Raw genomic sequence first — 261,327 nt, 5'->3', positions numbered from 1 at the left:
CTTTTTTTCTTTTTTTAGAGAATATATTAGATAAATGAATTTAAAAAGACAGCGACAATTTTGCGGTTTATTGTCAGCACCACGCCTCTGAATCCTCCTGAAATCCCCTTTATTGGTGACAAGATCTCAGGATCTCCTCTGCAAATCCCTCCTCTAAAAGTTTTCAACCTGTCAGTTTCCTCTAAAAGCTGCATAATTCCCCCTCTCTTTCTCTCCATCCATCCCCTCCTCTCTTTCTTCTTGCCCTCTTTTTCTCCCTTGTCTCGGTCCTTCTGTCTCATTTCTTTTCCTTGCCTTCTCTCCTCTCTCTCTGGCCCGGATCCCTCTGCACAAGGGGCCCCATTGTATAGTCCTAATCCAGAGGCAACACAGCTTTAGGGACATGCAGGGATAAAAGGCCCATTAAGCCCACAACTTTATGGGGGCAAATCTCTCCCTAATCCTTCGCTTTATCTAAACAAAAGCCCCTCTGCCTTAATCCACCTATGTGTTGAAAAAAAGGAGAGGAAAAACTGGAGAGAGTGGCAGGGAAGGAGAGAGAATGAGAAAGAAAAGGACAGAGAGAGAGAGAACAAGAGATTGTTGAAGAAGAAGAAAAAAGTCTCACACTGTAGGATTGAACCAGGAGAGATCATAGAGGGAGGGTCTAAGTTTCCTGGAAGAGCTAAGAAACACTGACAAGCTTTTACCTGCACTGAGGAACTTTCACATGTGTTCACTATAACTGCTGCAAAGGTGAACCATCATCCTCTCTCATTTAAAGACGCAATTCCCATTTTAACCACACAAGTGCTCATTCGTGATACAAATGCATGCATATTTAAAAAAAAAAAAAAAAAAAAACCCTACGAATAATATGATATTAAAAGGAACTGATAGAGTTCTGGTCTGGAGTAAAGGACAGCATGAGGGTCTGCAGTCTCTGCTGAGTGCAGGCAGGAAGTAGATGAAGTGAGCAGAGCTGTGTACTCACATAATGAAAACTTTTTTTTTTTTTTTACATGTTTCGTCATTAGCTGCAGTTTTCCTCATTCTGAAAATCAGTCTATCCAGCTGATCCCAGAAAATGTTTATACGCCATGTGAGTATGATAGAGGTATTTCTGTATGTATTCTATACTAAATGTTCATCAACTACCGTGATTTCAGAAGCATAAAATTATATTTGTTTTCTTTATATTAGATATTATAGTACAACAACACACTTATCTTACACTATGGGCAGAAAGGTTCACTGTCTTCTTGTATTGACACCCTGTATGAGAAACTCATGCTCTTGGACATGCACACAGCATATTTAGGGCCCCCTGAACAGCGTTCGTGTCTGCAGTTTGATTAGTTTCACCTGTAGTCGTTACATTTTCATTACATGTAAATCTTTTTAAGCTGCTCATCTCCTGCTCTGGTTTGATTCCTGCATTCACAGACAGTGTCACAGTCAACCCTAACTATCCACCTGTGTTACTCCCCACAGAGTCGAGACAGGCTCAGATTTGTACTCCAGATCCTGTTAGACTCAGGTGTGGCCCTTCCTCTTTTACCCCCTGCTAGTATTGACACAGGGTGGGCCCTGCCTTGCCCAAATTCCAATTAACAAAATGGGTTCATGAGGCCAAATGTTAGCAGTGATGACAAAAGCCAAAGCTGCTCTGTGGAGCCGGAATCGCTTCGCTTTCCCTAAAACGTCTGTCTTTACTACAGAAAATCCCACTGTAGCTGCTCCACTGCGGACAGTCAGACCCTAATCTGAAGGTGGGTTTAGCAGACTGAGAGCTCAAATCTGATGGTTTTAGTCAGAGCTGTGAGGGATAGGTGTTGAGGCTAGCTGATACCTGCCGCAGCAGGGGTAAATACTGACAGTAAAATTTGCGTTGAATGTGGCATTGCCATGTGAGATTGGGAAAACCAGTTTATTTTCCTTTAAAATATAAGTTATTCAAAATCCTTTCAGAATAAAATCCTCCACCAATCTGTCAAAGACGCCAAAAGCCAGAGCATCACACGTCTTTTACTTTCAGCGTGGCACTTGTCATGTTGCCTTCATTAACAATCTCAATTACCGTCTGCTCCTCGGCTCTGTGCCTTCTTAATAGAGCTAACACGGACTTAATGAAGCAAATAGTTGGGACAATTTAGTCATTAGAGACAATTAAGGCAATCCAATGCAATCCACCTCAGACCAGGAGACAAGCACAGTATGTCGGGGAGAAATCCAACAACCAGCCACCCCAACCAAACGCAGCCCTCTGCCGAGTCAGCCAGTGCAGTGAAAGCTTTAGAGTGGATTGAAGGAATTTTCCCTCTGGTGGTATCACTCGTAATACTTGAACCATTATAAGGCTGATCAGCAGTTGGCTGAAGGCATCTCTGTTTCCTCCATGCAGGGATTACACCTGGCCTCAGGAGGAGGAAAATGTTTCCTAAAGAGGCAAGCAGACGGAGAGGCAGACACAAGGAAGCCTGGATGCATTCCACCACAATAAAGTATAAATCCTCCTCTTCACAGCGTATTACAGGAATGAACATAAGGGATTGTGTCATTGTTGCCCCATAATCTGGCTTTAAACTCCTTGTTTTACAAATGGTCCTCTTTAAAAAGCTCTTTCTTTTTGTATGGGTCTTTTTCCCCCTTCCTTCATCCTGTATTAACCTGCTGTTTCCTCATCAGCAGTTTTTCTTCTTCTGTTCCTGCACGTCAGATTGGGGTTTTTGAGTATTATAACTACCTACATCTGCAGAATTCCCTGGTAATGTGTAGAAATGCTGTTTAATTACACACAAGGAAGGTGGAGCTACTCTCATTCTAAAGGTCTTGTGTAAAGTGCATCATACTTCCTAATAACCAGTAAAATGTGCCAGTTTTGTCCAAAATAGACCATTCACACTGCAAGATACAGCACATGCTTGGATATTCCAATTTTCTGAATGCCTTTCCATGTGTCCTTGCCCTCAAAAGCTAAGGGTAATATTCTATCCCGCTTTGGAAGTGGAGATGCCGGCACTTTTTTCTGTTCGCTGAACAGGCAGCCTGCATGAAATAACTCCTGATAGAAATGCTCAAGCTGACATCTTCTCTTGTGTCCCCGCTTCTTGTTTCTTTACTGAGCCGTAATAGACTGCAAGTGTTTGAGACATGAGTAATTTAAACAGTTAATGGTTAAAAAGTGTACACAAAATATCTGAGGATGAGTATAGAAGCATTCACTTTTCATATAAGGATAATTTTTATAATTAATGGCTAATTGAATAGCTATTAACAGTTAATAAGTCAAGACTCTATGAGTTATGAGCTATTGATAAGGGCAACTTTTGGGTTGCCAGGTTGTAAAATAAATCACTTTTGATGGTTTGTATCCTTTACTAATGCAAGGATAGTACTTTCAAATAGACCAAGGGGGATGAGTATCACCAGCAAAAAAGTACATGTCGACAATCATTGAATAGGTGTGCAGATATTCATGGTCTCCAGCCCATGTATCCTAAGGACAGTGTTCTACTGACTTTTCATCGGGCGCCATCATCAAGTCACATTTTAAATTTATTCAATATCCCTGCAAATCTGCAGACACTCTCATCAGCCTCAGCGGCATTATGGATTTAGTGCTAACTAGCAAACGTTAGCATGCTAGACTCAGATTGTGAACATGGTCAACATTATTTGTGATAAACACCAGCATGATAGCATCATTATTGTGAGGATGCTAAAATGCTGATGTCAGCATTCAGCTCAGAGTAACAGATTAGCTACAATGGCAGAAGACCAGCTGAGCCTTTTCAGGATGTTCCTTTCATACCCAATCATGATACTATCACCTGTTACCAGTCAACCTGTTTACCTGTGGAATGATCCAAACAGGTGTTTTTGGAACGTTCCCAGTCTTTTGTTGCTCCTTTCCCAACTTGTTTGAAAGATATTGCTGAATCAAATTTGGAATAAGCAGATATTTACAAAAATCAATTAAATGCTAAATATATCGTGTTTGTGTTGTCAATTGATTATATGTCAAAGAGGATTAGCTAATGAACAAAGTCTCTTTTATGCATGTTTTGCACAGTGTCCCAAATTTTTCTGGAATTTGGGTTGTAGGCTACTTAGTAGTTGAGACAGATAGGTAACATAAGCAAGTACAAAATTAATAACATATAGCCAGGATTTAATTAATTAATCAGTAACATTCCAGGTAGTTAGTGATATGAGGGGGGATGCCGTCCCCCTTGTTAGTAAAATGACCAAAATGCACCCACCTTGTTACCCTTCCAACCCCCCTTTCATCCCAGAGTTGCAGAGACAGTGCAGGGGGAGAGGGGTTGTTGATTTGCACATGTTGCATAGTGTCTACTCTGCCTGACTTATCGATCCTTTAACGCACTGAGCTTTGTGTAAGTTAGAGTCTATGGCCCCGACCATGGCTGTCATAGGTGGCCTTTGTTGTATATTGATAAATCCATGGTGCTGTCCGTGGTGCTGAAGTCGCAGGCAGATTTGTAATTGCCCCTTTTTCTGCCAGTCCCAACCTCTTTTCCTGTGATCAGTCAGCTGCTGAAAATACACCCCCAGACCAAAAATGTATGTGTCCCATGACTACAGATATAGTTTGTACTGTAGGGTTAAGGTCAGGGTTTGGGGCCAGTTAAAAATGAACAAATCATCTACTGGTTGCAGTTATGTGACGTACGTTTTAGACCACTAGACAGCAAATATTCCCCATGCACCGTCTTTAAGTCTGAGATCTTTCTGCTCACTGCGACTATTAGACTGTAATCAAATTATTCTGACAGGCATTCTAACAAAAGAAGCTCTTCATCAGTTTCTTATTAAGATGCGTTAGTAGTGGTGATTGAGTTTTTAGAGAAACAGGCAGCTGTGGCTGATAAGAGATGTGGCTCAGCGGCTGTGGACTGAAATGATTTATGGAATATCAATGTTCCGGCTTGCTCCCAGCGAGAGTCTCTCTCTTTGAAAAGAAATTAAAGTTTGATGACTTCGCTCTTTGAGACAGCACAGAATTATGGTACAAACACAATTTAATCGCCAAATTAGCAGTTTCTTAGAGCAGTAATTAACAGTTACATCACTGTTGAAACAGTCATGGCCATGATTGGTTCTGCACACACACACACACACACACACACACACACACACACACACACACACACACACACACACACACACACACACACACACACACACTGACAGATTGGGGTGAGGCCAGGCAGCAGGTCTGGTTCCAGCCCGCTGTCCTATACACTCTTCACTCATTCTCCCTCCCTTGTTTTCTTCATCTTGCTCCTTGTTTGAGTCTCAAAGGCCCCGTCCCTCCTCCTCCTCCTCCTCCTCCTCCTCTGCTCTCTCCATCGCCTCTGAAAGGAACCTTGCTGGGCCCAACTGTCTGTGTAACGAGCTGGGCAGGACGGTCACAGTGGGGTATGCAGTTGTCTGTGTCACTGTGTTTACACTTGTGCATGTGTGTTTGCAGTGAGCACTTTGTGGGGTGTTTTAAGGAGTCTCCCCATGAACACTTTAGGCTCTATCACCCCTTTTTCTCCCCTCTCTCTCACACAAACACACACACACAGAAAAAAACACACACACATGTCCTCACCTCTCAGTGATCCTCCAGCACTCTTCCACAGCAGGGAGCAGAGGGAGGAGGTGGAGCAGGAGGCTAATGGATATGTTTGTTTACCTATTTGTCCTTGACATGATCAATTGATCAGCAGGCTAATTCACTGCCACCATGGGCTCATTACATTTCCATTTAAATTGCAAATGGATTTCTTCAAGGCTTCATCTTCCATTCCCATTTCCGCTGCGTGTGCGTCGGCGTGGATGTACAGTAGAGGTGTGTGTCCGTGGACACCTCTGGAGCTCAAACACGGCACAACATAATGCCGTTGCCTGCGTTCATTTACTGGTGCGCGTGAGAGAAAAGTTTTATTTCAGAAGTGAAGACCCACCCTGTGTCTTTGTCCTCCTCATTTTCCATTTTATTATGAAGTACAATAGTGATAATTAGCTTTATCACGAAGTGGATGTCAGTCATTAAATGGCTGTCATCAATTCACACGCACACACTCACATACACACACGCAGTCCCCTGGGAGCAGTGTGAGCTAATTCCTGGGCAGTAAAAGCCTGTGATTATGTGTTGCTGGGAAGATTACAGTGAACGATTACTGACGTGGAGTTTGAACAGTGGGGAATGAGCAGCCAAACTGAGCAGCAGCAGGAGACTGACGTTATCGCAGATGAGCTTCTGGTAAAGCTGTTTGCGCTGCAGAGCTGCATTTTGACTACATTTAAACAACATTTCTGGACATGTGAACACTCTGAGATGAAGAGTTTTATTTCTATTCACTTGGCCAATTTCTTTTCTTTTTTTGTGCCATTTCAGATATTGAAATTTTGAATTTGCTTGTTATCTTTTTTGCAGAGAGTAAGATGAGGAGACTTATCTATCTGTCTGATATGAAGTGGGGGTTAGTTAGCTTATCTTAGCTTAGCTTAGCATAAAGACTGGATACAGGGGCAAACAGTTAGTCTGACTCTACAGATGTAACAAAATCTACCTGCCAGCACCTCCAAAGAACTGCATACATATATAAGTATAAAAAAGATATGATGTGTTAATTAGTTTGTTTTAGAGGGATTTAATGACCTTCAGTCAGGGCCCCCCCCCCCCCCCCATCTCCAGTCTCATTGCTCAGCTAAACTAAGCCAAGCAGCTGGCTGTAGCTTCCTATTTACTGTGCAGACACGAGTGGTATTGATCTTCTCATCTAAACAAACAAAAGAGAAAAGCCTATTTCCCAAAAATGTGTGAGAGATAAAACAGGCAAACTTCAAATAACACATTTCTGTTATTTCCAAATATCTTTCTGCGCTGAGCTCAGGCATCAGCATCGACAGATAGTCAGACGGGTGGGTACGTGAATGGCAGGGTCTTTACTATGACATCTCATGGGATTCATTTGTTTCATTGGCTTGTTTGGCTGTAATGGGCTTTATATGATGACTCCTCACCCCTGTCAGATTCCACCATGATCCAAACAAACACACACATTCATCACCATCCAACACACACACGCACACAGCTCTGATCAATGGCCATAAATTTGATCCCTGACAAGCCTGACACATGCACCCACGAGGCCTTTGGTCACTCTGCTTCTCTTGACCACTCCTTATGCAACACACACTCATATACTCACACACACACACAGACGAGCGCTTTTTCCCCTCTCTCACTCCTTTCCTTCCCCTGACACTCTTGGGGAGGACCTCGTTGACCCCTGACCCCGCCCCACTTGGCACCGTTATTGATTTTTCCTCCGACCCTCTCAATCTGGGATGAAGAAGGGTGAGAACGGGAGAATTAGTCGCCGTAGTCAGGTATAACGGAGGGGACGCTGAGGATGAAGGGGAGCGATCAATGCGCGCTGATGGCTGAGCTTGCAGCAGCAGAAACGACAGTCAGCCATGGAGAAAATCAAAAGGGCTCGAGGCAAAGATGTGGGTGCAACACTGATGGGGGTGAGAGAGGGGAGACGGGGGAGGCTGGAGGGGGGTCTTATTTGTTGTCTTTTCATGTTTTGGACTTTTACAGAGTATTCATTGACACAAAATATATATAAAAAAGAAGACAGGAGAGAGAAAGTTACATATTGTGATACTTACATAACTACATTATTCCATATACTGTGATGTCAGTGTACAATCAGAAGTGGAGGAAGTATTCAGATCCTTTACTTAAGTGAAAGAAGCAATACTACACTGTAAAAATACTCCACTACAAGTAAAAATCCTGCACTCAAAACTTTACACAAGTAAAAGGATGCAAGTATTATCAGTAAGTATGAAAAGTAAAAACTTACTGTGCAGTTTTTTTCTTAAATCTGATGTTTGTGGATTAATGTTACTGCTGCAGTAATGTGTATAAAAGTTTAAGGCCCTCACTCATTTAAGGTATGAAAAAGTAACTTGTAACTAAAGCTGTCGCACAAACGCAGTGGAGAATAAAGTACAAGTACTGAGAAGTAGTGCAGCAGAATAAAAGCATGAAATGGAATACTCAAGTGAAGTACAAGTATCTTGAATTTGTACTTGATTACAGCACTTGAGTAAATGTGCTTAGTTCCATGCCTCCATTGTGCCTGGTACACTTTGTTGAATAAGGAACTACTGTATAAGTCTGAGAATAACTACCCACAAGCCTTAAAGTTGGCAATGATTAATTTCACTTATTGTCTGAATGCACACTGTTTTTTTTCAGTGGACTTTCATTCATCCTCAGATGTGCCTGTTCCATTTACCTTTATTTCCCTTCTTCCAGTCTCCTTCCTGATTTTTGTGTTTGCTCCTCCTTTATTTCCCTTCTGCTGCCTGACTGTATCGCGGCATAGAGAAGCTTGACTTAGGCAAAATGGACATTTGGAAAAGTCTGATTAAACTTAGGTCAGACTGAACAATATGGGGGGCTCAGACAAAGGGATGGAATGGAGCCTTGATGTAGCTCAGGCAGGGATGAAAGTTGTTTTCTAATCACATGTTCCATACACCCTCCATCGATACATGCTTGTCCCATCGATATGTCTCACTGCAGTCGGTCTGTTTAGATATGCGCTGTTCGTTCAATCTGCAGACAACAACACTGAGCTCCTCACCGCTACAGCTTTCAGAAATGTTCCACTCTCCTCCTTGCTTCAGCATTCAGACACTTGTTTCCCATCATCTCTCCACTGTCCAGTCCAAATTCTCAGTTCAATTCTCCAACACAGCCACCAGTGTCCACAGGTGAAAGGCAGGCAAGAAAAAAAAGGATGGAGGAGACGACTTGTCAAATCTTCCACCACCATCTTTTTTCAGTTCTCTGTTTTTACCCCTTCAAGCTAAACTCCCATCGGCTGTTGTTCCACATTTCATTTGTGCTGGGACGCAACTCAACCAGACTAACCCCAAAGAAATGAACTTATGTTTGAAGAAGGTGTCAAAGTTTTGAATTTTGAACTTTTTTTGATACAGCTTGAGCTAATACTAAGACTGCATAATTATCATCCACTGTGACCTGACCCTCGGAGCGTTGTGCTCCTGTTGTCTGGATTAGCAAAGTGTGCACAGTGGTAATAGGAGGAGCATCTTTGTGTTTAGCTGATCAGAAGTCAGATTCCCAGCAGGATGACACGTTACCTCCCTTTGTCTTTGCTTGCGTTTTGCTCGTCACACACAGATGTTTGTTTGATATGTGTCTGCTCTCTCTCTCTTAGTGGTAAGCAAAAGCTTTTTAAGCAACCGCGGGTCCTTTTTCAACGCGGCTTGCAGTAATCCATTCTCACTCCACCACCACCTCCTCATGGATCAGGTTAGAGATTTCACAGCAGTGTTCGGAGGTGACACACTTAGACATAATCTTTTTTTTTTCTTATTTAATTTCCCACCATCCTCTCAGCTGATTCTCCCCCTGTCACTTTAGGCGCAGCTGAGAGACTGATTTGGCTTTCATAATCTCTTCTTGCATTCCCCCCTCCTCTACTTGAGAAAACCTCGAAATATCATAAGGAGATTATTTCATTCGTAATTGATTGAGTGGCTCCTCACCACAGACCAAGATACTTCAAAGTGTCTGAATTAAGACTTGGTGTGTGGGGGGAGCTGAGGAGGGGAGGCGGCGCGAGGAGGCAACGTGGCTCCGTGAGGCTACTGCCGGGGTCGAGCAGCTGAGCCTCTTCAGCGGGCAAATAAGAGTTGAGTCTGATCCTGTGATGGCAGCTAATTGGCTAAAGCAAAGACGTATCGGTCCGCGGAACATTTCGGTGAGGCTCCTCAGCTCCTACAGACTGGTATCCAGGCTACAACTGGGTCCACTAAGGCAGCTGCTTATGAGGAAGAAGTTTGTAAACTTTGGCCTTTTCCAGACAAGTTTTGATGCAGTTTCCAGCCTTTCAGCACACATGCTCTGAAGGTTTGAGACGGTTCTGTCTGCAGTCTCGCAGACTTCATGACACACCCACATCACCACACAACACGCCCCCTTGCTAACCAAGCAGTTTGGTGCCTTAACCTTACCACACTGCAACCATTTCAATGGTGTTTCATGTAGTAGGCGTGTCCTGTGCGTCTGCAGATTGACCTACTTGCTCAATTTTGCTGTGAAGGGAATAATTAGATGTTTTGGGAAACATGCTTGGGCCCATTCCTACCAAGAGTTCACAAAGTTACATCTCTTTAGTTTAATCTGTACTAAAAATTTCTAAAGCTCCACATCCTTCACCTTTAAATGCTGGTCCTGCAGATTTCGGGCTTCCTCCGCTCAGTGTTTGAACTCCCAGTCTGCTCATACCTTCCTGTAGCCTTCAAACTCTTCCCTTTGGCAGCAGAGACGCAGTCGAAAGTCAGTCAAAGTATCAGGTTGAGCATTATCCTGCCGCTCCCGATCAGAAGGACACACAGATCTCAAATGATCACTTATGAGTCGATGGGCCCTGAAAGAGAGAAGATGAGAAGAACGGTTTGTCAGGTCTTCATTTCATATCTTTTCACCCCAAATCATAGATCTCTGTCTTATTTTCTCCACGTCTGCCTTTTTCTTCCCCCCCTTTCCTTTCCCTTCTGCTCATCCCTTTGTCCCTCCATCACCCCATCCCTCACTATCAGTCCTGACCCAATGCTGATCTTAATCCTCTTACCTCACGGCTCCATTACCCACTTCAGCCATTTTTGCATACACACCAAAGAAAGAGGGGCTCCTCTCTTCTTCCTCAAACCCCCACAGCTCAGTCCTCCAATCCCCCCAAATATAGATCTCCCAAACGTTGGCCACATATACCATCTCTTATTGTATATGATTTCATTTTCAATCACATGTAGATGTTAAATCTGAGGGGACAATTTTATGGGGGGCAATGAGGCTTTGGAGGAAGGGGGTAAATTATTCGCACCCTTTTTCTTCTTCCAAGCCCTCATCCAAAATTGAAAATGGCGTAAGTCAGTTCCCAGGCGGGTGTGGCTGGGCTGTGGGATTATCTCCTGTTTTGTGTTGTTTTTAATCCCTAAATGCCACTTCTGGGCCCATCACTGCTGATAGGGAAATGCAAATGCAGCGCTGCACTGCTCGTTTGCTGTATCGTCATTTACCACATCGTTGTCGACAACATAAGTGAACAAGAAGTCGTCCTTCAGGCAATTTATTTATTTATCTCAGGCATGCTTTTTCATGCCTTGTAATTCATCATGTCACCTATCTCTCTTTCAAAGCAGCCGTTCATGATCTCTTCTCTTTCTCCCCTTTCTTTCCTCTCTAATTTACTGTTTCTCTCTCAAGGGAGAGATTAACCCCTAATCCCCTGATGCCCCATGGTTAATTGATATGATTTAACTATTACAAGGCCCTGGGTGGTTCCACACTGGTACCTCAGCAAGAGCGCACCCTCCGCTGAGAACCACGACCTTCCCTCGTTCCCCCATCCTGCCCTCCCCTCAACGCCCCATCCTCCTTTTTCTCTGCCGCCTTTCTCCCATATATCTCTTTCATCTCCCATCTTGTTGTGCCTCCCCTTTTCCTCCACCATGTCCCCACCTCTGTTTGCCACAACACCCCCTCTCCCAAGGGTCACCATTCAGAAGCAGTTAAGCAGCTGGGAGTTTGTCTGCGCCTTGAGACCGAAAGTTCAGTTGAAAGACTTTATAGAGCCCGAACCTTGGGATCATGTGCTGTATATAATTGGAATTATGTTTGTGAGTCTGAAAATAAAAGGAGCTCAGGAAAGGTTTCCCCTTCCATCCCCTTTCCACCTTCTCTGCTCACTAATGTGATCAAAAATTAGACACAACAAATCACAAAGTATTTCTCTGAACAATATTAGACGTGCATTCGGTGTAAGAAAGTCTGTTCTTTAAAACATCATCATTCTTAGACTGTATTTAGCCACATGCTGTCAAGGACCTCTGATGGCTTGAGGTCATGAAGGCAATAAAAAGGGAAACTGCTGTGTATATCAGGGTGGATTGAAAGCTAAAGCACAGTGAGAAATCCCAGGATTTTCAAGCATTTCCCACAACAAATCCAGCGATTAGTCTGCATCTCTGTTGCTCATAATCTTCAAATCTTGTTTGTGCAGTAGCAAGATGATGCTATGAAAATCCCATAAAAGGAGACACTATGAAAGGTTTTATACGTCTTTTACGCTTTGTGAATTTTTGTTGTTTTAAATAAAGTTGATCAGTTTGTATTATATTACCTTCCTCACACTGCTTTTTGTAGGTTTTTGTAGTTCCTGATAAACATACAAGATGTTCTAATTTAAAGCAATTGTACAACAGTTTGAAAAATGTGCTTTCTTGCTCAGAGCTAGATGCAAAGGTCGACACCATGGTCACGTCTGTACAGTATAGACAGTGTAAGACTACAGCCTGGAGACAGTAAGCTTAGCTTAGCATAAAAACTGGAAGCAGGGGGAACCAGGTAGCCTTGTTCAAAGGTATAAAATAAAATCTGGCAACTAGCACCTCTAAAGCTCATTAAGTAACATGCTATATCTTTGGGGAGTTTTTTATGTTCCATATATCCACAAACATTTTGACACTTGTGTCTGTGTTATATGGATCAAAATGAGATATAATGTGTTAATTAATGGGGAATTAGGATGGTGTTTAGTGGCGCCAGATGAGCTGTTCCCCCTGTTTCCAGTCTAAGCTAAAACAACCTTCATATTATCAAACGAACCAGCTGCATTTCCTGGTCATCACGGGGTTTTATAAAGCACTGCAGAGTAATGGACACTGAATCCAGCACTAATCTGCGGTTGACTCTGTTGTCTGACTGGGTAAACTGTATTTGAGCGAGTGTTTGTAGTGAAGAAGAGCTTTTATTTGACACCCTTACATTCCTCATATACATCCCTCTGCCCCCAAACCTGTGCAGAGTGTGTTGACTCTATTATCAGTCCGGTGCTGAAATGTTACACCCCGGCTGCAAATACGCAACATGAACTTCCTTTCACCACATCTCTCTTTTTTCTCTCTCATCTCTTTCTTTCCTTCCTCTCTCACTATATGTATATACACACATGATCATTTTCTGGCATTCATACAGACACACTTGACACACGCACACACACGCATGCACGCTTAACTGCACTGAAACCTGAGAGTGTGTCGGTGAAATCACTGTCATATTTCTCGGGCTGATGGAACATTCTGCTCAGGCCTGAAAACATAATAAATAGAGGGCCGCACTGTCTGCTCCCGGCTTTAGCATGTATTCGTAATGTGATCATTCTCCAACCCGCAACCTCCTCGAGCGCTTTTATGGTCGGCTCAGATCACAACATCCTTCCCTCAGCTTTTAAAGAGGAAAGAAACAACAAAGACCCACAAAAAAAACATTTAAATGACAGATTTCAAGAAAAGTGGTTTTAAAATTGTCTGCAACATGCCTGTGTTCAAAAGTAACACTTTTACCTTTGTATTTCTGAGAAGCTGGACTCAAGTATGAGTGTCATGTAATGATAAAGAAAGTAACAATATAACGAATAAGGCCTCGTTCGTGTCTGTGTGTGTGTGTGTTTGTGTACAGCCATGTACAACTCGTGTTGTGGGGACATAAATCTGTTTATGTCAGGCTTTGGTTATGTTTAGGGTAAGTGTCCAGGAAATGAATGTAAGTCTATGTAATGTCCCCAAAAATGATGGAAACACAAAATGTGTGTGTGTGTGTGCGCGTGTGTGCATGTGTGTGCGTGTGTGTGTGTGTAATTGTAATTGTTGTTGTGTCAGCTGAGGACTTGGCTGTATTTTCTTCACTGAGCTCTGTGTAGGTGTTGAGGGAACATGTCATCATAGGGATAGAGCTGTTTGGGGTTTGGAGTGTTAATGGGGAGGGCTAAGAGGGTATCTGTGTGTGTGTGCGTGTGTGTGTCCTTGTGCGCATTCAGGGCTATGTTTGTGCATTGCCCTGCCGTTTACCTTTTGGCTCACCTTAATGTCTGCGTCCACTCGTCTGTCTTCTCCTCCCACTCATCCTCGTAGCCCCTGTAAGTCACTGAGGTATTTCCACAGCAGCGTGTCAGTGTTAATATTTACTCTGATCTCATGGTTGGACGGAGGAGATCCTCCTTGTTGCCCAGCATACACCTCTCATAAAATGCCACAACTGGATGTTTGAAAATAGAACTGGCTGAAGTAAAACTCCTGTAGCTTATTATGGTTTTCATTCATGTTCAGACGAGACCACCACCTTTCTAATACATTCAATGTAGTGTTGGGTAATTTACACATCTGTCAAATGGGAAGCATTGCATGGCAGTATGTTTAGTAGACAATAGTACCCAGGCTGTACCCAAGCTACTTTATGTTCCATTTAAAGGCCCCAACTAATGTATATATCTCACACTGTAGACGTCCAAAGAAAATAGTAAATATGATGCACTAGGGGGCAAATCGCAACTGATTTCTGCCACACATTTCACGTCACAATTGCTGCCTTCCAGTTTGATGTTTAATGCACGGCCTCAGCCTGATTTCATGTACCAGGATCTGCACACCTGAATGGAATGCAGCCATCATTAATGTTGTATTTAATGAGACATGCTATCAGGCAGAAGAAACAGCTTGTGTACTATCTGTCCAGGGCTGCGTATCTGTTTGGCAGAGGTTGAGATATGAAAAAGTAAAAATCCCAAAAGTTGGAGGTATGAGATTTTCATAAGACGTGGAAATCTGACAAAATATTTTTCCAAACATTGACAGTGTACGTTATTAATTTTTTAAAAGTAAAATCATACCCAGCTCCACCTTTTTCTAGGGGTTATTTTAACTCAAATTGTCCAATGGTGGAAAGTAATTATGTACATTTACTCGAGTGAACATAAAACCTCATTGATTCACAATTTCACAAGCTGCCCAGCAGATAAAGCATATAAAGCAGTTGAAATTAGCTCCACCTTTAGCAGCTTTAACCCCTTAATGTCGATTGTCTCAAATTCGCATCATACCGCTTTGATCCACATTGCAGCCGAATCGCGCATGCATTCCTCTAATGCCGGTTTGCGCATATTCAACACACACCTTGTTTAAACCACAAAGAGTTAATTTTTTAATATAATTCTAAATAAATTCAGGCATCATGGGGTTAACATTCACAAAGTGATGAACACATGAATGTGTCAATAATAATAATCCAACAATATAATACATTATTCTGAAATGGGCCATTCTGCATGATGAGTACTTTCAGTATTTTTTGATGCCTAAATATTTGAATGCATGGATCTTTCTCATATTTCTACACTGTAGTATTGCTACTTTTACTTACTAAGATCTGAGTACTTTCATCTCTGAAAAAGTCATGTCTGCCTGTTTGGTTAGTAATTACCTTTTTTCAGGAATACTTTAAAAACCTGTTGCATTCAAAAGCAATCACCCATTCACTTCTTACTGCTCACTGTAAGAAGTTCAATGCAGAGAACTATTTGCATAAAGTCAAACAACACTTCTGGACACGACTTGGGGCATTCCTTTCAGCACCTCATGCATTACAATACAGATGCTAAATGCAATCAGCCATCAGTTATTTTGCTGTTTTTTACAATCCATTGTGGGATATTTTGAGTCCATTGCAGATACAATAATCCTCACTAGACATTTGGGCAACACAACACAATAGTGAACACACTTAATAATTGAGCATAGTAAATAGTGTTTATTAGGAGGCTCCCGGTCCCTCAGCCACTTCTGAGAGGAGTTTTTTCTTGCACGATTGTGGAACATTGGAACAAAATAGCAATTTCAGAAAGACAGAAAGAGCCACACTTGACATTTATATTGAGTTATTTAGAAATGTAAAAATTAAGCAAAAATCTGATACCTTATCCATGAAAACACACCACAGCAAAGAGCGAAACTAACCCAGAGAGTCTTATTGTTTTGTGTTTTAGGGTGAATTTTTTTCTGCCCCTGAGTGGCTCTCTGTGCAGTAGCATGTGTGATGTTAGAGTGTTTATCTTTTCAAAGTGGCGTCTCCATGGAGCTGAGTGGTCTCGGTCAAACCTCTGGGTCACAGGGTCGTGAACCCTGGGTAAACTTCAAGCTGCTGCCTCCCAGCAGGAGCGAGAGGCCCAGAGAGTCTGCTTAGCAGATCGACCACAGTGCTGCATCCAACACGCAGGGCAAACTCACGTAACTCACTAACTGTGTAGGAAAACACACACAAAACAGGAAGATTGAAAGTTCTGTTGCAGCACAAAAAGCCACAAAAGATGCAATCCTTGTTATACAGTATTTATGTTGTTTGTTGTCTGTTATCCCTCTCTAGCCCTCATCAGCGAGAGTTTAAAAGTCCTTCAGTTCTGTCTTGGGTTTCTTCCGATTCATTGTTTTCTCTGCTATTGCAGCGGACTATCAGACTTTTAATTGGCCCCTGGCAACAATTTGACAGTCGATAGAGCAACGACCCTCATTAAACACCTATTTCACTTCCATTTGGTATCAAGAGAAAATACGGGGGGAAAGAAAACAATCAGCAGTCTGACTGTTGATTGAGAACGATGATGATTTAGTTAAACTGAGAATCCAATGCCTCCCTCCCTCAGCCCTGCGATCAGCACAGAAAAACACCTTATCCAGTCGATCCTACAGAGAAAGAGGGGAAAAAAAGAAAAGCTGGCTCCTTTTCTTTATCCCCAAAGCAGGATAACAGCCTGCGTTAGGGGAATATCCACGCCTGCCAATTGCAGTAATGGCCCCTAATTCCAAATTAATTCAGTCTAAATGAACTGTCAGAGGGAGATTGATTTGTTGGAGCTGCTGTCTTGATGAGTGCTGTCGTGGGAGGGGGTGATTAGGCGCTGAGGCCTGCGTCGCTCTCCCACAGCCTGAGGCGATGAGGCTGGATTTTTCTTTTTCTTTTTTTTTTTTTTTTTAGCAGACCTGGACCTGAGCAGTGGCAACACCAGCTGTTTCTGGGATGACAGGTACGGAGACATGTGGCCACTTGGGGATGACGTCCACTGAGTAGGTGGAAGTGGGGACCAGGCGATCTGGGGCACATTTTCTGTTGGAATTGATGGGACAGTTGGACGCCGAGGGCGAGGCTGATGAGGACCGCTGTGTGTGACTTGCACAGAGAGAGAACTTTGCGGAAAATGCGCAGAAAGACCACCTAATTTTCAATTACTTGCGCAGTCTTGTGTGCGTCTTTGTGTTTCATCTATAAATTGAATTCCAGCCTCCTCCACACCAAAAAGTTCCTGCTCCATATAGTTTCAGGCTTTTTCTGTGAAGACAACCTTATTAATAGGCTCTCTTCAAAGTTAATTAGCTGTGGAAACGAGGCCAGGGGCACTGGCATTTCTACCCCAGAGGACTTTGCTATCCCCGCTGATTCCCGGGCTAGGCTAATTATTTCCCAATAACCTTACTTACTGGCCATGCTCCCTCCTCTGGGCCTGAGCCTAACAAGCGTCACCCTGCGAGTCGATAGGCTGTTCTGCTTGGAAGTTTTTAGCCACCTGCCTCCCCGCATGCCCGCCGCCTCAGAGATGATTTCCTCCTCTTCCTCCCTCTGAGAGGAGGCGAGTTCAGAAGCTCTCGGAGCCCCAAACATGTGGAGCCAAGAGTGGTGGTGGCTTTCTAAAGGCGCTGCTGTTTGATGTCGAAAATTAAATTCCTTCAAATTCGCCATTAACGCTATTACTTAAAGTATTGGACACACTCCTAAGTATCCCAATGGCATTAGGTCTGCTGTCATTAATTTTGCCCTCTCCTGTAGCTCTCCCTGCAAATATCAATATCAAAAGAAAAAACTAAATAGTTAACCTTATTACTCTGGCTGTTTATTTTGACTGTTTATTTACTTTCTTATTTATATATTTCCTCTCCCACACCCAAAGCAGAATTGTCTGCTCTCATATACCCGCACATATGAATAAATATGGGCCACATACATATTCTGAGGGCTGAAAAGCTGTTTATCATGCAAAGAGGGAACATCAGAGGCTAAGAGGGGAGGTGGCTAAAATAGGCTGAGCTATTAGAATAGATATTAGAATATATTAGAATATTGGAAATTAAATGTGAACTTATGATCCTTTGACATACTTGAAGATGAAAGGAGGGAGTAACTAACTCTTTAAAGACCAACATTTAAGATAAGAGTCAGGCTAACCGTATAAAATAGCATTTTCCAGGTGGAGGTCATGATAATCATTGAAATGTAGTATCTCACCATTTAGAGCAGACATAAATAAAGTCAGTCTTTAATGCACAGCATATTTTTCTGACATTTTGTACTGCGTTTGTCCAGTTAATTACTGCATGTGTTTGTTTCTACAGGAGTGTTTTTCCCATTCAGCCATACTGCATTAATCCGCCTTTAAAGCCATCCCTTTACAATCCTCACTAAGCACACAGCCCGAGGCCAGAAGCCGCACTGAACATACGCTAACACACCACACACGCTAATGGTCAGAGAAACATGTTTTTCTTCGTCACTGATACCGATCACAGCAGATTAAATGAGGTTTCTTCATAACAACTGAAGGATGCATGACGTGTGTCTTTGGTAAGTTGGTTGTTTTTTTTGCAGACTTGTCATGCATCCAGCTTTAAGTGACGTTAATTCCCGACAGCGTCCAGAACAACACAATCTAAGAGATGTTTGTCGGATAAGAAAGGTCCTTACACGTATCTTTTGCCTTTACAAATATTTTCATCAGATCAAGCACAAAGTGAGTTGGGAGCTTTGTGAGGCTTTGGTGGAATAAATGTCAGATATTCAGAGAAAAAGCACATTCAGATCACACACAGCTACAGCACACATAAAGTAATGATAATCTGAAAGGATCTTGACAGTCCTCTATTGGTGCCCTCAAACGTTGTTCCTATTCCAGTGTACAATAAACCAAAATATCAGAGAAACATCCTAGAATAAGAAACTTGTCCTTACTGAGAGTGAGCTGCAGTGGTGGGATGTTACTACGTACTTGTACTGTACATGAGTCTTTTCTTTTCAAGCTACTTCATACTTCTATTCCACTACAATTCACAGGGAAATATTACTTCTTTTTTTTACTCCACTATAATTATCTGACAGCTTTAGTTACTAATTATTGTACATTTTTGTGCACAAAACATGAATCTACTATACCTAACAGTAGATAGAAGTAGATCAAAACTATCAGTTGATTGATTAATTAATTAGTCAATTGACAGCAAATTAATTGGCAAATATATTGATAAATGTTAAGTCATTTTTCATTTAAAAAAATGGCAAAAAAGAGAAAAAAATCATGTTTGAATCAAGATTCTCAAATGTGAAGATCTGCTGTTTTTTTTAATTATTTCAATATTTGAATTACTATTGGTTGGACAAAACAAACACTGAGAACATTTTAATATTGTCTGAATATTTACAAAGCAACTAATCAATCGATTAATCAAGAAAATAATTTAGCAGAGTAATCCATAATAAAGGATCATTAGTTGCAGTTCTATTCAAAATAGCTCAAACTAAAAAAGGAAAATGAACAGTAAAATGCTGCTTACAGATTAATGCATGACTCATAATAATCTAAAGATATGCATTGAGTACTTACTTTTAATACTTTTAGTACATTCGAGTTTTACTTGTATCAGAATATTTTTACAGTGTGGTATTAATACTTTTAGTGAAGTTAAAAAAAACAGCTGGTTATCTGGATGAAATGAGAGACACGACCAAGTCGCCTCACAGATTTTCACTCGCACCTCAGAGCATCATTTTGTGAACAGGAGCAGTGATTTGATGATCACATCTGATCACATATGCTAAGCGTGCGTTCAACACCTTCTGCAGATGTTTTTGAATGAAAGCCTTCCAGGAAAGTGGAAGGATTCACTTTACAGTACTCTCGTACTTTATAATCTCTATTTATTGGGTGATAAATAAACAGATTTGATTATCATTCATGCATCAAATGCTTCAAGTTGATCATAATGTCCAGAAGTCACCAGACTGTGAAACCCGTTCTGGATCCACAGAAAGACGAAAGAGACTTACAAACAGAGGTGGAAATGAACAAATTAAAGAGTTATTTTTTACAAATTGAAAACAAAAACCAACATCTCACAGTGAAATAAGTACAGTAGGTGAATTATCTTCTGCTCTTTTCACTGTCTATAATCTATTTCCACCAAAAGTTTCCTTTCGTCCTCCCCACAATGCACCTGGGGCCATAATAGAAGCTGGGTGTCTCATTTCCCTGATGGACCTCCGCTCTGCCTGACACCACTGTCCACACACTCGTTAACAACTTTACTCCTCCCGTCGCCCCCGGCGATGCGCCAATGGATGCTTGGCCCCGACGTCTTCTTGTCTAACTCTCACTCCGTTTCTCTCCACATCATTCCTCTTCCTCTTCCTCCTCCCTTTAGCCTCTTCCTCCACCTCCTGCGCCATAACGCTCACCTTTCCTCCTCCACAGTTCTGACCTATCGCTCCACACTGCGATTCTTCTGTTCCCCTTGTTTTTCCCTCATTTGTTCAAGAACTCAGAGCTATTCTGCTTTAAGCCCGCTGCTTTGATCAATACAGAGTGGGGCTTTCTGACTGCATACATCCTACACCATGGCAGCTTAGCCTGTCAATACTATTTAAATTCTCCTTATGGCCCCAAACAAGCCGCTGCATTATTTAGCAGGCGTACGGTCAATTGCACATTATCTACACAACATTAACAGGTAAATGGTGTTCGTGTGGAATCTGTCCAACAGCTGTCATTGAGCAATGTGGATACTTGCATCTTTGTCACACTGGACAGTCGATATGGTGGGTTTAGTCTGTGAATCTCCTTATCTGTCTCTAACTTCTATGACATTTTCTTAATTCAGTGTAAGACAGAGAAATGTTGGCGCTTTTTAGCAGAATAACTAAGAAAAAAAGACTTGAGAGCACAACTATTAGAGACAAAAACATGCCATTACAAACTGCAGGTGCCACACACTCTTTTATATAGTCTCACTTTCCTTTGTTGACCTCTACAGAATGGTACAGCCTTGTTCAATCCAAAGCAGCAATACAACCATAAGTGTAATGTACTTGTAGATGTAGGGAAGAATGGGCTACAATAAAAGCCGGGTCTCATTTACTGTGGAAATGTTTTCCCATCTCCTGAGTTGAAAGGGGAAATATTCATTAAGGAATAAATCAAATGAGCCATGACTGCGACAAGGTTGCAGTGGAAATTCAATTTGTATTCATAAACAGCCACAAGCAAGGAGGTGATAATTCAGAGGAGTTGGGTAGTGAAGCTGTTTGCTACTTGTTATTTAAAAGACCTGTGTTGTGTGTGTGTGTATACAGTACACGTACAGTTGTTTCTGCCTCTGTGTGTGTTTCATGCACTCGATCCCCTCATAAAATAATGACGTCTGTTGGATCTATTAGTGCTGATCATTTTCCAAGTATTGTTTAAACTCTAAACTCAATCACGCTAAACAAGCACCAGAGTTAATGTTCGTTCATTAATGTAATGAAACACAAGGTGTTTGTGAACTGTTTTCAAATGATTCTCCATTAATGACATAAACAGCACAGAGGTGCAGCCTTCATTATTAAAACTATTATAACGCTGGTTTAAGTGAAAGTCCTTCACACATGGAAAATATAGGGTTTTTTTTCTATTCCTGAAAACTAGCACTTCTAAACTAAAAAAAAAGGGACATTCATGGCAGAAAATACTGGTGAGAAACTAGCAAACTGTGTCACATTGGGGGAAAAAGCTGAAGTGGTGGCAGGGCAGGTGTGTAGAAGATCCGTGTTTTATATGTCCACTGCCTCCAAGATTACAGATACAAACAATGTGCTGCATGGCACAAAGTCGCACGTAATGCTGGCTGCCAATTTACGCAATGTTTGCTCATGAGCAAGCTGCTGGCTGGCGGTGGAGTGGTGGAGGCGATACCGTTTTCACAGTTTTTCTCCCGCACTCCCACTGGGAGCACTTGCCCTGTGGGAGCATGGGAGGAAAAATGAAAGCAACCATCAAATGAATAACCCTGAGCCAAGCTTCCACCATGATGCCTGCGTGACCCAGAACTGGTCACTCTGAGCTGTCCAGTAATCATTACTTCATCCATCAGCAAGACACAAAGTATTATTCACATCAAAGTACACATACGTCTGATGGGATTTATCTGATATGGCCTTACTTCTTTTCTTTTCTTTTCGGTTAGGGGAGAATCTGTGCCTTCTATATTGTGCGTGTGTGTGTGTGTGTGTGTGTGTTCACGTGTGTCTGATAGCGTCTGCAGATGATGTGTGACAAGGATAAGTGTCAGCAAAATAAATAAATAAACACAATCTTTTGAACTGAAAAAGAAAAATACAGGAGCACCTCTGACCTCTAACCTTCACTGTATTTACATTTATTTGATATTCATCCAGTACTGGAATAATGTGGAAGGAAAAAGAGTTTTATTGCATGTGTGTTCCTTGTTAAAGGTTCCCTGTTTGCCCCTGTAAAAAAAAACGTCTTTGTTGGTGTTTTTTTGTAGCATGAACTGCAAATCCAGCTATACTACAACACAACACCCACACAACCTTACAGACAGTACACACACCAAACCAGAGGCCAAGGTCTGGCTGCTGCACGACTCCTTTGTTACTCCTCTTCAAGCTAACGTCGCCATGCTCATAAACAGCTGGAGCCTCTTCTCTTCTCAGAAAGTGTCTGCTTAAAAAAAAATAGAGCAACAAACATATTTAGAGCGGAGAAAAAGGAGGAGAGATGAGAGATGGAAAGAGGATGAGTTCTCTGCTGTGTTGGAGAGGCCGCCAAAATCCATTACCTAAGTGTTCTTTATCTTTCCCATATGCTTTTGTTGTCTAATCTATCTCTGCAAATCCTGGATTCAGAAAACAAACAAATGGATCAGTCCCGCTGCTCGCTGCAACCAAATGCGCCGCTGCAAACACCACAGAGGCACACTGCTGCAGCGCTGCCCAGAGGCCGGGGGCAGAAGTGCAGGGAGAGGTGCCCAAAGTGATGGATGGATGATGGATGGAAGGATGGATAAGAGTCACAAAGGAATATTTTGGAGGGTGTTGAAGATAATCAGAGACAGCAGCTGGAGGAATTCGAGGACAGGAGACAGAGTTGCTAACTCTACTTCCTGCTCTGTCGGATCCTCTGCTTTGGCCCTCGAATCCTTGATCCTCTCGGCTTTTACTCCTCTCCCTCACACCCTACTCCCCCCCCTCCCCTGCTCTCTTCTTTTAAGGAGGATTGGAGTTTATTCCAGACAATCCACCCCAGTTCAGGAAGTGGAACGAGAGGGACTCAGGGAAATGCGGGATCATGGACGGACTTCCGAGGGGGAAAATCGCATCACAATAGTGCTGGGACTCTTATCAGATTTAACTGAAGGGGTTTGGGGTTTATAAAGCCAAGAGCTCGGGCTCAGTGGTAAACTTTTAGATCGGTGGGGGATGCATTGATCATGGAAATGGGTTTGAGCCTTAAGGAAGAGAGCGCGTTACAGGCCTCTAAAGTGGACGAAAAACAGAGGCACATCATGCATCTCTGCTGCAGCACCCTGATTAGCTCTTAGCTAACACTGACACAAGGTGCAAACTGTGCTGTGCTGCATGCAGACTCCATACAACGGTGCAGGACGTGTTATTATGAATCTCACTTTAGTGACTCCCTCCAAGATTCACACGCTACACTTTAACTGCAGCAAACCCAGACATGATGTCAGCCTTTAAAGAAATAAAGTCATGAAAAACACTTCAGTGTCAAGAGTTTGGTGGCAGGGCCAGTACAACTCCCTGTATGTGTGTTAGAATAGGATTATGTATGGAGCTAGGGCTGGGAGGCTATTAGCTTAGCATAAAAAATGGAAGTAGGTAAATAACAGCAAGCCTGGCTGTGACCAAAGTTAAATAACATATACCTACAACCCCCTTAAAATCTCAATAATTAGCATGACACATCTTTGTTTAATCCAGACACAAACAGAAATGTCGGTTTCAGCAGGATGTGCTTTGAGGCTAACCTGTTTCCAGTCTAGATGCCAAGATAATTGTATTAAAGCTTTCCATACCTGAAATATTAGTTCAGTTCATAGTTTTGGGAAATTCACTGAGTTAGATGAGAAAGTGCAAATAATATTTCACTTAATATGAAGCTAGGCTAATCCAGTTAGCTTAGCCTATCACTAGCCTGGAAACTAGCCTGTCCATGTCCAAAGGTGATCAAACCTGCTTACCAGGACCTCAAAGGCTCACTAGTTAATATGCCTTGTAAGACTAGAACTTTTGCTTTAATGCAAAAACATGTGTGAATGTCAAACCGTATTTCCACAAATGTCTCAAAAGTTTGTTAAACTTTGCAATCAATGCCTTAACAGAGCAGTTTTCTCTGGGTTAGCACTGAAGAGATTCATGGTTTTAGCCCACTGTAAATGTCAGAGGTGTATGATGTTGAAACAGCCTATAGATGCTCTTTTTCCTGTGTTTAACATCAGTTATCTGCAGACAAATGACTTGCTGGAACACAGCCATACACTTCTTTCATGCTTCAACCCTCCTCCAACGCCCCCGTCACGCTGTAGGCTAAACTAGCTAGTGATCAGTCCCAGTCATTAAGCCCAGCAGCAGCATGCTGTGTGAACAAACATCCCTAATCACAGCCTCTTAAAGACTCCTAATGAGTCTCTGCTAATTAGGCCTCTGTCTCTGAGTCAATCTTTTCTCTCTCTGCCCCACTCTGGTAGCCCAGCCTCATTTATCTGCTATAGATTAGTGGATGGAGGGGTCTGTGAATGCGTGTGTGTGTGTGTCTGTGTGTGTGTGTGTGTGTGAGGTTCGGCCAAATCAGGCTATTGAAAATCATCAGTAGTTAAAGTGAGGGTTTAGGATGGAAAGTCATCAATGATTAAAGGGAGAGGTTTTGTCTTTGAAAAGGTCTGTCGTCCTTATTTTAAACAAAAAATGCTCTCAACGTCTTCACTTGGTTACAATGATTAAACATCAGCTGTTTCAACTCATTTAGGCTTCCAATTATCATTGTAAATTAACTTTTAAAAAATTAGACCAACAGCCAATCCAAAGTATTGGATAAACGATATGGAACAGAGAACATCAAAATAATTTCTAACATTTCAAGCTGCAAACATTTACTAATTACAACTGATTAGTGACTAAAATCAGTTATTCTGCTAAAAATGTAGCCCAAAATATTGTTTTCAATCTCGTTGACATACACAGTGATTTTTCTGGTGAGGACGGGCTTGACAGACTCGCAGTGATTGCAATTAGCCTAATTAATTTAAGTTTCCTTTTCAACTAATCAATTGTCCAGGTATTTGTCCACAAAATGTCATATTTATGCATGAAGAAAACCAGACAGATAATCTTTTACACAACATGTACTGCAGAACGAGAAACATCACTATCACAGTTCCAGTGTATCTAACAATCCTGTATGGAAATCTGTGTTATACAGGTACTTATGTCACTTTGTGATTCATCAGGACACTTTCACAAAGCATAACTAGGTCATCAGCACCCCTCCCTCCACAGAGTGAAGGCTTCCAGCATCGGCAGCAGCTATCGACAGACTCCCAAACCCCCGGATTCACATTCAGACAGAACAATATAAATCCTGGCCAGGAGTCACCAGAAGAGAGACCTCATCATCTGCCAACCTATGAACCATGTGTGTGTGTGAGAGAGAGAGAGAGACAGAGAGCGAGACAAGAGATCTCAGAGGATAAGTTTGGAGATGAAGATGATTTGCCCAGGGCTGTCACTGACCATGTTCTCAACTCTTCCCCGTCTGTCTATTTTCTCTGTCTCCCTTATTTCTGTCTTTATTTCAGATCTGTGTCTGAACTCTACACCAGCTTCGATGGGGCTGAATGTGGCTGTCGATGAACAAGCACCCAAACCACCTACTTGCTCATCAGGCCTTAAAACAGCTACGCACAAAAGGGCAGAATTACTTTTCCCCAGCAATCTTCCCCAGTTCCCAAAGAGACAGTTATGTGAAGGAAGACGTCATCACAGAACAGGGCAATCCACAGAACAGCAGGAACACTGAGCTGCTATCACAGCTGGGTAATAGGCAGTTTGTTGTCAACTCAGTGAAACTGTCCTCCTGTTGGAAAACACAAGTGTCAGCTCAGGTACACTTCAAACGGCATATTACACATCGTATTGGTGAAAACTCTGAATTTCCTAAAAGACAATGCCATTGACTTTCCCACAAGAAGACCAGTCTGCTTGTCATGTAGTAGTAACAGCTGTATAATTCTTCTCCTCTGTGGTTCTGGAAGTCCCGCAATGTTTTAATGCAACACCAGATTCATATTGAATTGTACAATATTATGTGGGCTCATAACTCAACAACTGTGCTCAACTTACGCAAAAATGATACAACTACGACTGTGGTACCATTAAGTTGTACTGCACCAAAATTCACTTCTTTCCTGAGAAGAGACAAACTGGAAATCTATCCAGGAGTACCCTTGCGGGTTTATCCACCTGAGGTCATCGGGAATTACACAGCTTAACTCTCCAAAATGAGGGCTGGGAGAAGGAACTGCTAAGAGACGCACAACAGCCAACTGTTCTGAGGTGGCAGCAGGTGGCGAAAACAGTGACCCAGGAGAGGGAGAGGAGATGGCAGAGAAATACTTAATGACGTGAAACACTCCTGTAAGATTTTTTTTAAACCAATTTCTCAGCAGGACCAAGTGTATTTGCATTCTGTATTAAGAAGAGAAAAGCCTGTGCAGTGCAGCAAAGTGCTGCATTGAATCCTCTCAGCACATTGTGCATTTGACTGCGGCTCTAAATAGATAGATTAGTTGCTCTTCTTCTTCTGGATTTCTGACAGTGCAGCCTCTTAAGGCGTTTGCCTCCCCAGCTGGTCGATACACAAGTAATTTCAAATGTAACTTGGTGCATTACTGATACCTGACACTTGTAGTTACTGGTTACCTGCAGGAACCAGTAACCACAGGTGTCGTCAGATAAACCAAGACTTAAATCTGAAGGATTCTAACTTTAAGTACTCTTTCATGGGGTATGATTGGTTGTAATGGCATTTTACTAGGTTGATATTGATGTGTGAGCTGCCAAACCGAACCGATTTCCTTTTGGCAGCTTTGAAGGCACACACACATTAGCACACACAAGCCCCGGATCCACACCGCCCTGCGAGGGAAGGCGGTAATGGCTTGTTGAGCTGCTATAAGGCCGGGCCTCGGGGCCAGTCACAGCCATATCTCACACGGTATCGATCAGCTCAGAGCTAAGTGTGGCCCACAGCCCTTCATCCCTTCCTTCTTCATCTCCCTCTCCCCCTGTTCTTGATCCTGTAAAGTTATAACTGTACTCATGTCAGCCGGGTAATTATCATTGATCTGCTGCTGCACAAGGTGACAAATTCCACTGTTGCTGGACCAGCTGATCTGTGATCTGTCATCCCCCGCTGCCCTGACTTCACCCCAGCTGGATGGGCACTTGTTGCCATGAGACTTCACCCCAGCTGGATGGAGGGATTCTCAGAGCACGACCATTATCACCCAAAACTATAATATCTGGAAGTTTTGTATTTTCATCACAGACTGATTTTACAATAAATTAATTCCTCTTCTTCTGGCACTTCAAAACAATGACCAACACTGTACAAGACGTTAAAATAAATCAGCTTTCCCCAACATCAGATTCTTGTGACTTACTTAGATTATACTTATCGACGGCCATATGCAGTCTATGACAATAGGCCACAAGCTCCCTATTAATTTTAATATCGGTACTTATACCAAGTAGTGGTTTTGGCTTCAATTTCTTTCAGTGTGTCCAGATAAAACAAATACATTTCCCACCTTATTATGAATACAAACAATGATGGATCCACTACTGTCTCAGCTCTCTGATTTTCTGAGCGTACAGCATGTGAGTTCAGTGTCCTCAAAATCCACAAGAAAAGTCAACAACGTCTCCTGTTTAACCCTCCGAGGTCTTTCCATTCTCAGGCTACCTGACAGCGCGGTTGGACAGCGGCACAGAGAGGGCAGTCTACAGCCCGTCTGTCATAAATGATTGTGAGCTAGGGGGAAGCATGTTACTTCTCTGCCTCTGCTTGGGCTACATCGCTCCAAACATGATCTCTATTAAGGCAGGGTTAGGGCCTCATTGACAAGCAGATTGAAATGATTACAGCTAACCTTGCAGGCATCCCCAAATCATCAAATTTCAAATAAATTGGGATGCTGCGTAAAACATGAATAAAACAGATTTGCTAATCCTTTGTGACATAGACTCAATTGAAAATAGTACAAAGACAATATATTTAATGTCTTACCTCATCAACTGTATTTTTGTAAAGATCTGCTTATTCTGAATTTGATGCAGCAACATGTTTCAAACAAGTTGGGACAGGAGCAACAAAAGACTGGGAAAGTTGTGGAACGCTCCAAAAACACCTGTTTGGAACATCCCACAGGTAAACAGGTTGATTGTGATATTACTTTCACTAACAGGTGATAGTTGATGCTCGAAAGGCTCAGTCGTGCTACATAGGCTCAGGAACACTTTGTAAAGAAAAAACATTGTGAGTAAACACAGTTCATTTGTAATGATTGCATTGTGTTTTATTTAGGTTTTACTCAGCATCCCAACTGCTTTGGAATCGGAGTTGCAGACATCCTGATGGGGGAAAACAGCTTTGTGGGGGTGGGGGGGGTCCCTCCTACTGTACCTGAGATCATTTACGGTATCATTTCAGTATCAAGTGCTTCACTGGCATCATAGAGCATCCTGACGTTTTCATCCCACTTACCTGCTGGTACACACTAGCAGCAAGTTCATCATCATAGAAAAGAGTCTAGATGGTGTCACATCATAACAAATTAGGCGGACAGGGCAGCAGGGCAGCAGATTGGTACATTCATCACGGGAGAAATAGATCATGTCACTGTTGTCTGTTCAGTGGAGGCCTATCTGCTGCTGCTGTGGGCCTGCGGACGCGGCCGCCGAGGCACTACATCAAACACAACTGTAGGAAATGAGGCCTTCATGACAAGTAACAGGTTTTATTGAGTGGATGATGAGTGTGTTTGAAATATATCACAACACAGAAAGTTGTGCTCTTTCCTCCGGACGGCTGACGGACGACCGATTACTGAGGCGAGCAGAAAGATTTATTAGTGTTTATCCGCTCACTCGCGGCACTGAAATCTCACGCAGGAAAAGAAGTTTCAGCGTGTGTGAGTGTATACAAGGATTTTAATCTGCCTCTGCTGCCTTTCAGAACGTCTTCTGTCAGTGCGTGGGAGCATTTAAGCAAAACAAAACCAGCTGTCAGCAGTCTCAAATCAAAGTCCATGATGGAGGGAGTGTGATTGCGTGTGTCCCTGTATCCTTTTGTAAAACACGACTGATAAATTCTCTTTTTGTAACCTCTGCAGGGTTCAGTGGCCACGTTCAATGACTGTGAGAGAGGGAGAGACAGGGAGAGGAAGAGCGACAGGCAATCATTTCTCTGTGCGAGCGGCAGAGCGGGTAGGCGAGCAGATGAAAGCCCATTTTCCTCTGATTAAGTCCTCTGAAAATATTCCATTTGTCAGTGCCACCGCAGCTGAGACAGGCCCTGGCCTGCACAGCCAGCCGACTGTATCTGTTGACTATGTAGCCGCCGCGATTTACATCGCTCACTGACAACATCATCATTTCCTCCTTTAATGTCCTCCTTCACTTCTGTCTATACCTCCCTCCCATCCCTCTATCCCTCCACCTTCCTTCATTCCCCCTCTCTCATCCCATCCACAGTGCTCAGCACCCGCCACCTTGTCCCCCCCCTCCCCTCCCATGCCCCCCTAACAGCCTATTTTTGTTTGATCTGCCCTCATTGCAAGGTTGACTGCTACCAAAGAGGGGAGAGCAAAGCGGGACCTGGCTCTGTCTCCGTCATAGTCATTTTCAATGTCATAAATTTCAATTTCCAATCTTTCTGCCCCCTCCCCCCCCCCACCCCCCCGTTCTTCAACCTCCCTCGTCCTCCCCCCTCCTCCTCTCAAAGCATACCCATCATGGGAATTTGTCAATTCTGTTTCTCTCTGTCTTTCTCTCTCATTCATTCTGACGCCCTCTCTCCAAACACCTATTGGCTATTATCCTGTCTCATGTCTTCCCCAGACTTCTGCCGCACAGAATGCAATTTTCTCCCGGCCGCATCCGTGATGAGATCCAAATGAAAGATCGTTAATATTTTGTTCAAAAAGAAATGGAGTTGTGTCTCCTATTTTAAATATTGTCATTTTCCCTCCGCGTGCTCGCCTGCCATTGAGATGCTCTTTCTCACCTACGCCACATCAGGGGGATGCAGATGATCACTTTTTTTCTGTTACTGCACGCTCTTCCCTCCCAGCTCTGATGAATGCATGTGTGTGTGTGTGTGTGTGTGTGTGTGTGTGTGTGTGTGTAAAAGCTGTAGAAAACCCGACGGCATACAAAAAGATGTTTGCTCTTTGTCTCTTCAGAAGGTCTTTAACTGGGAGACACTGATGGGAGCAGATGAAGCAGCTGTGAGTGTTGTTGTGTCAGAGGAGACGAGGGCGCCATGAGCACAGCCTCTCTGACACACTGACTCAAGTATGAAGAGAATTTCAGCTTCAATCAGTTATTGATGCCATTGGTGAGCTCTTTAGTTATTTGAGTTCAATCAAATACACTTTGTATTATTTTGTCCTTTATGTCATGATCTAAGAGAGGTTCATGTAAAAAAGACTCAAAGGGGTAAAAAGGTTATCTTGAGCATGGACACAGTGTAAAGAAATGTGCTGTTCAGATTGTATTAGTTCACTTTATTTTCTTTGGTTTTGGGTGTTGTACAGAATGTGCTTTGAACGTTGAGGAGTTTAGAAATCCGTCAGTAGCCAGTGTCCTTGCTATGCTGCTTGACACTATTTGTCTCTACCCATCATGAGGACGGTGACCCTTGTTCAAAGAGTGCAGGTACTCGCCTACCAACATGCACTGAATCCACTTAGCACAGGCAGGAGAACCAAATAGTGGAATTAGCTGGTTTAGTCATTCCACTTTTTTTTGGGCTACGATTTCTTTGTGTGTGTAGTTTCATTGAGTAAATACTAATGTCTGGTCTCAATTTCATGGGAATAGCTGCACTGAAAATATGTTAAATGACAAAATTGTTGACATGTTGATTATCCCCACTGTAATACACTGTTTATAACACTCTGTAATGCTGTTGTAAATAGATTCATAGAAAAGAAAAGGGTGTTTATTAATGGATTTGGTTACAGCTTTAACTTCTTTAACAGGTTTTAAACCCTAACAGTATGTTAACTTGCTTATGTTAAACCTGATTAGACAGTGTTATGGCTTCCTTCATTGTGTTTGCCTCTCCAAGAGAATAAGAGTTAAGAATCATGATTGAACGTACAACAACATCTTAAAGTCCCAGTTATAATTGCCCAGATTAAGCTGTGCAGGGGGATATAACTGCTGTGCCCCATAAAGCCCCATTTCCACCCTGTTTATAGGCAATGAATATAGTTTTCCCATGTCTTTACTGGTGGCCCCACATCTGATGTGCAGTAATTTCATTAAATACATGAATATGCAACTTTTAAAATATTGATACAGTGGTCCCTCTTCAAGAAGAGGCTTTAAGATCATGAAATAGGGCTCTTAGTTGATATTGTGCTTTAAAGGTGCATATTCTCAAACACATTTTCTGACAGACGAACGCAAATCAGTTTACTCACAGTTAGAGAGCAGCTATCGGTGCCAGTTAAAAATGAAGAGTACAGTAGATGCTTCGACAAGCTTCTCAAATACAGCAAACGGCAAGGCCAAGCTGAGGATTTACTTTGCTGAATAGTCGCTGCTGCAGTTTGACTGGGAGACTACTGCTTCAAAATTAAGCGTGAGTTTAATGGGGCTTTAAATCACAAGAAAGTTCAAATTAATGGGCAAAGGATGCAACTGAGTTAACCGACAGAACGCTGGTGTTGATGGAGAATGTGCACCGCGGGAAAAAGACACAATGAAGTTGTGAAATGTAAACTGGGAATTAATCAGCGTTCATTAGCCCATCGGGCCTTTCCTCCGAGCGTCGTCCTCTCTCCGTCTCTCTATCGCTTAATGTTCCCTCTCTCATCGCGGCATCATGGGTGGCTCGCTCACTGCTCACCCGAGCGTTGCCCATTTGCTTGCTGTCTCGCCGGCTCGCTCTCTAACCAAACTTTACCTCCTACCTGACACTCTCCCCCTCCCTCTGCTCATTAGCATCACATTAGCATTGCATTTGCATGGCTCCAATCTTCTTCAACCCCGCCTGCTCTGTTTCTCACCTCCTTTTGTTTTTTTTCGTCACTTCTCGGCCTTCAGCAGAACTTCTTCCCCTGTTGTGCTGCCGATTGTGTTCTTGAACTTCTTTTTGTGAGTTGTAGTCTTGGAACGTTTCAGATAGATTCAGAGGGAATGAACCTTTCTGCTGCCGTTACCCTCATCGCACAAAGTTTAAAGGGCCATTCCAGTGTTTTTCATGTTTCTCACGCTTTCTACAAACCATTTATGCTTTGCTGCTGAAAAACACGCTGAAAAGAGTTTTGAATTACGACACCAAATCAGTTTATCAGTTCGACATGGCTTTTATCATCTCAGCTCTCATACCAGAATATCACTGGAAGGACAAACCTGCTGTACTGCACTGAATTATGACAATGTCAGTAACCTCACTTTTTCATGCCAATGAAGCTTGAACGGACCGGCAATTCATTTCAATATCTTGGCTGGAAAGACACAGTAATTAGCCAGGTGAGCAGAACGGGGCGGGGTCACGCTCAGGCAATTAAGAAAGTGACAGCCCATCCAGCACGGTGACAGGCTGAGCACCCCCCCCCCCCCCACACACACACACACACACACACACACACACAAACACACACTCACACTCACAGAAATACAAATGTATGCACACACACAAACATCCACGTAATAACCAGCTTCTTATAAAAGTCGGCCGTGAGCAGCCTAATTAACATAAAAGCACTGGATCTGTGTCACGCATTCTGCTCTTACATCCTCATCCCGCTCAATGAGAAATTCACCACTGAGTCATGAGCGTGAGCCTATTTTCATTATTAGGGATTAATCTGAATGATCAATGTTAACATGAAACAAAAGCTTGCACCACATTTCAGTCTGCATAGAGAGCAGACATCGATCAGATGGTGTCGGGAGGTTGCGGGTGCTGTTTGTGAGTGTTCTGTGCTTTCAGACTGTAACACATCACCTGTCAGCTGCTCTTTAGTGGCATGCTGAGGTCTAAAAGTGATGACAAACAATACACACATAGTCCATCGTCTGAGAATACCTAATAAATATTAACGGGCGGTCTTTGGCATTGGGTGGTCGTTATTTTAACAGCAGTTGCCAAACAATCTCACCTCAAAGTCCATTAAGTGTGCTGCCCTGGAGCTTTCCATCATATCTGGTGAAATATCTCATATCTCGTCAAATCAATGATCAAAAGCTCCAGAATAGCTACAAAATGGACCACTGGGTGTGACTGTTCTTGCAACATTGTATTGATATCATCAGAATTTGGGGAGCAGGGGCCAGTTTGGATGAATATTTTATGTATTGAATGAGTGACTAATTAAATCTGCTATTTGTTTAGTATTGTTGCTGATTTTGTAGTAGAGACTAATAAAAAAAATGTGCTCCTGTGTTTGAGGAGAAACTGTTTCAGATATTAACCATCAAAAATTTACAAAATCTAGGATCTCGCCAACCCATGACACCTTTCAAACCACGTGTATGTATTTATTATGCATACACCCACTGCAGGTGTGTGTGTGTGTGCGTGTGTTTGTGTGCACAAAGAGACAGGCTGCAGTCTGGAGAGCTCACCTCAGCTGTGATGACAGTGATATGATATCTGTTGTCTGTTATCAAATCAAATCACTCTCTTGTTTTGTGTACACACACGTGCTCCTGCATGCTTTCACACACACACACAAACACATCCCATAGTCATCTAACAAACACAGTGTTCGGATGTGATGCCACACTTTTGCACAGTGCTCATGTGTGCAGTTCAGTGTTAATGTGTTTGTGACATTAGCCAGGAGAGGAGCGCATTCTCCCTTTGTCTCCCATCTCTCCATCGCCACCCCGGTGCTAAACTCTCACTGTGTGTGTTTGTATGTGCGTGCGTGTGTGTGTGCGTGTGTGTGATAGCGTGAGGTGCTGGGATACGGCGTCAGGCAGTTATAAATGGCCATCATTTCCCAAACCACTCTGTTCTCCATTGTGGAGTGCATGTCGCCGCGGGGCAGGAGGGAGGTGATGTGTGTGTGTGTGTGAGTGTGTGTGGGAGGATGTAAGGGTGTGTGAGGGGGTAATAGAGGAAGTGAAGGGGCTGATAGTCCCAGAGGAAAACTGTGACGGTAGAGAGTAGCGGAGATGCAGCACTAGGTAGTGTTGAAAGCTGCACCGAAATCAGCGTGTGTCAAGAAAGGGACTGTCTAAATATAAAGACTAACTGGCTAGCCGCCACACTCTCCTTAATGTTTACAATAGCATATTATCATTTTTAAAATTACATTTATTATCTTAACTCTTCAGTCTCTGCCATTTTTTCTGCCCATGTGATGGTCTAAAGGTCAAAGAATTGTCCACACTGACAGGACTATAATTCAAGTGGAGAAACATGTCTATTCATTTTATTGTAATGTGGTTTTAACATTCTTCTAAGGAATATCAGAATCAGCCTTAAAAACCCAGTGTGTGTCAGTTGTGGGTAATTACAGACTGTAAACACTTCCTCACACCGCAGAGTTTCTCACAGGTTCACAGATTTTACCCGTCTTGTCTTACAGAGAGTCAAAGTGAATCCAGAACTTGCAGGTTTTCTTCCCCAGAGGTAAGAAACCGTCATGTTTCCAGTCATGTCGAGGAACATTTGTGCACAAACTTTTCATTAGATCACTTTGAGAGTTACTGCTTCTCTCATTTGTACAATAGGTCTTCTTCTTTCCAGAGACTTTGACTTACAGCAGCAGGAAAAGCATGAATGTAACTAACGACATTAATAAGGGCTGCGCTTCATTTAGGTGCCTCAGCTCCTCGTCCCTGCTACTGTACGTACACGCTGGAGAGGACAAGGCCCATAGCTCAGTCCCTCAGAGCTACTCTTCATGCACACATACAGAATGTGTTTGTTTACATTTTATTTCACTTTTTTCCTGATTGACTCTCTACCCATTCATCAACACTGTCTGTCATCTGTTCTTCTTAAATTGGTGTCATTCAAGATGGTTTAAACTGCATATTGGTACAATGACCTTTTCATCCAAAACACAGCATCCTGCATCTGATGGTCATGTGACAATAAAGCCTCACACCACACACACACATCAAATCATGGTTTCTGTTGTTAAAAATTAGCGCAGCTGTTCCACAGTCTCTCTCCAGAAGCACCCTCTGGGTTAGCCTGCCCCTGGTTGGGAATCACGACTGCTGCACAGCTACTGTTAAACCCTCCTGAACAGACGCTGGAAGAACATTCTGCTGCATTTGATAATAATTTAATTGCAACTGTAGATATCTGCTCACTGTGCTGCAGTGCTGAGCCTTTCATTTCCTTGCCTTTGTGTCACGGGTTCATTTAAAGTGTCACTTTCATAATACTGCAGAGGCCACTTTTGCTGCCAGCTAAACCTCAGGATGTAATTGTCTTTTGTTTTATTCTTATATCCCTCTCTTCCATCTCACATGGAACTGCGTTCGATTCACTCTGCTGCACATCTGCATTCATTCTTCTAACTTAAGAATCTTTTGTTAATGGTATTGTGTTTTCTTTTGGCAGTCAGAAAGTTTAGGATTTCAGACTTAATGACGTTTGGCTGTGCATGCCCACTGCAAGCTTATATTATCCTCTTTTCTCTTAGAGAGTTAGAGCAGTTTGGTTGCACTGCGAATCCAACCACTGAGATTAAATTGGTCTATCAGAAGCAACTCTTTGAAAGATAAACGCCAGGTTCATCCAGTGATTTGGATATGTGTCAGTGGATATAATATAGTATATGCAAAGAGTTATTGTCTTCTTCTGCGTAAAATAATAAAGCAGTTCTTTGAAATCTCTTGATTGCTCTTTTCTCCATGCTGCACTTTGCTTTTGTTTCTGAAAGTAGGACTTCCTGTTCTCCCTCCTCTCTCTGACACACAGCAGTAATGTCTTTCTTTAGTAGTGCTACGTGTTAAATTCCATCATTAAAACACATTCGCAAACATTCAAACCCAATTTAAATTTCTGGGGATACTCTCATTACCTTACTGCCACTCTGAAGCAGTGCCACTCGGGAAGCTTGCGATGTGAAACCTCTTCTCTCGTTCTCAGAAACATTATACACCACAAACTCTACTTCTTGCCCTCTCCTCTCCAACGGAGGTTAGAAATTAAGTGGCAGAAACAGCAGGGGACGGTCTGAGCATACGTGTGCACCCGCTTCAATATTTTACAAATGTCTTCCACTTAGGCCTATTTCAACCAGGGGCCTGATGTGGTTTTGATACAAGAGACAAGTGCGGAAAAAGAGAGGGCCAGTTAAGGAGGGGAAACGGCCGGTGTTTGACAGGAGGCCTCTCTAAATCCCACACTCATCCATCATAAGTGGCATTTGTGCACTCTGAAGGCCTGATAATAGCCTTTTGCATTTTCACACTGTGCTTTGCCTTCTGGATTTGACGGGGGGTGAGGACTGTGGGATGGGACACATATATTGCGTTTCATTCATCCACCCCCCCCTCCTCATCATCCCACCCTCGCTCCTTCCAGGCTGCTTCTCTTCCGCTCTACATTTTGGGAAAATCACTCTCTGAATTGGAAAAGCGACCCTGGGGCCACAGGCGCAGGGTCCATGTTTCGCCTTTTTTTTTCCCTTTGGATAATTGACTCTCTTTGCCTGGTAATTCATCGCTTGCATATGCCAGCTAATTCATCAGGAGAAGAGAAGCTGCCGACCTCACAACCTTGCATGCCCCACCAGCCCACACACACACACACACACACACACACACACACACACACCTTAGCACTTCACACATCTCACTTTGCTAAATCGCACATATGCACACACACACACCATTCAGGGTTGAGTTTAGCTCCCTCCACCAACGCCACCACCACCTCCACCCGCCCCAGAAGAGCCAGGAGCTTGGAATGAGAGGAGGGAACAAGCGGCAAGTTAGCGGATGAAAAACCTGAGATGATAGATGGGGCGCATTGTGGCATTATGAATGAATTATACCTCCCAAATACCTTGAGCAGTGCAGACTGTCAGCCTGTATCTATACTAATCTGGGAGAAAATATAGCTGTTTCCACATTAAAAGGGGCCGGCAAAGAACGGGCCGCAGAATTAATTGAGCAATCAGGCCATTAGAGAGAAACATCATACTGAGCCCTGTTTCTGATGTAGCAACATTTATCACTGCCGACCAGGAATCTGCTTCCATTCCTGTGTGTTTTTTTCCCTCCTTTCTCTCTCGCTCTCTCTAATGTGGCCCCATCTTCAGACAGATTAGGATTATTGTGACAAGACAAAGGTATCTTTTGTCTTTTTCCATAGCCGTGTCAGCGCCTGCTGCATTTATCACGGTTGTCACACAGTCTTAAGGCTTTCAGCTTGCACACCTTGTCCCATTTTTCTCCCAGTGGTGGGTCCATGTTAAATTTGCAAAGAAAAGTACATTATTGGAAAATGTCCCCAGATAAATTGTAGGCCTGTCAGATACACAAGCGTTTGTTTGAATCGTTTTATGTTTATCAGGAGGATCTTGAAAAAATATAATTCAGATTTTTCTTCCTCAAAGTCGCTGTGACATTTTAACTCAGTATTAGGATTTGGAAGATGTTAAAATTGTAGGTGCTCAGTGATATTTGAAATATGACATGAAGGTCAACAAACAGAACAGAACAGAACAGAACAGAAGAAAAGCGAAAGAAGTAAGAAAATTTACTGTGGAGTCAAATAATCAGTGTCCACCACTTCACACATTTTTAACAAATACAGTCACCTCAGTTTCGTGCATTAAATGCCACAGATTCATCAACGGTCACTAAAAAAGTCAGCCCAATTCTTTTTGACTTTTTTATGCCTAAATCAGAAATCCACATTTCAGGCTAGTGATGCATTTGACAGAATAATATATAGGTATTTTCTTACCTCTTATTCTTAGTAGCATTATGACCTACTATTGATCAATGCCAGATGTCGACCGGATACAGTAGATGCAGGTATTTGAAGCTGTACATGGGGACACTGGCTGAATCTCCAGGGAACTGTCATTGTACCATGCTGACTGTGGTTTGTAAAAGTACTGAAAAACACTAGAAGTTGTTCTTTTTGTTTTGCTTTTGAAAAGCTGCTTCCTTCGTCCCTCTGGCACAATGAAGGCAACGTGCCAACAGTCTATTAATATCAGGATCAAGAGGTGGTGTATGTTACCTTGTGTGTTTCTCTCTATGTATTTGTGTGCTACAGGTGTATGTTGGTGAAGAAGATCCTTTGAAAAGAATTAAATTAAAGTAAAAGCAAAGTAAGAAGTTCACAAACACTTAGATACTATATGTCTTTCCTCAGTTTACATTAATATGGCCTTTGTTTTAACCCTGGAACATTTTTAATCACTCAATGTGCCAGACAACGTCTGGGAACAACAGTGGATTAACACAGCAATATTTCTGCACCTTCAAGCAAAATAAACCCACTAATGAACACACAAAACTAGACACTGTGATCCAGTAATGTGCATAAGATGCGTCCCCTCTCAGCTGCTGACTGGATGGGACAGTTGTCTTGTGAGCTAATATCTGACATCTATCCCCCTCTACTGGACAATTCAGAGAACTGTGCCAAGACAGAGATCTGCTGTCTTTTTGAAATAGCAAATCTGTTCAACTCAAAGTATATCAGGGTTTGGAGCCAGGTTTTGTTTTTATTTAACCTCAGAGGTAATAATAATAATAATAATAATAATAATAATAAATAAAATAGCTTAATCTAACCAACAAATTTAAAAGTTATGCATCAGCAGAACTTAATCCAAGAGAGTGTCCTCTACTTTTACGTGAAAAAAATACAATAGGTTTAAATCATGAGTCCTACGCTCACATCCTATCTACAATTATCTACCACAGTTTGATAGTAACACCTTATTGTCCAGTCCAAGGACGATTATAAGAAGAAAGTACGCTTCATTCAGATTGGTCAATCTTTATTTCAAATACTAATAAATGAATAAAATGTTTAAAAAAAATAAGTAACAACAATAGTCATTTCCACATACACCACAAGACAGAACAACACCACCCACATGGACACTAAATACAGAACATCAACCACAGGGAGAAAAGGCTTCAACACAATTGCCTGTCTGTACCTGAACACAGGAGAGGATGACAGTAAACTGGCAGAGCCCAGTGTGTGTGCTGGTTAAATGGCTGCAGACTGGAGGTCACACCCAAACACACCTGTGTCCCGTCAGACCATTCCCATGCAATCACCTCATGTGATTGACACACCCACAAGACACATACTCAACCAATAAAACCACTACAATCAAAAGAATAAATCACTGTGAGCCAATAGATAATAACCACCGCAGTTCCTCAGGCCAATGCAGGTCTACTCTGTTACAGTTGTCTTTTGTTTTGTTTAATTGTGCTTTTTTCGTTTATCATTTATGGACAGCAATGTGAATGAACTGGCTCATTCACTATCACCAAAATCTGAGCTCAACATTAGTTCATTAGTTACCCAACACCAAAATATACAACAACTGATTTATACTATCAATCACAAATTGATTAGCAAGTCTTTTGATATAGAGACTCCCTCTGGCAACAACACGATCAGTTTCTGTGAGGATGAAGAACAATAACAATTATTAACATATATTACTGTATGATTCATTTACTACATGTATTGTAATGGCTGTTTCAGTTTCAGTGTGAAAAATAATGAGAAATTGCGAGCTTTGGGGGACTGACCAATGTGGCCACCTATAGAGTTATGTACTGATGCTGCATATACAGACAGAAAAGATTAGTTCGATGTTAGATATGTTGTCAAGTCTTTTGGTCTTATGATCACAAGGCAAATTCAAGGGCAGCTGCAGAGCGACAGGTTAGAAACTCCACCTAGAGTCTACACATGAATTACATGGGCATGTGTTATCATCTGTGTGCAATCTGATCATCCTTTATGGATCACCTCAGACCACAGGATGCTGGTTATGTTAATGTCCCACTGTCCAAATTGTCTTTATGAGCATGAACAGCAAAGAACCTTTGAGTGTGCTGAGAGGATGATTAGACTCTAGAAAGAGAAAGCCAAATTATTCAGTCCCCAACACCAATCACTACATCACTATGGTCCATTAAACTTACAGCATCTAATCAATAATGTCTCTATTACAGGTGACTCACCTTCAAACCTGACATTTTATGGTTTTTCAGTTAAGGCACACAGCTCTGTACTGGATAGAGGTGTTTCAGGGTGAAGAGTCTTCTTTGGGGATCCATTACACAGGTCAGCTGCTGGAATGCATAAAGTTTTCAGCCTCTGGAAAAAGACCAAAATTGACCCTCAGTTGGTGTTCAGATCACTTGCACTGTACCAGACCTCAAAGCAGGAAGTATAAGAAAACAGTGGACCACTGAAAACCTCAAATCTGACTTCTGTAATAGTTCATATATCAGTCAGTGAGCCACAGTGCATATGTAAGCACAGTATGTCCGGAGTAGAGAAACTGGAGAGCGACAAAAATAAACTTCCTCCAGGGGTGCTTTGATCCCTGCCCTCAGCCAGATGAAGGTTGGGGCTTAGATCGACCACTTTGGTGCATGTCGGCTTGGTCACAAAAAGGTCAGAGAATTGACCTTTAAAGGCAAATGGTTACACTGATCCCCTCCTTGAACCGCTACCTTATTGTGGTGGAGGGATTTGACTCAAATGATCCTATTATTCCAATCGGGACATGGAATGTCACCTCGCTGGGCGGGAAGGAGCCCGAGCTAGTGCGGGAGGTTGAGCGGTACCGGCTAGAGATAGTCGGGCTCACCTCCACGCACAGTCTGGGTTCTGGAACCCAACTCCTTGAGAGAGGCTGGACTCTGGAGTTGCCCGCGGTGAGAAGCGGCGGGCTGGTGTGGGCTTGCTTAGCCGCCATGTGTTGGAGTTTTCCCCAGTCAGCGAGAGGGTCGCTGCCCTACAACTTCGGGTTGGGGACAGGTGCCTCACTGTTGTTTCGGCCTATGGGCCGAACAACAGTGTAGAGTACCCACCCTTCTTGGAGTCCGTGGGAGGGGCGCTGGAAAGTGCTCCGACTGGGGTCGTTCTACTGGGGGACTTCAACGCTCACGTGGGCAAAGACAGTGTTACCTGGAGGGGAGAGACATTGAGTCCGAATGGACCATGTTCTCAACCTCCATTGTTGACGCAGCTGTTCGGAGCTGTGGCCATAAGGTCTCTGGTGCCTGTCGTGGCGGCAATCCCCAAATCCGGTGGTGGACACCGGAAGTAAGCCGTCAAGCTGAAGAAGGAGTCCTTTTGAGCGTGGTTGGTTCGTGGGACTCCTGAGGCAGTTGACGGGTACCGGCTGCGGCACAGATGGTTGTGGAAGCAAAAACTCGGGTATGGGAAAAGTTTGGGGAGGCCATTGAGGAGGATTATCGGTCGGCCACAAAGATATTCTGGCAAACTGTCCGGCAACTCAAAAGGGGAAAGCAGTACCCTGCCAACACTGTTTACAGTGAAGGTGGGCAGCTGTTGACTTCGACTGGGGATATTGTCAGGCGGTGGAAAGAATACTTTGAGGATCTCCTCAATCCCATTGCCACGCCTTCCGTAGAGGAAGCAGGGGCTGGGGACCCAGAGGTTGGCTCATCCATCACTCAGGCTATAGTCACTGAGGTAGTTCAGAAGTTCCGGGGGTGGATGAGATCCGCCCAGAGTACCTCAAGTCCCTGGATGTTGTAGGGCTGTCTTGGTTGACACGCCTCTGCAACATGGCGTGGCAGTGGGGGACAGTGCCCCTGGACTGGCAGACTGGGGTGGTGGTCCCTCTATTCAAGAAGGGGGACCGGAGGGTGTGCTCCAACTATAGGGGGATCACACTCCTCAGCCTCCCTGGTAAAGTCTATTCCAGGAGTACTGGAGAGGAGAATTCGGCGTCGAACCTCGGATTCAGGAGGAACAATGTGGTTTTCGTCCTGGTCGTGAAACACTGGACCAGCTCTACACCCTCCGCAGGGTGCTCGGGGGTTCGTGGGAGTTTGCCCAACCAGTCCACATGTGTTTTGAGGATTTGGAGATCATTCGACCGTGTCCCTCGTGGCATTCTGTGGGAGGTGCTTCGGGAGTATGGAGTCCGGGGCCCTTTACTACGGGCCATCTGGTCTCTGTATGACCGGAGCAGGAGCTTGGTTCGCATTGCCGGCAGTAAGTCAGACTTGTTCCCAGTGCATGTTGGACTCCGGCAGGGCTGCCCTTTGTCACCGGTTCTGTTCATTATTTTTATGGACAGAATTTCTAGGCGCAGCCAAGGGCTGGAGCGTGTCTGGTTTGGGGACCACAGGATTTCATCTCTGCTTTTTGCGGATGATGTTGTCCTGTTGGCTTCTTCAAACCAGGACCTCCAGCATGTGTTGGGGCGGGTTGCAGCCGAGTGCGAAGCGGCTGGGATGAGAATCAGCACCTCCAAGTCCGAGGCCATGGTTCTCAACCGGAAAAGGGTGGCTTGCCCCCTCTGGGTTGGAGGAAAGCTCCTGTCTCAAGTGGAAGAGTTCAAGTATCTTGGGGTCGTGTTCACGAGTGTGGGAAGGATGGAGCGTGAGATTGACCGGTGGACCGGTGCGGCGGCAGCAGTAATGCGGTCCTTGTACCGGTCCATCGTGGTGAAGAAGGAGCTGAGCCGAAAGGCATAGCTCTCAATTTACTAGTCAATCTACGTTCCTACCCTCACCTTTGGTCATGAACTTTGGGTCATGACCGAAATAACAAGATCTAGGATACAAGCGGCTGAAATGAGTTTCCTCCGCAGGGTGGCGGGGCGCTCCCTTAGAGATAGGGTGAGGAGCTCTGTCACTCCGGAAGAGCTCAGAGTAGGGCCGCTGCTCCTCCACGTCGAGAGGAGCCAGCTGAGATGGCTCAGGCATCTTTACCGGATGCCTCCTGGACGCCTTCCTGGGAGGGTGTTCCGGGCATGCCCCACCGGGAAGAGGCCCCAGGGAAGACCCAGGACACGCTGGAGGGAGTATGTCGCTTGGCTGGCCTGGGAACGCCTCGGGGTCCGGGGAGAGGGAAGTCTGGGCATCCCTGCTTAGACTGCTGCCCCCGCAACCCGGTGCCGGATAAGCGGAAGAAAATGGATGGATGGATGGATAGTTACACTGATTTACATGAAATAACACAATGACATGTTAACTTTATCTTTGGCAGTAAGTCTTTGTGATGACCAGGGTACAGTGTTTTCAATAGGCTCATTTACCTGCCTCACTGTTCCTCGGGCTACTGCCATGCGGTAGAGAAAACACAGAGGAGTCAGGAGAACTGAAGAGAGAGCAAGAACTATCCCGATGGCATAGCCCCACCAGGGGTACTGGTAGGTGTTGTTGTATTTCAGAGCGGTGAACTTCACCAGAGACAAAAGCAACATTACCTATTAAAAGAGACGAGACATACAGGCAACATCACATGAACAGCATACATTTGCATCAACAGCTTACAGACACTACAACACACCGTACATTTACTTACAGCACAGATAGATGGTGTGAAGAACTTCCAACAATACTTCATGTAAGACGAGGGGTAGTAGCCAATCATGTCCTTTATTTTGTTGTAATAATGATCAGCACCTTGCAGACAGACAGCCATGTGAGCCAGATCAACTTTTAAAGCATTAAATCAATTACTAGACATTCATCTACAGTACAGTTTGTAAGGATTTAAGGATACAGCAGGAATTATTAAAGCAGTGCAGAAGAGAAACATTTGCAAAGGGAGTCACATGATCAAATATCAACTCAAAACTTTATTTTTAACATAATTTGCAATATTGTGATGAAAACAAATGACAACTCTTTGGGAAAGTCTAAGTCTTATCTAAAAGTAAGAGGCACAGTAATTAATTATGGCATAGTTTAGCTGATTTAAATCCACATTATTTAAAGCAGATGTGTCACCTTCACTTCCGATCACCCTTGAATGAAATGATTTTGTTGCTCACCAAATATCCATCCCACACAAACGGTTTCCAAAATGGCAAAAAACATGATTGGTATTCCACTGCAAGCATAGTAGTCAAACAGCAGAAATACATAAAGTCCTCCCTACAGCACATAACAGAGAAGAAAGAGACAGGAAGAGAAACAAGACAGAAAAAAGCATGTTTAATTGAAAGGCAAAACATGCTTGACACAAAGAACAAGATTTATAGACAGACAGTTTTAATTTCCCAGATTAAACAAATGAACTCTTACCTCGGTCACCATAATCAGGCCAATAAAGAAGCAAACAACACAGAGGAACAGCAGGAGTAGTTTACGTCGATGACCAGTGAGAAAGAAGGATGGATACATGTCTGATACGGATGTCACCAAGCCTTCCATACCAACAAACTGTGGGGAAAAGATTAGTGGTTCCTGTTGTCATATTTTCATGTATTTTTGTCATATTAAATCAATAAGACACTACGAGGCCTTTAGTCTGAGGGAGTCGTATCAGAGTAAATCTGCTGTTAACTTGAAAGATGGCTGAATGGTATCACTTCACCTGACTGTCCAAGAAAGATTATCATAATGAAGAAGAAGACAGCCCAGAGTTGCGGTAAAGGCATCATGGCCACTGCCCGAGGGTAAGCAATGAATGCCAGGCCAGGACCTGCAAGGGGTCCAGAATAGGTCAGGCATTAGTATTCTTATAGGTCATAATGTGCATCCTACACTTAAATCAGTTTTGTCTAGCCCTCTGGACAAAAACCCAGCCGGCAGCCCAGCCATCAGCTCCTGTGCTACACAGGCCACCAGTTCCTGTACTGCAGCGATTCACTGAGCCTGAGTTGCAGAGGCCATTATGGCAATCTCCTGATCCCGCTGACCTACAGTGACCTCCTTTTACTGCTAAACCGCAGCAGTCTTTCGTGGTGGTGTTTCATCAGCTTCATGTTTGCCAGGCTCCACCACCTCCCCTGACAGGCATCCTGTCGCCGGTCTTCAGTTCAGCTGCCCTCTTGCCAGTCTCCAGTCACTCAAATCACCTGTCCCAGGTCTCCAGTCCTGATCTCTCACCACGTTGCAGCCCCCAGATGAGTTCCGCCATCGTCGCTGGACTCCTGCCAGACCTCCCATGCAGCTCTGCCAATCTGTCCAGTCCTTAGGCCACCAACCTAAGGTCTCCTACTCCAGCCCAATACTGCCTGCCTGTGGTCTCCTGCTCTGTCCCTGTGAAGACTGAAGGCTGCACTGCCTGTGCTTTCTAGCCAAGGCAGTGTCCAGCATTCCATTCTTCAGCTCCCAGGCCACTTGGCCCTTAGTTTGCACCAGTTTGTCTTCATACCTTGTGTGTCAAACGTTCCAGCCATTTTCCATGTTTTTGGACCACTGCTTTGTTTTTCGTGGACCTCGCCCAGTTTTAGATTCTAGCCTGCTTCCTGTTGCATTTGTATGCTGGACTTGTTTGCTTGTCTGTTTTTTTTAAATAAATCATTTGAACTGTATCAGCTCTGCATTTGTAGTCTGCATATGGGTCCTTGCAATAGTGCTCCAATTTTCCCCATTTGCACAAGTGTAACAGAAATGAATGAAAATAAAAAGATGGCTTAATGCAGAATTAGGATATTGGCCTAAAATGGTTAAAAAAAATAGATATATAAATCAATAAAATCGTCATTTTTGGGACAATTTTTCCCCAGCATCAAACAGCAGATAAAGTTAGCAGTTTGCTACTGAACAAAGAGGATTAGGTAGTTTTGCAGCCAAAGAGGAGATATTTCACTATCATAGTCCACTATTAGTCAACAGTAACAGCTCAGATCTGCTTAATATGTAAATGAATACGTGTTTGCTTACAAATCACCAAAGAAACTTCAAAAGTGATAATACTGTACGTCAGTGTTGTATTTACAGCTTGTTCCTGCTGCCCCCAAGAGGCCAAACAATCAGCTATTGCAGGTTTAAAATTGGGTTATGGGTTTAAGTAAGGTATTTAGTTAAGGGTAGAGAAATGATGACAGTAGGATGAAAGGATAGCCTTGTTTATCACCAGTTGAGGAACCAGCACCGGGCAGCCCACAGCACTGTAAAGACCCACCTACCATCTAGGGATCAGAATCCAAAGTTTTTATTGTTTAATTTAGGGTTTGTGACGAGGCTAGGGAGCTGGACCCAAATGCAAACAAACAGACGTTGGAAAGGTGACTAGGTGAAGGTTTATTGAGGCTGCGGTGAGGAGGGAAGCGTAGGTAGAGGTGGTGTCTCCAGACACAGGGAAGACTGGGGAGGCAAGCAAGCAGGCGGCGAGGGAGGTAGGCCGTGTGGCTCAGCGGTGGCTCGAGCAGACTGGTACAGGTGCTGGGTGGCTTGAGGGTAACGAGCTGGATCCTGAACATAGAAAACACAGGTAAGTATGGGAAATCGCAATCGAAAATTCTTTTGAGCACTAGCATACGATCTACCACAAAGCGGTGACAATCTGGCAGCGAGAACACAGGCAGGCCCGCCTTAAGTAAGCTCCTGATGAAGATCAGGCACAGGTGTGTGCAGCCAGCTCCTCCTCCAGCCCGCAAGCCACACCGATACTGTCAGAGAGAGCACACACAAAACCCAACCCCCAGCCTCACCTACACACACACCACAGTACCCCCCCTCTAAATGACGCCTCCAGGCGTCTTCCCAGGCTTATGGGGAAACTCACGATAGAAGTCCTTCAATAACTGTGGGCTCAGAATGAGTCGCCGAGAAATCCAGGATCGCTCCTCCGGACCATACCCCTCCCAGTCCACGAGGTACTGAAAACCGCGCCCCCGACGTCTCACATCCAAGATCTTGTGCACCACGAAGGCAGGATGGCCATCAATGGTCAGGGCGGGGGGAGGGGGTTCGGCCGGAGGGCTAAGGGAGCTGGAGGATACAGGCTTAAGCAGAGACACATGGAATGTCGGGTGAATGTTCATAGACTCAGGTAACTTCAGTCTCACCGCAGATGGGTTAATAACCCTCTGAACTTCAAACGGACCAACATAGCGGGGTGCGAGCTTCCGTGACTCCACCTGCAGGGGGAGGTCCCGTGTGGATAACCATACCTTTTGCCCAGGCTGATACTGAGGAGCTGGGGAGCGATGTTTGTCTGCCAGCAACTGGTTGCGCCGGATAGAGCGAGTAAGTGCTGCTCGGGTGGCTTTCCACACCTCTTGAACTCGGCGGAGGTGAGCACGGACCGAGGGCACTGCTACCTCACGCTCCTGGGTGGGGAACAGAGGTGGCTGAAAACCATTAGCTGCCATGAATGGTGACATACCTGTGGCCGAGCTGACGAGAGAGTTGTGGGCATATTCAATCCATGGCAGCTGGAAACTCCATGAAGCGGGATGTCTGGCAGAGACACACCGGAGGGCTGCTTCCAAATCCTGGTTGGCCCGCTCTGTCTGGCCGTTAGATTGAGGGTGGTAACCAGAAGTTAGACTGGAGGTCGCTCCGATAGCTCTGCAGAAAGCCTGCCACACTTGAGAGGTAAATTGGGGGCCTCTGTCAGAAACCATGTCCACTGGGATACCGTGAATCCTGAAAACTTGTGACACAAGGAGGTCAGCAGTCTCGAGAGCAGTGGGTAACTTAGGGAGGGGAACAAAATGAACAGATTTAGAGAAACGGTCTACTATAGTGAGGATGACAGTGTTACCTCCAGATGGTGGTAGACCAGTGATGAAGTCCATGGCAATATGTGACCAAGGACGGCTCGGGATGGGTAGAGGATGTAGCAGACCAGCTGGAGGACGATGAGAGGCTTTACCTCGGGCACAGACAGAGCAGGCAGCCACAAATTCCCTAGTGTCCCGTGTCATGCCCGGCCACCAGAAGCGCTGCTGGAGGAATTGAAGGGTTCGCTGAAACCCTGGATGGCAGGTGAGTGTAGACGCATGTCCCCATTGCAACACTCGGGAGCGAACTGCCTCGGGAACAAATAGACGATTAGCCGGGCCACCACCCGGATCAGGGTGGGTCTGTTGGGCTGCTCTGACCACGGACTCAATCTCCCACTGCACTGCTCCCGCAAAACAAGAGGAGGGAAGGATGGGTACCGACTCTTGTGAAGATGAATCTGGGGAGAACTGGCGAGAGAGAGCATCAGGTTTGAGATTACGGGAACCTGGACGATATGAGAGCATGAAATTAAAGCGGCTAAGGAACAGGGACCAGCGAGCTTGACGGGAATTGAGACGTTTGGCAGAATGAAGGTAAGCCAGATTCTTATGGTCTGTCCAGATGAGAAAAGGGTGTTCAGCTCCTTCCAGCCAGTGTCTCCACTCCTGTAATGCCAACACAATAGCCAACAGTTCCCGATTACCAACATCATAATTTTGTTCTGCCGCAGAGAGTCGCCTGGAGAAAAAAGCACAGGGATGAAGTTTGTTAGTCTCTGGATCTCGCTGAGAGAGGACAGCCCCCACTCCTAATTCTGAGGCATCCACTTCCAGCACAAACTGTCTGGAAGGATCAGGGTGGAGGAGCACCGGAGCACTGGTAAATAATCTCTTGAGTTGAAGAAAAGCCCGTTCAGCTTCAGCAGGCCATGTGAATGTGACATTGGAGGAAGTGAGTTGGGTCAGAGGGACTGCTACTTTACTGTAGTTTCTAATGAATCTGCGATAGAAATTGGCAAAACCAAGGAAGCGCTGAAGTTGTTTGCGAGAGGTGGGGGTTGGCCACTCTGCCACTGCTCTTATCTTGGCTGGATCTGGTTTGAGCTGACCTTGTGCCACAATGTAACCCAGGAAAGTGACTGCCGACTGATGAAATTCACATTTCTCTGGCTTTACATATAACCTGTTCTCCAGGAGGCGCTGCAGAACGAGGCGGACATGCTGGATGTGATCTTCCTGTGTGCGAGAAAAGATGAGAATATCATCCAGATAAACAAAGACAAAACGGTTTAGCATGTCACGGAGGACATCATTGATTAGGGCTTGGAAGACAGCAGGCGCATTGGTGAGGCCGAAGGGCATCACCAGGTATTCAAAGTGGCCTAATGGGGTGTTAAATGCCGTCTTCCATTCATCTCCTTCACGAATCCGGACCAAATGGTAAGCATTGCGGAGGTCGAGCTTGGAGAAAACTCGGGCATGACATAACGGTTCAAAAGAGGGATCAATAAGGGGAAGAGGATATTTGTTTTTTACAGTTATGTCATTTAACCCTCGGAAGTCAATGCATGGGCGTAGAGTTTTGTCCTTTTTCTCCACAAAGAAAAAACCAGCTCCAAGTGGGGAGGAAGAGGGACGGATTAGACCAGCTGCCAGAGAGGAGTTAATATATTGCTCCATGACCTCTTTCTCAGGACGGGACAGGTTGTAGAGACGGCTAACGGGGTATTTGGCACCGGGGAGGAGGTCTATAGCACAATCGTAGGGTCGGTGGGGAGGGAGAGACAGAGCCAGATCTTTACTGAAAACAGCTGCCAGGTCATGATACTCAGGTGGAACATTAGATAGATCAGGAGGAGCTGGTGGGGGTGACTGGGGGGAGCTGGAGGTAGGGACGGCAGCGTGGAGACAGTAGGAGTGACAGTGTACACTCCAACTGATGATGGAAGAGGTCTGCCAATCTATATGGGGGTTATGAAGTTTTAACCATGGGAGACCTAGAACCACTGGCGTGATGGGAGAGGGCAGAACATGCAGCTGAATTTTCTCATGGTGGTTGCCAGAAATAGTTAGCGACACTGGCTCTGTGCGGTGAGTCACCGTGGCTAACAGCTTGCCATCTAGTGCATTTGCAATTAGGGGCTTGACCAGAGGCTCGAGAGGGATTTGCAACTGAGTAGCTAATTCACAGTCAATGAAATTTTCATCCGCTCCAGAATCCACCAAGGCTTGGAATGGGAGGGTCACACCTACACAGGCAAGAGAGGCAGGCACACTTACTCGAGGAGGAGAGCTGTGCTGGGACGTCGTCTGGCTCACCAGGGCGCTCTCGATCACTGGTGAGCCCGGCCTTTTGGTGTCTGGGGGCAAGAGGCGATAAAATGTCCCGCCAGGCCACAGTAGAGGCAAAGTCTGGCTTGCATCCGCCGTTTACGTTCATCCGGGGTTAGACGAGCTCGTCCAACCTGCATGGGTTCCTCAACAGAGAGAGAGGGGACTCTGCCAGGACTGGAGGGACTGACTGGGGAACTTGTAAGAGCCAGAGATTGGGGAGGAGGGGGGGAGGGGCAGGCACTCACTCGGGCCTTGCTGGTTCTCTCTCTGCTTCTTTCCCTCAGCCGGTTGTCTACCCTGATAGCCAAGGAGATAAGCTCGTCTAATGAGTTAGGCTCATCCCGAGTAGCTAATTCGTCCTTTACATCATCGGAGAGTCCTTTAACAAAAACTGCTTGTAATGCCCTGGTGTCCCACCCACACTCTGCGGCTAAGATACGGAAATCTATGGAGTAGCTAGCAACAGATGAGGACCCCTGATGTAGGGACAGCAGACGTTTTTCTGCTTCCCGGCCCTGGACAGGATGGTCAAACACTCTGCGTAGCTCGGAGATAAAAGAACCATAGGACTCTAGGACACTGGATCTGCCCTCCCACAATGCAGTTGCCCACTGACCCGCTTTCCCTCTAAGTAAATTAATTATATACGCTATGCGAGATTTATCAGAAGGATAACTAGAAGGTTGCTGATTGAAAACCAAAGAGCACTGTAAAAGAAAGCGGCCACATGAGCCTACATCGCCTGAATAATGCTCTGGGGGAGGAACAAAAGGTTCCGTAACGGCTGAGGACGGGTGTGTTTCGGCTGGAGTGGGGGCAGGGTTACTCACTGCTACCGGGGGAGTCCGAGTGGACAGCTGAGAGGCAATTGAGGCCACGCTGGAATTCAAATCCTGCAGGGAGCTCATGACATCAGCAAGTAATCGGTCATGCCTTCCAAGCAATATTCCTTGGGTGGTGAGGGCTTGCTGAAGAGCGTCTTGGTCTGCTGGGTCCATAGTTGGCCAGATTGTTCTGTGACGAGGCTAGGGAGCTGGACCCAAATGCAAACAAACAGACGTTGGAAAGGTGACTAGGTGAAGGTTTATTGAGGCTGCGGTGAGGAGGGAAGCGTAGGTAGAGGTGGTGTCTCCAGACACAGGGAAGACTGGGGAGGCAAGCAAGCAGGCGGCGAGGGAGGTAGGCCGTGTGGCTCAGCGGTGGCTCGAGCAGACTGGTACAGGTGCTGGGTGGCTTGAGGGTAACGAGCTGGATCCTGAACATAGAAAACACAGGTAAGTATGGGAAATCGCAATCGAAAATTCTTTTGAGCACTAGCATACGATCTACCACAAAGCGGTGACAATCTGGCAGCGAGAACACAGGCAGGCCCGCCTTAAGTAAGCTCCTGATGAAGATCAGGCACAGGTGTGTGCAGCCAGCTCCTCCTCCAGCCCGCAAGCCACACCGATACTGTCAGAGAGAGCACACACAAAACCCAACCCCCAGCCTCACCTACACACACACCACAGGGTTAACACTTTGTGAGTAAGTCAGTGAAGGTCATTTATTTTTAATGGGCACAAACAAAATATGTTTGAACTTATTATTTAATGTTTTTCATGGGACAATCCGTCCCATACCTGATTCAGCCACAGTTGAGATGTTGACACCCAACTCATACGACATGAAGCCAAGGACGGGAAAGACAGCAAAGCCAGCAACAATGCTGGTTAAACTGTTAAGTATGCACAAGGCAAAGGTGTCTCTGGAATAAGAAAAGATGATTATGTTCTGTATCATGCATCACATGAACTGGTGAAGGCATAGGAAATAAATTCAAAGAAAACAGTTATTGTCCTTACCTGTAGCAGTTGTTGTTGTATTTGTTATAGCTTCCCATAGCTGGCAAACAGCCTAAGCAGACAACATTTGAGAATAAAATCTGGCTCGCAGCTTCCATCCACACCTTAAAACAGTTAAACAAGTTGTTGTTATTATATTATTACATCCCCTGAAAAGATCAAAATGAAGTCTTTCCGTCCTTCCCTAGTATGTCTTTAGCACTCAGCCCCAAAATATAAATCTTTATAAACATTTCTCAAATACATTGTTTCATTTTTAAAAAAAACTCAGTTATTTCCTAAAACAGTAGAACACAAAACCCTCACCTGAGGATCAGTCAGACGGGTCAGATCAGGAGAAAGATAAAATCGAATTCCATCTACAGCTCCTGGCAATGTCAGACCACGGACCAGCAATACAATCAACATCACACAGGGAAACGTGGCGGTGAAGTAGACAACCTGAGAGCAAAGCACCAATACATATTACACTCAGCAGTGGTTTAGGTTTCAGATTGTCCATGGGCAACAATGCTTAAAAGGTTAACAACCTTCCACTGAGGGCTTTTGCACCTGAATTTTTATGAATAGAATAAGCATATACAGCTCACCTTTCCTGATGATTTGACTCCTTTCCAGATACAGAAATAACAGATGATCCAGCTTAAAAGAAGACAACCTGCCAGGTCCCAGCGGATACTACCCAACTCCTCAATTCCTCCAGACAAACCCAGGACTCTCCTCCTGTATAGAAAGATAATTGTGAGGACATATTGTAGTGAGGAAACAGTGGGCGGATCAGTAACCCTCCTGTCCAAACAAACACTTCACGCCATTCAGCCGCTGCAAGAAAGTCGTCCGCGGTCACTGCCTTGGCGACCCCCACTTACACCCCAGGGGGGGTATCGTCGCCTGGCTGGCGACATAAGTTTAATCTTTTATTCTTAATGTTATTTGTTATCTCAGAGTTTGTTATAGTGTATTTATTATCATGCTAATGGTAGATTTAAGGGATATGACATGCTGCCAAGGCCCCATTTAGAGGCAGTATCTGTGACTCTGTTAGCCCTCTGCCTCCCCCTATTGTTTGGAGTGGGTTCGACCTGCCTACATTTTGGAGCAGTCCATATTGGTTGCTGTGCAATCTGATATTGTGTAGAGTGCTATTCTGCTGTGTTGTGTGCACTGATCTTTGTGAGGTGTGAGCAAAGTTATCTTAACTCACTTGCAGTATTGTGTGTTTAAGGGCTGGGGAGGGCTGTCAAGTTACTTGACTCTATGGGGATTCCTGTGTGGGATTGTCTCGCAGCTTTTATGAATCTGTACTCCTAATAAAGGTTGTTCTTGTATTACATTCCTGTCTCTTGGGGTATGTGTTCTCTTGACACCAGACCAGACCAGATTTACAAAGGTGGTGCCAGCGTTACGCTATTCTAAATCTTTAACAACCAGCAAATATTACACTGGTGGATACAATAAATAAAAATGCCTGAGGCAGAGATCAGGGCAACAGGAAATGAGTGCACTTGAGAATAACCCTTCAGGTAGCATGGCTGCCCCAGTAGCACCCCCTTAAGTCAGTTAAATTCCTTGTCCAGTGTTCATGCCCCAAGTTTTTACTGGTGTAGGCGGGAATGGTCTGATTGGGTAGAGCAATTTGAGTGAGCGCTAATGTAAATGGCTGGTATGATCTGTTACATTGAAATTCATGTCCTTGTTGCTTTCTGCCCATGTGCATGAGATGTATAACGGAGTTACTGGTGAAGCCAAAGGCAATTATACCTTGTTGAAGGTAGGTGTTTAGAGCCTTGTCTTAGTGATCAATACAGCAGGGTTGCTTTTGTAGAAAGCTGGTCAGGAGTTTGGTAATGCCTCATATCATACTCAAGATATGTTGGCTGAAGATCAGTTTGTTACTCATTTTGCTGCTGGGGACTTTCGCATTAGCCTCTGCGCTGTAAAGCCCAAAACACTAGAATCTGCAATTCAGCTAAATGGAGCTCCTTAGAAAGTTGGAGCAAACTCATACTGCCGATGCAAGAGTTAGGGATGTGATGGAAAGCACTAATAAAACTGAGCAATGCTTTAAGGCTTTGTTAGGGGCTGTGGAAGGTCTGCGTCAGGAGGTCAAGGCGATGCAGTCAGTAGTACAGGTACTGCAGAGGTCCTCCACTTCCCCTGGCTCCTCTGGTTCTCCCAGGAACCCTGATCTTGACTCCGAGACTGGTCCCTCAGCGTAGAGCTCATAACAGGGCTGGTGTGTGTTGGGAATGTGGGTGTGACAGACACCTGCGCCATGATTGCCCATATGTGCAGGTAAACTGAAGGGGGTGGGTATAGAGGGCAAACTGCCCGCCCCCTCACTTTATTTTCCAGACAGTGGCCTCTACTAATAGGAAGGGCAGCCATGTAGCTGCTAAAGTGGGTGGGGTTGACCTCCTTGTGTTAGTGGATAGTGGAGCTGATAGATCCATGATACCTAAGAAATTGTGGATGACTATTACAAAGGGGGATGTGAGCTGACTCAGTATTTGAGTAATCTTTCGGTTGATGGGAAAGTCCTTTCCCTTCCAAGAAGATCCTGCAACACCACTTACTGTAGTCATAAAATCTGATACTGCAGTCCCACCCTAAAGCGAGGCTATAATTCCCAGTGTAGTCACGAGCCTATTCCATGATCGTGTAAATGGTATGCTGGAGCCCTCAATGTCATTGTCTGATCATTGCAATGTTCTGGTGGGATGGGTAGTTTGTCAGGTAGAACAAGGTGTTGTCCCAGTTCGTGTAATTAATGTTACAGATGAGGAGCTGGTGTTAAGGGAACGCATGAAAGTGGGGACCTTGCACACAGACATTGAGGCGGGAGGGGTCTTAGAAGAGGTTGAAGGAGACACTAGTAGCGTAGGGTCCAAGTCCTCCTGGCCAGAAGATTCCCTCATTAAACAGCTGGGTCTGGATCAGAGAGGGTTAGGGCCTTCAGAACAGCAAGCTATTAGTGATCTGTTGTACAAACATTTGCCTTTTTTAGTACAAGGGATACAGATCTGGGAAGGACCCTTGCAAGGCACAATATTGATACTGGTGATGCCAAACCTGTTAAGCTACATCCGCGTTGTGTTCGTGTCGCCCTTCCTAGGATAGAAGGGGGTAGGCATTTCAATAGCATACATAAAGCTTGTTGGTTTTCGACCCTCGACCTTGCCAGTGGTTACTGGCAGGTTGAAACTGATCTCAAAAGACAGGCACAAGACAGCATCGACAGGGGTTATTTGAGTTTAATGTGTTGAGTTTTTGGCCTGTGCCGGAGATCGGAGAAACAAGTGAATGCAAGGGCTAGGACCCGAATGCAGACTTCAGAGAGGTGTAGTTCAAATGATTTATTATTAAGTGGCAATAAACAAAGGGCTGACAGGATGGTGAAGCAGGCAACAGTCAAACCCAGAGAAAGCAGTCCAAACAAGCAAACAAATCCAAACAGGAAACAGGCAAGAATCCAAAAGTTCCAATACAGACAAGGTCCAGGAAAAACAAAGTAAGTGACCAAAAAACACTGGAAAAGGTTGCATCGCTTGATACACACCATACAAAGACAACCGGCACAGACTGAGGGAAGACACATAGTTAAATACACTAAGGAGGGAAGGCTAAGGTGACACCGGTGAAACACAGGAGAAAACTGAAAGTACACCTGTAAGTAATTACCCTGTCCAGGCGGCTAAACTTTTCCCAACTACCTGGATGACGAATATGCAGAATGGGAAATGAGCTCCAGAAAAATTTTGAGGGGTTAGAGTGCATCTCCACCACCACAGACATTCGGTGGCTTGACATGCCACCACCCTACTGACTACTTACTGCCAGAATTCTGAAACTGAAGATGCTGCATTTTCATTGATGTGACCATAAAGTGAGTAATTCTGACCAAAATCAGTGCAGTTCTCTAGCATTGGAAGAGTGAAAAGAAACAAGTTAGAATGGCTTGAACCGTTCAGAATTTGCGACCATGTTGACATTAAATTAGTTTTGTAAGAAAAAACAGGACATTGTCATTTTATATACATTTTCATTTGTTTCCATTCATTGTAAGTCTATATCTCTATGAGGTCATGGCACCAATACAATGCAGATGTGTACCTGTGTTCCAGGTGTTGTTACAGCTGGTCCAGGGGAGCACAGTGTAGAAGGAAGAGAAGAGGTAGCGGAAGGACCAAGCCAGGATGACAATATAATACATCGAAATGTATAGCATTATCATTTGATTGCTGTAGCCTAAACCTATTGAGAAATATTTCAACATCAGGTTCACACAGGTAGCACAACATGTATTTCAAATGTATGTGTACTGTGTTGAATCTGCAGCTAAATTAGCAGTACCTTCAAATAAAGGACATATTTTCCTCCAGCATGTGATTCCACCCTGACCAGTTAACTGTCCCAGAGATACCTCCAGGAAGAAGATGGGGATTCCACAGGTGAACAGGATCAAAACATAAGGAACCAAGAAAACCCCTAAAGGGAAGAATTTAGCCAAGTATTATAAAGAGAAAAACACAAACACAAAATGTAAGTGATTTAATACAGTTTTCCCAGTCTGCTCTCATCTAACTTTCTGCTGTACAATACAGCAAAACGCGAACATTTTATTTGTAGGAGTGCTTAGCATACACGACTAAACATGGGAGATACAGCATATTAAAAACAGGTTGACAAAAAACAAAAAAGGACAAAGCCTGTTCCCACCCCAACTAAACCCTAAATAAATAAAACACAGACAAGCAATATTCTTAAAGATATACAAGTTACTCTGCTTGAATAGGAAAGTGTGCAAAGTAGGGAGTGTTCTTTCAGTCCTTCCTGTGTTGAGACACAGGGTTCCATGTCCTGAGAAGACAAAGGGTTCATATCTTAGTGGTTCTACATGTTAAACTCCCATGAGCTCCACAGTTTCAAAAAAATGTCTTACCATGCCATCTACCAAGACTGTGGTGGTGCTGTGTACTAAACTCTCTCCAATATGGAGTACTCATGTAAAGCAGTTGTAGGATCAGGGATTAAAGTAAGTTTAAAAACACTAGAGGAGGCTACCATTGATATGTGAGACACCAAATTTTCAGAAGTGTTGTCCAAAAAGATGAGCAAGAGCACCCTCAGTACCCTTGCAGCTATCGCATAAAGCCGAGACAGAGGGAAAAAGTTTGCGCAGCTTAGCCTTAGAATAGTGTAGCCTTGTATGTATTACTTTGAACTGAATGAGTTGGAGCTTTGCATTAATAGAACAGGATTTTGTACTATTAAGTGCACTAGTGTACCCTAGTGGAAGAAACCATGTCCACACTAAGCCATTAGATAGCACAACTTAGCTGTTTATAGCTGTTTCCTTGTGAGGTTTCTGTGCTTTTCCAAATGGGTGAATATGCTTAAAATGTTATATCTGTGCAAAACTATCAAAGATGTACACTAAGATTGAGTAGATTGATTATATAGAAGTACAATATCGCACTTTTGCCACCAATGATGATTTAGCTGGTCTGATGATTACAGATTCTGTACACCTGGGCTGTGTGACTCAAGAGACAACTGTGAGGCTAAGAGATTGCAACTTCAGTTTTCTTAGGGGTATATTTTGTTGTTGAAAATAAATGATGTGTGTGCATGATACTGAAAATACTGTTTATTTCAATGTATTGTGCTGCATAAGGTCAATGACCTGCCCCTGGATGTGCACTTGAGTTAGCACAAACAATGTAGTGAGTGTATTGAAATGTACTGCACCATTTCATCTGTCATTATGGTAACAAATGTTTCATGGTTTGTCTGAATTAACTGTATGTGGGATTGTTCAAAAGTCACCACTACAGTTACTTATACTCTGATTTATCCTCTGATTTTATCTCATTTATTGACAGAGTCTATATACACAAGGTTATGCACTGAGCTGAGTTACTTACTTAGTTACAGTTTTCTGGCACTTTAAGTTAGCCTCGGATTCTAGCTATTTTGGTAGTTTGGTTGTTGCACTCCAAATCCCTTTGCTTGGAAAATTTGATGGCCTTCTTGAGGTTCTGTGGTTCTTGAGTTACCCTCCCTGAATGTCTGTTCTTTGTGGCTCACAACAATACACAATTTCTACAAGGAGTCTGAGGTTTTTCTGCCTGGGAAACAAAGTGTTCATTGTGGTTGCAGTGCAAATGTACACTTAGTTTAAACAGACAGTGTGTTCACAGACATCTCAGACTCACAAACATCTCAGATTTGTTGCAATAAATCTGCCAAGCATAAGCGCCCCAAGTGACACAGAAACATGATCTGTCAATACCATCTATTTATGTAATCTGACTCTCCTACCAATTATCTCACTTATCAGTGGCCTCTTGACTCACTTCTTGACTCACTTAATGTGAGAACTAGTTAACTCAGTCCTTGTTGCTGTGATATCTTAAAGCTAGTGGTTGCCTTGTGTTGATTTTAGGCTTCATGGTGTGTGTACTCTTGTCTAAATTGTAATGTATGTGAACAGTGGTAATATTGCTTTCTGCCAAAAAGCCCTGAAGGAAAACTTTCTCCATGTACAGACGGTTCAGTACCACTACCATCAGGCAGACAGCAACAGCTTGCTGAACACCGACGGGCCAGGTGCGCTGTCTCAGTATCTTGCCTTTCTTTCATGGAAATAACATGAACAACTGGAATAAGTCATAGAGATGAAAGAAAACTTGACATAGACACTCAGTGATAGAATGTGTGTGTGTGATTTGTCCTTCATGGTAGACATTACCAAGTACCAGGAACTGAACCTGTTTGCTGTTTAATGTGGAACCAGCTGATGTGCCTGAAAACCTTCAACATGAAATTGTTGAGCTGCAAAGCAACAATCTGCTACTGTGAGCTGTTCTTTTAAAAATTGACTCTTTAGTAGCAGCTCTCTTATGATTTTAAGGTGCTTTGATTGAAGATATTTCATTAATTAACAACAACTAAATATAGACTTTAATATAGAAACCGTATTGTAAAGAATGATGTGTACTTCATCTGTGTGCTGTAGCATCCACTTCTAAAGCAAGAAGGTTAATCATGTGCTTACCTCCTCCATTTTTGAAGCACAGGTATGGAAATCTCCAAACATTGCCCAGACCGATGACTTCACCTCCTAATGCCAAAATGAACTCCCTCTTGTTGGCCCACTGGCCTCTCTTAGCATGACTTGGATTGTTGTCATCATTCATCAGATTCCTCTCCTGGGTACTTGCTGGCTCCATCAGAACAGGTCTGCTGTATTGAAATGCAAGTGATGAGAACTGATTAATTCATAATGAAATACAAAATCAAAAGAAAAACAACATTTGTGGAAATTTGCATGAAGCCAAATGTGGTATTGCCCAGAATATACATGTTGCTTTTTTTTTGATGCATTCTTATTCAGCACACACACACAGGCACACACACACACACACACACACACACACACACACACACACCCCTTCTCTCACACTGTGATGATAAAATTAAGTCAAGTAAATCTTCAACTGAACTTTATTTCCAACAACATCTACATGTTTTGGAAAATGGTCAGCAGTAATGTAGTAATGTATCCTTTAACTGCTTCATGATTGTTTGGTGAATCCCAGGTGTAATTCTTAAACGATGATGTGCTAAAACAGCCAAAGGGCCTTCATGGTAAAAGATGTACTACTGTTACAGCTTGTGCATGCAGGAGAACAGGGATGCAGATAAATGCAGATAATGCAGGCTGACTGGAAGAGTACAATGATGTATTAGAGACATTATTTGTAGACTTACAGAATTGTGAGGCAGGCAAGGGTCAACAACAGCAAGGCAATCCAAATAGGAAAATCCAGAGCCAAGGTACTCAGGGAGAAGCTCTAAATTCAGATAAATCCAGAACGGTAAAAAGGACTGGGACAGGGAAGAAACTTCTCGGCAAATTACAAATTAGCTGGACAACAGTCGATCTTGACTGATAGATTGACTGATAGAGGAGTGGCTAAGGAATGAAGTGCAGGTGTGGACACTGGTAGGTTCAGTTTAAAGGAGTGAGGCGATGGCAGCACAGGTTGGAGGAGGAGGATCTGGAGTGAAAGGAGAAAAGTCGGAAGACCCCACCTTTTCACCCCCCAAAAAATAAAACAAAACAACAAGGCTGGTCCAGAACTCTACGGAGGGTGGGTGAAGGTGGTCTGGAGGAGGGAAACGGGGGCCTGGGAACTGAAGAAGTTGGAGACCTCAAGCCCTCAGCGGTGACCAGCACATAGATTTTGAGTAGAAATTCTAAACCTGTTTTTCCTGTGGGCTCAGTTTATGATAAAGAAATGAACAACTCATCAGACTGCAAGCTAAAACAAAAACACCTGAAATGAAAAAGACTTATTTTGTCTTGTAAACATCGTCGTAAACGTTTCATCTGCAGGTTGCACTGTAATTTTCTCAGATGCACACTTCAAGTATTAGTACCTAATTTCCATCTTGTATTCAGGTGGTGTATTTCACTGCCACTTTCCCCTATGTGATGATGACTGTGCTGCTGGTCCGAGGACTCACTCTGCCGGGAGCTTTAGATGGTATCATATTTTACCACTACCCTGACCCAGCACGGCTTACAGATACTCAGGTACAGGTGTATTGTCAGAATATAGAGCAAATGCAGTCTACATTTGTCTGCAGGTGTCAACCTTTCAGTATTGTGTTGTCAACCCTGAATTTTCTCTGTGCTGTCAATGAAAAAAGCAGACAGTTCAGGTAATATACAAGGGTCATCATGAGTCCTGGTGGAGGCCAGTTGGATTCATTATGACATGACAGTGTCTCTTTACAAAACACAGACAACAGATAACATCTCTGAGTTCACATCATACTACTTTTAAGGAAATGATTAGTCTTACCTGTTGTGCAACATTCTGTTGCACTGTGACACAGATGAGCAACACTGAGGAGAATAAACCCAAAAAGAATATAGAGAAACTAAGAAATAATAAATAGAATAGAAAGAATTGTCACCCTGTGCACAGTGCATAATAACAGATAAAATATGAATTTAAATTGGATGAACAAATAATTACTGTTTGCGTTCCTAACTCACAGAGGCTGAAAGTGTTCTCCAGCAAACCAGATCAGTGCATCACAGAGCAAGACTCCCAGGCATGAAGCACCACAGGCACAGGCAGAGCTGTGTGGATGAAACACTGACATGTGATGGTAAAGACTGTGACTGCCGTGTGGCAGAGGCTCACAGCCACACACAATGTTATTGCATCTGTAGGTTTTATATAGATATCTTTGGAGAAAGGATCCACTAAATTCATTGCTGTTAACTTTGGGGACATATGTACATTAATATAAGTGCACTTATAGTGTAGTGGAGCAGTGAGAGAAGAATAATCTTTCACTTGTCAGAAATGTCATTGTAGAGGTCATTCTGTCCTTCATGATCACTATCTGCATGATACATACATTTTTACTCCTAAGAAAAATAGGCCGTTCTGGTTCAAATGCCAGGAGATTAAATCTACATGATAAAAAGTCACACCACCTCCCTTTGAAAGCAGCAGTCTCTCACATCAGTATTTTGTTCTTTCTGCAGCTGCAGTTAGATTGTGAGACAATGTCTTCTCCTTTGTGTTCATCATTCTATGGAAATGCACTTGCGGCATTTTGATGCACATGACAATAAACTCCTTTAATCATTGCGCTGTTGGGTGTTCTTGTTATTTTGTCCAGTCCCTCTACAGTACAGGATGATGATGATGATTATTGCCCCTATGTGACCTCAGTCATATTGGTGTGTACATATTTATGTGTGTATACATTATGTGGATGTGTATTTGTTCTTAAGGTGTGTGCAGTGTTTAGACAGTTGAAACAAATTTCCCCTCAGACATTAAAACTGTCATCATCAATCAGCTGATAGTTATTGCCTTCAGCAGTGCTGACCCTTATCTGTCCAGCTGCCCACTGACCTATATTTCCTTAATGTCTTTAATTCATGATTGACTTTCCATATAGATGTTATATGTACCTTTGTCGGTTTAGTTTATATTTGGCATTTCTTGTGTTTTTCATTTAATCATCAAAAAAAGCTGATGATGTCCTGTGTTGAAGTACGCAGCCATGCTGTTAGAAATGCTCAGCCTCTGAATGGTGACCTTTAAAACACAGAAGTCACATGTTCGATACAAAGTCAGCAGCATGCTGCAGCAGCAACTGTTAGAAATGCACTGTGATGAACAAAATTGAAATAACTTCCGCCGGTGGTTGTTCGGCGACTGGATGTGAGTTTACATGTGGTCAAGCAGGAAAGGGGGGAAAAATTAAACACGGATTTTAGTGTGTCACACAGAGGGAAAAGAAACAAATCTGCCAAGCGTAAACGCACCCAAAAGGTGCAGAAACATGCTCCACCAGTGACTGTGTTTGTGCTCTCTCTCGCATCCATTTTCATAATCAGCCTCTCTCACCAATCGTCTGTCTTGCCAGTAGCCTCTCTCAAATAATACATGACTTAACTATGGTTGTCAGGTTTCTGCCATGGTTTTTATCCCAAATGGAAGTCAGCAGAAGGTGTAACTCCCAAACGGAGTAATGAAAGTGGTTCGTTTGTAGTGATGGTCACGCAGGGGAAAATTCACTGGTTTGACAATGACATGAACACTTCAGACTCCAAGAGCTGTGACACGATTTCCTCTATCTGTTTCGCACACACATATCCCATGTCACTGCACGATTTAGTTTCCTTAGGCCTGCACCACACTGGACATCTGCTCTGTTAGGCTTTAGGTCCAACGATGCCTTCTTCTTCCAAAAGGTACAGTTCCTTCTCTACCAGTGGTCGCAGTGGTCCATGTCTAGCGGTGTGTACTGCATATGGCTGAAATTTAACAGGTTCAGTCTTTAGCAGGCTGCTGACATGGCGCACTGCTTCTGGGCACCTGAATAAACTGTGTATTATTTGCCTCTGTAGACAGTATAAGCTCTAAACCAGCCTGTATATCTGAGCCTGGCTTGTCAGTCTGTAAATTTTAGAGAATGTCAGGAATGTCTTTTCACTTCAGTCACATGTTATAAGTCAGTTTTCAGCTTTGCAGAAGACATCCAGCCATGTCCCAGCAGATACTGTCTCTTCAAATCCTCCTCACAAACCCAGGACTCTCCTCCTGAACACAACGCACTGTATGTTGAGGAACATTTTCCTTCCATTCTCTTTGTCTGCAAAATAATGGCTACAGTTTCAGTATCAAGTAGAGGATTTGGTAACACATAATCAGTGCAGTTTTGTGGCATGGGAAGAGTAAAAAGAAAGTTGGAATGGCTAGAAATTTTAGAATTTGCTACCATGTTGACATTCACTCAGCTTTGTAAGAAAAAACTGTGCAGCACTTTTTTATTCTGAACCTGTATTAACCACTCATTTCATGGCACCAACATAATGCAGATGTGTACCTGTAGTTCCAGGTGTTATTTCAGCTGGTCCAGGGGAACACAGTGTATAAGGAAGAGAAGAGGTAGCAGAAGGCCCAAGCCAGGGTGACAATATAAAACATCCCAGTGAATAGGATTATCGTTTTATTCTTTCAGTCTAAACCTATTGATAAGTATCTGATCAAATTTCAACATTAGGTTCACACAATAAATATAACAAGTTTTTTCAATACCTGAAGGCCAGTGTAGGTGCTCCTTGGAAAGAAAGGAATGAGGGGAGGGGTATTCAGTTGGTTGAAATCTGAAACCTCCAAGCCGCTGAATCCTACATGCTGGAACTTTACTGTCAGGCACAGAGTCTGTAACAGAGTTTTATTTACTTTTACAGAAGCCATAGGAATCTAATACAGGCATAAAAATAGAACAATATGAACCACCAACAGTACGAAACCTCTTGAATTGCCTATTGTCTATGGTAACGTCTATTTTTCTTAAATCAGTTATTTCACTTGGCAGACGAAGACATGTCAGACACAGACTTGAAACCTTTGAGAAAAGCTGTGTTTCTGATGAAAGGAAGAACCTCTCGTCTCCTCACAAAGGCTCAGAGGACAGCAGATACCCACACTCACAAACACTCAGCCAGAGAGAAAGGACATGGATGAACTGGACACTGGGCTAGAGACTGCAGGGTCGGAATAACATTCATACACTTAGATACATGTTGTATGTCACCTTTACGTCCTACTGAGAGAAGGCTGTGAGTCTGTGGCGCCATCTTGTGACCGCCCATTCACATCTATTTTGGTCCAGAGAGCTGTGCAGATACAGTAAGTGTGATCAAAGTGGTCAAACTGTCATCCTTAGAGTTGAGAAAAGCCCCTCATCATTATGGGCTTTGCATAAAACACTGCTGGCTTTTTAATCCCAACTCCTCCACATAAATGGAAATGTAATTTTGCATGTATTAGGCTATATCATTTAGCTCAAGAAGCTTTTTCTTCTAGAACAAGGTGCTGTGACACCTGCCTCTAGCCATTAGTACACCTATTCCCCAACTCTAAAGCTAGCCAGACCTGGAGGATGGCGTTTTATTCAAGATCTGAATGCTGCGAATGCATTTGTTGCTTCACTCATGTCATAAGTCCTTCTTCCATGTGTTAGCTGAGGTTAGACAGCAGAAAAAGGAGTGGGGGGGACTGCTACAGAAAACTGAAAATTTAAAAATTAAAATAATTACTGAACTAAACCAAAAGTCAGTAATTTAATATGTTCTACATGGGACAAGAACCCAGTCAACTATTTTTTAGAAGATTAAAAATGCGGGACATTTCCAGGAAATGTTAAAACAGGAGGAGGAGAAGGAAAAACCGGATGGTTGACAGTTTTCTATTGGCTCTAAAATGTCTGATGTTGCAATGCAGTATAATCCTACTTGTGTGTTGATATTTCTTGGAAACTGAGAAAAGATACAAGTCAAGTCATTAAAACTGCACATGCTGTCCATCATCTGTCTTTCAATGCAGCTGAACTCTGAAGAAAAGTTTACAGACTTGTTTGACAGATTAGATTATAATCTTTATTACTCATCCCCAAAAGGTGAAAGTGTGTTGTTGACATTCATTCAGGGTAATTTTACAGGCATCACAAAATATGCCATTGTCAACAGCTGAGGCTTCTGACAATGGCATATTTTAGATCTGTTCACTTAGATCAGCAGGATCTAAGTGAACAGACTGTGGCTCCATCCATGACGCCAGAGTCCTGAAGAACAGCAGGATCTATAAAGAGACTCTCCCTTAGGTAAGACTAAAGTAACTTCCTAATACATGAATATTCATCAACGACTAAAAATATAGTTTTTGGTTTCCCACTCTCTGTACTTTGTTGTGGGTGATGGCGGCTACCTCTGCGTTGAAATACCTGTAGCCATCATCACCCCATACAGGAACCACTGCAAGGGAGAGTGCAGAGCTGCTCAATCCCCATCATGCTAAGGCCCGTTCCATCATAAAGACAACTATAATGGTATGTGCGATAGACGACATGTAGAAGGTTAGAATACAATATATCTGAGTAATTGCTGTACCAAATACATACTGTGTTCAGTATACAGTTTGAATGCACAATCAAGTACATTAAATTCTTAATAAGCTTTACTTTTCTGATCTTGATTTGGGTTTATGTGCATTCTCCAAGCACTAAAGCAGGCTTGTTTTCCCTAACAGTGCCACCTGCAAAGTCATGTATGAGGAACCAATCTGACATCACTTCAGTGCATAATATGTTCATAACCTGTACAAAAAGCAGTACGTCTTGTGCACATTTGTCTAGGATTCAAACAAACTAGGCTCAGGCCAACAGTGAGACCTAGTGCACCCCACCTTCATATTCCTAAAAGGACAATGCCAGTCCAAAACAGGGTGAAACAATGCTGGAAGACTTCCCTTTTTGCTTCAGTACATATCCAGCACCTGTATACAGCAACATTCAGGTGACAGCTGAACAAAGGATATCACCATTTCCTTGTAGGGTCTCACCTTTCACCATTTAAGCACATTGAATATGGTAACACAACTGCTTGAATAACAAGGTACAGTGAAGATGTTCACTGCCCAAAATCACATGTTGCCTACATATAATTCCTGGTAGTTTCTGCAGTTTTAGACCCAGATTTTCAATAAGAGATTCAAGACTTTTCAGCAACTTAATTTAATTCTTTGAAATTATAAATACAATAATAAACAAATGACTTATTTTCTAACAAATTCCTCAAATAAATCAAGAAAACATTTGGCATCCTCCTGCTCAGCCTGGAATCGTGCATCCTCTCTCTCACATCTCCTCCTTGAGGAAGGCCATCACAGCCCCCCATGTTGTGCGAGCCTTCTTTCTTGGGGGACAGCCGGAGGTGGATGGCTCATCATTCGCCTCTGTGATGGTCCCGCTACTTGTGCCAGACTCGTGGTTTCCCCCTGGCACTTGAGTCAAGAACTGGCACATGAGGGCTAAGGTCAGGCTCCTTTTCAGTCTACAAAATAAAATGAAACTGTTACTTTCCACTCTTTTCTTCATGGAATAACATTTGTCTGAACTACCCAAACTAAAAAATGTGTTTGAGGCAGACAGCATATCCTCTTTTATCTACCTGACTGAGATATTCTACTTTTTGTGTCTAGGCTCATGTATGCATGCACTGTATTTGTGGTGTTATTTTAAAGCAATATATGTTGTGATAATTACCAGTAGTAGACACAGGATTGCACGTAGCCTCATTTGTGCTCTTCTGTGTCTTGCCTCGTCTTGGTTTCTTTGGAGCACTTGCCATGTAACCAGTGCATATGCTATTTTGTCCTTCTTCATCATCTTCTTGTAATCCAAATGTGGTCAAGCATTATCTGACACTTATATAGGCCTGGCACCTGACATTCTTCATTAACTAATTGAGTTGAAAGGACAGCTGGCATGGACACAGATAACTGGATTCAGATTCAGCAGCTGACAGTAATTGAGTTGAATGAACCAGCTCATCACAGTAGCTAAACACTGTTCATTGCCTTCAGTGAGCAGGTATGTGACAAACTATGACTAATGGCTAAAAGGACTCTTTTTTTTAACCTGGCATGCTTCACACAAATGTCTTTGGAGTACAATAGGTGTTGACCCAAATACCACAGAATTAGAAAATGAAGTAGTTAGCACTCACAAATAAGTATGTAGCACTTTAATTCTCATGTGTGTTAGTAAAAGTGGTACATACTTATGCAGGGACATAGGAAATGTAGGCGGTCGCCTAGGGCGCCACCTTCTGGGGGGCGATGGTCGGCCTCAAAGGAAAAAAATAAAATGAAAATGAATTGCCAGTTGGTGCCTTGTGAATTATCTGCCTTAATGCAACAAATACCACCACTACTACTACTACTAATAATAATAATAATAATAATAACAAGAAGAAGAAGAAGAAGAACGAAAGAAAGAAAGAAAGAAAAACACTCCTTTGTTGGGCTGCTGCGCCTGCGACAGTGGGGCGTGTCCGGATGTAGAGTGCCACAGTTGACTGGCATATTGACAGCTGTCAATCACAGCCAGGTGATTATTAGTTATTTGTTCGTGATGAAAAGGACCAAAACCTTCAGGTGCGTAAGGGAGAAAACGGAGAAAATAGGAGGAGGAAAAGAATGACAAATATAGAGGTATGTCGTCTTATGTTTACATTTTTAAAAAATGCCGTTTTGTATCTGGACAATTCCAGCTAGCTAGCTAAGTATCAGCGATGCTATGATAGCTGTAATTAACAGCCAGGTGTGAGCACCTGAGTGTTAACTGTTACTTATTGCTCTGTTGTTGCTAACTTTTGTCTGTCATGCAACTACTTTTATTTCAGGGTATTGTGCAAATCTCTTATAGTTACCATGTACAGATGAGAAATGTAGCAGAATCGTTTCGTTTGCCTGACTTACCCACTGACGAGTTGACAAAGCAGTGTGAAACACTCCTGGATGGGAAAGAACTGGCACTGGAGATGCAGAGTTTCCCACATTTGCCAAAAGCCAACATGACCAACCTGGAACTTCTGACTTTTTTGCAGTAGGAAAAACTGGAGGAAATATATCCGAAAATGTGGGTGGCCCTCAGTATCACTGACACTCTGCCAGTGACAGTTGCCACTGCAGGAGGAGAAGCTTCTCAAAATGGAAACTGATTAAAACCTGAGGTCTACAATGTCTCAGTGGACTTGCATCAATAAGCATCAAGGGTGAGGTTACTAGGAAGATATCATTTGATTATACCATAGATGACTTTGCAGCAAGGAAGTATGTTTATTATTTTTATTATTTATTTTTTGTTACAATAGTGCCTTGTTTAATAAGTAAGTTTAATCACACACCATTGTGGTGTGTGATGTTGTAAGAGTGAATGCAGCAGATCCAGCTGTGCGACGTCTGTTCATCAGAAATAGCTTCAGAGGAAAGGACGTCTCAATTCTCATAAAAAATATTTCCTCGTTCATTCTCTCCTTGCCTGGTTTCCTTTCATTTCTTCATGCATCTCCGATGGGAGGGACTAAGATGCAAGTGAGGGGATGCAATTTAAGAGACTTGGGATGTACCCTTTACAGATAGGAACTGCTGCTTTGATGAGACAACTGCAGGTGAGAGTTTCTTTTTGGCGAGAACATACGAGCTCTCACAAGTGATTTAATGGTGGTGGAAGCCAATGGAGGCACTGGCTGTCTCAGGATTGGTCTTGTTCTTTGCAAACACAGACCTCATCGTATCTTGATCGACAGCTTCTGTTAAATGAACAGTTTGGCCAGCGGCTGTTATTTCAAACAGCTGAGTCCCAACAAGTTTGGAGATGAAGACAGTAGACGGAACAATGGCAGCAGCACACTACAGTCAAGTGAAGCACCCAAACAGTTGCTCTGAGCACGGCGCAGTAGCCAACCAAATCTTCCCAAGATACACAAAACAAAGAGGAAACCAAGCTCCAGCAAAGCTCATACAGACCAAACCAACCAAGGCATGACCTTTAGCAAATACTCCCGAAGCTGCTTGGCAAGATGCCAAGTTGCAGACACAACATTTAAGTTAACACCTTCAGCAATAATTTTCTAATTCTTCACCTACCAAACCCGAGTCTACCACATGCCAAGACACCTCGAGGCATGCCGGGCTCAACTGAAGTGGATAATACAACATACCAGCCAGACCAGATACATGACAGTTTTATTTAACAATGAAAGCCGTTGTGTCTTTACCAACCCATAAGACAAAAAAAGAAGAAGTCACAGTGCTGTTATGGTACCTGTGCTTCGAGGTGCCAAACAGGACAGAGGACAATTTCAGACTACATACAAGGACTTATATTTAAGTACTTGCAAACACAAAGTACTTAACTACAAGTACACCAATGCACACACACACACACACTAATGTTTCCATCACTTCTGGGGACATTACATAGACTTGCCAAATTTCAAGTCTTACCTGAACCATTGCCCCACCTTTAACCTAAATCTAACTGTACTCTAACCTCAACCCACATATTCCCCCTAAAATGTAATGATTTACGTTATCAGGACAGAGACTTTTCACAACTTATGTTACATCCAGAAAACCTAATAAATTCATCAGTGATCCTGAGAACAGCTGGTATAGAGTCCTCCACCTGCCCTTCACTTTTTCCAGTGAACTTGCCTTTCGGGGCACTAATGAGACTAAAAGCTTCCTCAACATGTGTCCATCATTCCTGAAACATTAGATATTTCACAATACAGTACTCGAAAGGAACTATCAGTCATGGAGCAACTTAATTTCAACGATTCAGATGAAGCTGCATTAGGCTGTTGAACCTAATGCTGTTTGATCAGCATTTTGTTCATCAATTCAAAGACGGTGTAGACCAAAAAGGAACACCACCAATTTTAAAAATTAACAAGTTTAATACATATATGTGTACAATTAATGTTTTCTTGTTTATTTGGTGTTTCTGAAGCAGAGTTATCACAGAGAATGAAAACAATGTGACCTTAAAGTGAAACAGTGGTTGTTTGTTGTTGTTGCAGACTATATCTGTGAGAAAGATCAACACATCGTCCTATCTATCGTTTTGATCATCACAAAAGACACAGACGTTGTAGGACATCAAATGTCAGATACAGACATATGTTCTTTGGGTTGCATCACTTATCTCTGATGTCACATTTGTAGCCAGATATGGGATTTTTGCATCGTTTGTGAGCCTTGTGACCTGATGAGGACACCACAGGTAGCTGCAGTATGCATTGTATTTGAAAAAAACACCAACAATATGTCGTATGTAGTAGTTCAGAATACAGCTGAAGAAGAAGCAGACAAAGAAGGCTGCGAGAAGGATGGAGTACCCAGCAAAAAGATCAAAGGTTTGTGCAAGTATCTCACCAAATGGAAGGAGGCACACTTGTGCTTAATTAAGAGCAACGTCGGTCAAAGTCATGCTTTCTGTAAAATTTTCCACACAGATGGAGGGAAAGGTGACAAATCTGACAATCACCTAAGAGGTGCAGAAACATTCTCCACCAATGACTACAAATCTTTGCCATCCATTTTCATAATCACCCTCTCTTACCAGTAATCTCACTTGACCTTAAAGTGAAACAGTGGTTGTTTGTTGTTGTTGCAGACTATATCTGTGAGAAAGATCAACACACCGTCCTATCTATCGTTTTGATTTTTACAAAAGACACAGACGTTGTCGGACATCAAATGTCAGATACAGACATATGTTCTTTGGGTTGCATCACTTATCTCTGATGTCACATTTGTAGCCAGATATGGGATTTTTGCATCGTTTGTGAGCCTTGTGACCTGATGAGGACACCACAGGTAGCTGCAGTATGCATTGTATTTGAAAAAAACACCAACACTGAAAATACCTGGAATGTAGTGGACACATTTTGTCTCATCAACAGTGTCTTAACTGTTTCATCTGGGATGTTTACTGTTCTAAGAAGTTTATTTTTCAGAGCAGGTATCACAGTCATTTAAATTAGTCACATTTCAAGTTGGACATTTGTCTCTGGGAAGGCTGAGGTCATGTAAACCCCACATGTCCCATGTGTCACATGACACTGCACATATTTGTGAAACTGACCTCCCTACATAACTTGAGATATCTGCATGCGCTCGCCCTGACCAGTATCAAACCGTATCTGCTGTCTGGTTTGTGTTTGTAACAATCGTAATGAGCAAGGACGGCAGTCCACAGCCTCAGAAGAGAGGCCAGTGGGCCAACAAACGAGAATTCATTTTAGCAGTTGCTGGACAAATCATTGGTCTGAGCAACGTTTGGAGATTTCCCTATCTGTGCTTCAAAAATGGAGGAGGTAAGAGTCTGTTGGAAAAAAGTGGAGATGCTATAGACTGGAAAACACCGAAGTCTATTAATGAAGAGCTGTATGGATTTTTTCCTCCTCAGGGGTTTTCCTGGTCCCGTATTTTGTGCTGCTGGCTACCTGTGGCATCCCTCTCTTCTTTGCTGAGACGTCTTTGGGGCAGTTCAGTCGAGAGGGTGGAATCACATGTTGGAAGAATATATGTCTTCTTGCTAAAGGTTGTTACATTGAGAGCTATTTTTCAGACGTGTAGCATTGCAGCTCAAATGTATTTTTTTTCATGTGATATTTATGAATCCATTCTGTTTCATGAGACATTTGACGCAAAATACTACCATGTGTTCCTGTTAGGTTTGGGCTATGGCACACAGGTGGTGTCTTTTTACTTTTTAGTTTATTACGTTGTCATCCTGGCTTGGGCCTTCCTCTACCTCTTCTCCTCCTTCAACATTGAACTCCCCTGGGGCAGCTGTAACAACACCTGGAACACAGGTACACGCACATACACTCTGCAGTATGTCGTCTTTACTTCCTGCAGAACACACACAGTTTATATGATGTTTTCAATAAGTTAGGTAAAGGAACTATTTGAGATTTTTTTTTTACCTATTATGGCTCTTGTTGGCCATGTGGAGCAATGATTTTTCTCTTGTATTTTTTGTTTTGTTTTGTTTGTTTCAAAGATGACTGTGTTGATTTTGGGCAGAATTATTCATCCGCTGGCCACATCTTTGAGAATGCAACATCTTCAGTCAAAGAATTCTGGCAGTGAGTATGACAATTATTATTAATGAATATTGGTATCAACAATATTATCAATATAATATCAATAATCAACACACTGATCAACAAAATTTTACATTTCAACAGTTTTTCACCACACCACACTACAGTGGCTTGCACAGGGCCACAGGGGTCCCAGTTTTCAAAAACTGGGCCCCCTCGTGGCCCAGTTTTTGAAAAACGCACGCCAAAGTGCCCTCTTGGACTCCAAAACGCATGCTAAAGTGCCCCCTGGGAGCCAAAACGCGTGCTAAAGTGCCCTCTTGGACTCCAAAACGCGTGCTAAAGTGCCCTCTTGGGAGTCAAAACGTGTGCTAAAGTGCCCTCTTGGACTCCAAAACGCGTGCTAAAGTGCCCCCTGGGAGCCAAAACGCACGCTAAAGTGCCCTCTTCAGTGGCGAGGACACGCTATATGTGCCCTTTTTTCCTTTTCGACCCTGCCCTTCAACAAGTCTGTGCACGCCACTGCCACACTATTCATTGACAGTGATTTTAGTCAAACCTGCTGTGTGGCTGTAGAGATGGAAATATTTGGATTCATCCATGTACCTCTCGGTCTGTCTGTCTGCCCAACAGGTTGCTTTAAATTGCCTGTTATGTAAATTACTATTTCATCCCAGTTCCCAAAAACACCAGCAAATAGGCATGCTGTTTGTAATCATGTTATGTTAACATGTTTCTGTGGCATGTTAGCATGCTAATGTCATCATAAACTCAAAGCATTGCTGACAAAGTTCACCTGAGCTGAAGAGTGCAGAGTGGTAGAAAGTACAGCTTAGGCTGATGAAAGCTGCGATGTTTGAAATGACCTCCAGGAAAACCATCCATCCAACGCTTTCTGTTTTCTAGTGTATCTTGAGCATGTTGTTAAGGTTATTAAAAGATCATCTTAAACTAATTTGTTGTGAAATTAAAACTGACTGTTGATCAAAGATGACAGTCCTTGTCCCAGACCTCTGCACTCTTACCTATTGCTGTACCACAGGAACGTTCCACTACTTTCAGCACTCATCAGTGATGTTATTCCAAGGAGACGGATTTAGATCCATATTTTACCTAAACCCAGTAGCACATTCCTAATCACACATCCCGTCTTCAGGAGAAGGATTTTGGGTTTGTCCGGAGGAATTGAGGAGGTGGGGAGTATCCACTGGGACCTGGCAGGTTGTCTTCTGCTGAGCTGGATCATCGTTTACTTCTGTGTCTGGAAGGGAGTCAAGTGTTCAGGAAAGGTTGGTCGGGGAGACTGCACTGTCATTTTCTCATATGCACACATCATTTCAAGTATTAGTACCTAATTTCCATCTTGTATTCAGGTGGTGTATTTCACTGCCACTTTCCCCTATGTGATGATGACTGTGCTGCTGGTCCGAGGACTCACTCTGCCGGGAGCTTTAGATGGTATCATATTTTACCTCTATCCTGACCCAGCACGGCTTACAGATACTCAGGTACAGGTGTATTGTCAGTATAGAGCAAATGCAGTCTACATTTGTCAGCAGGTGTCAACCTTTCAGTATTGTGTTGTCAACCCTGAATTCTCTCTGTGTTGTCAATGAAAGCAGTCAGGCAGACCCCCTCAATTAAGTACAAAAGTTAAAAAGCTTGTATTAAGGGCGCCCCATGGCTTAAGGGTTAAGATCTTTATCAAGATGTTGATTTTGTTAGACCCTCACTGCCCAATATGTCGGACCTGGTTGTACAACCTTCTGTTGCTCTGTGACACAGATGAGCAACACTGAGGACAAAAAACACAAAAACAATATAGATAAACTGAGAAATAATAAACATATCAGCTTTATAATTATTCATGATTATTTTGTGGGTATTTTAGGTGTGGATGGATGCTGGCAGCCAGATTTTTGGCTCATATTCCCTTTGTGCAGGATGTTTGCAAGTTTTAGGAAGCTACAACAAGTATAAGAACAACTGCTACAAGTACGGACAACATACCCTTTTCATTATTTGCCTCATATCTGCAATATGTAGCATGTGTTGCTTCCATGGCTTTTAATCCATTGGCTATCCTTGTGTTTTCAGAGACGCTTTGTTCCTGTGTCTGTTGAACAGTGGAACCAGCCTTGTGTCTGGCTTTGCAGTGTTCTCTGTTCTTGGCTTTATGGCAAAAAAGCTGCATGTGGATATTTCTGTAGTGGCTGACTCAGGTATTTATACTCAGGTGTTATATTTCTGAATTCATGCAAAAGTCAATTTTTTGGACTGTATCTTGATTTAATTTGTTTTTATTTTTTTAAGAATTTTCCCGTAGACATTAAACAGTCACAGAATTTGGCTGAATGGTGGAAAAATGTGGTTTGCTGTACAAATATAACAAAACTAACGCATAAATTCCCAGCAATAAGCTGCACAGCCTCTTTTGTGCACATATTAAACCAGAGCATTCTGCATATTAGGATATGATTTGATCAATTGCAGGTCCAGGTCTGGCTTTCATTGCATATCCTGGTGCCACAGCCTTGATGCCTGTTCCTCAGCTGTGGGCTTCATCCTTCTTCATCATGATCATTTTGCTTGGAGTCGGCAGTGAGGTAGGATTTCAACGATGATGTAAAATGATCTTTCATGCTGTAGCGTCTGTAGGCAGAGGTGTAATATACAGTATGACTAATTGAATATTCCTTTCCAGTGTCTGCTTATTCAATGCTTGCTTACTCTGAGGGGAACAGCACTCAATTATCACTTTTCCTTGTCTCCCAAGATACAAAAGCCCCATTACAAGTTGTTATTATTATTTTTGTTGTTGAAAAAAAACTGCATGTGTCTGTTCGTAGTTCATTTGTCTGGAGAGTCTGGTCACATCCATATCAGATATGTTTCCGTTCTTTCACACCGGACGTAGACGTAAACTCCTTCTGCTCTCCATCTGTGCTGCATGTTTCTTTGTTGGCCTTCTAATGGTCACTGAGGTGAGGCATTTGAATACTGTGTCAGCTATCACAGTAATTATTTTTGCCAATTTTGCTTTTTTGTTGATCTCTCAATTATTGTTTCTTCTCTCTGTAGGGTGGACTTTATATATTTCTGCTATTTGACTATTACGCTTGCAACGGAATGTCCCTGATGTTTTTTGGCATTGTTGAGTCCGTCTGTATAGGATGGTTGTACGGTAAGGACACAAATTCTTTAAAAATTAAGAATCCAGTAAAATGAAAGGGGATATTTTATGTCTGCAGTTTCTTCCACAAGGTTTAGATGACATTCAATTATTTTTTTTATCATAAATATTACCAGAGCTGGATCCATGCACCTGCAGGACAACTTCATCAAAAGTCAACCAAAATAAGCTTCACAGAGTGTGTGCATTCATGATTTTTTGTTAAATGTCCTAAAACAAATGTCTGTGTTCAAGGTGCTGATCGTTACTACGACCACATCAAGGACATGATTGGCTACTGTCCTTCACCTTATATGAAATATTGCTGGAAATTAATCACTCCGGCCATCTGCACAGTGAGCAAACTGTTTGTATTTTTATATTCCAGATATGTAAGAATATTATTTTTCAGTTCAAAGATGTTAGATGTTTCTAACAAGACATTTTTGTGTAAATAAGATTTAAAATACAGATACATGTAGATATAAGTAGTTGGTTAGTTGTATTGTGCTATTACATTATTTGTGTTCTTTCTCTACACAGTGCACACTGCTCCTCTCTCTGATCAGGTTTACACCACTCAAGTACAACAACACCTACCAGTACCCCTGGTGGGGTTATGCCCTTGGGATATTCTTTGTTTTGTCATCAACTCTCCTTATTCCTCTTTGGGTGTTTTACATTTTGGCTGTAACACCTGGCACTCTGAGACAGGTAATGTGATGTGAAATCAGTATGCTTTGGTATGAGAGACGTTCTGAGTCTCCTTCATAGCTTTTATGGCGAATGTTGTCTTCCTCATCCTTAACTGTCTACAGCAGTCATTGCCATAAACACAAAGAGTGTAAAGTGTGGAAACATAAATGATTTTTCCTTCCTCACAGAGGCTGACAGTGTTGTGTTCTCCAGCAAACCAAATCAGGCACAAAACACCTCAGGCACAGGCAGAGCTGTGTGCTTTAGAAGTGAATGGAAGTCCAGTTTCGACGGAGCAGTGACTGAATGAAAACACTGACAGGTGATGACACGTGAAGATTGTGACTGCCCTGTGGCAGAGGCTCACAGCCACACACAATCAATGTTACTGCATCTGTAGATTTTATATAGCTTTCTCTGATTTGTGTTGCATGATTGTAATTGGAGAAAGGATCCACTATTATTTGCTAATTTATCACTGTTAAATATGAGTGCAGAAGAATACACTTTTATGGTAAGAAATGTCCTTGTCGAAGTTATTCTGTCTATCATGATCAAGAAAAACAGGCCATGCTGGTTCAAATGCCAGGAGATCGTATCTCTATGATAAAAAGTTACACCACCTCCCTTCGAAAGCAGCAGTCTCTCACACTAGTGTTTTGTGTTTAGTGTAGTTGGAGATAGATTGTGAGGGAATGCCTTCTCCTTTGTGTTAATCAGTCTCTGTAATGCACTTGCAGCATTTTGATGCATGTGACAATAAATTCCTTTAACCCTCGTATTGTCTTCCCATCTACTATTCACCTTTTGTCTTCCCGGGTCAAAATTGACTCGGTCTGGTTTGACTGCTTGTAAAGCATGAAGTATAAAATAATCATCAAATTCTGTGTTGAACCTTTTTAGTCAACATGTTTCCAACACATCAACATATATTTTACACGTATTTTTGTAATGTATGATATAATAGATGTAATTTATAAAAAATGACACATAAATTGATGTATTATCACAGACTGGCATATGTCAAAGTTTAGTCAGGACACTGTTTTGAAATAATGTAAAATTTTTTAATGGCAGCAAATAGTCACACCTGTCAAAATTGACCCAGTGTGGTTTGACTGTTTATAAAGCATGAAGTATAAATGTGTGTGTGTGCGTGTGTGTGTGTGTGTGTGTGTGTGTGTGTGTGTGTGTGTGTGTGTGTTTATTGTACTGGAAAGCACAATAGTATGATCCAGTATACCACTTATTGTCAAATTTGACCGGGAAGACCACAGATGCTATAAATTTTAATAAAACACATATAATTCAAAGAATATAGTCATAATTAATTTTACTTGCAGTGAGCATAGTATGGAACCATCCACGTCATTTTCAAGCAATTATATGAGAGAAAACCATAGTTATGATATGCAAACACTTGAAAACGGGTCAAAATTGACCTGAAGACAACAGGAGGGTTAATCATTACACTATTTGGTGTTCTTGTTATTTTGTCCAGTCCCTCTACAATTCATAATTATTTGTTCTGCCTCTGTGTGCCCTCATTCATTTACATATTTATGTACACATGTATGTGTGCATGTACATGTGTCGTGACAGGCTGAATCCAATCTCGCCTTGAGCTAAACAGTTAATTGTTTAATCTGCAACCATTTGGATAATCTATTGTTTAAGATGTTTCAAGTAAATATTAGTTTTAGTTTTAAGTATTAATTGGTCAGACAATATAACAAAGGCACTGTCTGCTTCACATTTAAGATGGAAAAACAATTAGATAAATTCTGAACACTCAGCAGCATTTATTGAATGCCCTGCACTGTTGCTAGGCAAATGTATTACACTGTAAAACATTAAAAGCAGAATGCAATCATTTGCAGGCAAAGTGTATTTACTGACAATGGGTATACAAAGTGTTCCCGCACCCGTGCAATATATCCTTTCTACAGTCATGTGTTCACAAAGTGGTGAACCTCGCTCCATCCTTGCTTGTGAATGACTGAGCCTTTCCAGGATGCTCCTTTCATACCCAATCATGATGCTATCACCTGTTACCAATCGACCTGTTTACCTGTGGAATGATCCAAACAGGTGTTTTTGGAGCGTTCCACAACTTTCCCAGTGTTTTGTTGCCCCTGTCCCAACTTGTATGAAATGTGTTGCTGCATCAAATTAAGGATTTAAGGAAGTATTTACAAAAATGATTTACCCTGATGAGATAAAACATGCCACTTTGATTTTGTAGTTTTCTGGCTAAATGCTTGCATGTTTTTCTGAACTCATCTTTCCTTGTTGCCTAAAAATGAAAGTCTGTGTCTATCTATGTACATGCTTCTCCTCTTGCATCCAACCAGATACATTAAGTATCCATCTCTTTACTCCTCTTAACACTTCAACAGTGTTAATGTCAAAGATTACAAAGGAGGCAATGACAAAGTTATCACACAGCTAACATTTAAACAACTGCAAAACTGCATATTAAAGACTTCAGTTTTAAAGGCACAATCTGTGTTATAATACCCAACACCAAAATATACAACAACTGATTTATACTATCAATCGCAAATTGATTAGTAAGTCTTTGGATTAGTAAGTCTACAGAGTAATGTACTGATGCTGCATATACAGACAGAAAAGATTAGTTCGATGTTAGATATGTTGTCAAGTCTTTTGGTCTTATGATCACAAGGCAAATTCAAGGGCAGCTGCAGAGCGACAGGTTAGAAACTCCACCTAGAGTCTACACATGAATTACATGGGCATGTGTTATCATCTGTGTGCAATCTGATCATCCTTTATGGATCACCTCAGACCACAGGATGCTGGTTATGTTAATGTCCCACTGTCCAAATTGTCTTTATGAGCATGAACAGCAAAGAACCTTTGAGTGTGCTGAGAGGATGATTACAATCTGGAAAGAGAAAAGCCAAATTATTCAGTCCCCAACACCAATCACTACATCACTATGGTCCATTAAACTTACAGCATCTAATCAATAATGTCTCTATTACAGGTGACTCACCTTCAAACCTGACATTTTATGGTTTTTCAGTTAAAGCGCACAGCTCTGTACTGGATAGAGGTGTTTCAGGGTGAAGAGTCTTCTTTGGGGATCCATTACACAGGTCAGCTGCTGGAGTGCATAAAGTTTTCAGTCTCTGGAAAAAGACCAAAATTGACCCTCAGTTGGTGTTCAGATCACTTGCACTGTACCAGACCTCAAAGCAGGAAGTATAAGAAAACAGTGGACCACTGAAAACCTCAAATCTGACTTCTGTAATAGTTCATATATCAGTCAGTGAGCCACAGTGCATATGTAAGCACAGTATGTCCGGAGTAGAGAAACTGGAGAGCGACAAAAATAAACTTCCTCCAGGGGTGCTTTGATCCCTGCCCTCAGCCAGATGTGGGTTGGGGCTTAGATCGACCACTTTGGTGCATGTCGGCTTGGTCACAAAAAGGTCAAAGAATTGACCTTTAAAGGCAAATGGTTACACTGATTTACATGAAATAACACAATGACATGTTAACTTTATCTTTGGCAGTAAGTCTTTGTGATGACCAGGGTACAGTGTTTTCAGTAGGCTCACTTACCTGCCTCACTGTTCCTCGGGTTACTGCCAAGAAGTGGAGAAAACACAGAGGAGTCAGGAGAACTGAAGAGAGAGCAAGAACTATCCCGATGGCATAGCCCCACCAGGGGTACTGGTAGGTGTTGTTGTATTTCAGAGGAGTGAACTTCACCAGAGACAAAAGCAACATTACCTATTAAAAGAGACGAGACATACAGGCAACATCACATGAACAGCATATATTTGCATCAACAGCTTACAGACACTACAACACACCGTACATTTACTTACAGCACAGATAGATGGTGTGAAGAACTTCCAACAATACTTCATGTAAGACGAGGGGTAGTAGCCAATCATGTCCTTTATTTTGTTGTAATAATGATCAGCACCTTGCAGACAGACAGCCATGTGAGCCAGATCAACTTTTAAAGCATTAAATCAAGTACTAGACATTCATCTACAGTACAGTTTGTAAGGATTTAAGGATACAGCAGGAATTATTAAAGCAGTGCAGAAGAGAAACATTTGCAAAGGGAGTCACATGATCAAATATCAACTCAAAACTTTCTTTTTAACATAATTTGCAATATTGTGATGAAAACAAATGACAACTCTTTGGGAAAGTCTAAGTCTTATCTAAAAGTAAGAGGCACAGTAATTAATTATGGCATAGTTTAGCTGATTTAAATCCACATTATTTAAAGCAGATGTGTCACCTTCACTTCCGATCACCCTTGAATGAAACTATTTTGTTGCTCACCAAATATCCATCCCACACAAACAGTTTCCAAAATGGCAAAAAACATGATTGGTATTCCACTGCAAGCATAGTAGTCAAACAGCAGAAATACATAAAGTCCTCCCTACAGCACATAACAGTGAAGAAAGAGACAGGAAGAGAAACAAGACAGAAAAAACGTGTTTCATTGAAAGGCAAAACATGTTTGACACAAAGAACAAGATTTATAGACAGACAGTTTTAATTTCCCAGATTAAACAAATGAACTCTTACCTCGGTCACCATAATCAGGCCAATAAAGAAGCAAACAACACAGAGGAACAGCAGGAGTAGTTTACGTCGATGACCAGTGAGAAAGAAGGATGGATACATGTCTGATATGGATGTCACCAAGCCTTCCAGACTCACAAACTGTGGGGAAAAGATTAGTGGTTCTTGTTGTCATATTTCACTTTTTGTGCATTGATATTTGCCATGAAGTCAATTAGCCACGATGAGGCCTTTAGTCTAAGGGAGTGTTATTAAAGTGAATCTGCTGTTAATGTGAAATTTGGCTGAATGGTATCACTTCACCTGACTGTCAAGTCCAAGAAAGATTATCATCATGAAGAAAAAGACAGCCCAGAGTTGCGGTAAAGGCATCATGGCCACTGCCCGAGGGTAAGCAATGAATGCCAGGCCAGGACCTGCAAGGGGTCCAGAATAGATCAGGCATTAGTATTCTTATAGGTCATACTGTGCATATAATAATAGCTTGATTTCATCATTATGGGTCTGATGCCTTGTATGCCACACAGCAGCAGATGTTTCACAAAGTCACGGACTAATAGTCACAAGTACTATACAAAAGTACAAAACTGGTGGAATACTCCTTCTTTACTGATGCAAAATTTTAGCATGGTTTATTTCATGCCCAAACCAAAAAAGGTTATGAGCATGGATGAAATAAAATGATCGACTTCTCCAGCACTGAATCACTGGTTAATAGACTGAGAAGAAGAACAAGAAGAAGAAGAAGGACAACACGAAGAAGAGCATTAACAAGCCAGCTAAGCCTGGCCTAGCATACTGCAAAATAAAAAAATAAAACAATTTCATACTGCATACTACTGTGAAAGACATAGTAGTACAGGAAGTAGTGCCTTCCTAAGAAAAACTCCTTTGACTGTGCCAACTGATGAGCCCTACTTCCTCTGCAGTGCGTCTTGATGGCAATCGGAACTTTTCAGCAGTTTTCAGTATACACTCTAGTTTCATTTGGTGTCAAAGTGTGGAGAAACTCCCCCCATTTTACTGTCAGGAGGCTCCGCTTGTAACAGACCTGCTGTTTCAGGGTCAGATTTAGGCTGTTTCTCGAGGTACTAGTCCCAACAAGAACAACAGAGTAACCTTAACCCACTAGGATTTTGATTCAGTGAATGGCAAGCCATGTCTGTATTATCTAGAGTAAACTGCGTTCATTGGTCGTATGTAGTAGGCGGTTCAGAATACAGCTGAAGAAGAAGCAGACAAAGAAGGCTGCGAGAAGGATGGAGTACCCAGCAAAAAGATCAAAGGTTTGTGCAAGTATCTCACCAAATGGAAGGAGGCGCACTTGTACTTAATTAAGAGCGGTCGGTCAAAGTCATGCTTTCTGTAAAATATACCACACAGATGGAGGGAAAAGTGACAAATCTGACAATCACCTAAGAGGTGCAGAAACATTCTCCACTAATGACTGCATATCTTTGCCATCCATTTTCATAATCACCGTCTCTTATCAGTAATCTCACTTGTTTTGACAGAGAAGCTGTGATTAACTGACTGTACCTGACCTAACAAATCAAAACAGCAGACAAGATAGATAGTTTAGCAACAAAACAGCAAGGTATAGGGAATAGTGTTGCAGGTGGTTTAAGGAGAGTCCGGACCCAGAAGCAGAGTGAAACGAATTTGATAGTTACAACAAAAGTAACAAAAAAAACACGTTTCCGGGAAAAAAAAACACTACAGCTACGATGAAACAAACTGAAAATCGCCGTAACAGGAAAAAGTAACAAAGTAACACAAAATCACTTCGATAGGGAAAAAAACAAAAGTAGACCAGGAGTAAATACTCTGACTGGTGGTAAACAAAAGAACTCAGAATATCTACATGAAAAAACGCTAGAGACACAAGAGGCAGGAGATCTACTCGGCAGCAGGGACACATGTGGGTAGCAAGGGGAATCATCTGGCACGGGGCTGAGTCTGGAGGTGGCTTAAGTAGCCAGGAGAGCCATAAAGCTAATATAGGACACGATGTTTGCATACAAAACGTCCAATACCTGATTCAGCCACAGCTGAGATGTCGACACCCAACTCATACGACATGAAGCCAAGGACAGAGAAGACTGCAAAGCCAGCAACAATGCTGGTTAAACTGTTGAGTGTGCACAAGGCAAAGGTGTCTCTGGAATTACAAAAGATAATTATGTTGTGTATCGTGCATCACATGAACTGGTGAAGGCATAGGAAATAAATTCAAAGAAAACAGTTATTGTCCTTACCTGTAGCAGTTGTTGTTGTATTTGTTATAGCTTCCCATAGCTGGCAAACAGCCTATGCAGACAACATTTGAGAATAATATCTGGCTCCCAGCTTCCATCCACACCTTAAAACAGTTAAATGAATTATCATTATATTATGCCTTTGAATATTTAGTTGATGTTTATACTTTCAATATGTGTGACATTAATGTTTACTTGGTGCTGAAGTTACAAATGAGTGCGGCTCAGGTATCAACAGTGATGTCCAGCCCAAGTCCCCAGGAACCTCACTGGGCTGTGAGTTGAGCAACTTTTATTGCAATAATTGAATTGGCACTATTTTGGAACAGGGTATTTAGTTCTCATCTTACAGTGTTTCACTTACACATCCACTCATCACTCACAGAAAAACCTCACCTGAGAATCAGTCAGACGGGTCAGATCAGGAGAAAGATAAAATTGAATTCCATCTACAGCTCCTGGCAATGTCAGCCCACGGACCAGCAATACAATCAACATCACACAGGGAAACGTGGCGGTGAAGTAGACAACCTGAGAGCAAAGCACCAATACATATTGCACTCAGCAGTGGTCAATATTGACATCAAGGTTTAGGTTCTATCCATGGGCGACAAAGGGTAAGAAAAAAAAATCTCCATTGAGGGCTTTTGCACCTGAATTTTTATGAATAGAATTAGCATATACAGCTCACCTTTCCTGACGTCTTGACTCCTTTCCAGATACAGAAATAACAGATGATCCAGCTTAGCAGAAGACAACCTGCCAGGTCCCAGCGGATACTACCCAACTCCTCAATTCCTCCAGACAAACACAGGACTCTTCTCCTGTGTGCACAAAGAAAATCATGTCAAGATACATTTTTATGACTCTATAATCATTTTGGTAATATGAGCTGTAATGCATGACAGCAACTAAATTACCGTTACTGACAGGTTTGATACTTCGTCATTCTTATGTAGCTTGTTAAGCAAGTTCTGTTATAGAGGGAATAAGCTCTCTGGCTTGATTGCATTTTCTTAAACCAGTCACAATCGGCGCAAAACCCAGTATGCAACTACAGTGCCCCTGGAAAATAGTAACAAGGTACTTTTTGGTGGAAGTAATCACGATTTTTTTTACAGGGCTATCAACTCTCATCCACTCAGCATGAGACTCATGCAATTGACACAGATCTCACAGCACACAAGTTCAGACAATTTGAATGAAGCACTTTTCACAGATTGTCCGTGAACACACCGATCATCATCTGTTGTTGCCAACAATAAATCACTGTGATGCAGAGTGCAGTGTTCCAGCAGAGCAGCCAATCACAATGATTCTGGCTTTGAGCAACTAGCCTGCTCATGAGTAGTGCAAGGCTGAAGAGACTGTCAGACAGCGGTGTTGGCATTAGTGGAAAGCTCCAATAACTCTTTTAATGAAGTAACTAATTACTATTTGCAGTAATCTGCACAACATTCAATACTTACTGCCAGAATTCTGAAACTGAAGATGCCGCATTTTCATTGATGTGGCCATTAAGTGAGTAATTCTGACCATAATCAGTGCAGTTCTCTGGCATTAGAAGAGTAAAAAGAAACAAGTTAGAATGGCTAGATATGTTCAGAATTTGCTACCATGTTGACATTAAATCAGTTTTGTAAGAATAAAACAGGGCACTTTCTTTTTAGACATTTTCATTTGTTTCCATTCATTGTAAGTCTATATCTCTATGAGGTCATGGCACGAACATAATGCAGATGTGTACCTGTGTTCCAGGTGTTGTTACAGCTGGTCCAGGGGAGCACAGTGTGGAAGGAAGAGAAGAGGTAGCGGAAGGACCAAGCCAGGATGACAATATAATACATCGAACTGTATACCATTATCATTTGATTGCTGTAGCCTAAACCTATTGAGAAATATTTAACATCAGGTTCACACAAGTAGCACAACATGTATTTCAAATGTATGTGTACTGTGTTGAATCTGCAGCTAAATTAGCAGTACCTTCAAATAAAGGACATATTTTCCTCCAGCATGTGATTCCACCCTGACCAGTTAACTGTCCCAGAGATACCTCCAGGAAGAAGATGGGGATTCCACAGGTGAACAGGATCAAAACATAAGGAACCAAGAAAACCCCTAAAGGGAAAAATTTAGAGTATAGTATATATAAGTATAATGAGAAAAACACAAACACCAATGTCAATGATTTAATGCAGTTTTTGCAGTCTGTTCTCATCTAATTCTTTGCAGTACAATACAGCAAAACTTGAAGCAATTCATTTGTAGGAGTCTTTTGCATACACGATTAAACATGGGAGACACAGCATATTGAAAACAGGTTGACAAAAAAAGTGGTCTAAATTACCTACAACAGTGGAGTATTCAAGTAAAGCAGTTGCAGGATCAGGGATTGAAGAAAATTAAAAACAGCTATCTTAGAAATATTGGACACCAAAAATTCAGAAGTTTTGGGCAAGTCCAAAACGATGAGCACCCTCAGCAAATCGATGGATGTATGATGTGTTTGGATGCTTTGAGGACTTCCTAATTTGCATCCAGATTCTCTGAACTTTGCCAAGAATGACATGAATGATTGAAACTTTTGGGGAGATGTTCATGCTTTGCAGCAGTCTCAGGAAAAACTTCCTCTAGTGAGCACACATGATGACATGAGACACAAATGTGTCTCCTGGTCCAGGTCACTGAAGATTGTGGTACCCAGAAACATAATAAAAGTAATAGACTCCACCACCTTCACAGCTGTGTTGATGCTGAGAGTAAATACAATATGAACATCAGCTTACTGACCAACAACAGCAGGAGGTCCTGTGATAATACAGTATATCAATTAATACATATATATATACATACATATTTGCATTCACACAAACCATGTAACTATATAAAACCCCTTTTAAAACCCATTTCTTTCACCAAGTTATACAAACCGATTACCATAATACTGTAGGGTGAATTAATATAATGTGTAAGCAGCGACATCTGGTGGCTTTAACTGAGTGTGTTAGCTGACAGCCAACATGACAAACTGAACTAGAGTTCAACACAGCCACCTGACAACCACTTGCCGTCCCAAATGGTGGACAATAACATAAATCCAAAACAAAACAATATATGAAGTTAAGTACCACTGCACTGAACAAAGGCAAGAGTGAAACTAGCATCAGTCAGTAGCATGGTAATTAGCATATAAGCTCAACATGATGCTCTAGGAGTGTAGTTTAGGGAACAAACATCAAGCTGCACAGAGAAGATCAAGCCAGGCAGGAAGTAAGACAGAGAAACGTCCAGTAAATTTTCAAAATAAAACACCCTCCAGATTGTATATCTGCAATAAAAATAATAAAAACAGACAACAGAAAATATATATTTAAGGCAGGGATACAGAAACATGCTCTTTCAGTGACTGCATTTCTACTTTCTCCCATCCATTCTGTGAGCACCCACTTCTTCCATTTATCTCACTTGCAAGTAGCCCCTCTCACAATCACGACTGAGGCATGTGAAAGTGATGCGTTCATACCCTTCACATAACAAATCCTTAAACTAAGTGCTGAATTTATATGCCCTTTTGTGTTTTCATTTATATAATGCAGGGATGCTCACGGCATTTTACCGTCAACCAGGTATCTGATTCTGACCATCCAATTGTCGTCACTTAATGTAGAAAGTAGCCCACATAAAAGGAATCCAAACATCCAATGCACGTCAAAAGATCAGTCTCTATGCAGATGATGTATTATATATATGTTCCTACGAAACCCTCACTCACTGCTACAACAAACAATTAAACATATTGAAGCATATTCCAAAAGTACTGTTCCATTAACTAGAATAAATCTTCCATCACATAGTTAGAGCTGGGATAGGGCAGCCCACACACCACTTATCCCTTTATGCACAGGTCACATCTATGACGTATTTAGGCATTAATTAATTGCCCCAGGCTGTCAGTGCTGTTTGGACTTTACCCCATGACTCAAAACAATAAATGTAGATCTCCAACACTGGATGAACCTTCCTCTATCTCTTATGGGGCAGAATAACCACTGTAAAAATGATAATACTTCCTAAAATAAATTATCTATTCACAGTGATCCCCTAGCGAACCCTACCACTCATGGTTCAAATCTCTAGATTCAATTATCTTGAAATTTACTGTAAAAACAAGGCACCAAACTTTTAACATTACTCTCTGGCAAATCAGCCTCAGTACATATTCCAGTGGATCCACCCCAATCAGTCAGGTAACACAAGACTTGAAACAGAACCAACCTTTTGAAAAGGTATTCAGATTTCAGATAAACCTGTTAGAAAGCCTGTCCACACCCACACCAGCCATAGCTTTGTTGTATTGAATAAATGCCTCCTATGTGTTAAAACTGTGTTCCATCTGTTCACTCATGTCATGTGTCAGGGATTCGCTCTGCACATCGTACGCTGGCTCCACCATGCTACTGCCAGATTACTTCTCACATGGTGAGGATGCTACGTCCTCAGTAGCGGCTTTCTTGGGATTTTTTAGCCACTTTGGTTGAAGATATTTCATGACAAACAGTCAGGACGACTAAATATAATTTTTAATGTAGGAACCGTATTGTAAAGAATGTTATATTTACTGAAACTGAAGTTATTGGAGGGAAGCTCCAGAAAGATTTCATCTTGTGAGTTCAAGCATCCCTTTCTACAGCGAGACTGATACTGACGTGCTTACCTCCTCCATTTTTGAAGCATAGGTATGGAAATCTCCAAACATTGCCCAGACCCACGAGTTGCCCCCCTAATGCCAAAATGAACTCCCTCTTGTTGGCCCACTGGCCTCTCTTAGCACTCTGTGCTGGAGCATGACTTGGATTGTTGTCATCCTTCGTAAGATTCCTCTCCTGGGTACTTGCTGGCTCCATCAGAACAGGTCTGCTGTATTGAAATGCAAGTGATGAGAATTGATTAATTCATAATGAAATACAAAATAAATAACTAAGACAAAAAAGAAAACAAACATTTGTATTCACACCAAGCAAAGCGTGGTATTGCCTGGATCATGCATGCTGCTTTTTTCCTTTTTTTCCTTAAGCATTCTTAAACAAACAAGCCAGCACACGCCTACACACACACACACACACACACACACACACACACACACACACACACACACACACACACACACACACACACACACACACAAACAAATCTTCAACTGAATCCTTATTTCCAACAACATCTACATGTTTTGGAAAATGATCAGCAGTAATGTACAGCAAACACAATTTGTAATGTGCCAAAATAAACTTACCCTTAATATCCTTTAACAGCTTCGTGAAAGTTTGGTGAATCCCAGGTGTAATCCTAAAACGATGATGTGCAAAGACAAGCAATTGGGCTTCAATGGTATAAGATGTGTCACTGTTACAGCTGGTGCATGCAGGGGAACAGGGATGCAGATAAATGCAGATAATGCAGGCTGACTGGAAGAGTACAATGATGTATTAGAGACATTATTTGTAGACTTACAGAATAGTAAGGCAGGCAAGGGTCAACACCAGAAAGGCAGTCCAACAGGAAAACAAATAAAGAAAGGCAAGGTACTCAGGCAGGTCAAAATCCAGATGCATCAGACAAACTGAGGTATTTGACAACTTTGACAAACTAGCAGAAGGACAGTTGCTGACAGAGGAGTGGCTGAGGAATGAAGTTCAGGTGAGGAGACTTGTTAACTCTTCGGTGAAGGGAGTGAGGTGATTGCAGCACAAATGGGAGTGGAAAGATTTGGAGTAATATTGCCTGTATAAAAAACCTGTTTTTCCTGTGGCCTCAGTATATGTTAAAGAAATAACTCATCAGGCTGCAACATAAACCAAAAACACCCGGAATTCATTTGTTTCCTCAACAATGTCGTAACAGTTTCCTCTGTGAGGTTTTCAGGTGTTTACTGTTTTTTTAGAGGCTTATTTTATTATTATTTTTTAGACCAGGTGTCACAGTCATCTCAATTTAGTTACAATTCTCTTTTTTTTAAAATTTGGTTTGTGTTTCTAGCAATCATAATGAGCAAAGACAGCAGATGTATGTTGATGTAGGCTGCCACCTCATCCTGAGGCTGCAAAATTTAATTGCTGGAGTCCTCTGTGTCATCCATGGCTACGTCATCACCTGTTGATCTAGATGTGGTCTCTTCGCTCTGGTGGTGGACACAAGCCACGGTATATAGCATTTCAAGTTTCTCCTTAAGTTCTTGAAAATAGTGAAAATGAAACATAACATGAATGCTTTAAGAGGACAGGCAAACAAAAAGAAAATAGAATCATCAAGGAGGGTTAAAACCCCCTGATAAGCCCATTGGGCTCGAGGGTTTTCAGGACTCAAACGCAGAACACAAAAGACTCCAACGAAAGGCGAGCACAATAGCTAAATTTGTTAACACAAGGTCCTTCTACAAACAGGCAAAAACAAAAGGTGCTTGGGCAAAAAGGGTAAATAACAAAAGGCGCTGAGGATCTCAATAGGGCAAACTATAATACAACTAGAGTGCTAGACAATTACGCTGATTTAGGACGCAAGGCAGAGATCACAGGATGCACAAGACGTAGGAGACAATCTGGCACAGGACAAAGGGAGACATCGACTATATACGTGAGGTAACAATGAGCAGGTGAAAACAATCAGGGCAGGGCAGACAATCAGACAGGCGGGAAGGACACCAGGAAGTCAATGGTCTGAAACAAGAGGAGAGTTGGGGTTTCACAATAAAACAGGAAGTCATGTCATAACAAGACAAATGATGTGGGTAACAGTTCCCTGTTACCCACAGTTCCCTGTTACCCACATCATATTTTCTCTCAGCTGGTGACAGGTAGGCGCATGGCTGAATCTTGCTGTCCCGTGTGTTCCGCTGAGACAGGACCGCTGCTACACCCTCATTAGAAGCATCCACCTCGACAATGAACTGTTGCTGAGGGTCGCGAACGGTGAGCACAGGTGCTGTAGTAAAGGCCTTTTTTAGCCGATGGAAGGCGGTTTCAGCATCTGGGGACCACTGGAAAACTGATTTTGAGGACGTGAGATTATGGAGGGGAGCCGCATGCTAAAGTTAGGAATGAACTTTCTGTAGAAATTGGCAAATCCCAAAAACTGCTGCAGTTTCTTACTGTTAGTGGGGTTCGGCCAATTAGGTCCATCTGGATCTGAAATAACATATCCCAGAAATGAGACTTGCTTTGTGTGAAATTCACACTTTTCTGCCTTAATGTAAAGGTAGTGATTTAAAAGATGAGACAAAACTTGGCAATATGGTGCTGGTGAGATTTCAGATCCAGGGAAAAAATCAAAATGTCATCTAGGTTTACCAAGACTAAGTCATTGAGGAAGTCTCTCAAAACATTGTTTACATACCCTTGAAAGACGACCAGGGCATTGGTTAATCCATACGGCATCACCAGATAGTCATAATGTCCGCTGGGGGTATTGAACTTCCGTTTGTCCCCCTCCCGGATGCTAATAAGATGGTATGCATTCCTGAGAAACTTTTTTTTTTTGCAAATAATCATTAACTTAGAATTTAAAGGCAGCAACACATTGCAAAAAAGTTGGCAGGGGCCTTTTTACCACTGTGTTACATCGCCTTTCCTTTTAATGACACTCAGCAAACGTTTGGGGACTGAGGAGACCAACTTTTGAAGCTGTTCAGGTGGAACTCTTTCCCATGCTTGCTTAATGTACAGCTTAAGTTGTTCAACAGTCCGGGGTCTCCGTTGTCTTTTACTACAGAGCCATGCTGTTGTATCACGTGCAGAATGTGGTTTGGCATTGTCTTGCTGAAAAAAGCAGGGGGTGTCCATGAAAAAGACGTTGCACGACACGACGTCCACAGTTTCCATAAACAATTTGAAATGTGGACTCGTCAGACCACAGAACACTTTTCCACTTTGCATCAGTCTATCTCGAGGAGCTCGGGCCCAGCGAAGCCGGCCGCGTTTCTGGGTGCTGTTGATAAATGGCTTTCGCTTTGCATTGTAGAGTTTTAACTTGCACTTGCAGATGTAGCGATGAACTGTAGTTACTGACAGTGGTTTTCTGAAGTGTTCCTGAGCCCATGTGGTGATGCCCTTTACACACTGATGTCGGTTTTTGATGCAGTACTGCCTGAGGGATCGAAGATCACAGGCATTTGATGTTGGTTTTTGGCCTTGTCGCTTACGTGCAGTGATTTCTCCAGATTCTCTTAACCTTTTGACGATATTACGAACCGTAGATGATGAAATCCCTAAATTTCTTGCAATAGCTCGTTGAGGAATGTTGTTCTTAAAGTGTTCGACAATCAGCTCATGCTTTGTTCACTAAGTGGTGACCCTCGCCCCATCCTTGTTTGTGAATGACTGAGCATTTCAGGGAAGCTGCTTTTATACCCAATCATGGCACCCACCTGTTCCCAATTAGCCCGCTCACCTGTGGGATATTCCAAATAAGTGTTTGATGAGCATTCCTCAACTTTGTCAGTCTTTTTTGAAACATGTTGCAGACATCAAATTCCAAATGAGCTAATATTTGCAAAAAATTACAAAGTTTACCTGTTTGAACATTAAGTAACTTGTCTTTGCAGTGTATTCAATTGAATATAGGTTGAAAGGGATTTGCAAATCATTGTATTCTGTTTTTATTTACGATTTCATGCATATGACAAGAAGTTCCTTTAATCATTGCACTGTTCGTGTTCTTGTTATTTTGTCCAGTCCTTCTACAGTACATGATGACGATGATTATTGTCCCTGTGTGACCTCATTCATATTTGTAGCAACTGTTAGGAAAGTTCCAAGGCATTGATTAAATAGAAATACAGTGTGATGAACAAAATTGAAAGCACTTATGCTGACAGTTGTTCAGAGACTGGATGTGAGTTGATGAACAGTCAATAATCGGGTGCAATAAGCAGGGAAACATGGCAGGTGTAGGAGTGCTGCCTCCTACTGGACGTACCTGGAAGAGATGGGACAATCTTTTACTAAGGTTCATCGTCCTCTACCATGTGGTAAATGTGTACATATTAAAGTAAAACCACAGAATAAAAAATATATTAAGGTAGTTATTATGGTTAATGTGTTAAAATTTGTGACAGTGAGTTTTGTGAAGAGATCTGAAGGAAAACATAAAGTCAACTTGCATAATAGCCTCAGGCAGCTTGTGCTAAAGTCCAAGGGCCCAAACAGCAAATATTGTGCACGAAGAGAGAATTTCTGTCATGTTCAATGCTCTGCACAATCGAGCATGCAACTTTTTCTCAGTGACTTTTGACTGCAGCCACCAAGGGGCAGCATAACATCCCATAACAGCCACATTTCCCTGTGTCTTTTCTTTGTATGAGAGTGATCTGAATTGGCTGAAACCAAGAGTTAATCTGCAAGTATTTTGATAATGAATTAATTGTTTAAGCAGAAATGCCAAGTATTGTGTGTGTGTGTGTGTGTGAGTGTGTGTGTGTGTGTGTGTGTGTAATATAATAATTGATATCGGTCGTACAAACTGAATGATGATGACAACCTGCAAACTTTGGGGGTATTTGGGCCTTACAGGGCGAATCTGGTCCTCATCATCCAGATGAAACGTCCCACTGCCAGTCGTGCTAAAGAAGAATATCATGAAAACTGATACACTGACCAGGAAATGAAAATAAAATCAAACATTGGGAGCTGTTGTTGAACTGATTAGCAAAGAGATTTGTTCATCAGTTATAGTTGAAACTACAGTAATTTATAGATCTGCAATGAAATAATGCAAACTAAACGTGATTCAAATGTTAATGTGCCAGAGCTTTGTCATAATATGCTTTACAGAAACCAGCTGTCCTGATACAGACAAAAGCGTATTTAAAGCTGCTGACAGTGCTGTCTCTAGTCACTCCCAATTTCATTCCCTCAAGTGAAATTTTTGGATTTGAATTGTATTTCTCTCAGTACACTTTCTGTTTTGGTGTATATATAATTTAATACCCTTAGATTTACTTTATATGATGATGTAGCCTATAGTATTCTACAATATACATTTTGTCTTTGCATCTTTGCATTCTTGTCTTCTGATACTGGGACAATCCACTGTCCCTGTGTGGGATGATTAAATTCTTATGTTAGTTCCCCGTCCCCTGAGGGCCATAGGCTCTGCACATATTCATGGAGATATTCATAACAGGAAGAGGTGTTATATTAACTTTACTTCAGTATTCAGTATTCAGGTGCAACTTTCAATTAAAACAGAATTTAGTAAAGGATAGAAGGGATATTTAGATTAGATTAGATTAGAATAGATAAGACTTTATTGATCTCACAATGGAGAAATTCAATATTACAGAAGCTCTTCAGAACACACGGGGGGGGGGGCGCAAACAGCAAATGGAGGTGCAAATAAGAACAATAGGAGCAATAAGGTGTAAAATAAGAACAATAAAGGTGCAAATAAAAAACAAACGGAGCAATTACAACTGTACAAGTTTAAAGTGTCTTTTGCCCAACAGTAGTAGTTTGTAATCAGAGAAGAACAGAGGTCATTGTACATTATAACTATACATTTAATAGTCAGGGATGATACTGACCGTGTTTCAAACACTTCAGGTGTGTTACTGTAATTTGTTGGGCTTGGCTCCATGCGTCTGTCTTTCTCGCGCCAGTCCTTTGGATGTCGCGCGCGGTTTCGGTGGGCTTTCGCACGCTTATGGCGGGCCAATCAGCGGGCAGTTTCTCCCAGAAGCGTCCCGTTGCCATGCAGTTGTCCTGAAAGCTGGTCTGTCCTGTCCGGCAGCGAGGGTGAGTTCGACAAGAAGTTATTTATTCATCACTTTATTTAATGCTACTGTGTATGAAAAGATGAATTATCTTTGAGTGATACATTTCAAATGTGCATGTTTATTGTTTATTTTCCGGTTGTTCTTCCCAAAAAATCATTAACGTTGTCAAATTAGCCGTGTCTATGTGCAAGGTTTGGAGGTGCTAGTTAGATGTTCACCAGTAGAACTAAAGTTACAGGTGTGCACAAATTATAACAACATGGCAGGAGGTGTGTTGCGGCCAGGCCACTGAATACAGTTTTATATTAGTCGAAATGTCCGAGGCCAGCAGGCAGCTGCAGTCACGGCAGTAAGTCGGTTGGAGACAGACACGCCTGTCGTTGTGTGTCTCTCCAATAACATTTGAGAGCACGCCCGAAAAATTACCATCCGACCAATGGTAACAGTTATGCAAATATTATGTTAGCAGGCAGCTTTAATGTGAAGTTGCCAGATTCATCGCTCAGTTACTAACACAGTGGAGTGCAGACAGTGTGCGTACAGTCGAGAAGATACCAGGATAACTACGAGACTACTGTACTCTTTGCTCTGAGGTGGATTTGGATTTTATGTACAGCATGACATTTGAGGAACTAAATGGAGATTATTCTCAAGAAAGGTAAATCCTATGGATTATGACGAACTACATTTATTCTAATATATCAGTGATGCACATTTAATGTTAACCTGCTATGATGCAGTTGCTTGTCTGCTGCAATATTACATGAGTTAAATAGATTGATGCACGGCAATGCTCATTTGTAATCGATTTACTACTGTACAGCGTCTTTACAGCTGGTGAAGTTATTAAAATAACGTTGCAGTATTTTGTTCGGCAAACTGTTGAGAGCCTGTCGCGAGACAGACTGCACTTTTCGATAACTAGCGTTAGCTTATTAACACGACGCCGCACACCGGTTAAAGGTAACTAAACAGAATACCTATATATCAGAATACCTGACAGGACAGTCTTGAACTTGTCGTTTCACTTCCCCACCGCTGCCCGAAAAGTTAACTTTTAGCGGCGAGACGAAGTTCTGCACGTCGGTCAGTTGTGCTTGAAACGATGCCGGGAGGTTAGCTAGCAGCGAAGCTAACGTTAGCCGGAAAACAGACGGTGGAAAGTTTTTGTGGTGTAATTGTAAAGATTTTAACATCAAATTGTTTGCATCTGTATCGCAGAATGGATTCAGTGGCGAAAGCTCTGGAAGAAGTCCTCACCTCTGCGTTACCACAGGGCTGCATTACAGTCGGAGTCTACGAGGCTGCCAAATCTCTCAATGTGTAAGTACTAAGTTATATCTGCTAACACTGAGTTACTGACCTACTGATAGTTGTTAGAGACCTCTGACAAATCCTGTAATACGCATGTACATGCTTGCTTATGTCTAGCAGGACATATACTTTACTGTCTTAAAACATAGACTAAGCTTCTATCTTGTTTTCCTTCCCTCCTCAGAGACCCCGATAATGTGGTTTTGTGTATCCTGGCCACTGATGATGAAGATGTGAAAGATGTGGCCCTGCAGATCCACTTTACCCTCATTCAGGCTTTCTGCTGTGAGAATGACATCAACATCCTGAGAGTCAACAACACCCGGCGCCTGGCAGAAATACTGGGTGGAGGAGGAGGTGGAAAGCAGAGTGGGGGCGAACCTATGGACCTACACTGTGTCCTGGTCACAGTAAGTATCTTTTCTCATCAATCAAGGTGTTTCATACCTAAATAATTATAATTTTATACAAGATGTTGAGACGTGCATGTGAGTGAAACTGTTGTTCAAGGAATAACTTGTCAGGACTTGTTTTTGGGCATTTGGTAAACATGAATATGACTCCTCCCTCATATGACTTGTCAGGAATTCCAGCAGAGGGGAATACCTTGCATTTGCACACACACTGGGGTTATTTGTAACTTGGTGGAATGTAAATTATATAAAGGGATATATATGCATTTAGATGACTTATTCTGTTCTTATCAATACTTTCAGAGTCCACATTCTTCATCATGGAAGGACCCTGCTTTGAGCAAAGTGAACCGATTCTGCAGAGAGAGCCGCTGTATGGACCAGTGGGTACCCATAATCAACCTGCCGGAACGATGAACTTTGAGATGCAAAAACCTGTGAAAGGACTCATATCTGCACAGGAAGAGTGGTGTGAACCCTGATGGACACATTGCCACCCAGAGATCAAATTCCAAAGCACTGCTGAAAAGAAAAATTTTGGAAGAAAAAAAAACACCCCGGTATCTACATGGGGTGTATTTAAAAGAGAAAATAAAGTGCAGGGGGATGGATTTCCACGCTGGACAGGACTGTTTGGAGTTGCGTCTGTCAGCCTTGGCAACCTAAACGACATGGCGAGGCACTTGTATCGTCAGGCAGTGGAAATTCAGAAAAAATAACAAAAAAAGCATGTGTGTGCTTTTTAATGTGAAGCCGGACACTGTACAGAAGGATTCTATCATGCATGTGTCGTAAGGCCTCTGTGACGAGTCAGTCAAGTGGGGAGAAACCAGAAAGTGGAGCTGTTGAGTGGACCAAGGCCTCGGCCTCTCTCTGCAGAAACAAAGCACTTGTTGAAACACTGGACCTTTTTCAACTTCACTTATTTGATTTAAATTGTTAATGTTGACGTTGCTATTGTCATAATTTAAAAAGGGAAGGGCTACACATCCAGTGAAGACATTCTGTTTAGTGTTTCCCATGCCAGCTGGGTTTTTTGCCACAAGTAAAATAATTCATTTGTTACAATTTAAGTTATTTCTAATGATATTTAAGTGTATTTATGTTTCATTTTATACCTTAACTATTTGCAAAATCTGAATACATATGTATTGCTGTCAATAAAAAGTTGTTTTTTTGGAGCCAGAACTGCACGTGTTTTTTCATTTCTGGAAATTTTAGCAAAGCCGAGCTGAATTCTGACCTTTAGCAGTTGCAGTTGTAAAGAGGAGTCACGTGCGGATCACAGGGGTCATGTTGGCCTCTATGGCCTCACTGCCATCTCTGAGCTGAAGAGAACAATAATCCTCAGCGCTCTCTCTGCACTGGCTTCTGCCTCAGTCAGCAGGACCATGTTCATTCATCCAAACAGGTTCCCTTTTCACCGATTCTCAGTGATTTGTTGGACAGTTTGGTTTGCCTTTTCACCAGCTGACTTCCTGGAGTCATGTGACAGCCGAGAGCATGTGACAATTGCACTTTGCGCAGGGAAAGAGAAAATATGGGCACATAATGCTCATATTTCACATATTGCACCATGCAAAATATTCATAAGAGACGTGAGGTTTCATCAGGTGTTTTCGTGCTATTTGTGTCGCTGGCCGCCTCTGCCCTTGGGACTAGAATATGTGCTGCTTACTGAAGAGCACATGACTGGAACAGCTTGGAAATTTTTGTAAAGGAGGCACTGGCATGCAATCTGTTGTGCAAGCTGGTCTGAACTGCTCCTTCTACTCCCCCGCGCCTTTTCCATATAAACACACACACACACACACACACACACACACACAGGTGATCTCCCCGGAGATGGATGTCAGTGACGTCACGGGGCTGATGTAAGGCAGGCAATCCCCTCCAGAAGTGCAAAGTCATAATCACGAGAAGGCAGAGGCTGTCCTTGAGTTGCACAACCCAGTTCAGCTTGTCATGTGAGAGAGGTCATGTGACTTTCTTTGACATTTCCAAATTAAATGCTTTATAAAATCTGGCAGATAACATCAGTAGTAAAAGTGGTTATACAGTGTAGCGCCATATGTTTTTACTTTGCACCCATTGGTAATTCATTGCAGTTGGGTTGATTGTCATCAGTTGTATTTTGAGTTAATCTAGTCACAGAGTACTGTGTGTTTTTCCATTGCGTTGGGTTTTCTTTCAAACACACGGTGGTTAGGTGAACCAGAAGAGCAGGTTGGGCTCCCTGCTCACTACATGACCCAGAAGCACCCTGCTGCAGATGTTATTATTATTATTAGCTAATTTATAGGGAAACTAAATACACTTAAACTATCAATTTCCCTGTCATAACTTACAGTAAACATAGCCAGGTTTATTAAGTGTACTGTATGAGGTCAACACAGTAACACACAGGCAGCACTAGTGCAGTCTATATAGCACCATAGAATTAAGGATGCACAGTTCATGCACAGAGTTCAAATATCTTTGTGAGATGATGTAAAAGTGCTCTTGAAACGATCACAGGTACCTGAAGTGTTCCCTTGGCCTAGAAAAAACCACTACCCAGTGGTTTCAGTCGGCATTGTGTGAAAGGTTATCTGATGTTTGACCGCAGGGTGTGATGCCGACTGATGTCATGCGGCATTGTTGTCATTGAAGGGAAAAGGGTATTTTAGGATGTGACCAGCGGAGGGCTGATGCAAGTGTTAAAATGCCTCTTTGGCCTTCCAGTGAAGCCAGTCCAAAAAAGGCCGAGGTCTGCTTACCGTTATTAGTGCCTGCTGGCTGTATTGTGGGTCAATGTTCAGGTGTAGCATTATCTTTGTGTTTCTAAAATAGAGCAGAGTTTGATTACCTGATAAGTCACGGGGCACTTTGAATTGCGCAAGAGGGGAACATATTGTATAACTTGAGTCAGTGGTATAATGCATATAGAATTGTATAATACTCATTCATTGCACCAAAGATTAAGAACATAAAGAAATCAGTGTGCTAAACTTGGTGAGAGGGGCAAGGTAAATGTCAGGTTAAGATAACAGTATTGCAGCATAAATGGAAAATCCACCATAAAACAGTAGTTATACTGTGATATTCAACATGAAGACTGTCTTACTGAGCTGCGAATCAAAGCATCAAACCCTGAATTGATTTCATTAGGTGACATGTTTTGGAATTTGTCTATTAATTATAGGTCATACATTTATTGTTTGGGATATTCCACCTAAATTATGTTGATTGGAATACAGCCTTAAGATGTCAATCTAAATATTCACCAGCTAAATCCTCTGATAAAAACTGAGCTGGACGACAAATATAACACACATTCCATTTTGGGGTGGAATTTCCCGTAAAAGGTCGCGATTCATAGCTGCCACAGCTCATTTATGGCCACCGGTGGAGGAAGAGTCCAGATCCTTTAATTAACCATAAAAATGCTTTTGTATTTTATATGAGTTTAATTGCGGGACAAGTTTCAAATGCATAATTCTGATTAGCACAAGATGACCTCACTTTAAAACCAACATAGCATTGCACAACTCGGACTTGATTATGTCTAATCAGCATAATCAGCGAAGTGGGTATAATATAAAGTAATGCATCGTGTTTTATAAGCTGATCACGTGTTTTAAATGTAAAATCAAACCATTAGAATAAAAAGTGTAATATTTGCCTCTGAAATGTGGGGCAGCAGTATAATGTGGCAAAAATAGAAAATACTCAATTACAAACACCACCTGAGTATTTAGCTACTTTACACCACTGGTTTCGGGTGGATCATGTGAACTTGAAATCTATGGGAGAATTGGCTGCAAAGGCACTTACACAGTTAAAATGGGCCACCGCAGTCCACTCTGTCAACCCACACCCTCCACCCACCACCCACCACCCTCACCCTCCTGTCCTCCCTCCCTCCCCTTCCTCTCCCCCACATCAGCACATTCCAACACACTGACACTGTAACTGCCAGGACAGATTTTCACAGCGAGGCACATGGTCAGTGAGCGGGCTGGCCAGCCGCCGGCCACATGCCCCCCTGTGATTCTCACATTGTTGCACAATGACAACCTGGGATTACTGCAGAGGCTGATGCTCTGGTGTGGGACGTGCTTCAGGCCTTCAGGGGCAGTCATGCTTGCAGAGAATATCCAGGCAGTCTGTGTCATATTCGTGCATGACAGGAAGACCTCTACAAAGTCCAAAGTTAGCTAAAAAACATGCATTATGATGTATTTCACTGTGTGCTATCTTTGGCATTCAATGAAGGTGTTCTTCAGTCTACGCAGTGCAAATGCACCTGGCTTTTCCTGCAGCCACATTTGATGTTTCAAAGAAAACAGCACAATCTGTGAGAAATAAAGAGTCTATTCATACTTTAGGCGGCCCTTAAATAATAGGTGACAATGCTATTTCAACATTTGTCAGATTGAAGTGTGGGAGTTCTCACATCCAGTTCAGTATTTTTGCACTAGTTACAATGGGTGACAATGAGTATTATTCCTGTCTGATCTTCCTATTGTGTGCAGGAGAAAACTGAACAAGCTGTTTAACCTCCAGCTGGCCAGAAACAAGGTCAGAGAGACCCGAGCGGCCACCAGCGGAGAATGAAAACAGACTCTCACGCTAAGCAGACATTTTCCCAAAATAGTTACTCAACTCTCCAAGAGCGGAAATCAGGGTTTGGTTCTTTCTATATTTAGCCCTGTTGTGTTCTCTGGTTTCTGACAGCCATGGCGAGAGGCCCGAGGTCTCTCCTCTCCTGAGAGACATAAACAAGCGACTAATGAGAGGAAATGGCTGCAGATATGCGGTGGGCAGATCTCTCTGTCCAGGCTACATCTAAACAACAGAGGAGCAAAATCCGGCTTCTATATGAAATGCGGTTAATCTGAGGGTGGCTAACAGGTGGTGTCAAGACAGCAGTGGTCAAAACTTCTGACTGTGCAGCACAACACATCTTTATTGAGATATTAGTACAGTACTGTACTGCAGGAATGCTTCACTTTATTAATCTTAGTTAAGTCTTCATACAAAGGTTGGTATATTAATAAAGACATTTATCAAAATGCAAATTCTGACAGTTAAATTAATCTATCAATGGTACAATAAGGCCGTTACGGAGTTGCTGAATGGACAGAAATCAAGACATGGCAGTGGCGATCTGAACTTGTCCTTAAGAGGCATACAGGAATGATTTATTGCAAGTAAGAAGAACTGACTGTTAGAGACAATCAGAAAAAAATACAATTGGATAATAACACCAGATCTTGCTGATTTGAAGACCTGAACGTACCCTTTGGAGAAGGCAACAATACCAAAACTGCCGAAAAAGCGGAGAGCACCAGGTAAGTGAAACACGATTTGACATGTTCTGCTAGTGACATGGAGACGAGAACAGATGGCACAATATTGTTACAAATCACTTTCATCCCACAGATGAAAACATTTGATAGAAACATCTTATTTTCAAAGAAAGTTCTCACATTAAGAGTTCTTCATGATACAAAGCAAACACAAGTAAGGCTTTAGAGTGAAAGAAAATATTTATGCTATCTATTCGGTCTTTTGTTAAACTTTACCATAGCAGATACGTTCCCCCAGAGAATCACAACATGAAAACATGTTAGACTGAAGACCCCCACCAACACAAATGTTTAGTTTCAATTGAAAAAGCGTGAAAGATTTGAGAGCAGTCTCAGGAGAGTGGTTTTAATCATCGATGCACACTACCATTTACACCTGTACCTACAACCCTCGCGCCGAAGACAACAGACAACGAGCACAAGCACTCGACTAAGACGCCTGTTGTGATGAGCAGACTGGCGTGGCTCACAGTGTTGCGTAGCACTTGCTGGCATACTTTGTGTCGTCAGCGTCCTAAAAATAACGTACCACAGTGAGTTTTCAGAAGGGATGGCTAAAAACGGTCTCATGCAGACGCATATTTCGATGTTTTTAAATGAAGTATCATCGGTTTGGCTTTGTCCCAGGGTCTTCATTACACAGTGTTGCCCTACACACAAAGTCAGCGGACGTTTTCAGAAAAAAACAACAACAACAAAAAAAGAACTTCTGCACTGCCTGAACGTGATAAAGCATTTTCATTTTTGCTTCATCAGCTCTGTGTTTTACATGTGCAGCTGAGAAGTTTCCAAAAGCATCACAGCACTGGGGTCATAGTATCCCAACAGCTTGAATCAGAGCTAAAATGATCTTGGATGAAAGACGTTTCTATGGAACTTATCTCATTGTGATGGTTCATTCAATCGGCTAAAGACAACACTGTACAATGGTAATCGTACCTGCAAATACCAGACAGGGGAACGGTGGATTACATGGCATGTGGATTGTCATGGACCAGTCAGAGCCGTTGCAGTTGTGATGGGTGGCAGAATACTTTGAGTATCTGAATTTCACAGCAGATACAGTGACATTAGTGCCCCGATCAAAAATACATCATGGTAACATTTGAGTAGAAGCTCAGGGTAAATCCTGAACCCAGTGATCTAAACTGCACTAAATCTGTAAAATACTGGTGGGAATGAAGTCTGAGGCCACAAGATAAGAGCCATTATTATCCATCCTTAAACTAATACACTTTTAAAGGAATGAAGGGAAACTTTGGCTGCATGAATCCACTCAAGGCAAATCACAGAGACAGTAACATTCACAGTCCAGTGGAGGTGAGACTGTTTACAAAGGAAGGACCACATCCATCGCTGTGCCAGTGCTGGTACGATATTCAGGCATTAATATCTGCTGTTGATTAGCATTTAAGCAACATTGTGTACCGGATGCCATCCCAACTCATGCAGCCAAAGTGTTGTTAGTGGTGAGAGCTCGAACTGAACAGCGGCACTGCCGGGGTCAGTAGTTTCAGAGAACAGTACAGGCGTGCGGGGCTTTCTCTGCTCATTACTGTTTTTGAGATAACAGTGGTTGAATTGCTGAACTGTTAAAAGAACAGGCGAACACATGGTAATGACACGATCACAGTCCACCCCTCACTCCTCCCAACAAAAAGAATACAGCAACATTAATAAGCAAAAAAAAAAACAAAAAACAAACAAACATTAAGGCTAAGTGGAACCACTACAATATAGTGCAGGGTTTTTTGTCCTTGAAGGGATTGTCTGAAGCGGGGATGCCCATAAGGAGAGGGTCGTTTCTGGCGTGTTCACTGCAGTAGTTCATAAGGTCGGCAGAGGCCTTGGATACCTACAGAATAAAGAAAGACAAACACACAAGAGGGAATTTAGTGGCAATATTCATACACAACAGCCAATCTAATGGTGAACATGGCCTGTTTCTATCAAACTTCTAAGAATTAGACGCTCTAAACAACCAACTTTAGTTACAAGTAGTGAGAGCAGCTCTCAAGTGATCACATGATTGGTCACAAGTGTGCTCAGATCAGGATCAGCCAATCAGATGCAAAGATTTTCTCTATATTTTTCACATTGTTCATTCTTTATATATAATCCTTGTATTTTCTCAGTGATATGTTATTCTGCAAACTTATAAATACCCCTATCTCGTAAAAAAGTGGATTTAATACCTCCAGTCGCATTTATTACGTGAAATTTCCAACAATTTGGTATATTAAAAATCTATCACTAGGTTTGAAATAATAGGAAATTGGCTGAGATGGAAACAAAAAACCCAGAGCAGAGGTGAAATTCTGTTGCTGGTGGATGAGGTCGTCACACAAAACAGATAATATGTTGGATTGAGTGCTATGATGACAAGCAGAGTAGAGCGTCGAGATAAACAGAATGCCTGTCGGGTTTGGGTCAGGTTCAGTTCCTGCTGTGTCAGACTCGAGTCGGGTTCGGACAGAAAAACGCAGCCCAAGCCGCACTGTAGCGCAGACGATGAAGATGCATGGGAAGTGGATGCACTGCACGGTTTATCGTTGCACTGTACCTTTATCCTCTCAATGCTCGCCTCTATTCTCAGCTGCTGCACCGTCCGCCGGGCATGGGTGATGTTATTGGAACTGTGAGCCTTCGAAGACATCCTGGGCAAATCAACACTGTAATGAAGAACGACAAAGAAAAGCTTGATAACACCGAACAGAATGAGAAGTTTTTTCCTTGCGAACAGATAAAACGTGGATGTATGATCCTTTCAGGTCAAGTCTGAGGCAGAGAATCAAAAATTCTAAACTAAAAGCCCACACTTGTTTGAGATTACAGAAAGGCTGGCTGTGATGTTGATGGCGGCTTGGCGGATCACAGAGCAGCTATGTGCAAAAACCAGTTTGTGTATCAGGTAGTCAACAGAATGACTGCACAGAAAACACAGCCTGTGCTGTTTTAAGGCCCAACGACTCCTCTTCCACACTTCCTCTTACTCTGCAGGGCTGTTCCCTAAAAGTGGTGTCACCAACAAGCTCAGGCACTCCCAAAATTCATTTTGCAAGTTTTTGTACAAACACGTAGCAAAAAAATTCCGGTAGATTCAGATTTTTCTGTTTCTTTTTCTTTGGTTTTAAGAGTCCCTTTTGCAAGCGTTCAAACAGTGCAGAGCACAGATATGGCACAATAATACCACATTGTTTCAATGAGCACCCCAAGATATTTGCTAAACTACAACTGCAGAAAGTCTGAAATTGCAGAATATCTGTATTTAAACAAAAGCTACAGAAATGTAAAGATTTCTGAGTTGAAAAATGGAAGTGACCGAGGTTGCTGATGTGTGGGAGCGAAGAGCTCGAGCGCTGCAGTGCGCCGGAGTTGTGATTCTACTTCCTGCTAATCATTGACAGACTGGATGGGAACAAGCCTGGACACATCCTCCAGTCCATGTGGGAGCTCTGGCTCCGGTGTCTCTCCCCTGCCTCTTACTTCCGTTTATTGCCATTTGTCTGCTTTTCTCAGACAAACACACACACACGCATTTCCTTTAACGTTTTTGCAACACACACACGCTTTCTTGTGACACGCTTCGCTTTCTCAGTAGGGAACAGGAAGCTTCAAGTACAGTTTCTGAGAAGTTTATTGTGAAATTGACAAGAAAAAGCTTCCTCGGGCTCAAGGCTTATTTCAGTTAAAAAATGAAAATATATGCCTTAGCAATTAAATCCACTAATTCTCTTCCATCTGCATATTGTCATGTCTCCTGGAATCACAAACATGTTTAACATCAATATTTGGGTGCATAAATTCTACGCACACTCTTTCAAAACTTCTTATAGCAAAGCACAACACATTTGTCTCCGTGTTTGTTTTGCTCAACCCTGTCTGCACCCTGTTCACGCTGCAGGATGTGGTCCTTCCAGACAGCCTCTGATGCTGTAGCTGCTCTTCATTTGTTTCACGAACAAAGCGGGAGGGAAGAATAAAGACAAAGGGAAATGGGAAGGGAGGGAAAAATCTCCATTTTTGGACTTCTGCTGGGGAGCGCCTGATTAAAGAGTTTTCGTTCAGTCTAATCACTCCAAAGGAAACACAGGCCGAGATGACTCAAAGAGCGAAAATGTTGGCGATAACATGAAAGTGAGATATGAAAGGGTCATGCATTACAATGCAAAGCAAACAATTATCCTCAGGAAACAGTCTCTGCTTAGTCATAAAGGTGAGGCAGCACAGGTGGAAAAAAAATCCTTTTATCCATACATGATGAGTGAGGGCATTTATTTCTATAGTCTGCAGGGCTTCAAATGGAGCAAATGCAGGCTAGGCACCATATGTTTGCTTCTCTGACAAACAGCAGTTAAGCTTTAAATGACCTGTTGCAGTGCTAGAAAATGACTCAATTTTCATCACACTGTAAGAGTAAATTAAGATCTTGTCAAACTTTTTTTAACTAAAAAAGCGTCATTTCAGAAAGTAAGAATAGTCTCTGCTGGTTGTGATGTGAATCCGGGCTCTGCGAAGAAGCAAATAAACTTTTTACAGCCACCTGTCAAAGTCTACAGGAGCTGAGCTTCAGACTCTAAAGATAGATTTCTGATGGTATCACTTCAAGTAATCACTTCAGTGACAAGGTCAATCATTTCAACAACAATGAACTCTGTGACATTCTTGGCTGGCTGGCAAGCTGCATAACAAATCTTTGGTGCCAATCCATCAACAGGAGCACCGGTTTAGTTACCAACTTCCTTGAGCAATGCTTCTAAAGCTTTTCTGAGCCAATAATTTGAAGCAACCCAGTAAACACGTGGACCTCTTGATGCTACCACGCAAACCAGATTGCATTATTTATTAATTGTGCAATATGCAAACACAGTGCAGAAGCCGCTGATCAAGAACAACAGTGAGTAAAGCGATAACATAAGAAAGGCAAACAGCCTTCACACGCCAGGGCGGCAGTCGCTATTACACACACAGACCTCCTTCTTCTTGAAAACCATCCCTGTGGAAAGCTAATAATCTGTTACTTGAATTTAACACTGTTTCCCAGCATAGACCAGAGCTGCCAACAAAACCAGAGCAGAGTAATTGCACCCTCATCAATTCAGAAATACTGTGAGGAGCTGGGGAGAGTGGGAAGACTGGAGGAACTGGGCAGAAGCACTCCAGACGTCTATCCCGCCGAACTGCAGCCGGCTGCAATTCTCTCAGGAGAACGGCACGACCTGCCGACACAAGAGCCATGCTAGCACTACTGCTGGCAAGCTAATCCGTTAGCATGTTGATTGCTGACATTGTTGTCATTTGTGGCAAATGTAAAGCAATTCTCTCCAGGTGATATCACATTCACAAGAATGGGACTGACATATGTGTGAATGTATGGATGGACGGACAACCCAAAAACATAATGCCTCATAATGCCACAGCTGCATTGAATAGATCCTTCAATGTGCTTTTCTCAAGGTTTAGGAGAACTTGGGAGACTTATGTAGACTTAGGATGGATTTCTGCTTCTCTGAAGATACACTTAAGTATGTCTGCTGACCTAACAGAGGCGACATTATGGGTAACCACTGGTCACAGAGGAGCCTATGCACGTGCCCAGATCTTATACACGGAAGGGAACTTATATTGAAGGGATGCTTGAATGTGCATGAAGGTAGATTTGTATGAGTATGCATTAAGTGTCTGTCCTATTTGGATGGGGGCCGGCTTGCTCTAAGCTTTTTTTTGTTGTTTTTCTGAGCACTGAAAAGACTGAAAAGTAGCCTTCTCATCTCTCCATGTGACATGTGATAGGGCGTGACATGCATGAAAAAAAGAGACATCCACAGCTGCAATTTAAGATGAAGTAAAGGCAGAATAGTCCACGACATTCTGACGCCTAAATATCAGTTCAACCAGCATGAGGAGTAGAAGGAAGAGGTAGGTAAACGAGGAAGGACGCGGCAGGAGTTCCATCGGCATTCAGAGGTGATTTTTGCAGGCAAACCATCCCCACTGAGTCACCATAGTCAAACTGTGCAGCCCCTGTGAAGTGATGCCAGCTACTACCAGCAGCACCGGTCTGACTGAAACGCTATGGGAGGGCACAGATGTGCGTGTGCAAGAGTGTGTGGCATTAAGCACCACCATGTACATACAGGAGCCTTGCAAAAAAAAAAGTTACCTCCAAGGATCAGAAAAAGACCACCCCCTTCAAAGCCCACCCTATCACAATACACACACACACACAGAGCAGCCAGGACCACCTACTGCACAGAGCAGCACAGCCCCCCCTGCCCTGCTCTACCTTACACACACAAATCCACCCCCACACATGCAATTCATTAGCGCGGTGTTCAAAGTGCCAAGAACAGGGAACCATTATGACTCAGTGCCATTAACACCAACACTCAGAGATGAAAAACTGTGTGTGTGTGTCTTATACTGTTACTATGCTGCAGCTCAGACCCAAAGAAAACTCTTAAATTTGCTGCTGATGAATGCAAACAACATGCATTAAAGTCTGAATGAAGAGTCAGTCCTGTCAACTGCACACTATGTGTGGTCCCCTCAGTGAGTATCTGAGGCTTTTCACACTGGAGAAGCTCTTGTAATAAAATAACACCGCTGGAAATAAACTGCTGTGGGGCTCTAAGTATTGCCGGCTGCACTTCGCACTTGACGTGAGGTGATCATGCTTTTTCCACATCCAAACCCCTCCATTTAGTTCACCCCAAAATGACAAGTCATTCATTTTCTACCCTCTCTTTTGTGGCCTCTAGATCTATAAAAAAACAGTAAGTGAGCACCATAGTCCTCTATTTGGGGAAAAATTATAATAGACATTGTAGAGTTTTTGGCTGCAGATGTAACTGGCTTCATTAACTTCAACAACCTGGAGAGGTCTTTGGAGAGTTTATGTACACTGAGGTTGAATTAATGCTTCTCAGAAGATACACTTAGATGTGTCTGCAGACCTGCACAGAGAAGGGCATTATGGGTAACCATAGGTCACAGACGAGCACATGACCGGAGACATGAGATGCACATAACGTAAGTATACTTTAAAAAAAACAAAAAAACAAAAACCCTACCACACAGGATGGCAAAACAAAACACACAGCATTATGTTGCTATGGTGATGTTGTATTGTTTACAAAGAATGGAATAAAATACATTGAATAAAAATATTTTTTGTCTATTATGTTACGTAATTATTCTAGCGATGCATGTAGCTATAAAATGCAGCAAATTCTCTTAATATTCTATTGCAAACTTAAAGTTAATGTGAAATTCCCTCCAAAACGTAAGGTAATTTATTCATTTCCAACATGGATAGTGAAAAAAGAATTGCACTCAGTGCATCCCTTGTTTATGTTTGTCTGAAAAAGATACCACAACAATCTCATTGTCCTGGCTGCCTGTGTTTTCTCAGTGTGTGAGGGAGCTACGTAACATCCGGCTGTAAATTCAGTCACAGAGGACCCAATAAGATGAAATATTTTAACTTTGGATGGCAATGCTGTCTACCGTTACTGTTGCCAGCATTTTCTGCTGGTCTAACTTAATTTAGGATCCTGCTCTCATCCACTAAAACAATGTTCACTTTGCTGTGTGCCTGAATCCATGCAAATGCAGCATGGTCAACATGAGGCACGTCCAAGCTGTTCCATAAAGGGCCGTGCGGCTGCAGGTTTTCATTCCAACCAAGGCGGAGCACACCAGGCTGCACTCATTTAATCAGCTGATCTCAGTCTTCAGCTGATAATTAGGTGACCTCTTGATTGGTTGGAATGACGAGGTCTACATGCAGACGATGTGAATGACTGTGCACGAGAGCTTTGCTTTCTTATCTGCTAAAATCCAAATCAAAGTTGAAAGTTTAAAGCCAGTAACGCTTCTGGTGATCATGTTAAAAAGTCCCTGAAATATCTCCTGCCTGGCATCTGCCTGACTTTATATTGCCAGCTGAGAAGTCTTGGAGTCTAGACACATGTCTGCAGCTTTGAACAAAGGAGAGTTCAAAGACTTGGGCCACAGCCACAAGCCAGTATATTGGTTGTTATCCCTTGTGCTCTCACACGAACACACACACACAACTCTGTCATTTCTCCCGTGTACACCCCTCCCCCTGCACACTCTCCTCTCTCTGCGAGCAGGAGTTTCCCAGTATGCAGGCGAAGCTAAAAGTAGCCTTCTCATGCTCTCCTGCTGCCAGTCAGCACTTTCCCAGCTGAATGAAAAACCGTCTCTGGCTACAACTAAAACTTGACCCCATACTGGAGTCTGTTGTTGCTGATCAAATCAGAGCCACAGTGAAGTCCCCCTCCTGTTTCCCTACAAACAGTGGCCTGTTCTCACTTGGTTACCGTGCTTATCAAATCTAATAATACTCAGTCATCAGTCCTGCTGCTGAGTAAAGTGGGATTGTGTTTATGAGCCACAGGGAGAGATTCTGGCTGCTGAGTGTGTCGGACTGTGAGAGAGAAAGGGCGAGGCAGGGAGGAGACGGTGAGGGCTCGCACTTGTTCGTTCTGTGAGAACCACCAGAGTGACATCACCGCTTTCCCACCAGAGAGGAGGAAGAAGCTGAAAGGCCCCGCTTTCTTTGCCAGCCACTGTCATGCAGTCGACACTGAAAATATCTCGATGGTTTTGTTTACCAGGATAAACAGAAACTAAAGACACAGGGAGACCCTGATGATAGAGCATCACAAGTCCACTGCACCACAAACTCGAGATAATAGACCTAATTCTCAAAGGTTGCTAGACCTGACTCCCCAAAACGCCTTTTTAACACACCGTTTCTCTCCAGTTTGCACAAAAAAGTGCAGTTTAAAGTGTAGTAGGAACAAATCCTTTAATCTATTGGTCAATTAACAGAAAACTAAACCATTTTAATGATTGATTAATCATTTCAAATGATTAATTAGGCAAAAATGCCAAATTATATGCTGGTTGCAGATTCACCAATGAGGATTTGCAGCTTTTCTCTGTTTATATCGCTGTAAACTAGATAACTTTGCGTTTTAGACAGTATTTTTGGTCGAAACAAAACATTTGAAGACGTCACCCTGGACTCTAGGACTAATCAACTCACTGAAACAAAATCCACATATTAATCAATAAAGAAAAAAATGGAAGAGCAGTTAAGGCAATGTATACAAGAGCATCAGGTTTATCTGTTGCATGCAAGTGCAGCCAAGAGTGAAGAACATACAGCTGAGAGAAGCAGAAAACTAGAGTGTGTGCTTTAAGGGGAGCGATGACGGGACAAAGAGCTGCAGCACCACCCCGGCGCAGCAGGTATGGCCGCTGAGATAAGTGAAGCTGACAGGACCCCGCCCAGGCCACTGGCTGCACATTCGGTACACAGGGAATACTGGGAAATTCAGTGCTCTCTGCAAGCCTGCTTGATTGTGACTGGCTGAAGGGTGACCATTACTCCCCCGTAAGCAGACATTTTCCAGGAAAAGCTACAGGACTGTGCAGAGGTTAACGGAAAGCTGTCCAGATCAAACATGTGGTGCTACAAATAACACATTTCGTGTTTTGTCTGTTTCACCATGAAAAGATTTCAGTTAAACTCACATACAGTAGCTTCACAGATTCTGGCGAACTGCACAATCCTGCAAACTCTGTGGCTTGACAGGATAAAAAAACAATCCAGCGTACTGTAACACAGTCACACAGTGTCTAGACAGGAGACTAGACTGGACTCATTTCTGCAGGATTTCTAAATCCTAAATTCATGCGTAATTACATGAGGCTCATTCCTGGCCAAATAAACTATGAATGATTCCTTGTTTCAAGCACAGACTAGATGGCTGATGAGTTATGATGCAGGAATTATAACCCAGCCAACCCAGTTTATTATGAACTCAAAAACACTTAGCTGCAAAACAACAAGCTGTGCATGTCAGGTTAGATACAGTAAGCACATTCATGCGATAACAAGCCAAGTAAGCTAATCGGTGTCCTTGAACATGATGATATTTAGAACAGGATTGTCTGAACACGAGTGACTGCACACACGGTGGCTGTTACTGAGGAGGGGCGGCATGTGTGTCAGGGACTCTGACATAATGACAGATAACAGTGATAACAGAGGGGACAAGTAACACTCTGGTATGTGAGGATTAAGCAGAAGGAGAATTCACATGGAGAAATAAGACAATCTCTAGGCGGGCAACCTCTAATTAGACTTTTTACACTCCACACAGAGCACAATTCTCACACTCATCTACTCCACTAATGTTGCCTAATTTAGACCTGCAGAGTAATGGCGCAGCAGAGATTTATTGTGCTTTATAAAGAACTTGACGGTTTTCCCTTTATCCTTTTCCCAGGCTAATAATTAGTTTAATTTACGGATGAACACACACACGGTCACTTGCTTTTGGAGAGGAATTACAGGCACATTTTCACACCATTAAAACAACAGCCACAATTCCGTCCTTGACTTCCTTCACCTCTCTCCATACACCAGTGAGTCTGGTGGTGAAATATGGCTGCTGAAGTGCTGAGCAGGACATTTAAAGCTAGCAGGGTCAGCCGTCCTGTTAGCCTATTGTTGAGACTGCAAATTATCAGCTGTGTAATCCTAAATGTGGGTGCAGTGTGGTTTAAATGTTATGGGGAATGTAGAGTAAGTGCAGTGTATGCAAGTGAAGGTCTAATGGATACCTGCAGCAGGTGTATGCATGTGTGTGTCGAGGGGGTGTGCAATGCCACATAGCAACAATATTAAGCATTAAATACTTAACCAATTACCTTTCTTCGAAAATCACCACTAGATAGCACAATGAATCATGTTTGGGGCATCATGGTGGTCTAGTTGTTTAAGGTGCAGACAGCAACACCTCCCGTTTGAGTCCACATGACCTTCTGCATGAAATTTGTACCCCTCTCTCTCTACCCTTATTTCCTGCCTTTCCTCAAACAAGGTAGAAATCCCCCCCAAAATTAAACAACGCATTACATTACACAGCAAGTATTAATGACAGAGATGGTGTCAGGCTGGGATTTTAGCAGTTTTTTATATCAACAGTCCAATTAACAGCGTAGTGCAGGTGGTGAAGAGAAAACGATTAAGAGAAACCCAGCTAAAAATGCACAAGGGAACAATTCTACGTCAAAGACAGAGAGAGAAGAAAAGGAGAGCTGCAAGAGAACAAAGGGGGAAAAAAGACAGTGACATGTTTCTCCTTTCCATTTATGTCACCTTCAACTGATCTCCTCGCATTCCTTCCACAGAAAGGTGCGGAGGTAATGAGCCAATTATGTAAAAGTCGTTTGTTGATGCTCAACAAGTATGCATGCGCAACTCCTGGCTTCACACACAGGATGCCAAACGTCTGCGAGCGACACGAAAACAGACACAGAGGTCAGCCAGCGCCTCGGTGATATCATTAGCAGCTAGAGTATGCTCTAAAAATAGCCAACAGGTCTGTGTTGTTGCTGGCTGCAGTGGAGCCGGTTTCGGTTAAAAACTGCTCAGACTGTAGCTAACAAGTATCGAGCTGAATGCCAGCTGGGTACCATCCAGATTAGCAAGGTTTCTGCACTTTCCACTGAGGTGCCGATGAGCCTCTGGTTCCCCAGTAATGGGCTATTATCAAGCCCCGTGCAGCCCAAAACAAACAGAGGCCTGTGGCAGATAATGCCCCTCAGACGTCACTGCAGACGCACAGAGGCTGACATGCAGGAGACACGGGCGACCTAGGCAGAGAGGCTGCCAGGCAGCGTCTCTCTGCTCTGCCCCTCGGAAAACAAACAGCATTGTTGTCCAAAAAAAAAAAAAATTGCACAAAAGAAAGCTTAGTGCAAGCCGAGCGGAGTTTGCTGGAAATGGACGTAGGGAAGGAATGAATGAGTGGTGGGGCGGAGGGCTGTAGAGAAAGACGTGTGCTTGTGGCCGAGACCGAGAGAGAGATAAGAGTTCGTGTGTGTGAGGGAGAGAGAGAGAGTTCAGCTGGAGAGAGCAAGCTGCGCAGCTGTGTGTATGTTGCATTTGGTCGCATGCCAAAAATCTGCTGCCGGCGACAGGAACGCCATAAAACTTAAAGCTATTGTGAGTGTTCTCCCTTTCGTCTCAGTCCCTCTTGCCTCTGAAAGCTACTATTCATGACGAAGGCAGGGAGATACTACACAATAGATCTCCATCTCTCACCCAACACTGCCCTGCCTATACGGAACAATAAACAAAGGTATTCAGTCTTTCCAGCCTCCACCCCTGAGCCGGTCCGAACACATGTATGCTACTACTGCAGGGAAGGTGGAACAGAGGCCAAAGGTTCGCAGCGGTGCTAGCTGGCCATCATGCAACCTGCCCTCCTCCCTGCTGGAGCTGAAGTAGGAAGGGTTATACGACAGCATGCATGGATGGAATAACTGATAAGGGCTCGGACGTCACACAGCTCATTAGAAGACAACATAAAGGTCGTAAAGCAAAGTTTGTTTTTCAGGTTAAGAGGAAATGGGATTAGTCAGAGGGTGACATAAATGGGGGTAGGGTGTGTGTGCATGTGTGAGACAAAGATTGCATATGTGTGAGTGTGTGTCAGAGGGAGCAAAGTCCATTTTAGTAAGTGGACATTTGCATGTATCTTTTTCTTATTTAGGTATACACATAGCGTATTGTTCAGAGCTAATGATGGAAGCTTCGCGATCTTTGCCGACTGAATATGCTCAGTGTGCTAAATTTATTCCCTGGAATGAAACGATTAAATCCTGCAATAGTCAGGCTTGTGCTGCAACGCAAAAAGACAATATTAAAAAAAAAAAACCTCTTCAGATCTGAAATCAATAGCAGCTACCAACCCTGTTAAACAGGACAAAGGGATTAGTGGCAGAGGAATGCAGGCTGCATGATTTCCTCTGTCAGGAGGGTTAGAGAGAGAGAGAGAGAGAGAGAGAGAGAGAGAGAGAGAGAGAGAGAGGGAGGGGGCATAGAGAGAGAGAGGGAGAGAGAGAGCGAGGGAGAGACAGAGAGAGAGAGAGAGAGACAGAGAGAGAGAGAATCTATCCCATCTGAAAAGAAAACAGAAATTCACTTTTCATTTCATACGGTGGTGAAACTCCACACTGACCTCACTAAAATTCCTGTTCGAGACATCCACAGGAATGTCCCAAACAGAACACGCAGATCTGATTGTGGAGGATCTCCGATCTGCTGCCAACAGAACAGAGACACAAAGCTGTGGAGTCTCCTGACTCAATGTGAGACAGACTGCCGTACAACACTTCATTCAAACCACAAAGACGTAAAGCAAAACCCAATAAAGCCTAAAGCGTGGATTTATAGTTCTGCTTTAAGAGATTACAGCATAGATTAGATCCTACGTGGAGACATAACTGCTGTGTGCCTCTTCAAAAGTCTAAATATATGACAGGCTGACAGCGGCTGCAGAGACACCGTGTGGAAAGGATAAGAACTGTGATTGGTCAACTTGGCCTACTTATGCTTTCTCAACAAGTTTCAGGTGCCAGAGCAGGTTGCTGAGAATGAAAGCAACATTAAGCACGTCGAGGGACGGCTCAGGACTCTTCTGCTTTTCGACAACAGTACTCTCCTACTCAGTGATGACACAAAGCAAGAATTCCCATAGTTGCTCTGCATCACAAAGTGAATGAAAGAGTGCAAACTCACTGTGAGGGATGTAATTAAAGCACAACCCAGTGTCATACGCCTAATGTCATGGTGGTGCTATCAAAGAGGGCAAACCAACGCTGAAGACTGATTGATAATGACCCTCACCTGACATCAGTTTAGGTAGAATGCAGCTGTAGCTGAACGTGCAGAAATGTGTAGGTATAAGTGCGTGTGTGTGTGTGTGTATGAGCAGGCATGTGCGTTCATACACACTTGCATTCTACGTTATTATCTCACTTTGTCGGATGTTTGCTGTTGAAACAACAGCGATCACGCAGAACTGCAAATAAAGCATAACTGAAAGGGCATCCACATTTCAGAGCACTCACGTCTCCTGTTGCACGAGACATTAGTCAGTGTTCCTGCACCCTCTCGTTAAATCTGCGGATATCTGAGAAGATGATCTTACTCTGGTGTGTCGCTGTGACGGTGAAATTTACTTGTCAAACTGCTGACCTTTGTCCTCAGAGGTCAGAGTTCAAAACGCCGACTGGGACAGTGTAGGTATCATTTTTCTTTCCTTAGTCTGACCAGTAACAAACTCGCCCTAAAACAGAGCATCGGCCTGTTCTGAATAACAGGACACTCCGAGATGTCCTGTAGCTGGTTGGTAGTACTGTATGGCCTCTCAAATGTGAGAATTTGATTCTTCCTTTTGTCTTCAACAAGCCACACAATGCTGAACAGAGGCACCTCTAAAACACGTGAGCCCTCCTTCAGCCGACAGGAAGCGTGTGTCGTGACCAGCGATGAAGTCATGTGGTCTCACAGCGTCTTTTATCCACAAGACTGACTGCGGATGGTTCAGGACCCGACGCTCTCCATTATCTCCAACCGAGAAGGGACATTTCTGAACAAACAAGGAGCGAGAGCACCGCATGTGACCACTCAGGACAAGTTGCGTGACGAGTAACCCATGTGCACACATGCATGCGCACTCAAAAAACAGGAACGAGCTGGTGGAAATTGTCTGCAGCAGCGCTGATGCCAAAGTCCTCGAGTTGTAGTTAGAAACATGCAAGTCATTATGATAAACGCAAATTCATGACATGATTGGAGTGCTGACATGGGCGCAAACATTTAAGAATAAAATCAATACCCGCTGAATTTCCAAACTGATCTGCACTATCAGGTCCTGAATACATTATCGCAATAACCTCTGCGAGCTTTTAGTGTGCTACAGTTTCCGAGGCCAGGTGACTGGTTTTATGAACACTTTATGACGGAGCTTTATGACAGAGTTGAAGGCCTTGGTCAGAGCTGAGCGGGAAGAGGGACGGGGTCGGGACAAAAGGCCAAAACCAGAAAGAATGAGAAGACAAGAACGCTAATAAAACTGACTTTCCTGTTATTGTTAAAACTTTCAAGCATTCATTGTATCGTCCTGTGTGGAAAATCCCACCTGCCTGGCAACTCTATAGATTGGCTATTGATTCACACCAGGGTGGAGTCAGATAACACATTAAACTCAAGTGTATCACTCCCAGTTTTAGATTCTATTAGTTGTCTGATTCACCATCTGGTTACAAATCTGTGTTAACTGTCATTCTGCACAACAAAAGGACCACAAACAACTTTCTTCAAGTATGAGACCGATTTTTCTTTCCATCATCTGTTATTCCATCCATTAGTTTTTATTATGGGCACGATTAAAGTCAGAGAGAGCAGAGGAGTCTGTCAGTCAGCAAGAAACACTTTGGACATCATTTATCGTCGTTTCCATTCAGGCACACGTGAGGCTGGTAATTCTTGAGCGTGGGGGTTGACATGAGTGACATAATTTCAGTTTTCCCTGAAATATTCAGCGTAATAATTGATTTCTAATTCCAATCTAGTCAGCAGATGTTGAGGTATTTCTCAGGGTAACTGACAACTTTGACTTGTTGGTGGACTAGGAGAAAAGGTCATAAGATCACCAAAGTCATTAGGGTCCAGTGGCGTGCATAGAGTTTTTGAAGGGCAGGGGCGAAAAGGAAAAAAAGGGCACATATAGCGTGTCCTCGCCACTGAAGAGGGCACTTTAGCACGCGTTTTGGCTCCCAAGAGGGCACTTTAGCACGCGTTTTGGAGTCCAAGAGGGCACTTTAGTGAGCGTTTTTCAAAAACTGGGCTACCCCTGCCCCCCCCCCAAGGTTTACTTTATAGACCCTATGTCTTCACATGCTGTGTAGCACTTATTATCACAAGTAAACTGAACTCAACGTGCAATATTGGTGGCGCGCCCCTTTAAGAAGGGAGACGCATGAAAGGAAAAATGCATGAAAGAATGTCATCACTGCATAAAATCCCAACAAAAATCCCCAAAAGAAGAGGAACCAACCTCGACGACGCTCGAGATGTTGCATGATGGGGCGTCCAATTTTACAGCAGGGGACAGAATTACCAGTCATGTTACTTGCAGTCAAAAGTACTTTTGGTTTTGTTTTTTAAAACATCTGCACATTCACAGAGAGAGCATGCAGGGAGGGAAAGTGAAGCTGAACTAAAATTACATCTTGCATCATTTCAAAAATGTGCGACTCTTCTGGTGAAAATCTGAGAGAGCACGAAATGAAAGCAAGTTAGACAAATTCAGTAGATCCAGTTCTGTTGCAAGACATTTAAGACAGCAAGGCATGAATATTGACATGAGTTAAAATACATTAAAAATGGAGGCAGACAGACGCTCAGTCAGACGCATTGACTTACACACAGACAGATTGACTTACAAACCCCCACCCCTTCACACACACAAAGGGGTCTGAGTTACTATTAATCAGAAGCCACATGAATGGCTGCTCCTCCCCCCAACCACTGCGACTCCGTTCATCTACCGGTTTCAAAGACATGTCGGGTGGAGGAAGAGGCTCACACTGTGGGTCACTCTGAGGCCACTTCCTCTGCAGCCCACCCCGATTCCCTTCAAAAATGATGCTTGCCTCCTCCTCATCCTCCCTCCGTCTCCCTTTACTTCCTCTCCGTGCTCTGTTCCTTTCTCAGAACAAGCAGGTCAATGCTGAGGTCACTCAGTCCACCTGTCTCATTCATGCAAGTCGTTTTGTTTGTTTCACAAGGGACAGCGGACACTGATTGACTGCTTTGGAGTTAAAATCAAGTTTACGTCCATGGTCTCTGCAGAGGAAAGAGACAAAACGGTCACACGGAAAGCTGCCGAAGCCACAGGGTCGTATCTCGAAGGAAAAAATCTCAAACAAAACTCTACTGAAAGCGTCAACGCACAGGATAGACATGTGTGTACACAGAGATGTAATCATTTTTTCCAAATGGTATGAAATGTCTGAATTGCAGATGCTGAGGCTAATGGCTACTGGTGAGAAAAAAGTTCCATATAATCAGAAAACTGTCTAGGAGTGTGAAGAGGGAACATTGCCTATTTGTTACAGCTCAGAGAGGTGACTGCACAAGGAGCCACTGTACAAGCATTCCTGGACAAAATGTGAGGCCTTGTTCCTTGTACCAGAACAGAGAAAATGACTCCAAAAACCACAGTCATATAAAGCCTTGGAGCTCTTTGAGCCTGAGTGCGGATGAAGCACCAGGTTTCAGCAACTGAGGAGACGCTGAGGCTGGAGGGTGGAGAGGGAATACAGGCAGCGATTGTGCATCTCTTTGACACCTGTTTCTGCTTGTTTGAGACAGAGCAACTTAGTGTGGCGTCGGACAAAAACTTTGAGGCCCCTTTAAGGCGACAAAAAAGGGGAGTGGTTTCTCTTCCCAAACACCAACATGTGCGGGCACAGACACTTGTGGATGAGAGGCCCTTCGCCGCAGGTGTCGAGCTCCTCTCCAGAGTCCCGACCAGGCCTCCGCGAGGAAGCGCACACACTGGCCTCTGTTTGGGGTGCCAGCAAACTTCCCCCGAGACTCGTGAAGGGCGCTAAAGAAATGAAAGACTCCATCAAAGTGACACTGTTTCACCAGCACACACACACACACACACACGCTGATTCTGCTATAAGCGTTATGAATGATGCATTTGTCACTGGAGCCTCCACGATGAGATGCACGCTGCTGCTGCATCTGAACCGCCAGTTAGTTTAAAAGCACATGCTGCAGCAACAACGCTGCACACTGTCAACGTGTTCATGACTTGTTACCACATTTTGCTTCAGATGAAGTCATATCCAGTTCCTCTTTACCTGTCTGACACGAGGCGCGTGTATGCCGGCCAGACTGTCTCCCCCTCCGACAGGATATGCCTATATTTGGTCTCTGGTGAAATAACTGAAGTGAGCAGAGTCACAAGAGTCACGAAAAGGTGTGTCTTCCTGTCTGAGGGAGCACTTCAAAGCACTTTCCCAAGTCCAGCTTTACAGAAGGAACAGCTTTACATCAGCATCTTACAAATGCAGCCGTACAGGAAAGAGTACAAACGTAGGAAATGTGAGGTAATCACATGTGCAATTATTCAAGTATTTATTGAATAGAGCAAAGCCTTTCATAGAAATGATCTATTATTATCTGCAACCGCCAAGCTGCAACCTCCAGGGTGGAAAAATGAAGGCAACACAGAAGCTGCAGCTCCTTGAACAGCCACTTGAGGCTGGCTCCATGTCAATTCCCATAGACCCCCATGTTACAATGCCTGATGATACAAAGGTAAAAACATGTTCACAGCCTGCTACAAAACAGACTTTTGGTCACTGTAGCTAATTTCCAAGTTCATGACAACTGTAGGGCGGATGAATGTTTGTATGACTCAACCGTTTAAATTAGGCTAAATAAGGCTTAAAGTTATGCAGAAACATGGGCACGGCCACTTTGATTGACAGCTAGCCGCTAGGTTTCAGCCACCAGGCTTCATTTGGGCAACCTCTGCGCCGCCAACGCTCCACCTCTTTGCCCTTTTTTGGATTAGCCAGGAGTTTAGCAGAATCAGGCACTGTCAAGATGGTGATTGCCCGAGCCACGGTCACTGAGCTTCACAGTGGCTCTGCAGAGACCTGTGGGTGGTGTCACAGAGACCACGTCAATGTTTTATGACATGATCCCGATCGCAGCTGGCATTGGGTGATAGGCAGAGTACACCCTGGACCGGCGGTCAGTCCGTCACAGGCCGACAGAGACAGACAATCATTCACACCTACGGGCAATTTAGAGGCACCACCTCAGTCTAACCTGCATGACTTTGGACTGTGGGCGGAGGCTGGAGTGCCTGGAGAAACCCAGGCAGACACAGGGAGAACATGTTAACCCCACACAGCAAGGTGCCAGGTGTTGTACGTTAAAATGATGATTTTGAGAAACTTATTTCCAAAATGTAAAAGTTTCAGTCTGTAAATGATTTAATATTGCATCAGCCAAGACGCCACATGCTATTTGTGTACTAATATTAATTTGCTCAAAAAATGAGAATCATATTACAAACATGTTCTTATCTGTTTACTTTAGCTTTAATAGGTGTTCAAGCAGATATTATGTAATACTTTTTGGCTGGATTTCTGTTCTGGGGTCTTGTTGTCTGATTGTATCTTAATTCCTCATCTCTATGAATCACTGGGTTAAAAGTGTGAAATATTAGAAAAGCGTGAAAGCATCATTAGCATCACTGTAAGTACAGTAACTACAGGTGAACCTCAACCTGTCAGGCCTGCGTGTTAATGACACTGTGCTCGTGTTGGTTAATATCGAGTCCTTACAGTAAATAACATGATCCACAGGGCTGTGCACACACTATCTGAGCTGTCTGACAGGGCAAATAACTGAATGCTGACTCACGTCACAGGTGCAACACACACACACACACACACACACACACACACACACAGGAAAAGGCCTCTTTCACACACACTCACAAGCTAAATCTCTCTCCTGAGAATAAACAGAAAATGACTAAGCACCATGGATAAGTTTAATAAAGGCTTACAATATGTCTGAACCACCTGGCAGTGCCAAGGTGACAGATGGTGCGTGTGTGTGAGAGAGAGAGTGTGTTTGTTAACAAGCAGGAGGCAGATAAAGGGATTAAATGGGTGACACAGGAACGCTGGCTTTCATCTCGCCATCATGTGGGCACTGGGGCAAAGGTAAACACTCTCACTTGGATTTACACCCATAGCTGGGAGCAGGACCACTGACCCGTTTTGAAGCAGCCAGAGACTAGAGGCAGGATGCAGTCAGAGTGCACCACCATGTGGCAGAAAGAGGGTACTGCTCATTTGCAGATTATAATTGCTGTTATTCAATTTGAAGATTAAAAGTAGCCTGAATCTGAGGTGCTTTGTTTCAGAATTGACTTCTATGTCTGCCCACAACACTACAGTGCGATAACAGTATTCAGTATTTTGCTCGTTTCCCCTAACACACACACACACACACGCACACACACAGGACATCTTTCCACACATCATCCACTCCTGTGACATTACCAGTGGGGAGGACGTAGAGCATCACACAGAGCTTTTCACACTGGTTTGTTATGATTCGGTAACAATGCCATCTCTTTCCTTCTAACCTGTTAGTTTGCAGCAGGTGCCCCCTCCTATCTGCCCAATCACAAAGTAAAGGTGAGCAGCAGGTGGATGACACAGAGACGTACCTGCACGTGGCAGTTTGAACATGACAAAGCACCTTTAAATAGACTTTCTGTTGTCACTGCTCATCTATAAATAACTTTTTCTCCCCGTCCTTCTCACTTATTTACACATTATTCTCCTGTCTGTCCACAGCAGTTACAAACTGAAGCGTGCACACACACAGAAACAGTTTCAAGATTTTAAAATATGTCAGTTAAAATGAAGCCAATTCATAATAGTTTTGCAATACATACGTGAAGCATATTCAAAAACAAAACAGAGTTTAAGTTGGGCTGCAACTGATGATTAATCAGTTAATTAATCTGTTAGGAATTGTTTCATTAACTGATTATTTCATCTAAAAATCATCAAAACATACTGAACAATTTCACACGGGTCAAGCTGGCTCTTCAGATCGCTTGTTCTGTCGGACCAACAGTCCAAAACCAGAAATACATGCACAGAAAATTGAACTGATCATTAAAGTCACACACCTGTAAACATTACAACACATAACTATAAGTAAACATTCTAGTTTACATATAAATTAGAATTAATTTAATGCTTGTAATCAACTCATTCCTATCATATACTTGTTCTAAATAAAAAAGGCACTCTTTTTTATTGATTTAAACAGAACTGGTTTGTCTAAGATGTGTCATTGATAACCATCGTCACAACTCTAAAACCCACAGCAATGATTGTTACCAGCTGTTTATTATATAGCCCGACATTTTTTTCCTTATCTCTGTTTAGCGTCTCTTTCATTGTGCCTCTGAATGTTCAGCGATTCGCCGTGAAGTGAAATGCCACTTGAGGCTAATTTCCCAACACATCTGCTGCAAACACTCCGGCCCGCAGAGGCTACGCTGCGAGGTCCTGGCTGAACGCTGACGAGCAGTCAGCTCCTCGCCCCGTTCGCTAACCTTGACAGTTTGAGGGACAGTTGCAAATCTAACCTCAGATCAGTGTCTACGAGGAACTTCAACCTTGAACAGAGTTTACACTCTAAACACGGCAGTCTTATCTGCTTCCTTCTCTCTGTCCAATCAGAGCTGAGGATGAACAGCCGTGTGCAGCACTGGCAGCAAACGGAGGCCTCCTGAACAAAAAAGTCTTCAATGTCAGTGTGTGTTTATTCGTTTGTAAAATTTTGTTAGATTTTATGTAGTATCACAAAACAGGTCACTCAAATCACCCCATTTGGTATCTAGTCAGGGTAGAATAAAAACAGCTAAGAGGTCTAATAAATAATGTATAATGTTTGTGCAAAAAACGAAAAAGAAATTCACCTACTAAAATTACCAAGAGGAAGACAGACTCAAGGTGGCGTCGTTGAGTTGACTTTTTACCTCGTTCCCACCATAACCGTTTGTTTTGCACCTTTACAGAGACATTTTGGACCTCTGTGTTAGCTCCTAACATGCTATCACAGGCCTCAGCGCTTGGGTAGGCGACGGCAAGTCACAACATACCACACTCATGAGTTATTGCTTAAATGTCCTTTTTTTCCCCAATAGCCAGTGAACACATCACAACTGAAACTGGTCTTGGTTGTTTTTCCTGATTAAAAAATAAAGAACAGAAAGCCTCAGGTATGACCGTTAGCAGACTTTGAACAGGAAAGCCTCCACTCGGCATGTGAATGATGGCAAAGATGAAATGAGAGTCAACCCAGAATAACTGATCGATGAATGTATAAGTCAATAATTAATCTAGTATTGGTTCCAGCTTCCAGCAACATAATCCTGAAGACCGGGCGGTATAGGAGCTTTAAGATGTGCTCTGTAGCAGCGAGGAGGAAGTCGTGCTCATACAGCATTCCACAGTTTCTCCTCCCACGTGGATTTTAGATGCTTCTTGTTTGGGTGGAGACGGCGATTTCCACCGCTGTCAGTCATCTGTCTCCTCTTGACACAGAACGGCGAATGCAAAAGCTGCGCGCGGTGAAAACTATTACAGCTGCTATGCAAAGGCGCAGAGAGAGAGGGTGAGAGCCGCCACGACGAATCAGAATTATGCCATCAATCATCATCTCGACACGTTTACGGGAACGGGGGGAAATTAGGCCTGTTCCACTACCTTTCTCACCTATCTGAGATGGTTGCTATGACAACACTTCCTGCTTGCCGTGGCGAGTGCATACATCCGAGTTTGATGTCGACCTGATTAGAACGTGAGCACTAACGCCTCACTTCCTGCAGCCAGCAGTGACAACATCTACCATCTACCCTTTACTTCGCTGTAACATTTCACCCCGAGGGCTTTCTCATTTAAAAGCAAATAAATGAAACGATATCTTGGAAAGTGTTTCTGTTTTAAAGCAGATTTGTTACTGCGTTGGTCTATTTTTAGTCAATAACATGAGGATCCAGTAACGCTTGGTATTTCACAAAAGCAAGTAATTCTGCTGCCAAACCAATACATGGGTGTGACGGTATATCCACAATGTCACCACCACTCCTCTCAGCACATCTGCTCCTGGGTAGGGTGGAATCCAAGCAAACCACTGCAGGCTAGGCCTTGTGACTACCAACACACACAAAGCAGCTCGCACACACACACACGCGCACACACACACACACACACACCAGCAGACCTCAACAGGGCTACAGTACATTTTCCTCTTTCTGTGAGCTACAGAGGTGTGTGGTTCTGTTACATATACAGCATTATAACAGCAAAAAGACAGGGACGTCTGGGAAATAAATGCCTTATATATCGAGTAGCTTAATCATATTGGGTCACAACTCATAGACTCGCAGAGCCCAGACCACCACCAAGGCCAACACTCCACCCTTCTGTAATATGCAAATTACACTACAGGCAGCATGTCTGCATATATTTCCAAAACTATTCGAATTATGTAAAAATATGGCTGTGAAAACCAGAAATGATGTTTCCACAGCCACACCTTAGCCTGAGAAAAAAGCGTTGTCAGAATTGTGGTAGTGTTACAGTTCTCACATGAAGCCACTGTCCCTGATGGCTCGATAACGACTGCTTTCTGCGTAAAGTTTGAGCAGCTACATGTGTCGGCTACCCCGAGGACGGCTGGGACCCGTGGATGTCGTTTGTCACTATCGTGTTAACGTGTGGCATTTAGTCCACCAGGGCCAAACGTCTCATCTTGCAATGTTAATAAAAATGAAAAAATAATTTGTGTTTCCGTTATCCTGCTAATAAACCAAATCCTAAAACAACACAACAACAACAACACTGATGCTTTCCTGCTCACTGACTGTCTTCAATGGTCCAACACAGGCAGAGATATTCATGAGATCGCTACCACAGTCTGAGATTCGTCAGGGTCCCGGACCCTGAATTTGAATTTATAATCTAGTTTTACGTATTCTTTGATCATATTTCTGATCGAAAGAAAAATGTTACCATTTTACTTTTAGTTTTCAGGCATTTAATGAAGCCGTTGTATGGCTGCTTGTCTTAAGACAACAGCTAACGCTTTAGACCACAGGCTTTTTTTGTTAAGTTAACAAAACATGTTTAGGGTTGCGACTAATGATATTTCTCAGTATTTATCACTCTGTCAATGATTTTTTTTTAATTTATCCACTAATTGTTTTGTCTGGGAAAAGTCAGAAATAATGAAAAATGTCTATCAGACACAAACTCCAAGGTGATGATGACTCGTTCTGACCAACCAACAGTTGAAAATCCAAAGATATTCAGTTGAATATGCAAATATGGCATTTCTTAAAAGCTCATTTAAAACACTGACATTGAAAAGGAACTGAAAGTTAGAAAAATGAAGGACTGCAACTAACAATTTTTTTTTATGGCTGATGAATCTGCATACTAGGAGAGAGCAAATGTTACTACGGCGATGAATCAAAATAGTTCCTGATTAACTTCCTGTTAATCAGCTAATGTGATGAGTCGCTCCAGCTCTGAACAGATTCAAACACAACCCAACAATATAGACGACAGAAATATCGGTTTCAATCAGCGTGAAGCAACTCTGTCAGTGAAGAAACAGTGTGACTGTACTCTTCAGCTCTGCGTGTTCACATGCTGAGAAAATATGTGAATCACTCAGCCCAGTGAGGAAGTAGTGAGATCCCTCAAAAGACGCCGGAGCAAGCACGCACAGGCACGCACACGCACAAACGTCTACTTCAACGAACTGTGCGCAGCGAAAGACCTGTGGGGAATCCACAGACGCCGTTATGGGGAAACAGATCCCGGCTGACGAGAGGCTCAGACGGAGGCCACCGCCGCGTCTTCCTCCTGCTCCTAACTGGCTGGTTGTCAAAGGAGTCTCCGACAGAGCTGCAGATCGAGTCGGGCAGCATTCTGCGTCGGAGGAGATGCGCGCCGCTTCCAGCCGACGAGGTATTACAGCATTGGTTACAGCTGCGTGTGCCACTTCCCACATGATCCCAACAGTTCGTCCATTGTTCCACGAGTTCGACTCACACGGAGACAGAAGGAGGAGATTAAAATCCATCCTCTCCTCAGCCCCAAGCTGTACAGGGAGTTCCCTGACCCTGCCCTTTTTTCTTCTTTTCTTTTATCTGAATCCTTGCATTAGGCAAGACACTGTTCCCCATCTCGACCACCGAGCCCCCCTCCTCCTGTTACTAATCAATTTACATGCATCACACGTCACGTTAAAGCCTGCCAGCAACCCGGGCTAACCTACTCACACTCCACTCCAAATGCAGGCCGTGCCACCAAAGCTGCTAGAGAGAGTCTAAAAACTGAGTCCTTCGTGTGAAATGTACTGTTTTTTTTGCCTCTACGTTCAACACACGTCTCAATGAGCATTATTTGAGGAACTGGACAGTTCTATCCATTTAAATAAGAGAAGGAAATGAAAACTTCTTGTGAATTTACAGACTGTGTCAACACAGGGGGGGGGGGCAGTGTTTGTTTCCGAGGAACCGAAGCAGGCGGCCTTATGACCAGACCTGACAGCGTTAGACAAGGCGGCTGTTCTAATAGAACAACATAAGGATGCATGTTCCTGCAGCCGCCAGCGGACGCAGATCATGAGCTCACACTCCTGCAGCTGCTGCTGTCATGAGAAAGACGCCGACACAGACCTCCACGTCTGCACGTCTGTCACTTCATGCATCTGACTCCGGCTTCTAGCGTCTGCCACGAAGCCGCTCGCGCCTTCCTGCGTGATGAAAACTTCATACACCGAACCAATCACCTGTCAGCATCCCGAAGGCAGGAAGTGTGTGTGATCCTCAGCTTCCAGCGCGTGGTGTGACCCACTCATGTTGATGGGCGTTGAGAGGAGGCTTTGATGGCGGTGAATGGGGTACTAATGAGTTGGCCTTATCAATGGCGAGTCTGTGTTCTGTCCTCCTAATGGCCAGGGGACATCAACAGAGCTGTTGATGCTCCATGTAAACATCTCAGCCGCTTCCCCGTGTGGGGGCCTCCACTTCCACCATCCCAGCAGCTTCATAATCGAGTTGGTTCAGGTTGGCCTGCACGGGCAATGCTGCAAGCGATTACCTGTTGCATAATGGACTCATGTGAAGGAAGTGGCTGGTTTTGTTTACCTATAAAAGTGCTATTCTGTTCTGGAATAATCTATTTGCTTTCCAAAATAAGTCATTATGTGGCAAACACAGTAGGTGGGGCCTGTGGGGAATAATGAGGGCAGGAGGCCCAGGCGGCACAGTGCTGAGGAAACCTTGAGCTCAAGCTATCACCTGTTGAACACTACATTCATGAAGCAGCGGGCTCACGTTAGTGTGTGCGGACTCTGGAGTCACAGACGAGGAGAATGAAACGTTGTTAGGTTTTAATTCGCAGTAGTGCCAGCTGATTGTTGCATAAACGGATGAAGACTGAGAAAGCTGGCTGTACTGACAGCGAATACGTCTCGCAGTGGCACAGACCGAGACCAACTGTTGCTTCAGGTAAAAAAAAGCGCGCTACGTCCGCTGTTAATGTGACAGTTTATCGACACATGGCATGTCTTACCTGGCCGGGGTAATGTACAGTGAGGTCTAGCCGTGTCTCCTTTCACTGAAGCCAAACTGTATCCGTCAACAGACTGGGAGGAGACCTTTCCCTCTGCTCTGTCGCTCACGGCGCAATGTCACAACTACACTAATGTGTTTACACCATAGACTGAGGAAAAGCGGCTCTACGTGGACTTCAAAGCTGCCGATTCGTACCGCGTTCACTTTCCGCTGACGGTTTGTGTTAATATTCAAATGTCGTTGACTTTTTTTCCCTTCCCAGTACGACCAGTCTCCCCCCTCTCCTTTCCTTTTCCTCCACCGCTCGGACGCTCCGCGACGAGAACAGCCGAACTGAGTCGGGAGGGGAGAGGCGGACCAACCGAAACCCTGGCGGATGTTCGCCAGCGTCAAGCTCGCTGCTTTTACAATGCTACTTCCGGGATAGATTTTCAAAATAAGGCCGCCGTGGAGGGCAAGAACTTGGTGCAAGTAATAAGCGTAGCATCTACACCCAAAAATATGTATTTTAGTGAGTAAGTTGAAGGTGCAAAATTACTAAGAATTCACCCCGCTGTGTTTTTAAGGATAATTTTGTATGCATTGTATTGTCAAACTGAAAAAAGGCAGGAAAAGCTGACACAAGGTTAGAGCTCTTGTGGAGCTTGGTGAGATTTTTTTTTCTTTTTACCTCACAACAGCAGTACTACCTGTTTAATACTGTATGAGCTGATTTCGTGGTTAAAGTGAAAGATTAACAGGCAGATAAGTGGTATATGCACTTGTCTAATATATGCAATGGATTCCCCCTTGAAATGTCGTGGGGTAAAAGCAAAGCCTCCCAAAGAGACAATACTGGTAAGAGTACATGAAAACTGTATTTACTGTTCTAATATTTTCAACCTTTTGATGAAGTACTATGAATGCAACTCGTATAACAAATATCCCTCTATCATTATGTTACTTAAAAGCAGCAAAAGCAAAACTTCCTGTCGCACACTAGATCTCTCTAGCTAGCTTGACTTTTGAGAGAAGTGAAAGCAGGTTTGCTGTTCTGCTCTGAGCCATGTGAGGGCGCTCTCTCACTACACGAATACATGTTCCTTTTCAGGCACGCAGTAATTAAAACCCCAAAATGAGCTTTGCAGCCAGTTTGTTTAAACTGTCTATATAAAAAAAAAACACTCATACAAAAAGTCCAAAGTTTATGATTGATATATTCAGTGTAGTATGAAGAAGTGAGTTAGGGTCACTAGAAACTTAGACCAAGCACAAGACAGAGTTCATTGGAGAGTTATAGAAGTGGCATTCCCTGTCCGTGGTTTAATTTTTCTTTATATCACTGGCAAATAAGATTAAACAAAGGCATAGAATATAATAGAATAGAATTTATAAAATTTTTATGACTCAATCATTCAGAGCAAAGACTATGACAATACACAGGTGTATTAAGTAAAAGGCTTTTTTTATTTAAATTAGCATAAAAAGCAAAAACAAAACTAAGAACAATGTAAAATAGGCTACAGTCAACTTCAAAAACATTTATAGAGCATGATGCATATATTTTGTGAAGTTGAAAACAAGCACTTTATAAAAAATAGATATCTACATTGTAACATAATGAACATCCAAGTATGCATCTCCCAAAGTGGCTATGTGGTCTGTACATTTCCCGCAATGATAAAAAAAAAAAGATCTCCATCACTTGAAAGACTATGACAGCAGTACTCAACATGAACTACTTTCTATGGAAGATTATGTGTTTGTGACAAGCTCTAAGGCCTTTGCTGAGTATATAACAGGTAATTAAGCAGAAAAAAAACACAGTGGTTAAAATGCAACCACGAAATCTTGCTGTCCATCTTTGTCAAAAGCTCAGGTTTTTACAAACGATTTAGTTTCACCACACTGGACTTTAAAAACAGGAGCACGACGGCTGCCACATCCAACTTCTGACCACCAAGAAATGGTTTTCTTTACACTCTTATCTCTCTTTTTTGGTGTCAAAAGTGTTGTGCAACATTCACAAACACAACACGGTTTACATAAAGTATGAAATGTAAGAAAAAATTCCACCATGAAACAAAAAGGACTGATAGGAGTGTTGATAATATTCAGCCTTGAGAGATAGAACTGGGAACAGGGTGGCACGTAACAAGCCACGCAGCTGGGGGTCTGGTGCTGGAGGGCAGTAACTGTGGGACTGTTAGGTACACGTAAGGTGGACTGCTGATGCCGCTTTAGGGCCGGGGGTCATAAAGAGAGAAGCCTGTTTGATTACACACACGGGGGAGGGGGTCACTGGGGCAGTAGGTAGTAGAGGGGAGGCTTACAGTCTTACAGTGTGAAATCTACTCCTGGGCCTCTTTTCCAGTCATCTTGTAGATCTCAGAGGGGCCATCAACATGGGTGATGGTAGTAGTCAGCTGGATGTCCTCTCCACTGTTTCCACCAGCATCTCCTGCACACGAACGGGACACAACACCAAAATGACCACCGATATAACAAGAATACAAACCGTTTTAAAAGCCTATATCTTACTGTTTGGGTTGACATTGTGCACATTCCTTTGTATTACAATGATGCACAGCGTATCAAGTTGGTTTAGCTGAATTACATTAACATGAGCACTCTCAGCTTGTTCGAAACAGAAGTGAAACTCTGATAAAGTAAATCAACACAGAGACTGAAACTTGGAGAGAGGCGCCCCTCCCATGAGACTGGTTGACGCACTTCAGGGAAAGCTTCCAGAACTTCAAACCCTCTTTTTCTCTCCCTGTGTCACTGACGTCAGGAGATGGATGGATGGTTTTCATTACTTCCCCGCTCTCCACCCCGCCCCCCACCCCTCCCCCATCCTCTCTTCACTGTTCCTTTCCCTTCTGTCTGGAAGGAAGCCTGGTGTCCATTAGAATCAGTCTCAGGCCAAAGAGACACTTCTTTCCCCTGGGAATCTGGGTCCTTCTGAATCACCACCACCCCTTCCTCCAAAAACAAACTTTGCATGAATAGGCAGCTTTACAGCCAGTTACTCCCTCATCAGAGAGAAGTGAGAGCTAATGAAATGTATCCAATAACTTTACTAGAGTGAGAAAGTTTATTCATGTAACACTTAAAAGGTAAGTAATTGAAACAAACTGTAATAATTATTAAATCATCACTATAATTAGAGCAATATTTAGCTTGCTACTTTTTCATATTTCAAGATGTCAACAAGTGATAGCAGGGTTACTCTGGACTGAATCAAACAGGCCTATCTAACTAACTGATATATTAAAACATTCAGACAATTTCATGCATAAATAAAAAACATATCTGATATTATATTATCTAGTATATTCAATTCTGTGTCCAGCTTACATCAAAGACTTAACTGCTGCAAATGGTTGAGCTTTTTAGTTTCATCCCAACTGACTACAACCAGACAGAGCATTTATAACCGACACTCCCAGCCATCTTATTTCTTTAGGAAACTAGTAGAAATATGTAGTTACCAGTGATGCACTGACCACTTGACTGCTCGTCTCCATAACGTTTGTGAGACGGTGCGTAGAGGAACATGATGGCGAAGACGTACAGGTTCCACATGCCGTAGATGCCAGTGAAGAAGGCGCTGTTCACCTGCACTGTGTGGTCTCCCCAGTGCCAGTGGCCCTCATTCACCTGGACGCAGACAAAATACAAATGCAAACTTTTGTGTTTATTGTGAAATTAAAAATAATGTCACCAATTACTACCTAAATAGTCCTTACTGTGGAGGACGTAACTTCTGTTTGATGTCACTCACCTGACTGATGATGAAGAAGATGACGGTCATAGCCGCGCAGGCCAGAGTGACCAGCATGAGGAACTTGAACCTGAAAATCAGACCCTAAAGGGTGAAAAAGGGGGATGGGTTAGTGACAAATTAGTTGAAAAAAAAAAAAAATAACCCGCACACAGTCCTTGTAGCAGACAAATCCTTCTGTACTGCCATGAACAAACTGTTTGGGTTTTATTGGGAATCGTTAAAAAGACGAGACTGCCAGATGAAAACACACACCTCATAGTGCAGACGTCTGGCCTTGGACATGGCAGGCAGGGACGTCCTCTTACCGCTGATGTTGCGGAACACTTGAAAAACCATGAAGCAGAGGAAGAGGAAGTAGAGACAGGCACAGATCCCTGCCACAATTATGAACGCCATCTGAGGCAGCAGCAGTCAAGGAAATAACCCAACAACACTCTCCTTAAAGAGAGTCTGCCAGCAGAGCGGTGGTGCATACTGTACAGAAAATATGGAAGATGCCCACTGGCTCATTATTCTGCAGCAAGCAGACTTGATCGGTTTGCTAGTCACAAGTCACTTCTCTAACCTTTAGGCCACCGCTGCCTCCATTTTCTCCATTGCGTAAGGCTGTGTGTGTCATTAATAAAACTAGAGCAGACTTCACTGCAGTAGAAGGCACAGAAGAGACATGTCAGCGGTGGCCTTATAAAGATTTGATGATCCTGGTTATAGACGCTGTGCCAAATGTCTTCATCAAACCACTGAGAGTCAGGAACACTGAGCAGGCTTTTCCTTTTCATGGGACTTAGGAAAAAAAAAAGAGAAGAGAAGAAGAAAAGGGAGAAAAGACTGTTTGGCAGTTGTTTCTGAGAAGGTGTGCTGATGAATCTTGCATTGCTCCGCTTGGCAAGCATACCGGTACACACACATAAACACATCATCCCGAGACCCTGGGCAATGCTTTCACATATGGCATTACTGAATTATTTCTCATCAGAGACCAGTTTCCAGTTCACGCTAAAGCCATCGAGACGGCTGTCTCATACATGCACTGCAAGAACCGGAAACATGGCATTCAGTCATGATATCTGAGCCTGAAGATGAAACAAAGAACAGCAGGTTTGTAGTTGCAGAGAGACATTTGTTCCAACAACAAGAGCAGAGGAACAAACAAATATATGTTTATTGGCTGCTGAACATGATTTCACCACTTACACTCTGAGGGATATTATGAGCTGTTTGCCCTTATTCTGATACTGTTGTCAAATATAGTTTAAAAAAGGATACAGCAAGCTCAGTTCCTACATCAGATGCCCAGATGCTATAGAATGGGTTTGTCAGCTGGACCCCTCTGGTGAATACAAAAACAACACATTTATACTGTTTCCCTCTGCTAAGTGTGACATAGCAATTCATTACTAAAAGCAGATGATAAAAACATCATGTGGAGGTAAAATAGAAATAAAAAGTACAACAAAGATTCATTATTAGCATGGATCATACAGATATGTGCCACTGTTGTAAAAGCAAGTCTCTTGTTCTACAAAGCGAGGGGAAAAACGTGGTCTCACCTCTCACACATGTCGAAGATAAAGAGGCAGAAGGAGCCAAACACGATGGGTCCGACCTGCTTCCAGTAGACTGAGAAACGGTTCCTCTCTGTCTGGTCCTGAGAGAAAAGGACAAGACAGACTTCAAGATACTGTATCACATTTCATAGATCACATACGGCACAAGTCCATTATCACCAAAATCCTTCTGGATTAGGTCACACTGAATATAACATTGTCTTAAAGCCAAAATAAGCACCTTTTATGGTTTTACTGTTTCAAAGTACGTGATGTAACTGAGTGAACCAGGTTAAGTGTTAATGACACAGATTCACCCATACAAACTGCACAAGCTGCAAAAAAACATAAAGCAACTAATTTAGTCAACAAAGCTCTCCATATTGTTAAATATCAAGAATCGGTTCAGATTTACGTCCACCTGTTACTGTTATCAGATATTCTGAGGTCACCTCAAAATATGGATTTGTAGTGTGTGTGATCGGATGAGACAAAATAAATTGGTAGAAATAAGACAGATGGAAAAACAGCCATACGTTGTGATTCTACTTCTATATGCCATTCTTCAGTGATGCTGATGATATTCCTGACAAAACCATCAAAATATACAGTGGCTTTCGGCCCCTTGGACGATTTTCATGTTTAAGGGTTTTTACTCTTATCAAATCAGGCGTACAGCATACATACATAGGATTCTTTCAGTCAACATATATATATATATATATGTATATCTGGACATTCCAACACGTCAGCAAGACAAAAAGAAAAAGTTAAATATATAATATATTACAAAAAACTTTTTTTTTTTTTATTGTGAGGGAGGTCACAGTGGCAGCTCTGAAAGCTGAGATGGGAGAGACAGCAGATAGCAATGGTTGCCCTGGTGCTTCAACCGTCCCCCCTTTTAAAAACAGACCAAGCCAGTGTTAGGACACAACACGGAAACAATGCAGAAGACAGGTCTCTGGTCAGATGAGATCAAAACAAAGAGAGATGCTCTCTGTGGTAGGCCCTCCATGTCTTGTGGAGGTAGACAACCACCTCAATACAATTCAGAATTTGTGTCTGGACTTCAGCTTACTGTTTGCTCCATGCAACATGGCAAAGCTTAGCAGTTAAGCAAAGGCGCATGGGCAAACATTGCAGAGTCCAGATGTGCAAAGAGGCAGTACATGCAAGTTCAATTCAATGTTGACTTGAATACTTTATTTGTACTTAAACATCTGCCACAGCAGACATTCTTACATGTGACAGCATGAAAAGCATAATGAATAACAAACACAGTGAACAGCGCACAATACCAGGAGGAACATGGAACTCGCTTAACTGACTGCAGCTCCAATTAATGCTATTTTGTCAAAAAAAATAAAAAATAAAAGTATAGCATAAAAGGTCCCTTGTGCATGCTCACCATCGTGGTGGTGAGACACCTGAGTGGAACAGAGCCTTCACTAATGCTACTGGTTACACCTGAGCATCTTTTCCTGCTGTGACAACTCAAAATGTCTTTCATGAAATAAAATGTTACATCAGTCCATCTATCTTTCTTAAGTGATGTTCTTCAGTGGTTTACTTGCCAGCAGCTATACACGACACAGGCCAACTAATGAAATCCTCCTTGTACTGAATGCAAAGGATTAGTGACAGCACATACTAAAGTGCAGCTGAGAATGAGAGCGAGGCTTTTTGTCACAATACAAAAACTAGAGCCGTGATGCAACATATCAAGCAGCTAGTTGGACAAAAATTAACATCCCAGAAAATCACATCTCTGCATACGATGAGAAGGTGAATTGATTGTGAGACATTCAGATTGGCTAATCAAGCACAGATGAATGGATGTCATGCGCAACTGACTCGAGCATTACACGGGGGTGATTAAAAAGCAGGTGCTGCAAGAAGATGGACAATGAGGCAAACACAAGGGTTTATCTACTGTATGAGTGTGCCAGGGGTGGACCTTGAGAACAAGCCAAGAGGTTTAGGAACAAATAGTGCAAAGAACATGTCACTAAACGAGGCATCGATCAAGAGGCAAATGAAATCACTTTTGCGTAAGCAAATGGAGCTCAGCCTTCCAGCTCACGAGAGAAAAAACAGGCTTCTGAGCACAAGACGCTGCTGAGAGAACTGAGGAGCGGCAAAGAGACCGTGACTGCCCCAATCCAGGCCAAATAACAGATATCACATGAGAATGACCTGCGAGTTATTTGTGGGATGAAGGTCAAGTTCAGGGAAGATTTTGATGGCTGATACACAACTCTCAGACATCTTCACAAGTCCTCTGTCCAGAGCCCATCCTGCAAAGAAGTGTCTTTCCTAGATAAAAATGACAGTGAGATAAGATGCGCCAAACCTTTTTCGATAAAACAATTTTTCCAATTATATGTTTTAATGTGAACTTATAATGGTAAAATTACATTTTTATTCTTATTATTTAAACCAATTCTGTTTGACAGACAAACAGAGCGTAGAAAGAGTCACAAAAAGCAAAGACAGGTGCAGGTACTGCTAAACAAACATGGATTTGTGTTAATGAAAACGGTATTAAACAAATGTACACCTAATGAATAATTGAACTCTTCTCAGCTGAGCTGACACATTCTGTCACATTCACATCTTCAAGTTTTTTGTTAAAGAGCCACATTTTACATCCACTCACTCAAAATGAATTTGATAAAGCAACAAAACATGAAAAAGTCCAAGGAGGGTTAAAGCGCTGCATATTTGGCTTGCAGATTGATGAGCACTGGGATACAAAGTGTATCTACAGATATATATACCCTTATCCTGACAAAGCCCCTCATTTTATTTTTATTCATGCTTCGTGTCATTTTAGAAGGTTGTGAAGTGGTGATTGCAGGGTGGGACACAATGAATACACAAGCATAATGGACATTATGCAACAATCCACCCAACTCAGAGATACGTTTTAAGGCTTCAAGATGAGGCTAGAATTACCACCTTGCAGCTGTATGCCTCTGTCAACCAGTGAAGCTGCAGTTTACATCCATGTCTGTCCAGAGCCATGTGATATACAGTATGTAGTTTAGACTTTAAAACCTGCAGTGCAGACCTTTTGTCTCCCCCTTCTGGCAGAGTGATTACACAAATTTTGTCGACATGCTCGTGACACCATAAGCTCTACCGTACGCGTAGCTGCTGGACCCAAACTGGTCCCCCTCCAGCAAACCAATCATTGCTGGTTAACATAAAACGCATCACTACCACTGTGCCAGCGCAGGGATGTCAGCACAGACACCAGATTTAAAAACTCAGTATCTGACCAAATGAGAAATATGGTTGCAATCTCCCCTTTGTTCCTGAGTTGTGGTGTTGAATAATGGCCAGAAAAGAAGTGTTTATGCACAACAAAATAATGTCACAGTGAAGTTGGCGTTTCACCTTTTGAGGACTTTTGTGTGAAATTTTGTTACAACTAGCATAGGAATGATTTGCTAAAAACGTGTTTTGTGAGCCCTAGTCAGTTCATTCTTGAGTGCAGGTGAATGTTTGTGACAAATTTGTGGAAATTCCCTCATGGTGTTCCTGAGATTTTGCGTTGACAAGACTGGGACGGATGGGCGATGTACCTACAGGCAGGCGGACAGACAAAGCAAAAACCCAATGTCTCCAGCCATGGCTGTCACCGGCACAAAAGCTTTGGAATAAAAATATAAATACAAATCCAGAAGCCTAATTCACCTGCTTGGTCAACCTAATAGTGCTTTACATTGTTTTCTATTCACCTGGACGGAGGAAGAGGAAAAGGCACACAGGTAGTGCACTAAATGGCTGTGAGATCACAGTTAGTAGGCAAGCCTGCAGGTCAGTCAGAAAAACATCAACTTATATGGTGCCGTGTACAGTACCATGAGGTGCTCCCCGCAGAAGATGATCCAGAAGGAGAGTAGCATGGAGTAGAAGATGCCCTGCCTGATGTCTCCAAAAAGCAGCATCCAGGTCCAGTTGAAGCCGATGGAGAACCACTCCACAGGGATGTTGATGAACGTCATGGAGATACCCAGAGCAAGGATTACCCTGAAGGAGCAAAAACAGTTTTAAATCTACAATTTTTCATTATTAACAGCATTTGTGCCATCGTGAATGCCAACCTTGCATGTGTTTAAAAATACAATCTACATTGATTTATGTTGATGATGAATTAGTTATATTTTAAAATAAATAAATAACCACAGCAGTGGAATCCCTGCAGCATTCGCAGCCGTGTTAATATGTTCAAGAAAGAAAAGGATGAGACTAAACCAACTACAACCCCTGAGAAACTTTTTTGCAAATCAATAAAATGTAATGATGAACATCGTTGGCAGATTAAAATTTAGGGCCACCTTAATTGGCAGGCTTTACACTTGAATCTTTACACAGACACAGTGTTTTAGAGCAAGGCTACATTTGGTCTGCTGAAGCAGGCTCATTAGATCTTGGGACATTATTGATTAGATTATCCATTCAGCTACAAGCACAGTGTGTCCCCGCTGACCTATCCATTTCTACATAATTCACTACCTTTCCAAACAAGTCTCATCATTACAGCCAACCTCCCTCAACCTGAGGGTGAATGAGTAAAGAACAATCAGCCTACAGAGAGAGGGAAGAGAGCTCGTCTTCCAACAGTCTGCAGCAGGTCCCTGCATGCCGCCAGTAGATGAAAGGATGATCGTAAATAGACAGTTACAAGGGCAAAACAGAGCTAGAGTGTGTGTGCGCGTGTCTGAGAGAGAGAGAGAGAGAGAGAACAGAAAATAAAGGTGACCTGAAAACATTGGGGACAAACAGTTTTTGCAAACGCTGTGAGTTACAGAAGTAATGCAACACAGCTTGTAAGCCATTCCACTGCAGACAGCTCGTCAGCGATGTTCTACAGAGTGAAACCACATTTGACTGGTATGCAGGGAATGTGTCCTGAGCACCACCAACACAGGCAGGAGAGCCGGGGCCCGTATCTTTATGTGCGAGTGTGGAAAAAGGGCTTGGTTTCAAAGTCTGAGGTTAATGCTGAATGCATGCAACCTTTTGATATGTGATGGCAGGAAAAGCACAGGTATAACTAATAACATTACTTATGTCTGCGTCCCATTTGAGTGAGCCAGTTCCTGGGTCCTGCTATTCTGCACGCTAACTCAACGACACATTGAACTGAACAGAGCCATCGATAATGTTATTAATCCCACGTGTGCTGTCCCTGTTATGATACAGTAAGTCACAGTGCCTGTTGCAAATGTGCTTTTGCTGAGAGCAGAACATTTTTCATTTTGCAGTTTTAACAGAAGTGTCTGATGTCACAAAGTGAAGATGACGCATGTTTAGGTGTAATATGTCACGGTTTGCCCATTTTATGAATTATATAATCTTAGGCTATTTTCCACATTGAGAGTTCCCACTCACATCTGTCCTCTAGGTCTAGACGAAGTCTGAAGTTTAGCATTCTGACACCTCTGTGGACTAGCATGACGGGAGACTCTGGTAAAGCTTTCACAGCATGAAAAAATCATTCCCTGTCCACAAATAGGGTACGAGTCGCACTTCCTCAGATCCTGCTGGTCATTTGGGAATAAGGGCTGTGAGCCGGAAAATACAGAGGGAAGGAGAGAGGCATCGACTGTGTGTGTGTGTGTGTGTGTGTGTGCATGCACATGTGGTGTCTAAGTGAGCTGTCCTGAATGTGTGTATATGCAGCATGTGTCGGTTGAGTGCTAGCTTGCAGATTTTGTAACGCGTTTCACGCTTCGCCAGGCGCTTCCTGTGGCGCAGAACGCCGCCTCTTACTGATCTGTCTTCCCAGCACGGCAGGGGGTTAGACAAACACTGAGCTCTGAGCACAGCTTCAACTTTCCACAGCATGACGTTCAAACTATCTGCTTCAGGCGAACTACCTGCATTCACTGCTCTAACCTTCATGGGGTTTGGTTAAGGAATGAACACAAATATCTCAGGTTTTGAATCCCCCCCAGCCCCACCCCGATATAAATCTGGAAATCTGGCAAGAGGAAAGTCTTCACTTGTTTTGAAATTTGAAACTAAGTGGCTGCAGACTTCTTTGATTACACCACCTCACTGACAGTTTAACATTCCTCCACAGACGCTTGATAAACACCTTCAGATGTCATTGATCTTCACTGCATAGAGTTAGCATGACCTGCTTGTACATTTCATCCATAGTTAATATATGCCTTCACCCAGCAGACACACTGAAGCAGAGCCTTTGCAGCTTTTAATGGAACCATTGGTGTAGATCCTGGATCTCTCTCTTCTAACAAGCACCATTCCTATGTGGCACATTCCTATAATTCTCTAAAAATAAACATGGTGCCATCAATACAACAATGAACACAAGACACCATTATATAGATGATGCCTTACTTCTCCAGCAGCACAGGCGGTCTGCTCATGAGGGTGATCCGTCTCCAGTACCAGATCATGATGATGAGGATGCTGGGTGTGAGGAATGTCTTCATGGCAAACCACACTTGGGTGAAGCCTCCGTTTTGATGGATGCCCTAGGAGGAGAAAGAAACACCATCAGAGTCAACTATTTCTGTAGGTGTAACCTATTTTATTGGCAAACAAGGGCTAAAGCTAACAGCACACCGCTCAATGGCCAAATATGTCTGTCATAGATGAAAGAGGACCTCCAATGATGCGAGTTAAGCAGTGGACCAAAATGCTTGAAATTGACAGGTCCCAATCTGAAGGAAACTTACAACAAGACGAATGTCTTTGATTTCTCCGATCCCCACGTTGACCTTCTTACGCTCGTTGACAGGCAGGCGGATGTTGAGAAGATAGTACTTATGGGCCACGCTGCCGACCTCCATGAAGGGCAGCAGGTCACACTCATAGTAACGTCCCTCGTTTTCAAAGGTCTGGAAAACACCCAGAAACACAGCATATCTGGTTTAAGACATTCATGTGAAGATAACTGATACTTTAAATGCCTTTAATAATATCAAAGACACATCCTACAAACTTAATTCTGACTCCATATTTAAACTTTCTCAGTCAGGCTGCACATCAAGGCGTCTTTGAGTTAAGCTATAGACCACTATCAGCTGGAGGAACAGGTTCATCTGTCCAGTTGTAATATAAATACGCCAAAGTGCCCTTAAGATAGGTTGTAAATCAGCCAACACTGGTGACATCATTACAATCAGCAGTATCAATAGTGGTTCAGCAAAATCCCACAAGAAATATTTCTAGATGCCAGTATTTGAGGTTAAAAAAAAAAAAACTTTAGATGACATGGATTATAACAAAAATAGCTTTTAAGTTAAAATCTGACAAAATAAGCTAGCTACTTTTTGAATTTGTCACATCAATGACCTGACTTATCAACTGCAACAACAGTAGCATGAGTAGAACCTGATAATGCTGACATATAGGACACTTGTAAAAAATACAGCATATATCAGGTGTACACTGGAATAACTTGTTTTTGGTATTGTAAAAAGATGCACAATGGTGAGTGTCATTTCCACACCTTGGTAGTAGTGAAGTTGCAGGTGAGCTTCCTCTGTTCAAAAGAGTGAGCCATCTCTGTCCATTCACTGACTGTGTCGTCCCTGTAGGCCAGGCCCACATCAATGGTGACCATCGCTCCATCCACTGCAAAGAATTACCACAGCAGCAATTCAGAAATAGAGAATTACACAGTGCTGAACAGAGAATTTATGTCCACTGAACAAGATATTCATGTTTCTATGCCTGTTATATATTCTCACTTCACAACTCTGCTGGCTGCTTTTATCCCAGTGACGGGATAAAATTAAGTCCTGATGACAGACAGCCACGGCCTTTTAAGTAGATGACCGGCAAAGTGACAACACTGCTAGCACTGACATGCTGACATTCCCCACTATAATCTGAAAATGTACGGTTCATCTTCAGGTAGCATGCCAGTGTTTCACATGCTAATGTACTCCAGAGGAAAGGAAAATGAGGATGGACATTTTATTCAATAAATCACAAAGAATCTGAGCTTCTAGCTGTCACTGATGTCTGTCATATGGGTCATCCTGTTCATTTAAGATGACTGTATTTTCTAGACTAGTACAAGGCTAAATCATTTGAGTGTTAATATGTGGTCCTGTCACCTGGAATGAGTCTGAAACGGCGAGATTAACAGGATTATTTCTCAGCATGTAAACATATTCAGTGATTCAGCCTGCTCTCCGCGGTGAGCCAAATCTAGGTTACTTCCTACTTGACATAAACTCCAACAAGACCTTGAGCTGGCCTCCAACAGCCCAGCCCAGAGAATCCAACAAAAACATCCAAAGCCAAGCTATTAAAACTGCATCTTTAGATCACATTACAAAGCCAAGTGTTCTCTCCTCCAGCCCTCCAGAGTGCCTCTTGTACCGTTATGAAACCAGCTGGAATGAAGAGAAAGAAACCCAGTGGCCTGTGCTGTGAGAAAGAAAAAACAAAAAAGTGGTCGAGGAGGGGGAGAGGGAACCAGATGAGAACTGGCAGCCGACTGTCTCTGTAATGCCCTCCACTCTGCCATTGGTCGAGCCAGACGCCCTCGAATGTCAGCTCACTTCATGCAAACATTCCACTCCAGTCCAGCGGCCATCGCCACGGAAACTAAGCCTCCTCAACAGCTGTGTTATTGCTGGACCCAGGCCAAGGGGTGCCTGGTGCTGGGGTGGAGTGGGGCAGGTGGGCGGAGTGGTTAATAAGGGCGAAGCTCTTCCCTAGTGTTACACAGATAAGGTAGTCAAGGAAGAGATGGCCTTGTGTTCATGTGTCTACAGAAACAAAATCTGCCTACCTTTGTGTTCTCGTCAGGATTTAGACACAGGAGTGGACGCCATTTTGTTAATTATGGAAGACCTGACATCACTGTGTTTGGGGCTGGAGTTTCGTAGAATTTTATAATTTCTGAATCTGGTATCTACTCAGTGCAAGGCAGATGAATCCTATCCGACCTGTTTAGGTCTGGCTATTAACAAATGGAATGAATAGAAGTTATACAAGTTATCGTGTATATTTTTTAAGACCTGAAAGACTCTCAGTTTTACCTCAGAGAATACAGTTTTGATATTTGAAAGTTTTGTACAATGCTCATTTTTTGTAAAGGAGGAGAGAAGGGGGAACCAGAGGATTAAATTTAAGAATCAAAGATAAACAAATCTGTGTATTCTGCCAAAATAAAACAATCAGAACCCAACAGTAACTGCAAAAATACAGTTATTTCTTTAATCTCACAGCTTGCTACATATTGATAACTTTAAGGTCCTTCGATATACTGCTGGATCTCATTTTGCATTAAATGAGTAAGAACAGTCATATTTAAGAATTAAACCACAAAAAAAGTCCTGCTCACTTCTGAGGTATCACTGTCGGAGGATAGGACAGATTTTTTTTTTTTTTTTTTTTAAATTAGATGGTAAGCAAAATTACATTTACTTATATTCTTACTATACAAAAACCTAAAGGCTTGGGTATGCCTGAAAACAAGCTAGTTTGTACATTTTAGCAGGCGAGATAATACAGAAAAATCCAACATGAACTGATTCAAAATAGTCAGAAAATCACGAGTTGTTTTAAGCAGGAATTCTGCAGCAACGGCTGGTTTCTGCTGCACGCAGCATCGACAGTACTCTGCTCCGTCTACATCCACTTGTTCTCAAGGCACCTCATGTAGCTCAGAAAGATCAAAATGAGTCTGTAGCATCTGGCAGAAAGACTGTCTGTGGTCCAGGCTGACTCACCGACTCGTCTGTCTGGCAGCCAGGCAGTAAACAACTCACAGCCCCTTAACACATTTCTGCTCAGGCCAAGAATGTGAGCAAGCAAATGACGTTGATGAACAGACCACCACTGTAACATGCCTGTTTAGACAAGCCTTAAAAGAAAGGCTGGGTCATATAAAACTACACCACAAACTTTCAAACTTTTTGTTCTTTACATTATTACAACCCCGATTCCAAAACAGTTTGGACGCTGTAGAAAGAAATAAAACAGAACGTGATAACTTGCTAATCCTTTCTGACATACTCCATTGAAAACAGTACAAAGACAATATATTTAATGTTTCACCTAATCAGCTTAATTGATTTTTGCAAATATATGCTTATTCTGAATTTGATGCCACTTGAAGGCTCAGTCATTTACAAGTAAGGATGGAGGGAGGTTCACTACTTCGTCAAACATATTACATTGCATAAAGGATGTCACTACATGGGCTCAGGGACACTTCACACAGACAGTAAACAGTTTGTTTGCAAATGATTGCATTCTGTTCTAATTTATGTTTAACACAGCGTCCAAACTTCTTTGGAATCCGGGTGGTACAATTACACCTATTACTTTTCTGTTGATTACAAATTACCCTGAGGTGGATGTGTATCAAGGTTTATAGGCATTTGCCAGTTTAGACATGACTCTATAATCACAACTTGTTATAAAGCTCAAGCTGCCATTAACCTGCACAGCTATGCATTCTACGGCATGAAGCAAAGATCCTTTCCTCCTTTCCCAGGCTCTCCTGGTGATGCAGTCACTTATTAGACTTTCACATCATCCTCTCTAATCCCTTCTTTCAGGATCCCAAGCCCCCTACCAGGATACCAAACCCTGTCTTCTTCAAGATGCCAGCTATCTCCCTCCCCCTCCCCATTTTCCTCATATTCAAGCACTGGAGGTCTGTCTATCCACTGACACATTTCACAACAGTGTTGTTTGACAGTTGCTGGAGATGTTACAGTGAAGTTGCTGGTGTAGTTCCCCCATGACAACGGAAATTCAATATTTTATTTTACCTTGAAGATTTGATGTCATATAACTTTAACACTTAAGAAGTAGAAGACAGCAACAGCAGCAAATGTAATGCCACTCTGTAGAGAGTCGAACACTATCTACACATACAGATGTACAACATTGTCATTAATCCCCATTGTTGTGATTCATGTCATTCTGTGGTATCCTTTGTTGTTACAAACTTATTATCCACAAATACTGGATGTTCATACCAGAACAAAAATGTTATGAAAATAGATTGTAACATTCACTGCACAAACGGTTATACAACACCAAAGCCGGGGCGCTGTGTGAAACAGGAATAAAACAGAATGTGATAATCCTATCTGAGAAATACTCCAGTGAAAACAGTATAAAGACAACATATTTAATGTTTTACCCATTAATGTTTCTCATCACCTTCACTGATTTTTGTAAATATCTGCTTATTCCATCAACATGTTTTCAACAAGTCCAACTCCAAAAACACCTGTTTGAAAATTCCACAGGTAAACAGGTTGATTGGTAACAGGTAATAGTATCATGATTGGGTGTGAAAGGAGCATCCTGGAAAGGCTCAGTCCTTCACAAGCAAGGATGGAGCGAGGTTCAGCTCTTTGTGAACACGTGATTGCATAAAGGATGTTACTGCATGGGCTCAGGAACACTTTGTAAAACTGTTGTTGTTAAACAGAGATAATTTGCTAACGATTGCATTCTGTTTTTCTTTGTGATTACACAGTGTCTCAACTCTTCTGGAATTTCATCAATTTATCTTGACAATAAAAAAAAGAAAAAAGAGTGAAAATAAACAAAACACCAATGTTGAAAACTGATGAAATCCTCTGAACTGGGATAACCTCAAATACAAAGTATGTAAATCATTTGGTTGTGGGTCTCAGGATTGGATAATATGACATCTCATTGCTCAGAGGCAAACAACAAGAAACAGGTCCAGATTACCCCCCCCCCCCCATCTCTCTTTATACCTATCTCACAAGCCCAAACCCCAAAGGGGTTGTCTATAGAGAACAAACAGCAGGACATCCATCATTGTTTGCTGCCTTTCAGTGTAACAGAAATCCAATCTACTAAAAAAAGACATTTCTGCGGGTTCACCATAATAGGCTGAAATAAGAACTCAAGACAACATCCTACCACCACATCTTGCAGGAGTAAGGGGCAACAAGTATTGCTGGTAAGATGGAACCACTCTAACCTTGGACTTGTGAATGATTAGAAGTGACAATGGCGAATATTTCAGAGGCTTGATCACATCGTGCTTGTGCAAATATTTGCATTCAGATTGTGTGGGGGAAAAAAAGACAACTCGGAAAAATGACACTGAAAAAAATGCAGCACAAGAAATCACTTTGTCACTGCTGATTATCCAAACTTCAAACACAATCAAGCAATCGTTTTTTTTGCTCATTATCACTTGAATGGCTTTTGGTTCTCCTAAGAATCTTTTAACACCAAGTCTCATGCAAGCCAGCATGGCCTCTTACAAGCATGTGCACATTAGGTTAGACTTTCTTCCTTGGCTGCACCTTGAAAGCCACATCCCAGAGGAGAAACATAAATCTCCTTCGTTTTGTTCTCATCCCTTTACAAAAAAAAAAAAAACCATAAGAAAGTCTTGGTTCTCACCTATCTGGTTGTACATCTTAAATGCAATGTCGAACTGCAGGATGACCAGCATAAACTGGAACCAGGGGCTCATCTCTTTGTTAGGCAGAGGAATGTGGACAGCAAACACTATGTTGTTGGCCTCAATCTTCTTGGCCATGGCCTCATCGAAGGTCCGGATCTTGTCGCATTGGTTAGGACCCCAGGGCATGAACCATTTTGTTTCCTGTCGGTGCTTGACTGTGTCCACACACTTGGTGGCCAAATAGTGGACCGCTGTAGTGGGGCTGGGAGCTGGTGAGACAAATGCAATGTGGGAGAGATGTTAGACTGGGTGTCATATTGAAATACAGCAGCAAAGTGTTTCAAGTTCCTGCCAAGCCAATTTCCCCTCAAAGTAATAAATCACATAAAAAGTTTGAGCAAAAATCAATAAATAAAACTTGAGCACTCTGGATTAAACTGTGCATGGACAATATTAATATCTTAGCAACCATTAAGAAGATTCAACAGGTTGGACCGGAGCCAAATCCAGTCCAAACACTTTGGCAATTACTTTGAACACTGTTTAGAAGATGCCTGATAGCGAACGTCTCTCTCTCTGAAGTGATTGGGAGGGAAAATTCCCGAAAGCTCTCAGGCAACAATTACACTGTTTACGCATTGAGATTCATGAGCTTGACAAGGCTGGTGTTTGTAGTCGCGACTCACAGGACTTTAGTAGCGCTTGGGGGGGAAAAAAATGTACCACTACCATGGGGACACAGAAACATAGGTTTCCTGTTGTGAAAGCTGGAAGTCTGATGTGAACGACAGTGGAGATGTTTGAGAGTTGAGGTGTAACTCCATGTTGCAGAGATCATGTCAGACATTTTGACGAGAGCCTGTTTGACTGACTGTGGGCTGGGACTTCCACCTCATTTTCTATTAGCAGGTACAACAAAAAACATGGGGTCAAGTATTTTATAAGGAAAACTTCCATATATTAAACAAAAAACACACTTCCTCCAAAGGGTGTTCAGCCACTTCACTTTGTTTGAATTGTTTGGTGTTGCAGCCACAGCTCCCAGCAGATTCAGTGAGATCTGGAAGTGACGCACACATGATCCATACAGCCACATATTCACATATATTCTCAGTTACAGTGTTACAAATTATTTTGATTGTGGTGCTGCCGGCTCTCCAAACTGGGTCGGGCACATAAGAATTCACTCGAATGTCCTCTGGACAATTACAATTAAACTTCATACGACAAAGCAGAAACTCTGCCAGGGACTGTGTATTAGAGACAGAGTCATCGAAGTAAGACAGCTATGGGGAACTGAAACACAGTCAAATAATAGTTTACTCAATCGAAAGAAAATTAAAACGGCCACCATTTTGATGATCAATTCATTATTTCATTCATTTTCAAGCAAAATATTCCAAACATTTGATAGTTCAAGCTTTTCAGAAGTGTCATATGACAGCAAATGAAGCACTTGATGTAAATAACATCTCTTTGGGTTCTGGATGGGTGGTTGGACAAAAAAACAAAAAGGAATTTCAACATATCACTTTGGCTTCTAGGGAAGTTGTGATGGTCCCTTTCCCCTTTTTGTACAATTTATAGAACAAACCAATCACAATGATCTCAAGATTGATCGTGAAAATAATGGTAAATTGCAGCACTAAAGCAAAGGTATTGGTATTGATCATCTGAAAAAGGGCTAAAAGTTCATTTGAGCAGGTTAGGCTACATAATTAGAAAAACATGGAACCACCCAAATGTTTCCCACAACTGGTAGGCTCACCAAACCCAGCAAGCAGGCACAAGACATCAAAGCAGGGTGGGAGACCAAAGATTATTTAGACTGAGGAAGTGAAAGCTCACAGCTCAGCCTCCATCTTACCACATTCCTACTGTACGAGAATAACCATCTACTAGAACATGTAGCCAATTTGTTCTGCAACATGCCTCTCAGAGTGCCAATGTCCTATGATTTGAATGATGATTTATGTGTCAACAGTGCAGTGATCCTGATCATACAGCCAAAACAACAATATGAACGTCCTTGTGTAGCCCAACCAGCCTGGAAACCAACTAAATCTCGGTGGAATAACTTGAAGATATACGTGCAGATGCTTCCAATGTGTTTGAGCAAATCTGCAACAAAGACCAGGAGAAGTACTGCAGCCCCAAATGTGCCAAGCCATTTGTGAGATATCTAGGAAGCCTCCGTAAGCTGTAATCACTGCCGAGGGTGCTTGTGGGAAGTACTGACTCACGGGGTGCACATGAAAGCCCAGATTTTCCAGATTCAGCTCATGAAAAAGATTACCAACATATCTAAGAAGACTCAAAGTCATTACCTCTTTGAAAAGGTCACCAGCTCGTGAGGAGTAATACTTTTAGACTGGATATTTCCAAGTTTATATAACTGCAAGAAAGCTTAAAAAGGTGTTTGTGCCTGTGCAGAAGGTGCCCTGTTACGCATCTGAACATCTGATCATATCTGCTCACTTGCAAGAGAGAGCTGACGCGTGGACAACACACTTGCACAACCTTTGGATAACAGACACTCCAGATGGTCATAAAACACAACCAAGGCCATCTTCAAGGAACCTTCCACTGTGTGAGTGTGTTAACACCTGCGTAAAAACAGAGCAGAAAGCACTCGCACACAGCGACAAAGAAGACGCGCCAGACTCAATTAAATCCAGTTATATCTGGAAACCCTTGGCGTTCAATTATCTAGTGACCCTGTGAGTCCAGAAGCACACCGGCTCCTCCAGTCTCCATCGCAGTGTGTCTGGAATAATGGCCGTCCCCTCAGCCTGCTGACCCCATGTCGTGTTCCCGGGTTTGTCGGGAAACAAGGGGAGAAAAACCCCTTTCTACTCAATTACCCCTGCTGCCCCGGCCACCGAGCAAACACAAAGGAATCTGGCTTCATTAAAACCATCTGAGCCAGAAACGAAGCAAACAAGCTAATTTATCACCAGCCATGTAGTGAGCGAGACGGGAGCGCGGGGACGGACGCCGAGAAAGAGCGGTGTTCAGGGGGCTGTAGATGGTTTTCAGATTCAGCCCGTAAGAAAGATACACATCTTTCACATGGACTCTATCAACTGTGTGTGTGTGTGTGTGTGTGCATGTGTGTGTGTGTGCATGTGTGAGTGAGTGGGTGGATTTGAAGAAACTTGACAGCAACTCTGATACAGTCCTCAAGGCAAAATGCAACTTTGACAGCTGTGTGCACATGTGTGTGTGTGTGTGTGTGTGTGTGTGTGTGGTGCACCACTGTCTGCCTCAATGCAAATGAAACTAGGGGAAGAGGGGAGAGGAGGAAACATGAATGCTCTGCCTGCGAGGCGAGAGGGATTTGGGGAGTAGGAGAGGCTTCACACAGGGGGGGAAAGAAGGAGCGAAAGGAAGGTGGATGCTGCCTGGGGCCCCACACAGCAGACAGACATTATATATGAGAGGTGGGGGGGTGAGGAGGAGGAAGAGGAGGAGGGGAGGTATGAGGATCAAAGAAGTGGAAAAAACACAAAAGGTTGGGATGTATTTCAGAGCATTCCTGAGACATTAAGCCACTAAAGATGGTCTTCTGTGTTATTTTAAGCTGGGGACATGAAGCCAGCGGTTGCGGCACGCAGGCAGCGAGCACCTTGATACAAAGCAGTGATTTAGCTGGAGGTGCACTTCGGCAGCTTTGGTGTCAAAGCGCCGCATTGTTTGCGCACGACTCGGTCCAAAAACGGGTGAAATACAGCTAAAAGTTAGCGGCGGCCGTCTTTTCTTCCTCGTTAAAAGCGGTGATTAACGCTGGCATGGAGACATGTAACGACCGGTCCAACTTCAAACTTCAACCGCTCACAGACGTTAGCGTTTGAATTCCAGCAGGCTCGCGCGCACGCACGCGAGTGCTAGCTAAACATGAGGGAAAAAGTGAGGGATAAAAGGTGGACAAACTTACCAATTAAACCGCCGACCATGAAGGCGAACGCCTGGAACAAAAGCAGAGTAACTCCCACTATCACCAACTTTTTGGTGCTCATGTTCTCAATAATAGCCCCCGCCATTGCGAAGGAGAGGTTGGAGCGAAAATATCGCACCGAGCGACAAACAAACAATAACGTGGCGGAAAAGGGGACGAAAAGCGTTGCATCCACGGCCAGTAGGAAGGCAAAGCTGGGCCCCCACCACCGCTCTGCTCCTGCCTTTCAACTTCGAAGGAGGAAAGAAAAAAAAGGAAAGAGGAATCACATGACCGAATAGCGCTCCGCTTTATCCCCGAACAGCCAGCACCAGACCGGGGGAGGATCTGTGGAGCGCCACCGCATTGCAATAGAGGCTGGTAATGCAGGTTACCGTGTCATTGGATGCTTGTAATAGCGCCCCTGTTGTGCGGCTTCAGCCTGCAGGGCTATTTAAAGGGAGTTAAGAGGTCCCGTCTCATGTTTAGTGCTCAATAACCGTCAACACATTGTCCTCCAAAACCTGTTCTTCATTCACATCAAGAATAGATGCTGTTGCCGTCTGCGTGATGGGACGACTTTTAGCCGACCAATGTTCTGCAGTTCTGGTTTGGTAAAGTGTTGATTTTATGCTAGTTACCTGGTTTAAAATGGACTTCCAATCCGCGCTATCACCAACACACCTGAGTGGGTCCTTTGAGCTGGTTTTGAGGCTTGGGTCTTACTTTTCTTCGCACGTGTGAAAACATACACCAGATGAAGGAGTTAATGTGAAAAAGAAGCAATAATTTTCTTGACTTCTCTCGGATTCTTCACAAAAAAGTCTCAGGAGGTCCATTTAGTAGCCCACCTGCTCTCTGTCACATCACATGGTCTTCATCAGCAAACAGGGATTGCCATGGGATTGTAGCTGTTTACAGATTTCTTTTTTTTTTTCTGAGCATTTTGAAGATTTTTTGGCCATGTTGGTTCAAAAGCTGAGGCTCAGTGTTCACTCTTGACCTTGGAAACAGCAGAGGTTGCTTCATCTGCTTCATCAGCAGATTGAGTTTGTCCAGTTGTCATGGAGATTTCCAGTTTGTAGTTTCTATGACTAATCTGTTTATCTTGATTTCCAAAAAGCCTAAATACTCAGTAGGAAAAGCTGGAGATGTCTAACCCCAAAGTATTTTTGAACTTTCCTAAAACTGATCCTTTTAAGACTGAATATTGAGACAGTTTATATGGATGCTTCCTTACTGTTGACCTCAGTCTGTATGTGGTCAATCTCTCTCCATAGGGTCCTTTAAAGTGGTTCAACTGTGTCCTTTAAAATTAAACCAAATAAAATGCTCATTTAGGCATCCATTGTGAGCTGTTGCTGGAATTGTATTTTCACTCTCTCACAGGATCTGTTGGGCTAACAGGCTTGCCACTGAGTCTGTATTTATGCACATTCACAATAGCGTTGCAGTGTATAGAAATTTCCAGGTTGTAATTCTCACTGCTGTCTCTTCTCTAAGAACCCGTGTGTCTGCGCAGCTGTGAACTGAGCTTTCATGTCTTCTTCCTACTTAGACAGATGCCACGAGCTGCACAACATCCCATTCTGTCTCCCCGAGAGAGCCCGATAAACCATCTGACTGTCTCTGCAGCTTTGATTCAGATTATAAATGCTGCTGGTGGCGGACGGGTATGAGTGCACATTTAGGATTAGTCTGATTCCTTTACTCGTGAGCCCTGAAAATGTTCAAATACAAAACACGGGTTTGAAATACTGGGAGTTTTATTTAAAAGCCATCCATGTGAGCATTTCAGGGTCAAGTAATAAAGAGTTGACACAACTGACACGCGTACATCCCACCGTACGCCTTTTAAAATTCACAAGCACAGAACAATGGTGAAAAAAATATGCAGCATGCAACTTCTACTAAGTGTACAGCATCGCAGTACCAATGATCAAACACAACACATGGAGACACAGCGTAGGAAACTGTTGCTGTCTGACATACTAGTTCAATATGAAAAAAAAGAGGACAGACAGAAAGGGAAGCATGATGGTGTCCTCTGAACAGTGACAAGCAGTGAGAGAGAGAAACAGAGGAAATCTCCAGCAGTCTAAGATGGCTTCCTTGCCCGATTTCCTATTCATATTATGTGCTTAGATAAAGACGTGAAGGCAACAAGCTGTTGGATGCAGCAGATCAATAAACCACTTCTATCAATTCAAGATAATGTTGCTGCAGGAAGCCATTTGACCGCCGATGTTTTGCATTCCCGTTTTGGAAGTCCGATGCACTGCACCATGACCAAGGCATAGAGGCAGCCATTCAACCTGATAACAGTGATAACATTGGTTTTGGCACTTAGGGATTGGAGGTAAGAGAAAGAAAAAGGCAATAGGAAGTGCTGGACAGGTAAGGAGTCAGATTGGTAGAGAGAGCCTGGGGGTTTCTGTGTTCAGAAACGAGCGCGGATTCTGTCCAATGGGTCTGTCTCCCACATCTTAGGATCCCAAGCCTGGAACCAGCCAGTGAAAGTTGGAGGCTCTGCTCCCTGTTTGATGGTGGTGATGGGCAGTCCTCTGCGACCAGAAGGGTCTGAGTCCACATACTCTTTAGCTGCATGACGAGAAGTAGATAAAGGGAGGGGCAGAAAGTGACAGAGACAGAAAGTGAGAACACAGAAAACTCTAACACGATAGCTTTGCACTCTTGGATTGAAACAAAACATTGACATATGACCACCTTGCCGCTCATATGTCACACATGTGAAAACATCTGGCCAGCTGCGCATCCAACAGACATGGAGCAATATTATCATTCATTATTATCATTATCATATCATTCACTGGAGCTGTGTTTCTTCTCCTGGGGGAAATGTCTGGCTCTTTAGCTGCTAAACGCTGCAGTTTGTTCTCCAAACCAGTCATTAACTTGGTGCTGGTCGGGTAGCGTTACTAGTGCAGAGAGGGTTTTTAGTTGTTGCCTGCCACAACTAAAAGGAGGTTGATGAGAGTGAATCCTCGCTGCAGAGTTGCAGACCTTAAAACCAAAAGAATAAGCCCAAAGAGGCTAAAAAGCTCCGGAGAGCTGAGGGGAACGGCAGAGTTGGGTGATCACTTTCTATGAGTTTGCCACTGTGAGCGACACATTTCACACAACGTACAATACTGACTAGCACAGCTTAATGCGCACATTACTGCCACTGTCTGCACTGCAGGCATTAAATATAATGCTTTTTTTCCCGAATTTTCCCTCATTCATAGAGTTTTATGTCTGTGTTGGCTCTACATGGCTAACATTGTCTAAGTTTCAAAACTTGAGGAGGACACCTGGAAAAATATACCAAGCAAGACATAAACTCAGGTCACAAAATGCTCTGAAAGCCTCATTCAAGATTAATAAACATACAACAGCATATAACATAATTGAATTCAGATGCCTGCTCTCCTGGTCTGACAGACCCACGCTAACATAATATATTATAGCACTTCACTACTATTTTGAAAATACTTGTAATAATGTGATCTTTAATGATTTAAAATCATATTTACCTTATTGCAGAAATACATTTTTACAGTAAAGTGAATTTGTGAATGAGGGCTTTGGAACTGACAGCTTATTGTCATGCTGCTTAGGATGCAGGACACATTTGAAATCTTTTACTTTAATTAAACCCAACAGCTATGACTCTATGGTGCTTCCTGGCAGCAAGTATTTGATGGAAGACAGAATGATCTGAGTGGTACATTTGTTTATTCCTGACGGGTTTTTGTGCAACAAACCTATTTTGGGAGCTCCATTCCTTTCCTCTGCATTAGCATCATTGCCGACCCAAAGGAAGATCTACAGGGAAGAGAACCACACTCAGTCGCTGCAGTCGTCTCCAGTTATGCAGAGTTTTAGGAGTATGTATGCTCATCTTACCTGATCTCCAGTATCCAGGAGCATGACATCATCAGTGGCCAGGTCTGACTGAGTGAAGTCTCCTGGTACTTCTTCAACCTAAGAGACAGTGCAGAAGAAAACTGGTCTGTTTAAAGAACTGTTTAAAAAAATGTTCCACATCTGCAGCATGTAAGTGACTCACGGTAAGTCTTCCAGTTTTGTTGGAGCAGCCAAACAGACGTGGGGAAGTGACCACGTTCTGCAGACTCTTGGAGCTCTGGTACTCCTTCTTGCCACCGAGAGCAGACCAGAAATCAGCTGAGAGGTTGAAGAAAATACAACAGCCATCAGCTCCAGGCAGCTTGTCCCATTTTTGGTGCTTTGGTTGTGTAAACAGGAAGTGAATCACGTCCTCCGCTAAGAATGATGCAGCCGCTCTTTGGGCCAGTCATCAACAACATGCATCATCTTTTCAAGTTTAATCAAAACCGGACCAGAAATGCAGCAGTTATGTCTCATCAGACCAAACTTGTTGGAAAAGCTTGAGTTGGGTAGCAAGACACAGCATGCAGTAATTAGACCTGTCAGGGCCTTTCATCTTAAAGTCTAGTACCTCTATCAGGACAATCAGTGGAAATTCTTTAAAACAAGAAACAGACTTTTCTAAGCCAATAATTTGTTCTTTCTCTTGTTGTATTGCATACATTACATTGGTCATCAGAGGACACCCACCTGGTTCCTTGCCCTCTGACACCTGGCTGGCACTGCCACCCAGGAAGCTTGTCACATGCTTGGCAGCCCCCATCTCCTCATCACTGGCACCCACGCCCCGCCAGACAAACAAGGCGCTCGGGGATTTCAGCACAAACACGTCGTTGGTGTTCAGATTGGAAGCAGAGGCTTCGACCTGAGGAAACACGTGCGGACAGGTGAGAGGGGGAAATCTGTCCCGTGCGTTGTGTGATAACAACACCCGGCCATGTGCTGGCAGACAGCTCACCTCCACGGCACGGGTAGCCTGGGACGAGCTCTGCCTGATGTGGAAGAGGCGAGTGCTGCCGGCCTGCGACTGTCCACCTTTGCGTGACGTCCCTCCGCTGTGAATGATCATGGGTTTGCCCTGGAACAGGCTCATCAGGTGTGGAGGCTCCTGGCCCTGCGTCACTCTCACCTATGGAAGAAATTATTAAAAAACTTCACCGTGAAGGTTCCTGGCTTTTATAACTATTCTAATTTCGCCTATAAGTAAGAAAAAAATATTAACATCTGCATTTAACTAATGTAGCAATTGAGTGTTTGGACTGAATCCTGATTGATTATCTAATTGATTTTCATACAGTACCATACAGAACTGGACAGAAACCAGTGGAATCAGAGAAAAAGTACATCTGAATGCTACCTGTGATTTAAATTACATGTAATTTGTAGCAAATTGGCTGCAACATACAGAACCAGCTGTATAGTATTTTAAGGAAAAGAGCATAAAATAAGACGCAAGCTTATGAAGCTGTTTGATGTCATCATTATTGGTGAGGGTTTGTTTTGGGATAGAGAATGTCAACAATTAAATACATTTGAATAAAAAAATATTCATAATGAAATGATCTCTTAAGTCATCGATCCAGTTTTGAGTTTAAACTTCACATTTATGAACGGGATGTTGTAAATCCTGAAGTATGTGTGGTATGTGGTGTGTAGTGTCAAACATTACAGTGACACTGCCCTCTGCTGGATGTCTGAGGTCGGTTGTGTTTCATGGCAGAGGAGTGAAGCTATTGTTGAGATTTTTGGTCTTGATCAGCAGTGCTTAATCCTCTGTGATAATTGGGGTTAATAGATTTGAGAAGCTGGACCTTCATGAGCACTAAAAGAGCAGCTTCACTTTGTTTTCCTGCAGCGCTGATATCATGAGGTAGCCACAGATGATGCTCTTCTGTCTCTGAGAGCTACTAAACTCATTTATAGCACCTAAGAAAACAACTTTACGTACAAAGTTTAAGGAGATAATTAATAAGATGGTGAACAAATTATGTTGTGCAAAACTTTCAAGTTAGTTCTCAGTTTTGACACCTTAGCTGCAGCTTCTTACTTAACTTCCACATTCCTCTTCTCAACTTTGTCTATTTATGTCAGCTACGAGGAACAATAACTAATCACATTATTACTACTAATTGCATTATATGCCAGATGCTGCAGAAATAAAAACAGAATGCAATCATTTGCAAACAAACTGTTGTATTATTCCTTTAATCCTCCCCAGTCACAGCCGAGTGTGATGTTTATTTTGTCAGATGTTGGGGATTACTAACTGACTGTGCACAATCTGAGCTTGTCTTTATACGTGATGTAGAGGTGAGCAGTGTCGAGCTCTAACCTGAACCGGGGATCCTCCCATTGAGTCATCGAGCTTCACCGTGAGGAACGCAGAGGCTGCCAGCTCATCCTGTGTGCACTTCAGGCCCTGCCTGACACAGCAACACACACACACAGTCTGAATGTCATTTGCTGGTGTGGATGTGGTTTTAGACTGGGTGTGGTCACATGCTCTACCATAAGATTTAATCCATGCTGTATTACAGAAATTACACTGTCCATATGTACACGTTTGTATGGATCTTCCTTTCTACCCACCAGGTGTATATGATGTGCTGCTCGCGGCCTCCCTGTCTGTAGCTGTAGAGGATGAGGTAACAGTCTCCACCATAGAAGTGACCATAGGAGGAGGGATCCACAGCCACCTTTTCACCATTCTCAACACGCCAAATCTGCAGGCCACACCACAACCTGTTTTGCCCAACTATATGACATTGTTGTATCGTTCTATTTTGAAAAACCTTTAGCGCGCTCTTACCTGGACCTTGCCTTTGCCATCATCCACCATGCCATGCTGGGCTGCCATGGCCCTGTTGGTGTGCAGGGTGGAGGCATCGAAGGGCACCTGCTCCACTTTGGCTATGCGGCCGATGGTGTAGGCCTTACTGGGGCCTGTAGTCTGGTCTTTGTCTCTCCAGTCACAGAAGAACTGCTTAAACAGAGTCGTCTCACCTCCGGCAGGAAGCACTTGGATCTGGGAGGGACAAGAGTCAGGGAGGGATTTAGCTTGTGTTTAATTACCAGCATCTTTTTGCCAACAGAGGAAAAGTGTGCACTAATTATGTGGAAACAAGATGCTGCAAGACTTTTCTGTCAGACTTTTTGTCCACATGTCAGTTTTACCTGTGTCTTACTGGAGTAGCCCTTGTCTTTGATGAACTGCTGACCTGCTGACATGGCTGCTTTACGCTCTGACATGTTGGCTTTGGGACCTGGTTGGAGTTGGATTGGACATGACATGAAATTCTCAAAAACAAGGTGCACTTTGACTCTTATGTTACATAATAAACTACCTCATAGAGATTAAAGCACAGAGGTTGGTGAAGGCAGGTATGCTGTGGGATTATTAGCTCCCATAGAAGATGTTTCATTGAATTCATTCCATGACACCTCCAGGAGGCTCAAAAAGGCATGTCAACTGATGTGTATAAATTTATGCAAAAGTGGAATTTAAAAAACAAATCAAAGTCTGCGACGCTGTCAGCACCTTTCCAAACAAAGATGTTCCTGTCCACGCCGTTGTCCAGGATGTAGCACTCCTCGGGAGACAGCATGGCCTGTTTGAAGGGACTGGATGGAGCCACGCTGGTCACCTTCATCGAACCACTTGCATCAGAGATCTACAAAGCAAAGGGACAGCATCGGCTACCAGCTCTGTTCGCGAAGTGTGAAGTCCAGTGAGGATGTGTTTCTTCAAACATCTTGATGTGTTACAATAATCACACTTCCTTTTTTGGGTACTTTTTTTTTAAGGTCCTGTTTTGTAATTGGAGGATTATTTTATATACGGTCTTCACACCTGAATATAAATATATACATATATATTCTTTATACTGCGTCATGAGCAACTGTGATCTAATTTATAAGTGAAAATATACATTTAGTCAATTGTCAGTTCCATTGCTCACCATGTAGAGGGCACCCTTCTTCCTGTTGGAGCTGTCCACCTTGTCATCATCCGGAGTGCTCGGGGCGATGGCGGATTTTGGTCCCAGAGCCTAAACAACCAGAGGAATAAATCATTGTGCCCTTCTTTATGTTGCACGTATCACTTCTACTTACTTTCCTACTCAAAGTTACAGTTGTGATTTTTGTACTCAGATAAAGACACAAGAGCTTCGTAGTGGTTTGTTTTGTGTTTTATGTTGTGCATGTATTTATGTATGACTTTTCTCACATTAAAAAAGACCTTGATGAATTTCAAATACATAGTGTAAAGCTCCTCTTGCCCTCATTAGGCCTCTCTGGAGCTTGGCCTCCTCTCTGGTTGTAAAGGAAGTGTTTACAATGCCGCCTTGGCACAGAGTTGGCACATGAGCAGCACATTACAAAGGACAGCATTGTGTCCACTCTTTCCCACGCTGACTGACCCACCGGCCGTGAAATGCATCAATAACATTTACGGCTTACGCTCACAAGTGATCACCTCTGGGGTGAAAACTTCAGTGCGCGGCGGAGATTCACCAGGAGAGGGAATGACAACGAGCAACGTGTTTGCATGTGTGCGTCACCTCTATGACTGCTGCCGGCTCTTCCCCTTCCTCCACTATGTGCAGTTTGGCTCTGCCGTTTCGCTCATCGTCTCTGATGCGGATGGCGAGCTCAGAGGCCTTCAGCCTCTCAAAACGGTTGCACTCGCTGCCACACCATTGATAGATGTCCTGCGGGAGGGGGAAAGACAGGAAATGCACTTTAAAGCTGTAAAACGTAAGATATCAGTCGTGTTTGATATGGTGACAGTCGTGGTCACTGGTGGTAACAGTAAGTGCTGCTTAAGCGTAGTACATGAGCTGTGTTGTTAATAATATGACGGACAAAGTATTAGTAATATATACAGTATATGGGATAGTCACCAAGCTACATACACACACACACACACACTAAAGCAGCTCACCTTGCCCAAGTCAACAATGAAGCAGTCTCCCTTGTTGAAGCAGGACCAGGCCATGTCCACCTCTGTGGCTCTGATAGCCCTCCGACCCTTGATATGCAGCAGGCGCTTCACGTTCATGTCATTGGTCACCACATGCTGAAAACCTGAGGCCACGCCCCCTTTCTGTGACAAAAACAATAATAACTCAAGTGAGGTTACATTCAGGAAAATCTGTCCACAAATCTCAGTCACACACACAGAGTCTGAGGCAGGATGTGCGGAGTCATGAATCCATGAGACACGGGGCTCAACACTTGCTGCACAGCGAGGGTGAAATGAGTTTTACACAAAAACATAAAAGCTCAAAGGACAAAAGGCTGTCAATGAGATTAACGTGTGCTATAAATCACAGCTAACAAATCCAAAAAAAAATCAAGAAATCAAATGGGGGGAAAATGAAACTAACATGATGCCTGCTTCAGGAGAGGAGGATCATGTCTGTTCTGTGGAACAGTGGCGTACCTGGGAGGCAGGATTGTCTCGCAATGTGCCGTCCTCGGTGAAGCCATTAAACAAAACAGGTATTTACAAGACATGCAAATGAAACACATGTTGTGCTGGAGAAAAAAACACAGTGTGTTTCGATGGGCTTCTCAACATGCAGAAACTAAAGCTGAGATCATCTCTAGTCATTTCATGTGAAGAAAAACCAAGAGGGACTTCCCTCATCTTAAAATGTCCACTGAGGGCTTAGCATTTACCCACAATGGCACAGCCTTGTTAGCATCTGGAGGAGTGGCTATTTAGGCCTCAAAATGGAAACCACATTCATGCCGTTCATCTTTGTGCCTTTCTCTAGAGAGAGGCAGTAAAACTTTCCATGGCAACAATGCAGGCTCTGTTTGTTCTAATGGAAGGATTGTGTCCTAACAGTGGAGTTACCAAAACTATGAAGAGATAATGAGGTTTCGCTCTGTCTCTGGCTCTTTTCCAGAAGAACACTGTGGAAGCATGCGTGTGTGAGAGAGAGAGCTGTGTTTCTGCACATGTGCAGAGCAAAGTTTCCACCCTCCAACTCTGCAAAATAAGTAAACAAGACTAATTACATCCAACTAAAGCCAGAAGGGGGTTTGGATGCTTTTCATGGCAATAAGAAACAGATGGCTGGTAAAAAAGCCTAACTCGAGTCTTTCAAAATGTCCTCCTTTTAACAGGGTGGTTGCCTCGGCTGCAGCCAGTCGCTCAGACACACCCTGGGATGTGTTGTGGGGAGTGTAGTGATTCCTCTGAACTTCAGACTCATCAGCTTAACTGCATGGCAAAGTTCATGGGATGCTGGCAATCATTAAACCCTGCAGATATATTTAGGTCAAAGAAAGTTCTGAGCCAGATTTTTTACATTTTGTGTCACCATAACGTTGACTGTTCACGCTGTAAGAAATACGCTGTAACCTCGTCACTGCTCACTTTGTATTTTATAGTGTGTATTCTTGAACCGCAGAATGAAAACACAATAGAAACGCTGCTTTAAAGTTTACTTATTCATGTAATCATTAATTTAGAGCAATAGTCCCAAATCCCAAAATACACAAAGATGTGAACTGGCGACCACTCGCTCAACATGCTAATGTTGACCATGTTCTCCACCTTACTTCAGTGTTTTGTTTGTATGCTAACACTTGCTAAACAGCACTGCTCACAGAGCACCGCTGAGGCTGATGGGAATCACACACTGTGTGTGCAGGGATGTGGTCATGTGACAAAGCGTTGGACAGATTTCAAATCTGATGTGATGCTGGCACAAGATGAAACGTTAAGGGATCACCAAACCAACCCCCAGAGTGGCAGTGGTGGAAAGTAACTAAATACATTTATTCAAGTACTGTTCTTAAGTATAACTTGTACTTGTACTTTACTTGAGTATTTCCACTGTCTGCTACTTTATACCTCTACTACTGTACTGTTTACTCCACTATGTTCATTTGACAACTTTAGTAACTACTTACTTTGCAGATTTAGTTTAAACATACAAAACATATTCAACAAATACATTTTTATGCAATATTACAGATTATGCTAAAACTTTGATCCCGAATATACAGGACATTATTCTGAATACCTATACCTTTAAGTATATTGTTGTATTTTAACTGAAGCAAAAATTCATATGTATGACTTTTATTTGTAACAGAATATTTCTACACTGTGGAAGATTATTTAAGTAGTTGTTCCACTTCTGCAGGTTGGGATCCAGAGTATTTTCATTCAGATAGTGGCACCACCTGTCCGAAGTTGTCTCTGCTGCACAGTGAAGCTCACCTGGTACTTGATTCCTGACTTGAAGTACCCCAGAAAGGTGTTGGATTCGTTGTTCTGCACCTCCCTGTACTGCACCGGCCCACCGCCCAGGAAGTCATCCAGCTGTGTGGCAAAGATGGCCGCCGCTCCACACTCATCCTGGGAACACTCATCTCCTGCAGGAAAGAGATTTTAGTGGTCAAACTGTCTTTTTCCCCACTTCTTTTCATACTCGGATTGCATCACGTCGACGCTCGTGAAGTTATTTTACATTAGCAGAGCAAATGAAGCACTCGAGTTTCCACAGTGACCTTATGGGACCTCTGAGTCAGGACCGGAGGCTTTGAATCACATAAACCACATCTGCAGCAGAGGCGTTTTGTATCCTGCCATTACCGTCAGATGGCACACAACATGGATGAAACTGTGGAATAGTTTTACATGACGAACATCGACCCCAGACGCAGGGATTAATTATGTCCTCATGTTATTTCTACTTCAACATCTTACAGACGCTTGCAGTGGCTGCAGAGAAGTAAAACAAGTATCCGTGTGCTGGCAGTGCAGGGAAGTTGGCTGGGAACACTGCAAACATGCAGGGACTGGTGCCTCTCTTGTGGCCTACAGAGGTATTCCATATGTGAGTCATGCAGCGGTTTCTTTTGGGTCTCTGTTTTGGTTATGTAACTGAAAATTTACTGAGCATTGGAGGACTTTGCCTTCGGTTTAGGATTTAAAGCAGTTTAAGTTGTGTGTCACTGTTTGCTCTGCACAGGCCTGATCTGAGCCCCCAGTGAGCAGACAGAACTGTGTGGCGGAGAAGAATTTCACAGAGGATGTTTCAGCACTGAGACCAGAGATCACAGCTATGGTGTAAAACAATCACTAGAGGAAGTTTTAATCGCTCTGTTAGTTAGTTTGTTTGCTCACATCAGTGTCACAGTGCATGGATGTTCAGCCTTGTGCCATGTGCAGTATGTGCATCGGTTTTGGGGGGAAGTTACTTTTATTTTTACTGTTAATATTTTACATTGGTTGTAACCGACTTCAGTAAGGAACTGATTACAATACTGTACTTATACCCACTTCAACATCTGATGCTTTATTGTCATTTAACAATAGGGATTTGTTTTTGGTGAGCTCATATGATGGAAAAGCTGAAACTCCAAGATCAGAAAAACCCACACCAAATAAAACAAGTGGTGAAACCCTAAAACTGTGAAGCCTTTCATAAAATAACAAAATAATGGGAAAAACAAGCGATAGCATTTAGGGAACAAGCTGCAGTACAATAGCTTCTGCTACCAAAGGTGCTGTTGATTATCTCTCAGAAATGAAATGCAATACTGTTCCTGGCAGCATCCCTTTTCTAGGGCATGATGAACAGGAAGCTAGCTACTTCTAGCACCATGTAGTTCAGATAAAAACAGGATTTTTAACATGTTGCACTGAGGTGAACAGTAAATATTTAGTCAATATGTCTCACCCAGCCACATGTGTATGTTGTATGAAGGGGCTGAGGTGGTGAAGAGCAGCAGGTAGGCGTCCCCAGTATAGAAGCTGCCATGCAGGGCCTTAGGAACCGGCTTCAAGTCCAAGTTCTCGATGCGCCACACCTGCAGCCCCGGCTGCTTTCCTGCACCCACGAACTCCTTATGGGAAACCATGATGGCTCTGAGAGAAAGACAGAGCCGAAGAAAGAAGGAGGAAAAAAAGCAAATGTGGAGATGCAGGAGGCCAGAGGGAGACAGGAGAAAGACAGGGAGTGATTTTAATATCCTTTGCCTTGCAAAACTGTGCTGCAAATGGAATTATAAGCTCTGACCCCAGCTAAGGACTCTGCGAACAATGGAGAGAATACACCAACATCAAATGCGGAAGCTACGTTTTAGTATCAACATGTGTGTTTCCTGAACACCTTGCTCTTGTAGAGTTGTGGGTAACAGTGCACTAACCCACAGTGGATATAAATACATGTGTTATCGTTACAAGAGGCCTCCCACCATATATGGCTTTCTGTTAAGACTAACCAGACAAACTAGTTCTTAAAGCCATAATTATTCACCTGTTTGTGCTGCTGTCACATCTGATTTTCTTCCAGTTATCGTATCTGACATGTACGGCCCTGAAGTTTTGACATAATTTTTTAAATGCTCTTTTATAGGTTGGGAAAATTTATCTTCACGGGCCAGTAGAACCTCTCATGACAAAGCCTAAAACAAGGCTGATTTTCAGCAACATTTCTTGAAGTCCAGCAGAAACTGCTGAGTGTCAGCAGAGAGAAAAAGCTTCTCATGATATATTCATTTCTGAAAATAAAGCCTATAAAACCCTCAACATCGCCTGAAACACAGTGTGTTTGTAACTGAAACCAGATTGAAGGGGGAACTTTGAATCATTATCAGCACACACACAGCATGATGTGTACGACCCAGTTTTAACTCACACACTTTATGTCTTTATTGCTGATATGGAGTGAAAACAAAACTTGCTGTGACTGTATGACTACCACATGATCTTGACTGCAGGTTGCTTCAATAAATCAGTTTTTCTGAACTAACTGTGGCAGTTAGAAGCATTCTTTGAATGAACCTTGTCTCATGATGAGAGCCAACGTTTGCACCACTAAAATTGAGAGATTATGCAGATTTATGTTTGCCACGATTACACAAGGGCCAGATTACAAGTCGGTGTGGGAGCAGGATTATTGCTGCAGCGAGCCTGACGTCGACTGCGATGACACAAGATCTGGCAATGTCCACTTCCTCGCTTCCTGCCACAGCTTTAAGTCCATACAGCCTGCGACCAACACGCCCTGCCCCTGCTCGGCGTATTGTGTGCAGCCACACCAGCCAGGCGCAATCCAAACAATCACACATCATCAATGCCAGCACCTGAAGGAGTCACATCATTGTGGGGTTTGTTCAGCTGTTAAATGAGTGGCCTGCAGCTCAGGTTTCACCACAGAGAAAAAACACAGTGAGTGAGTGAGTGAGTGAGTGGACTTCCTGTAAAACAGGCTGACCAATAACTGCTGCATCATGGATAAATCTTCACATCACTTAAGATAATGGACAGTCTGGAGCCAGACATACTGCTAATACCACTGCTGTGACATAATGCTGCACGTCTGTGGGGATAAATGCAGAGATGTGCAGCTGGAGAGCATCTCTGACCTGCAGCCTCCACCAGCTCTGCAGGCTGATTGGATGTTTCTCCTATTCATTTATTTAAATGAGGATCTGTGAAGACCAACACGCACACAGAGAGAAGCCAGGATTCATCCACGTCTGTCTCACATTGAGTAATATTTACACCCACCCGCCAACTCCATCTTTTTTTTTCTTCTTTTTTTCAGTATTACATAACATCCAAACTACTACTTCCTGCACTTCTAACGCAGGTTTTTGCGCTCCGTTTCATTCACAAGAGATCAACAGAAAACAAGAGGACTTTCCCCATAACAAACAATGCATTAGCCCGTGTTTGCACAACCCATCGAAACGTTTTTGGTTCCTGTGTTTTCGTCCCTCTCGCTGGCTGCTGTGACTCATGAGAGAGAAATGAGCGGAGACTTTCCACATCTGGAAATCCAGTCGCTTCAAACTTTACAATCGTGCGCGTAGACACGCAAAAAACACAGCGACAGGCAAGTCAGTTCAAGCCTGACTTTTTAGCCTTTTTAATTTAAAGAAAGAAAGAAAGAGAGGCTTGTCAGATAAATCAGAGTCCCGACAGTCACAGAGTGTGCGCGCATGTGTGGTGAAAGAAGTGAACTCACAGTTTGCAAGATGAATCGCACAGGAGAGAGGAGCGGAGGCGCTGACGGAGGCTGGAGATGTGGGAGTGGGCTGAGAGCGGAGCGGGTTTGTGCTTTAATGTGTAGTAGAGGGGGAGGAGGAGGAGGAGGAGGGAGTGTTCAGGCTGGCAGCGGGTCTGGCTGTGCAGGACGGAGCGCGCTGATTGGTCGACAGGAGCAGCAGAGGTGAGAGATGCTTCTGTCATCCCGCCTGTCAGATCATGCACTCAGAAGATGCGTCTAGGATCGCTGGGTTTTTAGAGGTTTCCCTCACTGTGTTCACACTGACAGGGACAAAGTTCGTCAAGTCATGAAGTCTTCACGGAGCAGCAGTTGAATCAACAGCCTGTCTGTTTGTCTTTTGGCTCAAAGCAGTGGTGTGACTGCAGAAAAAAAAAACAGCGAGGAAAAGGTGCCGCCCTTTGATTTCCTGGAATACAGAGCCAACAGGATTAAAAAAATAAATAAAGGAAACAGTGGCACTGCACAGAAAGCTGACTGGTTTAGTCAAGATTTCAAGATTCATAAAGCCTCTTCAGCTTCAAAAGCCTTCCCCACAGACCGCAGACCACTAATATCTCTAATTGCTGTCTCATTACACTCACACACCAAACACATGATTTGATGAAGCAGTGCCCTGCACTGAACGTGCTGCACCACAAAGACCAGTTCAAACCTGAAGGCATACGCACACGGGTCACACCCAGCCTCCGCCTGCTCTAACCTTTCCCTCTCTCTGTGGACGCTCTGTTCACTCGAGCGAGGACACATTCATGTCACAGGGGGTGGTGAGCGACACGGCTGCTCGTGGAGACACGTTAAGCATACAAGGATGACGACGTGTGTGTGTGTGGGTGTGTGGGTGGACACATCCTGCACAGACACAACCGTGTGCAGGCAGGAGCATCCAGATAAAGTCACTAAACATCTGGGTTCTTCATCTGAGCAGGGGCCTTCATGTTACACTTGAATGTAGGATGTCTCGAGAGTTGGGCCCACAGGGAACGGGTGGCTCTTCCCCTCTGCTCTGTTTTCAGTCCTACAGCTGCACACCTCTGCTGTAATCTGAGGCGGTGAGCTGCAGAGTGTGATGTGATGCTGCGGCACAGGAGAGACAAGAGCAGCTTCTCGACACTCTGCTGGGAGCTCTGATGAAAGAGTTTGTACATTTTGAAAAAGGAAAAGAAGAGGAAGCGAGTTGGGCTGATAGACTGTTCTCTCAAGCCATTTCGTCACCACAGTTTTGCGCAACAGCTGTAGAAGTAAACCACCGAAAAGTTGTTATCGAGATGTGCGCACTTTCGTTTTGTCCAGAATGCAGCAGAACACACTGGGGCTGCTTCTATACATCAGTGTAAAGGTCCCAACAGCTGGCCATCAAGGGATCACACATCACAACCAGAAACATGTGACCTTTGTGTTGATGTGTGTGAGTGTGTGTGTGCCATAGAAACCTCAGATATTCAAATAAGATCTGACTGAAGGATCAAATGGGTCTGTACAAAGAGGAAGCATCTGTGCCCGCTGCCTGTCTGGTTTCTATAGATCCTCAAAGCTCGCCGTCGACTCTTCGGACTGGTTTTAGAGCAGGTTTCTTTTCCTCCATCCATCACCGCATGTAAATAAGTTAGTTTGTTAATAAAAGCAGATCTAATTTAGTCTCTTTCACAGGTAGGAGGGCTGCACCATCACACTCAGCTCAGTTGCTTCTCTGTGGGCCAGCTGGGGGTCTTATCATCAAACAGGATGCGACATGAAGGCTGTGTGGCTCGGTGCCGGAGCCCCATTGTGCCAAACAACTGACAGCTGACTGATGCACATCCTCAGTGACAATACAGCCAACCCAGAATGGATTAGGCTCTTTGAAACAGAGGCTTACACCCCAAGGACGATGCGAGTTCACTGAGGCAAATGAAGCGGAGATGTTCCTCCACTTTTCCAGTGAATTATCAGGATGTCGAGTAAAACGTGAAAGAGTTGTGTTTTTGCTGCTACTCTCCAGCGTGTCTGTGTGTTTATAACAAACTCATTGGAACAGCTGGACATCTTGGGAAACGCGCAAACTCAAATAGATATATATGTATAGAAGTACATATTATTTCAATTTAATTCTTTCTATCCTTATTTAAATATTTGTATATATGTTCTATGCGTGTTTAGCACGAAGGGACAACTTAGATTTCAGTATACAACCTGTGTTGTAAAATGACAATAAATGAACTTTGATACCCTAATAACCGAACGTCTATCAAATTTTAACATGTTGCGTTTGGGGCAGCAAAACGTCCGACGTATTCAGCTTTAAAGTTTAAACGCCAGGGCTTAATATCAAACCTCAGCACTTTTTTGTCAACCCAAATGTGTTTGAAGCACAGAAGTTTCATGTTGAACTATTTGATTTGGACAACGTCTGCTTGTTTTTAGACTACTGAAGCTCAGGCATCGCATTAGCCATATGAGAGCTAATGCAGTCCAGCAGAAATGTGGCTCCAGCAGGTTTGACCCTCACTGTTATCTTGCTACTTGTTACAGAAACATTCCACAGTAAAGACGTGATAACTGGTTTGGACACGGAGGGTCAACAAAGTCACACATGACACTGAGCACTGTGGGGGGTCAACTAACCACTGACCGCAAGCGTCAGTCGAACCAAACCAGCTCCAGGCTCCTTTGGTTGTCATAAAAATGGTAACTAGGATACCCGCTCCCGCTCATTCTGAATGAAGGTTCGCTTTGACGAGGGAAAGGTCAAAAGCAGAGAGCTGCAGCTCGGCGATTGCGGAGCTGTGGGAGGGGATAGTAATGACCTTTCATCAATGTCAGCCATTAATGGTTGTTTTGTGCTGAGTCAAACTGCACAGCCCTTCCTGGTGAAACAACACTGGGCCAGCTCCACGAAGTCCATGAAAACCTGACTGAAAGAGAGTTTGACCAGTTTTTGCTGTGGATGCTCCCATTAACCTCTGCTTCCTCTCTCGAGGAGCATTCGGCCTCCGGATTGTGAGGAATCATGAATTTTTCATTTTATCACACATGGCTGCCCTTAAAATGGAAAAAAAAAAAAACTGGCTGTGTAGCGGTGAGCGGAGCTGGTGGCACAGGTTGTTACTGTACAGTGAAAAAACAAGCACAGACTTGCTAATTTTTTTTCCACGGAGTCCCTATCAAACTCTCTGTTAGCTCTCTGGGTGTGTGGGCAGTCAGATAAGGATTGTACAGCTCCTCGGTGTAGAAAGGCATTCGTCACTTGAAGGAAGCTGTCAGGGGCATGAATGCAGATAACCTGTATTGTACATCAGTCTGACCACCGGGATAAACACATCTGAGACAGTGAAGTATTCATGTCAAACCGAAATAGATGACATTTGGCAGGAATTATTGCAGCAGATGGAGCATGATGAGTTTAGATAGTGAGCACAGAATAAACAGGATCAAACTCGATGATGTCTGAGCCTGATGTGATTCTGCTCCGTTGCATTAACCCAGCAAAGCAGCACAACCCACTGAACCAACATCCTGATGTTACAACGAGCAAACAAGGATCTTGCTGCTCTAATCATGGCATTATCACTTTATTGTACAGTGTATCACCCGCGCGGGCTCTTTAATAAACACTGCTAGTCCACGCATAATGCAGTGGTTAACTCATGTGCCAGGCAGCAAGTGAACCCCCCACAGCTCTGGTGTGTGTGCACCACTGTGGTCATAATCTACCTGGAACCACCTGCACACATGCCTAGATCTAGTTTCTAGCTTTGTGCAAACCGTGCAAACAACTTCTACATTCAAGCTCCCTCACATGAAACTGCCGGTTCTTCCAAATCAGCTGGCAGCCGGATGTCAGGGGTCTCCACTGTCGGACGACATCGCAAGATGAAAATATAACGTTCCAAATCCTGCAGTCTTCATTTTAGGCATAGAAATAGTTCAACATTTTGGGAGATATGCTAAAAGTTAGCATGCAGCTGGTGAGCGCAGTGGAGCATTCAGCAGGAGTTGGTGGAGACCAAAAAGAGAGCTAAAAGAGAGTGAGTCGCAGTGAGCGCTGGTCAGAAGTGTTGTTGGAAATATTTGCACCGTGAGTGATGGGTATGTAGAGAAACGGCGCAGTCACACACCTGTTCATTTAAATTGTTGTTTTTACACAATATACCAAGAAATAAACATAAAAAAGTGATGCATATGAGCATGTTTTGAGATTTTGTCCAGTAATATGAGACTGTTTGAGAAACAGAAAACAAATTAGTTTTGTCTACAGCCCAGTCCTCCTAATGGAGGCTGTTATTGTTGTCTGATGTTTCAGAGTCTTAATGGAAACCTGCAGCAACATAAATGAGGTTAATGTCATTCAGGAACCTGCATCATTTTAGAACTTTAAACTTGTGACTTCAAATGGCTTGTAATGTAATGTTTGGCGACCTGCCAATAAGTATGTCCGTGCACTCGGACTGAGGCCTGACCACTTAACATACTGACTGGATATTTTATGCACACATTTGAATATAAGACTCCTGTATGTGAATATGGGCTTTTTGTTTCATTAGGGAAGAGCCACTAAAGTTATGTTTGCACTCTTTTTCTACACCTCTACACATATTAATTTGAACACTTTGAACAGTTTGTGTATTTGTTGTTTTATTTTCAAATGTTCTGTGCACCAATTTGTATGGAGCAGTGCAAAGTCACTGACAATATGCTTTAAATGAGGCTGCAGAGGCGTGAGCATCTTCGCCCATCGAAGATTTTATCTCCAAGAAGGCTTAGTCAGAGCGAAACAACAACACAGCAATCGTCTGTCTGAAGTCTCATGAGCTGCTTCCAGACAGAAGTGAGAACTGCTATTTTCTTCCATAAAACTACATACACATCAATATGATGCAGACTGTTGTAGAGACACATCGCACTAAGGAAGTTGTATGAAGGAACTTGAGCTGAGCTAAATGGCACGCAATACACCGCCGATCGAACCACATCCTCTCAAGTGACGAGCTTTGTGGCATACACAAAGTCAGCAGAGGAGAAAGAGAGCAGAGAGAGGGTCCTGATACGTTACTGGACTGTAATGCTGTAGAGCTAAAGGTCCACTCATGAAAGCAGTCATTTCAGACATCCCACCCCTGCTGCATGAGAGCGTGGGACACACAGGTTGGCTTGCTGAAAGGAATGATTGCAGTCTCCAGTGGTAACACACACACACACACACAAAGAGAACACATCAGGTAACTCTTGAGGCCGGTGGTGAGGAAATGTAAATATGAACAGCCCCCCCTCGTGTGTAGGCAGGAAATCACTCAGTGACATTCACAGCATTCAGCCAGCTGAACACCAATTTCTATGATCTGCAACAAATGATTTAAAACCAGGGCTGGACTGGTGATTGGAATAACTAACCATTATTTTTGTATTTTGCTATTGTCACACATGATCTAACAAATGTTGGCAGCTCAGAGAGAGCATAGACTGAATTTGAGACAAGAAACAGACCTTAGCAACAGTGATGAGCATCATCAAAGTATCTGATTTTCCCATTATTTTCTGCTGGACCAGGATCAGCTTTTCTTTTTCCTTTCTGTGTACACATTCCTTAAAGACTAATAAATTAAAAGTAAATGGGAGCTATCATTCATGTCACATTTAGTTTTGAACACAGCAGATGTCAACAAAAAAAAGGAACAAGCTGGCATATGTGGTACAATAAAACGGTGAGATCATTTAAAAGTAGCCTGTGGCAGGTTCATAATTTAAAGTAAAAAGAAAGTTTGGTGCAAGCGTGGTGGTGCAATGCAGAGGTTGTTTTCCTTGAAGGGCACAGACACATAAAAAAACCCCCCACCCTTTCTACTTAGCAGCAAGGCTGAAAGGTGGAGATTATGTAGGAAAAAGTAAGTCAAAATACTCCACATCAAAGGACTAGTTTGGGAATGATGTTAATTTTCTGTGTTGCTGAGGGTTAGAGAAACTGGAGCCAGCAGCTTGTTAGCTTAGCTTAGCATAAAGACTGGAAACAGGGGGAAACAGCAGCCTGACTTTGTCCAAAGGCAACAAAATCCACCTCCTGCATCACACTAATTAACACACGAGATCTTGTCTATTTAATCTGTACAACAAAACAAGTGTAAAAACAATAATTTGTGGTATTATGGGGCTTATGCACAGAACTATTTCTTGGCTGGGCACAGTGACTTCCTGGAGACGTCGCCACAGAACCAGCAGACAGCTTCAGAGGTGCTGGTAGGTGGATTTTGTTGTTGTTTGTCAGCTGTTTCTGTTTCTAGTATTTACACCAAGCAGGCTTGTACCAAAATAGAGTGAATCTGCGCCTGGCTTTCATGCACTGAAGGAGAGGATGGGGATGAAGAGCGACGCAGAGCTGGTGTGTTTGCTATTGGTCAGGTAGGTGCAGTTAGCTCAGTTAGCTTGCTAAAGCATCAAGTTCTCTTCAACAACAAGTGTAATGTTCCTATGATAGTGGCCTGCATTGTATGTACAAGCAGTGAGCCGGTGAAGAGGGGCCACGTTTGAATGCTGTGTAAAACAGTAGCAGCAATTCCTGCATATACGATTAAAGGTTTCAAGCAAAACAGGTTTACTTTCTTACGTCTTCAAACCTTTGTTAACTCAAAGCCACGCTAGCGCTTAATCTGATGGGTAAATAGAGCCTAAAGGAATAAAACCCATCCTAAAACTCTGTGGAGAGCAAACATTTCTGCTGCTCTTGTTATGTAAGCCACATGAGTGTTCCAAATCCAATTTAACCAGCTTGAGTCTGTATTAGATTCAGCACGACCCCCTCCACAGTCCAGAGCCAAACATTCTTCTCCTGGGGAGCAAGCTGCCAGTTGTTCTGGTAACACGACCCCACACTCACCAACAGCATGGGAACATCCAAACAGATGTTAATGAAAGCAGGACTTCACATTTCTCTGGAGGGTAACTAAGAATCACAGCGGCAGACGAGAACAACAAACACATGCCAGGAAATGAAAATACTTACTGTGCATATATATAACATCTTTTATTCACTTAGCTTATTAAAAATGTGTAAAAATATAGATATCGTTTAGGAAAAGGTACAACATGAACATTACAGACTTGAAAGTAGTGGTCATTGAAACTGATCATTTCCCAGCAGCTTGATTTCAATAACACACACCAAAAGGACAGACTTAATGAGGCATGTTCATGAATGTGGGATCATATTACATGTACACTGACACACAAGGATGACTCCACTTTAAACAACTCTGCTCCTCTCTGACGTCTCCTTGGCAACACAGCGTCACGTCTCCTTGACGTCCCTCTAAAAGTGGAAACGGAAACATGCATCAATGTCACACCAATGCAACAATCTCTAGAAGAAACCCTGAGCTACTGTCTGGTCCATACTGATCTCTTACACTCTTAAGAAATGATGACTATGTTTTTAACTTTAAGTGATGCTTCTTTAGTCATGAATAATTAATGTTATAGAGAATACTTAAAATTTTGAAAGCATGTTTTTAAGGGCTTCAAATGATATAATAACAGCTTATGGAGCCCCAGAGTAGCTATAGAGAGAAAAAATGTATATCAAGGCCATGTTTTGCTATGTAGAGCACTCAAAAAGCTATTGCATGCATACAAGATACAATTCTTTCCCACATTTTGGTTAATTGTGCCCACGAGATAAGTGTATACACAAAGATCCAGCACATGTTCACTGGGAGGCTGCTGAACCTGGTTCTGTGATCCAGTTGCACCAAAATCAGTGAATAAAGTTATGAAGTTATGTTTCTGTGCAGTAAGCAGTGAGGCTCAGCCCTCACAAACACTCCACTCCGGTGGCGTCTATCGTTGCTCCAAGCTAGTTCTTGTGTTGTCTGTGGCTCGATAAACAGTAAATTCATCAAAGTCAGTGCCCCATAGCGCTATTTTCCAAGCTACGCTAGCTGTCACATGTCGCTGAGCCTTTCTTCATACAGGGATGGGCGTAGTTTCATCTGAAGTCGGTGAGAGAAAGGATAGCTGCATCCTGTTGTGCTGACTCTCTCTATATACACTTCAATCAATCCAGTCTAATCTGATCCTCTCTTTACTGTATCTCACTGTGTTTTGTCCACTTCAGCCTGCTAGTGTTGCAGCGCTGCACTGCTTTGCCACAGCCGGACACTGCGAGCATTTCACTGCATACTGTATGCGAGTGCAAATTAAAGCGTGAATGTGGAAAAAAATTTGGTCACACCGGTGATCGACTCTGTTCTGACATGAGGGCTGGCAAAACGCATGGATTTGCTGATCTTCAATGACAATAAAGCTGCATCCCTCCTCACCTATTAGCAAATAGTAAAAGACCTCAGTGTTACTCCATATTCAGTGATGATGCATGGATATTACATTTTAAGGGGTTGATTTATTTAGTATTTTAAAAGAAAGGTGCAGTTCCTCACAATTTTTAGCTGCTGCTGAATTTAGAAGACTGCTCATTATTTCAATGTGTCAGATACATATTTAATCAACATTTTGGTAAATGGACAGTAAGTATCAGACTGAACTCAGTACCAACAGAAAAGCAGCGTCAAAGGAGCCAGATTATTATTGGGGCTAAAAGAACTTAAAGAGGACATCTCTGCATAATGTTGTCCTTCAGCTACTGTCTGACAGAGTTATTTTATTCCTGACTGAAAAACTGCACTGTGTTCATCACCAAATGTGTCAAATACACATCTTTGTGGTATATTCACCTCGCAAAGCCCGCAGAGTGACATTAACAGAGAAATGAATTAAAGGACGGGGATATGAAGTCCATTAAATGCTAAAAGTAGACAGAACCAAATTATAGGCTGAACTAGTACTATAGTGAAAGTTTTCAGCCCAAGCAGTTAACAACAAATTATTCAATGATTAAAATAAATGCATTAAGTTTAGGTTCTTTATTGATTAACTGACTAATCACTGTATACATCAGACGGATGGGGTTGTTACCTGGTGTGTGAGGCTGCTCCCGGTCTCTGATATTCCTGTGGAGCTCCATAAAGAAGGGTCCTCCTGCATGGCTAACGTCTGATTAACAAACCTCAGCATTCCTGTGAGTGAACTCATATCCACCTCGTCCTCCTGCCGACCCACCAGAGTGCACACAGACCCCCTCCTCGACTCGCTCGTCTGCTCCTCGTCAACCTCCTGCATCGAGGTAGCTTCCATGTTGAGGTTTCTGTCATCTTGCTTGTCCGCCATGTACGTGAGGGGGTTGAAGGAGAGGTCAGAGGTCGCTGTGGCTTCCACGCCGCTGAGGCCCTGCCAGCTGGTGTCCACCGTTTCCAGGAGAGAGGAGACGGAGGGGGAGGAGGAGTCACAAGGCTGCTTGCTGAAGGCCTCCCTCAGTACGGCCTTCAGGCTCAGAGGGAGATCCAGAGAGGAGTCCATACTGCTGCTCTGCAGCCAGTCGCACGTTCGGTGGCTCTCAGTTTGGTCAGACAGATGAGGGGCCGAGGTGGGCTGAAGGTGTGTGCGGGGGGGTGATGAGTGAGCATGGTTCGAAGAGGAGACAGCTGTCAGAGGATTTCTGGGTGAGGAAGCAGGGGACTGCTGTGGGGAGTGTGTGAACTGGTGCAGAGCAGGGTGGGAGAGTGTGTGGTTGTACAGATGCTGCCGGCCAGCAGCTCGCTCCAGACTGGAGATCCTGGCTTGGAGACGGGTCACCTCAGACTCCTGCACGGAGATCAGGACACAAGCTTTGACACAAATACTGAGAAGAAATTCACAGATGCACTTCCGTAATGCAACTTTCATTACACTCACGCTGCCGAAGCGATCTACCTTGATGAGCAGGGACTCGGTGGAAGTCTCCATGGACTTCTCTGAGGCCTGGAGCTGAGTCTGGAGCTGGGCGGCCTGGACCCTGGCTTGATTAAAGTGGGTGCTGAGCTGCTCCAGCTGGGCGTGGAGGTGACTGTTCTGGGCTCTGGTTTGCTCATTCAGAATCCTGCTTTGCTCCAGCTGGGTTTTACTCTGTAGGAGCTGCATCTGAGTCTGGTCTCTCTGAGTCTGGAGGTGACTTACTTGTTTCCGGGCGCGATCCAACTCGGCCTTAGTTTGGTCCAGCTGGGTTTTGGTCTGATGGCACTGGGCTTTGGCCTGCTCGAGCTGGTTTTGGCTCTGCTGAAGTTTAGTGGCGAGCTGCTCCTGGGAGGAGCGCATGGTGGAGGAGATCTGCTCGGAGACTTTGAGGAGCTGGCCTCGAGTTTGCTGCAGGGACTCCAGCTGGGGAGGGAGGGAAAACAGACAGATGAGATACCTTTGGATTTTAAACGCTGACGTGCAGCTCGGTATGTTGCTCTATAAAGGAAATACAGTAAACAAATAGCACCATCAAAAATATCAGAAGGAACTAAGACGTCATTAGCTGTGTGTGGGAGAGAGGCGGTAACAAGAAGAGAAACTGAAGATTTAATAGAATAAGGAAGTCACACTGTGCTGCTGCCATTTGTAAACAAAAAAAAAAAAAAAAAAAGAGGAAAAGAAATCAGCCAGAAACAGACACAAAAAGAGAACGACAGTGACGATCAGACAGGCCACCAAGACCAAACCCACAAGACCTTTATTATGTGATGTGGACACACAGAAAACAGACTGACTGATGGGAATTCTGCAGAACAAGTGGTGTCACATTGCCGTGATGAAATTTACAGTCCCCATTTATAAGATTATCACGAGGATCAGAAATTGGACGCAAGGCTGAGCCAGGTCTTGCAGAACAGCTGAAACCTGCACTGCAGCGTCAGAGCTGCAGAGCTTCCCTCTCAACAGCCCCTCTGGTAACATGTTCTCGTCAAAACTAGACGGAGGAAGGCGACACCCGTCCTGAAGCCTCGGCAGCTACTGTACCTCCTTGCTGTGCAGCTCCCTCTCCAGCTCCAGCTCCTGCTCTAAAGAGGCGACTGTGCTCTGCAGCCCGGCCTCCAGCTGCAGCCAGTCTGCCTCCTTCAGTGCCAGCTCCTCCTCCATGCCACACAGCCGGACCTCCTGCAAAGACACACACACACACACATACTACACTATACACTATGCATACTTTTTTTAAAGAATTCTGCAAATGGTGTGAGATCGTTCCTGCTTTCTGATGAAGTCTAACTTATCCCACATACTTTTCTAGAAAAACTGGTCGTAGTTGTGGTATTTCAAGCAGGGTTTGAGGAGTTTAAAGTTGAAGATTAAATGATTATACACTGCGCTCTGACTTTACCTTCTCTCGGGCGTGCAGCTTGGCAGCGTCCAGCTCTCTGGTCAGAGCCTCACACTGACGCTGAGCTTCTTCAAGCTCTTGCTGTGAAGTGTGAAGTTTCTGCTGATAGACGCGCAGCTGCTGGCCGAGCTCCTGGGACTCCTAAAGCCACAAACACACACAGCAGACATATCAGCATACAGTCTGAAGATCTACATCATAACACATTTCATTTAGTGTTCAGTTATTAATTCTGTAAATTGAAAAAGTCTCTTCGGTTGTGTCACAGTTTGCTAGACTGGGTTTAAAAGTCAAGTCAAAGTTTTTTTTTTTTAATTTAATCTAATTTCAGACTGGTCACAGACTGGTCACGTGTCAACCAATCACTGTGGACATAGTGAGTAAATGAATTCATGAAACACAACTTCATCACCCCTCTCTGCTCTCAGTCACAGCAGCTGTGTGAAAAGCTCCAAGAAGAAACTTGAACTAAGAGGACTCCTGCAGTGACAGTAAGACAAGACACTTTGTAGAATGAACAGACTGGACGATGAGCTCATAAAAAGTGTGGACAGCGGGAAGACGGAGTAAAAGACGGAGGGTCATGGGAGACTGGGAGACATGTCTCTTTTTACTCTGTGTATTGTGAAGAATGATGAGAGTAATATTTGAATATGATGTCTGGTCGAGAAACTGCATACCAATCATTAAGATGGAAAAATAAACAAATAGATTGTGGAGCAGCAGGAGGTCAGAGAGATCTTTATGAATTTGAACCTATAAAATGGCTTCACATTCACATTGCTTGTTCCCTCATGGACAGCTTTGCCATTAAATATGTTTTACTTTCACTTTTCATTTGTAGAACTTCATAGAAAAATATTTTTCATTGTTTAGATGTATTTATTCATCAGCAGAAATCATTATAAGCCGTTTTGCAGCACAACACATTGTGCAGTGTCCACATTTATGACAGAACTTTATGCTGTTGATTTTGTTGTTTGCTCAGTGGGGCTTCTTGAAGTGTCTATTAAGGCCGAGTTGACTCACAGTGGCACGTTCAGCCAGTTTCTCACATGTTTTGCCCTCTGACTCTGTGACTGCTCCTGACCTTCATGTTTCTGTCTGTCAGCTCCCTCTGCGTGTCTCTCAGTTCGCTCTCTCGGGCTTCCAGGCTCTGCTGCAGAGACTCCACCTTCCTCTCCATCTCCTGCTTGTGCTCTCTGATGGCCACTTCCAGCTGGCTCAGCTGAGGATGACGAGGACAGCCGGCGAAAAAAAGAAAAGAAAGGACGTTAAAAACGCAAAAAAATGCAGAAAGAGTCGGTGGCAACACACGTTCTGCAAATGAAATGAAATATACTGGAAAATATATGTTTGTGTGTGCGTTGTACCAGATTGGCTCTCTGTTGGAGCTCCCCCTGTCTTTCCTTCAGTGCACTGTCCATGTCTAAGACCTCATGAGTTCTCTCCTCCAGCTCCCTCTGGGTCTCACTGTGAAGCCACAAACACACACACAGGCACACACACATACACGCACACACACGCACAATTGAACAGTTTATCAGATACCTATTAAATTAATATTGGTAAAAACAAAAAACACATTGAGTAAACTGGGGGAAACAAGACCAGAGTGTCCTCTGAATGGCAGATGGAACTGTGTATGATTCTTGCAGGGAACATGATTTGAGGAGTTTTTTTTAACATTTTTAGGCTGACCTTTGGTTTGAGTACTGAAAACATGCCTAAGGGTGTAAATCATCTCAGTGCCTTTTTGTGTGTAACCAGGCTCATGACTGTAACCTCGAGCTGTTACTAAAACAGCTATGTTCTTCTTTTAAGGGCGTTTACTCTATCAAGCATCTGCACGTCCGTGTTAATGCCTGTGCTCATTGTGCTCTGAACAACAACACCAAAGACACTCTATCGGGGACGGATGGAGTGACTAATAGTTAATGAACTGAAACATGCTGTATCCTGTTTTTTTTTTCTTTTCATTGGACACAAGAAAATGTTTCAATCACGAGGGTGTCCAGTTCAGTGCTTGATGTACAATAGCTAGACACAGTGTGTTACACAACATATGTGATTCAAACGAACACAGATTTGTGTCAGTGGCATGTTTTAAATAGAAAAAGAATTACATCAAAAATCTGAGCATACGTGTAAATGAGTCACAACAAATTACATGACACAAGCTCCCCCCTGAATAATAGGAAAATAACTTTAAAATAATCATCAGAAATTCAGATATTTACAACAGCAAAGGATTTCCTCAGTAAAAAATGTACACAATGTCATTATTTCATCTGAGAGCAAAGATTATCCATGACATTATATATAAGACACACAGTCATGAGGACATTAAGTGTGACACTGGAATAATAACAGGCTCCATGACCGTGTGTGTGTGTGTGTGTGTGTGTGTGTAGTGTGGATACTGTTTTAAACACAGATGAGTCCAATACAGCAGAGGATTTTATCTGAACAGCAGCACATGGACGTTGTCTCCATCTGGGGCTTGTCCTTTGTCCCTATGTGCAGAAGGATATGTCACATGAGGGCGTATCCTCACCTAAGTTGGTCAGTCAGTTTTTCCACTGAGGCTTGCCGCTCATCTGCGATGGTTTGGGTTCTCTGCAGAACATCTCTGAGTTCCTGTAGTTGCCCCAGAGTGTCAGCCATCTCTACTCGCACCGCCTGTAGCTGCCCCTCCAGGATCTGGACCCGCTGGACACAGTTCAGCTTGTCGGCCTCACAACGATGGAGCGCCTCCTCCAGATCCACCACTGGGAAGTCGGAAAACAAACAAGGTTAAGAGAGAGAGAGAGCCAGTGATGTGTATGTGGTAATAGCGTAAATTCTCTCTTCTCTGCAAAAAGTAAGTAAAAGAACAGAAACTGTGTGACATACACATGTCAGTCTTGCTGTCGAGCTGGCTCTTCATGTGCTGCAGGCTTTCCTCCAAACGGATGATCTGAGATGCCTTGCTGGCGACGTCCCTCCTCAGGCGCTGCAGCTCCGACTCTTTAGAGACCAGCTCCCCTCGACACTTTGTCATCTCTGATGTCAGATGGCTGCAGAAGGCCCACGGGAAAAGGACAAAACATTCAACAGTACATTTGCACAGGAATTAAATGTCTTAAATGAACCAAATATGCTTTAAGACAATGTGCTGTGATAAAGGGAACAGAAAAAGCAATGTTACACCAAAAACACATTGTGTACATGTGACATTCTTTACTATTTGACTGGTTACAGCTGGGGTCAAACATGTCCATTTCCTCACCTCAGTGTAAGCAGGGCTCCCATCGTGGACTTGGAGAGAAGGAAATTCTTCTGGAGCTGTTAGATTAGCTAAACTGAGCTAAACCAATGTGCCTTTTGATGCCATATTCAAACAATCGGCAAGCTTTTGCTATGGAGCTTTCTAAAACGTCACAAAACTGAAACTGAGCAGCAGCTCTGCAGAATGAATTTACTCAAAATAAATCACCCTGCTATCTCCCACTCTTGAACGAGTAAGATCCGGGTTTATATACACATATCCATGAGCGACAGGGGGTGGGGAGAGGAGGGCTGCTTCATGCCTACAGACAAATGGGATGTGGTGTAATCACAAGACTGTTACAGCCTTGATTGTCTTTGCTGCAGGTCAAGAAGAACAGCATACTTCTTGATGTGTTCTGTCAGAATATAATAAAAGCCCCATACAAACTGCATTAAACAGCTGCAACAGTGAATGATGGGAAACTACACTTATTACTACAAGTTAGAGGAAAATGTTGCATTACTATGAGGGAAAAAAACGCTGAGTGTGCACTAATGTGATTTCAAAACATTTGTATATCTGTTATAGCTTTGGTGACACCTTGTTGTGTCTTGAAATGGTGATATGTGAATAATTAAAACATAAAAACTCTCCCAAATTAACTCACAACAAGAAGATTCTGTGTCTTAACTCTGGTTTCCTTTGTGTCCCTGTGTGTCCAGGTGTTCTTACCTGACAGACTGGGAGAGTTGTGTGTTCTGCTGGTTCATCTCCTGCAGGTCCTTGTCTTTCTCCTGGGCGTCCTGCTCTCTGTTCCTTACCTCATCCTGCAGAGAGGCCCTGGTTCGTTCCAGCTGCTGCTCCAGACTGGACACCTACAGACAGAAACAACATAAGCATCCATCTTTATTTTCCTCCTAAATGCAAACAAACAGGGCGTGCATGTTATTTTTCTGACCTGACCGACTAACATAAAACAATAAAACAATACTTCTATCCCTACAGCCAGTCTGGTCAGTCCTTCTTGTACAGAGAGGCTGCATGTTGCTGTCCCTGTACAGCTCCGCTACTCAAAGGAGACCATTGTGCTGTTTGTTGTGGAGTACAGAAAGTACAACCGGCTGCTAAAATGTGCTGGCTTTAATGAAATCACAAGTTCATTCTGCCGTATCCCTCAAGCAGTGATGCAGATTCATCACAAGTTTTTGAGATTATTTGAACTTTATTTTCTGCTCTTTATGCTCTTTTGTTTGGGAATGCAATTCAAAGCTGCAATGACATTTGCTCATAAGAAGCTACTCTAATTTTTTCTGATACATAAAAAGTGAGACTTCGCTGAATTTCTTGGCAGGCTTGCTTCAAGACATATCACAAACATTGGTGATTGATGTGGGCTCTGACTGCAAACCCTAAAGAAAGCCAGATAATGATGTTTCAGACCACAGCAAAATATGCTTAAATTAGTGGACGGTTAACTAAACAGACCAAACACTCATTACCCTAATCAACACATCAGCAAATGTATGCCTGGCTGCAAGAGAAAAAAAGAAGGGCTTTGAATTGAAGTACCATTAAATTGGAATCTGCTAAATTTTTTTTGGAATGAATCAAGCAATCCTAAAAACATTTGAAAAAGTTTCTATTGCCACATAAAACCCAGTAAGCCAGACATCTAATGTTATAACACCCTTCGATGCTAGAAGAAGACTATTGACAAAGCTGTCCTGAAGCTTCACAAAAGCAAAGCAAACAGAAAGGCACAAATCAGAGTTATTGGAAGAAAGTGAAAATTGATTAAGCCAACACTGAGACCGAGCCTAAACTCAGACAAACCTCAGATGCAGACTCAATGAGGCCTGCTGCAAAGAAAGCTTCTTTAGAAAACTTCCTTCTAAACCAAACGCATTACAATTATTCTAATAGTATAGTCATATATTTTCCAGCCACAAATCTCATATATTACATAACAGAAATTATCAGGGAGAATATTTCACTACAGCTCAATATGTAATACTGTGAGTTAAATTGAGACGGAGAGAACTACTGATGCCATAAACAGCGAAGACACGATAGCCAAATCAAGCAGAAACTGGGCCTCAATTCACCATGAGGAAACTGTAACTGTGTAACTGAAAATGTTTTTGGTAATGTTGTATGCACCACTGAAGCATAATACAAACAGAAATCATAGGTGACACCTGCAATATTACAAAATGAAGCCTTCCTGCAGGAAGGCACCACATTCCTGAATCTTGTGCAAAGGCAGCCAAAGCACAGGCTTCATCCTGTGAGCTGCCCAAAGGATGACGTCCAGAAATGTCCCCAACAGCAACATAACAACAAAATAAGAAAATACAGAGGGCAGGGTGCCTGGTCGGTGCCCGGTGATTTTTTTTAGAAAAATCCTGCATAATATACCTTTAGAGGCCTTTAGTATCTTAATTTATACTGTGGTTATGTAGTGTGTTTTCATAAATAAATGTATTAACAGTACAATTACCAATAGCTAATTACTGATAGACAAGTCACAGAAAGTGGAATAAACAGTCATCAATGAAAACCTGCAGTTCATTTTTCTCTGTGAATGAATCTGACCCTGCTCTCTGTCATAAAGTGATTTCTCAAACACACATCACGACTGCAAGTATCTGTAAAATAACTTAAAAATACTCCTTGGTGTTATATATATTTTCAGATGTACACTTTTAGGTTTTGAACTGTCTCTTACTCACCTGTGTCTGCAGCTGGCTCTGACTCTCCTCCAGTTCAGAGATGTGAGCAGTGCTCTCTGTCAGCATTGTCTGCTGCTGCCGGAGTGAAAGCTGCAGCTGCAGGTTCTGCTCGTTGGAGCTCTGGCAAACCAGGCTGGCACTGCAGAGCTTCTCCTGCAGGGAGGACACCTGAGGAGGTAGGAACAGAAGAGGAGATAAGCCTGAGAAGAGGGCTTTGCATGAACAACAGCAGGGAGAGGGGCATCAAAGATAGGAGTGTGTACAACTGTGTGGAAGGCTGTACCTTGTCATTCTTCTTCTGCAGCTCACTCTCATAGTTCTTCTGCACCTCTTCCATCTGCTGCAGGCATAAGTTCAGCTCCGCTCTGCACGCCGACAAAGACGACTGCAGTTCACACACCTGATGTACAAACACAAGTCACGGGTGGTGCAGACTAATGGTTATGATGGAATTCCTTAACTCTAAATCTAGGTTATTTGTGTTTGTCCATGGTAACCAGGCCCTTGTACAAACCTTGGTGGCAGACTGAGCTGCCTGTTCTTTGAAACTCTGCAGCAACTCCTCACTGTGCAGTACTTCAACCTGCGTCTGCTGAAATCAAATCAAAATTAAAACAGTCACTACATACCTGGGTAAAATTATAGTCATTGTACCTTTAACTTAAGCCTGAAACGCTTCCTGTGTTTTACTCAGTGAAGGTAATACGATGTACTGATATGGTCCTTCATACTGTCAGAGGTGTCCTGACCTGTGTGAGTTGGTCCACAGAGCTCTGCAGCTCGAGAGCTGCTTTCTGAGCTTCGTCTCGCTCCTTCCGGAGTGAGCTCAGCTCCTGCTCCATCTCAACCACCCGAGACTGAGCCTCCTGCACAGACAACTGCATCTGCAGAAGTGAGGAACTACTGTTATTTACTACAGGTGATATCACTTCTGCCATTTTAAACATATAGTCACAGCTGGTGTTCTGTTAAAAGCTTTGAGCGTAACATGGAGGTGCGGTAGAATAAGTTTCAGCAGAGAGAACGAGAACAAGATAAAGATGAAGTAGTAGATCACCATTTCCAGTCTGTGCTGTTGCTCCATGAGTTGCTGAGATTGAGATTTTTTACACCTCTCCAAAGACTGCTGGTACTCTCTTTGCTTTTTGGTCATCACTGACTGGTGATGCTGAATGGTGCTATTTTTCTCCTGTAATTAGAAAAGGGAAGAAAAAGGAGAGTAAACTGTAGATTTGTGGCATTGCAGACAACAGCTAGCAAACACATAAGAATGGCCAGAATGTACGTATAAATAATGACCCATGTCCAAAGGGGTTGTGAATCATGACCTCATCGCTCTTAATGTCAGTGGCTTACTGATGCCAGCAGGGAAGTAAGAAATGTTAAAAAGAGGTGAGAAAAAAAACTTGAGGGTCTGTGTGTGTTGTACCTGCAGCTGATTCTCCAGCTCAGTGTTGGTCAGTGCAGCCTGACTGTAGGCCGAGGTTTTCTCCTGTAACTGTTTCTCCAGAGAAGCCACACGTGCACTTTTTCTTTTCAACTGAAGGCAAATGGAGATAAAAAAACAAAGAGTTTGTAAGTGCATCAATCTGTAAGAAACAATATTAGTTCTTAAGCTTGGCAAAAAATAATTCATACAGTAGCAAGAACCTTCATAAAAATTCCAACATATATCCATCACTTTTGGTGGCTGAGAAACATACACACGACCATGAAACTGCTATATAAATTCCCAATGTTCTGTAAACAAAACAAAAATGGGATTTTCATTTGAGCAGCTTGCTCCAAACAGTAAGAAAGCTCAGTGAGACTGAATGTTCTACTTCAAGCAAAAAATCAGGTTATGAGCAAAAGTTAAAAAAAGGAAAGGGACAAAGATAGAAAGAATTAAGACAGGGGACGACGGAGAAGAAGATCTGAAAAGTGACCTCTTTCTCTGTGTCAGTGGCTTGGCTGACTTTGTCCAGCAGCTCCGTGTGGAGGTTCTGGTAGTGGGAGGCTCTCTGGGCCATAGAGCTCTGTAGGGAGGAGATCTCCTCCTGGGCTCTGCTCAGACGCTCCTGAAGCCGCTCCACCAGGCTGTTCTGTTTGCTCCGCTCAGCCTCCATCGACTGCAGCACTCGCAGCAGCTGCTGGTAGCCTTCGCCTGCAAGGATTGAGCAACAGGGAAAGAAAGGACAAGAATGCTTCTATTTCTTATACCACATTTTAGAAATAACACATATATGGCACCTACCGTCTACTGGCATTCTTCTTTGCTGTGTAAATAAGTTAGCGTGTAGCTAACTTAAGTTCCTTTGAAGATTTAAATAATTTCTTTGAAGTGAATGTCCCAAACTTACGTTTGCCGATTGGCCTGAGACAGCTTGGCACACTTCAAATCTCATTCTTGCTTTGTTAAGTTTTAATAATCGGCACAGAAAACTCAGGCTGTAGTGAAGTACAGTTTGTCAGCATACCTGGCTTTAGCTTCAGTAGGTGTGCAGTTCCTGAATAGTCCACAGGGGGCAACATGCAGGGCCTGGCGCACAGCGACGCCACAGCACCCTGAAATTAAAATAAAATATGATAACAGTAAACACAAGATCAGTGATAAATGCAGCAGCTTGTTTTGGAAAGTAACTGTGGCACTATATCCATGTTTGGTCAAACAAATGATGATGTAACAATCCCCTTGGTAAAGACATTGTGGGAGACTTGACAAAACCGTGGGAACACAAACGGCAATGTGACCGTGTATAAATATTCCTCTCCACCTCTCGTAGATGTAGCAGGGCCAGTATGGCCTCCAGGCAGGCTAGCTCCGCCTGGCTCTGCTGAGCCTCGCTGTGGCTCTGGGTCAGCCTCTGCTCCTGGCTCTGGGTCAGAGTTCGCAGGTCTTCCAGCTCCTTGCGCAGGAAGGCCAGATCCCTGCACTCTGCTGCACGCTCCATAAGCTGCCGTTCCAGATGCATGGCCTTTCGTCCAGCCTCCTCCAGCGGACCCTGGAGACCAGCGGCTGCACACTTGGCCTGGCTCAACTCCTCCTTCAGCTGGCTAGGTGGCAGGTGAGGGGAAAGATCAGAGATAAAATGTGTTAACCAGCAACTCAAATCTATTTCTTCTGAAAGACCTGATTGATAATGATAAATCAGAAATCCTCCAATTTATTTGTTTCTACATACAAATATTAAGGAAATCATGGCCAGAAACAAAGCAAGAAGACAAGTACAGATGCATACCTGATTGTTTGGCTCTGTTCTACCTTTTCTCGCTCCAACACAGTGCACTTCATTTCCAACTCTTCTTTTTCTCTGTCACACTCAATAAGACTCTCTTTGAGTTTGCTCTCACTCTCCATCACCTTAAAAACACAAATGAAAAACACATCTTGGCACATTTTTTGATACACGTATACTTAAGAAGAACATAGAAATTATGTAAATTAATTTCATTTACCCTCGTAAGTTTAATGGAAATGTTAGCTTTATAGTCTTTGAAGGCTTCTTTGAGTTTCTCTGCATTTTGAAGTGCTTGATTTCTTTGTTGCTCAGCCCTGTAAGAAATGAGGTAGAACATCAGTACTGCAACAATAACTCGACTGAGTTGTGAAAGTAAATCTCTGTTGTGAATATCTGTTTATGTTTCAACTTGAAGCCCAAGTCAATCCCTTCACATAGTGCAATTAAAAATAAAAAATGACAGGTAAAAAAAGCAAGTATAAGACAAAGGGCATTGTAGATTAATTTCATATGGTGTTCATGCTGCTACCCAAAATGTTACAAGAACTGTACATTGTACAGTAATTAAATGAAAACATGTGGAAGACTAGCCCAGATAAAGACATCACCGTTTGCACAGTGCTGTTTTAGTGTCCAGCTCCTGTCTGAGCGTGCTCAGATCCTCAGTGAGGGTCGCCACCACAATGTCACTGTGAGCTGCTGCTTCTTGGCTACACTCTGCCCTCAGCTCTGCTGCCCTGGCAAACAGACAATGACATGTTGTGAGGATATCAATGCTTGGTTGAATAGAGGTTAGTGTAAGTCTCAAGAAAAAAAGGTAAAAGGCAAATCATCAGAAGTCCCAATTAAGCCTTCCCCTGTAGGAGTACTGACAACAGAAATAGCAGCAAAGGTTTATAGATACTTGTTGTATTATAAATAACTGGAGCCCACAGTGCATCTTTGTACCAATTTAGAATCAAAAGAATATACAGTTTAGAAATAAATCATGACATCTGGAGAGTTGTAAGTTTAGGTCATGAGGTTACTTTAGTTCTTCGGCTTGAGCCTCCAGCTCTGCTTGAAGCCGACGAATCTGCTCACTCATGACTGTCACATTGTTCTTAACACCAACCCTAGGGCCTCTGAGGTCAACCTAAAAATTGAAAACACAGCATATGTATCCAATACAGTTTCTGTCAGTTTATATCATATATTTTAAATATGTATTATCATTTTATTGTTGTGCCTTGATATTTCAAGTGAAAACAATCTCTTATGCCCCAAGTCTCAACAAAAACACTGAAACAAACACTTAATTCACATTATACTCATTTGCAGCACACAAAGATGAAGCGTGAGATACAGTATTTAAGGATTACAGCACCTTTGTTCACACACACCATCTGTGTACGGATGATTGTCATACCTGAGACTTGAAGGTGGCCAATTCATACTGCATAGCATCACTGATGAGCTGCTCATCCTGCATGGTCAGACAGGCGTTCTCCTGACGCACACAGGCCACCTTCTTCCTTGAAGAAACACCCTCCATCTCTACTGACCTGACTGAGGCAGTCTGAACACATGTGGACAAGGGGTGTGCATTTGTAGTGGCGGGCATATTCTATTATTTACATTTTAGTTTGATGGTACCCTGGCTTTGTTTATTCCCAAGCATGTTGCACAAAGTTTATGTATATTGCATTTGCAGCTGACTGCAAACTGGATCAGAGGTGGTAATGTTAAATCTGATTTCCCATACCCTTACACAAACCGACTTTGAAACTGACTAACAGCACCACCTTATTTAAGTCCAATGATGTTATTTACTTACAGTATAAAAATACATTCTGTAGTTAAGCTGATGACCTACAGAGGTGGTTTGATGTAATCAATCTATCCACCTATAATTTGGGAAGATGGAACAAGTACCTGTTCTCTATACATGCACAAATAACAGTCCATTGCATGAGACAAGGTGATGCACAGCATTCCTGTCTGGTTTTGGCTTAAATCTTTCACGCAAGAAGACACACACAATCTTGCCACTCACCATAGAGTTGGAGGAGGGTGGGCTAACACCACCAGCAACAGCACGTCTCTCAGCGGTTCCACTGAGAGTCCTCTCCTGACAAACACAGCCTGAGTGGGATGGAGGAACATCGGGTATCTGCAGGTCATGTAAGGTCAGGTGATCAGGTCTCTTCTGCTCAACCCTGTTACCATGTCCTTCTGACTGACTGTAGAAGGTATAGATAGAAAAATCAGTGAAGAAGGAATCAAGACAGGAGGATAAATACAGCATTTTACTAACTCTGTGTATTGTCCTGAACTGGTGGCTGCAGGTTAACTCTGCAGGAACTGTTACGAGAATTGGTTTTGTAGCAATCAACAGCTGTGGAGACTGCGTACTCATGTCATACAGTTAATGCTAGCTCACCTCAGCTTCTGTCCCACACTTTGCAGTCTGATATCTGTCAATCGAAGTAGTTTCCTCAAACTGACCACATCTTCGACCAAACTTCTCTCGTTCTCATACATTAAACTTATGATGAGTGTGTGTGTTTTGATTTGCCGAAGTTAGCTCTAAATTGCTCAAGCAACATTTCCAACATGTAAGGCAGTTTGGAGAGATACAGAACACGGACAACCAACTACGCTAACTCATCAGTATACCGTTACGTTTTACACACCTGTGACTTTAGTAGAGCACCGCAAACCAGCTAGCATGGCTACGCTCACTAAATGTAAACAAAGATGCTCGCTGTAACAACAGGTGGCTAGCTAGTTAACGTTAACATTATCGTTGTTCTTGGAGCAAAAGCGACCAAACGACCGGACAGACAACGTTTACGTTTGAATGAGATATTAATTTTGTCGTCTGGCACTATAATAAAGCATAAAAAATCTATATTTGGAACTTCTAATTGAACAAAACTTCCCTATTTATCCAGAGTGGCTGTAGTTAAAGACACGGTGGCCGTACCATTTGTAATTTTAGTCTCCGCCCACGTTCTAACAACGCGTGTTATGATTGGATAAGATGATGTTGTCTGTGATGTGATTGGTGGAAAGGGTTGTCAAGGGCCGTTGCCGCGAACACTGGCGCGTGAACTGGAACTGTCAAAGGTACGTCAGCTTTTACTGAGGAGGCTGAACTTAGTGATGAAGAATTAGAGGCAGTATTTAAGATAGAATAGCCAACAAAACAGTTCAAAATATCAGCTTTTATTTATCCTTTAACTAAACAAGTTCAGAAGTAACACGTCAACCTATATAATCATGTATAAAAATGTAATAAGAAGAATCTCAAGAGACAAAGCAGACGTTACATGTATATTCTTTGGCTACAGAAGCCTGCTGGAAGCCAGTGGTAGCAACATGTAGGCTTAGACACTGGCTGAACAGAGGAGAGAAGCTTCAAATGCACGGACTACATCTGTACAATGAAGAGGTATCAATGTCAAAAAGGTCTGTCCATTTGAACAAAAACAAACATCTCGAAAAAGAGACAGCCATACTAACTGAATATTTACCTCTTGCAATGACATACAGCATATTAGTTTTTCCAGTGATTGTTTTCTGACTCAGTTTAAACAAGGGAGTGTAGCAGTAAAAACAGACCACAAATTATTTTGCTCATAGAAAAAAAAAGCATACATGCATACATTTTGTCAAAAGAAATGTGACAAAGGAGCACCTGATATAAAATACTGACCAACAACACTATGTGAATAACTTACATCCTTGTCTCCTGTCAAGCTGCAAATGCAAGCCTATACAATACAGTGAAGTTTTTGGGCATATCCTGAGTGTGTAAACTACAAGGTGATCTTGACTGTAAAAGCAAAATTCCAAGTGCAGCTTTTCTTTTCTCTTATTCTTTTTTTAGACCTGTCATATGATAAATGTTAGGACAGAGTCAAATCATCACAATAATAATGCTGGAGCTCCCCTTTGTCAAGCTAAATGGTCCAACTATATGGCTGAACACCTTTATCTGGGACTACTTGCATAGGCAGCACAAAAAGCAGAACAATTCTGAACTCTTGGTGTGAGAACTGGGTGGTACATCCACTTTATTTTTCTTGAATAACTATCAGGCAAAGTAAAAACTAAATAGGTCCTTAAAGATTTCAACGTTAACAGACATTTTATCAATTTTAAATCAAAATGTTTTACATTACTCAGAGTCCTCCTGGGTTTGCACTGAAATCACATTTTATTTGGGGATGCTATTTTTCAAAACCTCCCACTTAAATTTAAGCAGTTATGACAAAGATTAAAAAAAGTATTTAAAGAACTTTACCATGAATGAACATGCTGCCCTATGAGCCAAAAAGGCCAAATTACCTGCTCAAAATGAGATGACGACCTATCGGACATAATTTGATATGTGCAATCCCTAATTAAAAAAAGAGAAGAAAATCAGAAATCTGCCCTGCTGAACAGAAAAAGACATGAGAAAGAATGAGTGGAAAAGGGAATAATAAATGTAGTATAATTCTATATAAAATAATAAACATTTGCAGCAGCACATCACTTTTGAGTTCCTCCTTAACTGCTCACAAATGAGCACACTTTCCAAAATGCAACTGAAGGATATGTCTGCCCAAGGCAACGAGAGGTACTCATAGCTGGGACTAGAGAAGGAGGGGACATGGTTGTAAAGGGACAAGCATTTATTTACCAAATCTGGTAAGAAAATAAATGTTCACTGCATGAGAAAAGTAGTGAAACTCATGAAGATTTGAACAAAACCTCCCCTCTTTCTCTTATCCTCCAAGATTCACCATTTAATGCATGACCAACTACATTCTGTCAAAAAAAAATTACAGATTCATACTCAAATGGTCTGAAAATGAAAAGCATATCACTGGATTAAAAACCAAGCACAATAACAATTCACCGAAAGCCTACAGGTGCAGTGCACTGATTAATTATTTGCCCCTGAATAAATGGGGATTCTGTAAACATTCAAAGCAGATAATGAAACTTCAAAGCAGAATAACACAAATACGGTGTGGTATAATGACAATTCCTTGTCTTTATTAATGAACTGTAATCTTTAAACACGAGGACCCGGCATGTTTGAATGTGCTATAATCACACTGGACTGCACTGAACCAGTAGGCTTTACAGTAAGCTTAACAGGGAAAACTTGCTCCTGTATAAACTAAACGAAGGCATATATCAATTAATGCTCTGAATACAGCCTGTGTAGACAACGTCCGTGACACAGCCATAAACCTCTTGTAGGTGCTGGTTAGAAGTTAGAAGTGATGATGACAAAGACAAGTCTAGGAGGCAGTGACTCCCTCCCATTCCACCAGGTACTGCACCTTGCCATCAAGGGTGACCCGTCGCGCCAGGACTTTGTACTTTTCCCCGCAAGCCAGCCGCCCTGCTGCTCCGAAATAGCTGCTGATGGAGCTCTTGAGGTGGGAGAGCTGGCTGTTGGGGTCCATGCCATGAACTATGTCTGTGGAGTGAAGCCCTGGGAGTGGGCTCAGCACCTCTGTAGCAGAGGGGTTTGGGTCTGCATGGCTAGGAGGAGGGATCTCTGGGTTGGGGGGCTGCAGGGCCCGTCGTGGCCGCCCACGTTTCCTTTTTAAGGGTGGAGAGGACACAGGCATGATGCAGGCTGCCGTGCGTGTCTTGCTGGAGCTACAGAGGCTAGAAGGTGTTTGATAGGAAAAGAGGAAGTCAAACAACTGATTTAATTCTGAGTGCAATAACAAAAAAGTATAAAGAAGAGAATTACAAAAAACAAGACTAAGGGCATTTTCGCACCTATAGTTTGTTTGGTGAACTTGGTACGCTGCATGGGAACCCTGGCTAAATGCTACCTTCAGTGTTTTTTGTCGCAACAAAAACTGTTTTGCATTTTCAAAGCACGATGCACGTTGTGTTAATCAAATGGTTAATAAAATAAATTTGAATGCAGAGTAAGCATACATTTACAAAACGTAATAAAGCTGATAAGGTAAAACATTAAATACAATGTCTTCATGCTGTATTGAGTATATGTCAAAAAGGATTAGCAAATTAGCTCACTGAAAGTGTTTTTCAGTAAAGTGTTTTACACTTTTTTGGAATCAGGGTTGTAGTTGTCAAAGTGAGAACGGGGTAGATGTTGCATTGATTAGCAGGCATACCTGGACTGTCTTGAAATGCTAGTTGAGGTAGTTTCTGTGGTGCTCAGGGCTCCTATGGATTCCACATCTGAGGACAGCAGAGACCGGTCACTCCTGGTGGTGTGGAGATGGTAAAATGAAAAAAAAGAGACAGGAGGATGATAAAGATTAGACACAGAATAAAGAAAAAAAACAGTTGACAGTTATAGTTACTGGACATAGATGAATAGACTAATGATCTGAGAACTATCAGTCGATTGAGTGAAAATTAATCAGGAAAAACTCTGATTATCAATTAGCATTTTAGTCAATAATTAAAGAAAAATGCTCAAATAATTATCTGGTTCTCAAATGTGAGGATTTGGTGCAGATCACAGTAGGTTAAAACATATTTTCTCCTCTATAGATTCATTGAAAACAAAAACAATTGTTAATTGCAGCCCTAACAGTACAGTAGCTTCACCACTACGCAGTGGATCAGTCATAATTGTTTAGAAATACCACAATTGCTCACTTACTTGATAGAGGTTAAGTGATCCAATGTATGGGTCTCTAGTGGTAGAGGCCTTCTTATTTCCTGTCAAAGAAAAAAATGGTTAGCATTTCTCAGTTTTTCAATATCACCAGCAAAAGTCAGAGTTTGAGTTTGTGTGTGTGTGAGCTCAGGCCTATATAGAATAATGAGCAAATACACACCCCTCTCAACTACTATGTGCACACCCAGCTCACACCCACTAACGTAAATGTACATACAAATGCATACACACACACCTGGGATAAGAGTTCACTGGAACGTTGTCGTTTAGCCAGAGTCTCCAGAGACCGTGCTCCTTGCTTCCTCTTTTTCTTCTTTTTCTTCTTCTTCTTCTTCTCTGTGCCATTGGTTAGAGTGCTGCAAGTTCTAGTGCAACAATAACAACAACATTTCACAACAGTTTCACAAGTAATGACAGTTATGTATTAATAACACAGTGTTAAGCAGACACACAGTTAAAAGATTTTGTTATTGAAAGCAAAATTATCCAAAACTAAAAACCCTAACCGATACAGCCCCCCATTTTGTCCTACCCAGAAATACCAAAACCTTTAACTTCAGAACCTCAAATGTAAGTCTGTCTTCTTACCTCATTCCAGGTAGGGCTTTGGCGGACTTGCATCCCTTAATGGTGATCTCATGTGAAGCCCTCTCCATCACTCTGCTGGTTGGCTCATCAGAGTTGGGGGGAGCAGGAGGGAAACGGATCCTCAGCCCAAACAAGTGCTTCTTTTTCTTTACCTCCTTCCCTGACATGAACCTGGAAGAGAAAGGAGAAAGAAAGTGTAAGAGCAAAAACTGGGACAGACAGACAGGAAAATACGTAGAGTTAAACAAAAATGCTTAATCGATAAAGGAATGACTTACATGCTCTTGTTGTTGTTCAGTGCCTCCAGAACACATTCATATCGCTCTGATCTCGGAGTGTTGGTGAGCTGCAGACACGGGGGAGGGGAGTCACCAAACAGGAAAGACAGGGTGTGAGAAAAAAAGACTTCAGAAAATCAACACCATATGGTTTCAAACCCAATCTGGCAGCCAGGGATAATTTAAAAATAATTAACCCTCTAGGACAGGCTAACAATGTGGTTTTCTGGTCTCCACTCAACCTGAGATGTCTTGGTGCACCGAGCAGCTACATACTAATGAAACCACTAACGTGTTACAGGTTTCCAATTCCTAACATCCTGTGCCAAATGTAAAACATGCCAATATGAGGCTACACAGTAACACAGTATGTGTCAGAACATAACACAGTGTGTGTGTGTGTGTGTGTGTGTGTGTCCAGAACTGGCCACCGGTGCATTACAAATGACAGTTAGTAAATAGTCAAATATGAGCTGGTAAGTAGTGTCCTGACCTCCCCCAGCTGCAGCAGCTCCCAGTTATCATTGATGTAAGTCATCAGGTGCATCTCAGAGTCAAAGTACTTCTTCTTGTGGATCACACTCAGGTTGTACAGGCTCAGGTGTGTCACATCCCCCCTGAAACATGTTAGTAAAAGTTGTGTTTTCTTCACTTAGTCTGGTTCCAAAAGGATATCGTAAAAAGAAAAACAAATATGTTGTTATGGCACAGCCGCACTGCATTAGCTTAAAAAACAAATAGATTAATGAATAAAATGTAAGACTGGAACTTTATTATCATATTAGCAGCTGACGTAAGAGTGGCACTATTTTGGAAAGTAGGGCAATCGTATGCCTGTGTATTTTATTAAATAATATACTGCTTTAAAAAAAGCTGTCTGTGCCAAAGTTGAACTTAAATGTTGAGATTCACTTACCATCTGAGAGGCAGTCGGCTGAGGTACTCTGGTCCACCGTTGCAAACAGAACAAATAAACAGGTAAAACCTAAAGTCAAACACAGAACCACGTTGGCTTATTACGCTACAAAATGACTTGGTGACCAAAGGGCATATTTTAAGGAAGACGTGAAAGGAAAGATGACACAAGCAATAACACAAGATTATGTGTCCTGATAAATGAAAACACAAAGTGGAGGCAAAAAACACAACAGCAGGCATAGTATCATTTCCTCCACTGAATTCATTTCCTCCAGTAGGACAGCTCTGAGTGAATAATCACACTACTGGCCACACACACAAAGAGTTTAATAGGATTATACTGTATAACCAGTAAGAATTAACTGGTATTGTAGCATGAACTGTAAGTACTGTTGCTACTGTTAGTTGCAGTTTAATATTCTTTGTACACTTCTAAAATGGATAAACCGTTAACTGGATGTTTGAGGTGTCCAAAATATTTTAGAAGACTCCTGCCAGCCAAACAGATGTCTTATCCACAGCCATCGTATAAATACATACAAGTATGAAATATATACATAGTGTATTTGCACCTATCTCCGTAGAGCATGGGCATCTGCAAGCAATGGAGACAGGCCTCGTGGAACCACTGCTGACACCTGTTACACTGCAGCATCTTCAGGTACCAACTAGAGAGAGACAGAGAGAGCTCAGCTATACCACAATAAGTGATATAATAATCATAAAAAACAAACAAACAAAAAAAGAAACCCACAAGCTTGAAGGAAATAGTTTAGCCAGATTCTGAGATTTACTCACTCTCCTGGGCCCCCACAGTAGCAGTAGCACTGCTGGATGTTTGTCTTGTGGCCCTGGTCCCACACCAGTTCCTCCAGAGCGTACGGGAAGGACAGGTGCAGCTCCATGTGCTGCTGCTGTTGCTCGTGCTGCAGGAAGCCTCTAGCAGACGCTCCCCTCCTGTGTGCAACCCCCCTCTGTAAACCACAGAGACAAAAAGCATGTTTACCCTAACATTACACTATGTGTATACATGTACTCCACAGATTATCGTGTAGCTGTCCCACAGAGTCTTTTATCTCCTTTTTGTTTTACAGTTGAAGCAGAGCAAATAATCAGTCACGCAAACAGCAATTTGTCATAAATACATACTAATCTAATCAAACAATTTAAACATTCAACTGAAGGTTGTGCACAATAATACCCAAAGGAAAAGCAGTACCTTCGGTATAGAAGTGAGCTCACACTCTGAGCAAAGCCACTTGTCGTCTGAGTCAATGACAGAGGCATCGATGATGGGGGAGTGGCACAGCTGATGGTAGCCTAAAAGAAAACGAGCACATTTACTGCAGCTGCCATCTACTGGATCATTCTTTAAAGAAGCACAAAGTCCACTGATGACCAGAGATTCGGTCGATGATAGGTGAATAAAAAAAAAAAAAAAAAAAGAGCGACAGTGAACAGTACCTTGCCCACACTTGTCACAAATGACAATCTCATTGGGCTCCTCTGAAGTTTCATCCTGGCATATGGAGCACACAATGTCGTCATCCTCATCATCCTCATCATCTTCATCCCCTGAAATGGATAAAAGAAGCCAGGACAAATGATCACAACTCTATCATCAGCAGCCATTGTGCAGGCTAGTTGTAAAAGATAGATTAGCCAAGCACTTTCACTAGTGTTTTAAGTTGGTAACTATTTCTTTGCATGGAAGTAGTTCCAATAGAAACAATTCGCTGAGAGGTCTGAGGATTATTGTGGACTCAATTTGTAAATAAACTAAAACAAAGCTGCATTACCCCCATGGTGCTGGACTGGCAATGAACTGTGAGGTCAGAGTGTGGTGAAACATTGCAAGTACATTTCAACCACTGGAGGTCAGCAGAAAACAAGGCTTTTAACTGCTGCTGCTAAGTCTGCTCTGCTGCTCTGCAACACTATGTGCACACAGCTCTGCAGCAACATGTGGATCAATTTGGAATGAGTCAAGATTGAAAAATTAAATGGTGGATATTTGTCAAAATGTTCAATTTTTAATCCATCACAAATAATATGAATATTTATTACAAAGCATATCTGGGTCATATTTGCATTTTCACTGAGTGATCTGGAAGAGGATAGACCCCAGTGTGCATCGCCCCTGTGCTCATCACGTGTTGGCAGTGCACTGCCGCTGTGCTGATGCCAGACACTGTGGACAGTTAACTGTCAGCAACATGAGAACTGAGATAAGGCAGAAGAAGGCAGATGATTCGCTAGAACTCAAGCAAACCACTATTAAACCAGACAGAATCTAAAGTGCAGATGCTGCCAGGCATTAAACTATGTCTTTTAGATCACCTACAAATGATCAACAATTACATTTTATGCAATAGTAAGAGTTGAATATTTAACAACCTTGAAGTTGAAAAGAAGTTACCTGTCTGAATATCCTTCCAGAGAACCCAAGACTTTGACCGATCCTCAAAAACCACAAAGCATCGCTGCTTGTCCCGATCTATCTGAAGGATGAAAAAAAAATAGATTTATGTCTTCCTAAACACCACATTGAGATACAAGATACAGATACAAGATAAGACATTGGGAAACACTTAACAGAATGGGACACTAGTCCAGAAGAGACTAGCAGACTTTGAGTCCTGTGACCAAAATTGCTTAATACAATTTAAGTAACATTACAATTAGGTGAAATAAAATGCCCAACCAAAAAGTTTGAAAACTAAAAATGTTTGCACCTGAAGGTCCGCTTAGGGTGCTGTTCCACTGGGCTGTTCCCATGTGTCAGAAATCCCAACAAGGGTGCCATATTTCACATGTATGTGGTAATACTGTGGTAGAAAACTCATTATCGTGCCAAAAGGAGCACTTCCCTCACACTAACCTTGGTGATTGTCCCCAAGTAAAACAAGCCATCTGACCACCGGGCCAAGACGTCTTGTCCCTCTGTAAACCTGTTAGACATGCCGTCTTCTCCATACTCTCCCCGAGCAGAAAGGCTTGTGGGGGACAAGGACACAGCCTGCTGCTGTCGCTGGGGGTGAGCTCTGTGATGGACAGACAGGTGATCTACAACCCCTGAGTCTCTGCAAAACAGGGGGGAAGTGGTCCAGAGAGAGGGAAGGGGAGAAACAGGGAGGGAGCGGCATTTACAGCAGGGAGTTCATTCATTTAACAAACAGTAATTACACATTCAAGTAAACATGCAGCAACATATAATAATGATATTGAAAGTCGGTGTGAAAATGCAGATTCAAGGCTGGCCAGGTTTGCACACAGGCCCGTGGGTTTCTTTTTTGTTTTTTATTTTTAAATAATAAAAAACAGTAGTTTAAAAATAGTAATCCTCCATCAACACTGCAATTCGAACTATCTGTGAAATTTCTTTGTATGAACCAGCAGGAATTACATGGAGACGTTTCTGTGCATCCCTGCTGAAATACACTCTTGTATGTGTAATTCAATGATATACAAGCCGATAGTGTGTCGATACAGATGATCTCACAAAAAGTGGCTGAAAATGAAACACCACATGCCATTTCCCCTCCAGTGGATACAAACAACAGGTGATTGTACTCATAATTAGTGCAAATTGGTAATTAACCACAACCACGCAGTCAGTAAGATGGCTGCAGGACAATGCTGAGTATTTCTACAGCCCAATCCACGTTTTAAAAAAAGAAAAGAAAAGCAAAGACTAGCAATTTTTAACACTTGTATATAAACTGACAATTAACTGCCAGTCAGTTTTAATTATAGTGTTGAGCACTTGACTTTTTAAAAAACATCTGTTGTAAAACAGCATTCACTATGTTAGACGTTGTACATTTCATTTTTATATTTTCCTTTACCCACTGACCGTCAGTCCGAGGTTCCCTTTGTTCGGATACTGAGAGAACATGATCAATATTAGCCCCTCCAGACGATAAAGGGCCACTTTGAGATAACGCTGCATACTGAAGTGTCTCATATATAATATAGCTAGCAGTCAGGCCTGATTGTTAGCATGAATAATCCACATGCAAAGCCGTAACCCCAGACAGGTCGCTGACCGTCGGACCCACACCCCCCCACAGGAGGAAAACATGACAACAATACCTCATTCGGTCACCTCCGCTTCGACAAACGACTCGTACAACAAAATAACAGGATACGAGAGACCGCTGTTATCCCGCTCCCTCTGAAGTTGAATCTATTTCAAGAATATATCGCGAAAACTTGCGGGGCTTGTGCCTTCCTCAGAAAATAACAAACGGCTCATTTTCCCCCAACACGTTCGCCATTTTGGTTTCCCGCTGATGACCGGGGAGTGCATTATGGGAAGTGCTGAGACGACTGCTGACTGTTTGTCGCTGCTACGTTCATCTTTTTTTTTCAAACATTTGAAATTGTAGGCAGGGCAGTTACCAAGTAGAGCATATCCGCCCCTTAAAGTACCATAAGATGTACTTTTGTTGTCGAACACAGCATCTTTTCTGCGGTGTTTCTTCTGTTGGTGTGGATATGCGTTACATTCGAAACAGCGGTATTAATTACCAGTTATACATTTCCGCAGATTTTTTTTTAAACGTTCAAAAGTTCAAAGAGGAAATGTTTTATAGGCTCATGCCAGTTGTGCCCACTCGCTGGCGCTACAACATCATGAGTTGTCATTTAGCGTTATATATATTCTATGGTAGAACCGGAAGTTGTGTTAGGTGTTGGGCTATCATTTAAGACAAAAGGCTTTTATTGTAAAAGCCGTAGCGGAAGTATATTGTACTCATGTTCGCTTACTTGACTCGGAGGTAGCTTTATAGTTAAGCAAACACACAACGCTCAGAATCTATACATAATACTAGCGCAGGTTGTGCGGTACCAGTGAGAGCACTTGAACACACATTTGTGTCAATTCGGCTAACGACCTATAAACTTAGAAACGTGTTATGAGTATACGAGCATGTCGCGCATGCGCCCTGAACCTCCGTCCCCCCCCAGTTTGAGGTATGTTCCCTTGGATGAAAATCAGCAGCGGCTGCAAAGAGCGGAGGCAAAGTGCAATATCAAAGCGATTCATACGGACAAGACAACACGACAGCCTGGGGCCGTGGATCAGAGACGGCCTGAAATCGGACATTATGCAGTCGTTCCTGTCAGCTTCGTGAACGAGGCGGGTCGTTTCATGTGGAAGACGCTCTCCCGTGTATTCTGGATGATCTCCCGCAGCCAGGTCCGCGTATTGAGATGATCTATTTTTGTGATGGCGAAGGGTCTGTTTCCACGGGCCTGGGTGAAAAAGTCTTTCTACTTCCAGGTAATGTCACTGTTCGATAAATGCTCTGTCAAGCGGATCAGCGTCAGATGCTGCGGGTTTAGATTGACTGTGAGCCTGTGTAAAATGGGCTCGTCGTGGTGTCACATCAGATTGACAGCTGCCAGTAAACATGTACTTGCCCTTTCTGTCTGATATGCATTAATGGATCACCTGAGGAATGTGGGTGCTCGTAAAACATTAAGCTGACAATCTTTCTGCTGATATGGAGACGAGCTGAGCAGAGTGAAGGCCCACCACTGTGAGTGTGTGTAACATGTGAGGACCGATCACCCGGGGCCACAAGGGAATCTCTGTTTGGATCATTTCATTTCACTTCGTTTTAAGTTTTCCTCTCCTCACATTTAAACTGAAGACTTTTACTTACAGTTGTTTGATCACCCCCCATTATATCATAGTCTGTTTGGTTGCATGATAAGGCTGGACCTTCTGATTTGGGTACCAGTGGCCTGCTGCCAACATCTACCTCCAGTACAGTAAAGACCTTATGCAAGAGGAAGAGACTACAGGTTTGCTTTTGTTAGAGGGAAGTCAAAAAATCTGCAGGAGATTTGTTCTCGTTGTTACTAAACATATTGCAATGCACAAATACAGCCAGTTTATCACAACTTTGGGCACAGACTACAATCTGAAAGCTGAGACATGGGGTCAAGGGTGTGAAACATGTTGATAGAGCTGACTGTGTCCGGCTTCAGTCAATGTAATGACACCAGCCAAACTTTGGCTGGATAACTGAATAAGACCAGAAACAATTATGGTAGGCTGCATTTCATCCTATACCTGTTAGATAGTTTCGATCCCACACACAATGTTGTTTGTGTATGTTTGAGTGTGTAGGGGTTCCTGTCCCACACCCCTGCACACTCAAACATACACATACAACATCGTGTGCAGCATTGGTTTCTTTTAATCTTGAGTAGAACAAAGTGTGCTTACGTTTTTGGCCACAGTGGTCTTGTAATGCGTTTGTGTACTGCACTGTGTCATTTGTCAGGGTTCGCACTGTTCCTGTTTTGGTACAGTTTGTTTGTGTAAGGAGAGGGATGATTTTGGAAAGTACATTCAGTTCTGGTATGATATTTTCACAAATTTGTGCATTTTGTAGCATGCTGAGTTTGCTTTCAAAGCAATTAGTACCTTTTATATTTAGGTAAAATGTCAACACATCAACATAATGCAACGTCTGGCTGATACCAAATCTAAAAACAGTCCTACTGGTGGACTCGCTGGTTTGTGGCAACACACCAAAATGTGTGCTTGTTACCCTGGTGTGTTACAGGATGTGGTGTCTGGTTTGCACCAAGGTGCTCAGAGCGGTTCCAAGAAGCAAGTTTACAGGGTTATCTGGAGTAAAACCAAACAGCCCACGTCCCAGGTCTGAGAGGGTTCCAGGTTTTAGCTCTACCAAAGTCATCCAGTTAACTCTGTAAGCATGTTTCTTGGAGTGAAACCCCATCACATCCCAGTACTGGTCTACACCATCTGAACATCTGAACCTCCACTTGGCTAAAATGGGACAAATGGCTTTTGAGTTTCAAAGCTTTTTTGAAGTACCCAAGTTCAAAGAGCCACGTGAAAGCCAGATTCAGATTGTTGGGACTCTTTGATTACCAGCATTGCAGTTCTTTGCCGTGTTTGGGACTTGCTGTTCATGATAGGAATGCAGTGATTAGTCTGTAAAGATTTTTTCCACTCTGGGATGGTATCAGCCGTGCTAATGTGGTCGGCTGTGGCAGTGATATCTCGACTGTTGACAGGAAGACACAAACTGATGAGGACGGCCAGCTCTGTTCTGAGGAGTTCTGTGGACTCCATAGTGGAAGTGGGAGAGACAGGGACGATGCCCAACACCTTCAAATCCCTCCATGAGACACTGAGGACAGCTCCAGGCTGCTCCTTCCACAGTACATGAAGATGTGATAGTGCAGGTCTCTGTCCCTGCTGTAGAGACTGGACTGTAAGAAGTCAGTGCTTCATGAGGGTTAACTGTCAGTAACTGAATCTAACCACTGACAGCTGGTAACCCTACAGTCTGCACCACAGGCTTTTTGTACTACGTGACTTTGCAGTTTGAACAGTTTTCCTGCCTGTACTACACATTATCAGCTTCCTTTCTCATCAGTATTTGTAGTATCTGCTGCCACCTCAACTGTATTATACTACTATATGTTTTAAGGACATATTGTGTCTTCTCATTTTGGTGGATTCGTTTTCTTACTTTAATTATTTCCACTCTTCTTCTGCATGTGGAATATTAGTATTGTTTTTAGTTTACTGAACTTTTGTCTCTCAGTTCAGCATCTGGGTCCATTTACATTTGCAGATCAGTTTTATAGTTTTTCATAGTAGACTTGCTACCATACATTTACTGCATTCTACATTCTCTATAATACCTCATGCTTTGTATTATACATACTATTTAGTTCCTTTATTCACAATTGAATTGACTGTATGGGATCAGTTTTATTTGTCTTATGTTATCTTAGCTAAGACAAACACTGCATATTAGAGTCCAAGGATGAGGAGACACTGTTTAGGATAACAGGGAAGGAGCGAAGGATAAAACTCTTCGCTGCGCGGGTTTCACTTCTGTAAATTAGAGGCTACATCATGTGTTCGCACAGAGACATTTAGACGCACCACCAGACAGACAACGACCGCACACATGACTCTTTTATCCCACCATATTGCCTTTGTGTGTTTAATGCACGTAACATTCACGTGTCCATCGCCTACATGCCTGCCGATGGAGTCCGATCTGTTCGTGGTGTGTAGTTGCTTTGCACTTCCATGATACCCCCTGTTCCCTCCCTGGAGGCCCACTATCTGTTTGTTCATCTCTGCTCTGCAGGGGAGACGTCTCTACATGATGCTGCTGTTAGTGCACCAAAGGGAATGGGAGCCAGGAAGATTATGGTTGTCCTGTATGCTGCCTTTGCTTTTCTGTGAAGTCTTTATCTCATCTTGGGGCTTTGTTGCATATTTTGTTGCGAACAGATTCCATGAAAAAGCCCTGGACTTCATTAGGGTTTTTATCATGTTCAACACCCACAAAGAAGTCATACGCCTTAATCTTAAAAGAATCAGAATTTATGACAGTAATTAAACCGGCTGTGTGTACATGAATGTGGATCTGATGCTTTCATTTCTGCTGCAGTTTGTATGGACATGAAACAGGAAGATCTTCCGTCCAGATCAGAGCTGTTTACCAAGTATAATAATCACAGTACTTCAAAGATAAAAAAGGCTTGTGTTTGGTCCCTGTTCACTGGGTGCATATTTTGTTGGGATTTGGAAACCGTGCTGGAGCTGAAATGAGAGGAACAGCATGCTGCCAAAATACACACAACATAAGCTGTTCCTGCCATGTGATCAGAGTGAGAATCAAAATCACTTTATCCTCCCAAGTGCAGTTACAGTCTTTGGAGAAAGAACGAACTGCAGAAGTCACATACTGTGGCTTACATAGCAAATTTGACCCAAATTCCTTTTTACTGCTCCACTGCGCCCTCCAACAACTTACTTTTCTCCATGTTTTTTGACTTGTTGGCATTGCAGTAGTCACTTACCGCTAAAATGATGATTTGATCAACTGATTCATCAGTCTATTCCAAGAAAAACAGACACATTCGTTGTGCACTTTCAGAATTTCAAAAGTTACTTTTCCATTTTATGACACAAGTGGAAGACTCAAATCTTCAGATGTTTTTTTGCCACTGTAGACTAAATGCCTGTTAAGTTAATTAAAAAGTCGTACTCATGTTTATACCATTCTTTTCAATTCAATTCATTCTGGTGTTCAGAATATCACCTATACAACTTTTTTCCTTAAGACATGAAGAAATCACAGAAACAACAGGACCTCTGTTCAAAGGTGCATCCTGTGACACTGACAAAACAAGTTATAACCAGAATGGCACGCTGGAACAACTGGATCTGCAACCCCCGAACCAGTTTCCAGCATACAGAGCTATTGCTGGCGACTAATCAGCCAGACAGTACCTTGTTATGGGACACCCCCATGCTGTCACCATGGTAACCTATTATGTGATCAGGTCTGATTAAGGAGTGCAAATGTCTTGCTGGTATTAACACCCTTTCGGTACACTGTATAGCATGTTGATACAAGCAGGACACACATCAGTCTGGATTAGATTAATAATTCATTTTTATTTAACAACAGCATGAATGAACGTTGTCATGATCGTGCAGTGGGGTGAACAGATTCTGTGTCGATTGTTGGACTCATGTGTTCTTTCTCGATCGGAGTGTCGTGTATTTCCAGGATCCGGATCAATGTTAAGAGTTTCTGTTTGTGCTCGTAGGCTCGGATCTCCTTTGTGCGGGTGAAGTACCTGTTCCTTACATGGCTGACTGTGCTGGTGGGGAGCTGGGTGCTCTATGTGCAATACTCCGCCTACACAGAGCTGTGCAGAGGACACGAGTGCAAGAACGCCATTGTGAGTGCTGGCTTTCCTCGTTCATTTCATTTATTTGTTTGGACCCTGTTGTTTTGAATGATTCTTGTAATCAATTTTTACTTTGTAAATTGCTGTTGCATGAGGAACACATGGCCTATGGATATATCAAGATATGATCTGATTTCTGTGTGTTCTGAAAAGTAAAATTCCTGCTTTGTTCTGATCATCAGAACGTATGAACACAAATGCATGACTACGATGATCAAGAAGCTTAAGATTTAATCTTGTTTCTCTGCATTTTCTCCTAGTGTGATAAATACAGGAGGGGGATCATCGATGGCTCTGCCTGCAGCAGCCTGTGCGACAAAGAAACACTCTACATGAGCAGATGTCTGTCCACACTCCCTAACAACCAGGCAGGAAACAAAGTTTACTTTCTGTTGAACGTGTAGCTCGGCTTCTCGCAGTGTTCAGCTTGTGAAGTGTTTGTCTGGCCATTCTGTTCGGCAGGTGTACACAGGAAGCTGGGGAGACCGTGATGGGATCATCCGCTGTAAGCTGGGGGAGGTTGTGCACTACGAGCTGGGCGAGGAGCCGGAGCCACGGAGAGAAACCCCTGTGTTCGACAAGCCCACCAGAGGCACATCGGTGGAGAAGTTCAGAGAGATGGTCTTTAATCACCTCAAGGTAAAGGACTTGAGTCAGAGAGGTTCACACGGACTTCAGCCTGAAACAACCTCCTTTAAGCACCTGTCCCTTTCTTTCCACCAGTCCAAGCTCGGAGAGCAGGCTAACCTCGCCAGCCTTGTCAGCCAGATCCTCTCTGTCGCCGACGGCAACAAAGATGGACGGGTGTCCCTGCCAGAAGCCCGCTCTACATGGGCCCTCCTGCAGATGGACGAGGTATAATAAGCCCCTGAATGAGAAAATTGAGATCAGTTCTGATCAGTTATCTGTGGCACAAACTGTTGTTGCTTGCAAACATGAAATTACTTGACCGTGAGACAGAGTTGTGCTTTGTTTTTGAGGTGCTGCTGGGCCTGCTGCTCCAGGACCGTGGACACACTCCTCGCCTCCTCGGCTACTGCGGGGACCTGTACATGACGGAGCGAGTCCCCTATGGGCCCCTGTATGGTTTGTCTCTACCGTGGCCGCTGGTGTCCTGGGTGCCCAGCGGCTTGCAGCGCACTATGGACCAGTGGTTCACCCCCTCATGGCCTCGCAAAGCTAAGATCTCCATGGGCCTGCTGGAGCTGGTGGAGGACATCTTCCACGGCACCTACGGCAGCTTTCTGATCTGCGATCTCGCCGCAGCACACTTTGGTTACACTGACCGCCATGAACTCCGTCTGACTAACACCCGGGGCGTGGTTCCTGAGGACGAGTTCAGGCGCACTATGCGGGCGCTGAAGTGTGAGACGGATGCCGACTGCGTGTACGGGACGGACTGCCAGACGTCATGTGACGTGTCAGAGAAACGGTGCAAGGAGGAGCCGGTTCAGCCAAACTTGGCAAAGGCATGCAGTGCGCTGAAGGACTACCTCCTGCGTGGGGCGCCGTCAGGGCTGAGAGAGGAGCTGGAGAGGCAGTTGTACGCCTGTATGGCTCTGAAGGGTAATGCCAGACAGATGAACATGGAGCACTCGCTAATCCTCAACAACCTGAAAGCTCTGCTGTGGAGACAGATCTCACACACCAAGGACTCGTGACGAGGACAGTAAGTCATGCCAGTCGGTTCCTCACACGGAGCTGAATATTAAAGATGCTGTGATTTAGAGATAGCAAATTTAATGAAGCAATTTTTACCAGCTCTTAACACTAATCAGACCGGTCAGACTGAAGGAGACTCTACCTCCTCTATCCAAGCTTCAGAGGTCGGGGGCCTGGAACACACGTTCAAGGACTGTCAAATAAAAAATAAGATAAACTGAATGATGCATGTTGCCATCAGTCACACTTAAAACTGTTCATGCAGCCACATTGTATTGTATTGTATTGTCCACCATAGAGGAATGTTATGGAAACACTAATGGAAAGAACAGATTTTACACTAAGTCTCAAGAGCTGAGAGACTAAATTGCTGTTTTTACCACAACATCATGCTGATATGTCCGAGCTGACAAGGTTCATCAAAGAAGAGTTTGTTCTGTGTGGGAAGACGTTGCTGTTTTACGAAGCTCCAGTTTAAAGTGTAATGAAATTGCACTATTTTAAGCTCTGCTCCTTAATTTTATGTTAAAGGGCCAGTGTGCAGGATTTAGTGGCGCCAGCTGGCGAGGTTGCAGATTGCATCCAAGTGAATAGCCCTCACCTAACCTTTCCCCGTGGCAACCTCAAAAAACGTGAAAGGCGCTCTTTAGAGCCTATGTTTGGTTTGTCTGTTCAGTGCTACTGTGGAAACATGGCAGTGCAACATGGTGGACTCCGTGCAGGAGGACCCACTCTCTGTAGATATGAAGAGCTCATTGTATTTTTAGGTGATTATACACAACATAACTATGATTATTATGTTTCATTTCTGTCATTCTGCCAACAGATCTGTCTAAATCCCACACACTGGTCCTTTAAGGTTGCTACTTAGCACCGTTACATAGTCAGGGAGTGTACCTCTGAAGGATACGGCTGGTGATATTGTATATTTTCATTTCTAGCAAATCAAACGAAAAGACCAAAAAACTAGCTGTGTTGCAGTTTTATTCTGTTTGACATTCTTGTTGATTTTACTCTGCTGCCTGTAGCACTCTCAGCCTACTAAAGGCATAAATATTTAAAAAGAAATCTCAAAATTATACTTTCATTAAAAAAAAAAAAAAAACAGTTAAATAATTTCCAGCAGCCGGACACTTTTGTTTTTTCAAAGAACTTGCTCACACGGCAGTAAATGGTGCATTTGTTGGAGACAACTTTTAGCTGTGGATGAACAGGTTTGGTGCACTAGTTCGTATTTACAGTCAATTATGTCGAGTCGAAATAAACTACAGTGCCAATATTCATCATGATGGAGCATGTCGTCCAGTGCAGCCGTGTACAACTTTTTATATAATTTTTGGATCAATTGCACAGAGAAACTATATTGGTCTGGTGAGTTGAATTCATTGTTAAGTTGGGTCTTTTCAGGTGTATAGTTGACAATGGGAAAAACATAGCATATCATTTAACTTAACCTTCAACCATTGCAGATTGGTGACACCTTAAATGGGAAAAAAAAAATTAGAAATGAAAATGCTGTACAGGATCCAGAGACTTGGAGAATTAAGGAGCTTTAAAGCTCTATCTCATGGTAGCTTTTCCTTTGTCACTTATCTGCATGGTAAAATGAGGCAGTTCATTAGCTTCAGAGTGGATAATGTTTTAATTGTTGCTATTCCAGAGGTCATATACTGTTTGTCAGTGCACCTCACTCTGCTGGACTTCTCCACCTGTAACGCTAGTGACATCTTCAATGCTGCATCATTGTCACAAAGAGAAATATTAATGTATTTTATTTGGTCTGTGAATGTTATCTTCTTGCATTTCTCACTTAAAAGAGCATTTGTGGTAATGTGCTGTATCACATTGTTTTGGATCTTGTCTCAGTGCCATAGAGATCATGCAGAAATCCTTTGAATGTTCGACACCAGTGAAGGTGGGAGTCTTCTATCAAATCTTGTGGCCACATTTGAATGCTGTTCAAGACTATTTTTCCACGATCCCTCCCAGGCATCGTTGTTGTGAAGTTACTGTGACCGAGTCGACAACCTGACTTGTTTAACCACTTTAAATGCATTTCAGAGCAGACGTGTCCTGTAAAGCAGGTCAAGCTTGTGGTCAATGCTGCTGTTTGAATTTTGAAAAATGTAAAAAAAAAAAAAAAATGTTTACTTATTGAAGAGACCAGCATGATTTTGCACAATTAAACTACACACCACTTCACTGTAACTTGTAAAATCTGTTCACGTCTATTCTTTGCACTACGCTATCATCATGAGTCATTTATGTGGATTTAAGATTATAGCTGTAAATATCATATCATATCAATATCACAGGTACATACTAACACAAAACTCATTCAAGAAAGTAGTGACGCAGAGACTAAAGCTTGAGTTTGAAATAAATTTATTTGTCTGTGATGTGTGTTGTGTTGCAACAGGGTGTTGTGCTGAGCCCCTAACCGTCCCCTGCTTCTTGTTCTTGTGCTCGTAAGAAGCTGGCCTTTTTTTGGGCGATGCGGTCCTTCCTCTGTGCCAGAGATAACTTGGCGCGATTCCACCTGCCCGGAAAAGAGGGGACAACAACAGCTCCATTAACATTCAGCACAATGTTTGTCCGCTCAGCACTGGGATCTTCCCAGTATAGCTTTCAGTGCTTAGAAAGCTTAGAAGCTTTCGTTAAATGAGGACAGTGTTATGGTTAGTGTTGAGTATCACTAACGTGACATGGGTACTTTTAAGGGTCACACTGATGCAATTTGGTCCCAAAAACCAGAAAATGCACCGTTGAGTTTTGTATAATGATACAGCATCACCTGTACTGCTTAGAGAAGGGGGGGGGGGGGGGGGGGGGGGGGGGACTTTTTTTCCCAAATCAAGATATAGAAAGCAGGAACTCACCTCTTCTTCTTGACGTCTTTTTTGGGTTTCTTTTCGTGTACAGGATTTGCTCTGATGCTGGCGTGTGCTTTTTTGTACATTTCTTCTACCTGAAAAGAACAACAACATGTATGTTAATGCACCACGTCTAGGCATTTTACTCTGAGCGTGATGGTTCGTCTTGCTTCTCTCAGCCCCGTCTTGAAAGGACAGTGAACATCAGCCAATGCAAATGAAGGACCAACTACATTTTGCTCAGCGTGCTTTGTATCATCATCAAGAAGCAGAGAACCAAACAAGCTATTTCGAAGCCTTTTCTTAGTCATTGTGGTTAGGGAAATGAGCTGTAATGAAGCTGCTGCAGTGGAGACATGACATTCCTTTGAGCACTGGGCTTTAGTGTATGAAACACGTAGGTCTAACCTTTACAGTGGCAATTATATTGAAAATACCAGTGTGTTAGAGTTAAACTAAATACAGCAACATTGATGTTTTGTTTTTTTTATATAAGGGTCCTTTAAACTCATGTGATCAAGATGTGTACTGAGCAGAACATATTAGTTCCAATATGAACTCTCTACTGCTCTCTGGTGGACAAAGTGAGTCATGTGATTGGCAAACGACAAAATACATGACGTACAGAAAAGCAGAGGGAATCGTTAGGATTTTTTTTCTTTTTTTGTTCATACTCTTAACAACCCCCCGCCCGCACTTTTTGACGGTGCAGCCAGAGAGAGAGAGGCAGGAAAGAAGGAAGATAATGGGGATAATATGCAGCAAAAGGCTCTGAGCCAGATTCAGACATGATGATTAGGACCCTTTATCAATAGTCTTAATGGCCATCAGGTAAACCATTACCCTCACTTCACATGGTTCACTGTCTCCACAGCAGCCTGTGTGTGTGTGTGTGTGTGTGTCCTTGGTCAAACCAGCATGTGTAACTATGACCAGCGATGCTTCACTGTCGCCTGCCATGTGCTGTCTACTTTCATGGTAAAGAGCCTTTGTCTTACTGTGTCTGGTGTGATTCCGTTCTTGATGAAGCGAGAGAACTGTTTCTTGTAGGCCTCCTCGTCCTCCTCCATCAGGTAAGACATGTAGTCGGCCACGTTCATGCCCATGATGTGTTTCCGATGCACCTCTGCGTTGAACTCTTTACTCTCTGCATCGTAACCGGGGAAGCGTTTCATACTAGAAACAATGAAGATCAGATATCGGGTTTAATGACACAGTCAGACTATCCAGTATTTCCACAAACATGCATTCTGGTTTCCTGTACTGATATCCACCCTTCTACAGTGCTCTGATAAACAGCAACGCTTTAATACTGACAGATGCTTGCTTTGGTTCGTCTTGCTTCTCTCAGCCCCGTCTTGAAAGGACAGTGAACATCAGCCAATGCAAATGAAGGACCAACTACATTTTGCTCAGCGTGCTTTGTATCATCATCAAGAAGCAGAGAACCAGCAACTGTGCAAAATTATGAACAACTTTATGTAAGAAAACTAATGTCCTCCTTCTTGAAAGGTGAAACATGAGTTTCATTAGTGTGACCACTGTAATGACTGGCCGATCAAAGTGCCACTCGTGCAACGCTACAAAAGCTGCAACTTGTTGAAATCATATCAGACTTAGGAAGTAAAACTCAAACACAATATTGAGTTTTCATCTGATCCCATTTGTGCACTTTGAATACTCGATTGAAGCTACACATCCAGCACAGAGGTGAAGTTGTGAAACACAACAAAATAACCTAAAAATAACAAACAGCAACCAGTGGGTGCAATACTAATGCTCATATCATACTGACCTGTGAGGAATGGCCAGGCCTCCGTCGACTGCTCCCTTCAGCGCTCCGAACACCTTGTTGCCTGTGGTGGTTCTGGCCAGGCCTGCATCCAGGTAACAAGTGAATGCGCCCGGCTGTCCGTCAATGCTCTCCACATTGAACTCATCTCCTGTCACCTCCACCTGGCCCTCGTACACCTGGTCCATGCCAAACTTGTGCAGCAGCTAAGAAGAGTAGGAGGGTGGAAGTTGCAAAAACACTCAAGTCTTTTCCAGCAGTAAACACACAATGATGCCTTTCCAGCTTTGCTGTAACTGTTTTTCAAATGCAGCGGTACAATAAATCAGACCATTGAATTGAAACTGCTTTTAGTGTGTGGCCTGCTGATATCTGGAACTTTCTGAGTGTGTGCTCTTACCCTGCGGGCCAGCAGCAGCCCGGTGCAGTAGGCCGCAGCATAGTTACTAAGGCCGACAGTGATGCCGTATTTGGGCAGCTCGTGAGAGTATGCGGCGCACACAATCTGGTCCCCTTCGATCTTTGCATAGGCAATCTGGACGAGACAGACAGAGAAAGGTGAGTCGGGGTATTTTCAACATGCTGCCACTTGAGTGTCGCCCTGTCACTGACCTGGCAGCACACGTCCCTGTTGGAGAACCTGACGATCATTCGGTACTTTGGCGTGTTGTACTTGTTCTTGTCCTGCACAACCAGGCGCTTGCGGGCAAAGAAGTCAGTTTTCCCCTCTGTAGAGTTTGCAAGAGACAATGATTAATGAAGCACTGTTTGAACAAGTTTAAAAGGGACTTAGTTTAATGGTCCATGCTCAGTATCAAGCCTGTGAAGCTGGTGTATAGAGAACATAGTCTTACCTCTCCTCCTCCTGAATTTGACTTCATATCTCTTGAAGTAGGCCTTGTTCTTCACCACTTTGACGAAACCCTGAGGGGAAAGGCAGAGTCAAGATGTTAAATTGCTAGCTGGAACAGAAAAGGCACCACACACTTACCACAAATGAATGTCAGCTGTTTTGCTTTGTTTCACAGCGTTGACAGTGTCATATAAAGATATTATCGTAAGTTAATAAACGCTCGGTGTGAGTGTCCTGCAATGCAGGTCAGCTGAGGTTTCATCAGCCATTGAAGCGCCACGCTGGAGCTCAGCGGTTCACCGGCCCAGTACGACCAAGCAGCCGCAAACATCCACCAACATCTAACTCTAAAACCGCTGGAAACACCTTTCTACCATTAAATAAATCTCTAAACACCAATGTTATCTGCGATGGATGTATATCGATATATTTTACTCACCATTTCAAAGGGATTTCCTACTCTTCTTCCTGGACTCACAATCTCTCTCTAGTGTCCGGAAGGCTGACTTTGCGAATTTTCTTTACCGGGACGTCTCATCAGCAGCAGCGCCCCCTGCTGCACCGGAGCACGACATGACACATGGTCAACAGGGGGCAGTAACGACACAGACACAGCAGGGGTTCACGCTTCTTCTGCAACAGTGATTTACTATTTCTTTTCCAGTGAAGGTATTAACAATATTAGGCACATTTTTATCTATCTTAATAAAATGCTCACACCAGTGGAAAGAAAAATGATGTGGCATAAGCTGTTCAGACATTGCCAAAATAAAGAAAATGTTGACAAAAATGTGTGTTGTCCTTTAGAGTTGCTGTATTTCTAGAGCTGAATTCTCTATTGATACCATTTACATTGTCTATTAATACATCGGCAATTATCTATTTATCCAAGAAATGCAGCTCAAAGTGCTCTACAAATTATTTACAGTGGTGACAGAAAATGTGTCCTTTCGAGAGTTGAATTCATCAGCTTGGTATTAATATTAATTAATAATTCTTCATAAATGAAATAAAGAAGATAAGAGCAGACATCCTATGTGGTCATAATAAAAGTAATAATCAATTAAAATAAACAAGAAGAAAAATAATTAAAATTAATCTCCAAACTAATTGAAGCCATTGCAGGGACTTTAAGGTAAAGATACTAATTTAGCAATAGTCAGTGAAACTGAAATAATGATGAAGAATTTCAAACAAGTCACTGGCACAGTGATGATAAGGACTGATTGCTTCCAGACAACCTCTCTGTAATAGTTTGTGAGGTCAGCTCTGTTGATTTATTGTCCCTACACGAAAGCTACTCAGCAAAATGATGATGATGATGATGGAGTACAAAGGTCTCAATGGTGAAACGTCTCAAGCTTGGGTGGATTGTGAATTCAGAGAGGTTACAGTATTTGATGAGTGAATCAGAATCTGACACAAATTTTCGTCTGAGTTAGCAGCCCACCTACGCACAGAAGTACTCATATTTATACCTTGCTTAACATTGTAACTGATTCAGCTGTGAAAAGGTCACTCAGGATCTTCACAGTCCACTTGTTGAAACCAGAGTTAACAGTCCAACATAGAATATATTACTCCCCCGAAACTCAGCTCATCTGTGGTACTTTAATCCATAGATCTGTGACACACTGCAGTACAATCCTTCTAGACATACATAAATGATTTCAGTATTATATATTGTATCACTTTGCCCTGATGTTTGCTGGGGGTCTGGGGCTGCACAGCTATTGTCCAACAAAATGATACAAAAACTGAGAATGGATTTGTTGAATTATAAATATCACAAGAAGCCCTAATTTTTGCTCAGAAAAATGGAAATTATTACAATTCTGTAACGACAAGGCAAAGTTCATCTTGTGAGAGAGAGCTCCAGAACAGCTTCTGAATGGACCTTGTGGTGAGAATGATTTGCCAACAATTGTTTGAGTTCCATCTATCAGTTTTCTTCCACTTATTTGGGGTCAGGTCGCTATGCAGGAGGCTAAGCAGGGTATTCCAGACATCCCTTGGGGGTGTCTGGGAGATATGTAATCCCTCCAGCAAGTTCTGGGCCTACCCCCAGGTCTCTTCTCAGGTGGATGTGTCCAGAAAACCCCCAAAGGAATGGCCAGGAGGCTTCTTAATCAGATACCTGAACCACCGCAGATACAAAGGAGCAGCAGCTCTACTCCTACTGTCTATGGCTGAGCCCAGTCATCCTATGGAGGAAACTCATTTTGGCTGCTTGATTCTGTGTCATTTTTTGGTAACTACCCAGAGCTCACGACCACAGGTGAGGGCTGTAATGTGGATCCACTGCTAAATCCAAAGTTTTTTCAGTACAATCCCTGCACTGCTGCTGATGCCGCACCAAACTGCCAGTCTATCTCATGCCCCATTTTACCAGAACTTGTGAACAAGATTTCCAAGATACTTATTCTCCTTCACTTGGGGTAGCAAATCACTCCCAAGAGGGAGCAATCCACAGTTTTCCAGCAGAGAGGCCTGGCCTCAGACTTGGAGGTGCACATTCTAATCCAGGCCGCTTCATGCTCGCCTGCAAACTGCCCCAGTGGGTGACGAAGGTCACGGTCTGATGAAGCCAACGGAGAACTTGAGGCCAACCGAAAGTCCTTCTCCATAGCCTCCCTGAAGTCCTCCCACACCCAGGTTCTTGCTTTAGCAACTGTTGAATGTCGAAGCAGCAGCCCTTTAAGCCTCCAGTGCCTGTCTGCTGTTTCAGGGGACCCCTGGGTCAACCGAGTCAAATGGACTCCTTCGCCAGCTTGACAGCTTCCTTCGCCACTGTGTCCACGAGTGCCATGACAGACACAGATGACCTCCTGTTTTGTTGTGTATTTTTGTGAATATTTTAAACATTTTTTTTCTTTTATGGATGATTGATGATGGATGAATACAAAATTATGAATAAAAACGATTTTTTGTCTGACTGAGATGCTGCAGTGAATTTATAAAACTGATCCAGCACTGACAGATTTGAATAATTATCGTTATGAAGGCAAAATAAAGATGTTTTTCAAACTGGTCTCGATGATATAATTGTTGCACAGCAGGTAAGGCAACATGCGCAACATTGACAATACCGTCATAACCTATATTCAAGTCCATACATAGAATAATACAAGTGAAAATGTATCATATGGTACAACAATGGGAATCACAGCTATTAGTTTCCACATTCAGTCACACATCTCTATTTATAACACAATCATAGTACAAGCACAACCTAGAAAACTACTGTGATGTACCAGCATGACTAATAAGCTGACAGCATGTCCGAAGTGAGCAGATGTTCAGCAGTTAGTAAGAGTGTTATGAGTGGCAAAAAAACAGTAAAAGAAATATGCTTCATACACTGTGGATCCACCTATTTCCAAACAGCAGACCGGTGAAGCTGTGCTGTGTGTACGAGCTGTGGGCGTCACACTGGTGTCATTCTGGGGGCTCAGTGTTACTCCACAGGTCCCGGAGTTCGCAGACATGGACATGAATGGATTGAATGTACGTGTGACACAGCACTGCGGAGATAAGACTCCTGATATCAGGAACATACAATCAGAGAATTTCCAGAAAGTGAACACCTGACGCCATGAGCAACATGAGACATAAATCAAAGCAAAGCAAAGCAACTTGACTTTTTGGCTTATTCATCTGTGCTGTGGAAAAAAAATTTAATACCATATCTTTCTCATCCAGTGACCTAAAACTGATATTTACATTTCTATGGTCCAGTTTTTATTGTATTTATCCTCTGTTCTGTTCTCTTTTTCCGGTCTTGTTGTGCTATTATCATGTTAGCAGATTTTATTGTTGTACTTCAGTTGTAAAAACACCTTGTATACAAATATGCAAACAAAGTTATTATTTTATATTAACACTAACTATGTCGATTATATTGTATTCTATTCTATATTAATACAGCACATAGCTGATTTTATCTCAGTTTAAACAGAACTGTATTACAGTAGAGTTACAGACAATTGATACAAATAGCGATTAGCTTAGCTTAGCATAAAGCCTGGATACAAGGCAATACAACCCGGCTCAGTCCAAAGGTACCAATACCTTTAAAGCCCACAAATTGTTACGTCTTATCCGTGGCATCTGGACGAAAACACTAAGTTGAGAAACAACAAGTTGTGGCTTTCCAGAGGGTTTGTGAGGAACAGTTTCTCTAAGTGAACCAGCAGCTGGCCTTTAGCTTCAAGGTTACCATACAAACATGAGAGCGGTGTTAAGAAAGCAAATTAGTCTTTTTCCCAAAATATCAGACTATTCCTTTAAAGCAGTACACACAGAGATATAATGTGTTAATTAGTGAGTTTAGGTGCTGGCAGGCAGATTTGGTTACCTAGCTAACAGAGCCAGGTTAGTTGTTTGCACATTTCTGGCATTTTTGCTAAGCTAAGCTAACTGGTAACTGGCTATCAATCTTCTCATCTAATTCTCAGCAAGAAAGCCAATAAACAAATGTCCTAAAATTGGTATAATCCACCATAAAATAACTACTCAAGTGAAGAGTGAAGATGTAAAAAGTACATTTACTCAAGTAGTGTACTACTTGAGTAAATGTACTTGGTTGCATGCTACCACGGATTTTAAAACTCGTGATTTCTTTTTTTTTCTTTTTTGAGACCGACAGGGTGTAATCAGGAGTTTGGACTATTGTGTGATACGTGAGAAAGAGTAACTTAAGCAATAGGCTGCATTTTACCGACGAGTTTACGATTCAGTGTCTTCTGTCTGCTTTGAAATGGTCAACTGTCCATTTGACACGTTTTGTCGCGTGAAAAAAAATCCTTTAACGATTGCTTTGTCAAATGATGACCGCCAGTCTATCTGTTAACTCAATCAACAAGCACTGAAAAAACGGAAGCAGGATCTTCTGCTTTTCTGTTCGAGTGAAATATCCCTCACTGTCACTCTCGGTGCAGATGTTCTCAGCCTAAGATAAGAAAAGTCAAAGTCACTGTTGTGGACAGCTTTCCTCGGAGCCGTTCAAGCTCTGTTTCTACAAAACTGATTTCACAACCAAGAGGAGCAACTGTCCAGTCATCCCTCAGCAGGACTGGTCAGCAGTTGATAAGGAGTCACAGTGGGGGCAGAGGGTGTGGTGGACAGACCGAGGAGTCATATTGGTACAGCCTTTGCCCACTCTACATGCTGATTTCCCAAGCTAATTTTGAGCTGTCCAATCCCAAAAAATCCTTTGGCATAACAGCCACAGGAAGATCTGTCAGTATTTGTTTTCATCTGAAAAGTCATAATATAACACTGAAACAAGGCGACTCTGAGGTTGCAGTGGACTAGAAATGACTTGCAGAAAGTCACACATCAACAAACGTGTTCACAGGCACACCACAGATAAGAAGACTGCAAGTTAACAAGCAACACACTCTTGTCTTTCTCTTGCCCTGTTTTCTCACTGCTGATTGCGTTTATTGTCATTTGCATGAAGAGACACATGGAAGATCAAGAAGCATTACGCCTGCAACATTATAGTACAGCTACAAGTTCTTTGTGCTGCATGACATAGAGGGACGCAAATGAGTACTCAGCAAAACCAAATCAGTTCTGCAGAAGCCAAATTAAGTTCTGCTAACTTTAACAGCAGACAGAATATTTCAGCAGAGATGGCGCAGAGATGAAGCTTCTGTGTGAAAACCCAGCCCATCATTTTTCTCCACCCAGAGTTTTGCACCCCATGCAGAAACAGGGTGGTGTTTTTATTGTGAAAATTTGTCCAAAAGACAGATTACTGATATTGCAGCGTCAGCTAAAGGAACTGGTAGCAGGGCAGAACTGGGTGGTTCAGTCAGGGGTTGTGTTTGTAAAAATAATGAAATATTTTTCCCATTGAAAGCAGTGTTAAAGCTATGAAAAGTACTTAAACACATCCAACAGAGGAAATGAATAAATAAAAGCACAGACACACACACATGAACTGCAGGCTTCTTTAGGCTTGACTTTGCCTGTTGACCTTTGACCTTTCAAACTGCTGCTTCACCCCCACAGACATGCACAGACACACAATGACCAGGAAGCACCAGGCAGGTTTCTTCACATCCATGCACCAACGTCCCCAAAGAGATTCTTAGTATCTGGGGAGGAAATTTACAACCAGGAACAGGCTGGCTGCAAACAAGGGGAGCTGCTGATCACAGTGATGGATGATGGAGGTGATTTGTGGAGTGTTTATAGCATAAATCCACGCATTTGTTTAGGTAACGTGAGTGTTTCTTTCCAGTGTTTCTTCCGTTTTTCACACTTTCAAGTGTTTTTTTCTTGGAAACTGTAGCCATGCTGACCCTGAGCCCTGGTTTTGAGCATCTTTAGGCTACATGACCATACAACAATAGTCAGAGTTAAATCAGACAAATCATCCTCACAAAATCCCATCAACAAAATCGAATCAGTGTACAGAACCACAAACACTAAATACTGCAGCACAACAAGGTCTGAAATGAGTAGGCAAGAAGAAAAATGGCATTTGTGGAACCTGTGTGTAAAAGAAGAACTGTGTTGCGGTCAGCAGCATCCAGTAAATCATTCATTGTGTTCACACTCGGCCCCTATCTGGTGGCTGCAGTTGGGGCCAGCTGAGAAGTCGATGAGATTCGGGCAGCCACTCCTGCGTGCAGTTAAACCCGAGGAAAAGGACTGAAATCAGATTGTAGCTGGAGGGAAAGGGACGGAGATAGTTTAAAGAAGAGAGGGAGGGGGCTGTCACACTGTGGTTAGAGTTCTGGAGCCAAAGGAACCTGTGAGGGGATGAGATAGCATGATGTGGTTTTCACTGAGATGTGGATATGATGCGGAGATGCAGAGGTGAACGCTCAGACCGAGTGTTGGGATTAAACAGAGACAGTAAACCAGTGAACCAGTGAAAGTCAGTTTAGCCACAATAAGCTACTGTGGCATGAATCCATTGCATGCAGTATATTGAGCGAAAAAAAAAAACTTTTCATGATTATGTACAGTAAAAAAAGAGCACTGGTTTAAGTTTTTCTCTGAGGTCTGAATTTCTGGAACCATACAACTGCAGAAAAGTCGACCGGATGGTGATTTTATTTTTTTTTCTTCTGCAAGAACAAAATCTGCTTTAGTTCTGCTTGTCGGCCGTCTGACTTAAAGTGAGACTATGCAAGTTTTAAAAGAAGAAATAACAGTCTTACAAATGAAAGGTTGAATTCAGGAGAAATAAAGTGCACTTTTGCTCAATTTAATGCACTCACAGGTTTTGCTGCTACAGCCTTATGTGGGATGGGATGACCAGTAGCTTATGGAGGCTAATGTTAGCTTAGCTCAGTATTGCTATGAAAGGGACGTTAGAGAGCTAATTCACTTGAGCATTTATCATTTCCTCCTGGCTTGCTGCCGCCGTGGCTGTTGCTTGGCTAAAGCTTAAGTCTTGCTTTAACCTGAATTGCAGCGAGTCAAAATCATGACAACCTACTTACCAGCTGCCTCTTGTCAACATTCACATGCATGTGGTAAGAAAGCTGCAGCCTCAGGTATATTTAAAACTGCGAAGAGCCCCCACAGTGTCTCTCTATTCTCGCGAGGGCCGAAAGAAGCCCCGAGGTTGACCCTGAGAAAACAACTTTATGGCTCACCAGCACAAGTCTTAATTTAACCGCCCCCCGACCCGCATCTACAACAAGGTAGACAACTACTGCTGTGAAAAGCAAGATAAAAGTGCAAGAACCCCCCCCCTCCTCCTCTCTTCCCCGGACTGTGATAACTGCGATTGGGCTTCTATTTCAATCACATACTTTCTGTAAGACTTAAAAGTGAGAATCAAGGCCTGTGTGGGGAGGAGGTGGTGGGATGGGGAGGGGGGAACAGAGAGAGAGAAAAAAAGAGGAGGCTGTGGCAACGCTGATAGCGCCTGCTCGACGCTGCGTCTGGTTTCCTGTTGAGTCAGTTTGTAACACTGAGTTTGAACGCGGTCATGTGGACCCGGTCCTCCTCTGCGGGTCTCTCACTTTAGTTTCTTTCTGATGAGAATAATCAGAATGCCGTCAGCAGCTCAGTGTCAGTGATCATTTGGGTAAAGGCATTTAGTATCAAATATCTGGGTGAAGTCTTCCGTGATGTGTTGAGCCCTGCTCGATTGGGAAAATGTTAAATTTGGATAAGGTACGCATCCATAGACTGCTGTTCCCAAATAGAGCGTTGATCTTACAGGAAAACTGATGTCTGATGGTTTGTCTTTGCTCATACTGAGTGATAAAGCCCTGCTGTCTGCTCATTGATGCGAGGAGAGGTGAGAATTAGTGTTTAAAAATTCCAGTGTTGTCAAATCTTACACACTGGTGTCTCATGTTGACCCTTTTCAGCAGGTGAAACGTTTAAAGCCAAATCAGAAATGAAAGCCAAGGAGACGTCACAAAAAGTGCCCATCACATATCTGTGAAATGTGGCCTCCAGTTAAATGAGTCACAGACGGTGAACATTTTGATTTTTTGAATCCACGACGAAGGCCCTAATCTGTAAAAAGCAATGTCTTTAAGTGGGAATAAAGACATGTGATCATGAGAGGAAATCAATTCTATTTTTGTACAATGCAAATGTCCGAAGATTATGCTGCCTTTTATCAAGACATGAATCAGTGTTTTTGTTTGAGTGACATAGCTGACTAACATGAAAACCTCTGAGTGGAAGAAGGAGGGGAAGACAGAAAGACAGACAGAAAGTGTTTGTGTGTGTGTGTGTGTGTGTAGCAGAGGGGTTGTGGCGTCTCTCTTCAGCTTGTGGCTGATATTCAGACACTCGCAGTGACTGTGGACGGGCTTCAGGACAGTGTGTGTTCTCAGAGCTGGGATGTAGCGCCTGCAGTGCCGGTGCTGTGTGAGTATGGGACACGTGTTTTCAGCTTTACGCCTCGCCTATCTGCGCTTTCCTTGCAGCCCTCCAACTTGCTGCAGCTGCGTCAAACAAACTCGGTTCCCACATCGGCCAAAAGGGGCAAAGCAAAGCGGCAATGTGGGCCGCTTTGCTTTGGCCCGACCTTGAGCAGAGCCCAAATCTTCGCTATGATTTGAGCCTGACAGATTTCTACTCACAACTTTTTCCCCCTGTGTGCTGATTGAAGTCAGACTATTTTTAACATTCCACTTGGCACTCGTGGGTCCGACCCTGCGTTTCTTTCAGTGGAGAACCTAATTGGGAGGGGGCTTTAATGATGTAAAACAATAAGTCAGTGCGGGTAAGCTGAAGCAGTGTAACTGTAAAGGGATACTTCGCCTCCCCACCAGCAGGCTGTTGTGCGGAGCGGCCGTGCGCGTCTCATTAACAGGATCACTTTACAACCAGTCAAACAAATGGGTCATTATCCATCCCAGGCTGCCCTGCCTGCATGGGACAATCCGCAAACACACATTTTTATGTCTCATCACACTCAAATGATCTCGTTGCGCGCCTGTGTTGGATTCATCTATTTTGATGACACTCCAGAATGACCAGTTTTGTTACAGTTGTTTTCAATTAATTTAGCGCTCATTGTTGTAATGCAAGTCTCAGCCATCGTTACAGACTGACAAGCGCACGAGTCCAATCTCGGGTTTAATTTATTAGAAGTTCTCGCGACGTTTAAACATCTTTTCCGAAAGCATTGGAATCAATTTCCAATATAAGAGAAAAGAGCCTCTTTATCTGTACAAACACATATAATGACACACATGATAAGATCTTTTTTTAGTTTGGAAATAATCTGCACTGTGCTCATATTATCAGTAATTTATGTTATTATCAGTTTAGATCATAAAGATTTAAGACAACATAAGTCTATTGTAAACTCTATAAAAGTTCCCTCTGCACTTCCTCTCATGTGATTCGACCTCCTTCACATCTGCAGCTGTGCTATTACGGACATACAATATGTCCTCTCCAATATTATATCTACCGGGGTCCTTCGGGGGGACGGTGGTCCCGCTTTTGGCCACCTGCCCCGCGACACCTGGTAAACGATACGGCCTCTCTGCGCATGCGTAATAGCCTGCCAAAAATCCCAACGCCGTCTCGCCTTTCAACCAATAGTGTTCCAATCTGTCCAGAGATACAGTCAGAGCAGTTTGGAGAAGAGCGAAGTGGAGTGGACGATTTCAGACCTGAGCAGCACCGAGAGAAAGCCAGCAAGAAAACATGCCGAGGTCTTTCCTGGTGAAGAGTAAAAGGGCCCACAGCTACCACCAGCCCCGGTACCTGGACGATGACTACAGTAGACTGGACACTATTCTGGCTCACGTGTGCGCAGGTAGGTTCTGTTGTGCGTAATTACGCACGAAAATGGTTGAATGGCGCCAGTTAGAGTGATTTGTCACCATGAAAATTATTCACATCCCATTTTCCTTATTAAAGTAGAATTTATGACAGCCAGTCACCTTTATTACTGTGTTGTCGTTAGAGACCAAATCTCAGGCGGAGTTTGAATCCAACCTGGAGCCGCAGGAGGATGTGAGCGCCGGCGCTGACAGACTGTCCCGCGGGTCCAGGCTGCTGTCCCCGGGGTCGCTGTCCTCCAGCTCCCCGTTGAGCTGCGGAGGCAGCGTGTGTGACCGATCCTCCGACTGTGATTTCTGGCGTCCCCCGTCTCCCTCCTCCTCACCAGGTCCGTTCTGATGATCCGACTTTTTTCTACAGGTGTTCGCTGCAGCGTCAGAGGAGTACTAAAGAATGCAGCAAAGTTTGTCAGTGTTAGGCCGACGTGATCTGCGAGGGTGCCGCTATGATTAGACCTGTGATTTTCTATAAACCTCGAAATTTAGTTTATTAACAGCTGTCGTGAATCCATAGCAGTGTTATGAGTGTCTTCTCTTCAACGATTTCAGCACAGTTGACACTTCCAGGATACCGATGTTCTGATTAGTATGAAAGAGACAAAGACAGTTATTGTCACGATTTGATATATATTTTTATCTGCATTTGATAATTAGTTCCACACAGAAAAAAATGAATAACATCAAATATCTTGACAGTCATCGGCTGCTTGCACACAGAAACCCATTACACGGGCCATCTGGTGCAACATATTGGTGCTCAGACGAGAAGGTTTAAGTTGTTTATTATTGTCTAAAACTACTATTGATGCAGACATTTCCAGTGAGGCCCAATGCAGTTTTCAAATGATCAAACTTTTAAGACACGTCGGTGTGGACTCATATCCTCTCTCACTAAATTCAAACGAACAGATTCAGAGAAATGCTCCACCCCAGCAGCGGAGGACGGTCACCACTTCAACATCCCGCTCTTCCCTTACCCCTGGTCGGCGTACTCCGGCTCTGACCTGAGGCATCTGATCCAAGGGCCGTATCATCACCACCCCCAGGGCCACAGGGAGCCCCACTCACCCGTCAGCATCTACGGCGCAGAGGACAGCGGTACCGAGAGGCTTTACGCAGAGCGGGGCCCGGTGGCCGGATGCTACCAGGACTTTTCTTCAAAGGGCCACCAAATCTGCAGGATGCGGGACGGGGACGAGCGCTATTTGGATGTAAAGCAAAGGCCCCGCGGTGCGGAAATCAAGTCTGAAAATGACTTCATTTCCTCAAATCTCGAGTCAAGCGCATCCTATAAGTGCATCAAATGTTGCAAGGTACGCTTACCGCCGTTTACAGAAGCCTGACCAAAGTCCGTAACAGCTTTTATTTGATCTGCTGCTGCCGTCTGAGTTTGCAGAGATGTTACAAATGATCTGTGTGATGTTTTATTTGTGATCAGGGTACAACAAAAAGGTTAATTTTAAAGTCGTTCCAACCATTAAATTTGTGATTGGCAATGAGACTTTTGTTGATTTTATTTAGTTATAGATTTTTTCTTATTTATTTTGAGTTTGATTTCGAAGTAAAAATGTCATCCGTCTATTTTCTCCAAAGGTGTTCTCCACCCCTCATGGGTTGGAGGTCCATGTGCGGCGGTCGCACAGTGGGACGAGGCCGTTTGAGTGCGGGATCTGCGGAAAAACCTTCGGACACGCAGTGAGCCTGGATCAGCACAGAGCGGTTCACTCGCAGGTAGGCCTCTAGCTGGAAATAAACGATTGCGCAAGTCGCCCTGTGAAGGCCTCTGGTTTCACACCCTGGACACAAAGGCGTTTTTTCCAGCACAACGTCCCACGCCAGTCGTGAGTTCTTAGGCCTGCTGTTTCTCTTCACTTGAATCTAATGTTTTCCACGCTTTATTTCACAGGAGAGGAGCTTCAGCTGTAAAATCTGCGGCAAAAGCTTCAAGCGGTCCTCTACGCTGTCCACGCACCTGCTCATCCACTCGGACACGCGGCCTTACCCGTGCCAGTACTGCGGGAAGAGGTTCCACCAAAAGTCAGACATGAAAAAACACACTTTCATCCACACAGGTGAGACACTGCACAAACCGATAGTCATCGACACATTCCCAGCCAAAAAGCCACCGTGCGTAATTCTGACATTTCCCACTGCGCGATCTCGTTACTGCTGCAGGTGAGAAGCCGCACAAGTGCCAGGTGTGCGGGAAGGCCTTCAGCCAGAGCTCCAACCTCATCACACACAGCAGGAAGCACACGGGCTTCAAGCCTTTCGGCTGTGACCTCTGCGGGAAAGGCTTCCAGAGGAAGGTGGACCTGCGGAGACACAAGGAGACGCTGCACGGACTCAAATGAGCGCACCTCGATGCTTCAGCGTGAAATCCTGCACTTTTAATGTACCCCGACTGTGGTCGGCCCCGTTTTAGTTATTCTATTGTTTGTGCATTGGCCTTATTTTTTTCCTATTGCTGAATGTAGTTCATTACTTAGCCTGAGATATTCTGGTTGATTTTATGGAAATAAAAGTTTATTTATCGAGTGTGTTTTATTATTCTTATTCATGTTATTTTTATCATTATTATTCTTTTTATTAAGATTTTAAACCACAGTATGTCGGCTGTAAACATCGGTTTCAAATGTTAATAATTCCTGAAATTAATTATCAATGACAAAATTTGTTGTATAGTCAGGGATTAAACATTAACTTTTGGAGCTCAGTTGTCAGTGTTTCAGTTATGATTTGACAAGCTTTTATTTTCAGTCTTTCTTCGTTTAATTTCTTTCTAAATGCTGCCACAAATTTTTCAGCTTTTATTTTTTTCCAAACATGTAATCCACACTAGTAGATTTAAAGATTGAATAGATTGTTGTTGTTTTTTTAAATCCTTGCCTGCCTTGGCCTTCTGATTGTTGGTACGTTGTGAAAAACGAGAAGCTGTGCTGAGCCATGCAGGCTATCAATCACGTCCCCAATCTCCATGACAGCTCCAAGTGATATCTCCACTGTTAAATGGAAAAACGTTTTGTTGCGCGCGCCACCTGGTCAAAACCAAATATTTTCACATACGCATTGTTAACATACCCATATAACAAATTACATTATGGTGCCATAAACATCCATGTGAAGGAAGTCGGGAGAAATGGCGTCACTTTTATTGCAGAAGCGCAGCAATAAGCAGCGTGTCCACATGGCGTTTTCACTGGGAAAAGCTGGGTGTGATTTATTTGACTATGCAGGGTTAAACATTGAGGGCTCTAAAACTTCAAGGATCTGATTTGCGCATATCTCACCACAGATTGTGTACATGCACCGATGCTGCAGTGAAAGAGCCTTCAGCCTCCACTCCTGCATCCTACCATCAGTTAAACCACATCAACACATATTATAAAAAGACATAAGCTCATGTTTTAAAAGTTATTCCAAACAACTTTATTTGCGGAAACAAACACACACATATTCATTTCATCCGGTCAAGATCCTGAGTGTGTATCTATTATGTGTATGTCCGTGCTGTGTGTGTGTGTGTGTGTGTGTGTGTGTGTGTGTATGTCAGTGTGCAGGGGTTTTGAACAGCCGGGCGACGTTCAGAAGGTCCTGCTCCTGTAGGCCGAGCTCCTCCATCAGTGTGTTCAAATACTCCACAGAGGCTGGCATCTCCAAGGCTTCTCGCACCACCGGAGACACCTCTGACAACCTGAAACACAAAGTCATACACAGTCACACACACGCCCTGACCAGGCTGCTGCTGTTAGACATTCCTCCATGTATGCACATCGCAGAGGAGGAAACAAATATGGAACTTAAATACTCTCATGATGTAATAACATATGTTACGCAGCACTCTTCAACTGTGGTTATACAGCTGTCCAGAAACTGAAAGGTCCTATTGTTAATAGACAGTGTTTAGCTATTATTAATACTAATGTTCTTATTCAAGCCCAGATCTGTGGCAGGATCCACTCAGCTATGGTTGCTCTGAAAGGTTTACTGAGTCATATGAATAACTTTGTTGAGTCAAACACAGATTTGAGGGGGTTCTGGGTTTCACTCAGCACAGTTATCCAGATTAATCCATAAACCTGCTCACATGAGTGTGTTAGTATGCACATTAGTATCCTGGTTTTAAATGTTGTCCAAAATATGATGCGTTTATGGGATTATTTATCTCTGTATAATCATATGCATGTGTCTGATTGTCTGTGTGAGGTTGTAGTTTAAATGCTGAACATCTCAGCCTCTTATTTCTCTATGAATAGAGAATGTTGAGAAACCAGGATCAGGTGTTTACATGCCGCAGTGTCCCGGTTTCTATTGGTCCAGCTCCAGGTTTTTCAAAACCACGATAAGGGCTCTGAAGGAGCCCATAATACCCCGAATCATCCAGTAATATCTAAACTTCACGTAAAGACCTGACAGACTGGCATGAGACAGACTGAAATCTATATACTTGTTAATTTTCAGAGAAGTTGTAAATCCTCACAAACGTTAATCTGATAACCAACATTTGAAAAATGTCTCATATGCAAATAGCTCACTACACTTTCACACACTCAGTCAAGTGTGTGTAGAGTACAGTCGGTTGCCAGTTTATTAGGGACACTCCGCTAAAATTGATGCTGCAGTCCTGCAATAAATCCTGCTTTCATGAGGGTTGTACTGTTTAGCTTTCAGTATTTTATAGAGGTGCTGATTCCTCTTTAGGATTGTTTTGGAGGTTTCAGTCTGTGGTGCTGCTGGTAAAACAGTTTCAACAGAAGCTGGACCTCATAAACTTCATGAAGGTCGGATTTATTGCATGGTTGTCGTTAAGACTATATTAGTTTTAACTAGTTGTACCAAATAAACTGGCATCTGGGTGTCTGTTCATAGTCGTTATGCCTGCACTAACATGGAATTTCACATCTGTACAGAAACTGGGTCATGATCTATTAAATCAGCACAGATCAACACTTCTATTTAAAGTGTTTACCTCCTGCTGTAAATCCACTGTGTGCAACCTTCCAGCTGATCTCTGTCACCTCTCTAAACCCCGTCCCTCTCCTCCTCCCTCCCCCTCTACCTGTCCTGTCTACCTGTGTGGAGGCGCACTGCTGGTTAATCTCCGGTTCACCCCGGGGTCTAATGTTGCAGGGGGGGCATCCATTATTCAGCTGGCCTGAACAATAGAGGCCAGACTAGCTTCACAGCTGCCATGCAACAGATAGATAAGACAGCATACCAAATTATTCATGATGGAGGAATGGAAGGATGGAGAAGCTTGAAGTCGAATGGGAACTAATCAAACCATAGAGTAGTGGGACATGTGACAAAGAGAAGCAATGTTTCCAAAAGGGCCGATTATCAAAGACAGATCAAACAAAAGACGGCTATCAAAAAGTGCATTGATGAACAGTCATCATATGCAGTAAATAAAAGGCTATAAAGTGGTTCAGCAGTTAGATAAAATCAAATCTTAAAAGCAGTGGTTTTAAACATTTATCTCCCAACATCAACTGTCAACATTACAAGACAGCCACTATCAGGTCAAAGCCACAGTGCACAGGTAACAAATCTAGGGTCTCTTTTCTCCACATAGGTCAAAAAATGTTTTATCACAACTAAAACTCTCACTGTGCAGTTGTGTTGGATAATTAAGCAAAATCATAACCAGAGGTTGACACAACCCAAACTACCCTACTAGATTTTCAAAGACTTCCCAATATCTCATTTTCGCAGCCTAGAAATTTTACATACTTGTGTTTTAAGGGAGAGATTGCAGTAACAACGCTCCCATGCTTTAAGAGTTACAGATGTGTTACCTGCTGCCTCTCAAACCGCACAACACTTACTGTATTCTTTTGTTTAGCTCAAGAGAGCTCACAATGTAAGTTATGAGGTCGATGCCAACTGACCGTGAGCCACTAAGGGAGTCATAAATCAGAGTCAGTCGGGCATCAGGTGAAAGTTTTCCCAGCCGGGGCAATTCAAACTGCTCATTTTGCTTGAATACACATAGAGGAACTGGTGTGTGTGTGTGTGTGTGTGTGTGTGTGTGTGTGTGTGTGTGTGTGTGTGTGTGTGTATCTTGAAAGTGTGCAGGGCTGCTTTTGTGTGCCCTCTGTCCGGCATCACGGATCTGGAGAGAAGCAGTCAGGTGGAGATAAGGTCATGAGGCGTCTGTGTGTACTTAGACAGGAGCAGCACGGAACTGTCCATGAACTGCCAGCAAAAAACACGCACAGTACACACACACGCACACGCATGCACACCGACACACACACACGCACGACATGGACTAAAAACAATGCCAAACCATGTAGCATCTTGTCAGATCTTTGCTTACTTTGAAGCTGTAAGTAAATCCGCTCCCATTTGGTTTACTAGCTTTCCTCTCTGATAGAAGAACAGTGGAGTTGCGTTAAAATGCACAAAGCTGTGCCGCTTTAAGCATTTATCAATCTAACCTGTTCACTGGCTCACAGACCCATTGGATCTGCTGGGTGTGTTAAGACAATCTACCTATAGACTATATAAAACAATGCTGTTTGACGGTCATTTTCAAGGCGCCCACATATGTGTAATCAGAGTAAACAGGCAAGCTAACCAAACGTAACCAAGAGGAGAGAGCACATTAGTCCAGTTTCAGCTGCTCTGCACTGACTTCCTGCAACATTCAGAATTGATTTAAAGGTCCTCCACCTCAAGGACACTGATCATCTGCTGTTGGTCAACTGGAGGTTTCCAGAAACAGCTAAAAGAAAATCATGGTTGCAGCCTTTGTCAGGGAAGCCAGCTTGATAAATACTTTAAAACAAAGCTAAAAACATATCTCTGAAACTGTTGTGCTTTGCCTCACACTTTTTACTATTATTATTGAGTGGGTTTCATTCTTCATCTAATTTCCCATTCATTTTCAAGCCCTGCTTTTATGATCATTCTGTCTTTTTTATATGAAGTACTTTGTGCTGCATTTCTTGTATGAAAAGTGCAACGCAAATAAAGTTCAGCTTAAATCAATTATGTCAGACTCAAGTTGGTTCGGACAGAAATATGCAGCCCAGGCCGCAGACTACATCATATCTTTCATCTATAAAAACAATTATTGCAAATAGGTTTGGCTGCTGGTCACGTAAGTTTCGCATATACTTTTTAAGCCACAGTTGATGTAAAAAAAACCCCAACTGTATTCATGTACTCACACACAAACAGCTGCACACACACAGGCAGTGAAGAGTTTGCTGAGAGGGTGTATTTCCTGGGGAACAATGGTTCTTCATTTCCTCTTAATTGACTCTGCTGCAGTCACGGTGCATCCTATTAACACTGAAGTAGCACATTCACACACAGACACACACCATAAACTTACAGATAAAGGAGTATGACGGCTATGAGCGTCCACTCTGGAGTTTTGTGGATGATGTTTGTGTTGGTGAACCTGTGGAGGTAAGAAAAAAACAAAAGTGAGCACCGGGCCAGTCACAAGTCAAAGGGTTATGTCATGTGAGGGTGTTTGTGCTGCAGGTAAATCTCACCACAGAAAATATGCGAACATACACGTAAGAATAGACGAGAGGAACCTTCTCGATGCAGGTGCCAAAAATCTCCTGATTCTGATAAGTAAACTTGGAAAATAAAATGTGCACAAAACCGGCCAAACACCACAAACACGTCTGCAATAGTGCAGTGATGTATGTTTCTGTGACAGCGCTGTGTATATTCTTTGGTTTAAGCCTCTTGTCAGCGGGGCCTCTGACAGCAGAAAGAGAATTCCTGGAAGCAGGACTCTGGAGGTGTTAACTCACTACTCAGTGATTTAAAAGCACTACTGTTGAAAACATCCTAACCGGCCAATGGGAACACAGAGTATGCCTGTGGCAGGAAATGCTCAATTCTGGTACACGTTTGAAAGTATTGTGTTTTTTTTTTTTTTAACTACTACACTGACTACTGCTGGGCAAGGGAATGTATTACATTTCTATTATGTAACAAATGCCCTTGGTCCACCCACACAGCTGCTTTCACTCGTTTTGTCTAATTAGACTCTTTCTCTGGTCCTTGTGGCCGTGTACAAACTGAGCTTGATTGACATCTCAGTGACCATCCTGTTAGTTTTGTTGCACCTGATTGGGTGGGAGAAGTGACACCTTTATCATTCTCACAGGCCTTTCTCACTCAAGACACTTTGACTTGCCACAGTAGGAAAATGCGCAAATGAAAAAAAACTAATGAAGGCTTAATTCCATTTAACTGCTTCAGTTTCAGGGTGCTGGTATTGTGCATGCTTCCTCACTGTCATGGCTTAAACAGAACGAAGCCATTGTTAATATTATCATTAGTAACACATTATCAGTAACACCTGTGCCTCTCCTGCTATGACTCCTGCCAGCTGTTATTGGTCCGTGAAGTTTGGTGACCTCCTGTATTTCCAGCATAGCTCCACCCATCCTTAACCTGAGCTGATGTCTAATCAGCCTGAAGTGCTAACACATGTCTAAGTGTGTGCAGCCTTTAAAAAAAACAAAACAAAAACATGTAATACTGTATGTATAGCATGTGTATGTAATCATAGGTTCACACAGAGTGGCTGCTTTCTGCCTGTATCCATATCCATCTATTATATTTCTATCATATACATGTGTGTCACCTGTTTTCAGCTCTGTTAACCTCTTGGTAAGGCAAAACATGTTAAAAAGCCACATGTATGGTACATCTGTGCTGATGTGTCAGAAAAGCACACAAAAAAATCCTATTCAGTCAACACTACATGTCAAAATTTAATGTGTGTAGTGGATGTTGTAATGTTAATGATGGCACTGTTACATTTAAGTGTCCCAGAGAGGCAGCACACACAACACCAAGGTCCTGGAACTAACAACAACAACTCTGATGCTGGGGTAGACCTTACTGTGTAATTATAAAGTTGTCATTAATATAACAGGATGTCTCTACAGACTGCAGGCATGCTGCAGCAGTGACGCAGTATGCTTTCATTCTGTTGCATACAGAAATCAGGCAAAGCTATTGGCTCTTGTACCAAACCTTTGAATGCATCGATGTGAACCGCAATGCCCGGTCAATACAGTGTTTTCTGCCTTATTTACAAATTAAATAAAAAATTTAAAAAACTTTTTTTTATGCCTCATCAACATGCCAATATGATCGGACCAAGTGTGTGTGTGTGCGTGCGTGCGTGTAACTGTGTGACCTTTTGCAAGTAGGCCTGCAGAGAGGAGTGTGTATTAGTGCTGCACGGACCTGAATGTCCTGATCAGGTTGTTCAGGTCAGTGGAGACGTCACTCATGGTGAGACGCAGCGGGCCGATGATGTTTCTGAGGCTGCACAACACAGAGACAAAAAGATGAGGGACAGAGAGACAAATACAACAGAAAAATGCAATTGACATCATAATAATACATAATAAAACACACACACACGCACACACACACACACACACGCACACACACACGCACACACACACGCACGCACACACACACGTACCAGCTGGTGACCTTCTCCACAGTGATCCGTTTCTGTATGAGGTGCTGAGCATGAGAGTCAATGGGCGGCAGAACTGGGTCCTTCAGGCTCTGGTCCTGGACTGTCACCTGGTGGGGGAACAAACAAGATGTATCAGAGCTGCTGGACAAACCTCAAAACACAACTTTCACGACTAGTCCCTTCATTCACAACGCTCCTGTCTTTCTGTTTTTCCTCCACTCCCTCCATCACTCACCTTGTCTTCATGCTGCTCCTCTGCCTCGTCAGGCAGAATACATGGCCCCCTATAAAACTCCTTGACTCTTAGCTCCAGCTGCTGGCTTTTTTCCCGCAGTGTTTTGTAGTCCGGAGCTGCAGCAGACGCTTTCTTCTGCACCCCAGCATCAACCCCTTCTGCATCCTCATTGGTCTGCTCATCATCAAGGTCGTCTTCATCCAGGTCCTCCTCTTTCTCCTCTTTAACATCAGCAAAAGGAGAGCCTAGTGAATGACCATCGCCATACAGGAACTGCAGGGTTGCGTCAGTGCTCCAGTCCTTCAACGTTCTCCTCAGGTACTCGAGGAGATTCAGCTGGACGGAATCGGGTTTGGTTCCAGCTGTAAGGTTCTTGAGTAGATCTCGTAGCCCCGCTGCCCCTCTCTTGCTCATGCCCACCTGGGTGATGTTGAGGCCTGGCGGGCCGGTCAGTGCCGTGTTATGCTTGTCCTGATGTGTGCTGATCAGAGCTGAAGAAGGAAGATGTTTGCTTTCCGTTGAGGGGTCTGAGTCTTTACATGGTGGAGAAGTGGATAGATCTGCGTGTGTGGCTGTTGAGTCATCAGGTCGTGGAGCAGTGTGAGTGACCATCTCAGACAAACTGCACAAACTCAGTTTTGATGTAGCCTCTTCTACACTGGGCTCCTCAGACAAGTCTTTCTCCTCCGTCACCTGCTCTCTATTTGGTTTGTCTGTGTTTAATGAGACCAGCTTTTGCTGTTTTTCACCATCCGTTCCAGCTCCTGTTTCACATGAAAGTGACCCCTGTCTCTCATTCTCATCTTCTCTCAGTTCACCATTCCTCTGTGCATCCCCACCTCGATAGGCCTGAACCTCCTCTTCATCTCCCTCTCTCCTCTGTTTCTTTGGCCTCTCCCTCTTCCCTCGTTCACCTTTTTTGTCTTCGTCTGTACGTTTAGGCAGGTCGCCCCAGTGCACCCTGGGTCCCTGCCGCTGGGAGACCACGCTGGAGACGAAGTCCTGCTCCTGTTCAATGTCGCTGCTTTCACTGTGGCTGAGGTCTGCTGCAGCATCACGCTGCTCAGAGCTGTCCACAGATTGAGTAGCCAGCGGGTCCTCAATGTCCTTTTCTTGGAGATGCCTCTCCAACAGCATCACCTCCTCACCAGAACTCCCACTGGACACACATGGGTTACACTGAATTAATATATGTGTCATAAAACCTACAGTATATTACATTTAGAACACCAAACATGTAAAAAGTGCAAGGTGTATCCAACCGTTACATGATTTAGCTTTTACAAAAAGGACATCTGATATTTTGCCATTTAAAATATTCCCTTGAATGAATATAAACGCTTATGGTAAGACATACCCATCTCCTTTCTTCATCAATTTTATTTCTGGATGACTGTCCGCGGGAAAGAACGTAAACACAGTTTTAATATGTAGAAAATGACTACATTCAATGGTCAGTTCGCAGTGTATAGAGTCAGGACAAAGACGGGAATAGCACACATACCTTTCATGCTGCCTCAGCCATAGAGGTGTCTTCAATATTTGTAGCTCAAACTCTTTGGAGGCTTTGTAGCAGAAGTTACTACAAAAGCACTAATCACAAGAGAGAGATTCACAATGACTTTTCTAAAAAATATATAATAAATAAATTTGTAATTTTGTAAAAGTAAATCCACACAAAGCAGCGCTTACCTTGCGCTCTGTGATGTCGTACACCTTATTGGTCTTAGTAGAAATTTTATACTGTTGAGTTGGGATCTATAAAATAAACAGTACCACTGAGTCAAGAAGCAGATTAGAAGCATAATATGATGTTTATTACTTGCATCAGAAAGTCGAGACTGATGTAAATGGTCTTACCTTGCCCAGTTTGTTTGGACATATGGGATAACCACACAGTTTAGCAATGGATCGCTCCTCTATAGCATCTTTGTAATTAGCAGGAGTAATGAACCTTGCCTGTAAAGAGAGGAGACTGAAAACATGTTGCTCACCACAGAAATTAAGTCACTTTGACAACAGTGTCAAAGCTGAACCTCCACAGTGCAAAATCATTCTTAAATTTTGATTCAACATATTTTTAAATGGTTTTCCAATGTATGGTGAATTAAGACACAACTAATTGATAATTCACTGCATCTACTGTAACTGAACAAATACATGACTTTTACATGAATTAAACTACTTGTAGGCTGACAAATAAATGATCCTGAATATGAATTAGTCTGGATTAACATCTGATCTCTGATCATAAAAAACTACATCAGTGTGTCTCAAAAGAAGCTGAAGACATCTAAATTGAAAACGTTATCATATCATGTCACTGTTATTTTAGAGGTCACAATTGTTCAAGCAAGCCTCACCTGTAGTGATCTTATTACCATCATTAACATTTTAAAATAGCTGAAAATGACAGGATCAGAATGACAGAACTACAGAATTAGGTCTGTTGCCATAGTGAACTCAGCTGATACGTACACAGTCAACCAGGAAGTCTTCAGCCACACTGTCCTCCAGAAGACGCTCCACCACCTTCAGGGCTCTTTTCTCCAGCTCCAGCTTCTCCCTCAGCTTCTCCTTCACTGCCTCCCTCCTGACAAACACATTTGAAGAACGTTATTTGTTGACACGTAATACTACTAAATTATCTATATAAAGTCGATTAAAACTGAGTAAGAGAAATGATGTACAACCACACCACAATCTGTGTTAAGTATGAGTGTATGAAATGGTGCATTAGCTCGACATTAGTATTTATAACAACTCTAGCATCCTGTGAAAAGACGCCGGTTCACACCTTCTTGCTTCTTCTTCAGCGGTCAGTGCTTTGACACGTTTCCCACCTGTCACACAAACAACAACAACATAGTTAAGATGCTAACAGGACTGTTAACTGTTTCCCACTACACCAGTGACCAGTCAATGAGCAACAAGCTAACTTACACAAAGTGTCTGTGTATGACACTGACGCATGTTTAAACTCCTTTCTGAAGTCTGTTAGGCTGTAAACACATTCGGGAAGCCAAAAATTGTTATGAGAGAACACATTCTTAAAGGAAACGAACCTTTTTTAGAGGTTTTACCGGAGCCTCCGCTCCTCCTTCTCTCCACCGCCTCCATGCTGTTTCTGTTTGGGAGAGTTTCAACTCTGACCGATGACGTATTTCATTCTACGGCGAGTCCAAACGGACAATCGCGCCGTTAGCACGCTCACCGGGTAGCGTGGTAGTGTTCACCGGGCTGTTTGGGACATGTAGTTAGCTGAGGTGGGTACCTAAAATGTCATATCTATTATTTTCTAATACGGCAACAGTGCTTGCTGTTTGTGACTGTGTTGGGATAGCTAAGATAGGACAAGAAAAGTTCTGTTTTCAGTCCAAAGGCTAAGCTAATACAGAGTTGAAGACTAGCATACATTGTACTCTCCAGACTGTCCGGTTTTCACTGCCCACACAGACTTATCTGCCCCTAACCGGATGGCTAGACGCTCTGAATTATCAGCCACTTGATAATCAGGTGGTGTGATGTGCATTAGTTTGAAATGAGGTCTCCTGCTTTTGTTAAAGGAATACTGTGTGAAGATAAACCCCACCTGAAGACAGCAGGGATGGCTCTGGAGCAGCTCAGTGATGTGGTCCAGAGATGTGTGAGTACTTCAGGGGACTGGAGGGGTTCAATGAACCTCACCCAGCCTCAGGGGTGGAGGAAGTATCCGCATTCTTTATTCAAGTAAAAGTACTTACAGCACATTGTGTGCCTGTCACAATTTCCCTGGTCCCAAAATAATGTCAGTATGTCCACATTTACTTAGTATATCCAACAGTCCAAAACTCAAAAGTATCTAATTTTCAATGAAATCCATCCATCCATCAAAAATTCAACAAATTCCCACATTGAGCAGTTGGAAACATTCATTTTTGCCTGAAAATGATCTGATTTCAAATTCATTCATTGCACACAGCAAGCCCTCCCTGATGACAGCTACACCACCGAGGATCATGACGTCTTCACCATTGCTGGGCGGACCTGCATCGAGGAGGGAAACTGTGCACAGGTCCTCAGTATTGTCCTGGATGAAAAGAATCAGGTATATTTCTCAAGGCTGATCACTGTTTCAGCACGTAGACGTGTTCATATTAACTGTTGCACTGCATAACACTCCTCTTTCTCGCTGTAGGACATAGTGAGATGTATGGGTTGGAACCTGCTGCCACCCCTGATTCAGGTTCTGCTGAAGAAAGAAAACAAGAACCTTTCTCAATGCTTGGCCATTTTCAACCACCTTCTACAGGTCTGTTCATCTGCACGACAGTCAGTGTCAGGAATGTATTGATCTGATTCACAGTGCTGATGACAGGATTAGATACAAGATAAAACATTACAAATCTCACATCATAAAGATGCTTATTGTCTTAAGCGTTAGGATGAAATTGTTCTTTTAAAGGTTTAGTATGTAACATTTCTGCATTAAAGTGTCTAAAAATGACTAGACCTATGTTATACTGAATATTTTGTTTAACTGTGTACTTACATTATCCAAAATGTTTCCAACAATGCCTAAACCCAGAGAAATCTGTCTTTTTATTCAAGGTCATTCAGTCGCCTTTACTCCCTCTAGTTGCTATAATTTCATGGGAAACACAGGAAACACCAGATGATACGTCAAAGTGAGGAAGAAAGTCAGAAAACATTTCTGCCTGAGTCATGTCAGATAGGTTTCATTGGCAATGTTGTTTAAAAACGAGGACAACAACTCCCATGATGCAATGCTGCTTCACAACGTCATCAAACTGCATCTTTTGTTTTCATTGCTTTGATTGAGAGACCCATAGCATCGTTTTTTAATTCTCCTTTATTCTTCACTTGAGTCCCTGTTTACTTTCACAAAGTGGTCGCTAGTCTTCCTGGAGTCCACACAAAGACAACAACAATAACAACATGTCAGCCGTTGACAATCACAGCATCAGTAAGACCAGAAAATGCAATGTAGACCAAATAGAAAGATCAGAAAAGTGAAATGCCTCATTCCAGACCTGCAGACCCAAAGAGCTGCTGATTGGCCTGTTGGAGCAGCTGGAGCAGGATGACCCTGACACCATAGCAGAGAGCCTCCATCTGCTGTTAAGCCCTCTACAGAAAGGTAAAGACTACTTCTCTATGTATATACTCCAATGTATTTGTCAACTCAAGTGTAGCAATTTCCATCGTCCCCCCACTGTCGTCTGTCTTCCTCTCAGTGCTGCTAAGCCTGGGCAGCCGCAAGGCGTCGTCTTTGGGTATGACGCTGTCCACTGTGCTGGACCAGGTGGCCAAACTGCCTCTACCTCACACCAAGGAGCAAGAGGAGGACGATGTCTTCTCGCTGTGTCGCTGCTGCACCGATCTCACAGACTTTGTCAGACCCTTTGTGCAGGAGGCCAAGCAAAACAACCTGAGCAGGAAGGCGCAAACTGACAGCGCAAACAAGACGGCGGGTGAACAGAACAAGTGTAAAGAGGACGAGCTGCAGACAGAGCTGCTAAAGTTGTGAGTGAGAAATGTGAAATGTTTAACAACTGAGCCTTGCATATGAAATATCTGCTCATATGTTTTCTCATATTACGCATTGGTTAGTAGCAGTATGAAGCCCAATAGGGATGCCAAGTTGACTCCTTGTGATTTCCTTTATGCAGCTGTATGAAGACTCTGAGTCATCCTCTGCTGGAGGTTCAAGTCAAGGATCCGGACACTTTGGCTGTGTCTCCTCTCAGGAATTTCGCCACAGAGATTTTGGTATTCATGCACCGTAATATTCTGAAAAGAGCTGATGCTGTCCTCTAACTTTAGTGGAAATCTTGCGACGGGTCCTGCAAAATTCTACTGACTTCCCAACCGCTTTCCTTACGCGACCTTTTTTCCATCACTGAGTAAGCTGACGACCCCTGACTAAGTGACATATTCGATGGACATTATGTATTATATTCAATGCATAACAATAACAGTACAGAACAACGGAGAGACTGTACACTTGCCCCAAATTTGCAAATACAAAAACTTCAGGAAGTGTCTGTAAAATGAGTGATTTGGATGGATTTTGAGCAGATGATTTCCTGTGAATATTGAATCAGAGAGAAGTTGTCCTGGTATTTTTAGGATTTTTTATGCCTACTGTACATTTCTTACACCTTTTCACTGTGGAGCTTTGGCGACCTCTAGTGGGGCCCAGGACCCCAGCTTGGCAACCAGTGCGTTACAGTGGTATGTCAGTAAAACTCACAATTTTCCTGGACACTGGCAAAGTAAATTGCACTAATTATGAGCATACAGTCATTTGAACTACCACTTACCATTCTTACCAAATATGTTAATAGTGCAGCGTTTTCACTCATGACTGGTGAGGTACTCTGTTAGATACTACATTAATGGCGGATCTGTTTCTTCATACAGACCAGCCTCAGCTCTATCGGAGAGTCCATCCCCACTCTTGTGTACCAGCCTCTGCTGAAGAGAAAACAGGTTCCAGGCTTTCTGGAGGAGGAGGTGCGTTATCCTAAAGAGTCTTTGGCCAGCCTGGCTCACCTAGTGTTCGTCCATCACCTGGCTGCAGACACCTTCCCCAGTGTTTTCAGGTAAGATGGGAAAAATTACTATAATCCTAAAGTTTCTTCAGGTGTGGCTTGCGATGAGCCCTGGACAATGCTGATGATGATTCATGCTGAACACTTATTACAATAACATCCAGAGCTGAAAAGCATTGTTAATCCTCCTGACTCTCTCTGTGTTTACAGTCCGGTGTTCTGTCTGCGGTGTAACATGGAGCACATTTGCCTCCTCCTGTCCAGGTGAATGCATGACACAGTATTATGCCGTCTGTTCTGTGCTGGTGCACTGCTGGCAGTCCTGATCTCATCTCATCTCATATGACATAACATGATGGCGGCACAGTTTGTCAAACACTGCATTTGTTCAGTTGTGCATCATTCAGAGTTTTTTAAGCAGTCGCTGACATCTGTAAAGTCATAGTGAATGTTATGTTTTTAATGGAAAAAAGAGCATTTTAAATGGCAGATCAAAACCATTGTGTATAACTAATAAAGAAACAAGTAGGGACAAAACTTTTATTTCTACATCCATGAAAATGTCTATATAGTCACTAGTCACACCATATAACCACATAGTGCTCATAAGTTCCATCCTGAATAAATACAGACTTGTTGATGTTGTGCATTTGAGCTGAACCTCTCGTAACTTATCTCATTGACAGAACTGAGGAGTCCAGGATTCAGAAGGGACTGGTGAGTCAAACTGAAACATCGTTGTTCGTTCATTGTCCTTGAGTCCACGTTGAGTTTTTCGTTTTTGCGGCATTCTAGAGGTTTATAATGTAGTTTCCAAAGATTTCTCGGGTGATTAAGTCAAAAAAGAAGTACTGTCAGTTGATCTCAACAGCTGTGAAAGTTTATTCACAAGACAAGAATAGTTTGCCACTGTAGCAGGCCCATGAGGCTGTAAATGCTCATTACCCACCAGGAAAATGGCTGATCAGATGAAAGGTGATGAGGAAGACCCTTACCACCCGTGGGGCAAAAAAGCATAAGGTTTGACTTGAGGAAAAGAAAGGCTTTGTTGTCACCCCAATCATCTGCTGTACAGCAGATATTTAAGGACCTCTCAGACTCAACTTTCATCACTTGAACTGTGCTGCGTTAGCCTCAGATCAGCTCAGTCATCTTAACGCTAACATATCCCCAGATCTAAGCAAACAAAACCATCAAGTGTAATTGGGGAAAAAAGTGTTGGAAGATTCCGTGCGATGTACGTGTGTTTGCCGTCACACAGGAGCTGTATGAGAAGAGCCTGGTGCGGGTGGAGGATGGCAGTCTGCCTGCAGATCTGCTGGAGATCAAAAGCTTCCTGGCAGTCCCTCAGGTGAGCACAGTTCTCATTCAGACGTCAGCTTTCACTCTGCTGGGACTCTCACAGTGGGACGCCTCGCTGATACATGCTTTGTCACTGATTCCAACGCTTGTTTGCAGAACCTAGTGAAGGTCATGACGATATGTCCAAGGCACGATTTGGTGAGTCTTCACTTTAGTAGATAATTTAGCAACTTTGGCTAATGTAATGTCAGAAATAAATGACTTAACAATAACCCATATTATAGCCTTGAAATTATTTCTCATGCATAAAACCTTTTGAAATCTAAATTTGAAACCTATTAACATTTTTGCTTCTTGCTCAACAGAGAACCAGAGGTCTGAAGGTGTTCCAGCTGAGCATTGATAAGTTTGACACTGAAGCAAAGTACAGTTTTTTCCAGTGAGCTCCACCTTTTCCTTCTTGAAAGTCATCAGAGCTGTCTCTTTCTGCTCCACCCTCCAGAGTGTTGACTTATCCTGATTGTCCTGTTTCAGGTACATGCTGAAAACCAGTAATCACTCGGGAGTCGAAGGCTACATCATTAAAAACATCAAGAACCAGATCGACTTTGCCCTGCAGGTGAGATGGCATTTTGAAGTTCATGGGGGGCTGTTAGGTCCATTGCCATTTTCAAGGTAATGACTAATAGCTAAATGAGTGTCTGTCCAGAGTGAAGGTTGTAATTTAAAATCTCTCTTACTTGTAAAAGTCTGTTTTTGTCTCTTTCTATCCTCAGCCAGGTAACGGTAACACCTGGTTTGAGGGGGCTCACCTGTTGCCTTTGCTGCGTAAAGTTCTCAGTCTGCCAGATGGCCCAGAGACTGACCTCCTGCAGTACCTGGACAGGTCAGCACACACGTAACACCCCCTCCATCTATTTTCATCTTTTGCATTAGGTGAGAATAAGGGTGCAACAACATGTTAGCCAGAGCCGAAGTTCAATTAGATAAATTTAAGCTAAGCTAAAGCGTTGACCGGTCATGTTATTATGAAGCATTGCTGTGAGTCATAATGAAATAGTACTAAAAACCAGCCTAGGATTCAAGAAAGGGTTTTGAATGGATTTGTATAAGTACATGCATGTATGTGCAGAATTTTTTAATAAACTAAACACTTTTTTCCATTGTCAAGTGAATAAAATGTGATTGAATCCTTAAAATAGTTCCAGCACATAAAGGTTTATAAAGAAGGAGGTGAAGCATAAAGAAAGGATTATAAGCTGCCTAAACGATCCCAACTCAACGTCCATATCCGAGTCTTTTCTGGAGCTTTCAAACATATTACATCATTTGCTAAAGTACAGTTTCCAAGCTCATCTTTTTGTGTTGCTTTGAACAGAGTCATGGAGTCTCTGAACCTGCTGCGTTACCTCGTCATCAGAGACAAAGTGACGGAGAACCAGGTGAGTTTTACAGCTGGAGTTTTTATCTGATCCAGGAAATGTCAGGACACCCCTCCTTCCCTTCATGCTGTTCTGCCACTGTTTTGTTCAGACGGGGATCTGGACCGAGCTGTATAAAATAGAAGATACGTTCATAAAGCCGCTCCGTGTTGGAGTGAACATGTCGAGAGCTCACTACGAGAGGGAGCTCCACAACACCATGGAGACCAAGCGGGGCAAGGCCAAAGGTCAGACTGATGCTGGGTTATTAGCGCTGACACTCATGTGTTTCAGTTCCACCTTTCTTTAAAACCACATGTTAACTTTCTCAGACTTACAGCAGAACTGAAGAAGCCTGTGAAAAGTCATTTTAAGCATAGGAATTTGCACAGAAACATTATGTGGTAAATCTGGTTTCATGTTCACCCACTTGGGTGTTTGTTGTGATAAATATGATAAAATTAAAATAAGCTGTAACACAGCAGTGTTGTGACAGCATGAATGTGTTTTCCACAGAGGAGTCGGTGCTCTCTGTGTCCGTCGGTGACGAGAAGCTGCCGAACATGACGTCAGAGTCGCAGATTCAGGTCAGTGGCGGTTTCACATTCACGGGACAATCAAACGGCGCTCGATTGTGTGTTTGTGCAGCGCTGACGTGGTTGAATTTTAATGTGTGCTTTCAGGCTCTGCACTCAGCCCTGCACACGTTTGACATGATGGAGAGCGTGTTGGTGCGAATAGAGGAGCTCACCGAGGTGAAGGAGAATCTTTAGGCTGAGCTGTGAGCTCATCAGAGATCCTCGTCGTCTCAGGGCCAAGCGTACACAAAAACAAGCCTACAACCGTTCTGTTCATTGATTTGTTTTAAGAATGAACAGCATCACTTGTGGATGCATTATTTCAAATTGTTAACAATTGTGCACTGTTAGTGTTGTTGTGTGTGTGTTTGAAGTTGTTTTCAGCAGGTCTGCTGGGGATTTAGAATTAAGTGTTAAGTAACTTTAAAATGTTGCATAATGTCTATAAAATATCCAGTAATGGCTGGGAAGTTTATATTACTTCTATAATACATAAAATTTTGTACACATGGATTAAATAAGGTGTTGTACTGTTTATTCTAGCAAGTGTGATATTTTCTATGATTAAAAAACGATTATGTTGTGGTTTGGTAAATTTTGGATGTGGTGTCTGTAATGAGCCTCCAGAGTAATGAGACTCTTGGAAGTTTGGAAAATTCTTAATTTTATGTTTTACATGATACTTTCAAGGTTAGAAATATGCTTGAATTTGAATATACTCCATGAAAATGCTCAATTTTCAGGATAATCTGGTGTTTCATCTACACCATCACTCATGTAAAGCCAAAACTGGTTTAATATTTAAAACAGAATAATCCAGCCGCTTGTTTTGATTTTCCCTTTATTCGACAATCCAAAGTGGAGTGAGGCAGAAGGTACATTTATCAGTGTTATAATTTAACACAGCTGAAACAGACATATTCTCATACGGCTGCATTCACACTCACTTTCATAACATACAGATGAATTCATAAGCACCTTCAAAATAAAAGACCTTTCATACTTTAAGGAATATTCCCTTCATACAGCGGTCATATGGTGCTATGGCAGCAGTGACAATAGTAAACAATACGGACTCTTCCCTCTTGACAAGACCCAATTCAGACAGAACTAGAATACTTGTTGTCTTAAGTGATAAATACAAGGCTTTTTGTAACGACTTGGGGCATCACTCAACTCTACAGAGAGGCTACAGTAATGACAAGACCACTTAAGTTTTGTATTTTTCTCTTTTGTTACAGGAAAAACCTACAGGATGTAAAAATAAAGAACAATACAATCAGACAGTGCACAGCTGCAGCAGAAACCCTGAGGGCTAAATATTTATTTCACCAGACAGCTTGTAGATGGTTTGTTTTAAATCATCGTAAACCTGTACAACCATTGACACGGCAGCCAACAGTCTGCCAATATAAGGCCTTGAGTCAAAGCTTTTCCTGTCTAGGTTATAGCTGACAGTGCACATCTAGAGCCCTTTAAATGCCCATTTGCAAAGTACTTTGTACCATAGCTGCCATAAATAAAACACATTTTACTCTTAACTGCAGGCCTGTGAACCAGCCAGTCAAACCTTAAATGGATACTAATATCAAAATATATGAAGCATCTAACGGGTCGATGAGAGAGAACTTTTTGCCCTCGCACAGAAATGTACTAGATCTCTGTTCTCTTCTTCTGGTCATTTCTCCACCCAGGATGTAAGCTTTTCTCCACCTTGCTTTGCAGCATCCAGTTTATGTTACGTGAACCGAAGCCTTGGAAGCCAGCAGTTCCAGTCCTGCTGAGGTTTCACAGGTCTGTGAACAGTGGGTGCTGCAGGGCCTGAGCAGCTGTGATCCTGGTAGAAGGGTTCAGGTCCAGCAGCCGGTCCAGCAGATCGTAGGCCTCATCGGGAACTCTGTCCCAGCCCCGCTCATCTTCCGCCACCTTGCTGCCTGTCTCTGAAGTCTGTTTAGCGAGGCGAGTGGTTTCTGTGCTCCCTGAATGTTCTTTGTGCTGCTTGAATGTTCCTTCAGTGGGCCGATGTGTAGGCGTATCATCTTGGATCTTGTGAAGACGGGTGGTGGTGGAGTCTTCGTTGGCTTCAGGAAGTGGTGTGACTTCATCGTCTGGTGACGGCCTCCGCCCTCTCAGCGTCTCGCACAGCGTCCTGAGGTCCTGCTGAGGCAGCTCCCGGCTACACACCACCGCCTTACCTAAATGAGGTTCAGCCCAAAAACAGGTTCACTACTTGCACAGAGCCTTCCAAACATCACAGTGACCATCGGTGGTGATAAACTGTGATAAACAGAAGCAGAAGGATCAGTTTGTGGAGTAAGAAATACTAATACACACCGAATGCCTTGGCAGCCTGGATGGTCTCTCTCGACCCTCGAATGGTCATGATCTGAGTTAGGGCGATCAGGTCATCGCTGGCTTTGAAGAACGGGTAACGACCACTGAGCAGCGAGAGCAGGATCACACCAGCTGACCACACGTCTATAGCTGCAGTACCAGAAGGTAAGACAGGGGAGCGGGTGACAGTTAATCAGTAAGAGTGAGAGATGAATGAACATATTCATACCAGTCTTTGCACAGCTGTCATTATATTTGTGTGGTTATCAATCATGTACAATAGACCAACCTGTTCCTTGGTTGGGACACTTTGTGAGGACTTCTGGTGCTCTGAAGCCTGGGGTTCCTGCCCTGGGAGCCACTTGCTGCTTCCTGTATTAATAAAAACACAAAGCAGGAGCTTGAAAAGACAAAAATAAGTGAAAGAAGAGCAAAAAAGAAATTAAATGTATGTGTTTTGTAAAAATGAAAAAAGAGGTTCTATTCTTCTTCTCTCTCTGTTTTGTCACCTGGACATGCAGATGTTGCAGACGCGCTCAGTCAGGTAGCAGTTACAGGTGAGGCCCTGCTGTACGCTCCTCTGAGCTTTCTGACTGCTGCTCTGGGTCCTGACAGGCAGTGGGCCCCGGCTGGCTGAAGAGTACCTTCTGCTGGCCGGGTCCTCTGTTTTGCTGGGCTTCACCAGCTGAACAAAAGATGTGAACACAGAAGATATGAAGACATGAAGAAAGAATACACTGAAAAACAAACCTTTAAAAGTCAGACAAACGCATCACCACACCGGCATTTTTAAAATGCCAGTGTAAAAAAAAATGTTGCAAGGATTCAGGACTACACTAAAATACAAATCTTCCTGTTCTCCTTTACAATGCAAGCCTGATAAATAGCTTTTAAACATCAGTAATTACTGCCATTTTGGTGTGATAGCTAATATTAAAGGGAACAAGAGTAGCACATGCTTCTTATCCTTCCAAAACCTTTACTTTCCATCTTTCTTACCTCTATCTTATTGGCAGCTTGTTTGGTGGTGGATGGAGCTGGAGTGCAGCTGTTCAGGTTCCTCTCTCCAAACACAGGCCGTGGCACTTTGCGCAGTCCTGTCAAATCCTAGAGAAAACACACATGGAGAGCAGAATTTAGCTAAAACCAGCACGTCAGTGCAGAAAGCAGAAGGCAAAACACAGATACTCTCACATACCCAGACAGGAAATTCTAAACTTGGCCTGTGATACCCAAGAAACCTTAATTACACTTATTGACAATTCAGCTTTTGACGGACAAACAAAAGACTCAGAAAGGCAAAAGGCAAAATATTGACTTAGTGCAGACACCTTTGTGTGCTTTGTGCGAGAGGTGGAGGTGGTGACGGTGGTGGTGGTGACAGAACGTGCTTTTTTAACCAGTGCTTTCCGAGAGGCTGAGGAGGACGTGGGGGTGGTGGTGGTGGGGGAAGAGGAGGAGGAAGGCGGGACGGTCGTGGACTGCCGTGAAGGCAGAGGTTGTGACGTTGAGGCTGTGGTGGTTTTGGGAGGGAGTTTAGATGGTGCTTTGCTCCGCTGTGTGGTGTCTTGTGTCCCTGTGGACCCTCCACCTTTTTGCGATGGCTTCTGCCTCACCACCTTCAGCAGCTCAATCTGGGTGTCTGCTGTGCCCTGAGCCAGGCCGAAGTCCACCAGCGCATACCTACACACACATTTGAAACGTGAGATTTGAACATGAATGTGAGATTTAAATACCAACCAATCAGATGATCACAGACAGGTGTGACTGCTCACATTTTGCTGCTCCTGTTGTAGAGGAAGTTGTTTGGTTTGATGTCTCGGTGAATGATACCAAACTGGTGGATGTGTCTCAAGGCCTTCAACAGGTGATAGATGTACAGACGGACCTCTTCAAAGCTCAATGAGCCAATGATGTCCTGATGAGTACGTTTTAATTGGATCAGAAGTTTTAAATGGCATTTCAGCGAACATAGAAACAAGAGCTACATCAAGAAAACTCCTCAGTGATTAATGTCTTATGAATTACATTACAGATTGTGTCCATGCAGAATTCAGTATGTCACTGAAAGCAGAAACTGTGCATACCACAATAGCTTGATGCTCCATATACGGCATTACAATCACTACATGGTCCTCCTTCCTGAAGCAGTACGTCACCCCCATCACATTCTCTCTGCCGCTGCAAAAAAAAGGAGGGGGTCTTATTTAAAGTGAACTGATTTCTCTGCGACGATGTCACTCTGGGCCAGTCACTTGCAAGAATTTATAAGAGAAACAAATAAATGCACATTCCTGCATCCGAATGAGCTTCTTGCCAAACCACTCATCAACGCACGTAGGTGTGAGGGTTCAGTTGAATCATACGTTCGACAAATGAAGAACCCACACACCAATTTGCTACGCCATAAAAATAACCTTTAAGGAAAGAGCTTAAACAGTTATGAAATAAAGGCACACAACTCTTAGATGGATTATGCGTCAGCACGACAACATGACTGTAGTAAGTATAGAAATCTCTAACTCTTTAAGTGCAGTACATACAGAAAGTCTCAAAGGGTTTTAAATAGCCAGATAACACAAACAAAAACAAAGACCTGCAGAGGGAATAATAAACTCCCATGAAACTCCTTTTGAACCAGTTGTTAAAGGCTGACAATGATTATAACTGATAAAAAAAGTAAGTTTTTTATTATGTTAGTTATGTAATACTTATTGCTAATCAACAAAGTATAAAAACAAAAACAGCAAAACATATACATATGGATAAGCTAACTTCTTTCTTTTTGCACTACCATATACATTTGCACTACTACATTCTCTCTTAATGTGTCATTGTTTAGATTGTACAGTTTTTATTTATTTCTTTCTAATATATGTCTTGTCACAGAGGTTGAGAGTAATGTAATTTCGATTCTCTGTTTGTCTTGTACATACTGCAGAATTGACAATAAAGCTGACTGTGAGGTGATGAAAATCATAATCAGGAGATTAAAAAGTGAACAAGAGCACAAACAATAGATGAAGCAAAGTCTATCATTGTATTTTCAGATGTGTGTTGAGCAACAATCCTGGACTCACCCTGCAACGGTGAGACACTGAAGCTCAGCAGCGATGCGTGCAGGATGGCTGGTTGGGATGAGATGCTTCAGGGCAAACATCTCTCTCCTCCCATCCCGCATCTGAGCCTCACCAAGATACACCGAGCTGAACGTACCTGATGCACAGATTCACAAGTCATGAACACATCACCTCTTCTGCTCCACTAAATCCAACAAGGGGAATGAGTTACCGCTGCGTTAATCTTAAAGGTTTATTTGAAGCAAAGTATATAAACTCAGAAGGTGTGGAAAAAGTCATACAGAGCATGTACCTTCACCAATTTTGTCTATGATTCGGAAAACCTTGGCCAGCTGAGGAACAGCTTTGTAGAGAAACTCAATGTCTATTTCCACATCCCCTGGAAGGAAATAGACAAAAAAAAAGGCTGTCACAGATGTACAAATTTTCTTCCTCACTCACTCAGATCAGGAAAAAACAATGTGAGGTGAGAGAGGTGCAAGAATGACAAAGCTTTACAGGCATGCCTATGTTACAGGCTTTCATTTAAGAGGATTATTTTATTTATGTCTAATGTGCATCTGCACAGAGTGACATAGACCTGAAAACAAAATCCACACTTTGACAAAAAAGGACATATATTATAAACATGCACATACTACTTCTTCAACCAACCTTCAAACATTACCCATTAACTATAATATGCTTATACAATAGTGCATTTAGATTCAATTGTTGTGTTTTTGAGTCATAAAGCGTCCAACTTACTTGGGACTTTGCTTCTCCTGTGACCTCTGTCAGATTTAATGATACATCCGTCTGTGCTGACCCCTTCTGTGCAGACAGGAGACATCGCCATCTATAAAGACAGAGAAAGAAACTTTAGGAAGATGGACATGTTAATGGCTACAGCCGAAACCATTTTCATTACAAACGTTACTGTGCAGTTAGTCACTGTCATATTAACGTTAGGGATCAATGTTAAGTTGGACAGTGTATGGTGAGCCGTAGTGAGAGGTTATTGGCAAATCACCTGGTTACCTTGGCAGATGGACAGGAAATGTGTACAGCTAATGATAATCTAAGCTCTCTTTTCCTTCCTCATCATAACAAAACTAGCATGCTACTGTTAGCCACAGTCTGTCAGGCTAGCGAACTGCACACTGATTAAAACAAAAAACTCACCGCTTTAGTTCGTCGTAAAGTCCCGCAGTTCCTCAAACAAACAAGTCATAAACACGCCATACAGATGTGAGCTAAATCTCCATCAGGAAAATTTGAATATATAAATGTCACTCAGTCAGCAGCTCAATAAAAAAAACTCATTTCATACTTTCAGACTGAAGCTTTTCCGCCAACAACAAACTCCGCGCTAAAAGTTACGTCAGACACATCTCGCGTTACACCACCACAAATCACGCGATATCGGCCGATCTCTCGGCACACCGCCTGAAAGACTGTGGGACCGAAAACTACACGAAATTAAAGCCACACATATGAAGTCTTGTCATATCTGGGGCCGTAATCACAAAACAGCCTCAAGCGGCTCCTAACTGGGACAAAAACATAAAAAAGACTTTTCAGTCCCGACTCTGCGACTCCAAAGTTTTAAGAGTAATTGAGAAAGCACCCGACTCAAAAGGCCCAATTTTACTTCCATCCCTGCACCCTCCCCCTCCGTGACGGAGTGTCACACTCACGACTGTGAAGGGTCTGTTATCTAAGGGGACAAACATATAGGCAAGGTTTGGGGCGCCCTCGCCTCTCTCCGGCTAAAACAGGAATACCCTTGATGGTGTCCAATCAACATCTCTCTGCTGCAGCGACTTGTGCTGCATCCTCCTCCATCTGCTGGAGGACGCAAAGGCGAGATCCGCCATTAGGCGCTTTGTAGCGTTGATGTACCTCTGATGGCGTGAAAATGTAAAAGTGCACTCTGTTGTTTACATCCTAACCTAATTGTCCAAAACGCCTCTGTCTTTACTCTTCTCCTTTCTTCTATTAGCCTTTATAAGCGTACATTGTTTTACTAATATATTGTTGGCATTGTAAGCTTATGGGAGAAAAATATATTAATTGAATAAATTAAAGTTCTTTTCCACACTTCTTTGGCTGCATTTCTTTAAGGAACATTTCTTCGTTTGCCATTCTTTCTCTGATTAGTGTCTATTTTTCTCCACAGTCCCTAAAACTGCTCAGCACAGTAAATCAAGTCAAATTATGTCAACATGTACGTACAATCTACCATTTTCACACCGGCATGTTCGTTTCAAACTGCAACGTAGCCTAACCTGTAATTCACACACAAACGCACATCTAATCGACTACAGTCTATCACATGCCTGTTTGAGGTAAGACAACTAATTGAATATCCTTAGGAAGTAAATGCACGGAACCCACGTGTGCGTATGTGGCATCCCGGACACAAAAGTGTGATGCACTTAAAAGGAGTGCCACCAAAGCTCACCTGAGATGGCAGTTTGCACAGCTCTCCACTATTTGGACACCGGAAATATGCAGTAATCCACATTTGTTCATTAGTTTAATTGATCCTTCGGTGTACATTAAATAATCACCAGTTGAAATGAATAAACAAAGCTAATTCTCTCTCTAAACATGGCCCCAGATTTGTATAGAGTTGTGATAAATTTGCAAATACGTATACAGTACACCTGTATTTAAACAGCTAAACTACTTGGCAATTATCACAAATACTAAATACTAATTATCACAAATACTAAAACTACTATAATTGAACTGCAAGCTGATTTACTCCCCAAGAATCCACAGAATTCTCCAATAAACAGACTTTATTAAATAAATAAATAACATCAATAACAATTAGAACTAACATTAGAAACAATTTCATTTACAATATAAATGTATAATAACATGACTTTAAAACAGTCTACAGCTTATGATTGCTAATGAAACATGAACGCAAAAATAAGTAAAATGCTTTATATCTATGACATATTCACAGTTAGACAAGCAGTATATCTAAAATATACCATCAAATATCCCAAGGAAAGCTTCTTCTTCTTTGCTGTTGCTGCTGAACATACAGTATGTAAGAAAAGAGGCAAGGTATTAATTGACTGAAAATGTATATGTATTAAGAAAGACTATAATGAGTCAAAAAGAAGCTTAAAATTATCATTTCCTCTACCTCATGTTGACAGATGAGCTGTTGTTGGCTGGGACGCTCATTGTCGAAAAGAAATCAAACCTTCTGGTGAGTGGGGCCACGGGGGTCTCAGGGAGAGGTTCTGGTGTTTTTACTGTGACCTCCTCACTGAAGATGCTTGGCCTCTACACAAAGAGGAACAGAGGCAAGCGTCAAGTAGCTCAGCAACTGACCACACATCAGTGAAGTTTTTAGAGAAGTTAAGCTGTTTACAAGCACCTTTGACTAAGCTCAACCTGGGTGTCATTAACCCATTTGCTATTAATAAACTAAGAATATTTCTGTCCACAAAGAGAAAATCCCATCAGCAAAACAGCAAAAAATATTAGTGCATTTTGCTTCCTGCCATGTTTTTGTTGACATCTGAATGTATCCATGCAGCTGAGAGACACAACATATAAAACACTGTTTGGTGTAGGGAGCAAGATGTTTACATTGTACATCAGACTGGCAAGTAGTACTGTAATATGTATAGTGTGTAAGATAGGCAGCTCAAAAGGAAGTCTAGTGAGTAACCGTGTAAACAACAGTGATCTCCATGTAGCCACTAAACAAAAGTAACACACACACCCTTTTATTCCAGTCCAGTGTGATCCTGTTCTGTGGTCTCACTGTGACCGATGAGGGTCCTGGTTGTCTGATATCAGGACTTAAAGTCGGTGAAATCGACCTAAAACTCAAAAGTATGACAAATGTTTTTTTACCATCTCAACTACAATATGAAACCTCAGTGGACAACTCTGTATCATCTGAAAGGAGATTTCATACATGACTATACACCTTACTATAGGAAGCAACATGTGTATGATTGACTGGCATTACCTCAGTGGAGTTCTGGCAGCGGTTACACAGGTTCTGACTTGTGAGTTTAAGAGGAATACTGGTGATGATGTCGCAATAAAGCCTTCACATGACACATATGCATGGTTATTAAAATCATAACCAAAAAAGCTTGATTACAATGATTTCTCAATGTTGAAAAACTAGCCATCCATCCTGATTGTCGACCTGTATCTCCTGATCTGAGAGGAACTCAAGCTTCACTACCTGGCATGTTGTTGTCTGCAGACTGCTGGACTTGAGGTTTAGCATTAGTTGTTGATGATGTCTCGCTGGCATGCACCAAGTTCTCATCATCAAAGTCGCTCCAGTCGTCCCATTCATTTCCCAGGTCAAAGCTGACAGTCGGTATTTGTGAGGATGGTGCCTTTTGACAGTGAGCGCTCTTTGTATAAGCCGAGTTGGTTGTATTGATCTGGTTTGGATGCGGTTCATGGTTCCGACTCACACCAACACTGATACCTGGTTTCGTCCACAGCGAGGAACCTACAGATGAATTAAATAAAAAGGATGAATACACCATCAAATGTAACTGCAGGTCAGCCTTTCTTGGATCTGACAACAAGTATCTGCATAAGAACTCCTGAGTTTTTTAAAGACCATAACTGGTGGCTTTGCATGTTTTCTTGCATTCACTACAAGCTTGAGTAAGGCTCCAAAGACGATTATCCTGGCCTAATTAAGCTAATATACAACATTATCTCAATTACTGCTGAAATTACATTAATTTTGTGCTGAACCATAAATCTATAGGTGCACACTAAAATCTTATTCCGTTTTATTACATTTATGTTATGTATTAAATGTGCATGACGCCTGTGTTTGCCTGTTGTTATCTCCAGGGACTGTTGATCTGAGAACTTTCTTTACGAATACAATTCCAAGGCAGTTTACTGGCGAAAATACAGAATAATAAGTGACAGTATGCAAAGCACATGGGATTTAAAGTTAATGAGCCAGAACATTCAAAACCACCACTATGGTCTGTCTCGTAATGAGTTTGAGTTGCTTGACGATACTTTGATGGTGAGCATGAGATGTAGCAGGTGTTTGGACAGGCTCCTCCGTCATTCTCTCTATGTCCACATTGTCATCACAATCTCAAAAGGAGAGAGAATGATGAGTGATGATGAGTATGAGAGACAGAAAAAAACAGTCAGAGATCATGTGATTGCTGTGTTAAGTCCATCCACTTGTTTACCACTGTCAACACCGTCCAGATGAAGTATGTCTGGCAGGCGAGCACAGTCTCCTCCTGTCAGATCCACAGTCTCAGTGTGATGGCTCACTGACGCTTCATAACGACCCCCTCCATACCTTCATCAAATAAAATGACATGAATATAATTCAGCATCAGGCCAGCAGACTTCATTGAAACCAAGCTTATGTACACAAATGTTATTGCCACATGTAAGAATCTCATTTGCAGCAGTTGTTAAAGCACCTACTCAAATGTTTGCACTTGTAACTCAAATAAGTCTACAAGGTCAGAATAGGTGTGAATACCTGGAAACATGTAGCCTCTCTTTGGGTTTGAAAGCAAACTGCTTCATGTTGTCAGACACAGACTCCTCATGCATTTTAATCTTGAAATAAAACAAACCATCAAACACAGACTTGTTCAGCTTTGTAATACAGACAGACACATGTATACATACATACGATAACCTCACGTTATCATTTACAGTGTAATACCTGTACATGTATAATAATTGTGTTATGCCTCAGTCACACACACACACACACACACACACACACACACACACACACGCTGTGTTTCATGGGTCTATGTGTCCTGTTTTTCTTTGCAACAATTCAACTTCCCCACTTGACATTTGTTTTATTCTTAACCACTGGTGACTGGGCAGTGACTCATCAGATTCCCTGCAGACACATCATGTGTTTTTTGAAGAAACAAAATCACATAAGTGCATAAGTGCACTCTGCATTCTATTCTCCTGTGTTGTGTTTGATCTATTGGATGAGAGTGGTTTAGGATAACACAACCTCAGGTTTACATCTTATAACAGTCCCAGACACTACACATTGAATCATGACAAGTCTTCAACAACTCCGTTTTCTGTCCAAAAATCGGTTTATCCTCACCTTGAGCCGTTTGACAGGAGTCTGCGCGAGTGAGTCACACCTGCCCTTCAGGTCTTTCAGGTAGGACGAGAAATTAGATTCTTGATTTGCTGACCTCTTCCGCGTCACTGTTACACCTACTTTACCTTGAGGGAGGGGAGGGGTACACACATATTATATGGTCTGGAAGAAGAAGACCTCCACAATGACAGGAACACAAAGTAGATACATACATGCACAAAAAAACATGTACACAGTGAAAGACGTGTTATTGTGCTCACAGCAGTCGTGGCCACAGAGATCCTTATTCTTGCAGAAGTGGTTGCACTGCCTTGTATTGCCTAAATCTGATTGTGAAGCTGTCACATTTGATAAGAGAGAAAAAAACATCTGAAATATCAGTCTGCCATTAAAGAAACAATGTATTGATGTACAATATTTCCTATTTCAGCATCAACACAATCATCGTGTATCAAAGTGTAGTGCCTGGGTCTGTAGCAGATGTGGCATTTTCCCACTGAGTTGCAGCCTGATCTGTAGACTGTGGTTTCAGTGTAGAGTGCTGCAGTCTTTGTCCAGGAACATCATATGATGTGTTGTATGGATTATCAGTTCCAAACCTCCTGGCTCCAGAGTAATACACATTGAACTTCTGCTGGATGTCTAGGCCCACTATGGGAGAGGAAAAGGCCCAAATGTAAGTCTTCCTTCATAGCATTTATTGGCAGTCCAGTCCAAGACTCTGTTTTGGGATGTGCTAAAACAACATGTACATTTTATATAAAAGTACAACAGCTGTAAAATTTATGGTTTTATTTGATGAATTTGGACGTCGCAATTACTGTTCAACACAGCAAAAATGACAAATGCCAGAAAACAGAAGTTTCAATTTCTTACATTATTCATCTTTACAAAAACATAACTGAATGATTGCCTCATTAAGCTTGACATATATGTAATATAGTAAGTGTTATATACCATATCTGTAAATACCGTGGATGTATTTCTGTGTGAAATGCTAAAGTGTTTCCATATACCATATTCAGAGCTGATCAGATTGACACTGATCTCCTCTCCTTTCGAGGCTTTTCCCACCTCAATCTTTTTCGACCAGCTTCCACACTTCAACAGCACCAAGTCCCTGGAAAACAGACAAGAGGCTGCTCGCTGAAAATCAATCGACTACATATTCTCAAACCAGGCTCTGTCTTTGTTTTAGATAATGGTGAAGGTCTGTATTGTGATTTAGTGACACAAAACTGGTGGCATCCTGGGGCTTAATTTCCTCACGTGAGTTTCTGTAGGAAGACCACGGTGTTGTCCGAGTTTCCGATGATCAGAGAGACATAGTGGTGGCCGGGAGCTGTTCTCCTGGACAGCAGCTGTGCTTGGTTTTTCAGGTTCACCTTCACCACAATCTCTGCCATAGCACAGCTATACCTCGGAAGCTACAGAACACATATGCACCATTAAATAAAATGACTAAAACTGAAAAGTTCTAGTATATGTGGTAATTTAACATGCTTGTCCCTTTGGCGATAACATTCTGCAAAAAAACCCTTTACCTGCTCCAAAGTAACTTCGTACTTCGGGAGATGTATGACAGATTCTCTGATTTGGTTGCCAAATGGTGGATGTCTGTTGAGAATCTGAATAAACGAAATTATAAAAGTTCATATCCAAATACTTACACCAATAATTATCTGAAAATCTTTTTTGTGCAGAAATTGAAGGTATTATGAATTATCAGACACCACTTCACATAACATTAACTCAACTATTTCAAGTCAGCAAAATGAGTGGTGAGCTATGGCGATCACAGCTGAAGCCTCAGAGCCTGCTGTGTACCATGCCACAGATCCTCAAACAGTGGTTAAATCAAAGGCTCTGGATGATCAAAACGTGTTTTCTTTTCAAATGTTACACAGACTGACCAGCTCAAGCTCTCTGGGGTTGGTTTGCTCTATTTTGCTGAAAGTGGTGAGTCCAGCGTTCACCATGGCAGTTGATAAGGTCTGGCCTGAAACACACAGTAATATTTAATTTGACACTGCCTGTGCAAGAAATGAGTCTAAGGGCCACTAACTGTCTATATGTACAGTGTATGAACATAGCACATCCACCTATCTTCTCCAGCTGTTTGGAAACATAATGCGAGTTTTCCCAAAGCTTGGCTCTGAAGCACTTAGCCAGGATCAGGGAGTTGAGAAGAGCAGAAAAACCAGTCTTTGATGGCTGACACAAAAACTCTGAAAGGCCTGATTGGGATCAAAATACAATTAAAGTTCAACAGAAATGTGGTCAGAGAGCACTTTGATTATTTGCCATCCCTGATTTACCCAACATACATTTGCTGATGCGCATCCCATTCCTGAAGATCTTTGCTGTGTCCTGTGTGAGTCCAAACTCTTGAATTGAGATGGAACCAAGCTGAGCCTGAATCAAGCTAAAGGCGAGGCAATAAACACAGAATACGTACAGTGGACAGTCTATAAGAAATCCATAATACAATGAATATTGCAATAAAAATCATAAGCCAGTATTCCATTTTATTCTGCATTGCATGTCCACTGGGAAAGCGCTGAAAGAATAAACCTACCAGTTCACTTTCATCTCACTGGTTTTGATCTTTCCCTCCATGGGAAACCTGGAAAAAATACATAAACATCTTGTTTTAGGCTACCTTCGTCATTATGCATTTCCAATCCAGAAGTTAAAATCAGGGGTTGTGATACTGTATCTGCAACAGTCAATCCTGTAAACATATCAGACCTGATGGTGAGCCTGTTCTTGTCCCTGTTCAAAGTGTTCAGGGGCCTCTTCTCATTCATTCTCAACTGAATGTCGCTGAACTCTCCGCTCTTCGACACCAGCTCAATCTGTACATACAGCCATTTTTGATCTGAATGGAATTTTCTTTGCTGTACACAGCATCCAAATTATTAAAATGATTTCCTTTTGCAGGAACACTGCCTAACAACACAAAGCATCACTATATCTGCATTTTAATCAAAAACATTAGTGCTGTGCAGTCTTATCAGCAAACCTACCAGGTCGGACAGGTTCTCAGTGCCAGCCACTTTACTGAACTGTTTCATTGTGTCAAAGGCAACACAGTACCTCGCCATCAACCTGCCAGCCTCTGCAAGGACCAAGAACAAACTACTTAACAGTTTAATTTCTTGTATACAAGGCTCAGTTGAAAAAGAAGAGTGCAGTTAAAGGTGAGAATAACATCCACACCACTGAATGTAGGTCAAGAAAGAATAAAAGGAGCACATTGGGCATTTTACCAAGCATCTAAACACATTTCCTCCCTGCCTGTTGGTTTGATGTTGATATCCTCATCCATGCTGATCAGACCAATGGAGGACAGAGAGTTGAGGTTCCTTAGACACAGTTCTATGAGAGGAGAAGAGAAACAGCAATCACCTTAAACTACATTATGTCTGGGGGGTAGCGTTAGTAATGTGCAGCTTAAATGATAAGTGGCCTCAGTGTCATGGTTTAAATTCAGTGATAGAGTATCCATCTAATAGCAACATGCAGCTTTATTGACTTCAAAGTCATGTGGCCCACCTTGCAATTTTGCTTCAATTCCGCATCTGTCTAAGTCAGCGGAGAAACCTGAAATTGGAGTCGAAGTACACTGTACTGACCAGTTTAACATTCAGTGATGCATAAGAAGCTGGACGGTAATTCTGATCTGTGTTAGTATTTTGAGCTCTGACCGTAGTGTGTGGGGTTCTTCAGGACTCTGATGTAGAGGAGCGTGGAGCGTATCCAGTCCAGAGCCATGTTAACATCACTGATGGTTTGGAGAACGATCTCTGCATTCAGGTGCTCCACCAGGTGACTGTGTAAGCTGCGGAAAAAAGTATACTGTTACCTCGTGTACTACCTGTATAATCTCTCTCCTATGAGAGCGCAAGAGTCAGGGAAAAATAGACTCAGAGAGAAAAGAGGAAGAAGAAGAAGAAGAAATGTCAAGTGACTGAGCTGTCATACCTGCTCTCAATGATTTCCATCCCATTCATAAGTTTCATGTATTTGTCTTTGGTTTGGGTCTTGGTCATGATCACTGCAATCGCTGATGTGTCAAACTAAAGGAAGAAAAGACAAAGTTTAGTTCATCGCATCATACTAATACAAGCTGTTGCTATCTTACTTCATGGTATTGAAACAAATGCCATTTAGATAACAGCTTTCTGCAAGATGGTATTCTTCCAAAACTGCACACATCATCCTTGTTTTGTGATGGTACACCAACCCTTATTGTACACCTCCATGTGCTACAAGAGGTAAGAAAATGAATGAAGTATTCCATTATTATTCTGCCATTACTTGTGGTCTTCCAGCTCGGCCTATCATCTGCAACAAGTCGGCCTCGCTGTACTCCTCACAGGAGCCTGCCACATACTGCATGGTAGACTTGATCACAACCAGATGAGCTGGCAGGTTCACCCCCATGGCCAGAGTCCTGGTGGTAACTAGGATATAAAAAATCAGACCAAGCACAAATTCGGTGCCCATGAAATACAATAAAAACCTGGTTTCAAATTGTGCCAGCCTGCTGTAAGTTTCTGATTGTTACACGCTTCACAGGCCCTTCACTGCTATTGTCCACTTATCCAGCAGATGCCCTCGGCAGCTCTCTCTATTCCCTTCACTCCCATGACCTGACAGCCCCACCCAACCACACACCTGTTCTCACTTCCCTTATCTGCTCTGCAGTGGCCCACACTGCTCAGCCCACTTCTTCACGTGCATCTCATTGCATCATCAGCCACTCACTTTATGTACTGATCTACTCTCTTTGTTCCTTTGCCAGATTGTTATTTTGTTTGCTTATGAGAGACTGCTTCCGGGTTTTGACCCTTGCCTGCCTCACTTCCTCTGTAAGCTTATGTACCTCCGGTTATATTATTAAATCACTGAACTGTACCAGATCTGCCTCAGTTATTTGCATTTGGGTCCGTTTCCTGTATTTCTGTTACCCTGCTTGCACATCAGCTGTGACAGCTACACTGTGGTAAACATCCTGGTATACTTGAAGTGTACCACAGAGATGCAACAATAAGTTGGCATGTCTTGTCTTGTTTTAAAGTCTCTTTCGTTACTTGTGATAAGCATATCTGAAAATGCTAACCTGTTTCAATCTGCATTTGCAACTGGTACGTATCACTATCTAGCAAAATGGCCACAAAAATACTGCATATTGCTTTTAGCATAAAAAATATACCACTATAGGTAATTCCAGGCATACTTTGTGTAATTTATATAGCTTGTGGTGAGGCCTTGAAATCATGAAATATTGTACGCTTCAGTTGTTGTAACCTTGCTGTGACACTTTCCTGTCTTTCTTGTTTGTCTGCAGCTTTACAAAGAAGATAGAACACTTTTGCATGCTTATATAGTCACATAATCCAATAACAACACAGAATAAAACTGTATTGGTGACAAAGTCTCACAGAGGACAGGCAGGTCTCCCACAGTGAAGGCCTTTTCTATCAACTTCCTATCAGACAAGTCAACTCCTGCATGGTGATAACCAACTCCTAACATCACCAGATCTGGAACACAAAACACAAAATATAGTCATAATTAAATAAATATACTTTCTCAATGGTTCTGGGCTGAAACTGGCTTGCATCTGGTGAGTCTTGAAACTTGAAAAAAGGGAGCTCACCTCTCAGTTTTGAATCCAGAACAGATTTTGCATATTTCAACAACCTAAACAGATTACAAAGCAACAAAGATCAATTAACAAAAATAAAAGGTTTTGATGAATATCTGCATATGTGAAAAGAACGTGGAAATTTGGATTAGTAAGAAACATACCTTTGCTTGTGCTCAATGCTCATGATGAACCGAGCGTCCTTAGCCAAAACTGTAGCTGACTGCTGGGCTCCTTTCCTTGTAGAGCAAAACTGCAGAATAACACAATTATTATACCATGACATAATCACATAATCTAACCCCACCATCCTTATTAACTCTTCATGACCTTGTTCAATGACATAAGAAAGAAGGAAAACAACCACACAAGCAGGAAAAAGAACATACAGCCTAGCCCAACTTTCACACCCACCACCAGTGCAGGCTTCTGGTCGGAGTACGTTTGTATGATGTTGGCCATCTTGTAGTTCAGAGACAGGTCAAACTTGAACTCTGTTTGGTTTGGGCTGCAGGGGAACCCCAGCACCACCTTCCTCAGCTTCACTGGACGGTGGCTCTCGTCCATGTCGAGATATGTGGCTGGACCACTCTCATTAGACAGCCAGTCTGCTATCTAACAACAGGCAGACAAGACAATGACCAGCCACAGGTTACTGATTTGCTCTTGGGATACAGTACAAACACAGAATTGTGTCAACACATTACTGTGCAGTAATGCAATGACACTCTCTTCTTAATTTTTTGCTATTTTTAAGCATTTTTTCATGACTCAATCACAAAAGAGAGAGCTCCATAAAACAGATCTGACCTATGAAATGTATGATTCTGGAGGATTTGCCTACATTGCCTTTTGAATTCTCTTATCCTAAAGAAACTACTGCAGTGCTCTTTCACTGACTCCCTTTGTCAGCCACTTACATCAGAGATGTTAGGAATGGTGGCGGATGCAGCCACAAACCTCATAGAGAGGCCTGTCTCTGGATTCTGTGCTGTCCTGTAGGCATGTACGGCCTTCATCCTGCTCACCACCACTTCCAGAGTGGCACCACGGGTCGCATCTTTCACCACATGCACCTGGATGAACAACATTTGTCATCTCATACTTGGCTTTACAAACATCTTGAAGGGTCAACAGAGACACTGGTATGTATGTAGGTATTATCAAATTGAGCTGACCTTTATCACTCTATTTCATTATTAACATGAGGGGGTTCATCTCAGTCTTAAATAACTACACAGGGCGTATGCACTCTCTTAATACATAAGAACAGAACATGATGTATTATATCTTCTTAATACATTTTTTAAATACCTGATTAACACACTGACCTCATCGATAAGGAAGAGCCTGACTAGCTGCAACAGACAGTTATCCTTCCATTTTCTAGTCATGCTGTCCCATTTTTCCTGAGAAAAAAAGATACACAACATGATCTAATCAAGTAAATCTTCACATTTTAGTTCTTTGCCTTCATTTTTGTTGTGTTTGTTTGATCCAGATGTTGCACAGTGTCACACACAGGCGTGGTCAAGATGATGTGGGAGTCCTGAATCTCAAAGAAGTCATCGATCTCGGTGTCGCCGGTCAGCTCCTTACAGCTCAGTCCCAGAGGGCCAAACTTCTTCTTCCAGCTCTCAAAGCACTGACTGCAAAGAGCTTTGATAGGGGCCACTGGCAGGAACAAAGAGTGAATCTTTTTCTCAGACATTTCTTTGTACCTCAGAAATACCTTAAATCTATAAGTGTATCAAAAATCAAAACACTCTGGAAATGACACACTAAGCAAGTCAAAAGAAACAGCCCTAGTGAGTGATTACAGTCAGGTGTGTTGTGTTGAAACATTGTTGCTCTTCACAGATGTTAAGATTTTATTAGGGATAGAATTTTCCTTCTCCTGCCTGAATTTGGGTACACAAGCTCACACACCTAACACTGAGACTGGAGCATACAACTTTATAGATTTAATCCCATATGTTTTGTGAATATAAAGAAGTACTCTAGGCCAAATCTACCTGGACTGGAGTTTTATTGGCATATCAATAGGGTCTTCACAATATTATGCTCACTATAAACAGCTTTGACATCTCTCCAGGGCTCGGAGGTCTCCATTAGCAGACGAATGATGGCCAATTCAAACAGCACTGTTTTACCAGATCCGGTAGGAGCACACGCCACAAAGTTCTTACCCGTGTAAAGAACCTGTGAACAAACCAAACACTCCAAGAGACAATCACACTTACAGGACATTTGAACAGGTTGAAACAAGACAATGAAAACTATCATGCTATTATTGATCCTCAACATTTTTTGCAAGAAGGCGTTCAGACAATGCTTACGTCATCCAGTGCTTTTGATTGAACATAGTTGAAAAAAGGAAACTCGTTGAAGACGGATCTGAACTTAGCTGCTGTGTTAGCATGGTTCAGGAAATCAAACCTTGTGAAATTGCATTCCAAGCATTCTAATACAGTTCAAACACTATCTAAATTGTGTTGTCTTACAGAACAACAGAAAGGATACGAATTTCAGAAACTGGTCGTAAAACTCCAGAACCAGAAGACCCTAAAATGTACCACACGTTCATTTTCAGTCATTATCAGTGATTGCACTCATTCCAGTTTGATGTTAATATGAAAGTTTAACATTTTTGTAGGCCATAAAATGCTTTTATTTTGTAGTGACTGTAACATAAAAATGCAGAAATTCTATAGACTGCATGTGGTTACAAATGTTTCTGCTGTCACAGTCTGCTGTTTCTACTGCCTTACTATTCACCACCTAGTGCCCAGCATGTTTCATTACAATGGAGCGGTCAATGGGGGGAGCTCACCTCATTTCACCTCATCACATCCAAACACATTGTGGCAGCTGCTGCCATGGCTAGACATGGGCACGCTCATTAGCTACAACACTTTACAGAAGCTATATGAGTGTTACAAACATATGAGCACAGCGCCTGTCTGTGACTGTGTCAATGCAGTGCAGCACCTTGTATGCAGAGCGGCTGAAGCGTCATGGGCGGAACGAAGACTCTCTTTGTGCCCTTGTCCTGCATCTCTGCATGTGCTGCCTGCTGCGGGGGTCGGCCACTCGCTGCAGATGAGCCCAGAGGAGGGGGGGGTGAGTCGCGGGGTTTAGGGGAGAAAGGAGGAGCCGCCTGGCTAACTGTCGCCCGTGGCGGCTGAAGAGGAGACACTGTCGTCATGGTAACCTGACTGAGAAAAGTTTGAGGTCTGGATGCTGTCTGGCTGCAGCTCCTACTGAGGTCATGTGTGTTTGACGAGTCACCTCCATTGTTCAACACCTGAACCTTGAACAAGCTGTTGTGAGAGGGGGGAGAGGATATGGATAGAATAAAGAATTGAAAGAGGAGGGAGGTAGAATGTGAGAGGAAAACTATTGCTGCTGCTGCAAGCTTGGAGGTTTATTTGAAGAAGGACAGGCATTGTGGCCTCTGGCAATGAGGATAACAATGAGGATGGTTTAGTATCTTTTCATGTTCCTATGAACTGTCCACTGATGTAAAACTCAAGCCTCTTCAGGATATACTGCAACACCATCTTAACTAAGATCATGGATTCCAAAAAGTTGAGGGTTTAAAGAGTCACTCAGCACTACATTACATTTCTTGACAGTGAAAAACTGGAAATGCTTTTTATATAGTAAATAACATTAAGCCTACTAATTGAAGCCTTTTTTAAACTATGTTCCACATCCACCACCAAAGAGAGAAAATTCTTGATGACCAGCTTTTTATGGCCTTAAATTTTTTAGCATTTTGCACTGTCTGAAAAGAATGTACACACACTCCTGAATTCACAATCAGGTAAATGTCATCTTGACAAAAATCTGACACTTGCCTTCTTCGTAGAGGTGGGCCTCTGGTGTGGTCCAGAGACAAACACCTCCCAATGATGGCCGCGTGACCAGAGTCCTGCAGGGTTTGATCCCCACCTCTGACACTCCGACAGGCAGTGTGAGAGTAATCCTTGAACACCTCACCTCCCCAAAGGCCATCAGATCTGCTGGGGCAGGTGCTGCCAACCTGAGTTTCAATCTCTGTCTCACCGTTCTTAGAGCTGTAAGGACTGTCAATTTTTGATGGTAAAACCTTTAGGCCAGCTGATCCCTTGAAAGGGGGCAAGAACATCCTGGGTTTTTGTGAGAAACCTGTGACATCGAACATTGGAGAGGGTCATCAAACCAAGTTGGAGTGGCTGTAATTTGGTGTCTGTACAAATTAAGGCTGCCTATTTGGCTATTTTTCTTGCTGATTAAAATGCAGGGGATTTACCATCCAGTTATACAAGTGATTATGAGAATATATCATAAGACCCAGATCCTGGTTTGTTTATGCAACTCAAGGAAAATTGGGAAAGCTTTCAAGTCTATTCAAGATATTGTGTCAGTGAGTCATACAGTTAAATTTGGTAGGGCTTCAATAGGCAAGATACTGAGCAGTTTACTCAAGTCAAGGGAGAAGAATTTCACCCTAATCCAGAGCACAACATACTGTTCAAGGTGGAGAGAGACTCTGCCTCCTCCTGCATATCCTGAGTGGCTGGAATCTGAGAGAGAGAGGGAGGCTGCTCCAGCTGCCATGGACTGGCCTCCTGGTGTAGTGGCTTTCTGTCAAATACAATCCAGAGGGGGAAAAAACATTTATTCATCTGAGATAAGAAAAAGAGAGGGATGATTAGGGGCACCTTTTTGTACTCACACTTGGTGAACAATGGGTTTCTCAAAAAACAGATTGTCTAGGGACAAGATGCAGTCATCTGAGTCCAACATCTCATCAGATCATGTGGACAAAGCGGAGCAATGTCAATCAGTCACCACTGATTCTTGGTTAGGGGCATCTTGCTTCAGGAAAAACAAAACAAAACAGAGATACTTGTATGTATGTGTTTACAATAGAGCTTTAACTAATAATATAGCAGACATTAATACTATGTGAGGAATTTTGAAGATTTGTTGTGGTCTGTGGCAAAAAGACTAACATGGGAGATGGTTATCATTTTTCACTTGACATCCTTGGACACAGCCCTCCAAT

The 261,327-nt window shown here is 42.8% G+C and overlaps 16 protein-coding genes across 22 annotated transcripts; 5 read left to right on the top strand and 11 right to left on the bottom strand.

The window, feature by feature from the left end:
- Nucleotides 1-39,893: 39,893 nt before the first annotated feature.
- LOC121614863 (sodium- and chloride-dependent GABA transporter 2-like) lies at nt 39,894-66,527 on the bottom strand. The gene is made up of 16 exons (XM_041948953.1): nt 66,364-66,527; nt 59,176-59,363; nt 56,469-56,603; nt 56,229-56,369; nt 55,950-56,034; nt 52,706-52,838; nt 52,422-52,556; nt 52,116-52,219; nt 51,894-52,018; nt 44,848-44,960; nt 44,561-44,698; nt 44,308-44,410; nt 43,836-43,936; nt 43,567-43,737; nt 40,505-40,640; nt 39,894-39,935 (listed from the first exon to the last, which is right to left on the bottom strand). Exons 1-15 carry the CDS (start codon nt 66,525-66,527, stop codon nt 40,521-40,523), a joined length of 1,956 nt encoding a protein of 651 aa, XP_041804887.1. The 3' UTR covers nt 39,894-39,935; nt 40,505-40,520.
- A 4,667-nt stretch (nt 66,528-71,194) lies between these two features.
- LOC121614622 (sodium- and chloride-dependent GABA transporter 2-like) lies at nt 71,195-76,879 on the top strand. The gene is made up of 14 exons (XM_041948605.1): nt 71,195-71,391; nt 71,484-71,618; nt 71,752-71,892; nt 72,084-72,168; nt 73,283-73,415; nt 73,500-73,634; nt 74,018-74,121; nt 74,224-74,348; nt 74,620-74,732; nt 74,976-75,110; nt 75,208-75,310; nt 75,554-75,654; nt 75,842-76,012; nt 76,183-76,879. The coding sequence occupies exons 1-14, from the start codon at nt 71,250-71,252 to the stop codon at nt 76,294-76,296; spliced, it is 1,737 nt and encodes a 578-aa protein (XP_041804539.1). The 5' UTR covers nt 71,195-71,249; the 3' UTR covers nt 76,297-76,879.
- LOC121614621 (sodium- and chloride-dependent GABA transporter 2-like) lies at nt 73,887-88,531 on the bottom strand. 3 transcript variants are annotated; one of them, XM_041948603.1, is made up of 17 exons: nt 88,351-88,531; nt 88,133-88,185; nt 87,554-87,756; nt 84,823-84,957; nt 84,584-84,724; nt 84,306-84,390; nt 83,528-83,660; nt 83,233-83,367; nt 82,837-82,940; nt 82,615-82,739; nt 80,882-80,994; nt 80,582-80,719; nt 80,330-80,432; nt 79,858-79,958; nt 79,589-79,759; nt 79,017-79,152; nt 73,887-74,778 (listed from the first exon to the last, which is right to left on the bottom strand). In XM_041948603.1, exons 3-16 carry the CDS (start codon nt 87,741-87,743, stop codon nt 79,033-79,035), a joined length of 1,794 nt encoding a protein of 597 aa, XP_041804537.1. In that variant the 5' UTR covers nt 87,744-87,756; nt 88,133-88,185; nt 88,351-88,531; the 3' UTR covers nt 73,887-74,778; nt 79,017-79,032. The 3 variants fall into 3 exon arrangements, with proteins under 3 accessions (XP_041804537.1, XP_041804536.1, XP_041804538.1); XM_041948602.1 differs by lacking the exon at nt 73,887-74,778 and adding an exon at nt 78,159-78,905; XM_041948604.1 differs by lacking the exon at nt 73,887-74,778 and adding an exon at nt 78,159-78,905 and having other exon boundaries at nt 87,554-87,753.
- A 5,597-nt stretch (nt 88,532-94,128) lies between these two features.
- gadd45aa (growth arrest and DNA-damage-inducible, alpha, a) lies at nt 94,129-96,522 on the top strand. Its single transcript, XM_041948832.1, has 4 exons — nt 94,129-94,265; nt 94,829-94,930; nt 95,106-95,331; nt 95,638-96,522. Exons 1-4 carry the CDS (start codon nt 94,216-94,218, stop codon nt 95,749-95,751), a joined length of 492 nt encoding a protein of 163 aa, XP_041804766.1. The 5' UTR covers nt 94,129-94,215; the 3' UTR covers nt 95,752-96,522.
- A 3,790-nt stretch (nt 96,523-100,312) lies between these two features.
- gng12a (guanine nucleotide binding protein (G protein), gamma 12a) lies at nt 100,313-127,140 on the bottom strand. Its single transcript, XM_041948647.1, has 3 exons — nt 126,801-127,140; nt 103,252-103,360; nt 100,313-102,543 (listed from the first exon to the last, which is right to left on the bottom strand). Exons 2-3 carry the CDS (start codon nt 103,342-103,344, stop codon nt 102,418-102,420), a joined length of 219 nt encoding a protein of 72 aa, XP_041804581.1. The 5' UTR covers nt 103,345-103,360; nt 126,801-127,140; the 3' UTR covers nt 100,313-102,417.
- A 1,087-nt stretch (nt 127,141-128,227) lies between these two features.
- Nucleotides 128,228-148,760, bottom strand: wls (Wnt ligand secretion mediator). 4 transcript variants are annotated; one of them, XM_041949725.1, is made up of 13 exons: nt 148,474-148,760; nt 144,533-144,805; nt 139,617-139,741; nt 138,841-139,002; nt 138,500-138,636; nt 135,991-136,159; nt 134,318-134,437; nt 132,122-132,219; nt 131,838-131,901; nt 130,824-130,967; nt 130,569-130,652; nt 130,291-130,444; nt 128,228-129,242 (listed from the first exon to the last, which is right to left on the bottom strand). In XM_041949725.1, exons 1-13 carry the CDS (start codon nt 148,577-148,579, stop codon nt 129,133-129,135), a joined length of 1,746 nt encoding a protein of 581 aa, XP_041805659.1. In that variant the 5' UTR covers nt 148,580-148,760; the 3' UTR covers nt 128,228-129,132. The 4 variants fall into 4 exon arrangements, with proteins under 4 accessions (XP_041805659.1, XP_041805658.1, XP_041805661.1 ...); XM_041949724.1 differs by having other exon boundaries at nt 130,276-130,444; nt 148,474-148,759; XM_041949727.1 differs by lacking the exon at nt 134,318-134,437 and having other exon boundaries at nt 148,474-148,758.
- A 1,461-nt stretch (nt 148,761-150,221) lies between these two features.
- scinlb (scinderin like b) lies at nt 150,222-163,627 on the bottom strand. The gene is made up of 17 exons (XM_041948424.1): nt 163,389-163,627; nt 161,094-161,281; nt 159,629-159,783; nt 157,331-157,492; nt 156,948-157,097; nt 156,345-156,434; nt 155,924-156,056; nt 155,560-155,648; nt 155,195-155,410; nt 154,975-155,108; nt 154,718-154,808; nt 153,344-153,514; nt 153,076-153,250; nt 152,546-152,661; nt 152,383-152,460; nt 152,241-152,301; nt 150,222-151,074 (listed from the first exon to the last, which is right to left on the bottom strand). The coding sequence occupies exons 1-17, from the start codon at nt 163,610-163,612 to the stop codon at nt 150,914-150,916; spliced, it is 2,394 nt and encodes a 797-aa protein (XP_041804358.1). The 5' UTR covers nt 163,613-163,627; the 3' UTR covers nt 150,222-150,913.
- Nucleotides 163,628-170,424: 6,797 nt separating this feature from the next.
- On the bottom strand, nt 170,425-186,783 carry ccdc18 (coiled-coil domain containing 18). The gene is made up of 26 exons (XM_041949153.1): nt 186,256-186,783; nt 185,869-186,055; nt 185,242-185,391; nt 184,862-184,968; nt 184,442-184,570; nt 184,051-184,147; nt 183,834-183,955; nt 183,369-183,648; nt 183,072-183,159; nt 182,541-182,758; nt 182,042-182,152; nt 181,670-181,801; nt 181,362-181,496; nt 181,127-181,204; nt 180,896-181,012; nt 180,613-180,780; nt 178,613-178,755; nt 177,523-177,686; nt 177,185-177,398; nt 176,001-176,100; nt 175,718-175,855; nt 174,628-174,768; nt 174,270-174,407; nt 173,202-173,645; nt 172,368-173,093; nt 170,425-170,706 (listed from the first exon to the last, which is right to left on the bottom strand). Exons 1-26 carry the CDS (start codon nt 186,354-186,356, stop codon nt 170,686-170,688), a joined length of 4,449 nt encoding a protein of 1,482 aa, XP_041805087.1. The 5' UTR covers nt 186,357-186,783; the 3' UTR covers nt 170,425-170,685.
- A 258-nt stretch (nt 186,784-187,041) lies between these two features.
- On the bottom strand, nt 187,042-196,583 carry mtf2 (metal response element binding transcription factor 2). The gene is made up of 15 exons (XM_041948727.1): nt 196,368-196,583; nt 195,154-195,355; nt 194,692-194,773; nt 193,737-193,847; nt 193,492-193,592; nt 193,071-193,246; nt 192,845-192,940; nt 192,271-192,339; nt 191,848-191,971; nt 191,355-191,422; nt 191,077-191,247; nt 190,724-190,853; nt 190,471-190,529; nt 189,974-190,066; nt 187,042-189,491 (listed from the first exon to the last, which is right to left on the bottom strand). The coding sequence occupies exons 1-15, from the start codon at nt 196,370-196,372 to the stop codon at nt 189,116-189,118; spliced, it is 1,863 nt and encodes a 620-aa protein (XP_041804661.1). The 5' UTR covers nt 196,373-196,583; the 3' UTR covers nt 187,042-189,115.
- A 668-nt stretch (nt 196,584-197,251) lies between these two features.
- On the top strand, nt 197,252-205,908 carry dipk1aa (divergent protein kinase domain 1Aa). Its single transcript, XM_041948471.1, has 6 exons — nt 197,252-197,562; nt 201,906-202,040; nt 202,310-202,417; nt 202,512-202,688; nt 202,773-202,904; nt 203,030-205,908. Exons 1-6 carry the CDS (start codon nt 197,509-197,511, stop codon nt 203,708-203,710), a joined length of 1,287 nt encoding a protein of 428 aa, XP_041804405.1. The 5' UTR covers nt 197,252-197,508; the 3' UTR covers nt 203,711-205,908.
- A 171-nt stretch (nt 205,909-206,079) lies between these two features.
- rpl5a (ribosomal protein L5a) lies at nt 206,080-209,750 on the bottom strand. The gene is made up of 8 exons (XM_041948472.1): nt 209,669-209,750; nt 209,231-209,300; nt 208,989-209,104; nt 208,777-208,911; nt 208,380-208,582; nt 207,583-207,760; nt 206,591-206,679; nt 206,080-206,250 (listed from the first exon to the last, which is right to left on the bottom strand). The coding sequence occupies exons 1-8, from the start codon at nt 209,669-209,671 to the stop codon at nt 206,148-206,150; spliced, it is 897 nt and encodes a 298-aa protein (XP_041804406.1). The 5' UTR covers nt 209,672-209,750; the 3' UTR covers nt 206,080-206,147.
- An 8,209-nt stretch (nt 209,751-217,959) lies between these two features.
- On the top strand, nt 217,960-222,055 carry gfi1aa (growth factor independent 1A transcription repressor a). Of its 2 annotated transcripts, none has more exons than XM_041949641.1 (7): nt 217,960-218,088; nt 219,294-219,493; nt 219,644-219,847; nt 220,428-220,831; nt 221,112-221,249; nt 221,425-221,590; nt 221,694-222,055. In XM_041949641.1, the coding sequence occupies exons 2-7, from the start codon at nt 219,382-219,384 to the stop codon at nt 221,870-221,872; spliced, it is 1,203 nt and encodes a 400-aa protein (XP_041805575.1). In that variant the 5' UTR covers nt 217,960-218,088; nt 219,294-219,381; the 3' UTR covers nt 221,873-222,055. The 2 variants fall into 2 exon arrangements, with proteins under 2 accessions (XP_041805575.1, XP_041805576.1); XM_041949642.1 differs by having other exon boundaries at nt 217,962-218,088; nt 219,302-219,493.
- A 904-nt stretch (nt 222,056-222,959) lies between these two features.
- Nucleotides 222,960-232,358, bottom strand: rpap2 (RNA polymerase II associated protein 2). Its single transcript, XM_041949262.1, has 12 exons — nt 232,297-232,358; nt 232,029-232,074; nt 231,710-231,824; nt 231,092-231,190; nt 230,924-230,989; nt 230,736-230,824; nt 230,589-230,624; nt 229,232-230,390; nt 228,997-229,103; nt 228,753-228,833; nt 226,864-226,932; nt 222,960-223,212 (listed from the first exon to the last, which is right to left on the bottom strand). The coding sequence occupies exons 1-12, from the start codon at nt 232,349-232,351 to the stop codon at nt 223,068-223,070; spliced, it is 2,067 nt and encodes a 688-aa protein (XP_041805196.1). The 5' UTR covers nt 232,352-232,358; the 3' UTR covers nt 222,960-223,067.
- Nucleotides 232,359-232,418: 60 nt separating this feature from the next.
- glmna (glomulin, FKBP associated protein a) lies at nt 232,419-239,624 on the top strand. The gene is made up of 19 exons (XM_041949436.1): nt 232,419-232,497; nt 232,798-232,877; nt 233,193-233,318; nt 233,409-233,522; nt 234,263-234,371; nt 234,469-234,757; nt 234,904-235,003; nt 235,658-235,839; nt 235,999-236,052; nt 236,475-236,505; nt 237,050-237,139; nt 237,247-237,288; nt 237,456-237,529; nt 237,625-237,709; nt 237,867-237,976; nt 238,469-238,532; nt 238,624-238,759; nt 239,028-239,098; nt 239,195-239,624. The coding sequence occupies exons 2-19, from the start codon at nt 232,839-232,841 to the stop codon at nt 239,282-239,284; spliced, it is 1,806 nt and encodes a 601-aa protein (XP_041805370.1). The 5' UTR covers nt 232,419-232,497; nt 232,798-232,838; the 3' UTR covers nt 239,285-239,624.
- Nucleotides 239,625-239,929: 305 nt separating this feature from the next.
- Nucleotides 239,930-245,842, bottom strand: cdc7 (cell division cycle 7 homolog (S. cerevisiae)). Its single transcript, XM_041948511.1, has 12 exons — nt 245,668-245,842; nt 245,251-245,341; nt 244,796-244,882; nt 244,504-244,639; nt 243,511-243,604; nt 243,199-243,341; nt 242,755-243,106; nt 242,423-242,530; nt 241,933-242,108; nt 241,713-241,795; nt 241,424-241,573; nt 239,930-241,284 (listed from the first exon to the last, which is right to left on the bottom strand). The coding sequence occupies exons 2-12, from the start codon at nt 245,339-245,341 to the stop codon at nt 240,878-240,880; spliced, it is 1,827 nt and encodes a 608-aa protein (XP_041804445.1). The 5' UTR covers nt 245,668-245,842; the 3' UTR covers nt 239,930-240,877.
- A 1,435-nt stretch (nt 245,843-247,277) lies between these two features.
- Nucleotides 247,278-261,065, bottom strand: hfm1 (helicase for meiosis 1). Its single transcript, XM_041948506.1, has 38 exons — nt 260,995-261,065; nt 260,788-260,903; nt 260,135-260,444; nt 259,263-259,594; nt 258,795-258,836; nt 258,611-258,681; nt 258,341-258,473; nt 257,794-257,945; nt 257,603-257,680; nt 257,192-257,347; nt 256,686-256,886; nt 256,436-256,524; nt 256,284-256,327; nt 256,066-256,167; nt 254,939-255,084; nt 254,603-254,697; nt 254,326-254,459; nt 254,174-254,221; nt 253,916-253,996; nt 253,645-253,736; nt 253,367-253,473; nt 253,194-253,241; nt 252,943-253,040; nt 252,718-252,852; nt 252,529-252,614; nt 252,160-252,243; nt 251,885-252,042; nt 251,632-251,735; nt 251,081-251,266; nt 250,876-250,935; nt 250,616-250,740; nt 250,016-250,095; nt 249,711-249,826; nt 248,717-248,995; nt 248,492-248,573; nt 248,240-248,339; nt 247,652-247,794; nt 247,278-247,537 (listed from the first exon to the last, which is right to left on the bottom strand). The coding sequence occupies exons 1-38, from the start codon at nt 261,063-261,065 to the stop codon at nt 247,483-247,485; spliced, it is 4,539 nt and encodes a 1,512-aa protein (XP_041804440.1). The 3' UTR covers nt 247,278-247,482.
- Nucleotides 261,066-261,327: the final 262 nt, after the last annotated feature.

Source organism: Chelmon rostratus, chromosome 12 (genome assembly GCF_017976325.1).
Source record: "Chelmon rostratus isolate fCheRos1 chromosome 12, fCheRos1.pri, whole genome shotgun sequence".
NCBI lineage: Eukaryota > Metazoa > Chordata > Actinopteri > Chaetodontiformes > Chaetodontidae > Chelmon > Chelmon rostratus.
This window is presented reverse-complemented; position numbering and strand designations above follow the sequence as displayed.

Coding starts and splice junctions, on each gene's coding strand:
- LOC121614863 (XM_041948953.1), bottom strand. CDS start 66,527: ATGTGCCAGTTCTTGACTCAAGTGCCAGGGGGAAACCACGAGTCTGGC. Junction 56,604..59,175: donor GTGCTTCAAAAATGGAGGAG/GTAAGCACATGA, acceptor TCTTCCCTTTAG/GGGTTTTCTTGGTTCCTTAT. Junction 43,738..43,835: donor TCACACCATCTATCTGTGCT/GTAAGTAAATGT, acceptor CTCTTTTAATAG/GTAATGTTGCTTTTGTCTCT.
- LOC121614622 (XM_041948605.1), top strand. CDS start 71,250: ATGAGCAAGGACGGCAGTCCACAGCCTCAGAAGAGAGGCCAGTGGGCC. Junction 71,392..71,483: donor GTGCTTCAAAAATGGAGGAG/GTAAGAGTCTGT, acceptor TTTCCTCCTCAG/GGGTTTTCCTGGTCCCGTAT. Junction 74,122..74,223: donor TATAAGAACAACTGCTACAA/GTACGGACAACA, acceptor TTGTGTTTTCAG/AGACGCTTTGTTCCTGTGTC.
- LOC121614621 (XM_041948603.1), bottom strand. CDS start 87,743: ATGGAGCCAGCAAGTACCCAGGAGAGGAATCTTACGAAGGATGACAAC. Junction 79,959..80,329: donor TTGTGTGGGATGGATATTTG/GTGAGCAACAAA, acceptor TCTGTCTGCAAG/GTGCTGATCATTATTACAAC. Junction 79,760..79,857: donor TCACACCATCTATCTGTGCT/GTAAGTAAATGT, acceptor CTCTTTTAATAG/GTAATGTTGCTTTTGTCTCT.
- gadd45aa (XM_041948832.1), top strand. CDS start 94,216: ATGTACAGCATGACATTTGAGGAACTAAATGGAGATTATTCTCAAGAA. Junction 94,266..94,828: donor GGAGATTATTCTCAAGAAAG/GTAAATCCTATG, acceptor TCTGTATCGCAG/AATGGATTCAGTGGCGAAAG. Junction 94,931..95,105: donor GCTGCCAAATCTCTCAATGT/GTAAGTACTAAG, acceptor TTCCCTCCTCAG/AGACCCCGATAATGTGGTTT.
- gng12a (XM_041948647.1), bottom strand. CDS start 103,344: ATGTCTTCGAAGGCTCACAGTTCCAATAACATCACCCATGCCCGGCGG. Junction 102,544..103,251: donor CGAGCATTGAGAGGATAAAG/GTACAGTGCAAC, acceptor TTTATTCTGTAG/GTATCCAAGGCCTCTGCCGA.
- wls (XM_041949724.1), bottom strand. CDS start 148,579: ATGGCGGGGGCTATTATTGAGAACATGAGCACCAAAAAGTTGGTGATA. Junction 138,637..138,840: donor TCAAAGACATTCGTCTTGTT/GTAAGTTTCCTT, acceptor TTCTCCTCCTAG/GGCATCCATCAAAACGGAGG. Junction 134,438..135,990: donor TCTGCGGGGAGCACCTCATG/GTACTGTACACG, acceptor ATTTTTATCTAG/GAAAGACACTTCTTTGCAGG.
- scinlb (XM_041948424.1), bottom strand. CDS start 163,612: ATGACAGAAGCATCTCTCACCTCTGCTGCTCCTGTCGACCAATCAGCG. Junction 156,435..156,947: donor AGCCGGCAGCAGTCATAGAG/GTGACGCACACA, acceptor CTGGTTGTTTAG/GCTCTGGGACCAAAATCCGC. Junction 155,649..155,923: donor GAACATCTTTGTTTGGAAAG/GTGCTGACAGCG, acceptor AACTCCAACCAG/GTCCCAAAGCCAACATGTCA.
- ccdc18 (XM_041949153.1), bottom strand. CDS start 186,356: ATGTATGAGAACGAGAGAAGTTTGGTCGAAGATGTGGTCAGTTTGAGG. Junction 181,013..181,126: donor CAGCTCAGTCTGCCACCAAG/GTTTGTACAAGG, acceptor TTTGTACATCAG/GTGTGTGAACTGCAGTCGTC. Junction 176,101..177,184: donor AAACTGACTGACCAACTTAG/GTGAGGATACGC, acceptor GTGGCTTCACAG/TGAGACCCAGAGGGAGCTGG.
- mtf2 (XM_041948727.1), bottom strand. Junction 193,593..193,736: donor TTGTGACAAGTGTGGGCAAG/GTACTGTTCACT, acceptor GTTTTCTTTTAG/GCTACCATCAGCTGTGCCAC. Junction 191,248..191,354: donor CTGAACAACAACAAGAGCAT/GTAAGTCATTCC, acceptor TTTCTCTTCCAG/GTTCATGTCAGGGAAGGAGG.
- dipk1aa (XM_041948471.1), top strand. CDS start 197,509: ATGGCGAAGGGTCTGTTTCCACGGGCCTGGGTGAAAAAGTCTTTCTAC. Junction 202,041..202,309: donor ACGAGTGCAAGAACGCCATT/GTGAGTGCTGGC, acceptor ATTTTCTCCTAG/TGTGATAAATACAGGAGGGG. Junction 202,905..203,029: donor CCCTCCTGCAGATGGACGAG/GTATAATAAGCC, acceptor TTTGTTTTTGAG/GTGCTGCTGGGCCTGCTGCT.
- rpl5a (XM_041948472.1), bottom strand. Junction 207,761..208,379: donor GGCCTGGCCATTCCTCACAG/GTCAGTATGATA, acceptor CATTGTTTCTAG/TATGAAACGCTTCCCCGGTT. Junction 206,251..206,590: donor AAAGACGTCAAGAAGAAGAG/GTGAGTTCCTGC, acceptor TTTTCCGGGCAG/GTGGAATCGCGCCAAGTTAT.
- gfi1aa (XM_041949641.1), top strand. CDS start 219,382: ATGCCGAGGTCTTTCCTGGTGAAGAGTAAAAGGGCCCACAGCTACCAC. Junction 219,848..220,427: donor GTCTCCCTCCTCCTCACCAG/GTCCGTTCTGAT, acceptor TCAAACGAACAG/ATTCAGAGAAATGCTCCACC. Junction 220,832..221,111: donor AGTGCATCAAATGTTGCAAG/GTACGCTTACCG, acceptor TTTTCTCCAAAG/GTGTTCTCCACCCCTCATGG.
- rpap2 (XM_041949262.1), bottom strand. CDS start 232,351: ATGGAGGCGGTGGAGAGAAGGAGGAGCGGAGGCTCCGGTAAAACCTCT. Junction 231,191..231,709: donor AAGACTTCCTGGTTGACTGT/GTACGTATCAGC, acceptor CTCTCTTTACAG/GCAAGGTTCATTACTCCTGC. Junction 230,990..231,091: donor GTCCAAACAAACTGGGCAAG/GTAAGACCATTT, acceptor TTTATTTTATAG/ATCCCAACTCAACAGTATAA.
- glmna (XM_041949436.1), top strand. CDS start 232,839: ATGGCTCTGGAGCAGCTCAGTGATGTGGTCCAGAGATGT. Junction 236,053..236,474: donor ATTTGCCTCCTCCTGTCCAG/GTGAATGCATGA, acceptor TCTCATTGACAG/AACTGAGGAGTCCAGGATTC. Junction 237,289..237,455: donor TATGTCCAAGGCACGATTTG/GTGAGTCTTCAC, acceptor CTTGCTCAACAG/AGAACCAGAGGTCTGAAGGT.
- cdc7 (XM_041948511.1), bottom strand. CDS start 245,341: ATGGCGATGTCTCCTGTCTGCACAGAAGGGGTCAGCACAGACGGATGT. Junction 241,574..241,712: donor GTGTCCCAACCAAGGAACAG/GTTGGTCTATTG, acceptor CTGGTACTGCAG/CTATAGACGTGTGGTCAGCT. Junction 241,285..241,423: donor CCAGGCTGCCAAGGCATTCG/GTGTGTATTAGT, acceptor AACCTCATTTAG/GTAAGGCGGTGGTGTGTAGC.
- hfm1 (XM_041948506.1), bottom strand. CDS start 261,065: ATGTTGGACTCAGATGACTGCATCTTGTCCCTAGACAATCTGTTTTTT. Junction 256,168..256,283: donor TCTGGATTCAAAACTGAGAG/GTGAGCTCCCTT, acceptor TTTGTGTTCCAG/ATCTGGTGATGTTAGGAGTT. Junction 253,997..254,173: donor AATTGAAGCAAAATTGCAAG/GTGGGCCACATG, acceptor CTCCTCTCATAG/AACTGTGTCTAAGGAACCTC.